Source organism: Nycticebus coucang, chromosome 14 (assembly GCF_027406575.1).
Source record: "Nycticebus coucang isolate mNycCou1 chromosome 14, mNycCou1.pri, whole genome shotgun sequence".
NCBI classification, from domain to species: Eukaryota; Metazoa; Chordata; class Mammalia; order Primates; family Lorisidae; genus Nycticebus; species Nycticebus coucang.
In genome coordinates this window covers 946,640-1,205,668 of record NC_069793.1, presented here as the reverse complement: position 1 = coordinate 1,205,668, position 259,029 = coordinate 946,640, and the positions used below count along the sequence as shown (strand labels likewise).

Here is a 259,029-nt window from a genome sequence, read left to right as displayed (position 1 = left end):
ATCCAAAATGTGCAGGAACTTTACAACAAATCTTCAAAACGTGTGAGGCAGGGCAGCGCCTGTGGCTAAGTGGGTAGGGCACCAGCCCCATATACTGAGGGTGGTGGGTTCAAACCCGGCCCTGGCCAAACTGCAACAAAAAAATAGCCAGGCGTTGTGGTGGGCACCTGTAGTCCCAGGTACTCGGGGACTGAGGCAAGAGAATCACCTGAGCCCAGGAGCTGGAGGTTGCATCACACAGCACTCTACCCAGAGCGATAAAGTGAGACTCTGTCTCTACAAAAAACAAACAACAACAACCAAAAAAAAAAAAAAAAAAACACGTGAGGCAAAAAAGGATAGGACTGAAAAGAGAAATTGCAAAGCCCACGATCAAACTTGGATACATCAATTACCCTCTCCCCATAGTGAACAGAACTAACAAGAAATTAGCAAGGACAGGAGAACCTCTTCCTCTGGACAGTGCCACCCTGCCCGGACTGACAGTTACAGAACTCACCACCAAAAACAATAGAAAACACACTTTCCAAGTGCAGATAGAGTATCTATCAAGATGGACCATAGTCTGGGTCATAAAATACACTTTAATAAATTTAAAAGAACTGAGATCATTAAAGTGCATTGTCTTGCCACAATGGAATCAAAGCAAAATACTAATAAATAACAGAAAGATAACAGGAAGACCTCCAAAAATTTAGAAATTAAACAACAGAATTTTGTGAGTCATAGAAAAAGTCTCAGAGTAAAGCGGAAAATGTTCGGGGAGAATGGGAGTGGGGGTACTTCAGAAAATAGAAAATGGTTTGAACTGAACATAAATGAAGACAAAGATTTGCGAGGTGCAGCCTACATGGGAATTTACAGCAATCCCTGCTTATGTCAGAAAAGAATAAACATCTCAAATAAATGACCACAGGGCACTAGGAAAAGAAGAACAAATTAAGCACACAGTAATCAGAAGGAAGGAAATAATAAAGAATAAAAATCAGTGAAATTGAAGAAAACTAAGGAAAAAAATAAGTGAAGCCAAAAGCTAAATCTTTGAAAAGAGCAGTCAAGACAGCACCACTTGTAGCTCAGTGGTTAGGGCACTGGCCACATACACGGAGGCTGGCAGGTCCGAACCTGCCCCGGGCCTGCTAAACAATGATGACAATAGCAACCAAAAAATAGCAGGGCATTGTGGCGGGCACCTATAGTCCCAGCTACTCCGGAGACAGAGGCAAATGAGCCACTTGAGCCCAGGAGTTTGAGGTTGCTGTGAGCTATAACACTATGGCACTCTACCCAGGGCCATAGCTTAAGACTCTGTCTCCAAAAAAAAAAAGGACTCAGTGCCTATAGCACAGTGGTTACAGCACCAGCCACATGCACCGAGGCTGGTGGGTTTGAGCCCGGCCTGGGCCAGCTAAACAACAACGACAACAGCAACAACAAAAAATAGCTGGGCATTGTGTCGGGCGCCTATAGTCCCAGCTACTTAGGATGCTGAGGTAAGAGAATCGCTTAAGCCCAAGAGTTTGAGGTTGCTGTGAGCTGTGACACCACAGCACTCTACCAAGGGTGACATAGTGAGACTCTCAAAAACAAAAAAAAAGAGTAACAAAATAAGAAGACTGACCAAGAAAAAAAGAAAGGTATAATTTACCAATATAAGTAATGAAAGAGTTGTTATCACCAGAGACCTTTAGGTTTAAAAAATAAGGTAACAGGGCTGGGCAGGGTAGTTCATGCCTATAATCCCAGCTACTCGGTTGGCTGAGGCAGGAGGATCACTTGAACCCAGGAGTTTGAGGTTACTGTGAGCTATGCTGACTGCACTGGACTCTAGCACAGGCAACAGAGTGAGTCTTTCTTTCTTTGTTTCTTTTCTTCCTTCCTTCCCTCCTTCCTTCCTTCTTTCCTTTCTTTCTTTCTTACAGAGTCTCACTTTGTTGCCCTCAGTAGAGTACTGTGGCGTCATAGCTCACAGCAACCTCAGACTCCTGGGCTTAAGTGATCCTCTTGCTTCAGCCTCCCAAGTAGCTGGGACTACAGGAGCCCACCACAATGCCTAGCTATTTTTAGAGGTAGGGGTCTCGCTCTGGCTCAGGCTGGTCTCAAACCTCTGAGGCAATCCACCTGCCTCAGTCTCCCAGAGTGCTGGGATTATGGTCATAAGCCACTGCGCCTGGCCTAGCGTAAGACTCTTTCTAAAGAGCGGCGCCTGTGGCTCAGTTGGTAGGGTGCCGGCCCCATATACCAAGGGTGGCGGGTTCAAACCTGGCCCTGGCTGAACTGCAACCAAAAAATAGCTGGGCATTGTGGCAGGCGCCTGTAGTCCCAGCTGCTTGGGAGGCTGAGGCAAGAGAATCGCTTGAGCCCAGGAGTTGGAGGTTGCTCTGGGCTGTGTGATGCCACGGCACTCTACCGAGGGCCATAAAGTGAGACTCTGTCTCTACAAAAAAAAAAAAAAGACTCTTTCTAAATAAATAAATAAGTAAATAGATGGGGTATGATGACTCATGCCTGTAATCCTAGCATTCTGGGAGGCCAAGGCAGGTGCATTGCCTGAGCTCAGGAGTTCAAGACCAGCCTGAGCAAGAGAGCAACGTCATCTCTAAAATTAGCCCATCATTGTGGCAGGACCTATAGTCCCAGTTACTTGGGAGTCTGAGGCAAGAGAACCACTGAGCCTCTTGTGGTCCAAGAGTTTAAGGTTATTGTGAGGTGCGACGCCACAGCAAGGAGAATTCAGAAGAAACTAAACTGGAAGGGGTACAATTCACAATGCAAGAAGATTTGGATGGTAAGGGTTTCACTGAATTTGTGATCTTAATTAGCGTTGACTTTGTCATTCTTACTTTTAGAGAATAGCGCACAGTTTCAAAAATTAGACTATAGTTGTTTGAACAGGATGTAGTTACCATATGAAGCTTGAACTTCAAATTTGGATAAAGATAAAAAGGCACAATGAATTTCAACTCAATTGTATATGCCTAAGACTTGAAAAATCTGCACCACCTTAAAGGGAAATTGATTCTAAAATTTATAAAACCTATAAATAATCAGAGGCCAAACCACTATATTAAAACATATTCTCTAGGGAAGCGCCTGTGGCTCAAGGAGTAGGGCGCCAGTCCCATATGCCAGAGGTAGTGGGTTCAAACCCAGCCCTGGCCAAAAACCAAAAAAAAAAAAAAAAAAAACATATTCTCTAGCAAGTAAAAATCTTGCAGTTTAAACATATGCTTGTATCCACCTTAGATACAAGATAAAACTCACTCCTTAAAGTGACTCCACCTTGGGCGGTGCCTGTGGCTCAAAGGAGTAGGACCCTGGCCTGATATGCCGGAGGTGGTGGGTTCAAACCCAGCCCTGGCCAAAAAAACTGCATAAATAAATAAACTTAGTAAAAAAATTTTAAAAAGTGGCTCCACCTTGACAGACGCAAATATTTGTAATGAACGCACATCTGCTATATGTAGTTTATCAGTGAAAACTGATTCACAAATGTCTGATGGCATCTGTCTCATTTCCATCACAGTGACCTGTGATGACTTAGTTCACCCCTCCGTGGATAACTAAGTTAGTTTAGATATTATATCTTTTCACATTGGGAAATCACACCTAGTAAGCAAGAGTAAAAAAACTATTTCTGTGACAGTATAAATTATTTACTTTAAAAAATTTTCACAGGGTGGTGCCTGTGGCTCAAAGGGGTAGGGCACCGGCCCCATATGCCAGAGGTGGTGAGTTCAAACCCAGCCCCGGCCAAAAAAAAAAAAAAAAATCTATTACAGCCGTGGTTCTCAACCTGACCTGTGGGTTGCAATCCCTTTGGGGGTTGAATGACCCTTTCACAGAGGTCACCTAAGACCATCGGAGAACACATATTTTTGGAAAACACATATTTTTGCACACATGAAGTAGCAACGAAAATAATTTTATGTTTGGGGGTCACCACAACCTGAGGAATTGTATTAAAGGGTTGCAGCATTAGGAAGGTTGAGAACCACTGTATTACAGGGAGGTGGGGTGGTGGGCATGGTATCTCCTTGACTGCTTCCTGCGAGTGAGGGGCAGTGTGGACCACCTGTAAGGAAGATGGGAGGGGCAGGTTATGATTAGTGGCCCTATCATCAGTCGAGGTTGATGGAGAAGGAGGAGAGGCCAGAATTGATAGGAGGGGTAACCAGAAGGAAAAGGAGTAAGAAGAGGGAAAAATTGGTTTCTTCAGGGATAAAGCCTTGGAAAGTGCCTTGTAACCACAGATCTTTAAAAGCTTCAAAGAGGTCATCCCAGTTTTGAACATGGGAGAGCAACCAGGCATCCTGAGAAAAGGCCTGGAGAAAAGGGGAAAAACAGGGAGGAGGGCATGGGTCCCATATACCCGACAGCCGCCAAACTGCAACAACCCCCCAAAAAAACAAAAACAGCCGGGTGTTGTGGCGGGCGCCTGTAGTTCCAGCTACTCGGGAGGCTGAGGCAAGAGAATCACCTAAGCCCAGGAGTTGGGTTGCTGTGAGCTGTGACGCCACGGCACTCTACCCAGGGTGATAAAGTGAGACTCTGTCTCTACCCCCCCCCAAAAAAAAAAAAAAACAACAGGGAGGAATGTTACACCTTTAACAGCTGGGCTCCAGGACGATGTACTTGAGCTGCCAGGGAGGCTTGAGGTCCTTCTCCCAGAAGAACATCTTCAATGAAAGTGATATTTTGTTGCCTATTACATTCTGCCTGTTCTGCAGCTTGATGGGCCCCTTCTGATTTTCACAGTCAGTAATCACCACCAGAAAGACTCACTTGGGCAACAGACTTCAATCATCATTAGACAAAGTGTCCACTAAGGCAGGAGTGAATGGGGCAGTTGGACTATACTGTGCACAAGCCTATTTCAGCTCTCTGAGGGCTTTTTTTTTTTCGTAGAGACAGAGTCTCACTTTACCACCTTCGGTAGAGTGCCATGATGTCACAGGACTCACAGCAACCTCTAGCTCTTGGGCTTCCACGATTCTCCTGCCTCAGCCTCCCGAGCAGCTGGGACTACAGGCGCCTGCCACAATGCCCGGCTATTTTTTGGTTGCAGTTCAGCCGGGGCCGGGTTTGAACCCGCCACCCTTGGCACATGGGGCCGGCGCCCTACTCACTGAGCCACAGGCACCACCATTTTTTTTTTTTTTTTTGAGACAGAGTTTCACTATGTCGCCCTTGGTAGAGTGCTATGACATCACAGCTCACAGCAACCTCAAACTCTTAGACTTCAGTGATTGTCTTGCCTCAGCCTCCCAAGTAACTGGGACTACAGGCGCCCGCCACAACACCCGGGTATTTTTTTCTTGCAGTGGTTGTTGTTTAGCTGGCCCGGGGTGAATCAAACCCACCAACCCTGGTGTATGTGTCTGGCACCCTACCCATTGAGCTATGGGTGCTGAGCCTTCTCTGAGGGTTTTAAAAGGAAGAGGCTGATGCTGGTAAACTCAATTGCCTTGTTGATCAACAGTTTCAATAATTGGAAAACAAGAAAAGCCATTTAAAGAATCTCCTTGTGCAGGAGCTTGTTCCAAGGTCAATTGCAAAGGCAACTTGGAAGTCTGTTCTGACATAGTAAAAGGAGGTGTCAGTGATAAAAATTTAGAAAAGTGGGGGCTTAGAGGCAATCAAGCCAGGAGCCAAAGAGACTCAGCCTTGGGATCTCCAAGACCTTTACTAGAAATCTCCAAGTCAAGGTGACTTTCAAAGAAGTACGGGTAAAGGATGTGACCTCACTCCCAGATCCTGTTAAAGACCCAGCTGGGCTTGGCTCCCATAAGGGGAAGGTTTGGTCCCAGCCAACACATCATCTGGAAGTCTGCAGAGAAGTACGTCCTGATATTGAGGATCAGATTGTGTATTGAAGATTTTTAAGAACTCCCAAGAAGCAGATAATGCATCATTTCAGCTCAGTTGCCTGCCAAGGAGTGACCCCAGGGGACCATGGCCAAAAGTCTGTATGCAGAGGCGACCTGCCCAGTTTGCCTGGATTTCTTCACCAGTCCTGTCTCCTTGTCTTGTGGGCACATCTTCTGTTTTGATTGCATCAGAAGTTGGGCATCAGAAAGGGAGGAGTCAAAACTGACCTGCCCCATGTGCCGAGCAGCGACAGAGAAGCCTGTCATGGAAGAACGGCAGATGAGAACACTGACCCTTCTCCTCAAGCAGCACAGGTCCCTCCTGGAGCAGACGATGCACGTGAGCCGTGAGCTCCAGCGGTTCCTGGAAGATACAAGCCTGGATGCAGCCACTGCCAGCTCCCTCCTTGTTGTCTCCGAGGACCTAATGAGTGCCCAGCATGCAAAGAGCCAGCAGAACATGAAGGAAGACCCCAGGAGATTCACCCACCTGGCCTGTGTCCTGGGTACACCCAGCTTCTCCACTGGCCGACATTACTGGGATGTGGACGTGGGAGAGGTGAAGGAGTGGTCTCTGGGTGTCTGGAAGGAGTCGGTGGACAGAAGGCAGATTTATCTTCTGAGCATGGCTTCTAGATCATCAGCATGAAGGCAGGAGCCATCTGTGCCAACTTCACTCTAGAAAGGAGGATCCCTGCAAGCCCTGGACTTAAGTGTGTGGGGATTCTCCTGGATGTCGAGATGGAAGAAATCTGGTTTTTTGATGTTGGTAATGATGCCCTCATTCATATATACAGTCCTGTCTCCTCTCTGGAGCCGTTTCGTGCATTTTTCTTCTCGAGCTGCCAGATAAAGGTGACACTGGTGTCCTGAGAATCTGCCCATGAGAAATTGCACTCTTCCTAGAAGCTTTGTAGAAAAGTTAAAGAGATCTTTGGCCTGAAAAAACTCAGAATGATCGAGGACCAGACTGTGTGCTGTGGTGCAAAGAATTGTCAAATGTTGTTAAGTGCATTTGATAGACACTATGGCAACAGTGATATAGATTGGTTTGTGGTAGATATTTTAGGCTTGTAGGTGAATAATGGAGATATTTGTGAATGTCATGAAGCAGAAGCCTCAGTTTTCAAGCCTGTAAATTGGGATAATTTTATCTCTCAGTCAAATAGCTGTCACGATTAGAGACATCTCTGTAGTAACATTTCTAGCAAATAATGAACAGAGAGTAGAAGGTTGTAAGTTAACTAGATACTAGATTTTGTGGTAGAAACTGTCTTTTTTATTTTGTGGCTTTTTTGTGGAATGTCTGATGATAGTCATCTGTGGACAAAGAATCAGATAGAGCCAATGTGAGATGCTTTGATAAAGCATAAAATTTCAGAGAGAGGGAAATAGGTCCTGGGGAAAACCAAGTTTCTCATTTTTACTTTCTTTGAAGCACAGTTTCATGAGAGTCAAGGACTTTGACCAAGGCATATTGTGAATAGTGATTCATATTATACTGAGAATTATCCTTTGCCCACTTCAACAATTGACCTGTTGTGTAGCTGTTAGTTTACTAGGGTGTGTATGACAGGCATGAAGATGCCAATAGGTTTAATGAGATAATGTCAAGTTTATAAAATAGAAACAGATTCAGCCACTTCTGTATCAATTATATACAGGACGAAATGGCTGTTCTGAGGCCTGGATCCCTGACGGTCTGCCCAGCAGACGCAGGTTCGCTTGCAGAACCCCTCTGTGCTTTCTAAGATGACGGGCACAAACTTCAGACCAGTGCTGCTGTTTTTTGATTTTTTAATAGTTGTTTATCAACCATGCTAACTCATTAATGTGTATTCATCATAAATTTGTATTCAAAGTTGTTTTTGGATTTGTATTAGTGGAATTTACATTTTCTTCTAATTAAATTTATAAAATGTCAAAAAAAAAAGAAAAAGGGGGGCTTAGGTGGTGGGCAAAGTGGCACATGCTTAGGCAGAGGGGAGACATGAAGTCCAGCTGTGGCCAATAACCCGGAGGGACCCAGGTTTTCATCTGAAACAGAAGAGGAACGCTCCTCGCCAGACTTTCGTTCCTCATTTCGTAAAGTTTATTGAGATTCAAGGGGGAGGCTCATTATACTTAGGTCTTTCTGCTGGAGCAGAAGGAGAAACACTTATCACTTAAAAAGAGGAACGCATCTGTCCATGATCAGGATCTAAACAGTCCCTAACTAGTCCCCAAAGAGAGAGCATCAGTAGGAACATTAGAAGGTCTGTTGGCTGTGTAACAGGAAGGCAGTTTCTCCCCTACTCTGACCCAGGTAGCAGTGTTAACAGTGCCTTCCTCAGGAAACCAAGGACAAACTTCTCAAATAAAGTGAAGAAACTGTTCTAACTGGGTAACAGGAATATGACACCCCCGGGCTAACATGGACTTAAGCATTAGAATAAAGAGTTCTCGCTCCTTTGAGCTGGACTGTCCCGTAATTTGTTACTCCTGATGATGATTACCCCCAACACAGATTCACTTAGGAATCACGCAGTTCCTCGTTTCTCCTCGTGGGGGGTTTCCTCACCTGCGTGAACCTGCTATCCTGCACTTTGGTACCTATTCAGGGCGCCACCTTTTACAAACCAGCACAAAGAGTAAACATACAAAATGGGAATGACAAGGAATGCAGAAAATAAGCTACATAAAAGACACAGATCACATGAGAGATAAGGACGGGGTCAGCAGGTCTGGCGCAGCTGTGACTGAGCAGCTTTATTTACGTAGCACCTAAAACAGGTTGCTGTACTAACAATGCTGCAAATCACCAGGTAAAGAGAGTGCGAATATTTTCATCTTACGAGGCTGAGGGGAAGTAAGAGTACACGGGGTAAAGATTAACTTTAGGGAGAGAAGGCTGTGTGCTTCTAGGCAAAAGATGGAGAAGTGTACAGATGCTATGTGACTTCTGGCAGTGGGGGCGAGGAGAAAGAACTATTGTTCTTTTTTTTTTGTAGAGACAGTCTCACTTTTTATGGCCCTTGGTAGAGTGCCGTGGCCTCACACAGCCCAGAGCAACCTCCAACTCCTGGGCTCAAGCGATTCTCTTGCCTCAGCCTCCCGAGCAGCCGGGACCACAGGCGCCCACCACAACACCCGATTTTTTTTTTTTTTTTTGGTTGCAGTTTGGCCGGGGCCGGGCTCGAACCCGCCACCCTCGGTACATGGGGCCTGCGCCCCACCGACTGAGCCACAGGCGCCACCCAGAACTATTGTTCTTTTAGAAAGGAAGGAGAAGCAGCTGGGGGCTGTTACCTGAACATGCCTCCTGGGCTGTGGGGGTCTTGTCACCTAACAATCCACACTCCACAAAAAATCCTTGACTTAATGGTGAGTTTAGCATCATCGAATGATTCCCGGACTGAGTTCTTCTCTGCTCTCAGAGGCCCCAGGTGGCTCCACTGCAGCCTCTGTTCCCTTGTCACCTGCAGGGACCAGGCATGGACAGGGAGGATTCTGGGACAACCCAGGAGCTGGGAAGGGCAGGTGTAGACGATAGCCGCAGTTGGCTGGCACACTGTGAGGTGCTGTCTGTGTCTGACAACCTGATGAAGACTTGGAAGAAGACTTTGCAGCCATCACACACCCCCGGTGAGATGATCCACACAGCAGAAAGGACAAGTCTCAGTCCTCTGAGCACGTGTGGGGACCCCCATAACAGTCACGTACCAGAAGGCAGGAGCAGGCACTGACCCCCAGGACATGGTTTTCCCACATGGGGTTAAGGCGGACAGCTCAACATGGAGATCAAGCTGTCAGAGGGGCAAGTCCCTGACCACCCCCTCCCCCGATTCATACACGATTGGATGCGGCTGTGACCTTCACACAGCAGGAGGGGCTTTGCAGAAGCAAGGGCGGAAGATTCTCTGTAGAGAGGTGACTCAGAGAAGCTTTAGGAACATCTCATGTATGGGAGACAAATAGGAAGACTAGAACCTTGAAGAGGAGTTTGAAAATTCTATAAGTCATCTAGGAAATCATGGAGAAAAAGCCTCTGAATGTAAGAAACGTGGTGAAGCTTCCAGATATCCCTCTGGTGACTCCAACATCTCTGTGACCTCACGACTGCCCCGCTGAGAGAGGCCCTGTGTGTGGAGACTTGGGGAAAACATGGAGTTCTCCCCGTTTTCTTCAAAGACATAAAAACACTCCAACTGGAAAGAGGCTCTGCATGTGAAAAGTGTGACAAAGCCTCACCCTGTCACATCCCTTCACTAGCAGGAGAAATCCACAGGAAGAGAAAACCTGTGAGCCGGCAGAAATGCTCCTGACGTCCGGTCCTCCTGTCCCACAGGAAGGACTAACACTGGAAAAGACGGTCAGTGCAGTGACTGTGCCCCAGACATCCCGTCCTCCGGCCCCACAGGAAGGGACTAATGCTGGAGAGTACGGTCAGTGCGGTGTGTAGCAAAGCTTCTGGATTGATACTTCTCTTTCAAGACAGGAAGGAACTCAGGCTGGAGGAAAAACTCCATGAATTTAAAAAATGTGGTACAGGTCTCAGTCAGTACTGGAGTTCTTAAATTCATGAAAGAACTCACGTTGCGGGGAAACTTTATTAAAGTAAGGATTATGGGGGAAAGTTTAATTATTCCAGTTTTCTTCAAAGTTGTGAAAGGAATCAAACTGGAGAAAAACCCCGTAAGTGTAAAAAGTGTAGCAAAATGTTTGGTTTTTCCAGTTCTTTTTGAAAACAGGAAGACTCATGCTAAAGAAAGCCTTGTAAAGGGTGGTGCCTGTGGCTCAGAGGAGTAGGGCGCTGGCCCCATATGCCAAAGGTGGCGGGTTCAAATGCAGCCCTGGCCAAAAATTGCAAAAAAATGTCTTATGAATATAAGAAATGGGTGGACCTTTTGTTCCAGTTTTATTTGAGGATATAAAATAACTCTGGCAAGACCTCTCACATCTCTCACCTCTGTCCTTCTGTGCTGTGCTGTTGTCATTGCTGACCAGGCTGTTTCTGGGGTCTGTGGTGAGTCACACTGCACATCATCTCCCAGTGCCCCTGGCCTCCTCAGTGCTGGGGGCAACCTAACGGGTGGGCTGCACTCACTGCTGGGCCCCAGGGCCAGCCCTGCCAACCTTGTCCTGTGAGAAAAGAAACATCTGGTCCCTTGGGTTGAAGACTGCCCAACCACCCCACCTGCAGAGAGGGGTTAGGTGCTGAACTTGCCCGCAGGCTGTCTACACTCGTCTCTGACACAACTTTCCCCTACAGACCTTGGAGTGTGACTGTGGGTGTCACCATGTCTGTCACCTCCAAGTCCTTGTTTTCTCTGTACTACACATGCTGGCTGCCTTTGGCAACTGCCCCATGCTACACACCCCCCAGCTTGCGGCCCTCCCAGGGTGGGCTCTGCACCCACACCCCCTGAGCCGTGCAGGTGGGCCTTGGGTGACAGGGCCACAGTGAACATCTGTCACTGGATCTTATTAAGTCCATGAAGAAAAGTCTGTTTTCCATGTACCTGCTTTGCGTGCACTCCGATGATCTGCCTTCTCTGACTCACTGACAGTGAGGCTGTCTCCCTGAGTGTGCTCTGTGGCATGGTCCACCCCTTCCCCCGTGGATCTGGGACCTCCACTGCCCACCTGGGGATGTCTGGCTGACCCTACTCTGTGGCACAGTCTCCCCCCTGAGGATCTGGGACCTCGGCTGCCCACTTGGGGATGTCTGGCTGACCCTACTCTGTGGCACGATCCCCCCCTGAGGATCTGGGACCTTCGCAAAAGCAAGAGAAGCTCACACTGGTTTGTGCTGGCAGCTGGTTGACCCAGGGGAGCCCTTGGGAGGGAGCTTTGGGCTGCTGTATGTGGTACTAGTCTGTCCATGTCACAGACTAGGAAGGAATCGGACAGCCAGAAGCTGCGATATTTACGGGGGGGGGGGGGTCACAGACTCAGAGGCTGAGGAGTGGCTGCCCCCCCCCAGGACAGAGGGTAAGGAAGGAGGCGCCTGCCCAGCTTGGGAGGTGACTGTGCCAACAACCCTCTTCAGGACGGGTCAGTCAGCAGCTGCAGGTGGACAGCGGCTGGGCTGCGTGGGGTGGGGAGGAGACCGGAGGTGGGGAGCGGAGCCGGACTTCCCAGCGAGCTTCGAAGACTGGGAGGGCTGGAGGAGTGTCACGGCAGGAAGAGTGAGGGCGGGGCGTGCGCGCTGGACCAGGTCGCACAGCGTAGCCCAGGCCAGTCCAGGGCAGACGGGCATCCCTTGTAGCTGCTGTGGGGCAGGTTGTTTACCCTGTCCGGCAGAATCGGCCAGGAAGGAGGGGCAGCCTGGCCTCCGCTGGAGGCACCGCCGTGAGCGTCCCGCGGGAGCGGATCGCCCACTTGGCGGGGCGGTGGGATAGCGCTGGTGTCGGTGCCCGCGAGCCCCTGGAGTCTGTTTCGGCTGACTCTCCATCCCCGTGCGTTTCTCTGGGTGGACAGGCAAGCGGGCCCCCCGGCCTGCCTGCAGCACCTCGCTTAACCCCATCTATTTGGGCCGTGGCACTGATCCACCTGCCCAGCTCCCCCGCGCGAGCAACTAGGCTAGACCCGCAAATCCCGGGAGCATCCGGGAGCGCCGCAGGGCGGGGGCGGGCCCAGGGCCGGGGCGGGGCTCCCGAGGTGCGCGGCCAGGCCGGGTGCTGTGCGCCCGCCGGGGCGCATGGGGCGGGCGCGCTATGGGGAACCGCAGCGCTGCGGACGCGGGCGGGCTGCTGGCGGGGCGCGGGCCGGGCACAGTGGCCCCGGGGACGGCTGCGGGGTTAGCGGGGCCGGGCGCGGCTGCGCTGGTGGGGGGCGTGCTGCTCATCGGCGCGGTGCTCGCGGGGAACTCGCTAGTGTGCGTGAGCGTGGCCGCCGAGCGCGCCCTGCAGACACCCACCAACTACTTTATCGTGAGCCTGGCTGCCGCCGACCTCTTACTCGCCCTCCTGGTGCTGCCGCTCTTCGTCTACTCCGAGGTGAGCTCCGTCCCCGACCGCACGCGCATCTCGCCTCCCCCTCATTTCCTGCCCCCATTCCTGCCGAGGAACCCCTGCGACGGAGCCACCTCGCCTTCGCGAGCCTCCAGCTGGGGCGGTTGCAGGGGCGCCGCGCCTAGCCCCGGCACCCCTCCCCCCCGCACCCCATCGTGTGCTTCTTTCGCCCCCAACCCCCTCTGTCTTGGCATCTGCCACCACAGATAAGCTCTGCCCTTCCATGCAGGGGCCCCCAAAACAAGCGACTTTTCCAGTCAAGTCCTGCCCCCCGGCCCCGTCCCAGTGAGTCCCTGCCTACAGAGGGCTGTGGCTCTGGGGAGCCTGGTGACATAGAGGAACCAGATGGACAGACGGGCAGATGCAGGCTCAGCTCCCAGCTCCCCTGATCCCTGGGGACACACACACACACACACACACACACACACACACACTCGCTGCACACATAGCCTCACACTTGAGCAACCACAAGGAGACACACACGCACACGCAGCTGCTCAGCTTCCAAGCTGAACAGAGGGAGGCCTGGGCCCTGGAGCTTCCATCACAGACCGGGTTTGGCCTTTAGGTGGGTCCACCTTGGTGCCAACCCCTCTGCTTGAGGTCAGGCCAGAGAAAACCGGCTTAGGTCCCGGCTGTGGGGGCTGGGAGGCGCGGGATTTCCAAGGTGGACAGGGCAAGTCCTGGCTGGCTGGGGGCACAAGGGCACACCTGAGCCGCTGCTCTGCAGAGCTGCGATGGACGTCACAGTGACAACTCTTAAGCTCCTAATCGTCCCGAACCACAGGAAGGGATTAGAGGGGCTGCCTGCTCCTTTGCCCTTGCAGAGGGCCAGCCTCTGTGTGTGATCCCGTGCCGAGGCCCGGGCCCAGGTCTTTGTATTTTTCAATTCATCCGCAAGACAATTATGTGGATGCTGCCACTACCCTCACCTCACAGATGAGGAAACAAGCAAAGTTGCTGGGCCCAAGGCTGCAACTGTGGCGCCCCTCTTCCCAGGCCTTTCTCTCCTAACCTCGGAACCCAGCCCAGAGCTGGAGGCGGCGTTCCTCTGCCCACTTCCCTGGCCGGTGGGGACAAGGAGTGCTCAGAGAAGTGGGTACGGCAGGGCGCCTGGATCCTCACATTGCGCTCCCTTCCCCTCTGACACTCAGCCCCCATGCTCCCCAAAGCTGCCATGGCTGGGGAGACCTCACTCGGTCCCGTGTCTTGTTGTTCCCTCCAGGTGCAGGGCGGTGCGTGGCTGCTGAGCCCGGGCCTCTGCGACGCCCTTATGGCCATGGACGTCATGCTGTGCACCGCCTCCATCTTCAACTTGTGCGCCATCAGTGTGGACAGGTGGGCCGCCCGCACGCCCCCAGCCGCGCCGCGCTCGCCTAGCCTCGCGTTCCCCGACGCCCCGTCTGCGCTCCCCACAGGTTCGTGGCGGTGGCCGTGCCGCTGCGCTACAACCGCCAGGGCGGGGGCCGGCGACAGCTGCTCCTCATCGGCGCCACGTGGATGCTGTCCGCGGCGGTGGCGGCGCCGGTGCTGTGCGGCCTCAACGACGTGCGCGGCCGCGACCCCGCCGTGTGCCGCCTGGAGGACCGCGACTATGTGATCTATTCGTCCGTGTGCTCCTTCTTCGTGCCCTGTCCGCTCATGCTGCTGCTCTACTGGGCCACCTTCCGCGGCCTGCGGCGCTGGGAGGCGGCCCGGCACGCCAAGCTGCAGGGCCGCGCGCCCCGAAGGCCCAGCGGCCCCGGCCCCCCGGCCCCCGCTCCCGGCCCGCCCCGGGACCCCTGCGACCCCGACTGCCCGCCCCCCGACGCCACCTTGGCCGCGACGCTCCCGCCCCAGACCCCGCCGCAGGTCCCCAGGAGGCGGCGCGCCAAGATCACCGGACGGGAGCGCAAGGCCATGAGGGTCCTGCCGGTGGTGGTCGGTGAGTTCCCATCCTGCGGTGGCCGGGAGGCGAGGGGGGCTGACCGGGAGGGGCGCTGACCCCCCGGCGCCCGCAGGGGCCTTCCTGGTATGCTGGACGCCCTTCTTCGTGGTGCACATCACGCGGGCGCTGTGTCCCGCCTGCTTCGTACCCGCGCGGCTGGTCAGCGCCGTCACCTGGCTGGGCTACGTCAACAGCGCCCTCAACCCTGTCATCTACACCGTCTTCAACGCCGAGTTCCGACATGTCTTCCGCAAGGCCCTGCGGGTCTGCTGCTAGGCGCCCACCCCCACCTGAGGAGGGGGCGCTTTTGTCTGCCTAATTAAACAAATTCCTTTCTGAAGGTGAAGGGGGAAGAGGGGCTTCAGCCCCGCGAACCCAGGCCCCCTCTGACCAGTCAAGGAAGTCAGAAAAACAGACCCCCCTCCCCACCCCCTGCCAGCTCTGCCCAAGAGTCCAGAACCACAGCGGCCTGCCTCAGTTTCCCCTCCAGGCAGTGGCCTGCAGGGGAGGAGTCTTTGCTCACTGGAAGATGGGGGCAGGGGTTTCACTCGGGCTGCCCAGTGGTCAGCACCCTGAACAGACCAACTCCTGCCTCTGGGCTCCGGGTTTTGCTGCCTCTGTCCCCATGAAAGCTGAGCTGACCCACCCACCATTTGGGAAGCTGCCTACAGGTCCGAGTCTAACCTCCCACCAGCTCCTAGCCAGAAGATGCTTCAAGAGCCAGAAGAGCCTGTGTGCTGGGTGGGGCCACTCAGGAGCCTCCCTGGAGGGTGCTCCACCCTCAGGCCCAGCCAGCCTGACCCTGGGAGAGGAAGGTGCAACCCAGGCCCCTCTGTCCTGGGGGCAGCCCACTCTGGACTGCACCTCAATGCTCTCCCAGCCCAAGGTTGTGGGGAAAACAGGCTGGGAGGCTGGGTGGCCCTGTCCTGCATGGGGGTGCTGCTTGTGAACAGACCCGTGTTTACAAATAAGCTTAAACTATCCCCAGGTGAGGGGGCCACCGCCCAGTCCCCCTACGTGCTGCTGCCTGTCCCTCTGGTGCTTGTACCCTCCTGCTAGAGGCCTCAGCTGCTGCCTCCTCCAGGAAGCCTCCCCTGACCACCCACCTTCCAGGACTGGCGCCCCTCAGGGACCCTCTGAGTCTCCCTGTTGGCCTGGACACCTAAGCTTGGGCGAATGCCACACGGTAGTGGGAGGAGGGGCTCCCTCCAGGTTTGTCCCAAGGACCTGGGGCACCCCAAACATACCCAGCCCTTGCTGACCACACAGAAGAGCTTGGCAGATGTGGGGTCAGGCTGGGACATGTGAGCAGGACAGACTGTCAGAGGCCGGATACATGCCCCAGGGCCTCAGGGATGACTAACAGGTCCTTCAAGCCCCACCAGGCCCTCTGCTCACCGTCCTCACTGGGCTCAGAAGCAGGTAACTTTGGAAACTTTGAACCTCAACAAACTCATGGTCCTCAGGTTTCCATTTCCAAGGAAAGGGGAGATCCAGTCTCCCCCACAATTCCAGGAAACATTCCCATCCTATTTCTGCAAAGCCTGGTCCTGGGAGGCCGGGTAGTGTCCCACACTCAAGGGGCGGTCACTCACCACGCCCACCTTGCAGCGCCAGGAATACCCAGTGTGTGTGTCAGGTGAAGGCCTGTGTGTGGCTGGAGGGACAGCATCTCGGGAGCAGAGATGTGGCCTCTTCCTGACTACACTGTACCTGACGGCAACAGCCCTGAGCTCACTGGACGGGCAGGAAGCAGCAGGCATCTGATGGCAGGTAGACTTCACAGGTACTTGTTAACTTAAAAGAGTCAGAAAAGACCCAAGGCTCTGGTCTACACCTGCCGAGAGCCCAGACACACAGCTGCCCCGACTCGTGACCCTTCCTGTTCGTCGCCCAGTGTAGGGTGCAGGGCCCTTTCTCTTATGCCAGTGATGTGAACTTGGCAGACACCTCGTCTCTCATGGCCATGGCACATCAGTCTGCCTATCGGTTTATTAGGCACTTGTAGGCACAGTGACGCCACCCGCAGCGGGATCTGCACCTTCTCTCCCCAGCGCAACTGTAGTTGCTTAACCTGAGTGCAGAGAACACCAGCAGTGATGGCATTGAGGGAAAGACGTGGAAGCTTCCAGAAAACGGATGACCGCTCCTTCAGCAGCAGTCCTGGTCAGCAGGGAAGGCAGGTCCAAAGAAGGAGCCGGGGACTCTGCACACAGAAGCCTCTGCCGAGCTCACTGTCCAGGCCCAGCCTCACATGGACAGGCCAGAGTCCCTGTACAGCAGCCTCGTGTTACAGGGCAGAGTGAGACTCTCCTGGTGCTCAATGAGGCCCTCGCCTAGTGCTGTGGACTGGGGCCCACCTTGCCCACTGCAGTTAGGATGCGTGCAGCAGAAAGCACCCAAGGGCCGGAGTGGAACCAGCCATCCCCCAGGGGCAGGGAGACTTTATTTACAACTTCATTGACAGACACAACACGTATATACACGCATCACAGGGCATACCATGGGCAGGATGGGATGCTCCTGAGCCCAGAGATGAGAAAGCACCGTGAGGGGCGGGCAGTTCAGGGTGGGCTCAGGAAGCCACCAGCCCTCCAAGTCTCCGCGCCCCAGGCACAGGCCCCTCAAGTCCATTGGTAACTTGGCCAGCAAGTTTCTTCACTGTTCACAACTGCCTTGCCTCAGCGCCCCCAAAGTCTTGGGAGGTGGAGTCTTCACCCTGCTGCAGCCTCACCACGGTGCAGAGCACGGGCAGCCCCTCAGACGGTCACTTTCTCCATCACGCTTTCGGCAACGTGTACGTCGTCCGCCTGCACGGTGACGGCTGCTGACTGCCCGCACACCTGCTGGTGGTCTTTCCAGTCCTAAAAGGAAGGACACACCATGTCACCAGGGACGCTGCTGCCTGGCCACAAAACAAGAGTCACACAGGACACTTCTGGGTGTGGCCTACATAAGCCCCACTGGGGTCTGGGAGCCCAGCCCTCCCCATATTCTCCTGGCTTAAGAGAGCAAAGGCAAACAACCAACCAGGTGGGAACATGTCCGTACTCACTGATCAGTTTTTTGCGTTAGGAATTTAAACAAGACAAATATTCCTGCAGATTATACTGGGACTGAAGGACTGACAACAAGAAAATAAATAAATAACAAAAGAAATGATACATGCAGATAAGTATTCACATACAATGCTGTCATCCACAGTATTATTTGCAACCTCCGTAACCCCAGCACTCTGGGAGACCGAGGCAGGAGGATGACTTGAGCTGACAAGTTCGAGACCAGACTGAGCAAGAGGAGACCTCGTCCCTAAAAAATAGCCAGGCATTGGGGTGGATGCCTACAGTCCCAGCTACTCGGGAGGCTGAAGCAAGAAAATCACTTGAACCAAGGAATTTGGGGTTGCTGTGGGCTGTGAAGCCATGGCACTCTACTGAGGGTGACGTAGTAAGACTCTATCTCAAATAATAATAATAATAATAATAAAGACAGAAAGGGGACATGAGCAGGCCCTGGGTGCACAAGACCTGGCTGTGTGGCTCCCCTGGAAGGAGGGAGGTCAGTGCCGGGAGACGCTTCACCAGCACGGCCCACCCTCACGCTAAGCTGCCGCCCATGTGCTGAGCCACCTGTCTGGCACTCACAAGAACAGAAACAAATATGTCCAAATGCCCTGGGATGGCAGAATTTCAGCTGATTATAATAAAAAAGAAAGATTGAAATGATTCTCTCAAAAAAATGACATTTTAATTTAAAATCACCTGGACGTCAATGTTACTAGGCTTCCGCCCTGGGCATGTGCTGCTCTTCGGTGACATGTCTCTGTCTCTGCCTCTCTATAGGCAGGTGGGGGATGGAGCCCTATGGGAGCTGCCCCCACATGGTGGGTGAGGGCCCTGGACAAGGCCTCCGTCTGGGATGCCAGTATGCGCCCTGCCAGGAGCTGTGCAGACAGAGGGGACAGACAGCCCAAGTCAGTGCCGACTCTGAGCTTCCAACATGTGCTTTGAGCAAAAACGCAGACCCCCAAGGCTGACTTTTATTTATTTAGAGACAGAGTCTCACTTTGTCACCCCTTGGTAGAGTACTGTGGCGTCATAGCTTACAGGAAACCTCAACTCTTGAGCTCAACCAATCCTCTTGCCTCAGCCTTCCAAATAGCTGGGACTATAGGCACCTGCCACAACACCTGGCTATTTTTTTAAGAGATAAGGTCACGCTCTGGCTCAGGCTGGTCTGGAGCCTATGAGCTCAAGTAATCCACCCGCCTCAGCCTCCCAAGTGCTGGGCTTATAGGCGTGTGCCACTGCGCCCAGCCAAGGCTGACTTTTATTTTCCTTCCTTCCTCCCCTTCCCTTCTTCCCCTTCCCTTCCTTTCCTCCCCTCTCCTCCTCTCCCTTCCTTCCTTCTTTCCTCTCTCTCTCTCTTTTTTTTTTGTTTAAGACAGAACCTCACTTTGTCACCCTTGGTAGAGTCCCATGGCATCATAGCTCACAGCAACCTCGAATTCTTTTTTTTTTTTTTTTTTTGTAGAGACAGGGTCTCACTTTACCGCCCTCCGTAGAGTGCCATGATGTCACAGGACTCACAGCAACCTCCAGCTCTTGGGCTTCCGCGATTCTCCTGCCGCAGCCTCCCGAGCAGGCAACCTCAAATTCTTAAGCTCAAAAGATCTTGCCTCAGCTTTCTGAGTTACTGGGACTACAGGCACCTGCCACAACACCAGCTATTTTTTAGAGACTGGATCTTGCTTTTGCTCAGGCTGGTTTCAAACTCCTGAGCTCAAGGCAAGCCACCTGCCTGGGCTTCCCAGAGTGCTGGGATTACAGGTGTGAGCCACCGCACCCGGCCCCCATGACTTTCAAAATCGCAAGTTCTGGGTCAGTAGCCATGGCTCACGCCTATAATTCCAGCACTCTGGGAGGCCAATGTGGGAGCATCCCTTGAGCTCAGGAGTTCCAGACAAGCCTGAGCAAGCACGAGACCCCATCTCTCCTAAAAACAGAAAAATCACCTGTTGTGGCAGGTGCCTATAGTCCCAGCTACTCGGGAGGCTGAGGCAGGAGGATGGGTTAAGGCCAAGAGTTTGAGGTTGCTGTGAGTTAGGCTGAGGTCATGGCACTCTAGCTTGGGTGACAAAGTGAGACTGTCTCAAAAAAATAAAGAAAAATGAGCTGAATATGGTGGGTGCCTGTAGTCCCAGCACTCTGGGAGGCTAAGGCAGGAGTATCACCTGAGCCCAGGAGTTCCAGGCTGCAGTGAGCTATGATGACACCACTGCACTCTAGCCTGAGAGACAGAGCAAAATACACTCTCACAAAAGTTTTATTTCGGGGCGGCGCCTGTGGCTCAGCGGGTAGGGCGCCGGCCCCACATGCCCAGGGTGGTGGGTTCAAACCCGGCCCCGGCCAAACTGCAACAAAAAAATAGCCGGGCGTTGTGGCGGGCGCCTGTAATCCCAGCTACTTGGGAGACTGAGGCAAGAGAATCGCCTAAGCCTAGGAGTTGGAGGTTGCTGTGAGCTGTGTGACGCCACGGCACTCTACCAAGGGTGATAAAGTGAGACTCTGTCTCTACAAAAAAAAAAAAAAAAAAAAGTTTTTTTCTTTTTCTTTTTTTTTATAGAGACAGAGTCTCACTTTATGGCCCTCGGTAGAGTGCCGTGGCCTCACACAGCTCACAGCAACCTTCAACTCCTGGGCTTAGGCAATTCTCTTGCCTCAGCCTCCCGAGTAGCTGGGACTACAGGTGCCTGCCACAACGCCCGACTATTTTTTTTTTGTTGCAGTTTGGCCGGGGCCAGGTTTGAACCCGCCACCCTCAGTATATGGGGCCGGCGCCTTACCGACTAAGCCACAGGCGCCGCCCACAAAAGATTTTTTTTTTCTTTTATTTTTGAGACAGAGTCTCACACTGTCACCCTAAGTAGAGTGCCATGGCATCACAGCTCACAGCAATCTCGAACTCCTGGACTCAAGAGAGCCTCCTGCCTCAGTCTCCCAAGAAGCTGGGACTCCCATGATTGCATTAATGTACACAGCTAAGATTTAATTAAAAAAAAAAAGAGGAAGAAGAAGCTGAGACTACAGGCACTACACTCGGCTAGTTTTTCTATATATATATGTTTTTTTTTAGAGACAGAGACTTTATCACCCTCGGTAGAGGCTGTGGCATCACATAGCTCACAGCAACCTTCAGCTCTTGGGCTTAGGTGATTCTCTTGCCTCAGCCTCCTGAGTAACTGGGACTACAGGTGCCCACCACAAAGTGCCTGGCTACTTTTTGTTGCAATTCGACTGGGGCCGGGTTTGAACCCGTCACCCTTGGTATATGGGGCCGGCACCCTAGTCACTGAGCCACAGGCACCGCTATAGTTTTTCTATTGTTAATAGAGACTGGATCTCAGTCTTGCTCAGGCTGGTCTCTCAGCAATCTACCCGCCTCAGCCTCCCAGAATGCTGGGATTACAGGCGTGAGCCACCTGCCCAGCCTGGCTTTAATTTTTTTAATTAAAAAAGATAGTAACAAGTGGTGGCAAGGATGTGGAGAAACTGGAATCCATGTACAATGTTGATGGGAATGTGTCTAAATGGTACAGTTACTTTAGAAAACAAAAGTTTCCTGAAGGCTGGACATGGTGGCTCACGCCTATAATACTAGCACTCTGAGAGGCTAAGGCAGGTGGTGGCCAGAGCTCAGGAGTTCAAGACCAGTGTGAGCAAAAGCGAGACCCTGTCTCTACTAAAAATGGAAAAACTGAGGCAAGAGGATAGCTTGAGCCCAAGTTGGAGGTTGCTGTGAGCTGTGACACCATGGCACTCTACCCAGGGTGACAGAGAGAGACTCTGTCTCTAAAAAAAAAAACAGTTTTGTGAAAAATTTAAACATAATTTGCTACACGATGTAGCAGGTCACTCTTAGCATCAAGACAGGTGGAAATTTATATCCACCCAAGACACCACATGAGTATTCATAGCAGCATTATTCACAATGGCCGACCGGGGACAGCTCAGATGTCCCTCAACTGACGAACTTGTAATGTAAACAAAATGCGGTACAGCCACACAGCAAATGTTATTTGGGCACCAGGGATGAAGCACTGACCATGCTACAACACCGTGAAGGAGCAGATGGAGGACAGCACGGGGACTCCTGCTCACGGCAGGGGAGGGGGAAACTTCGAGAGAGACCAAACTCGAAAGCTGAATTGTGATGTGTGCACAACCCTATGAATTTACTAAAATTCACTGAATTGCACACTTAAACTGGGTAAATTTTAGGCTATGTAAATTACAACTCAATAACACACTTCCCTTTCCTGTGGGGCTGGAAAGAAAATCAACTCTGTGCAAGTTAAGAGCAAACCCAAGTCCTGGTAGCTGTCCAACCCACACCAACGAGCGGCATTAACACCCCCTGGGGGCTTTCACCCTGGCCAGGACTGGCAGGTGTGATGTGTGCTGAGCTCCAGCCTTCACGCTGCACCCACAGTGAGAGTTGTGGTGTCTGAAATTCATTTCCTGTCAAATGAAACCAGTAACAATAAAGCATATGTTTTATCAATAAGGATATAAAAAGAGGCTAAACCACATAATCAATGTAAGAAACGGAATCCCTGTCAACAAGATCAGACCTGAAATTTAACCTGCTCAATTCCTAAACTGAGGGACAAAACTGAGCTGGGGACTCGGTGCCCGTAGCTCAGTGGTTAGGGCACTGGCCATATACACCAGGGCTGGTGGGTTCAAACCCAGCCCAGGCCAGCTAAACAATGACAACTGCAACAACAACAACAACAAAATAGCTAGGCCTTGTAGTGGGCACCTGTAATCTCAGCTACTTGAGAGGCTCAGGCAAGAGAATCACTTAAGCCCAAGAGTTTGAGGTTGCTGTGAGCTTGACGCCACGGCACTCTATTGAGGGCGACATAGTGAGACTCTGTCTCAAAAAAAAAAAGATTAAAGTAGGCTTGGGACAGCCCCAGGGATCTTCCTGGACAGTCACACACCAATGGCCCCTTTCCCAGACCAAAAAGCCGGTACATTCTGGGAAGACTGGTAGCAACTCTCGGCAGTGGCTCCTGAGAAGAGGAAGAAAAACTGAATGGAATCAGACTCTATGGAACCATAGGTGGGGAGAGCTGAGCCAAGAAAGAAGTTCTGCAAGCTGTAACGCCAAAGACCATTCAACAAAACAAATTTCAGATACAAAGCCTATCGACTAGAGGAGGGGAGACTGCTCCCCCAAGCAGGGGGCCTGCCGCAGGCTATCTGCGAAAAAGCAGGCAACAAAAGACCTCTCATTTTACCTTGCTGGAGAGAGCTGCTAAACTCCAGGTCTCTCTCCAGGGAGGTCCCACTTATGAACCTAGACACCACCCCACCAGGCATAAAATTAAACAGGTATTTTCTCCTATAAGTCCAAACTCCCAAGTCCACCCTTTCCCCCCTCACATGGTGGTCTGAAGTTCTGTCCCCTGCAGAGCACAGTGTTTGTCTTGTCCTGAGAGATCTGGGCTTAGTGTGGACTGCCAACCATCAGGATGGAATCTGTGACTAACGGGGAAGAAAGAGGTTGTGGGAAGAAAGGGACACTCAGTGGGAGGAGGAGCAGTCCCCTGGTTATGACTATGCCCAGCCAGTGGTAGTGTTGACCCTCAATTTGGGCTGTGTCTGGTGGGACGGGGTGTAGAACCTCCAGCTCTGACGGCACCCACAGTGGGAGAGTGGCTGCCCCGTGTGGACTGCGTTTGGCGGGATTAAAAATGTCCATTGGATATCCGAAAATCATGACACCCAAAACACAACCAGGCTTATCAATTCTGTCAATTAATGCGAATGGTTTAAATTGTCCTCTAAAGAGGCACAGGCTGGCTGACTGGATACATAAACTCAGACCAGATATCTGCTGTGTACAAGAATCTCATCTTACCTTAAATGATAAAAATAGACTCAGGGTGAAGGGATGGACATCTGAAGGAAATGGACCAATACCCTCCCAGACTCAACCAGAAAGAATTAGAAATCTTGAATAGACCTACATCAATCACTGAAATAGCATCAACAATATGAAATCTCCCAAAAAAGAAAAGTCCAGGACCAGATGGCTTCACATCCAAAATCTATCAAACCTTTCAAGAGGAACTAGTACCTATATTATACAATATTTTCCAAAGCATACAAAAGAAGGAGTACTTCCCAACACATTCTATGAAGCAAATATCACCCTGATACCTAAACCAGGAAAGGCCTGAACAAAGAAAGAAAAGTATAGACCAAATCATTAATGAATATTGATGCAAAAATATTCAATAAGATCTTAGCAAACAGAATACAACAACACATCAAAAAAAAATTATACACCATGATCAAGTTGGTTTAATTCTAGAGTTACAGGGTTGGTTCAACATATGCAAATCTACAAATATAATACATCACATCAATAAAACAAAGACTATATGATTCTCTCAATTGACGCAGAAAACACTTTTGATAATATCCAGCATCCTTTCATGATCTGAACACTTAAGAAAACAGGCATAGAAGGGACATTTCTTAAACTGATAGAGGCCATTTACAGCAAACCCACAGCCGATATCATATTTAATGGTGTAAAATTGAAAACATTTCCACTCAGATTAGGAACAAGGCAAGGATGCCCACTGTCTCCACTGCTATTCAACACAGTAATGGAAGTCTTAGCCATCACAATCAGGCAAGAGAAGGCGATCAGGGGTATCCAAATAGGGTCAGAGCAGATAAAACTCTCACTCTTCACTGATGATATGATCCTATACCTGGAAAATCTCAGGGACTCAACTTCAAAACTCTTAGAAGTGATCGAAGAATATAGCAGTGTCTCATAATACAAAATCAATACTTACAACTCAGTAGCTTTTATATACACCAACAATAGTCAAGCTGAAAAAATAATCAAGGACTCTATTCCCTTTACAATAGCGCCAAAGAAGATGAAATATCCGGGGATTTACCTAACAAAGGACGTGAAAGATCTCTATAAAGAGAACTATGAAACTCAGAAAAGAAATAGCTGAATTTGTTAATAAATGGAAAGTATACCATGCTCATGGCTGGGAAGAATCAACATTGTTAAAATGTCCATATTACCCAAAGCAATCTACAGATTTAATGCAATCCCTATTAAAGCACCACTGTCATATTTTGAAGAACTTGAAAAAACAGTACTTCGTTTTATGTGGAACCAGAAAAAACCTTGAATAGCAAATACATTACTCAGAAATAAGAACAAATCAGGAGGTATCACGTTACCAGACTTCAGGCTATACTATAAATCTGTAGTGATCAAAACAGCATGGTACTGGCATAAAAACAGAGAGGTAGATTATGGAACATAATAGAGAACCAAGAGACGAACCCAGCTACTTAACCATCATTTGATCTTTGACAAGCCCATCAACAATATTCAGTGGGGGAAAGACTCCCTATTTAATAAATGGTGCTGGGTGAACTGGCTGGCAACCTGTGGAAGACTGAAACTGGACCCACACCTTTTACCAGTAACAAAAATTGAGTCTCACTGGATTAAAGATTTAAACTTAAGACACGAAACTACAAAAGTCCTAGAAAGAGTGCAGGGAAAACACTTGAAGAAATTGGCCTGGGAGAATATTTTATGAGGAGGACCTCCTGGGCAATTGAAGCAATACCAAAAATACATTACAGGGATCTGATCAAACTAAAAAGCTTTTGCACAGCCAAGAGCACAGTAAGTAAAGCAAAAAAACAACCTTCAGAATAGGAGAAGATTTTTTTGGAGAAGAAGGTTATGCTTCCGACAAAGGTCTGATAACTAGAATCTACAGAGAACTCAAAGTTATCAATAAGAAAAGAAGAAATATTACCTAACAATTGCAATCAGTGTAACCTGGCTTACTGTACCCTCAATGAATCCCCAACAATAAAAAAAAAAAAAGAAAAGAAGAAATAACCCCATTTCTATGTGGGCAAGAGACTTGAACAGAAACTTCTCTGATGAAGACAGGTGCATGGCCTACAAACACATCATCCTTAATCATCAGAGAAATGCAAATCAAAACCACTTTGAGATATCATCTAACTCCAGTATGATTAACCCACATTACAAAATCCGAAAACTACAGATGTTGTAGCGGAGAAAAGGGAATGCTTCTACACTGCTGGTGAGAATGCAAGCTAATATGACCTTTTTGGAAAGAAGTTTGGAGAACACTAAAGGAACTAAAAATAGACCTATCTTTCAATCCTGCAATTCCTCTACTAGGTATATAACCCAGATGATCAAAAATGATTATACAACAAAGACATTTGCACCAGAATGTTTACTGCAGCCCAATTCATAATTGCCAAGACATGGCAACAGCCCAAGTGCCCATTGATCCATGAATGGATTAACAAATTGTGGTATATGTACACCATGGAATACTATGCAGCCATAAAAAGATGGAGACCTCACATCTTTTATGTTTACCTGGATGGAGCTGGAACATATTCTTCTTTTTTTTTTTTTTTTTTGTAGAGACAGAGTCTCACTTTATGGCCCTCAGTAGAGTGCTGTGGCCTCACACAGCTCACAGCAACCTCCAACTCCTGGGCCCAAGCGATTCTCTTGCCTCAGCCTCCCGAGTAGCTGGGACTACAGGCACTCGCCACAACGCCCGGCTATTTTTTGGTTGCAGTTTGGCAGGGGCTGGGTTTGAACCCACCACCCTCGGTATATGGGGCCGGCGCCTTACCGACTGAGCCACAGGTGCCGCCCGAACATATTCTTCTTAATAAAGTATCTCAAGAATAGAAAAAAAAGTATCCAATGTACTCAATACTACTATGAAATCAATATATAATCACCTACATATGAATGGCAAAATATAACTATAGTCCAGAATGTAGAAGGGAAGAGGAGAGAGAGGGGAGGGGATGGGGGATATGGGAGGAGGGAAAGTATTTGGGGAGACCTTGCATACTGTGCATGATGCAATGGTACATTTCAAAACTATTAAGAGGCAGCACCTGTGGCTCAAAGGAATAGGGCACCAGCCCCTTAAGCCAGAGGTGGCGGGTTCAAACCCAGCCCCGGCCAAAAACTGTAAAAAAACAAAAACAAACAAACACAAAAACTATTAAGAGAAGAGTATAATGGTGATGGATGTGTTACTCAGTTCAATGTAAGCATTTTACATCGTATATCGAAGCAGTACACTGAACCCCGCAAATGCATCAATGTACAAAGTTATGATTTAATACAAAATAATAATAAAAAATAAAAATAGAAATAAAAAAAGTAAAATAAAAATAAAAACTTCTAATCCCTTAATCACAGGGTTAGCATAAACCTGGCATGGTTGGAGGGGACTTCTTGTGAATCACAAAAGACAGTCCGCAGGGAAAAAAAAAAAGCCAGTACAAAGCCAATCTGCCCTCCCTGTGACCATGTGCTTTCAGCTGTCCTTCCCAGTGGCCCTAGGCACATGTCACAGAGTCCCAAAGAGGAACAAAACAGCTTTGGATGCCTCTTCTCAGTGTGTCCATGGAACTTCAGAGTTCACAGACTTGGGCTTCAGACTGCATCTGAGGCTTGGGTTTCACCTCCAACACACTCAGACCTGAGCCTCAGGCTGCGAAGCTATGGGCGCTGGCTGCTCCCATGGCCCCAGGAGGACCCCAACAGGACAGTCCTAGGGGTCTGTTTTCTTCTCCTTGCTCCAGCATCCCTTTGAGGCCCTCTCTGAGTTCTGCAGTCACCTGCACCCACACCCTCCTCCCAGCTCCCATGCACTCCAGCTTCTGCCAAGCACCTCCACGAGATGTGGCTTTAGGAGGCCACCAAGCCACGAGCCTCAGCTGGAGAGGTGCAGCCAGCAGACTCAGCTGGGCCTTGCAGAGGCGGCTTGGGCTGTGTCTATGTCCAGATTCGTCTTCTTATCATCTCCTGACACAGTACCTTCTGTCACAACACCAAGAGTTCCCACCTTGCACAACGCTGAGAAAAGCCCAGCCCATCTGCCTCCGCTGCAGGCCCAGGAGTGGCTGGGCAGAGGAAGTTGGCCCCCCACATCTGCTCTCCTGAGTGCCTGGGCCATCCTTAGACCCACAGTCCACAGACCTCTGCCCACCCCAGGGGCAGCATGTCACCCCCAACTCCAGGCTCCTCCAAGGGAAGTGAAACCAGATTGAGAAGAGAAGCTGAAAAGCTGCAACTTCAAAACATGAGTGTGCTTTCCAGAGCATTCTAAAGAGGGCAGGAGGCCATTGTCACTGTGCCGGTGAGTCAGAGCAGGCCACATCCCTCCTGCAAGTCCAGGCCCTTAGAACTTTGCCCAGCTCCTGGCGCGCACAGGCAGACACCTCAGCATTGCCACACAGCAGGTCCACACCCTGTGCCCTTGCTCTTAGCACTTCTATTCCCACAGTCCTAGAAATAACTGTACAGGGAAATAAATTCTAGCATCATGCAGAGAAAATAACCCACTCACCAGGGGCTGAGGACAGAAAATGCCAAGTGGAGGTCATTCCCTGGGTCAGAGTGGGCCCTGCAGCCCAGGACGCCAGGCAGTGACACACCTCAGGGTGACACGCCACAGGGTGCCTCCTAGGGTGTCAGGACGTACGTCACAGGAAAACTTATCTCTACTGGACGTGCATGGGGGTGCCCACCTATTGTCCCAGCACACAGGAGGCAGATGCAAGAGGATCACTTGAGCCCAGGAGTTTGAGGCTGTCATGAGCTGGGCTGACACCAGGCACTACAGCCTGGGCAACAGGGCGAGAACATGTCTCAAAAATAAATTGTGGCCAGGCTTGGTGGCTCACTCATATTAATCCCAGCACTCTTGGGAGGCCAAGGCAAGTGGATGGCCTGCATTCAGGAGTTCAAGACCCTGTCTCTATTAAAAATAAAAAACCTAAGGCAAGAGGATTGCTTGAGCCCAAGAGTTTGAGGTTGCTGTGAGCTATGACACCCCTGCTCTCTAACGAGGGCTACAGCTTCAGACTCTGTCTCAAAATATATATATAAAATAAGTAAATAAATAAATTGAAGCTGGGCGCGGTGGCTCACACCTGTAATCCCAGTACTTGGGAGGCTGAGATAGGTGGATTGCCTGAGCTCAGGAGTTCAAGATCAGCCTAAGCCAGACGGAGACCCCATCTCTAAAAATAGCCGAGTGTTGTGGCAGGCGCCTGTAGTACCAGCAACTCGGGAGGCTGAGGCAGGAGGATTGCTTGGGCTCAAGAGTTTGAGTTTGCTGTGAGCTATAATGCCATGGTACTCTACCGAGGGTATAAATGAGACTGTCTCAAAAACAGAAATTAATTAATTAAAAAAAGACTTGTCTTTATTAAATAAAAATAATGGGGTAACTATAAATGCCTCAAAGTACTCTCAGGATGGAAAACCTTTTAAAATCTTAAGTTAGCCTTTGCTAGTCTAGAAAAATTCTCTTTACTTTCCTTAGAACCAATGGGCAGATAATAGAAATGGAAATGGTGAACAGTCACTCTTGCCTGGGTCTACGATACCCACCAGGCTGGGAAGCACTGACCACGCTGTCAAAGTCCAGTGTCCCTGGGGCACTGAGTTGGCCAGGAATGGGGGCCAGCAGGGCTGTGGCTGTGGGGAACCCAGGTTGGGGGTAGAGGGTACAGGTCCCTACCTTGCGCTGGCAGAAGGTGGAGCAGTAGTTAACCTTGTGGCAGCCGGTGCACTCGCTCAGGGCCTCACGGCCGCAGTTGACACAGGACTGCTGCAAGAAGCACAGAGCACCAGTGAGCAGGAGACAACCCATCCCCAGCCCGCCCAGAAGGCACTTCCCCCACCCCGCCAGGATTGGCAAGACCCCATGAATTCCAAGGAGCTTCCAGCTGGCCATGCAAGTCCACCACGTCCAGGCAAGGCCAGGCCACATCCAGGGCCTGCGTTCTGAGCTAGTCTGCGTGGCTCGCAGAGATGACACAGCATGTGACACGCTCTGTGCACTTTTTCCTTCACTGACATCAGTGGGGCTTTTCTTTTTAATCAGCCAGGGCAGGACCCAGAGGTAAATACACAGTTGGTGACAAACTGTCACGGCTAATTAGGGTGCTGGCGAGTGCTCCGTGAGAGGGGAATCACCTGGCCTCAGGAGTGCCTCAGTGCTGCAGCCGCAAGAAAGCCACAGGGACAGCTGTCACATCGCAGAGGGCAGCACACAGGCCAAGCGCTGCTGTGGGTGAGGAGCCATCCAACTCTGACCCCAGCTTGGTTCTGCCCATGACATGCAAAGCCCAGCAAATAGCTTTTAGGGTTCTGGTCTGAATTTCAGCTTCATTCTTTGCAAAATGCCATCTGTGTGCTGTCATTTCTCACTTGTAAAATATTAATACCCAATGTTCGCTCAGAAAGTATAAGCATGGAGCTGTAGCTCGGTGGTTAGTACACTAGCCCTGCACACCAGGGACGGTGAGTTCAAGCCTCACCTGGACCTGAGTAACAAAAAAAAAAAAAAAAAAGTATGTGCATCGGATAGGATCTCAGTTACCACTGTTGTGTTCTCTGCCTCCACTTTAAATGTCAAAATACTTAAAATGACAAAAAAAAAAAAAAAAGAAGTCTGTAAGCGCATAGAGAAACTCCTCTGGCAGAAAGAAGGCTTCCCAGATTCCATCACAGCCTGAGTTGCTCCCCCAACCCCTCACATACAAGAGGCCACAGTGGGCCGGGGTGGCCCTCAGAACAGCAATGCCCGTGCTGTGCCCATGGGTGACGTGAGCCCTGACACTGCCCCGGAGGCCACTGTCAGAGGGGCCCGGTGTGTGTGCCCAGTGTGGAACTGCATGGGAAGCTGTGGCAGTGCATGGCAGGACAGATAGCTCCAGACTCCACTAGCGCCTCTCCACTGCAGCGGTGTCAGCCTCTCCGGCCTCTCCAAGTGTACCCTTTGAAGATTCATTTAACTAAAAAGCGACCTTTTAGGAAGGCTGGACAGAGCCCAGGAGTTCGAGTCAAAGACATCGGCATGAACTCAAGCTGCTCAGCACACAGGTAAGAAACAGCTCAGACGTGTCTGTACACACGGCCCTGCTGTGAGCTGAGGCCCAGAAACTACAATACCCAGGAGTCTCCAGAACCTAGTAGAGGACCCTGTGCCCTTGGAGAAGTGCAGGTGTGGGGCCTGGACAGGGAGGGCACAGGGGGAGCCAGAGCACCCTGCGGGACAGTGGATCTGGAGGTGCACCAAGGGGAAAGCCCACTGACAGCACGCTGAGGCACCGCAGCTGGCTGGAGGAGTTCCACTGTGGCCAGACAGACAGCAGCACATCTGCAAGCCCATCCTGAGAGACGGGGATGGAGAAAACACCTCCCGCAGGGAGAGTCCCTGCATGGTGCCCAGACCTGCCGTGCAGGGTGGCACCATGGACTCACTCAGCAGCTAGTGTGGCAAAGTGGCATCAAGATGGCCTGTGACGTCATCTGGATGTCAGGGGCCACAGGACATGCCCCGTGCCTTCCTCCCCAAGAGGAAAACACAAGACAAACTCAAATGGGTGGACACCCAGAGGAGGCTGGCCAGCCCCCCTCAAAACTGCAGGGCACGGAGCAAGGCCTAGGACCCCCCCACGGCCAAGGGTGCCAGGGAGACGCCACTTGGAAGCCCCAGCAGGAGGAGGACAAGCGGGCAGAGGGACACACGGGACTGGACATCAGTCGGGGCATGTACACTGCAGAAGGTGAAGACTGGGAGGATGGCAACGACCCCATTCTGTGCTTTTTAGAAACCTGAGGGAAACTGCAGGCTGTAGACCACACAGATGGCAGGACTATCTGGGTTGGAGGCTGAGTCCCAACACCCAAGCCTGGTACAGCTTAAACAGTGGAGCGATGGGCATGGGAGGGGGACGGCACAGCCAGCAGGGAGCCCCTATGTGCCGCAAAGCAGCTCCGGGCGCCAGTGAGACACCAGGCTTGCTGCCCTTGCTGAGGGGCTCCCACTGCAGGGAGAGCAGCAGGAGCCGCCCGCACCCACACATGTGAGTTCATAGTTACAAAGCATGTATTATAGATCACTAAAAGCACCTTCTCCAAAAAGAGCCAACCAAGAACAGTAAGACCCTGAAATCACTTATAAAATGCCCAATAATTCTTTTAACTATCAAGAAATAAATATGTGTGTGTGTGTTTTTCAAGACACAGTCTCACTCTGTTATCCTGGGTAGAGTGCGGTGGCATCACAGCTCACAGCAACCTCAGACTCTTGGCCTTAATTGATTCCCCTGCCTCAGCCTCCCAAGTAGATGGGACTACAGGCGCCCACCACAATGCCTGGCTAGTTTTTCTAGTCTCACTCTTGCTCAGGCTAATCTCAATCAAAGTCCTGACCAGAGGGCTGGGATTACAGGCATGAGCCACCACACCCGGCAAGAAATACATTAATAATGTATTTGTTATTCTTTCTACAAATAAACTAAAATGTCTGGGGAGGTGTCAGACCCTGGCTCCAACCTCAGGCTCCTGCTGATGGGCACTGAGCAGATGGCCTGAGCAGGAGGAGCTGTTCTCACCAGCGTCTGAAGCCACCCAGGGCACCTTTCCTGCCTCCCCCAACCTGCTGTCAGCCCTGCCTCCCACCAGAATGTTTCCGATGCTTCCAGTCAGTGCACACCCAGCATCCTAGTGTCTGAGTTGCAGGCCTGGCTTGTCCCTGATGAGTGTGACTGGCCACAGGGCCGGGGTTGTGGCCTCATGGGGCCCAGGAGGGAAGGAGCAGGTCTGCCTCCCAGCGCCCTCCTCCTGAGGGCGGCTCTCTTACTAACACGGACGTGGAGCAGGATCTAACCGCCCCTTAGGGCGCGGGACTCTCAGCACCATACTCCCAGGCAGCTGCGGGTGGATCAAGCTGCTGGCACCATGGCCTACACTGTACAAGGACACCCAGCATCACCCAGCCCTGAGGCCCTGCCACATGTGCGCCTACATCTGCCACACCCACCTTCCCAGGCTGAAGAGTGGTGCAAATGGGATCTTGACAGTCAGACCACCAAGCCCAAGGCAGCAGTAAAGGTGGGCCGGGGTCGGCAGCACAGCTGTGCTCCCACACACTGCTCTGCCCACTCACCCCTCCGGGACCAGTGAACAGTGGTACAGGACCATTGCCCTTGGTAGAGTCTCATCCAGTTCCTGCCCTCAGGGCCCTGCAGAGCTGGTGAGGCCTATGATGATCCGGTTGGTGTGAAGCTGCCTTGAACACAGCAAATGGAAACGGTCAGCAAATGGACTTAGCCAGGTCTGTCCTAGTTCTGGACAGACTCCCACTTGTCCTCTGCTTCCTCTGTCGACATACAGAGCTCTAGTGCTGCTAACAGAATCCCTGCCCCTGGCCCCTTCAGCTCGGCTTGAAGAGGAGAGGAACATAGATTAGGCAGGACTATTGTCCTGAGAGGAAGCAACTGAAATAAGAAGAAACCCTCAAAAAATCAAGTTGGCTTATCTGAAAGCTGAACCCAGGCAACGACATAAGTAGATCAGAGGATTAGTCTCTACCAGCCTCTAATAGCCTCTTTCTGAGCCAGGCCAGAGTTTGCTGTTCCTGTGAAACCCCCACAGGGATCTCGAGGTAGCCGTGGACAAAATCAGATGCACAAACCCACTGAGAACTGAGACGCCTGGACCACATGAAGCTGACAGGGGAGGCCAACAGGCAGCCAGCAACTCCCAAAAGAATCCCAAACCCTGCTGGCCGCTCCCTCCAGAGGCAGCAGCCCCCACCAGACTATTCAACTGTCAGCTCCCAAGTGTCCCAAGACTGACACCAGCAAACCACCATGCTCCCTCAGCCACTGGCATGGGAACAAATCCAGCTGTGATACAGAATGGGAGTCCACCTGCCACAGGTCTGGGTGGGCCAGGGTGGCTCACATGAACGTTAGGTTTGCTGGAGAAAATGGCAGGCAAAAGCCCTTATCATCAGAACCCCTGTGCCTGGATTTCAAGGAGCATCATCTGAGCAAGGAGGCCCCCTTGGCATGCTCCTGGTCCCTGCTGCCATCTGGCATTCGGCAGGTGGGGGTGGGCAGTGGCGCTCCGGGGCCATCTGCACCCTGAGGCCCTGGGCACAGACACACAAGTGGACACATCAGAGACCCAGCACTGAACTTTCTATTAACCACCCACATGGTAACTCCTTCTAAATTTACATACCCTTCCCTCTAGTGCACTGCCACACTCGACTATATTTAACTTTGAAGAAGGAAGTTCAAAAGACCAGAGCAAGGCTGAGGAAGAGCAGAAAGGAACAGGGCCAGGCTGGAGGCAGGCAGGCCAGGCAGCGTGGCCAATCCCAACAGGGCTATGGCGGGCAGTCAGCCCGAGGCCCGGCTGCCACTTGGCCGGCCCACAGGACACTGTGCCCTTGACAGGGCGTGCGCTCTTCTGCTTTGTTTAATCTCTGCAGAACTAATCACATGCACACACACACACACACACGGACACAGATGTCCATGGTTAAAATTGGAAACCTCCCCCCCCCTTAACAGTCTCAGCTGGTCTAAGTTTCAGATGAAATGTGAGAGCAGGCGTCCCAGGCCCTCCCCTGCTATAAGCCCCTGCGTTCTCCTGGGGCTCCCTCTGACGCGCATCCCCCATGTGGAAAGGCTCTCTGGCTCTCTCCACACAGATGCACTCAGCAGGGCCACCCCCACCCCCACCAAGCCAAGGCACCACCTGCAAATAACACTGTCCTGGCATCAAGCCTTCTTCCTATGCCCACAGGCTCGGTGAATGAAAACTCACTTTAATCCAAAAAAAAAAAAAACTCACTTTAATCCTAGCTGATGTTTAAACATTAATATTATAGAAAATCTCTCGACATAAACCACTCAGTACTTTCTATGGACAGAAATGAGGCAGGTGACACCATGCTGCTACAAGCACCGTGCCCCACACTGCCACCACCCCAGCCCCATCCTTGCTGGCCTTGAGGGCCTCTGAGTCCCCATCCATAAGATCTCTTGAGGGAGACACTCAAAGGATACGCAATTCATATTTTTTTTTTAGACAGAGTCTCACTATGTCACCCTCAGTAGAGTGCTGTGACATCACAGCTCACAGCAACCTCATACTCTTGGGCTTAAGTGATTCTCTTGCCTCAGCCTCCCAAATACCTGGGACTACAGGTGCCTGTCACAATGCCCGGCTACTTTTTGGTTGTAGTTGTCACTGTTGTTTGGCAGGCCTGAACTGGGTTGGAACCCATCAGCCTGGTGTATGTGACTGATGCCCTGGCCACTGAGCTACGGGCATCAAGCCGATGACCTATAATTCTAATTCAGAGTCATCGTCACAGTCACAGAGCCCAGCTACCTTGCCCCTGCCCAGGTGCTGGGGCTACCATGCCACCACAAAGATCAAAGTGATGTTGGAATGGCCAAACACACCTAGTACTGAAGGTGGACACTCCCGTCTGCTGGTGCCCATGAATGCTCATCAGGTCAGCCCAGAGGCTGCTGCAGGCAGGAACTCATCCCCGCCTGAGGCCCTACTGTACAGAGAACAGCCCCAGCCAAGCAACTGCCCACCACATCATGGGGGGCATGCCATCCAGAGCCCCCAAGCCCATGTCACGGGGGGCACACTGCCCCAGCCCACTACATAATGGGTGTCATACCACCCAGAGCCCACCAACCCACCACGTCACAGGAGGCACACTGCCCCCTTCCCCCAGCCCACCACATCATGGGGAGCACATTGCCCAGAGCCTCCCAGCCCACCATGTCACAGGGGACACACTTCCCCCAGCCCACAACATCACGGTGGGCATGTCATCCAGAGCCCCCCAGCCCACTATGTCATGGGGGGCAAACTGCCCCCAGCCCACCACATCACGGGGGGCACATCTCTCAGCCCACCACATCACAGGGGGCATGCTGCCCAGAGTCTGCCAGCCCACCATATCACAGGGCACACTGCCCTCAGCCCCTAGCCCACCACGTCATGGGGGGCACACTGGCCCCAGCCCATCACATCACAGGGGGCACACTGGCCCCAGCCCCCAGGCCACCACATCATGGGGGGTATACTACCCAGAACCCTCCGGCCCACCACATCATGGGGGGCACGCTATCCGCAGCCCCCAAGGGAGCAGCCTCGCTGGTACATAATGGCCACCAGGAAGCAAAGGAGCTCCTGCTGTGACTAAAGTGGCTCCATCAGGCTGCTTTGTTCATAAGTGTACAGCCTGTTCCTGGTTATACACAGACACTTTGCAGTTCCTTCCCCAGCTCCTCAGCAACTGTTGTGGGAGGGGCCGGCCTGGTGGGCTCTAACAGACTAGACCGTTAAGGGCTGTGGTCCTGCCTGTGAGCATGGCTTCCTGGGCTATGAGCTTGTTGAGTTACGACATCTTAAGAAAATAGAAAAAATAAAAACTCCTGCCACTGCCTTAGATAAGGAGAGCTTAAATAAGTCCTAGACAGTCAACTAATACACACCATATAGTACATCAGCACGTCGTGGCCTGTGCTCAGGAGGCTGAGGCAGGAGGACTGCTTGAGACAAGAGTTCGAGGCTGCAGTAAGCAGTGATCACACCTCTGCATGGCCCCTGCACTCAAGCCTGGGTGACAGAGCAAGACCTTGTCTCTAAATAAACAAACAAAAAAGCTGAAATGTTTATAGAGGCTCAATTTACAACTGAAAAGATGTGGAGACCCCGAGTGTCCATCACCTCATGAATGGATTAACAAACTGTGGTCTACGTACAACACAGAGTATCATTCAGCCATAAAGAAAGATGGAGACTTTACATCTTTTCCATTTACCTGTAAGGATTTGGAAAACACCCTCCTAAACAACGTATCACAAGAACAGAGTAGCAAGTATGCCGTGCACTCAATACTAATAGGAAACCAGCAGATGAACAACTACACGCCTGCAGGAGAGAAAAACACATTTAAATGCAAGAAGAGTGCAGGGGACAAGGGTGTGTGTGGTAAATTCTCACCCAGCAGGCACAGCGTAGGGTACAGGGCACACCTCCTGGGTGAAGAGCTCAGCTGCAACTCTGATTTTATCTACGAATGCAAACATTGTAACCTAAGCATATGTACTCTTATTGTAAAATAAATTAAAGAAAAAGAAAAAAACCAGTTTTCCTCCATATCCAATTAAGCTTATAATTTGGAATTTATTTTTTCTACAAATCATAAGACTTCACTTTTATGCCATCAGGAAAAAAAAGACAGAAAATGAAACTCAGCTGGGTACAGTGGCTCACCCCTGTAATCCCAGCACTCTGGGAGGCTGAGGTGGGAGGATCCCCTAAGCTTAGGAGTTTAAGACCAGCCTGAGCAGGAGTGAGACCCTTTCTTTACCAAAAACGGAAAAATTAGCTAGGTGTCGTGGTACACACCTGTAGTCCCAGCTACTGGGAGGCTAAGGCAAGAGGACTGTTTTAGCCCAAGAGTTTGAGGTTGCTATGGGCTGTGACGCCATAGCACTCTACCAAGGGTGATAGAAAGAGACCCTGACTCAAAAATAAATAACCACACACACAGTGAAGCTCAGAGTGTCGTCTGCCCACACATGATGCTGAGGTGAGGACAGCTGTAAGCTCAGATGCTCAATAAAGGCACAACAGAACAACGTCTCCTACACACCACTCGAGAGAAGGGGAAAGCCGATGTGAAACTGTCCTGGCATTTCCAAAGCTCAGCGTGCTGAATGTGCTGTGATTTCAGTGGAGAGGAGCACAGATCCTTTCTAACTAAAAGGCTTAGCATTCTTCTGCCAGACAGGGGATTTTACGGTTATTGGGATTTTACACATTTCTTTCTTAGAAATACATAAAATTATAAATAAAATACAACGCCTGGCCTTCAGAGGTGGGGAACTTGGCCAACCCAGCGGCATTCGGCTGACCTAAGGGACAGAGGTGCCAGCACCCTGTACCACCCAGGGGCAAGAGGCTGCCTAGTGACTACATGGGGAAATGGAATCAGGAGGGCCTCTCTGCTGAGGGCCCCTGTCCAGAAGGCCTGGGGGACTACATGCAGTCGTAGAAATAATCCTAGCAAGGAGAGGGCCACACAGCGAGAACCCCCATGGCCCAGAAATGCTTAAGTCCTTGTCTGACTCCTACTGCATACGTGCTATGAGGAAAAGAACCCTGGGGGCCCAGCAGGGAGCAGCTGCTGAAAGCCCAGGACTCAGCAGCTGCCCACTGCCAGGGAGAGTCTGGTATTTGAATCTTAACAAGTCAGCACCCAAGGCTTCCAAGAAAGCCAGGAGAACCACACCTTGCCAGCACCAACACTAAGGACGTCAGATCTGTTCTAACAAAGGATGAAGGCTGAGCTTTGCCAGACGGTCAGCCAGGACTCTGACCGCCTACCACAACAAGTCAGCACTTTTCAAAAAAGGTAACAGAACCCAACAGACATTGGTGAAGGGAGCACGACAAGACCATGGTGAAGAGAAACAGCAGACAGAAGCAGGTGCTGAGATGACCCGGATGCTGGAGTCAGCTGAGAGTTTACAGAAGTGCTTGGAAATGTCCAGTCAACTCAAAGCTGATCATGGAGGGTGGACAGCTGAGCAGTGTGAGCAGAGAACACAGGCATTACAAGATCACGGTTCAGTTCTCCGCTCATCGCCTCTCCACAGTAGTATACACCCACACACCCTGCAGTATACACTGAGATAACAAAATTCCTTCAAGCACAGCTCTGCCCATGCTGGCCCAGGACATGGCCACTCCACCACAACTTCTCAGCACTGAGCCCAGATCCCTGCACACTTTGAAGTCATCGGCCAGTATAGTGCCCAGCTCCCTGGGCATGCCGCACCCCCAACTTCCAATTGCCTGCCCCAGGGTCATTCCAGAGGGCTGCCTCTTACTTGATGGAAGCTCCAGACCACCTCAGACCTGACCAAACCAGTAAACTTTTCTGATATCCTGCGGGCTAAACCAAAACTTCTCCAGAAAGGCCTAAATCCAAGCTTTGGAGACAGGCCCTTCCCAATTTGTTCTTCCCTGGGCACTTTCTCTCAGAATTAGGGGCCACAGTTTCCTTATGTCTTATAGTTTCTCTTGTCATAGCTAATAACTCTTTATATTAAACTCCTATTTCTTTTTTTTTTTTTTGTAGAGACAGAGTCTCACTTTATGGCCCTTGGTAGAGTGCCGTGGCATCACACAGCTCACAGCAACCTCCAGCTCCTGGGCTTAAGCGATTCTCTTGCCTCAGCCTCCCACGTAACTGGGACTACAGGTTCTTTTTTTTTGTTGTTGCAGTTGGCCCGGGACAGGTTCGAAACCCGCCACCCTTGGTGTATGTGACTGGCGCCATAATCACTGTGCTACGGGCGCTGAGCCTAAACAGACTTCTAAATAACCCAGCTCAAAGTACAAAAGTAGACCTATATTTAAAACATCAGTTGTTGTTCAGAAACTCCCAAAAGCCTCTCAAAATGGGGAAAGTCTGTATATAAATGTTGCTGGACAACTAGAAGAAAATGAATCCAGAGTCTCAAAATGTTATGTTAAGCCAAAGAAACATGACACACAGTACGTACGTCGTACTCATCATGCCACCGGCATGGAATCCCACAGCAGCGGACTGACCACTGAAGACAAAGGTCAGCACAGTGTTTTTCTCTGGGGCGAGGACTGACAGGGGACACAGGAGAGTTCTGGAGGGACAGATGTCCTCAGTTGTGGCTGGGCGAGGACTCACCATTCACTGGGCATCTTACTGCATTTATATTTTACCTCAACTAAAAAAAAAAAAAAAAGACCCTGGGCGGCACCTGTGGCTCAAGGAGTAGGGTGCCAGCCCCATATGCTGGGGGTGGCAGGTTCGAGCCTGGCTCCAGCCAAAACTGCAAAAAAAAAAAAGACCCAGCTGACCACAGTGGCTCACACCTGTAATCCCAGTACTCTGGGAGGCCAAGTCGAGTCAACTGCTTGAGCTCAGGAGTTCAAGACCAGCTTGAGCAAGAGCAAGACACCATCTCTACTAAAAATAGAAAAACTAGTCAGATGTTGTGGTGGCCACCTGTAGTCACAGCTACTTGGGAGGCTGAGGGAGGAGGATGGCTTGAACTCAGGAGTGTGAGGTTACTATGAGCTATGACACCACCGTACTCTAACCAGGATGACAGAGTCAGACTGACTAAAAAAAAAGCAAAACATACTAGACACACTATACAGGGCTACATTTTTTTTTTTTTTTTGCCCTTAACCCTTCTTGTCTTCCATAAATTTCTGCATAAATATGTATTAATTTGCAAGATACTTTGTTAAAAAGTATTTTTAAATTATCTTCTGTCTTCAGGTGTGGAAACATTTTTCTTCTTCAGAAACAAATTAATCACATATTGAAAAATCATTTAGAAAATTAAAAGTGAGCTAGGCTGATGCCACAGCACTCTAGCTCAGGCAACTAGAGACTCTGTCTCAAAATAAAGAAAAAAAAAGATAGAACACAAAAGGACGCGAGGAACAGACGATAAACAGCAGGACCCCAGTCTCTTCAGTGTGGGATGTGGTCCGTCAGCCCAGGAGCCCGGGGCTGCTGCCGGGGCACTGCTCCTGGCCAAGCCCTGGAGAACAGCGCTGGCATCCCTGGAGGACACAGACCTGAAAAGACTAAGGACTTTCTTTCTTTCCCTTTATTTTTTTTTTAGGTAGAGTTTTATTTTGTCACCCTCGGTAGAGTAACATGGTGTCAGCTCACAGCAACCTCAAACTCTTGGACCTAAGCAATTCTCTTGCCTCAGCCTTCCAAGTAGTTGGGACTATAGGCGACCGCCACAATGTCCAGCTATTTTTTTTTTTAGAGACAGGGTCTCACATTTGCTCAGGCTGGTCTTGAACCTGTAAGCCCAGGCAATCCACCAGTCTCTGCCTCCCAAAGTGCTATGCTTACAGCTACCGCGCCCATAACAAACCAAGGACTTTCAAAGCAAGACAGCCACTGGAAAAGAACAGAGCTGTGGTCATGGCCAGGCTGAGCCCAGGCCGTCTCCTCTGTCAGAGGAGACTGCAGATCTGTTCTCCCTGAAACCCGAGTGGACAAGCTATGTGTACCCCTCTATGAAGTGGCGAAGGGCAGATCAGTACTGATGTGCAGCATTATTTCAAAGGAGACATCTTCCTGGATGAAAAGAAAAAGCTGCATGGGCTACAAAGGCAGAAGACGATGTTTATGGGATTTATCCCCCTGGGGGTGTAGAATGACTTCTTCCAGGCCTGGAATGAGGCTGCCCTGGAAACCCAAAAAGTGATGGCTTCATCCTCACGGGAGTTTTTGTGGTGGGATCAGGAAAACAGGGCATTCTTCCCATGCACCAAGAAAAATAATGTGGAGGCAAAGTAAACCCACTTTCTCTTCCGGAAGCCGCTAGGACCTCAGGGGAAAGTGACTGTGTGAAACTGCCTAATGCAGGCTAAGTTGGGGCCCTTCCCTTGCCAGTGTCACTGGAGGTGGAGGGTCCACTGTGTCCCTGAGAAGTCAGAGGCCCTGGGCGGCCTCTGTGACTCAATGGGTAGGGCGCCAGCCCCATACACCGCTGGTGGCAGGTTTAAACCCGGCCCTTAGGTGGCGCCTGTGGCTCAAAGGGATAGGGCGCTGGCCCCATATACAGGAGATGGCGGGTTCAAACCCAGCCCCGGCCAAAAACTGCAAAAAAAAAAAAAAAAAAACCCGGCCCTGGCCAAACTGCAACAAAAACATAGCCGGGTGTTGTGGCAGGCGCCTGTAGTCCCAGCTACTCAGGAGGCTGAGGCAAGAGAATCACCTAAGCCCAGGAGCTGGAGGTTGCTGTGAGCTGTGTGACACTGCGACACTCTACTGAGGGTGATAAAGTGAGACTCTGTCTCTACAAAAAAATAAAAAAGAAGTCAAAGGCCCACTCACACTGTGCTCCCAGTGTGGACTGTTAACTTATTTAATCCTGTCTGCTGTTTATGCCCAATAAGGCAAAATAGCCCCCAAAGAATGCTGACAATAAGAACTGGTAAGGGTCGTCTTAGCTAAAACCTAGAAAATATGAGACTTAAAATTGACTGCTGCACCTCACAGATGTATGTGGTGTTTTCTGTTAGTTGAAGTGATTTTTATTTTCCTATCTTCAAAAATCTGAGAAAAGTTGACTGGGAAATTAGAGAATATAAGGTTTTTGACTTTTATGGTTTCTATTTATAACATGTTATGTAATGTCAAAGAATATTCATATGAAGGAATTAATATGCTCCAGATTAGTTTGATAAAGATGAATTATGAGGTGAGAAATAAAGAAAATCAAGAATCTGAAAAGCTCATCTTTCCAGTGGTCTATAAAAAGTAGAAAAGAAGCATTGTGTGTGTGGGCGCCCCTAGTCCTACCTACTCAGGAGGCTGAGGCAAGGGAATCACTTAAGCCCAAGAATTGGAGGTTGCTGTGAGCTGTGATGCTACGGCACTCTACCGAGGGTGACAAAGTGAGACTCTGTCTCTAAAAAAAAAAAAAGATAGTAAGTAAGTAAAAATAGGGGAAAAAAAGTTTCCTATAGATTTGGTGGGAAAAAATCAATTTGACTTTTGTTTATAAACCATCATCTACATTTACCAAACCAAGAAAAGCAGCTATTAAGAAATACATTCCTATCCTTTTTGCATTTTGTAGGGACAGAGTCTCGATATTGTCCAGGCCGGTCTCAAACTTCTGGTTGCAAGGGCCCTCCTGCCTCAGCCTCCCAAAGCACTAGGACTGCAGGTGCAGCGTCTAGCCTTTTCTATAACGTTCGAGTCCCCCTGAGGTCACCTTCTGCCTCACGCCCCATGTGAGTGGTTCTTGCCCTGCTGTAGTTAAGCTATGAAGAGATGCTGAATGGCCACCACCTCTCTCCAAGTGACTCGAACCCTGCTAATTTATCTTTGGAATACTAATGGTGGCACACGCCGAGCCCCTCTTCATCCCCGAGGCTGAAGGCCTCATGCAGAGAAGCCAAAGATGCACCAGTGACTTTTGCTTGTGCTGCAATAGAAGGACACTGAGGGCAACCCACCCACAAGCTGCTCCATGATGCCCGGAAGCCGCCAGGCAGGGGCCTTGCCCTCTGCAGAATGTGCCAGGAAGCAGGGGCACAGTGCACAGGACAGTCCCAGTGGTGCCTTGTGACAGCAGGCAGAAAGACCTCAGCCCCAGAAAGGGGCGAGCATGCACCCTGCCAGCACCTACACAGATGCGCCAAGTGGCCCTTCTCCAATCTCACAAAACTCAAGGCCATTTCACTCCACAGGGATGATCTGGGGTGTGAGAAATGTCATACAAGGTGAATATTCAAAAATCACCGCTGGTGTGTGTAACACTATCTTCCCTTTTGATATCAACTGATCTTATTTCTGGAAACCAAACAGCTGTCACTCTGCTGTAAGAAAGACTTCATGTGTAAATGATCCTGGGGGCAGAGTGGGTGTCCTGAGCCAAGCAGAGCCACATCACTGGCCTGAGGGCCGCACAACACAGGTGGGCTTGGCCAGGCGCTGGTCCCTGTGCACGTGTGACTGTTACCTCTTTGCGTTCTGCATCTGCCTGCATTTTGGCCTGGGTCACGGCAGCCTCTCGGTAGGAGCTGGCCTGCTTGGCCTGTTCAAACAGCGTCTTCAGCTGCTGCGCTGTGCTGAGCAAAGAGTTGACCATCTCTTCCAGGTACAGCCAGCTCCGCTGCTCGGACATCTCCAGCCCGTTGACCACCGTGGGGGACGCGGCTTTGGTGGGGGTGGGGGGTGGGATGGCCAGGGCAGGCAGGGACGTCAGCACTAAAACGTTTGCAGAGCAAAACAACAGGAAATCAGAACACTGCCTGATTTCCAAACAGCTTCTACTAAAACTCCCACCAGATATGGAGGAGTGAGAGGAGTGCTCCAGGCACACTGCCCTGCCCAGCCCCACACTGTACATTCCTAACACCATCACCCAAATCTCCTGCTAATGTCAGACCCAATCCCACAAAGGCTGAGCTGGACATTGCCAGGTGCAGGGGGTGGCTAAGAAACATTTATGGAATCATCCGTGAAGATGATGAGGGACTTGACCCACATTAACTCCCACCAACAACAAAGCAGACGGAAGAACTACAGTCCCCCGGGCTCCTGTCTGCTCACCTAGAGTGTTTCTGGATGTTAGCGCTCACGTGGGGAATTGAGTAAGGACAATGGGAGCTGCACTTGTCATAGTGTGAGAAGAAAGTTATACAGTGGGAAAGAAAGGAACTAGAATGAACTCGGATTTGGGACAGGAACAAAATGATGGTGTGAACTCAAGGCTTCCAAGACATACAGATTTGGGGTGGTGCCTATGGCTCAGTGGGTAGGGCACCAGCCCCATATATCAAGAGTGGTGGGTTCAAACCCAGCCCTGGCCAAACTGCAACAAAAAAATAGCCAGGTGTTGTGGCAGGCACCTGTAGTCCCAGCTACTTGGGAGGCTGAGGCAAGAGAATCACCTAAGCCCAGGAGTTGGAGGCTGCTGTGAGCTGTGAGATGCCACAGCACTCTACTAAGGGTGATAAAGTGAGACTCTGTCTCTATAAAAAAAAAAAAACATATAGATTTAGAACATGTGTGCACATGTGCGTGAATGCCCATGTTCCTTACCTCTGGCCACTGAGGAGGCCTGGGGGCAGCGAGCCCGCTGCCTACCCAGAGATGAGCTGTTGGTGTGAAGCTCTAGCCCTCTGGGAAAAAAAAAAGCCCTGATATATTGCACAGGCTGTGTCATGGTGCAAAAAGCCCGCTATGCCCTCTAAGCAGGAGACCCGGTCAGCACAAGAGCTGGTGACGTGTGGCTCCAGCCCACGGTGGCCAGGCCTAGGAGCACCGCTCACCACTGAAGGGTCAGACTCCTGGGGGCCAGAGAACCAAGGTGAGTCCCAGACATGCCACAACCAACTCTCTGGAGAGCATCAAAGCATCGGGGCCCAAAGCCAGGCCTGCAGCAGGCTGGAGAGAAGGTGGCCAGATGACTCTGAACAGCAGGCCCCAGAGGGCAGGAAGACGCCTGCATTTGTTCACTGATTTTGATGTTCCTTTGTTTTCAGGAAAAACACTGAAGTGTTTCGAGTGACTAAGAACTTACTCTCAAATAGTTCTATGTGTTGAACAAGTTTCTTATTCTGTATTTTCAATTTTCTTTTTATTGAGACAGGGTCTCACTCTGTACCCTGGGTAGAATGCCATGGTGTCACAGCAACCTCACATTCTTGGGCTCAAGCAATTCTCCTACCTCAGCCTCCCAAGTAGCTGGGACTACAGGCACCCGCCACAATGCCTGGCTAGCTTTTCTTTTTTTTATTTTTTTTGGCTGGGACTGGGTTTGAACCCACCACCTCCGGCATATGGGACCGGCGCCCTACTCCTTGAGCCATAGGCGCCGCCCAACCTGACTAGCTTTTCTATATTTAGTAGAGATGGGGTCTCACTCTTGTTCAGGCTGGTCTCGAACTCCTGAGCTCAAGGGACCCACACACCTCAGCCTCCCAAAGTGCTGGGATTACAGGTGTGAACCACTGAGCCAGGCCAAGAAAATACTTTTCAATATCTTATGAATTCCAAACTTATGAACAAGTTTCTTGCTGCATCGTCTATAAATAACCAAATGTGTACCAATTCAAAAGTTTCAATCAATCACTGATTATATGTACCATATTTTTCATTTTTTTGAGACAGATTCTCACTATGTCACCCTGGGTAGAGTGCCATGGTATCATAGCTCACAGTAACCTCAAACTCTTGGCTCAAGAGATCCTCTTGCGTCACCTCCAGAGTAGCTGGGACTACAGGTGCCCACCACAATGCCTGGCTATTTTTAGAGACGGGGTCTCGCTCTTGCTCAGGCTTGAACCCAGGCTGGTCTAAATGCCTGGGCTCATGTGATCGTCCCAAAGTGCTGGATTACAGGTATGAGCCAGCACACTGGGCCAGGGCTGTCATCCTTTCACCAGAAACTGGTGCTTGAGTCAGCTCAGACATCAAAACCTCACGCTGGGCAGTGTGTGTCCTTGTGGGTAGGATGGTGGGAAATGCCTCTTCCTCCATGCCAGGTAAGAGCAGGGACGTGCAGGCCAATCATCTGTATGGGAGTGGTCTGCCGATGCACCAAAAGCGCCTCCCAGAGCACATACTGAGTGGGTAAGGTTGTGTTTCAAAAAAACTTTATTTATAAACATAGGCATGGACCACAATTTGCCACTAGCTCCTGATCTAATTCAACCTACAATCTGAAATATTTCAAACTTACCTATTTTGGGATGTGATGTTGGCAATGCAGCTTCTGGAAAAGGTGCAATCTGGCAGCTATCCTGATAGCCGGGGTAGTGAGGCTCAGGATGGCCGACCCTGCATGGGGGCTGCACACCAGCCTCCTGGACTGTTGGCGAGAAATGGGACAGGGCAGCTCAGCACTGGCCTCGGGCACTGAAGATGCCAACTCAACTGTCCACACCTAGCGACTCAATGCTGGGCCACGTGTGCCTGAGCCCCTGAAATGTACCGAGTCTGGGTAGGATCTGGGATGTGTCACATGGAAAACGATACATTGCAAAAAACCCTTCACCTATTTCATTTATTTTATTCAGAACTGCACACCCCATGTGGGGTTGCTTCCACCAGCCAGCCCTGGTCAGGAGCAGGGGGCTGGCGATGCATGGGAGCTCCTGGCCACTGTGCTGGGGTGCAGCCTGTCACCACCGTCAACTCTCACACCCCTGCCCCACCCAGCCTGCATAACCTACCGTAAGGTGCCTGCACACCCCCACCAACAAACACGCCCCAGTCCAAGACACCCTGGAGGTGCCAGCAGCCCACCCAGCCCTAGTTGGCAGCCAACATAAGACAGAAGGGCCAGGCACTTGAGGCAGGTGCTGGGGCAACTCGCCTGTGGCTCCTGTGAAGACGTCGCCCTGGGCAGGACTCTCTGATATGACGGCAGTGGCCTCCACGGTGGATGCCCGGTCAAAGGTCAGTGCCCCAGAGGTAGTGATCTGCCCTGACGGGGTCACGGTGACTGGAAGAGAAGCATGGGTTACTGGGAGACTCGTAGGCCCTGTACCCGCTGCTCCTGGGGAACCCAGGGAGCCAGGGCCAAGGCAAGGCCCCGTCCCACACATGCAAACAGACACACTAGAACAGGTGACTGTGGCCGCCTATAGGGAGACACCTGATGAGGCTGGAGGGCAAGCCTGCTGTCACCCCATTTGCTGTGAGAGTTGTGGAAATGTGCTGCCTAGCCAGAAAACAGACTACAACTTTAAATTATTTAAAAATACTTTGCAAATCAGTGTAACCTGGCTTATTGTACCCTCAATGAATCCCCAACAATAAAAAAATTAAATAAATAAAATAAATAAATAAATAAAAATACTTCGCAAGGCTGGGCAAAGTGGCTCATGCCTGTAATCCCAACACTCTTGGAGGCTGAAGTGGGTGGATTTCTTGAGCTTACGAGTTTGAGATCAGCCTGAGCAAAGAGTGAGATCCCATCTCTACTAAAAAGAGGAAAACTGAGGCAAGAAGATCGCCTGAGCCTAAGAGTTTGAGGTTGCTATGAGCTCTGATGCCAGGGCACTCTACCAAGGGCAACAGAGCGAGACTGTCTCAAAAAATATATAAATAAAATAAAAAATAGGCTGGGCACAGTGGCTCACGTCTGTAATCCTAGCACTCTAGGAGGCTGAGGCAGGTGGTTTGCTTGAACTGAGGAGTTCAAGACCAGCCTTAGCAAAGAGTGAAACCTCATTTCTACTAAAAATAGAAAAACTAAGGCAAGAGTATCACTTGAGTCCAAGAGTTTGAGGTTGCTGTGAGCTGTGACGCCACAGCACTATACACAGGGCAACAGCTTGAGACTGTCTCCAAAAAAAATTAAATTAAAAACAAAAATAAAGGCTGGAAGTGGTGGCTCACACCTGTAATCCTAGCACCCTGGGAGGCCGAGGCGGGTGGATTGCCTTGAGCTCAGAGGTTCAAGACCAGCATAAGACAAAAAAAAGCTGGCGATGGATGGCACCTATGGCTCAAAGGAGTAGAGCGCTGGCCCCATATGCCAGAGGTGGCGGGTTCAAACCCAGCCCCAGCCAAAATCTGAAAAAAAAAAAAAAAAAAAAAAAAAGCTGGGCATTGTGGTGGGTGCCTATAGTCCCAGCTACTTGAGAGGCTGAGACAAGAGAATCGCTTAAGCCCAAGAGGTGGAGGTTGCTGTGAGCTGCGATGCCATGGTACTCTACTGAAGACCACAAAGGGAGACTCTGTCTCAATAAAAAAGAAAGAAAGAAAGAAAAAAAAACTTCAAACTAAGAAGACTGAAAGCCAATTGAAAGCAAAATTTACAAATAAAAAATAAAAATACTTTGCAATTTAAATTAAGACAATAACTTCCATCAAAACTGAAGGTACAAAGTGGCCAAGACCCACACACAGCAGGTGCGACACTGCAGGGAGGGGCACCCTGCCCCACAGAGAGCCAGCAGGCTTCAGAGACCCGGCTCTGCACTTGCCAGGGCCAGACTCTCACCACCTCAGCGCCGGCTCCCACCTCTCCCCACCCCTGAGATCTTCCCACCCACTTACTATGTCAGTCTACTCCTAACAGGAGGCTGCTTCCCTCTTGACCAGGAGGTGTCACTGCCACTGGCCTCTCTGAAGAAGGGGGGGTGGGGGGGACGCAGTGGGATGCACCCCACACACCCTCACAGCAGTTCCCACCGCCCTTGCCTGCCTCCTTAGGAAGCCCGTCCTGAGCACTGTGTAAGGGACTAGGACTCATTAGGACGTGTCCACTGCATACAGGCCACACACCCACCACTGTTCTTAGCCTGGGAAACAGCCAAGGACGTGGCAGATAGTGCCCAGCACCGTCTCCAGGGAGGAAGGCAGAGCTGAGCTGGGGATCCTTCCCTGCCCGGGAGAGGCAGCGGGCACCCCTCTGCCCCACGATGTGCTTCTGGAAAGAGTCCCACAGTCAACGCACTGCGCATTGACGGGGAGGTCCCCGAGGCACAGTGAGGCTGGTCTGTACTCACAGGTGGTGGCGGCTGTGGCAGGCAGCAGCGTGATGTTCTTGGGAGCGTCCTTCTTCACCGGGGTCGTGGGCAGCTCATTCTCCTTCTTGCGCCTTTTGTAAGGCACAAAGAGCCTGACAGGGCCGCTCTGTGGAGAAAGGCAGAGCTGGGAGGACAGCCTGCTCCCATGTGAAAAGGTGTTTTGTGCTTTCTTTCCTTTTTTTTTTTTGTAGAGACAGAGTCTCACTTTATTGCCCTCAGTAGAGTGCCATGGTGTCACAGCTCACCGCAACCTCCGGCTCCTGGGCTTAGGCGATTCTCTTGCCTCAGCCTCCTGAGTAGCTGGGACTACAGGCGCCCGCCACAATGCCCAGCTATTTTTTGGTTGCAGTTTGGCCAGGGCCAGGTTTAAACCCACCACCGTCAGCATATGGGGCAGGTGCCCTGCCCACTGAGCCACAGGTGCCGCCCGCGTTTTGTGCTTTCTACCCCTCCATGAGTGTATGAGGAACCCAGGCTGACTGTTAGGACAGCAAGCTCACCCACAAATCCCACCTCTCTTTAGGCCCCAAATTCTTTTTTTTTTTGCAGTTTTTGATGGGGGCCGGCTTTGAACCAGCCACCTGACGTATATGGGGCTGGTGCCTTACTCCTTTGAGCCACAGGCACCGCCCTGGGCCCCAAATTCTTAAAATGAGAAAAATATATATGGACCCAGTGCGGTGGCTCCCCTTCCAGCACTCTGAGAGGCTGAGGCGGGAAGATCGCTTGAGGCCAGGAGTTTGAGACCAGCCTGCACAAGATAGGGAAATCCCATCTCTACAAATAATTCAAAAATCAGCCAGGCACTGTGGCTCACACTGTAGTCCCAACTGCTCAGGAGGCTGAGGCAGGAGGACTGCCTGAGCCCAGAAGCTGGACAGTGCAGTGAGGTGTGATTATGTCACTGCACTCCTACCTGGGGGACACATGTGAGACCACGTGAGACACAGTGAGACCATGTCTCTAAAAGCAAAATTTTTTTTTTGAGACAGTCTCAAGCTGTCACCCTGGGTAGAGTGCCATGGCATCACAGCTCACAGCAACCTCAAACTCAGACTCAAGCAATCCTCCTGCCTGTTTTGTTTGTTTTGTTTTGTTTTTTTTTCTATTTTTAGTAGAGACAGGATCTCATTTGGCTCAAGCTGGTCTCAGAACTCCCGAGCTCAAGCAATCCACCTACCTCAGCCTCCCAGAGTGCTAGGATTATAGGCACGAGCCACTGCGCCTGGCTTAAAAACAATTTCTAAAAAAGGAAGAAGACATGAGTAACAAACACTGCTGCAAAACAAGAAAGAGTATCATCGACATGTCACACTCTTTGGGATTCCCAAGATTCATAAGACAGATGCGGACCACTGAAGGAAGGGGACAAAAGCACAGCCCAAAATGTTTCGGGATGCACAACAACCACCCCACCACTGGTTGGCAAGGGCACAAAAACCCAAGTGGACCAGTGACAAGAGAGCAAAATGGTCAAGGTGATGAAAAGACACCCACAGACAGGCAGGCCCAAGGGCTGCCAGCAGACACTTCCTAAAGCCCTCAAGGACCTGACCATTTCCAGGGGGGATGTGGACTCTGCCTGCTGCAGGCAACAGTGGCCCTCTCATAGCGCATCCTGTCACCACCACACTGGTCCAGAAGTGGAACCCTTACCATTTGAGGGGTCTAATTTAACAGCATTTTTTTTTTTTTTTTTTTTTTTAGGGACAGAGTCTCACTTTGTTGCCCTCGGTAGAGTGCCATGGCGTCACAGCTCACAGCAACCTCCATCTCCTGGGCTTAGATGATTCTCTTGTCTCAACCTCCCAAGTAGCTGGAACTACAGGCACCCGCCACAATGCCTGGCTATTTTATGTTTGAACCCGCCACCCTCGGTATATGGGGCCAGTGTCCTGCTCACTGAGTCACAGGTGCCGCCCCCAATTTAACAATATTTTATTTGATGGATTGTGCCTTGGGGTTCAAATATAAGAAACTCCAGTTCTGGCCCAGTGCCCATAGCAGTGATTACGGCGCCAGCCACATACACCAAGGCTGGCAGGTTCGAACCCAGCCGGGGCCTGCTAAATAACAATGACAACTATAACAAAAAAACACCTAGGAAGGGCAGCACCTGTGGCTCACTGGGTAGGGTGCTAGCCCCATATACCGAGGGTGAAAGGTTCGAGCCCGGCCCCGGCCAAACTGCAACAAAAAAAAGTAGCTGGAGGACGGCACTTGTGGCTCAAAGGAGTAGGGCACCAGCCCCATATGCTGGAGGTGGTGGGTTCAAACCCAGCCCCAGCCAAAAACTGCAAAAAAAAAAAGTAGCTGGAGGTTGCTGTGAGCTATGACGCCAGAGCACTCTACCAAGGGTGACAAAGTGAGACTCTAAAAAAAAAAAAACTATGAAACAGCTGGGATTTTTTTTTTTTTACTTCATTTTCAAAACCATTTTAGTTGTCTTTCCATGTAAATTTTATTTATTTTTTATTTTTTTAACAAGATAGAAATTTATTTTCTCTCGCATAAATAACTCGAGAGGCACGTGGGTCAAAGCTGACGTAGTAGCTGCAGTCATCACAGCCCCAGACTACTTCTGTCTGCTCGGCTGCCCTAGTGTTGGCTTCCAGTTTATAAGTACCTCATATTCATGTGGCTGCTTGAGCTCCAACCTTTTCATTATTACTTTAGGCAGTATAAAGGAGGAGGAGAAAAAGGCAAAAGCTGAGCCAGTTCTCTTGAAATGTTCTTCCTAAAAGTCCCATACAATTCATTTATTTTAAAAAAAATTTTAGTAGATTTAGGGGGTACAGTGTTTTTTTTATTACATGGATAATTTGTATAATACTGAAGTCAGGGCTCTCATTATACCTGTTACCAGAATACTATGCATTGTAGGTAGATTTTTATCTCCCTCCCCCACCCACCCCCACCCCCAATCATTTTCCCCTTCTTAACTTCCAATGTCCATTACATAGGATGAGTTAGGAAGGATAACCTCTTTCTCAATGTTATGAGACAATTTAAGTAGGATATATACCAGTTCTTTGTAGATCTGGTAGAATTTGACTATGAATCCTTCTGGTTCTGGACTATTTTTTTAAAGGGAGAATTTTCATTACTGTTTTAATATTAACTCTCCTTTATTGCTCTGTTCAAGGTCTCTATTTCTTTCTGATTGAAGCTTGGAAGTTTGACTGTTTTCCATGTAAATTTTAGAATCAACTTGTCTAATTTTTTCATTTTTGTAGAGACAAGGTCTCATTATGTTGTCCAAGCTCCTAACCACATGTGATCCTCCAGCCTCAGCCTCCCAAAGTGCTGGGATTACAGGCCTGAGCTACTGAGCTGGCCCTGCTAGGACTCTGATAACAATTGTGTTAACCCTATAGATCAATATGGGAAAAATGCACATCCTCATCCATGGACATTCCAACCATGGACATGGTGTCTCTAGAAGCATTTAAGTCTTCTCTGGTCTCTTTCATGAGCATTTTCTAGTTTTCCTTTGTTTTTAAGATGGGGGTCTTGCTCTGTTGCCCAGGCTGGAGTGCAGTGGTGTGATTACAGTACAGCTCACTGCAGCCTCCAACTCCTGGCCCAAGTGATCCTCCTGCCTCAATCTCTCAAGGTCCTGGGACTATAGGTGTGAGCCACCACACCCTGCTAATTGTTTCTTATTTTATTTTATTTTTTTGTAGAGACAGAGTCTTATTTTATCGCCCTCGGTAGAGTGCCGTGGCGTCACACAGCTCACAGCAACCTCCAACTCCTGGGCTTAGGCGATTCTCTTGCCTCAGCCTCCCGAGTAGCTGGGACTACAGGCGTCGGCCACAACCCCCGGCTATTTTTTTCTTGCAGTTTGGCCGGGGCTGGGCTTGAACCCACCACCCTCGGTATATGGGGCCGGCACCCTACCCACTGAGCCACAGGCGCCTCCCTGTTTCTTATTTTTTATAGAGGCAGAGACTCACTATCCTAGCTTTTAGTATACTAATCCTACACGTGTTTTCTCAGACTGAACCTGAAGCATTTCAGTATCCTGAAGCAATTAAAAATGATTCAACCATACGGTTTAAACATGACTGATGCCTCCCCACTGCTCTTATTACCACCTCAAGATCTCTGACAGTCTTGCCTATTGGCTTTTCCAAATGAAAAATTTATAATTATTTTACCGTCACAAATTGGGTTTATCCACTAGAATCACATTAAATCTATACATAAACCAGGACTAGTAGCTCACACCTATAATCCCAGAACTCTGGGAGGCCAAGGTGGGTGAACTGCTTGAGTTCAGGAGTTGGACACCAGCCTGAGCAAGAGAGACCGTGTCACTAAAAATAGCCAGGTGTTATGTTGGGCGCTTATTGTCCCAGCTACATGGGAAGCTAAGGCAAGAGAATCACTTTAGCCCAAGAGTTTGAGGTTGTTGTGAGCTTTGACACCACAGCCCTCTACCCAGGGGCCAGAAAATGAGACTTTGTCTCAAAAAAAAAAAATCCATATATGAACTAGATATAAATAATCTAAGAATAATTTTACCTTAAGAACATGGTATATCTCTCCAATTAAATTTTCTTTTTTAGGCTCAGCTCCCATAGCTCACTGAGTAGGGTGCCAGCTACATATACCAAGGCTGGCAAGTTCAAGCCTGGCCTGGGCCTGCTAAGCAACAACTGCAACCAAAAACAGCTGGGCATTGTGGCAGGTGCCTGTAGTTCCAACTACTCGGGAGGCTGAGGCAAGAGAATCACTTAAGCCCAAGATAGTTTGAGGTTGCTGTGAGCTGTGACGTCACAGCACTCTACTGAGGGCAACATAGAGACATTCTATCTCAAAAAAAGAAATTTTTTTCTTTTTTAATTTCTAAAAATTACCCAGGTTAGTAAGCATATTAAAATAAGATCTCATTAAGCAGCTTTTAAATTTAGACACTTTAAAATAATAATATTCAACACTAAGAAAGACTGAAATTAATCTATTAAGTTCATGCATTACAAATTAATGTCACACTTCTTTTTTTTTTTGCAGTTTTTTTTGTTTTGTTTTGTTTTGGCCGGGGCTGGGTTTGAACCCACCACCTTCGGCATATGGGGCCGGTACCCTACTCCTTTGAGCCACAGGCGCCACCCTTAATATCACACTTTTAAAAACTACACAGAAAGGCTGAGGCAAGAGAATCGCATAAGCCCAAGAGCTGGAGGTTGCTGTGAGCCGTGTGACATCATGGCACTCTACCAAGGGCAGTAAAGCGAGACTCTGTCTCTACAAAAAAAAAAAAAAAAAACTACACAGAAATATATGCCCAAATCAATGAAAGTGGCCAGGCACAGTCCCTCACACCTGTAACCCCAGTGCTCTGGGAGGCCGAGAGCAAAACCTCCATCTCTATTAAAAACAGAAAAACTAGGGCAGCGCCTGTGGCTCAGCGGGTAGGGCGCCGGCCCCATATGCCAAGGGTGGCGGGTTCAAACCCAGCCCCGGCCAAACTGCAACAAAAAAATAGCCGGGCGTTGTGGCGGGCGCCTGTAGTCCCAGCTACTTGGGAGGCTGAGTCAAGAGAATCGCGTAAGCCCAAGGATTTGGAGGTTGCTGTGAGCTGTGTGATGCCACAGCACTCTACCGAGGGTGATAAGGTGAGACTCTGTTCTCTACAAAAAAAAAAAAAAAGAAAAACTAGCCAGGCATTGTGGCAGGCACCTGTAGTCCCAGGAGGCTGAGGCAGGAGGATCACTTGAGCCTAGGAGTTTGAGGTTACTGTGAGCCATGACAAATAGCACTCTAGCCTAGGTGACAGAGCAAGGTGATGTCCCAAAAAAAGTTTCCCAGAATATTCTTTGAACAGCCATTCAGGGCCAACTGCATGTTCCAGCTATTCAGACATGTGATCTGTCAGGGACATGGGACAAAATATCCCCAGAGAGAAGCAAGGATAATGTCTCTCCAAGGCAGAGGACGAGAGACAGAGCACGCCCAGTCGCTGGCCACTTACTAGGGTCATGTCGTCACAGCAGGCAGCACAGGTGCAGGAGGCAGCGTGAGGGTTTAAAATCCCATCCTGAAACATGAGCCACACCAGGGTGCATTAGATGTCAGTTCTTAAGTGCGAATCATTCAATACCAGAACATTTCAACTAGTTTTACCACTTAACTACCAATCATAAGGATAAAAATTCCAAGAAATCAAATACAATGATTTCTAGAATATTCTCCTCATCATAATGCCATTATTGGTAGCAGGGCCTACTTATTTCCAAAAAGAGAAAGACCCTATGGGAACTATTTCCTTCACAACACCCAGAGAGCTACCCTGGAACAGGGGAGGACGTCCTCTCCTGTCTGAGTCACCTGGAGTCACCTGGAGCAGGAGGACCAAGTGCCTGTGAAAGTCTCACTGCCCTGATGGGCAGTTTGTTTATGTATCGGACATTCCCCCTTTTCTGTGCTTATTCTTTGCCAGGCACTGTCACCTCAGGCACTCCTCACAACAATCCTGCAGGGTCGACATCGTCACTACCCCTGTTAAAGATCAGGAGACGGGAAAACAGAGGGTACATGACCCAAGGTCACAACCCTCATGGCTCTCGGCCAGGGAATGGAAGACTGACTCAGCCCACCTGGCCACAAGTGTGTGCCCCTCCCAAGCTGGGCCACCCCAGTGTCCCTGTAACCCTCTGACACGGGCTCGTGTGGACACCAGCAAGCCACACGCCCAGGCCTAGAGCACCACGGCACATGGCGCTGGGCACCTGGATGAGACACTGCAGGGGCCGGCCTGCGTAGCGAATGCTTCTCTTCCAGTCCTTGCTGCTGGCCCTCCCGGCCATGGCTTCGAACTCAGTCGGGCTGTACCAGCTCTCCCCCTGCTTGATGCAGCGGCCCCGGCCTCCTGAAACCAAGGTGCCTGTCATGGGGGGTGCCCTGCTGTCACACCCAGCTCACCAACATCAGGCCAGGCCCTGCTCTGACCTTCTCCCCTTCCCACCTCCTTCCTGGCTCCTGGCTGGGCCTGTGTGATCATCCACCCTGTGGGTGGCCTCTTCACCTGCTGTCTGAGGTCACCCAACCATGTTCCACCCTGAGCATTGCCCACCCTGGAATCCTTTGTCAAGTCCCAAGCTGACTTGGAGACTTGGGGACCAGGTCCAGCCCTGCCTGTCCCCCACATCTGTCCTGTGGGCGGGATGGGGTCTCAGTCGCCCCTAGTCAGGCTGCCCTGCCCCATGCCTCTCCCCTGCCTCAGCTTTGGTTCACAGAGACTAGGTGTCACCTGCACCTACCTTCTGTCTTCTTAACTAGTTGTACGTACCATCAGTAGCATTTTCCTAGGCCCCAAATTTATTGTGTAGGAGTTAAAACAGGAGTAAAACCTTTAGCCCTGAGGCCACAGTGGCTGAGCGGCCGCCTCACCTGAGCCGAGCCTGCTCTTGTACAATGTGCCGCTGACGTTCCGGCACCGCACGGGCAGCTCGCTGTCATACACCGAGGGGTCCCAGTTGTATTTGGTTCCACCTTTCTCTTGGCCAGGAGCTAGAGGAGTTGGAGGAGACTGAGGACCTTGGGCAGAGAAAGTGTTTTGAAGGTGAGAGACTGCACGCTCACCAGGAAGCACCACACTCAGCCGCCTGACAGCCAGGTGTTCCCTCACTCAGGGACCAACTCCGTGCCTCTCCAACCATGGAATCATTCTTTCTCAGCCTGGATAGATAATTCTACCTTTTCTCCTGAAATCTATTGACATTTGATATTCCGAATTCACCACAGAAGTAAACAAATGAATCTCTAGAATACATTCTAGATCCTATCAAACATGTGCTGTTCCAGGGCCTGGGGCGCCACCCTACCTGGGGTGAGGGGAGCCGCTGGGCCCTTCAGCCCAGTGGTCTCCACGATGCTCCCGTCCGTGTGCACGACAATCAGCGTGGCCTTCTCAGTGTTCAGGCTGTCCCCAATCTGAAGGGCTGTCCTGCCAGACTGGAAGAAAGGGCACCGCCCCCAAGTCAGCTCCCAGGACAACCCTGAGATGCATCCCAGAGCCGGGGGGTTGTGGCCCCCCAGCAAGGCTCACTGCCTGCTTGTCACCAAGAAGGGACATTCACCTAGGGATCCCATATCCTGTCTGAAGATGTTTCTAAAAGACTTAGAGCAAAGAACAAGAGAAGTTGATGCCTGAGTCTGGGCAGTGCTGAGCAGAAGGCTCCCGGTCACCCTCAGAGCTAAAGAATGAACATGTTCCAGAAATACGCTGCACAAACAAGACATGCCCCAACTTCTATCCAAGGAGTACAGGCTGCAGATTTGAAGAAAGGTTTACAAGAGCCCAAACTGGCTCCTGCAGGCATGGCCAGGAGCAGGACTCCTTCTCACACCCCATCCCACTCAGAGCTCTTGACAGCCCCAGGGCCTCCTAAGAAACATGTCCACACTGGCTGAATGCTGCCATGACTGCCATGGACTTCCTGTGTGCCAGCCCCAAACTCGCCCTTTAAGTGGCACACACCCCTCCATGGCCAGCCAGAGTCCTTATCCCCCCTTACTTCCCCTACCGCCTGCTGGAGCCTGGGCACTCCCAACTAGGCCGTCCAACAAACTCCAGCATTAAGGCTTTGTTCAGGCAGCCATGGCAGACCAAAGACCTCCAGAGCACCTGCCCAGATCCACCACTCGGGAACACCATAATGTTATTGTTGTGAGAGTATAAAACCAGGCTGGGTGGGGCTGGCCTGCAGTCCCAGCTAGTTGGGAGGCTAAGGCAAGAGAATCGCTTGAGGCCAGTAGTGTGAAGTTGCTGTGAGCTATGATGCCATGGCACTCTACCAAGCGTGACATAGTGAGACTCTGTCTCAAAAAAAAAAAAAAAGAATTAAGAGAGTAAGTTTCTGTTATCATTCTAAGGACAACTCTACTTGCAGGTATATGGGTGTGATGTCCCAGGCATGCGACCAAGGCTGGGAATGTTGCTGCAACAGGTTTAACAGGTGGCAACAGTCCCAGGGAATCCCCTTGCTGGAAACCGAACCCAGCCTGGCACCTGCCTCTGGTAACTAGGCTGCCTGCCCTGGCCAAGCAGACATCCCAGAATCACTGAAGGCCTCACATATAAAACGTAAAATAAAGAACAGGCTGATACAACATAGCATGGAAGAGTTCTGCACATGGGCATGAAGGACTGACTGTCAGCAACTTTTCTGTTTGCTTTTCGTTTTGTTTTGTTTTGAGACAGAGTCTCACTTGTTGCCCTTGGTACTGTGCCCTGGCATCACAGCTCACAGCAACTTCAAACTCTTAGGCTCAAGTGATTCTCTTATCTCAGCCTCCAGAGTAGCTGCAACTATAGGCGCCTGCCACAACGCCCAGCTATTTCCAGACAGGGTCTCACTCTTGCTCAGGTTGGTCTCAAATTCATGAGCTCAGGCAATCCACCTGCCTCAGCCTCCCAAAGTGCTAAGATTACAGGCATGAGCCACTGTGCCAGGCCTGTTTTATTTTGTTTTTAGAGGCAGTGGTCTCACTGTCACCTAAACTGGAATGTTGTGATGTCATCATGGCTCACTGAAACCTCAAACTCCTGGCCTCAAGCGATCCCCCTGCCTTAGCCTCTTGAGTAGCTGAGACTACAGGACTACAGGCACATGACAACATGGCCTGGCTAATTTGTTTTTTTTTTTGAGGCAGAGTGTCACTATGTCGCCCTTGGTAGAGTGCCGTGGCATCACAACTCACAGCAACCTCAAACTCTTAGGCTTAAGCGATTCTCTTGCCTCAGCCTCCCAAGTAGCTGGGACTACAGGTGCCTGCCACAACGCCCAGCTATTTTTTTGTTGTAATTGTCGTCGTTTGGCAGGCCTGGGTTGGTTTGAACCCGCCAGCTCTGGTGTATGTGGCTGGCGCCTGAGCAGCTGAGCTATAGGGGCTGAGCCGGTCTGGCTAATTTTTTATTTTAATTTTTTATAGAGACGAGGTCTTGTTATGTTGCTTAGGATGGTTTTTAACTCCTGTCTTCAAGTGATTCTCCCACCTCTGCTTCCCAAAGCTCAATGGGATTATAGGTGTGAGCAACTGTGCCAGGCAGTGGATTTTTTTAAAAGGACAGCTGTAAGGCCTGCAAAATGAACTTGTACGGGAGACTGGACTATAAATGCACAGAATTTGGTAGGCAAACACAGTGATTCTTTCAGAAACACTGAAGCTGGATAAGGAGAGCAGACAGAATGGCCGAGGGCAGAAGCTCAACTCTGGGCCTGGAGCAGCCTGGACTGAGCCAAATGCTGGAAGTTCCCGCCCAGACACTGGCCTCAAGGCCCCTAGGGAAGGCGGTTCCTTGTGCGCACAGCTCTCCCAGGTTTCATCACTTCATGAAGGCCACCTCTACTGTGCACCTTCCTTGTTGGAGAAGGTAAGTGAGGAGAAGACATCCCTTCACCTGGCTTTCCATAGCAGCTCCTCCCCAGCTCTCATTTCTGACATCCCAGCACAGTCTTGAGGCTCTAAGCAGGACCCCCTGTGCTCCTGAGGTTTGCAGAAAGTGACAGACACCCTCACAGAGGACAAGCCCTGGAGAAGGCCGGAGCATGGTGCCCACTACATGGGGCTGCACCGTAAAGAGCTTACCAGAACGTGTCCTGAGATCGATGCCGCATTCGCCACCGATGTGGTAAACACATTGTCCGCAGAGGCCCCCACGTTGGCCACCGTCACCGTGGTCACCTCTGCAAAAGAAGGAACCTAATTTAACAGGCGATGAATCCTAACTGTCTACACAAACCAAGAAGAGCACCCCCCTGTTCAATGCCTCACAAGGAGCAATTGCCACTCAGATATGCAGATGTCCACCTGGGACATCTGCAAACTTTGATAAAAACCACCCATCAACATTTCTAGCCCCCAGTCTAAGTCATCTGGTTCTTCCAGGAAAAAGGGAAGAAACTTGTTCTTCCAATAAGCCACTATGAACAGTAAAAACTGCTCCCAAGAAGGCAGAGGCAGGAGAATAGCTTGAGCCCAGGAGTTGGAGGTTGCTGTGAGCTCTGATGCCATGGCACTCTACCCAGGGAGCCAGCTTGAGGCTCTGTCTCAAAAAAAGAAAAGAAAAAAAAAAAAAAGATGGCTCAGCACCTGTGGCTCAAGTGGCTAAGGCACCAGCCATATACACCTGAGCTGGCGGGTTCAAATCCAGCGCAGGCCCGCCAAATAACAATGGTGGCCAGGCGTTGTGGCGGGTGCCTGTGGTCCCAGCTACTTGGGAGATGGAGGCAGAAGACTCACTTGAGTCCAGGAGTTGGAGGTTGCTGTGAGATGTGATGCCATGGCACTCTACCCAGGGGGACAGCTTGAGGCTCTGTCTCAAAAAAAAAAAAAAGCGGCGCCGGTGGCTCAAAGGAGTAGGGTGCCAGCCCCATATGCCAGAGGTGGTGGGTTCAAACCCAGCCCTGGCCAAAAACTGCCAAAAAAAAAAAACTGCTCCCAACAAACCCACCCCCTACATAGAGCCAGCCACAGCTCCACCAAGCTACAGACATGCCCTGCACTGGCAGAGATCCTACCCTTAGTCTCCTCCCAGAGTGGGGGGGACCCCTTCTGGACTCCCCTGTGCAGTCCACACAGAGTAGGCTCAAATCCTGCCTGGGTTCCTCTGGGGTCCCTCCACTGTAGGGCCAGGCAACCACCATCATACTCACTGTCACCGCCTGTGGTCTCCAACCCCTTCCCTCGCTCCTCTTTCTCCTCAAGAGCACGTCCAACCTGCCTGTTGGGTGCTGCTGCCTCCCCCAACACCAAGGACCATGATGCTCACTGGTGGGGAGCTGTACACAGGTGTACAAAGCCTTTCCTTGGTGCAAGCAGTCCCTTTCTGTCACCCAGCATTCCAGAATGTCCCAAGGCAATCTCTGTTGCACAGTAGGTACGCAAACAGCAATGGCTCAATCAGTCTTGTTCACACCATTAGCTCAGCCATCACCAGCAGTACTGAAAATACTGTTCACTGGCCACCTCTACTGTCAGGCCACACTTGGAGCCCAGCCAAGGCCAGCAAGCCAGGATGGCCACACTGCACAGGAGATGTGCCTCAACACACAAGTCCAAAGATAGCTCAGCCAGACATCTGCCCACAGGTGGCCCCAGATGCTAGCAAGTCCTGCTAAGTTACTTCAGCAACTCATAACAAAAATATATTAAAATGTTTTTAAAATAGCAAAACATGACTATAAAATTTTGTAGGAAAAACATGTTTCTCTTATGTAATAAGGGACAGCATGGCATTTTTTTACTACATTCAGAAAGTTACGTGCAAAACGTACAAAAGTGTGAAGCAAAACCTGATTTCCCCAGATCTCTCTCTTTTTTTTTTTTTTTTTTTGCAGTTTTTGGCTGGGGCCATTTCTGAACCTTCCACCTCTAGTATATGGGGCCGGCACCCTCAAATCTCAATGTCAAACCAGTTAGCAATGAAAACTGAAGTCCCGAAGGGCCAGGCACAGTGGCTCATGCTTGTAATCCCAGCACTCTGGGAGGCCAAGGCAGGTGGATTGCCAGAGCTCAGGAGTCCAGACCAGCCTGAACAAGAGCAAGACCCCATCTCTAAAAAATAGTCAGGAGTTGTGGTAGGCATCTGTAGTCTCAGCTACCAGAGAAGCTGAGACAATAGGATCCCAAGAATTGCTGTGAGCTATGAGACCATGGGACAAAGTGTCAAAAAAAAAAAAAAAAAAAAAAAAGGCTCGGTGCTTGTAGAACAGTGGTTACAGCGCCAGCCACATACACCAAAGGTGGTGGGTTCGAACCCTGCCCGGGCCAGCTAACCAATGACAACTGCAACAAAGATTAGCTGGGCATTGTGGCAGGTGCCTAAAGTCCCAGCTATTTGGGAGGCTGAGGCAAAAGAATCACCTAAGCCCAAGAGCTGGAGGTTGCTGTGAGCTGTGACGCACTCTACCAAGGGTGACAAAGTGAGACTCTGTCTCTAAACAAAAAAAGAAAAAAGAAAAAAACTGAAGCCCCGGAGGGTCACAAGGTCCTTCCCCCTTCTGTGAATGGCCCAGCTGACCAGAGCACCTGTGCCAAGACAGGACCTGGGTGCTGGGCTCTCCCAGCCTCAGTGGGGCTCAGCAAACCCCCAGTGAACACATAACAGCTCTGATATGCCCAGCTCCCCAGCCCAGTGTCCACCCCCCAGACCTGCAAAGCTCCCCTTGGGAAAGTGCCTTGTGATGAAGGAGGACCTTGGAAACGTGCTCCTCCAAGTGAAGACTCACAGTGAGCCCTGGGCCAACCCTCAGAGGACACCTAGAGCTCCAATGGGGAAGGGTGTCCAACACTGGGCAGGTCTCCACTCCCACTGCCCAGCGAGCTGGGGCAGGGCCCACTGCAGGGGGCAGTCTGGGGAGGCACACCCTGAGGGGCACTTGTGGACAGGGCCTGAGGCTCCTGCATCATGAACCCTGAGAATGAGGATGCTTGAAGGGAAGGAATGTGTGCGGCTCCCTTCAAAAGGGAGCTTGACAGGAGGGCAGCAGTATAGAAGGGAAGATCCTTAAAGGAAAAGAGAAAAGGAAGGGAAGGAAGGGTGCAGATGGGGAGGAGGCCTGTGTGATGTCTCCTAGGCCACTGTGAAGCCATGCAGCTGAGGACTGTCTTGCTCCCCAGCACTCAGGTCATGTCTGACCTGGCCCTTAGCACTGGAGGCATTCCTCCTGACCACACATGTCCACCTGCCCTCGGGCTGCTCCAGGATAGGGTCTGCACCTGACCCTCCTATACCATTAACACCCAGGATGGACCAAGGGGAGGATAGGCAGGGCAGGAGACAAGTACTGAAAAGGTTCTAGAGGGGTACAGAGTGAAGGGCAGAACAAGGTGGGGCTAGACCAAGGAAAAGGAGTACAGGGAGCAGATGTGTGCAGGGCAGGGCCAGGGTGGGCCAGCAGAAACGTGTGTGGGGCCAGGGGCCTGAGGGGCGTGACAAAGGTGGGGACAGGACTGGCCTGCAGGACCAGTGCCCGGCACATGCGAAGGACAAGTGGGGGGGGGTCAGGCGCGCAGGACAAGTTGGGGTGGGCTTAGCCTGCGAGACAGGTGCGCGGGACAGGTGAGGGCAGGACTGGACTGCAGGGCAGGTGCGGGACAGGTGGGGGCGGGACGGGCCTGCGCAGCAGGTGCGCGGGAACCCGGCGAGGCGAGAGGCCAGCGGCGCGCGGGCGCACTTGCCTGCGAAGGCGGCGGCAGTGGCGGCCTCGTCGGGGCCGGGCAGGGCCTCGGCACCCATGTCCATGTGCCCCGTCTCTGCCGCCATCACAGCCACGGCTGTGACCCGCCGCGTCTCGCGCTCTGCCTCCGAGTCCGCGTCCTCCTCAGAGTCCTCGTCCCTGCTCAGCACTGGCTCCTCCGCCTCGCCTCCCGCCGCGGCCGCGGCCGCCGCCGCCACAGCGGCCGCGGCCGCCACTGCCGCCGCCTCTGCCAGGCCCAGCTGCTTTGCCGCCGAGTCCGAGTCCTCCATCCGGACTCCGCCGAGCCCGCCCGAAGGCGCGGTCCGGGGCCGCCCGAAGCGCCGGGCGCCGAGCCCGAAGCGGGGCCCGAAGAGGCCGCCCGAGCCCGGCCGAGGCAGCCCGAAGCCGCCGCCCGAGCAGAGGCCGAAGCGGCACCCAGGCGCCGAGCGGAGCCCAGCCGAGGCCACCCGCCGAGCGGAGCCGAGCCTAGCCGAGACTGCCCGAGCAGGGCCGAACCTGTACGAAGATGCCGAGCCGAATCGAGGCCAAGAGTCCCGAAGCGCGGAAGGTCGAAGCTACCCGAAGTGAAGAGACGAGTCAGTCCGAATGGGTCCGGGACCGGACGAGGGCTTCCGAGCAGATCGACCCCGGCCCGCTTCACTGCCTAGGAGGATGACACAGCCGTCGTCCCTGCCCCACGGAGCTGGCCGGCTCCGGACAGACTCACGCCGACCCCAACTCAGTATGGCCCCTCAGAGAAGGCCTTGCGCCGCAGGTTTCATCTGCCCCCACCACCAGCAAGAGCCGAGTCAGCCCGAGGCCGAGCCGAGCTGAGCCGAACGTGCCCGAGCCCGAAAGCACTCGAGCCTCGGTTCTCCGCCTCCTCCTGTCCGAAAGTGCCCGAGCGCCGCCGGACGGCTTAATCGCGCCTCGGCCGCGGCTCGAAACGCTGAGTGGTCGGGTCCCTTCGGCAGAAGAGGCGTAAATGGCCGAAGAGGCGCGAGCGGCGCGGGCGGAGAGGCTGCCGGGATCGCGGCGGACCGGCGGGCGGGGCTGGCAAGATGGCGGCCACGAGGCGAGGTGAGCTCTGCGGTGCCCGCGGGCTTGGAGGGGCCGGGCCTGCCCGGCGCGGAGTCTCCCCGCTGACGATCCTTTTTAGAGCTCAGCGCTCTCCCAGGTCTGTGCGGCCGTCGCCCACGGGGAGCCCCGGTCGGGTCCGCGTTGGCCCGCCGGGCGGCGGGGCGCGGGCCGGGCCAGCCCTCCTGCAGGGCCCTCGCCGCGAATGGCACCCCGGAGACAGCCGGCCGCCGCCCTGAGCAGGTGGCGAGCGTTGTGTTCACACACAGCCGGCCAAGAAGCAGGTTGGGGGTGGCGGGGGTCCACACGTCCGCCGTGGAGCGCGGCCCTCCCGCTTCCACCCGCACATGTCCAGAAGTCTGTGTGTTTGAATTTCGTAAAAATTAAGTTTATTCCAGAACAGGATCCTTCGTGCACCTTGTCCTCCACACTGGGGAGAACACGAATTCTGTTCCACGGCCACGTTTAGCTCCTGCCTGACACCTTGCGATTTCAGGCACTCATCCTGGAAGTCTAGGCTGTGCCAGTCGGAATGAGCTCCTGCAGGTCCGAAGCTGTTAGAGCAGTTACTGGCATTGTCCTTCGTGTTATTTATTTCAATGCTATATAACATAAGGGTTTCAAACAGTTTTTTTCCTCCTCTAAGCCTCACAGTTTCAGTTTATTACAATGGTTATGTAGGAGATACATTTGAAATGTTTAGGAAGCTAACTTTAGGGGAAGGATCAGAAGGGAGGAAATCCTAATTAACATGATATTGACCGTCTTAAGACTGGTATCTAGGTAGCCGCTTTTACCTGAGGCCTGGAAAAGAACAGATCAGGTTTAAAGAGTGCCCCACCTGGTAACATGATGAGAGTTGGTTCACCCCTCACTGGGCTTCCTGCTGCCAGCATGTGCCACCTCTTCTAGAAGCCCAGCTCTGAGTCTCTGTTGATGATGCCCTGTTTACCACTTTAAAACTATTGTCTATGTGAGATTCCACAGACTCTGGCACAGAAGGCCCCAGATCAGCCAGAGAAGTCATGGGATCACCCACAAAAACTCACCAAGCTGGGAGTTTCTTTCCTGTCTTCCCTGGAACTGAAGAGAGAAAAGAAAGGTCTGTTGAGGCCACTGTCCTGCTCTCTGCCCTGCAATACATTCCTTTTATGAGGGGGGTTTGCCTAATTCTAAATTTATATTGGTGTATTTATGCACATAGAGATATGTGCATATCATAGGTGCACAGCTATCATGAAGCTCTCTTCAGACAGGTGATCTGACCCACCACATTCCATCCAAGGTGCAGTCAGTGGGAGAAATGAAGAAGATTGGGGAAAACTGATAACTTGTAATGTGGGTAGGAGGAGGGTGTTCCAGAGATAACACAACAGAAGAAGATTGGATTGCTGGGTCAGAAAATTCTTACTTTTGAAGACGGGGCACTGTGGCTCTTGCCTGTAAATTCCAGCATCTGGGAGGCCAAAGCAGGATGATTGCTTGAGCTCAGGAGTTTGAGACCAGCCTAAGCGTTACCCCATTTCTAAAATTAGCTGGGTGTTGTGGCAGGCACCTGTAGTCCTAGCTAGTCCGGAGGCTGATGCAAGAGGATCAGTTGAGCCTAGTAGTTTGAGGTTGCTGTGAGCTATAGTGACGCCTTAGCACTCCACCCAAAGCGAAGGGGTGAGAGACTTTCAAAAACAAAAAAAAATTCTTATTTTTACATGAATATTTGGAACAATGAATAAAATCAAAGGAATTTTGTCTGTTATGATATTGTTATAACTCAAACCAGAAAAAGTTTTCATTTAATTATGTATGTGTGGCAAATATTCAGAAACCACAGAGAGTGAGGAAAGCTACTGTTTGTGCAGATTTGGGATAGTCCTGAGACACTTGGGTCTCGCCTGGCCTGTTGGTCTGGCCTTGGCAAGGTGGAGATTTCTTGTCACGGCATCTCTGCCTGCAAGTGCACATTCTGAGAGTCAGTGAGCGCCACGTCCTCCTTAAAGGGGTGGACATAGGCCCACAGTAAACACTCCCTTTCTGTAAGGATGAGATCAAAGGATAATGAAGCTGATGGTCCCCACCAGTGTTGGGCCAGGCCCAGGAAAGTATCCTGTTGGGATTTGGGCCTTCCTGACTGCTCTTTCTCTTCCAGGGAGAGGCTCCTCCACAGTGGTATCCTGCTGCGACATCCCTTCTCCAAGACGGCACCCAAAGAGCTGCACTGCTGGCCAAAGCAGTGAGCTTTCCACCCTCCCACCCACCATTTCCATAAGCTGCCTGATTTTGCTTTTAAGAGGGTGAGGTGTTCCCTGAGAGATTTAGAGTTAATTAACTTCCTCTGAATGGGGGATGCTGTCTCTATCACCACCTGCTGAGGCCCCTTCCAGGAGACTGCCAGATCAGCTGAGCTCTGCAGACTGCCCAGCACCCCCAGGGAACTGTCACCTGCCTCTACCCAAGCCAGTAGCAGGAAGATGACATCCCTTCACTTTGAATGACTACAGACTTGTTTTAGCACAGATAAATATGCAGGGTACCAAGGCTAGGAAGTTGCTGGTGGATGTTTGTGTGCCCAGGAGAGAAGTAGGTTTCCTCTGAAGAAAACGAAAGAAGTCCTTTTCTTTCTCTACCTTATAACTGGGCCAGCTATCCTCTGGCCAGCCCTGCCTATAGTCGGCGGGGACTAGGGTTGCGGTGCTCAGATCCATGGTGGGCCTGGCTGGTAGTGGGTCCACACTGGGAGCAAGCACAGAACAGAAGCCCCAGACAGGCAGGGAGCCACTGGCTGGGTCTCCATGGCCACCGTGGGTGCCTATCTGCCAGAGCCTAAGCCAGTCCTGAGGGTTTGTAGCCACAGAACAGATGGCAGAACCAGCCTGCCCCTCTCCTCAGCCGTGTGGGAGGTGCTCCTGAGTCTCTTGGGCATGAGAACCCTTAACCGGCGACCAGCTTTCTTCGGTTCCTCTTCAAATGCTGTTTTATCTCAGTGGAATGTACTACGCCCTTTACTTCCTGGCTACACTCCTGATGATTGTATATAAAAGTAAGTCATGAACTAATGGCAATGGGAGGGGTTGTTGTGGCTGTGCCAGTAACTGTTCCTGTGTGTTCCTTGCCCAGCAGGCCAGGTGTTCAGCTACCCTTCTGCCTACCTGGCTCGCGACCTGATCCTGCTGTTTGTTATGGGAATTCTGGAAGGAATTCGGTTATACTTAGGTGAGTTGACCATGAAAACCATAAAGTACTTGTGATAACATAGTTACTCTCTAAAACATTCTGAATCTTTAACGTTAGTCATTCCATAATATGATTCTTGGAGACATTTTTTATCCAAACTGCTTAACCGGTTGCTTTGTAGGCTCGCTTTACAGTGCCATTAAGTATTAATCCTTTATTCAGAAGCTTGTCCAAGAGACAGATAACACTGGTGGCATCACAGGGAGAGACACTTTGCATCTGGACCTATGTCCTGTGGGAGCACTGGGTAGTGGCACTGCAGCCAGAACCCAGGCTGACCAGCAGGACTAGAGCCCCAGAATGCTCATTTGCACCCCCTTTCTTTCCTGTTGGCCTCAGCCATCTGAGGAGAAATGTAGAGGGTTCTGTCAGGTCCCCACCAGCGCAGGGGAGTCTGAAAAGTTAGGGAGCTGCTCAGTGTCCCCAGTCCTGCTCTGGGGGCCCCAAACCTGCAACCACTTCTAGTGCCCCATATCCCCTGTCCTTAAACACAGTGCTCGTTCTAGGGCACGCTCACACAAGACACGGGTGCAGAGGTAAGCCTAGGAAATTCCTCCTTCCCAGAGCTCACCACTATGGCACAGCCTGGGGCTTTCAGCCCTGGCCTCTGCCCCTCTGGACCCTGGTCACAATCACATGTACACAGCACATCTGTGTGTCACGTCCAGACAGCTGGCACTCCTGAGGCACTTTATATCTGCAGAGCTGTGGTCTCAGGCCCTTGCGTGCACACACACCTGTGATACCCGGTGTGCGGCAAGGAAACTGAGGCATATAGGGAAGCTGGGCCCTGCCTTTCTCTTGTCAGATGTAGGCTTCACTGGGTGGGTGTATATAGCTTTGCTCAGCTGTTTATCATGTGGAGAGTGCTCTGACGGAGGTGTCAGCCAGGTGCTAGAACTTCATAGCCCCAGAGGTGGCACTGCTGGGAGGGCACAAGCATGGCAGTTGGCCAGTCTCCAGGGGTCCCCAAGCTCTAAAGCACTTGGGGTTAGCTTGTGACTGATCCATTTGTTAAATATGCAGTTTTATTTTTTATAAGAATTTATGAAATTTTCCAGAATTGGCCTTAGCCCAGAGTAAGATATTTTTAGAAGCTTTGAATAAAATTCCTTCTGTTCCACTTGGAATTAAGCAAAGGGGCAGATGCACCTGATCTTTAGAACCCAAACTCTCTCCAGCCTCCACAGTGAGCCAGAGACTGAAGTCTACGGGGGTGTGCAGCTGCAGTGGGTGCCTCCCATGGGGGGGACATGCAGCCTGCTGTGCTTTTTGCTTTCTGCCTCTTCTGAGTTGTTTCCTTAGAATCCTCAGGCCCTGGCGCAGTGTGGGCCAGTGAACTCAGATGGGTCCTGAGCAGCAGCCCTCACTGGCACCTGTGGGCGGTGGGTCTCCAGGAGCATTCTGCAGCCTCGTCTCACTCATCACTTTCCTCTGCAGGCACCAAAGGAAACCTGACAGAGGCCGAGGGCCCACTGGCCGCCAGCCTGGCTCTCACTGTGGGCAGTGCCCTCCTCTCTGCCCACTTCCTGCTCTGGCAGACCCTTGTGCTGTGGGTGGACTTGGCCCTCAGCACTGTGCTCCTGGTGCTCCACAGCTTGGAGGCCGCGCTGCAGGTGGTCGCCATCGCTGCCTTTGTCAGATAGACTCAGGCTCCAGGGACAACCCTGCAGAAGACCCCCAGCTGTCACCACCCCTCTGTGCCCTGCCCCTTGCTGAATGAGCAGGGTATTTTCCCTACTGATAGGTGATTTTGGTAAGTTCACATGGATTTTGTCAGGGGTAGGGAGCAGGAATCAGGGCAGAACAAGCTGCTGGGGGCCCATATGTCAGGAGCTGAAGCAGAGGGGACTCGTGTTGTCCTGGGCAGCCACCAAGGTGAACCCAGGATACCTGCCAGACTGCGGTCTGCTTTCAGTGGCCCCCAGGCCGAGAGGGAGTATAGAGACCTTCAGAAGGGGCTTCCGGGGCCTTCTCTTGCTATTCTGAGAAGACAGTATGCTCTAAGTCCAGGCCCCATGTGAGATTTCCCCAGAGGGGCCGCAGCTCAAGCCTGGGTGGAACCTGGCACCCTGGTTTCCAAAAGAAAATAAACGGGCCAGGTGCAATGGCTCACCCCTGTAATCCTAGCACTCTGAGAGGTCAAGGCAGGCAGATTGCTTGAGCTCACAGGTTCAAAACCAGCCTGAGCCAGAGCAACCCCATGTCTAAAACTAGTCAGGCATTGTGGCAGGCACCTATAGTCCCAGCTACTTGGGAAGACGAGGCAAGAGGATCCCTTGAGCCCAGGAGTTTGAGCTTGCTGTGAGCTGTGATGCCACGGCACTCTACCAGAGCAACTAAGTGAGACTCTGTCTCAAAAAAAATAAATGCAAACAAGCCAGGCAACTCTGATGTTTGGGGGGTATTTTCACCTCAGCCGCACTCCATTTCTCCTGGAGATTCTGAAGAGGGTGAGGGCAGGAAGGCAGAGAACACTTCTGCGTGAATTTCCGTGGTCTGCAGCATTTGTGTTTACTGCTGCATGAATTCTCTGTGGCTTCTTTCCAATTCCCAGATTTAAGGTAAATTCTCCTTAAAAGTAAGGTGTTATTTTATAGTAGTTGTCCCTTCATTTGTTTTTGTTTGTTTTCTGTTTGGAATAACATTATGTTCAAATGTCTAGATGTTGTCTCATCACCATGTTTTGAAATAAAGAAATGTTTGTACCTCCTTGAATTTCTCCTAATTACAGCCAGCTGCCTCCCACAGGGTTGTCCCTCAATACAGAAGAGCACACCCTACACCCTCCTGGCTTGTCAAGCCCTGTCTGGGCCTTGCTGTCCTCCTGAGGGCAGGAGGCTGCCTGGCCATCCCAGGCCTCCACTGGGGCCCGCCTCTGCCAGAGGTGGCTACAGCAGCTGCATGCACCCTGACAGCCATCCCTGCCAGTCTTCGAGGAGCAATGGGAGCACAGGACTGTTTCTGGGCTGACTGCCTTTGACTTTTCTGTGGCCCCCAGACACAACAGTGAACAACAGGGTGACCTCAAGGGCCTGCTTTTCTGCCACCTGTGCCCATACAGCAGAGCCCCACATGCCACCTTCATCACCAGTGTCCCTGTAGCCCTGGGTTCTCACGGCCCAGACTCTCAGAGGACAGGAAGGACTAAGCTCTCTGATCCTATAAGCAGAGCAGGCCTTTGCCAGCTGGAGGAGGTCTGTTGCCTTTGTGGTTAATAGCTCTGGGCTGCTTGCCCTTGACACCCCCAATCTCACTGGCTGCAGAGGCCATGGTCACTTGTTTATAGAGGACAGGTGGCCTGGAGTAGACCCAGTGGCCATTGGTGACTGTATGCTTCCTGGAGGACAGGCTCAGCACTCAAGACACGACTGGCAGGGTAGATTTCAGGGTCACAGACGCCCCCAACTGCTCCCTGCCATGTGTGTCTCCCACTCTGCCATCTGCAGCTCTGCCTTCAGGAAGGCCAAGGGCCCAGGTACACAGTGCACAACAGAGCTCTGTGTGGAGCAGGGTCACAGCAGTTCTGTGAGATCAGCCCCGAAGGCTGCAAACCAGGAAACCCGGCCTAGTCCAGGCTCAGGCAGGCACCATCTGGAGGTGCGGGCCATTTCCTGCCACTACCAGCCTCACCTGCTGCACTCCTCCAGAGTTCAGGGAAGGTAACCCTCTGGAGTGGTGCCCCAGGAAGTACTGTGTGCCAACCCAGGCAAACATGCAGCCTTGCCCTGCTGGGACCACAGCCTGGGACCTTGCCTGTGTGCAGCATTGGTTTCCACTGTCCCCACCCCAGGAACAATAGCCAGCGCCTTTGGGTCTCTGTGAGTACCTGAGGTGCCCCAACACCGCCAGGGTCCAGGGTCCAACACCTACTAGGCAGTAGTATCGCCATGTCTGTCTGCTGCACTTGGTTCTGAGTGGTCACGGCAACGGGGAGGATAAGGCTGTCCTGGGAGCCAGGCAGGAGCAAGGAGACCAGACCAGTTGCAATTCTGCAGGTGGAGGTTGAGGCCTGGGCCTGACAAAAAAGAGTGTCCTAAAAGGGTATGAAAGGACAGCCTGGGCCACAGGTGTCCCCACCCTCCCACCAGACACCCTCACCCCTCAGGGTATGCCAGGCTGAACAAAGATTCTAGGAGCCTCGGGATGGTGCAGCAGGCAGCTCAGTTTCCTGGGTTTCTGGTGGCCATTACCATAACTCACACACTGAAGCCACTGTCCCCCTTCAGAGACCAGATGGGCCAGCAGTGGAGCACCTGAGGTTTAGAGGACACCGGGCAAGGGAGAGGCTTAGCCATCCTGGGGCTGTCCCAGCAGGCAGGCAGGCCTAGAGTCCAGCGCTGCTGGGAGGCGGCGGGGAAGTCCTTCTGCCCGGCTCAGGTGTCCAGAGTCCTAGAGATGGGACCTGCGAAGGGCCCACCAAGCGAGAGTTGGAGACTATGGGGAACACTGGGAGGGTGGAGCCCTGGTGAGGGCAGGGTGGGGCGAAGTGAGCCTGGGCCCGGGGGCGGGGCGCCTGGGTCGAGCCTGCCCCCGCCCTCTCTGCCCCCTCCACCCCCTCCGCCCCTCTCTCGAGTGACTGTGCAACCTGCCGCTCAGGTTCGTCCTCGCCCTGCCCCGCCCCGGCCATCCTGGCCCGGCCCCTGCTGGGCAGCTAGTTCCCGCGCGTCCCTCCAGCCTGCGGGAGACCAGGCTCCGAGGCTGAGGCGCACAGACAGCCGCGGACGACCGCCGAGGGGACGGGGCGCAGGCCGCGGAGGACAGGTGAGCGCCACGGCCGAGGCGCCGACGCGAGGGCCTCGCCCGCCCTGCCTTCAGTTTACCCAGTGGCGATGGGACGCGGGGCTCTGGTCCACAATTCTGAGGCTGGGTGCAGGGCCGGAGGCTTAAGGGGCAAGGGGCAGGGGACACGGCCGGGAGGGGGCTGAGCCGGCCTGCAGCCTCCCCTGGGCTCATGGCTCAAAGGCCTTCTGGCCCAGGCCTGGCCTGCCCTTTCGATCCTGGGGGTGGCCGTGTGAGGGGGTGTTTTCAAGCCAGTGTGTGACTCACCCAACCCCAGTCGGTCTCCTCCCAGCCCTCAGGCTCAGTGGGGAGATCCCGCCATCCCAGAATGGAGGTGACAGGGGGCTTCCCCGGCTCCTGCAGGTGGTCTGGGCCCTCCTTGAGAGCCTGACCCTGGAGGTGAGCAGGGCAAGCTGACCCTGTAGTCAGCTGTCAGGAGGCACTTCCTGGGTGTTCACCTAGGAGGAAATCCATCCCCAGAGAAGCACCTGGCTGGGGTAGTCTCCAGGTCAAGACTGGGGCGTGGGAGTTTCAGTGGGAGGGGAGGCTGAGGGTGGAGTGGCAGGGCCAGGTATGGGGGCATCCAGGCTACAGCCCCTCAGGTTCCTGGTCCCTGAGCCAGGCTAGCCTGGGGCAACCCCTTTGCATGGGGGTGTCCCTGAAGGCAGGTCTCCCCTTGCTTCTCTAACATCCACCCCCACCCCTGCGTGAGAAGAGACAGGGCCCTGCTCCTTACCCAGGCCCTGTGGGCCAGTGCCCCTGCCCTGTTCCGTGCTCCTGGCCTTCTCTGCCTACCCCGCCTACCCCAGTGTGCCACCCTCTCCACCCACAGTTTCCCGGGTTCCTCCCACCCTCAACCACAACAGCCAGACCAGGTCACACCCAGGGCCTGAGGGGTCCCCGTTCAGGGGCCCTACCCAGCTCCCATGAGGGCAGCCAGGAGTCCCAGTGACTCAGCTCCCCCTAAGGTCACTCATGGTATGCAGCTGGAACTTGAACTTGGCCCTTCCTGCTGGGGCCACCCCCTCCTGGGCCTGACTGACCGGGCACCCTGCTTGGGCCTCCCCCTCACACCCAGAAAATGGCCACAGTAAAACAAAGTGCAGCCTGGGCCCGTGGGCCCCAGGGCCTAGCCCCACCCCACTGGCTCACATAGCTTCCTGCCCAGTCAGCTGAAGAAGCCCCCCATCAGGCGGGGCCCCTACAGGCCTAGAGGTGGCCCCTTCCCAGGTGCCAGCACCCGCTCCCCGAGTGAGCTGAAGGCCCAGGCATTCCCAGCTCCTAGAGGTCCCCAAGGGGAGGGGTTGCATGTCACAGCCTGTGCATGTCTGCATGTGCCCACAGGTCCAGGTGCGCATGCGCTGGACACACATGCCTGTGCCCTCTGTTGGGCCCGCCAGGAATCCCATTAGCAAACACTCAGGCTCACTCATTGGGGTCACAAACATTCCGGACATTCTCCACGGAGAGATGGACAGAGGAATCTGGCCAAGTCCCTGCTGGCCAGGCAGGACCCTCCGTGGCATGAAAAGGGGCAGGCAGCAGCAACCAAGCCAAGGAATGATCCCTGAGCCCCTGGACCTCCACACCTCCAGGGGCGCTCCCGCAGCCTGGCACCCCTGGCAGACCCAAACTCTGAAGTCACAGGGGGATGGTCTCTGACCATGCCTGGGAGGAGGTGGATGGTGTGGATCTGGACCCCAGTGGCTTCCCGTGGGAGCTGGCCACAGAGCCACTGAAGGACAGCCAAGGATGCCTGTCCAGGGACATGGGGGCAGCTCCAGCAGCCAGGCCTTAGTTTCCCAAAATGCAGTTGGGGAGAGGTCAGGGCCAGACCCAGAGACAGACTCTGGGACTCTGCCCCTGGAGAGGCCTTGTAGGATGTTGGTCATCCAGGGTCTGCCAGGGAGGTGGTCATACCAGTGCTGGTACCTCTGGGCCAGGCTCCAGCCTCAGGGAGATGCCCCTGACCCACACCCACCCTCCCCATACTTCCCTCGGCCCACCCCCTGCCACCAACTATCAAGTGTCCTGCTCTGGGCCACCTGGCCAAACCCTCCCTTGGGGTCAGGAGATATTGCCCCCCAGACTGCCCTCTGGGAACCCAGGACCCAGAATTCCTGCCCACGTGGCTTCTTCCTGACTAGGTCTCCTAAGCTGGGAGGGAACGAGGAGCCAGCCTCTTTGCTCCCTGGGCCCCTGGACCTTCACACCTCCAGGGGCGCTCCTGCAGCCCAGCACCCCTGGCAGACCCAAACTCTGAAGTCACAGGGGGATGGACAGAGCTGACATGCAGTGGGGTGTGTCCACACGCCTGTGCCAGATCCCTTTGCAGGGTGGGCTTTAGGGTGGGCTGGAGGCTAGGCTCCCCTGGATCTGGTGCCCTCCTGGGCCCGAGCCTTAGCTCTCCCATCATCCTCCTGTGCCACCACCTCAGGGCCTTTGAACATGCTCTTTCTCCTCCAGACCCCTCTTCAGATGCCCCAGACAGCCTCAGGAGGTACCCTGTGGAAGGCCAAGGGTCTGGGGCAAGATGGGGCTTCAGAGACTGCCAGCTGGACACAGGGCCCAGGACAGGGGCCTCTGCTCCCTGAGGAACCTCTGCCCAGGCCAGGCAGTCAGGCTCTGTCCCCTGGATCTGGGGCAAAGGGAGGAGGCCCAAGCCCTGCCCTGGGAGTAGCCAGGCCACAGGCAAGGCCAGGAAGAAGTGTCACCTCCTGTGTCCACCCAGGTGCTGGCTGCCACCACCAAGGACACCATGAGCCAGTTGGGGTCTGTGAGCTGCTGCCCGGGTGCCGCCAAGTGAGTCCCCCTGCCCACCCCTCACCCCCTAGCAGTCCCCAGGGAGGGGTGTGGCATGGGCCCCACCCTCACCAGCACTCCTCCACAGTGGCAGCCTGGGCCGGTCGGACGGTGTGGCCAAGATGAGCCCCAAGGACCTGTTTGGTGAGTGAGGTTTGCAGACAGGCTGTATGCAATAGGGAAGAGGGCCCACCGCCCTGGTGGGGAAGAACAGCACCCCCATCCCCAAGGCCGTGCAGGCCCTGACTGGGGAGCTTGGCTGGTGGGAGGCCCAGGCAGCCCTGGGCACCCAGAGGAGGTCTCTGGGTCCACATCCACCTATAGCTTCATAGGTCCTTCCCCAGGCTCCTGGCCAATGCGTCCCCTCCCCCACACTGGTAAGGGGAGAGGCCTTTACTAATAATTCAGGGAGCATCAATATTGATTCATCACCCTCCTTGCGGCAATCCGATCTCAGAGGGGGGCGGGGGCTCAGGCTGACCCAGCTGCCAGGTATCTGCTCCAGGAGGGAGGAGCCTGGCCAGCCCCTCCACCCAGTTCTGTGCTCCCCAACACTCCTCCCAGGACTGCCCCCAGCCTGGACCACTCCCCTCATTGGTGCTTTGGGCCCCCAGGCTGGAAAGGAGAACCCTTGTGAGGGCTGGAGAGACTTTAGCTGACAGTTCTTGGGGTGGGAGGACACTCTGGCCCAGGGCCCTCCCTTTGGAAGGTTGAATCCTCTGGCCCCCCTCCCTCTCGGATGGACGTCCCTGTTACAAGCTGCCTCGTCACCTAAGCAAACCCCTGGCCCTCTCTGAGCCTGGGTCCTTTGCCCAGGGGGCCATCCTGGAAGGAGGGAAAGGGCTTCCTGCAGACCCTCACCATGCCCAGGAGGGGCCTCACCAAGTTTCACACCCCTGGGGTCCTCCCTATGGCCCCACCTAGTGGGTCCCACCCTCTGGGGGTAAGTGACTGGCACCTTCTGTTCAGAGCAGAGGAAGAAGTATTCCAACTCCAATGTCATCATGAACGAGACCTCCCAGTACCACGTCCAGGTGAGGCCCAGCCTGGGGGCACCCCCTTCACACTGCAGCCCTGTCCTCCCTGCTCTAGAATCCTGGAGCACTGGCCCTGGTAGGGCACTGGCCCTGGGGAGAGTGTTCAGTCCAGGTTCTAACCCACAAGGGCCAGAAGGGAGCCAGAGCCTGGGACTGGCCCCACGCCTATCCTGGCACAGGGGGTAGGGGGAGCCGCCTCCAATCCTGGGAGCTCAGGTCTGGGGGCCACAGGGAGTCCTGACTAGGGTGTCCTGGGGATACAACCCGGTGCCCACAGCCACACAGCCACGATGGGAAGGGCTAGTGGGAAGGAAATTGTCATCCTGGCCCCAAAACAGGGAACTGGATTAGAAAACAGAGGTGAAACAAAGACACCCTTTGTTGAGCGCTGCACAGGGGGCCTTGGAGGGCAAATTCTGAGAAGCTGGACTTGGTCACCTGCCCTCACTGGACCAGCTGCCAGCTCGGGAGGGTTTCCTCTAGGTCAGTTTTAATTTCCACGTAGAACTCAGCAATAGGTTTTTTAAATGACCTTCCAGGCCAGCCAGGGTGGCACCTGTGGTCCCAGCTACTCTGGAGGCCAAGGTGGGAGGATCGCTGGAGCCCAGGAGTCCCAGACTGCGGTGCTCTGGGCAGCAGGGGTGAAGGACAGCCTGTCCCTTAAATAAAAAGAAACAAGACCTTCCTGGCCTGGGAGCTGGCTGGCTTCCCACAGGATGAGAAAGGGGGAGGCAAGGGGAGCCTTTAGTGTAGGCCCTGGCCAGGAAGGCTGCCTATCACTGCCTGGCCCACTGTGGCCTGCTATGCTCCTGGTCCCTCTGACTTCTCCCACCTCACCTGGAGTGCACACTGCAAAGGTGAGCAAGGCACTGTTCTTTGAGCCCCAGTTTCCCTGTCTATAGAAGGGGTCCGGAGAATATAAGGACTCCCTAAGGCTCTTGAATTGGGCTGTATCTGGGTGACCAGAGCCGTCCAGGCCAACCTGGACAGTGGTGACTGCTGCCAGCTCCATGTCCAAGGGCAGAACGTGGAGGGTGGACAGGTCAGCTTTGGCCCCTTCTTTTCAGCCAGATCTGCAGCCTTGCTCAGGGTGGGACTTTGCCCTCCTTGGAGAGGAGCTGCCTCAGACGTCCTAGCCCTTGGACTTTGGTCTAAGCTGGCTTGGCTTGGCTCGGCCAGACTATTGTGAAAGGCCCACGGCCAGGGGAGCTTTTCCTGCTACCCAACGACCAACAAGGGTAGGGGAGAGGGTGGGGCCTTCCTGCCCCTCCCAGAGGAGGAAACTGAGGCCCAGACAGAGGGTAAGAGTCTGGGGGATGTCCCTCCAGCCAAGTGAGGGCAAGGTCACCCCACCCTTATCAGGGGGACACTGGAGCCCGCTTGTTTGCTTCTGTCTGGATTATCAGATAACGAAGTTGATATGTGGGGCGAGCAGCTCTCCCACCCACAGTTAGCCTCATCACCTCAGACTTCTTTGTGAACCCTTCTGTGGGTGCAGGTGCCCAGCCCAACCTCCAGCAATGATATCTGTCTTCCATCACCCTAGTTTTGTCTTTTGAAGTATATCCTGTAAATAAAATCGTTCAGCTCTTTGTTCTTCTGCTTCATCAGCCTATTTTAAGAAGACATCACATGTAGTAAGGCCCCTCAGTCGCACTGGGCACACGGCACCTCCCCAGCGCTGTGTCCAGTAAGGCCTGTCTCCCTGCACACCCATAGGGCTGTGCTCTGCTGTCCAGGCTGGAGTGCAGTGGCATCATCAAAGCCCACTGCAATCCCAAATTTGTGGGCTCAACCAATCCTCCTGACTCTGCCTCCCAGCTAATTTTTCTATATTTCCTAAAGACAGAATCTCTCTTTGTCGCTCAATGTAATCTTGAACTTCTGACCTCAATGGATCCTCCTGCCTGAGCCTCCCAAAGTGCTGGGTTATAGGTGCACGCTCACCACCTCTAGCTCCTGCTAGAATTATGATTGGCATTGAGTCAAATCTGTCAATCAGTTTAGGGAGAATTAACATCCTAATAACAGCAAGCCTTCCCATCCCTGAATGTGATATATCTCTCTAGTTACTAGGTCTTCTTTAATTTTTTTCAACAGATTTTGTGGTTTTCATTGTAGAAGTATCACTGTCTTTTCTTAAATATTTGATTTTTTATGCTGTTGTAAATGGCATTATTTTAAATTTCATTTTCCAATTGTCTGTTGCTAGCAAAAACAATTGAATTTTTGTATGGTGGTCAAGTGCCCTAAGACCCGTCGATGGTACCAACTTATTGTAGTGATTTACTTGTAGACAGATTGGATTTTCTACGTATCTAATCGTAATGTCTTGAGAATGCAGACAGTTCTTTATTTCTTATTTGTACACTTATTTTCTGGCCTTACTGCCCAAGGTAGGACCACAGGTACTATCCCCTGCTTGTGTCCAATCTTGACATTCAGTAGCCTGTGGGCCATGTGTCCCTTCAATGTTCTTTAGAGAGCAAGGAAGTTCCCTCCCACTCTTTGCTGAAAGGTTTTTATCTCAAAAGGCGTTGAATGTTTTGTCTGAGTCTATGGAGATTTATTCATTACTGTTAATCTTGTGAGTCCTAGTGACTGATTTCTTGTTTTTAATTGTTGGGGCTTACTGATTTTTTTTTAAATACTGCATCAACTTTGCATTTCTGGGATAATCCTCACTTATTCATGTGTATCATCCTTTGTATGAATGATGTCTAATGATGTGCTAATATTTTGTTGAGAACTTTTTGCATAGTTCATTAGAGATATTGGTCTTTTTTTTTTTTTTTTTTTAAGACAGAGTCTCACTATGTTACCCTGGGTAGAGTGCTATGGCATCACAGCTCACAGCAACCTCAAACTCTTGGGTTTAAGCGATTCTCTTGCCTCAGCCTCCCAAGTAGCTGGGACTACAGGCGCCCGCCACACGCCCAGTCTTTAATTTTCTTTTCTTGTAAGGCTCTTGGCAGGTTTTGGTGTCAGGGTTATGCTGGCCTTATAAAACAGGTGAAGTCTTTCTTGCTCTTCTGTTTTTAGAAAAGAGCTTGTGGAAGCTTGTTACTTTTTCCTTAGATATTTAGCCGTGAAGGCTGAACACAGGCTTTCTTCATCAGAAGGGTTTGGTCATTCTCTCTCGTGCCTGTAAGATCTGCAGTGATGTCCCCTCTTTCCTTCTGGTTTTTCAGAATTTCTAGTATTTTTCTTGATCCATCTTGCTGGGGGTTTGTCGATCTTATTAATCTTTTCAGAACTAACTCTGGGCTTGTGGATTTTTCCTTTTGTCTATTCACTAACGTGCTGGTCTCTGCTCATCTCCCTCCTTCCACTTAGTTGGATTTCTATAGTTTTTGTCTAGCTTTTTGAAGTGAAAGCATAGATCATCGACCTTAAGTCTGCCTTCCTTTCTGACGTTACCACTCAAAGCGCAGCTTCAGTTGTATCCCACATATTCTGATATGCATATTTTTATCATTCAGTTTAGAATGTCTTACAGTTTTTCTCATGACTTCATCTTCAACCCATGTGTTATTTTACAAATATGTTGTTTTATTTCCAAATATTTGGAGTTTCTAGTTATCTTTTATTTTTGATTTATACTTTGATTCTATTACGATCAGAAAACAGACTCTCATACCCTGTTTAGCAAAGCTTGTTTTGTGGCCCAGCACCATGGTCTTGTGTGGCTGGTTGTGCTTCCCTAACAATGTGTGTTTCAGGTTTTACTGTGCCTCACACACACAGATCAACAGCTGCACGACCCGTTGTGCGTTCCTCCTGCATATCCTTCAGTCTGTTGATGAGCGCGGAGGTCGGGCCGTCGTATTGTCACAAACCCTTCTGCCCTAAGCAGCCTGGGCCACATCCCCCACACTAATATGCAGGACCCTGCCATCGCAGTGGGAGGGAAGATATGTGTGCGGTGACAGGTGTCCCCAGCTATTCCCAAGAGAGTCTGCCTAGGTGCCAGATGAGATAATACCCATTTCTCCACCTCTTAACCCGGTAGTGTAGCCCACAGGAGTTTGTGTATTGGTCAATAGAACAGGTAAAAAAAATTCATTTCCTAAAATAGTAGAGTTTCGATGTGCAATTCTTTTTTTCCCCTTTACTCACCACTATACAAATAAGGATCAACTTGCAGCTCTTTTATTCAATTCAATTACATACACTTTCCCTTATTAAAGTTACTTCTGGGTTTGGCACCTGTGGCTCAAGCGGCTAAGGCGCCAGCCACATACACCTGAGCTGGCGGGTTCGAATCCAGCCCGGGGCCCACCAAACAACAATGATGGCTGCAACCAAAAAATGGCCGGATGTTGTGGCAGATGCCTGTAGTCCCAGCTACTTGGGAGACGGAGGCAGGAGAACTGCTTGAGCCCAGGAGTTGGAGGTTGCTGTGAGCTGTGATGCCATGGCACTCTACCCAGGGTGACAGCTTGAGGCTCTGTCTCAAAAAATAAATAAAATAAAATAAATAAAGTCACTTCTGTTTACTTTTCTGTAGACTTTCTGTTTAATTTTAATGAGGTGTTAATCTTTTACTTATTTATATATTCATTCACTCCCGACCATGATGCCCTGCTATTTTTTTGTTGCGGTTGTCGTTGTTTAGCTGGCCTGGGCTGGGTTCTGACCCACCAGCCTGGGTGCACGTGGCTGGCACCATAACCACTGTGCTACAGGCGCCTACCGTGGTTTTTGCATATGGCATTTTTTTCCCATGTAGAAATTTCAATTATTTTTATCGTGAAATTTACTGGTCTTTATTGTTGGTATATTTTTTTTCTTTTTTTTTTTTTTTTGAGACAGAGTCTGACTTTATCACCCTAGCCCTCTGTAGAGTTCTATGGTGTCACAGCTCACAGCAACCTCAAACTCTTGGGCCCAAGTGATTCTCTTGCCTCAACTTCCCGTGTAGCTGAGACTGCAGGTGTCCACCACAACGCCCAGCTATTTTTTTGATTTTTTGTAGAGGCAGGGTCTTGCTCTTGCTCTGGTTGATCTCCAACTCCTGAGCTCAAGCTATTCTCTCTCCTCAGCCTCCTAGAGTGCTGGGATTACAGGAGTGAGCCACTGCACCCAGCTGGTATTTTTAATTATCACATTAACAAAATAGAATTTTTAATAAACAGCTATCATTGTAATGTATATTGGTCTTTTTCTGTATTAAGAAAATTAATATTTGGGAGGCCAAGGCAGGTGGATTGCCTGAGCTCCCATGTTCGAGACCAGCCTGAGCAAAAGTGAGACCCCAAGGTCAAACCCGGCCCTGGCCAAAAAAAAAGGGAGACCCCATTTCTAAACATAGTTGGGTGTTGTGGCAGTCGCTGGTAGTCCCAGCTACTTTAGAGGCTGAGACAAGAGAATCACCTGAGCCCAAGACTTTGAGGTTGCTGTGAGCTATGACATCATGGCACTCTACCAAGGGCAACAAAGTGAGACTCTGTCTCAAAAAAAAAAAAAAAAGAAATTTAATATCTTTTACCTCTGTTTTTTCCACTTTCAATTTTTTTGGTGTGGCTTTTTTTTTTTTTTTTGAGACAGAGTCTCACTATGTCACCCTGGGTAGAGTGCTGTGACATCATAGCTCACAGCAATCTCAAGCTCTTGGGCTTAAGCAATTCCCCTGTCTCAGCCTGCAAGGTAGCTGGGACTACAGCCACCAGCCACAATACCCTGCTATTTTTTTTGTTGCAGTTGTTGTTGTTTAGCTGGCCCAGGCTGGGTTCTAACCCGCTAGCCTGGGTGCATGTGGCTGGCACCATAACCACCGTGCTACAGGTGCCAAGCCGTAGTGTGGGGTTTTTTCTTTGTATATGGCATTTTTTCCCCATGTAGAAATTTCACTTATTTTTATCGAAAAATTTACTGGTCTTTACTTTTCAGCATCTGGATTTTCTTTCTTGTATAGGAAAGCACCCTTGCTGAGAAGGCCTTGCTGAGATTACCAATGATCAAACAGTCTTTTCTTCTAGGTCTCTCCTGTCAGGTGTTTTGCATTGAAATCTTTGCCTGTCCTGGAGTTTACCTTAGTGTTCATCCAGCTGTCCCAGTGCTGTTCACTGTGGTGCTTCACTCAGTGCTTGTCTGGGCAGATACCTGGGGTGGCGAGGAGGCCTGCATGCTCTCCTCTGCACCCGCCGGCTGCGGCCCACTGCATTCCAGGCACTGTCTTGGGTGACCAGAACCCTGGCCTCAGGCAGTACAGCAAGACGCTGGATCAGATAAGAGGAGAGTTGGGCAGATCAGGGATGTGGTGACAGGTGATGTAGCCAGGTGGCGAGGAAGGCGATTCCTGAGAAGGAAGAGGATGAGCAGGAGACAGGGAGTGAGTGCACAGGCCCATGAGGAGCCTGAGCTGAGCAGGGTAGGCAGGCAGGCCGGCCCAGGGCTACAAAGCAGGTTGGAATTTTTTTTGAAAGGTGTTTTTTTTTTGTTTGGGTTTGGTTTGTTTTTTCTAAGAAACAGTCTCACCCAGGCTGTAGTGCCATGGAGTCATAGCTCCTAGCAACTCGAACTCCTGGGTTCAAATGATCCTCCTACTTCAGCCTCCCGAGTAGCTGGGACTACAGGCACCCACCACAATACTGGCTAATTTTTCTATTTTTAGTAGAGACGGATGTCGCTTTTGCTCAGGCTAATCTCGAACTCCTGAGCTCAAGTGAGTCTCTGGCCTGGGCCTCTCAGAATGTTAGGATTACAGGTGTGAACAACTGCATCTGGCCTAGAAATTTTTCTGAGGGGTTTATCAGGGCACAACCATGACTCCTACAGATGTCCTCCAAGGCAGAATGGGGACTCCCCCACCCAAGGTGGGACTGTATCCCCTCAGAACCCCACAGGACTGGCTGTGACCATCAGACCCCCAGGCTGTACCCTTCACACTCCCCAGGGCAGGCTGTGACCCTCAGGCCCCTGGGCTATGACCCCTTGAGCTTGGGCCCTGGCACCCAGAGGGCTCTGCCCAGCAGTGACCGCCTGCCCACCTCCAGCACTTAGCCACCTTCATCATGGACAAAAGTGAGGCCATTGTGTCTGTGGATGACGCCATCCGGAAGCTGGTGCAGCTGAGCTCCAAGGAGAAAATTTGGACCCAGGAGATGTTGCTGCAAGTGAATGACCAGTCCCTGCGGCTGCTGGACATTGAGTCTCAGGTGCTCCCCATGGCATGGGAGGCTGGGGCAGTGCCTGCTGGGCCACTGTGGCCAGCTCTGTGGCTAGGCCTCTGTCAGGGCTTCATTGCCCATCATTCTGGCCCAGGGAAGTAGGCAGGGAGAGAGGAGGAGCCTGGGACTGGCTATACTGCACACCTGTGAGGCCCACCCAGCTGTGGCCTGGGGTTTCCAGGACCTGTCCCTGGCTGTCTGAGAAGTCTGCTCCAGGCTCATTGTAGCCATTCCTCACTGGAGCCACAGGCCCATCTTGATCGTGGCCCTTTTCTGTGCCTGTAGTTATGTGCACATCTGTGTCTGGTGAGAACTCCACGTGCTGGGCCATGAGTCACATCCACAACCATGGCGGTGTGTCCGCTTCCTGCAGCCATCTCTATGATCCATCCCTTGCACATGGCTTCAGCCCATATCGGAGTCCAGGGGCCACAGTGATTGTCAGCTGCATGACCTGTCCTGACCTCCCTTCCATAGGAGGAGCTAGAGAACTTCCCCCTGCCCACAGTGCAGCACAGCCAAACAGTGCTGAACCAGCTCCGATACCCCTCCGTGCTGCTGCTCGTGTGCCAGGATTCGGAGCAGAGCAAGCCCGATGTCCACTTCTTCCACTGCGACGAGGTGGAGGTGAGGGGCGTACAGGTGGGGGTGAGGGGCAGGGAGGGTGAGGGGCACACAGGTTGGGCTGAGGGGAACACAGGAGGGGGTGAGGGGCAGGGGAAGTGAGGGGCACACAGGTTAGGGTGAGGGGTGCACAGGTGGGGGTGAGGGGAACACAGGAGAGGGTGGGGCTGGAGAGGTGAGGTGAACACAGGTGGTGTGAGGGGCTAAGGAGGTGAGAGATGCACAGGTTGGGGTGAGGGGTGCACAGGTGGGGGTGAAGAGCAGGGGAGGTGAGGGACTGAGGTGGGGGCACAGGTGTGGATGAGGGGCCCTGCCCCCAGTCTGCCTGACGCCCCAGCACCCCCAGGCAGAACTGGTACACGAGGACATCGAGAGCGCCTTGGCCGACTGTCGTCTGGGCAAGAAGATGCGGCCACAGACTCTGAAGTAGGGCGGGTCAGGGGAGGGAGGAAAGGGTCAGGGACATGTGGCGCTGGGTGGGTGCGAGGGTCAGGCGGCCAGGCTGAGCGGCCCTCACCCTGCAGGGGCCACCAGGAGAAGATCCGGCAGCGGCAGTCCATTCTGCCCCCTCCCCAGGGCCCAGCCCCTGTCCCCATCCAGCGCCGCAGAGATTCAGCCAAGAACCGTGTGAGCTCAGCGGCACCAGCGCCGATCAGCGAGCCAGGTAGGCAGGGGCTTGCGGGGACACCACTCGGGGGCTCCATGCGGCGGGCCCCGATGAGCAGCACACTCTACCACCAGTCAGCGCCCCCCATGCTCACAGGTAGGCTCCCCCAAAGTGAAGGAGCATGATGCTCACTCTTCAAACTCAGTCCCTATCCCCACCCAACACAAGCTTCCCTGTCCCCCTCAGGCCACCGCCGCCAGGGGTCGCTGGATGAGGAGCCGCGGGCCGTGCTGGCTCAGAAGATAGAGAAAGAGACGGTGGGTGTCCTCTCCCCGGCGTGTGCTGGCCCCATGGGGGTGGGGGGAAGTCTGAGGCTGACCACTGACCCGCTCTGACCCCAGAAAATCCTCAACTGTGCCCTGGACGATATCGAGTGGTTCGTGGCCCGGCTTCAGAAGGCGGCAGAAGCTTTCAAGCAGCTGAACCAGCGGAAGAAGGGCAAGAAGAAGGGCAGGAAGGGGCCAGCAGGTGGAGGATGGGAGGATGGTGTGTGGGGGTGTGCAAGGAGCCTGGGGTGGAGTGGCACAGGCCAGGAAGGGGGTGGGGAGGAGGGATAGGGGTTGTCAGACGGGACAACAGGTGGGGAGCAGGGGAAGGGCCTTTAGGCTCATGCTGCCCCCACCCCCATGCCAGAGGGTGTCCTCACCCTGCGGGCGCGGCCCCCCCCTGAGGACGAGTTTGTGGACTGTTTCCAGAAAATCAAGCTGGCCATCAACCTGCTGGTGAGCAGCCCCGCCCCGCCCCACCCGACTGTGCTGGGCCCAGGGTAGCCACTGAGCCACCCTGCCATCAACTGCTCCCTCTGTCCTCCCACAGGCAAAGCTGCAGAAGCACATTCAGAACCCCAGCGCAGCTGAGCTCGTGCACTTCCTCTTTGGGCCTCTGGACCTGGTACCTGGGGCTAGGACAACAGGGTCTGGGGGTGGGCAACCAAGGCCCTGCAAGTGGCTCCCCCAGCTCAGGGTGAGGGGAGCAGGTGCTTACCTTAGGCAGCCCGGCTTGGGCTGTGCCTCCATCCCTTGGGAGTCAAAGTCTCTCCCAAGGCTCAGCCTATGGAGTTGGTGGGGGTGAGCGAGGGGGGGCTGGATCCTGTGGGCCGTGGCCCCTGCTGAAACCCCCCTGTGCTCCAGATTGTTAACACCTGTGGTGGCCCAGACATTGCACGCTCCGTCTCCAGCCCCCTGCTTTCCCAAGATGCCGTGGGCTTCCTGCGAGGCCACCTGGTGCCCAAGGAGATGTCTCTGTGGGAGTCACTGGGGGACACCTGGACTCGGCCCCGGTGCGGGAGGGCGAGTGACACTGGGGGTGGTGTGTGTGCAGGATGGGGGTCCTGGGGGACTAGGTACAGCAGGGGCAGGGCTGACACCCAGGACCTCTCACCTCAGCTCTGAGTGGCCTCGGGAGCCGCAGGTGCCCCTCTACGTGCCCAAGTTCCACAATGGCTGGGAGCCACCCCTGGATGTGCTGCAGGAAGCTCCCTGGGAGATGGAGGGGCTAATGCCTGCCCCCGACGTTGAGGTCAGAACACCAGCAACCCAGCTCCCACCCTCCACCAGAGTTCACCAAATCATGCCATCTGCACCTGCCTCCCCAGCAGCTACAACTCAGGCAGCCCCCAGCCCCTGCCAGGGAGGCAGCCCATGGCCCCTGGAGGGTGATGGGTTCTGTCAGTTGTGCAGCAGGTTTCATGAGGACCCTGTCCTGTACTCTCTCGTCCTTGGACCCAGCCTGGCCCTGCCCTCCTTCCCGATCCCCACCCTACACCAAGCCTGCCTGCCCACTTCCTCACAGCCCACTCCAGCAAGCCGACGACTATCCTTACGAAACTCCCAGAAGCACAGCCACACTGTCGAACCTACACCCCCGGGGGACACTCTACCACCAGTCAGCGCCCCACATGCTCACAGGTAGGCTCCCCCAAAGTGAAGGAGCGTGAGGCTCACTCTTCAAAAGTCTCTGATGTGGGTACACTGCCACCAAGTGGTGACAAGTGCCTCATTCAAGTGGTTCAAATTAGAACTGGGCTTTCATTTTGACTTTTCATTTGACTTTTGAAAATTTCAAAAGTCACATGTAAATTTATTACCTTGATACATCAGCTCTTTTCGCATCTCCATGTTCATGTTTTAGAATAAAGGCTAGAAACTTAGTAAACCACTGAACTTGAATGGTTTCAGCAAACACTGTCATCCCCTTGAGGCTGTTGGGACTGATGTTGGCCCAGCCTGTGGTAGAGCCAGAGAGCAGAGAGGACAAGCACAGCTGGTACCAGGAGAGCCCTGTCTTTCCTGGCCTCCCACCTCCTTACTGTCCCTGCCTGGGCAGCTCAGTTACCCTGCCAGACCCCAGGATTCCGTTTCAGAGGAAGAAGGGCCAGAAATCCTTATTTTAAACAAGTGTAAATAAGCATTCCCCTCCCCTTCCCCCATGTTGTCACCTGGTACTCACAGTTCCAAGCCAAGGACCACACTTCACTTTATTTTTTTTTTTTTTGAGACAGAGTCTTATGTTGTTGCCCTCCATAGAGTACCGTGGCGTCATAGCTCACAGCAACCTTGAACTCCTGGGCTCAAGTGATTCTCTTGCCTCAGCCTCCCAAGTAGCTGGGATGTAGGCACCTACCACAATGCCCAGCTATTTTTTAGAGATGGTGTCTCGCTCTGGCTCAGGCTGGTCTCAAACCCATGAGCTCAGGCAATCCACCATCTGGGCCTCCCAAATGCTAGGATTATAGGTGTGAGCCACCTCACCCGGCCAAGTTTGTTTTTTTCTTTTTTTGAGATAGAGTCTCACTTTGCCACCCTTGGTAGAGTGCTATGGCATCACAGCTCACAGCAACCTCCAACTCCTGGGCTTAAGTTAGTCTCTTGTCTTAGCCTCCCGAGTAGTTGGGACTACAGGCGCCCCCCACAACACCCGGCTATTTTTAGAGACAAGGTCTCGCTCTGGCTCAGGCTGGTCTTGAACCTGTGAGCTCAGGCAGTCCTCCCGCCTCGGCCTCCCGGAGTGCTGGGATCACAGGGGTGAGCCACCACACTTGGCCAACATTTCTCCCTTTGATTTCCAACCCCTGTTCCATCCACCTTGGCCCAGTCCTGATAGCCCCTGCCCCCTCACCTTTCCCGTGCACCTGCACAGGAAGCTGCCCTGATGGCTGTCCCTCCTGATGGGTCAGACTGACCAGGAGGGACAGCTCTGCTCTACTGAGAACTACGGGCCTGCTCTGTGCTGAAGCCAGGACCCCCATCCAGAGCTGGGCCCTGTGTCCCTGCAGGGCAGCGCTAGGTCCAGAGGAGCTATGGCTCTGAAGTTGTCCTGGCCTTCACTGGTCAGCATAGGGAAACCATGACCCTGTCATTTCCCAGGCCCATGCCTGGCTCTGGTTCCCCTGGAGAACCAGGCTGGAGACCCCCAAGGGGGCCTGGACTGCTAGCCTCACCATGGCTCTTTGTCCCACCCACCCCCGCCCACCCCACTCACCCCACCTCCACACAGGGCTCCGACGCTCTGGGGCTGTCACAGTTTCCATTTCTGGCTGAGGAGCCACAGCCTCTCTCTGCTGAGACCTGGAGAGTGGAACGGAGGCAGACCTGCACCTGGGAAGCTGCTGCCCCCGGCTCCTGCCAGGTCCAGCAAGAGACCCCAGCCCAGCCCTGGGCCTAAGCTTCTTCCATTCCTTGCAGGGGCTACCAGCCAACACCAGCCATGGCCAAGTATGTCAGAGTCCTCTATGACTTCACAGCCCGCAACGCCAATGAGCTGTCGGTGCTCAAGGATGAGGTCCTAGAGGTGAGGAGCAGTGAGGGGCTCCCCAGGGGAGGAGGCGCTACCCATGGGGAGAGGGCTGCCCAGGGGAGAGAGGGACTGCCAGGGGAGAGAAGGCTGACCAGGGGAGAGAGGGACTGCCAGGGGAGAGAAGGCTGACCAGGGGAGAGAGGGACTGCCAGGGGAGAGAAGGCTGCCCAGGGGAGAGAGGGACTGCCAGAGGAGAGAAGGCTGCCCAGGGGAGAGAAGGCTGACCAGGGGAGGGGGTGCTACCTAGGGGGACAGAGAGCTGACCAGGGGAGAGGACTGCCCAGGGGAAGGGGGCATTGCTGGGGGGAGGACTGCCTAGGGAAGGAGGGGCTACCAGGGGGCGGAAGAGCAAACAGTTGGGGCCAGGCCCTGGCTGTGGGCCCCTTTCCAGCCCCTTTCTGCAGGGTCTTTACACCAGGCTCCTATCAGGACCAAAAACCTCCCCTGCCCCCAGTGGACTTGCTGAGGGTCTGCCTGTCTCAGGGATCCCCAGGACATGCAGGGACCCCTGTGCAGAGCTAGGCTGGGTGCTGGGCAGTGCCTGCAGTGGGGGACCCCTCCATGGAACCCAGCAGACTTGTCATTCACACCCACCCCAGGAGCCCGGCACAGGCTGCTTTGTACCAAGCGGAATCCAGGCCACCCACTGCAGGACGAAAGTGGAACAGACTGGGGCGGGGGGTTCCTACGTCCACAACCAGGTTATGGTCCCTGCTCCGGGACCCAGGGTCCTGGGCCTAACGCAGCCGCCCCGCAGGTGCTGGAGGACGGGCGGCAGTGGTGGAAGCTCCGCAGCCGCAGCGGCCAGGCGGGCTACGTGCCCTGCAACATGCTGGCCGAAGCGCGGCCCGAGGACGCCGGCGCCGCCTTCGAGCAGGTGGGCCTGCCCTGTCCCGGCGCGGGGGGCCCTGGCGGGGAGAAGCCCGGCCGAGCCCAGCCCCCGGGAGGAAGGAGTCGGGCGGGGCAGGAACTGAAGCTGACAGCCCCCGCCCCGCAGGCCGGTTCGAAATACTGGGGCCCCGCCAGCCCGACCCACAAGCTGCCGGCAACCTTCGCTGGAAACAAGGGCGGTGAGAGGCTGGTCTGGAGGGGCGGGCGGGGCGGGAGGGGCCCCCAGTCGGGGCGGGCGAGGGACGGCGGCAGCTGCGGTCCTGAGCCGCGCGCCACCCCCAGAGCTGATCCAGTACATGGACGAGGTCAACGACGAGCTGGTCAAGAAGATCAGCCAGGTCAAGGCGCAACCGCAGCGGCACTTCCGCGTGGAGCGGCCGCCGCCCGTGCACCTGCCGCTGACCTACGCCTCCGGCCCCAGCGAGGTCCGCGCCTGGCTGGAAGCCAAGGCCTTCAGCCCGCGGTGAGCGGCGGGCCCGGGCGGGGAGCGGGGGCCCGGGGCGCCGGGGCCACCTCGCAGACCCCTCACTCCGCTGCCCCGCAGGATCGTGGAGAACCTGGGCGTCCTGACCGGGCCTCAGCTGTTCTCGCTCAACAAGGACGAGCTGCGGAAGGTGTGCGGGGAGGAGGGCGCGCGCGTGTACAGCCAGCTCACGGTGCAGAAGGCAGTGCTGGAGGTGAGAGAAGCCCCCTGCGCTGAGGAACCCGGAGGAGGGGCCCCCAGGCTGACGCTGCCCTCTCTCTCCTCCCTAGAAGCAGCAAAGCGGGTCCGAGCTGGAAGAACTCATGAGCAAGTTTCATTCCAAGAACCAGAGGAGGGTAGAGGACAGCTAGACCCAGCTGCACCCTGCTGCCACACCTGCGGGAGAGGAGGCCGCCCCTGCTGTGGCCCCTGGATGCATGGAGCGTTTATTTTTGTATGTGTATGTATTTTGTACCAAGGACACCGATGGGGTGTCCTGCACCCAGCTGGAGGCACATGGCCTGTCAGGCTCACTGCCCCAGCTCACACCAAGGCCGACCTCAGCCAAACTTGTGACCCATGGTGCCAGCCCCTGATCTGCCTGCCTTGAGGCCACAAGACTCCCCAGGAGAGGTGGGGCCTCATCCTTTGGTCACCCCTGTGATGTCCCCTGTCTTCACCTGCCTCCTCATCTACCTGTACCCAACTGCACCCCCCTATCCCAGGGTGGGCCAGAGCGCCATCTTGGCCAGTTGGTGACCTGGCCTCCAGATGTACCCACCCATTGGGCTGCTCCCCAAGGGTGCCCTGGGAGGGGCTCCGGGACAGGAGGCCCGGGGGTGCCATGCTGGGCTGGACATGTGCGACATTCCTCACCCTGTCAAAGACAAGCATGCTCTGGACACAGTGCTGGCTTCAGAAACCCCCTGCCTCCCAGTACCACAGAACCCACATGGGTACTTTCTCTGACCAAGTCCCAGGTCAACTGAGCCCTGCACTGATTGCAGGGGGCTGGATGTCTTGAAGCTCTGGACCAAGAGGCGAGAGGTGGCCAGGGCTCCAAGGCCAGGACATTAAACAAGTTCAGTCTCTTGAACAGCTGTGTAATTCTTTCTCTTGGGGTTGGGAATGGGTCCTGCAGCCCACAGAGACTGTGCCTTTTTTTTTTCTTTCTTTTTTTTTTTGAGACAGAGCCTCAAGCTGTCGCCCTGGGTAGAGTGCTGTAGCATCACAGTTCACAGCAACCTCCAACTCTTGGGCTCAAGCGAGTCTCCTGTCTCCACCTCCCAAGTAGCTGGGACTACAGGCATCTGCCACAGTGCCCAGCTATTTTTTTTTTCGTTGCAGCCATCATTGTTGTTTGGCGGGCCCAGGCTGGATTCAAACCCGCCAGCTCAGGTGTATGTGGCTGGTGCCTTAGCCACTTGAGCCACAGGCGCGGAGCCATTCTTTTTTTTTTTTTTTTTGAGACAGTCTCACTTTGTTGCCTTTGGTAGAGTGCCCTGGCATCATAGCTCACAGCAACCTTTAACTCTTGGGCTCAAGAGATCCTCTTGCCTCAGCCTCCCGAGTAGCTGAGACTACAGGTGCCCACCACAACACCCGGGATATTTTTAGAGATGGGGTCTCGCTCTTGCTCAGGCTGGTCTTGAACTCGTGAGCTCAGGCAATCCACCCATCTTGGCCTCCCAAAGTGCTAGGATTACAGACATGAGCCACCGTGACCAGCCTGACTGTGCCTTTTCTTAGAGCTATGGGGCAGAGGGCAGGCCCTGGCCAGGCTGGATGTGAATATTGCAAGGAAGGCCACTCACCGCCCGAGGCCCAAGGAGTGCCTAGGAGGCATCTTCCTGCACATCCATCCAAGAGGGCCTGGAGCATTCTGTGGGCACAGACCAGAGGCCCTGCCCACTCCTCTCCCTATGGCCCTCCCAGGCTAAATGTCCAGAAGTCTCAAAGCCTGTCTCCCAAGACTGGCTTTCACTGGGCACCTACCCAAGTGGGGGTGATGGAGCCGGGGAATAGCTCAGCTAGACCTCAGGGCAGGCCCAGCAGAAAGCCACATCAGAAGCCAAGGCCAAGACCGGATTCAACGAAAGGAAGACATGGGGCCTGGGGGAACCCAGTGAGTGTCAGTGGATTGCATCAGTGACCCATCCTGTGTTCTCGCTGCGAGAGGCATTTGACCACCTGTTGGATGCCCTCCTGGGCGCCCTCCTGAGCCTCACACTCTGGGAGGGGCCTTGGTGCTCCCTGCTGGCGGCCCATGTGCTGCCGAGGGTGGCCGCCAGGGGGTGTCCTGGCACTGGACCAAATCCAGGGAGTAGATGGTGTAGCATCAGAACCATCAGGGGACCCAGCCCTGGAGTATCGGGGGCCCAGGCCTGGGGTTTTGGCCTGGTGGGCAAGAGCAACTGTGGGAACAGGCTGGGGAGAATGTGTCCCTTGCCTGGTCCACCACTGAGCCAGGCCTGGCCCTGAGGCCTTGGAAGTTCCTGACTCAGCTCAAGGGGAGCTGGAGGGTGTCTGATACTCTTTGAACCATGACCCAGGATTGGCAACAGCCATCCCTCCCCCAGGCCAGAAGAGGGTCCACCCTCTCCCTTGGGTGGATCCCACAGATAGGGACACAGGCCCAAGAGGAACAGGGGAGTGATGAGGATGGCAGCCCTCCCTCCCTGCCACCCTCAAATGAGGCTAGTCTGGATCCAGTAATCACCAGAAAGGGGACAGGTGCCCTACATGGCTGAGACAACCCTCCCTCAGGGCAGGGATGGGTTTGGGGCTCCATCTCCTCCAGAGGGCCCTCTGCTGGCCCAAGGATGCCTGATCTTGGAGGTTAGAGAAGATCATCCCCCAGCCCCAGCTGCTCCCTGACACCTCCCGTTCATCCCACCAGCTGTTTTCACCTTCACCAGGATCACCTGGACTGCCGATGCTGCCTCCAGGCTGGGTCACTCAGCTCTTGGGGGCACCAGACCTATACCTGCTTTCCCAGCCAGCTCCACCCTGTCCCCCTCCCCTATCCCCAGGCTACCACCCTGGGCTCCCAAGGCCTCCTCGGCCCCAGAAAACCAGGCCCTGAGACCTTAAGACCCAAGACCTCTAGATCTCAGAACCTTAGACCCCTAGACCCAAGAATACCAAAACCCAGCCCCCAATATTCCCAGCTCCCATGCCCAAGCAGGCTTTCACCCCTAGAAGCTACTGGTTCTGAGGTGCCCAACTATCTTCTTCAGGCCTCTGGACTTCCAGAAATTATCTCTGTTTCTTCAAAGGGGCTTCCCACCACCTCCTGAGACTCTCAGAAGAGCAGGACAGGATCACCGACCCCATCTGCTCAATGCTAGATGCAAGGTCACACAGCATCACGGGAGCTGCTATGTCCCCCTTGGCTGCACACCCCAGATGTGAGGAATATTCCATTTTCCACCCCAAGAGCATCACCCCTGCAGACAACAGTGACAGGTTATACTCTTCCTGCACTGAGCGCTGCCATCCCCCAATCCCAGTGGCCTTGGCCATGGCCTGCAGCACAAGCAGAGGTGGAAAAGGAGGCCCAGAGGGGCTGAGTCACCTGCCCAAGCCTAGAGCTGGAGTGAGATGCAATTTTGCTGGGCTGGGTGAGGTGGCTCACACCTGTAATCCCAACACTTTGGGAGTCCAAGATGGGAGGATAGCTTTAAGCCAAGAGTTTGAGACCAGCCTGGGCAACATACCAAGACAGAATCTATGCAAAAAATAAAAAAAGAACAGCTGAATGCACTTGTAGACCCAGCTACTCGAGGCTGTGGCAAGCTGATTGTGCACTGCACCCTAGCCTGAACAACAGAGTGAGACCCTGCTCAAAAAAAAAAAAAAAAAAATATATATATATATATAATTCCAATATCTCCTAACCACTCACATCCTGGCCTCCACCAGACAGGTCAGCAGGAAAGAGGAAGGAGCCTGGAGACCTCATGGAGAAGTGGCCTGAGCTGCCTGTCCCGCATCCCCTCCACCCGTGGGGCTGCCAGGGGCCACCGCTCTGCAGCCCAGCTGTGCCAGCAAATACCTCCATGAACAGGCCTGTCTCTGTCTTGGGGACAAGCATGTCTTTGTGGCTCTGACTGTCCTCCTTCCCTCCCCTCAGCTGACTTGGCCACCCATGCCCACTCAGGCCAAGCCAGCACCTAAGAGGGGCTTCCCATGCCATTTAGTAAAGGCTATTTCTCTTCCTTCTAAAAAAAGTGTATACAAAATAGTTGATTTTCCAGGAAGTTGGCACAACGATTCAGGCCATTGACCCCAGCACAGGTGCACCTGTGACAGGTAACATCAGAGGCAAAACTACTGAGTTCATAGAAGAAAACCCAGAGGGCATCTTTGTGATGAAGTGGAGAGGGGGATTTCTGCACAGGACTTCAAAAAGGAGTGGAAGAATTTGGTTTCATCAGAATTAAAGCCTTGGTCACACCTGTAGTCCCAGCATTCTGGGAGGCCGAGGCAGGTGGATTGCTTGAGCTCACAAGTTTGAGACCATCCTGAGCAAGAGCAAGACCTCATCTCTACTTGGAATGGCTAACAGGACACAAGCAAGCTGATACCCAGGACAGCAGCTCTCTAGGCAGAAGCCACGTTCCTGGGGGCTGCAAGCTCTAAACTATTTTCATAACAAGACTGAGAAGTGTGTTAGAGGCTGAATTATGTCCCCTGCAAATTTATGTTGCAGTTCTAACTGGAAATTTCTCAGATTGTTCCCTTTGTCAGAAACTGGGTCACTGCAGATATAATCAATTAAGATGAGGTCACCTTGGGGTAGGGTGGGCTCAAATAAATGAAAAAGGGAAGTTTGGACGCACATGAAGAATGTTGTGTGGGTGCAAAGGCAGAGAAGGAAGAGATACACCCACAGCGGCAGCAGCCCCCGGGCTGGAAAGGGGCCTGCGGCAGACCCTCACAGCCTCAGAAGGGACCAGCCTGCTGCCACCTGACTCACACTTCCAGCCTCCAGAACCGGGACCATACATTTCCATAAATCTCTGCTGTCTAAACCTGTGGTCTGTGCCCTGTTAGGAACCAGGCTGCACAGCAGGAGGTGAGGAGGGAAGAAGCTTCATCTGTGTTCACAGGGGCTCCCCAGGGCTCCCCTCACTCCCATCACATGTCACTGGAGTCTGGCAGGAGGGCCAACCCTGCTGTAAACCAGCAGCCAGGTCTAAGCTGTGGCTCCTTAGGAGAGTCTACAGCCTGACCCTCTGAGGTGGGCCTGCCATGGTGCTGGCCCTGGGAGCTTGCAGACACAGACTGCCATTAGCAGAGGGCTGACTGCACAGAGACCCTAACTCCACTGTTTGCAGACTCACATCAAAACCTCCTCCCTACCCCGGTTTTGGAAAATGGTTCTCCAGGAAACCAGTCCCTGGTGCCAAAAAGACTGGGATGTCTGGTCTAAACCATCTAGTGTGTGGTGCTTGGTCGTGGCAGCCCCAGGAAGCTGATACAAAGTCACCTGCGTTTGTGTTGTGCTCATGCGAGCTCATCTGCAAGGCCCACCAGCCACTCACTCTCCTTCCACGTCCAGCACCCACAGGGAAAGGAGGGCCCAGGATTGTGAGCCTCGGTGTCCCCAGCACCTGCAGTGCCCCTCTGCCCCCACCAGTCCCAGGAGGAGCCCTGAGCCCTGCTCCAGCTGGCCAAGTGGCCGGGTTGCTGGAAAGAGCGACATGGGGGGAGTGATTTGTTCAGACCCCTGCACGTGGGAGGCATTTTTTCTAAAAGGAACGAAGTGAAGGCAAATGAAGACCTTCATCACTGCAATAAATCTGTGCTTTCAGGAATGTGAGGGACCACCCTGGTGAGCAGGCGGGTCCCCACTGCCAGGACCTGAGCTCGGTCGGGAATTGTGTGTTCCCCACAGTCTGGGGTGCGGCACACTCCAGGCACCTTCCAGTGACAGATGTGGGATGTCACCACTCACGCTGGGGCCACAGCGCGGTTCACAGAAGGCCCAGGATTATTCAGAAAGACCATCAAAATGCTCCTCCCTCTTCCAGTCACAAATCTGGGTCAGTGAATTCTCTTCACATACTTCACCCAAGAGAGGAGGCAGCTAGGACCCCAGCCCGCTCCAGAACCCAGCACCAGGGAAGTGCACCACAGTGTGTGGTGACGCCACTGTCCCCATAGTCTCTGTTTAAAAAGTATGTAATTAGGCCGGGCATGGGTGCAGTGGCTCATGCCTATAATCCCAGCACTCTGGCAGGTTGAGGCAGGAGGATCCCTCGAGCTCAGGAGTTTGAGATCAGACTGAGCAAGAGCAAAACCCCAACTAATAGAAAAACTAGCCAGGTGTTTGTGGAAGGCATCTGTAGTCCCAGCTACTTGGGAGGCTGAAGCAGGAAGATCATCTGAGCCCAAGACTTTAAGGTTGCTGTGAACTATGATGCCACGGCACTCCACCCAGAGTGACAGAGTGAGACTTAGTCTCAAAAAAAATAATAATAATACTTTAATAATAATATTTTTTTTAGTGTGTAATGGTGGCATGAGGTCCAAAAGTTTGAGAATTGCTGGGCGGCGTCTGTGGCTCAAGTAGGGCGCTGGCCCCATATACCAGAGGTGGTGGGTTGAAACCCAGCCCCAGCCAAAAATGGCAAAAAAAAAAAAAAAGCTTGAGAATTGCTAATACAGATTCTTCATATCAACAGGGAAAAGTGGGCAGAGCTGTGGAGACCACAAATCCAGCAAGCCTTTGAGCACGGGACAAGGCAGGGAAGTCGGCTCTCACCAGCAGACGCAGAAGGAAGCAGCAGATCCCAGAGTTGGCTCATGCTCAGCCTTGCTCTGGGGTGTGCCCCACAAACCCTCCCACAGGTCCACGGGGGATGTGGGGTAGCAGGAGGACGCCGCTGTGGAATTGGGTAGAGAGAGAGACAAGAGGGGTGGATCCCACGGGGAGCATCCTGGAAGGACCCACAGCAACACCGTGCCTGTTTAAGAAACGGAGTAAACATGAGACAGCATGAGTTAAAATATACGTTTAGGAAAAAGAAAGATGGTTCACACCTGTAATCCCAGCACTTGGAAGACCAAGGCAGGTGGATTGCCTGAGCTTACGTGTTTCAGACCAGCCTGAGCCAGAGAGAGACCCGTCTCCAAAAATAGCCGAGTGTTGTGGTGGGCGCCACAGCTACTCAGGAGACTTGAGGCAAGAGGATTGCTTGAGCCCAGGAGTTTGAAGTTGCTGTGAGCTGTGACACCACAGCACTCTACCAAGGGTAACAAGTGAGACTCTGTCTCAAAAAAAAAGGAAAAAGAAAGCAATAACATTTTAGAAAAAACATGCATTTTATAAGAACCTGTACAAACAAAAGGACTTAGGAGAGTTATTTAGGGCCAGGGAATGGATCTAAAAGAAAATACTACGTAAATAAAAGAGAACAAGTGATAGGTATGTACACTCAAAGCACAGCCCTCTGGACAGCCAAATACCAGCCACACTGTGACATTGGAACCGCTGTACGAATGTCTCCTGAAACACTACATGGGCAGCCCTCTGCATACCCATTCCACATTCACAGGTTCAACCATCACGGACTGAGAGTAGTCAAGATATTTGAAAAAACAAAAAGCAATGCAATTTTTTTTTTAGTACCCCGAGGGGGTACACCATTCCTGGAGTACTTTAATACCAGGTAGGTAAGTGGAATGGATAGAGCAAGCTCCTATTCCAACTCCCTGCTCCAAAAATCCAATATAGTCCTCAGCTAGAGGACTATCAGATGTTAATCTGATAAGAACAGATACTACACTTGATCTTAGCCACCAGGCCAAGAAGCAATACAGCACAAATTTGTTTAAATCCAGTATATGAACTATTTGCCAAGCATTTACCTCATCTTGGGCAGTATAAGTAATCTAGAGATAATTTAAATGATATGAGAAGATGTATGTAGGTTCTATGTAAATTCTGTGCCATTTTATATAAGGAACTTCCGTGCCTTCTGACTTTGCTATGGAAGGGGAGAGTCCTGACACCATTCCCTCCCCCTACCACACCATGGTGCTGTGGTGTTTTAACAAGCCTCATCTGCCCTACCCCAAAGCTAGGAACAAGACAGGTACCTGACCACAAAGCCTCCAGCCCAGCCCTCACATGACAGGTGGCCTGACCACAGCTCAGGAGGTCCCAGGCCACAGCCAGCCTGGTAAACTGCCGCTGCATTCATTTTTTTTTTTTTTGGTAGAGACAGAGTCTCGCTTTATGGCCCTCGGTAGAGTGCCGTGGCATCATACAGCTCACAGCAACCTCCAACTCCTGGGCTTAAGCGATTCTCTTGCCTCAGTTTTTCTTTTTCTTTTCTTTTTTTTTTTTTTGTAGAGACAGAGTTTCACTTTATGGTCCTCGGTAGAGTGCCATGGCATCACACAGCTCACAGCAACCTCCAACTCCTGGGCTTAAGCAATTCTTTTGCCTCAGCCTCCCGAGCAGCTGGGACTACAGGCGCCCGCCACAACACATGGCTATTTTTTGGTTGCAGTTTGGCCGGGGCCGGGTTACCGCCACCCTCGGTATATGGGGCTGGCACCCTACTCACTGAGCCACAGGTGCCGCCCTGCATTCATTTTTTTGTTTGTTTGTTTTCTTTGAGACAGAGTCTCATTATGTCACCTTCGGTAGAGTGCTGTGATGTCACAGCTCACAACAACCTCAAATTCCTAGGCTTAAGAGATTCTCTTGGGTGACACCTGTGGCTCAAAGGAGTAGGGCACTGGCCCCATACGCTGGAGGTGGCAGGTTCAAATCCAGCGCTGGCCAAAAACTGCAAAAAAAGTAAAAAAAAGAGATTCTCTTGCCTCAGCCTCCCAAGTAGCTGAGACTACAGGCTCCTGCCGCAACGCCTATTTTTTTATTGTAGTTGTCATTGTTGTTTAGCAGGCCCAGACTAGGTTTGAACCCCATAGCCCCAGTGTATGTGGGCAGCACCCGAACCACTGAGCTACAGATGCCAAACCTGCTCTGCATTCTTTTTTAAAAACTGTGGTAAATAGGGCGGCGCCTGTTGCTCAGTCAGTAAAGGCACCAGCCCCATATACTGAGGGTGGCGGGTTCAAACCCGGCCCCGGCTGAACTGCAACCAAAAAAAGAAAAAAAAAAATAGCTGGGCGTTGTGGCAGGTGCCTGTAGTCCCAGCTACTCGGGAGGCTGAGGCAAGAGAATCGCTTAAGCCCGGGAGTTGGAGGTTGCTATGAGCTGTGTGATGCCATGGCACTCTACTGAGGGCCATAAAGTGAGACTCTGTCTCTACAAAAAAAAAAAAAAAACGGTGGTAAATAGACATATACAGCGGCACTGTCTTAGCCAGTTTTTTGTTTGTTTGTTTGTTTGTTTTTGAGACAGAGTTCTCAAAAACTCTGTGAGCATCACAGCTCACAGCAACCTCAAACTCCTGGGCTCAAGCGATTCTCTTGCCTCAGCCTCCTGAGTAGCTGGGTGCCCAGGCTGGTCTCAAACCTGTGAACTTAGGCAATCCACTGGTCTCGGCCTCCCAAGTGCTGGGATGACAGGCGTGAGCCACCTTGCCCCGCCATCTTTGCCGTTTTTAAGTGTGCAGCTCAGTGGCACTGAGAAACTGGACACATGTGAGCTGTGCTTCCCCTCTACTCCCACACCATACAGCACAGAAGACAGCGGCCGGGCAGCGTGGGAGGCCTTTCCACACACAGCAGGCAGGCGAGGCTGTGCCTGCCTCCAGCTGGGCATCCTCCACTTCAACTCTGACACTCTCTCCCAGAGACTGGGGGTGGGGGGCAGATCACACAGGAGGAGGGCTCCATGCCCCACCTATAAGTCTGGGCCTCCTTGAGAAGGTAGGGGGGGTCCCTTGATCCATTTCTCTGGATTCATTTAAATTGCTAGAGCAGCTCACAGAGCTCAGGGGAACACTTATGTTTATAGGATTATTACAAAGGATATTTTAGCATTACAAATAAACAGCAGGATGGAGAGAGACACAGGGCCAGGTCTGGCTTCTGTTCTGTGGAACTGGCCTGTACTTTGCTCCCAACAGGTGGTGGCCTTGCCCACCCTCCTATGCACCTCTGCATCTTCAGGCGTCCAGAAGTTCCCCAAACCCTGTCCCCTTGGACCCTTTATAGGGAATTTATTATACAGGCATGACTGACAGCCACGTGGAAATGTGATTGTGCAGAAGGGTGGTCTGATGCTAACAGGCTGCAGTGGGGACGGCCAGCAAGGCCTGTCTGTTCAGATTCTTCTGGGCCTCTCTGGGCAGCATTCCTTCCCCAGGGTATGGGCAGGACCCTACTGAAGTGGTGGTGGGGGTCTTGTGACCTGCAATCAGACAAGGGAGGTCAGAGGATTTCTTATGGCTAGTTTTGATACAAAAAGGAGGGAACAATTAGAGTAATATATTTAGGTTATAAGGCTAGCTTTGGGGAAAAGAGGTTCTGGTTCTTATGACCTGCCTTGGGGAAAAGGGATTCTAGTTTCTGTGGCTTAGCCACAGGGGACAATGGAGACAGGAGAGCAGGGAAAGAGAGAAATCGTTGCTTCTAAAGCCTAATAACAAGGGCTGTGAGAATTATAGGTCAGGAACTGTGGGCAAAAATGTGGAAAAGCACATATATATGGCATACAGATGTATGTACATATGTACACTGATGTCACAGTGTCACAGACCCTTTTCATTTTCCTCGGCTGAAACTGTCCCTTCTCTCCCCCAGCCCCTGGCACACACCATTCTACCTTCTGTGAATCTGAGGGCTCTGGGGGCCCCGTGAGTGGAATCACAGTATTTGCCCTTGTGTGACAGGCTCATTTCACTGAGTACAATGTCTTCAAAGTCCATCCACACTGGAGCATGTGCCAGAACTCTCTTCTTTTTTAAAGCTGAACAATATCTCATTGTATGGACAGACCATGTTTTCTCTATCCAGGCATCTGTTGACAGACACCTGAGTTGTTTCCACCTTTTAGCTATTGCTGCTATGAACACGAGTGTGCAAATACCTTTGAGTCCTTTTTCTGGTCTTTTTGAAGGGCTGCTTTTAGTTCTTTTGGAGAACCCATAGCTTTGAGGATAAAATTCCAGAATGGCAATTGTTAGATCACATGCTAATTTTTTTTTTTTTTTTTTTTTTTTTTTTTGTAGAGACAGAGTCTCACTGTACCGCCCTCGGGTAGAGTGCTGTGGCGTCACACAACTCACAGCAACCTCTAACTCTTGGGCTTAAGCGATTCTCCTGCCTCAGCCTCCCGAGCAGCTGGGACTACAGGCGCCTGCCACAACGCCCGGCTATTTTTTGGTTGCAGTTTGGCCGGGGCCGGGTTTGAACCCGCCACCCTCGGCATATGGGGCTGGCGCCCTACTCACTGAGCCACAGGCGCCGCCCGATCACATGCTAATTCTATGTTTAAGTTTATAAGGAACTTCTAAATGTGCAATGTTTTACATTTCCACAAACAGTTCACAAGGGTTTAAGTTTCTCCAAATCCTTACACATGGTATTTTCTGGGGGGTTTGGGTTTTGTTTTTTACAGTAGCCATCCTAATGGGCTGTGATGTGATTCTTTGTTTTCATTTTCATTTCCCTAAGGATCGGTAATGCTGAGCATTCTTCCATGCATTTGCTGGCAATTTGTATGTCCTCTTTTTTTCTTTCTTTTTTTTTTTTTTTTGGAAACAGAGTCTCATGCAGTCATCTCCATGGCATCATGGCTTACAGCAACCTCAAACTCCTGGGCTTAAGTGATTATCTTGCTTCAGCCTCCGGAGTACCTGGGACTATAGGTGCCCGCCACAGCACCCGGCGATTTTTTAGAGACGAGGTCTCGCTCTTGCTCAGGCTGGTCTCAAACTGGTGAGTTCAGGCAATCCACCCACCTCGGCCACCCAAGTGGTGGGATTACAGGTGTGAGCCACTGCACCCCGCCTCTTTGCCTATTTTTAAAATCAGGTTGCTTTGTTGTTGTAGAATTACAAGAGTTCTTTATATATTCTTGGCTGGGTGAGGTGGTTTAAGCCTATAAATATCCCAGCACTCTAGGAGGCCAAGGTGGGTGGATTGGTTGAGCTCAGTCAGGAGTTCAAGACCAGCCTGAGCAAGAGCAAGACTCCATCTCTACTAAAAATAGAAAAAGTAGGGGCGGCGCCTGTGGCTCAAGGAGTAGGGCGCCAGTCCCATATGCCGGAGGTGGCAGATTCAAACCTAGCCCCGGCCAAAAACCACAAAAAAAAAAAAAAAAAAAATAGAAAAAGTAGCTAGGTTTTGTGGTAGGCACCTATAGTCCTCCATGTGCTTGGGAGGCTGAGGCAAGAGGATTGCTTGAGCTCAAGAGTTTGAGGTTGCTGTAAGCTACAATGCCATGACACTCTAGCCTGGGCAATAGAGTGAAACTGTCTCACAAAAAAAAAAAAAAAAAGAGAGTTCTTCATATATTCTGGATATTAATCCCTTGTCAGAGATACAGTTTATAATTTTTTTTCCATTCTGTGGGTTGTATTTTGACTCTGTTGATTGTGTTCTTTGATGCGCAGAAATTTTTAATTTTGATACAGTCCAATTTATCCATTGTTTTATCACCTGTGATTTTGGTGTCATAGTTAAGAAATCATCATGTTCCTGTGTACTCGACCCACACAAACAAAGATAAGACATGTTTGCTGCTATTTCAAGCCACTGTAAGTTCTTACTGGGTCTTAGGTAGCTGACGCCATGAGGACTCTTCCCCCAGCATTGAGGTACAGAGCGATTACTCTCCACCCCCACCGCCCCAGCTGCCAACACCATCACACACACTGGATCTTTTCCTAACCAGGCCCAACCCCGCTGGTCCATCCCAGACCCACAGCCCCACCTACCATCCCCCCCCCCATCTTGGCCTGCTCCACCCACCTGCCACCACCAGCCCCTGCCAGAGCAGTACCCACATCTGCTACACCACCCCGCCCCCAAGGGCCCTGGGTCCCTGCCCTCGTCCTCCTCTTCCGTCCTGCCTTCCAGGGCTGCTGTCCTTGCCATGGTCAGCAGAGATCATCTCAACAGAAGCCCCACCAAAGCTCTCACCTCAGTCTCCTCCCTCCTGTTCATCTCCCTGACCCCATAGTCTGGGCAGGTCCTCACCTTTGACTCAGGTCCCTTCTCCATCCCCCCCAGGTAGTCTCTCTAGCTCCTAGTTTCAAATGCCTTCCAGCACCTCCCAGCCAACCTCCACTCTGAGCCCAAGACCCTTGAACATACCACCACTTGACTCTTGGTACCAGGTATCCCCAACGAGAAGCTCCAGCAACCCTGTAGTCACTGTCCTTGCCCTGGAATGCAGAGGCCCCATCACTCTAGCATCACAGCTGCCCCCCTCCGCCTTGGGCTGGTCCCAGCACAGCTCCAGAGGGACCTGTGCAAACTTAAGTCCTGGCACATCCCTCCTCTGCTCACAGCTCCCAGGCCACTCAGTGAAGCCTGGGCCACTGTAGGAGGCTGTACCGAACCCAGGGGTCCCATTGCCTCCAGACCTCAACTGCCTCCGAAGCTGACATTTGGTCTCCTGCCTGGGGGCCTTTCCACTGGTCACAGTGCCCTGCCTGGTGCTTCCTCCCTGAGGCTGTGCTCGCACTTCCCTGATCCCAGCCCCATCCTCCCAGCTGATGGCCTCATCCACAGCTTGCTCACCCCTCCCTCCCTCCCGCAGATGCCCCACATGGCCTAGCCTGCTACATTCCTCCCCAGGCCCAGCTGGGTTAGGGTTAGGATTAGGAGCCCTAACCCTAACTTGGTAGCACTTCCTGTGAGGCGGACTCTGGCCATCAGCATTGTGTCTGGCCACCATGGGGTCCATTAGGCCACCCATCTTGCTTTCTGCCTCTCTCTGCCTGGTCAACATCTAGCTGCAGCAAGCCTCCTGGAGCCTCCCCATGTTTCCAGCTGGCGTGGACTCTTCAGGGCAGTCCCCTTACCTGCTGAGCCCCTAACACGGCCTGTCCCTGAGGTGGGGGTCCTGGAAGAGGGTTGCCCCTGCCACCCACCAGCCAGGAATCCAGGTCAGGGTTTTAGGTACCTGGGAGGAAGCCATCCACAGGGAGGGCCGAGCAGGGTGAGCCAAGATGCAGGCATCAGCACCCTGGGACCCCTGTCAGAGCACCCAGCAGGCCCTAGGTCTGTCCCCAGGTTCCCCAGGTTGCGACCCCAGGCTGTGGCTCCACCTCTTCCCCCAAAACTTATATTCCAGATGCTGGTCTTTGAAGCTGCTTCCTCTGCTAGACCCTGGGCACCCTCATTTTCCTGAAGCCAGAGATAATGAGGTGGGGCTAAGGAAACACTTCCCTGCTGGCTCCAGAAGCCCTTTCCTCTGTCCCCGACACCATAGACTCCCGCTTGGGCAGGGATGAGCTGGTTCCCAGCCCAGCACTGCTGACCCGCACATGGGTCACTCAGACACACAGCAGAGTCCCCCTGAGTTTCTTGTCCACGGGAGGCATCCAGGGTGTCCAGGGACAGTGCTGTGTAAAATGACTTTGTCGGGGGAAGGTCTATAAAGCCCTAGAACCACACTGAGCACCCAGGCAACTCTGCCTTAACTGAGGCTTGCAGATGGACCTAGGCAGCCATCCCTTTGCTTCAGGTGTACACCCTGCCTTCTTCCATCGAGGGTGTCACATACACCTGCAGCAAAGGGAATGGCTGCCCTGGTCTCCAGAAGCATACAGAGCTTCATGGACTCTATATGCAAGATTTAGAGAACAAGGAACAATTTGGGTGGTTCCCTAAGTTGGCAGGAAGATCATGTGCAAAGTGCACAGACTTCACCTGCAGAGACTGATGATTAAGGCTCTGGAGCCTGCCCCTCACTTTCTGATGCAGGTCTGGGGCTCCCATCTGCAAAGTGGACCTGCACAGGACACACACCCTTGTCAGTCACTCTCACCCCACACACATTGCAAACAGGCTGAGGACTTTGCTGGCTACTGGGGGGAAGGGAGGGCAGGTAAAGGGAAGCTGTTTGGGGATGGTCAGGGCCCCTGGGTGTGTGGTGCTATGCCCTGCACAAAAAGTGGAAGTGTCTAGCACATCCTCAAACAAGTCCTCCTGGCTTCAAGTCTCCTGTCTGCTTTGGCACAACTTGGAGCAGGTGGGGGGACAGTGCAAAGAGGGAGAGATGGAACACTGCCACCTGCAAATTAGTCACAGCTACTCAGGAGGCTGAGGCAAGATCACCTGAGCCCTAGAGTTTGAGGTTGCTGTGAGCTATGACACTACAGCACTCTACTCAGGGTGACAGAGTGAGACTCTGTCTCAAAAACAAATAAATAATGCCAGGTGCGGTGAGTCATGCCTGTAATCTTAGCACTCCAGGAGGCTGAGGCAGGTGGATCGCCTGAGCTCAGGAGTTGGAGACCAGCCTGAATAAAAGTGAGACCCCCATCTCTACTAAAAATAGAAAAACTGAGGCAAGAAGATCACTTGAGCCCGAGTTGGAAGTAGCCATGAACTATGACGCCACAGCATTCTATCCAGAATGACAGCTTGATACTCGGTCTCAAAAAAAAATTTTTTTTTTAATAAATAAAGACTTATTGAGCAAGAGATGCCTTCGGAGTAACTAGGATGTACAACCACGACCAGCTAATTAAAGGTATTTTGTTCCTGACTGGCTGCCTCGCCCATTATCCTCATGTTGCTTGATTTTGATGCAAAGAATGATGTATAGCCAATCAATAACTTGCGCCATTTTATTCTGTTGTTGTTGTTGTTGAGACAGATTCTCACTTTGTCGCCCTCAGTAGAGTACTATGACAGCATAGCTCAGAGCAACCTCAACCTCTTGGGCTCAAGCGATTCTCTCACCTCAGCCTCCCTGGTAGCTGGGACGACAGGCACCCACCACAATGCAGGACTATTTTTCCTTTTTTTTGTAGAGACAGAGTCTCACTTTATGGCCCTTGGTAGAGTGCCGTGGCCTCACACAGCTCACAGCAACCTCCAACTCCTGGACTTAAGCGATTCTCTTGCCTCAGCCTCCCGAGCAGCTGGGACTACAGGCGCCCACCACAATGCCCGGCTATTTTTTGGTTGCAGTTTGGCCGGGGCTGGGTTTGAACCCGCCACCCTCGGTATATGGGGCCGGCGCCTTACCGACTGAGCCACAGGCGCCGCCCAGGACTATTTTTTTTGTTTAGCAGGCCTAGGCTGGGATTGAACCCACCAGCCCCAGGGCATATGGCTGTCGCCCTAAAAACTGAGCTAAGGGTGGCCAGCCATCTTGTGCCATTGTAAAGTAAATCCATGATAAACAATTTAGGAACTGCCTCTTCTTTTCCCTTAAACACCCTCTTATAACTGTTGATCCTAGCATATATTCAGGGCAATTTGAATCTGACGGAATAAACTCTATACTTAACCATATACATATATATACATGTATTTTTTATTTATAGACAGGGTCTCCTCTGTTGTCCAGGCTGGAGTGTAGTGGCACAATCACAGGTCACTGTAATGTAAAACTCATAGGCTCAAGTGATCCATCCTCCTGCATTTCCAGAGTATCTGGGACTGCAGGTGCAAGCCACCACACTGGGCTAACTATGTTTTAATTTTTTTTTAGAGACAGGGTCTCAGTATGTTGCTCAGGCTGGTCTTGAACTCCCAAAGTGCTGGGAGTACAGGTGTATATTTTATAAATCTTGTCATTTAAGGTTGACACTAAACCATAAAGTTAAAAAGTGATAAACTTTTGATTTCATCAAAATTAGAAATGTATTCTCATTAAAGAAACTTAAGGAAATGAAAAGTCATGGGGGGGAATTGTGGGGGAAGTATATGCCATAAAAGGCTTGGTCCAGCCTTGGTGCCCATAGCCCAGTGGTTAGGGCTCTGGTCACATACACCCAGACTGGTGGGTTGGAACCCAGAACAGGCCTGCTAAACAATGACAAGTATAAAAAACAAATAGCCGGGCGTTGTAGAGAGAGCCTGTAGTCCCAGCTACTTGGAAGGCTGAGGCAAGAGAATTGCTTAAGCCCAAGAGAGTTTGAGGTTGCTGTGAACTGTGACACCACAGCACTCTAACAAGGGTGACGCAGTGAGACTCTGTCTCAAAAAAAAAAAAGGCTTGGTCCAGAATATATAAAGAACTCCTACAGGGCAGTGCCTGTGGCTCAATGGGTAGGGCACTGGCCCCATATACCAAGGGTGGCAGGTTCAAACCTGGCCCCCGCCTAAACTGCAACAAAAAAATAGCCCGGTGGGCGGCACCTGTGGCTCAAGGAGTGGGACGCAGGCCCCATATGTCAGAGGTGGTGGGTTCAAACCCGGCCTGGCCAGAAACTACAAATAAATAAATAAATAAAAATAAAGTTAAAAAAAAAAAATAGCCGGGCGTTCTGGTGGACGCCTGTAGTCCCAGCTACTCGGGAGGCTGAGGCAAGGGAATCGCCTAAGCCCAGGAGTTGGAGGTTGCTGTGAGCTGTGATGCCATAGCACTCTACCCAGGGCGACAAAATAAGACTCTGTCTCTACAAAAAAAAAAAATCCTACAAATCAATACAACAATAAACATAAACGAAACGATTATGTTTCCAGGACTGACTTTGTACATAAAGCCCTCTGGACAGGAGTTGACTTAGCGCTACTTATCAGAACAGATTCCCAGAGCAGGTTCCAGAACCAAGACAAGGAAGGATCCACCACCTTCGCGTGGCTTTGACTCAGTTTAGAAAAAAATGGAAACCATAGCCGCAAGCTCCTGCCCTCTCCTGCCTCTCTCACCCTCAGTGACCCCTTCCCAGGCACTAAGCCCGTTTGACCCTAGCGAGGGCCAGGAGAATGGACAGCCCAGCAAGGGTCCGACCCGCCCATCCTAGCCACCCAAAAACACTCCTTGGCGCTGGAAAGCTAGGTTGCAGCTGCCCATTTCTGCCAATGTCCAGTGGGACAAAGGCCGGTTTCTCAGTGGCGGAGGCTGGCGGCTGGCGGCTTTCGTTGGACAGCCCTCAGGGCTGCGACCTTCCTGTGGGGTCTTAAGCCTGGAGCCACCTCTGACCCTGTGCTCGCCGTGGGGTCCAGTTTTAACGCTTCTCCGGCCGGCTTTAAGTGGTTAAACTTCACTACAGCCTCTCTCAGCGTTTTACAGAAAGGAAAATGACGGCGGGAGCCTGGGCGCACGGCTGGGGGTCCGGGCGCACCGCTGGAGGGTCGGGAGCACCTCTGGGCACCGGGAGCACGGCTGGGAGGACGAGCACATCCACAAGGGACGCGCCCCAGGGCAAGGGACTGGGGTCACCGCGCGGGTGTAGCACCGCCCCGCCCCCAGGTGTGGCCGGGTGGGCGGGCCGCGAAGGTGAAGACCCACCCAGCCTGCAGCTCCAGTCCCGGGGCTTGGCGTGCGGGCCGCAGGGGCTCTGCCCGCCCCTTGGGCCTCTCCGCGTCGTGCCGGCGTTTCAACGCGGTGACCGCGACCTACGGCCCCGAGCCCGCCCACGGAGACCCCGGACCAGGCCGCGTCCCTGAGGGGCTGCGGCTCGGGGGCGGGGCTCAGGCCGGGGCGGGGCCTGGAGCGCGCGGGCCACCGCCCCGCCCTTCCGCGACGGTCTCCGATTGGCCGTCGCCCACGGTGCATTGTGGGGCGCCCGCGCCGCCGCCGCCGCCACCGCAGCCGCAGTTTGGAACTCGCCATGTCGAGCTCCCCGGTTAAACGCCAGAGGATGGAGTCCGCGCTGGACCAGCTCAAGCAGTTCACCACCGTGGTGGCCGACACGGGTGACTTCCACGGTGAGGCAGGCGCGGAGCGCGGGTGCACCGCATGTACCCCTCGGCTGGCGATGGCGCCTCGACTTCCCCGGACCCCCGATTCCGGGACGCAGACCCGGTGGCTGTGCCTGGGGCATCTCGGCCGTGGGGATGAGCACGGGTGCCGGGCTCTGGGCCCGGGCGCGGAGCGGGGCGCTGGGCCGGGGTCGGGGGGCGCGGGGCCCGGGACGGTGGTCAGGGGCCGGGGTCTTAGCGGTCTCCGGGGGACTAGAGGCTGCGGGGCCGGACCGACTGGCCCTTCTGAGCCCCGGGGCAGGGCGCGAAGTCCGAGCCCCACCCTTTCCCTGGGGGACCCGCACCCGGATGGGCTGTTGGACACCTGGGGAGCACCTTCGCGCGCATTCGGGGAGTTGGTGGGTCGCGGCCTTGACTTCAGCAGAGATTCAACATGTAACTTTGAGCTAATTTCACGCTGCTTGCTTGAGGTCACCCAAATGGGATTTTTCTGAGCTGTTGACTGCAGAGCAGGGACTTGAGCTAGCTCTGACCTGAAAGGAGGAACGCCACCACCTGCTTTTGAAGCTGGCTGCACTCTTGCCCAGCGGGACAGCCACCGCAGGCTGGGTACCCTTTGCCACCGCAGGCTGGGTACCCTTTGTGGCAGGATGCCTGGCCTGGTTGGACATCCAGCACGGGAAGAACCCGCTGGGTAAAGCCCAGCGCACAGACCAAAGCAAAGGGTGGTTGTTCTGTTAAAATTTAGATTCTCCTGAGCTTGAACTCTTTAGTGCCTCTGTCCTGCAGTTCAGGGTAGGTGAGCTTTGTTTTCTGTTTTGCTGTGAACAAATAAGATTTTCAGGAAGATCATGAAATGCTCCGTGGACTTGAGTCCTCCCAGCACCTGATGCGGAAGTGGCTTCCTTTTTTTTCTGCTTTCTCATGGTGACTGGAGAAACAGGCTTTAATTCCTCTTTGGTAACTGAGTAAGAGCATTGTTATCCACTGGAGCCTGGGAGAGTAAACGGGCATGTTCAGCCACTTAACTGTGAAGGACGGATTTAGTGCTCCACCTGGGGTGCCAGCAGTGTGCTCTAACCCTGCTCTGGGAGGTCCCCTCACACACAGCCCCTTGTAGTGCAGACTCAGTTCATAAGAAAGCAAGCACCAGAAAAGTGGCTGCGTGTTTTTCTGCTGCTCAGTTCTTTCTCTTCTCAGCACCAAGAGTAATTTTCTTGGTGGACAGAGCCCTGGTCTGCACTGTTGCTGGTGTCAGAATCAAGTCTTTCACACCTTCTGGCAGTGCAGGGCTGGTAGTAATGTTGGACTTCCCTAAAGGAAGAAGCTAGAGACGCTGGGTGCTTTTTCTTTGTTTATTTATTTGTTTTTGTTTAAGATATCTTCTAAAGCCAAGTTTGTAGTTGTAAACAGTGTATTGGGTTTGTGGTCTCTGTTTCATGAAGTGAAGGTTCTTGACTCCTTGGGTGGGTCATAGGCCTCTCTGAAAATAGGCATCCCCCACCTGAGGGTACAAAAAAAGAAAAAAATCATGGAAGCTGTGGACGCTCTCTTCCCAGAGTGATACCACCAACCCCCATCCCCATCAATTTAAGTTTCTTCAGAGTCTCACTTTGTGACTCTGTAGAGTGCTGTAGTGTCATAGTTCACAGCAACCTCAAACTCTTGGGCTTAAGTGATCCTCTTGCCTCAGCCTTCCAAGTAGATGGGACTACAGGTGCCTGCCACAACGCCCAGCTATTTTTAGAGATGTGGTCTTGATCTTGCTCAGTCTGGTTTTGAACTCATGAGCTCAGGGAATCTACCTGCTTTGGCCTCCCAGAGTGCTGGGATTACAGGCATGAACCACCCCACCCAGGCATGAAACAAGTTTTATATGTGATCAGGTTGACTTGTATTGAAAAGAGATTGTGTTTTTCTTTTTTTTCATTTTCTTTTCTTCTTTCTCTTTCTATTTTTTTTTGAAGACAGAGTCTCACTGTGTGCCCTGGGTAGAGTGCCATGTAGCTGGGCATTGTGGTGGGCGCCTGTAGCCTGTGGTTCCAGCTACTGGGGGAGCTGAAGCAGGAGAGTTGCTTGAGCCCAAGAGTTTGAGGCTGCTGTGAGCTATGACAGCACAACACTCTACTGGGGAAAAGAAAGTGAGATTCTGTCTCAAAAAAAAAAAAAAAAGGAAAGAAAAGAAGAGAGTAGTCCTTAATAAAGGTGACTTTGTGGTGTCTTCTCTGCATCAACATTAAAACATAAAAAGGGGGCAGCGCCTGTGGCTCAGTGAGCAGGGCGCCGCTCCCATATACCGAGGGTGGCGGGTTTAAACCCAGCCCCGGTCAAACTGCAACAAAAAAATAGCCGGGCGTTGTGGCGGGCGCCTGTAGTCCCAGCTACTTGGGAGGCTGAGGCAGGAGAATCGCCTAAGCCCAGGAGTTGGAGGTTGCTGTGAGCTGTGTGACGCCACGGCACTCTACCGAGGGCAATAAAGTGAAACTCTGTCTCTACAAAAAAAAAAAAAACATAAAAAGGAATTTCTAGTTTTATTTGGGAAGAAGAATTGCAATTTGGGACAAACACAGGCAAGTGGGCTTCAGTATGTCCAAAAGACAAGAGAGTGTTGGAATTTTTTTTTTTTTTTGAGACAGAGCCTCAAGCTGTTGCCCTGGGTAGAGGGCCCTGGCATCACAGCTCACAGCAACCTCCAACTCCTAGGCTCAAGCGATTCTCTTGCCTCCACCTCCCAAGTAGCTGGGACTACAGGCGCCCGCCACAACGCCCAGCTATTTTTTGGTTGCAGCCATCATTGTAGTTTGGCTGGCTTAGGCTGGATTCAAACCTGCCAGCTCAGGTGTATGTGGCTGGTGCCTTAATCACTTGAACCACAAGCGCCGAGCCGAGAAGGTTGGAATTTAATAAAAAAGAGAAATGATAGGCTTGGTGCTCGTAGCACAGTGGTTATTGCGCCAGCCACATACAGCAAAGTTGGCGGGTTCAAACCTGGCCTGGGGCAGCAAACCAACAATGACAACTGCAACAAAAAAATAGCCAGACGTTGTGTCAGGCACCAGTAGTCACAGCTACTTGGGAGGCTGAGGCAAGAGAATCGCTTGAGCCCAGGAGTTTGAGGTTCCTGTGAACTGTGACGCTACAGCACTCTACCAAGGGCAACAAAGTGAGACTCTGTCTCAAAAACAAACAAAAAAAAAAAGAAAGAAAGAGAGAGAGAGAAGAAACATTAAATGTTACTCTGTGAGAAAGTTCATTGGCAGGGGGAAGGTTCTGGAAAGCCGTTAGTGAGTGAAGACTAGGGTGAGCCTAGTCTTAGGGCTGCAGCAGGTGGGTCAGCAGCCAGGAGGTAAAACTTAACTTCAGGTCACCCCTGGAGGTGATTTCAGCAGACAGATTGGCAGAGGGTTACCTCTGGAGCATGTTACATGCCCCAAGTGCTTCACACACATAGGCGCACTAGCGCACAGCTTTTTTTTTTTGAGACAGAATGTCACTTTGTCATCTTCTGTAGAGTGCAATGGCATCATAGCTCACGGCAACCTCAAACTCTTGGACTCAAGTGATTCTCTTGCCTCAGCCTCCCAGGTAGCTGGGACGATAGGCACCTGCCACAATGCCCTGCTATTTTTAGAGACCCAGTCTTGCTTTGGCTCAGGCTGGTCTGGAACTTGTGAGCTCAGGCAATCCACCCACCCACCCGCCTTGGCCTCCCAGAGTGCTGGGATTATAGGCATGAGCCACTGAGCCCGGCCTCTCCTTCCTCCAGCCTTCTTGACTGTTTCATTTGGGTGTGACAGAGTGACCCATTTTGTCTGATCAACTTTCACATTTTCTTCTTTGGAATAAGATCTTTCTCTAAAGGCACAGCTGACCGACTACTCTGAAGTTAGGCCTAACTGTCCATCAGTCTCAGTTGTCTGTCCCACATCCGAGGGAAGGTATGGGGGTCTGTCTCAGGGACCCAGGCCACATTCAGGTAACAAAGAGGCCACCAGGAAAACTGTTCTCAGGGCTGGTCTGTTTGGAATCTGGCATAAGTTGAGTTGGCTTTGCAAAGACTACACAGGCAGTGAGCACAAAGCTTAAAAATCAGCGACACTGTCCTAAGTCCAGCTTGAATGGTAGCTCTTGACCAGAAGCCTAACTTTGAGGGTGCCTGTGGTGGTGAGAGCATTCTCCAAGGCTCCCGCCTCACCTCCCACAGCTCTCCCGGGCATCTCGGCTTCAGGTCCCTGAGGCAGCCTTGGAAGACAGTCTCTGTCCTCCTCTGCCTCCTTTCACCTGCTCCCCTTTCTCCCCAAGGCACATCCTCCCCTGCCTTTCTGTCTGGGAGCTGACCATAAAGAAGTTATCTGGCCTGCTTGTCACAAGACCCCCATTTCAGTAGGGTCCTGCCTACACCCGGGAGGAAGGAATGCTGCCCCGACAGGGCTTGCTGAGTGCCCCCACTCAGCCCGTGAGGGTTAGGTCACACCCTCGTGTGCAGTCCCGGGTCTGTCTGCACGGTCGTCCAGCGATGTCTCCCTCCCAGAGAGTGGCTTGGCAGAGATGGCAGCTCCCTCCCCTTCTTTCCTGTGCCTCGCCCCATGCACCTTTTCATTCATATCCTTTGTAATAAACTGGTAAACTTAAGTGTCTCTTGAGTTCTGTGAGCCATTCTAGAAAATTAATCGAACCCAAAGATTCATTCAAGTTGGGAACCCCAGCTTGAAGTTGGTTAGTCAGAAATTAACAAGTGGTGGGAGGTGGAGGTTGGGGAGTGGTCTTGTGTGACTGAGCCCTCAACTTGTGGGATCTGATGCTGCCTTCAGGGAGACAGCATCTGAATTGAATGGAAAGGTACCTGGTTGGTGTCAGTTGCGGAATTCTTTTTTTTTTTTTAAAGTCTGTCTCACTTTATCGCCCTCGGTGGAGTGCCATGGTGTCACACAGCTCACAGCAACCTCCAACTCCTGGCTTAGGCGATTCTCTTGCCTCAGCCTCCCCAGCAGCTGGGATCAAAGACACCTGCCACAATGCCCAGCTATTTTTTTGTTGCTGTTTGGCCGGGGCTGGGTTTGAACCCACCACCCTCAGTATATGGGGCCAGCACCCTACTCACTGAGCCACAGGTGCCACCCAAGTTGTGGAAGTCTTGCTTGGTGTGTGTGGAGAAACCCTCACATACCTGGTCACAAGAGTTCTCTGTGTTATGGCTGTTACAGCATGAGAGCAGAGAAAAAGTACTAAACATCAAAAAGTCCAGGCATACCTGGACAGACTCATAACCACTAAGCTGCACTTTATGAGTGGGTTGAATTAAAGCAAAGAACACTGGCCGGGTGCAGCAGCTCACACCTGTAATCCCAGCACTTTATGAGACTTAAGGGAGGAGGATCACTTCAGGTCAAGTGTTCAAGACCAGCCTGGACAACATAGTGAGACTCCATCTCTACAAAAATAAAAAGTTGGCCAGATGTAGTGGTACTCACCTGTAGTCCCAGGTACTTGAGAGGCTGAGGCAAAAGAATTACTTGAACCTAAGAGTTTTTTTTTTTTTTTTTTGTGGTTTTTGGCCGGGGCTAGGTTTGAACCCGCCATCTCTGGCACATGGGACCCGCGCCCTACTCCTCGAGCCACAGGTGCCGCTCTGAACCTAGGAGTTTGAAGTTGCTGTCAGCTATGATGATGGCATGGCACTCTACTGATGGCAACAGAGTCAGACTGTCTCGATTAAAAAAAAAAGAAAAATATTTTTTAAAATATAAAATTACATTTTCCTAAATTTATATTAATATTTTGGTCAATAGACCTCAACATTTAGTCTTTCTATAAAACTTAAGCAACCAAGAATGAACTTTTGATTGGTGAGTGATGGCCATGGGTAATTAGTCCTAGTATTATGGCAGGTCGTTTGAGCAGGTATGAGATAAGAGTGGTTTCGGGTTGCAGTAGGCAGTTTCAGCAACCAGGCTTGCAGAGAATTACATTTTTGGAGCAATCCTATGTTTCCTGAGTTCTTTTCCCCTAAAACAGGCTTTTCCCCTAAAAACAGCTTTTCAACTCTGTTTTACTTGGATATGATAGGAATGACACAATTCAACTCTTACATTTGCACAACTGACTTTGGACCATGTGGCTCCTCGTGGTTATGTGGCAGGGGTCCTCCCCTCGTTCTCCCAGGGCTTGTGTGACCTCAGGTGCTGAGTCTTGGTTTGTCTTATATTGTGCAAGGAGCTGCCTCTTGGCTAACCTGCAGTGATGGGGAAGGAAGCGTGAGAATCGTGTCTGTGCCCTGCTTTGGGAAATGCTTCTGGGGTTTTCTGGGTAGAAACAAACGCCCCCCCCCTTACTTTCCTGCTTTTGAAATTATTTCCCTAGCCATTGATGAGTACAAGCCCCAGGACGCCACTACCAACCCGTCCCTGATCCTGGCTGCAGCACGGATGCCGGAATACCAGGAGCTGGTGGAGAGCGCCATCACCTACGGACGCAAGCTGGGCGGGTAAGGCCCCAAGGTTGGGGGCCACGTCTAGATGGCTTTGTTTCCTTCCCTCGCTGAATTTTAGTTTCTGAAGATCATGAAGTCAAGGAAAGAAAACTGTCTTTTTTGTGTTTTTTGCTCACCTTTGCTTGTTGAGTGGGATCCACGTGGTGTGAACTGAACCCCACTCTAAGTATGTGGTCTGCAGGTTGCCCAGGTCCCCACCCTACAAACAGCTCCAGGCATGACACAGACAGATGCAGCCCTCCAAGGTCTCTCCTCCACTTGTAGTCAGCACCCCAGCTCCAGCCACACCTGCCCTGTCATAGGTGTCGTAGGTGTCATCATGTTCTAACAGCCTTCCTGGAGTGAAATTCACCATCTGTGAATGTGCGTAGTCCAGTGAGTGGTGAATTTCTGGGGTGAGGCAGCCATCACCACAGTGCAGTTTTAGCACGTTCCCTCCTGGAATGTTCCTGGTGTTTGCGTGTAATGGACCCCACCTCTCACCTAGGCAACCACAAACTATTTGCACCCATACATTTTCTTTTTTTGTTTTGTTTTTGGAGACAGTCTCACTCTGTATCCCAGGCTGAAGTGCCATAGTGTCAGAGCTGACACAGCCTCAAACTCCCAGGCTCACGTGATCCTCCTGCCTCAGCCTCCCAAGTAGCTGGGACTACAGGCACCTGCCATATCACCCAGCCATTTGTTTGTTTGTTAGAGACAGAATCTCACTTTATCGCCCTCGGTGGAGTGCCGTGGCATGACAGCTCACAGCAACCTCCAGCTCCTGAGCTTAGGCAATTCTCTTGTCTCAGCCTCCCAAGTAGCTGGGACTACAGGCGCCCACCACAACACCCAGCTATTTTTTTGTTGCAGTTTGGCCAGGGCTGGGTTTGAACCCACCACCCTCAGTATAGGGGGCCAGCACCCTACTCACTGAGCCACAGGCGCCGCCCTGTTATGTTTGTTTTTTTGTAGAGCTGAGGTCTGGGCCGTGTTGCCCAGGCTGGTCTCAAACTCTTGGCCTCAAATGTGATCTTTGCAGGAGGGTCCCATTCTGACAACTGCTTTGGCTAGGTCTACATGGCCTGCAAGCAGCTCTCCTGACCATGGGTGACAGCATCACAGGACATTTGGATGCTGGAATCTGGCCCCTGGCCTCCCCAGGCACACACACACCCCCATCTTAGCCACTCTCCATGTCCCTTCTCACTTGCTAGTGTTGCACCCCCCCACCCCATGGCACCAGCGAGGCCTTGATGCTCTATGCTGGGTGACAGTGGTATCTTTGTTGGGTAGTCACTAGACAAACCATGTCCAGCCAGCCCACAAGTTCTAACCCTTCACACTGTGGCCTAAGATCCATCTGTGTGCCGTGGGCTAGTGTCCCCTCTGGTAGTGATTCATGTTGGAGTGCCATCATGCACATCACCTGTGTCTGATCAGCAAACTTCAAAGGGATTGGGAAGATAATTTTTGGAGGTGCCAAAAGATAAGAGGATTAAGTTTGGGTGTGAGGAAGGTCCTGGAGGTGCATGGCACTGACGGTGGCACCACAGTAGGAATATACCTAATGTCACCACACTTAAAAATGGTTAAGATGGGCTCGGCGCCTGTGGCTCAAGCAGCTAAAGCACCAGCCACATATACCTGAGCTGGCGGGTTCGAATCCAGCCCGGGCCCGCCAAACAACAATGATGGCTGCAACCAAAAAATAGCCAGGCGTTGTGGCGGGCGCCTGCGACTACTTGGGAGGTGGAGACAGGACACTCACTTGAGCCCAGGAGTTTGAGGTTGCTGTGAGCTATGATGCCATAGCACTCTAACCAGGGCAACGGCTTGAGGCTGTGTCTCAAAAAAAAAAAAAAAATGGTTAAGATGGCAAATTTTATCTTGTATTTTACAGTTTCAATATGTTTTAAAGAGGGTGGCGCCTGTGGTTCAGTGAGTAGGGCACCGACCCCATATACTGAGGGTGGCAGGTTCGAACCCAGCCCCGGCCAAACTTTAAACAAGAAATAGCTGGGCGTTGTGGTGGGGCACCTGTAGTCCCAGCTACTCGGGAGGCTGAGGCAAGAGATTCGACTAAGCCCAAGAGCTGGAATTTGCTGTGAGCTGTAATGCCATGGCACTCTACCAAAGGTGACAGAGTGAGACTCTGTCTCTTAAAAAAATATATATATATATGGGGGGAGGGAGGGTAAGTGGTGGATCACACCTACAGTGCATCTTACAAGGGTACATGTGAAACTTACTAAATGTAGAATATAAATGTCTTAACACAATAACTAAGAAAATGCCAGGAAGGCTATGTTAACCAGTGTGATGAAAATATGTCAAATTGGGCCAGCATCTGTGGCTCAGTTGGTAAGGCGCCCGCCCCATATACCGAGGGTGGCAGTTCAAACCTGGCCCCAGCCAAACTGCAACAAAAAAATAGCCAGGCATTGTGGTGGGCGCCTGTAGTCCCAGCTACTCGGGAGGCTGAGGCAAGAGAATCGCTTAAGCCCAGGAGTTGGAGGTTGCTGTGAGCTGTGTGAGGCCACGGCACTCTACCTAGGGCCATAAAGTGAGACTCTGTCCTACAAAAAAAAAAAGAAAAGAAAAGAGAAAATATGTCAAATTGTATATAAAACCTGTGTATGGTGTCCCATGATTGCATTAATGTACACATCTATGATTTAATAAAAAATATATATGTGTGTGTGTGTTTGTTTTAAAGAAAAAGAAGATGGAAGGAAAGAAATTTGGCAATGAAATAACAGGATTTGTTTTGTAGAATCTTGTGCACTTGAACCTGAAATTTGCAACCTAATTTTTTTCCTTTGAATTTCAGGTCACAAGAAGACCAGATTAAGAATGCTAGTGATAAACTTTTTGTGTTGTTTGGAGCAGAAATACTAAAGAAGATTCCAGGCCGCGTATCCACAGAGGTCGATGCAAGGTGAGGCTGATCCTCACACCAGACAGTCCCAGATGTGGAGGCCCCTGTGGGGTGCCAGGAATCTTCCCTCTCCAAGCACCCAGTCAGCACCAAGGCCTGGAGCTCCCTTATAGCGAATGACCTCTAGTCTGTGTTTTTGAATAAAACCATAGCCTGCAGCTCCCACTAAAGAACCTTGTGGGAGTGGTTCCAAGTTTGTTCAGAGCCACTCTGCACATCTTAAGGGCAAGGGGAGAGGGCGGTGCCTGTGGCTCAGTTGGTAAGGCGCCGGCCCCGTATACCAAGGGTGGTGGGTTCAAACCCAGCCCCAGCCAAACTGCAACCAAAAAATAGCCGGCTGTTGTGGCAGGCGCCTGTAGTCCCAGCTACTTGGGAGGCTGAGGCAAGAGAATCGCTTAAGCCCAAGAGTTGGAGGTTGCTGTGAGCTGTGTGAGGCCACGGCACTCTACCAAGGGCCATAAAGTGAGACTCTGTCTCTACAAAAAAAAAAAAAAGAAGGGCAAGGGGAGGCAGGCGGGAATGTGCACGGAGCTGACTCAGACAGACATCCTGCTCCCGGCTTCCAGGATCTGAGGGATGGGGTCCTCTTGCTCTCACAGGCTTTCCTTCGATAAGGATGCGATGGTGGCCAGAGCCCAACACCTCATAGAGCTCTACAAGGAAGCTGGGATCAGCAAGGACAGAATTCTTATAAAGCTGTCGTCAACCTGGGAAGGGATTCAGGCTGGAAAGTGAGTGTCCTGCCCAACTGGGGCTGCCTGAGATTCTCCCTCCATTCTGGAGGGACAGGCCACATGGAACCACAGCCAGGCAGAGTGGAGGAGCCCGGCCCCTGGCTTAAACAGGGCTGGGCTGATGTCAGCCCAAGTCTGCCCTCTGCTCTGGGCCAGTCATTTGCCTATTTGTATTTGGAAACAAGGGCTTCTTAGAAATAGTCCCACAAGGTAACCCTACATAGTTTGACTTTCATTCCAGTCCTAATCCATGAAGGCCTAAATTTACATGGTGTTTAAAATGTAAACTGTTGTTACACAAAACACTGCTCAAGAGTAGAAGAGACGAAATGTAAAACCGGAGGGGCAGCGCTTGGCTCAAAGGAGTAGGGCGCTGGCCCCATATACCAGAGGTGGCAGATTCAAACCCAGCCCCAGCCAGAGCAAAACTCCTCTGAAGTTCTCAGCAGGTACCTGGAGCTGCCCCTGCCCAAGCCTGCCTGAGGGTTTGCTCCACAGCCACAGGTGTGCCCCTTCTAGACATTTCACCTGAACAGATGGTGTGGTGTGGCTCTGTGTCTCGGGTCTTTCCCACGCGGCGTCCTCAAGCTTCCTCCACACTGTGGCCTGTGTCTGCTACTTCACTTCCTGAGGCAGGATGCCACTCCCTGGTATGGACAGGCCATACTGGACCCGCTGCTGGACACATGGCGGGTTTCCTTTTGAGCTGTAATGAGCAGTGCTGCCGTGAGCGTGGGTGTGTGGATTTTGGTGTGGACAAGCATTTTGTTTCTCGTGGGCCTGTACTAAGGGGGGGTTGCTGGATCTCATGGCACCTGTGTCTGACCATTGGAACTGGAGCTGTGGACTCTTCCCCCACCTCAGTCGTGCTGTCTGCCAATGCCCAGCTCACTGGGAGCGTCCCAGCTGCATGGACACCCCACCCCACTCACTGTGGCCATGTGGCAGGGCCACCTCTGAATCTGGCTCCTGGGCAGGGAACTTGCAGCTGGAGGGGCTGAGCAGAGGCCTGGCCAACTCAGCCCAGGTCCCAGCCACATGGCAGAGTGTGGTGCTGCCCTGTCCTTAAAAGAGACCTGCCTGTGTCAGCCCATGTCCCAGCCACGTGGCAGTGTGGTGCTGCCCTGTCCTTAAGCAGAGACCTGCCTGTGTCAGCCCATATCCCAGCCCCATGGCAGAGTGTGGTGCTTCCCTGTCCTTGGGGATCAATCCTACGTCTGAAGTGGAATGGGAATGGGAGGGGCCAGTGTGGCCAAAGGGCTCTGCAGCAGAGGCTGAGGCGGCCCCAGGAAGAATCTGGCAGGGGCTGCACTCTGGGAGCAGTTGAGGGGCTGGTGCAGAAAAGTGGGCACTTCCTTGCCTCTGTTCCTGTTCTGTAATGATGTGAAGTTCCCTCTTGTAATCATTGTACAGATGCAGCCCTGTCAGGCCTCCCAGATTTGTCCCTAATGACGCTGTCCAAGACTGTACTCCTGGTTTTTCAGTTAAGATACCATGAGCCTTTTTCGACATGTGCAGGACGGCCTATGGCCCTGCGTGGGCACCCCGGCCGGGACTCACTGCCCTGTCCCTGCAGGGAGCTGGAGGAACAGCACGGCATCCACTGCAACATGACGCTGCTCTTCTCCTTCGCCCAGGCCGTGGCCTGTGCTGAGGCGGGTGTCACACTCATCTCCCCCTTTGTGGGGCGAATCCTTGACTGGCACGTGGCAAACACAGACAGGAAGTCCTATGAGCCCCTGGAAGACCCTGGTGAGATGCCCTTTGAGGTCATGGGGAGGGGAGCAGCCTCAGTCAGGGGTGCCTCAGAGGGCAGCTTGTGTGTCCACGAGTGGCATGCATGGGGCAGTGCGGGGCCAGGCGGGGCACGGAGTCAGGGTGGGTGTGGAAGGCTGTGGTTTGTATCCCCCAGGGGCTGTAGGGTCAGCAGGGATGGTCGCTGACGGCAGCACACTAGAAAGAAGACAGCTCTGAATGAACCACCCTGGACACAACTCTGTCTCCTCCCAGGGGTGAAGAGTGTCACCAAAATCTATAACTACTACAAGAAGTTTGGTTACAAAACCATCGTCATGGGTGCCTCCTTCCGCAACACGGGGCAGATCAAGGCGCTGGCTGGCTGTGACTTCCTCACCATCTCACCCAAGCTCCTGGGAGAGTTGCTCAAGGACAGCACCAAGCTGGCACCTGCGCTCTCAGCTAAGGCGGGTGAGGCCCCAGTGCCCAGCCCTGGCTGTTGATTGGTCCAGGCTGGGTAGCCCTGCTGCTTTGTCCTACGGTGACACTGTGGACCATCCCTTGGGAGACAGATGGGTGGCGTGGGGCTCTGCCAAGGGCTTGGTCTTCCTTTTGAGTTTTACCAGGTCTTTGGCTGAGGTATAGGGGCCCAAGTCCCACCTCCAACAGGAACCTGTGGGGCAGGGACGCTGGGTGGGTATAGCAGGGCTGTGGTTCGTGTCCCCACAGCCCAGGCCAGTGACCTGGAGAAGATCCACTTGGACGAGAAAGCCTTCCGCTGGCTGCACAATGAGGACCAGATGGCTGTGGAGAAGCTCTCTGACGGGATCCGCAAGTTTGCTGCTGATGCTGTGAAGCTGGAGCAGGTGCTGAGGGTGAGTGTACTGCCAGGTGGCCGCAGGGGTAAGCGGACAGAGTTGTAGCTTTCTATGGGATCCTGGGTCTTGTTCAAATGCCACTGGCATTAGGCCTACAGAGGCCATCCTCAGCTGAGGGGTGTTCCAGGGACTCCTAGTGGGTGCTGGGTCCTGTCTGGCCTGGTGGTGACTGTTGTGGCTGGTCCCATACACGTGTCGTCCCAGCAGGGGCTGACGTGTGACGTGTGATCGTTTCAGGAGCAGATGTTTGGCACAGAGAATGGGAAGTAGCGCACACCCAGCCCACGCTGCCTGCTGGGGTCTCCCTGTGCCTGGCTTATGATGAATCGTTGTTTACCAGTTGGAGCAGAGACGGATCATAAATCTCTGATTTCATGTAAGATCTCGCCCAGTGCATTAAAGCAGTCCTTTTTCCTGTGCTGTTTCAGTTTGCTGTTGTCGTCCCCTCTGTCCCCTTAGCGCTGACTGCCCCAGCTTTGACCTGAGTGGAGACTGGGAGACAGCTGGTCAGGGTGCCTCAGGTGCCTGCAGAATACTGTGGGTGGGGAGCGGGTGCAGTTGGGGTGCAGGGGGTTGGGCCTTTGATGCCCCATGCTCCTATGGCCTTGACCTAGGAAGGTCATAGCCACATCAGACCTCAAAGGGTGGCCAATGCAGACTCCTGGCCGAGAGGGGCTACCCCAGGGGACCCTCCCTTGTGCTTGCCAGCATCTGTGGCACAGGCTCCTGCATGGCTCCCCCAAGGTGGTGCCACCAGCTTGGAGACCAGTGGGCCCAGCTTTGGAATGGACAGTCATTGCACCCCTTGAACTTTGTGTGTCATGGGCTTGATACAGCACAGTGAAGGTGGTTTCACTTCCTATCAGCACTACCAGGCAAAGGGCGGGGCTGGGGCCAGGGCCATGGATAGCCCAGGTTAGAGTTTCCGGGAGTCCAGCCCCACAATTGTGCATGCAAGGCCAGGCTGGCCAGTATCCAGGGAGTACCCCTACCTGGGTCAGCAGGTGGCCTGAGCCACCCCTGGGTAGCCCCTTCCTCTCCTCCCTGGGAGCCACTGCCAGGCACAGGCTCCTGCATCCCACGTCTTTACAGGTCAGCCCTGTCTGGTTCCAGGGACACTGAGTTCTGGTGAGGGAAGGCCCATTAAGCCCCTACTTGCTGGGGTCAGAGCAGCTTCCTGATGCCCTACCTTCAGCCTGTGCTGACAAGGGACAGCTTTTGAGTCAGGATGGTGCTGTGGTGACCAGGCACCTCTGGGTCTAAGAGCCCAGTGGGCAACACCTTGTGCTCCACCTTCCCCTCAGCAGCCCCCCACAAGCCCCTGGCCCCCTGAGCTGCTCCACAGACTGTCCTACGAGACCATCAAGGGCCTTGTGGTTCCCAATCTTGATATCCCAGACAGGCCCACAGCCCAGGGTCTCTGGGAATAGAGGCTGGGCTCCATGTGAAGCTGACTGTGGATGTACTTAACAAACATCATGCTCACCCACTAAGTATGGGATTCAGTGATCTTAGTGCTTAGGAGTTTTGTAGGCCAGGCATAGTGGCCCACACCCTATGGTCCTAGGACTCTGGGAGGCCAAGGCAGGAGGATGGCTTGAACCCAAGAGTTTGAGGTTGCTATGAGCTAAGCTGACACCATGGTATTCCTGCCTGGGGCAAGAGAATCAGACTGTCTCAAAAAAGTTTTTCCATTACCATCTTTCGTTTCTACTTCTTTTATAAAGACAGTCTACCCTTAGCCGGGCATTGTGGCGGGCGCCTGTAGTCCCAGCTGCTCGGGAGGCTGAGGCAAGAGAATCGCTTAAGCCCAGGAGTTGGAGGTTGCTGTGAGCTGTGTGAGGCCACGGCACTCTACTGAGGGCCATAAAGTGAGACTCTGTCTCTACAAAAAAAAAAAAAAACAAAACTGGGGCTTGCCCTGTAGTCCCAGCTGCTCGGGAGGCTGAGGCAAGAGAATCGCTTAAGCCCAGGAGTTGGAGGTTGCTGTGAGCTGGGTGAGACCACGGCACTCTACCTAGGGCCATAAAGTGAGACTCTGTCTCTACACACACACACAAAAAAAAAAGACAGTCTACCCTTTGTTGCTCAGGCTGGTTTTTATCTCCTGGCCTCACCAGCCTCCCTTCTCAACCTGCCAATGTGCTGGGATGTCTCCTGGCATACCACCTTCTAAATTGAGAGTGCTTCTTTTTTTTTTTTTTTCTCTTGAGCCGAGGAGTTTCACTGTCACCCCCTCCCATCCCCTCCCCTTCCTCAGAGTGCTCTAAGCCTTAAACTTGTATAGATCACCAGCATTTTCCCCAGCATTGTTCCCATCAGCTTTCAACCAGTTTCAGAGTTCAAGGTGAACCCCAACACAGGATCTTAAGAGGCTTGGTTTTTTTTTTTTTTTTTTTTTTTTTTTAGAGACAGAGTCTCATTTTATCCCCCTAGGTAGAGTGCTGTGGTGTCACAACTCACAGCAACCTCTAACTCCTGGGCTTAGGCGATTCTCTTGCCTCAGCCTCCCAAGTAGCTGGGACTATAGGTGCCCGCCACAACACCCAGCTTTTTTGTTGCAGTTTGGCTGGGGCTGGGTTCCAACCCACCACCTTGGTATATGGGGCTGGTGCCCTACCCACTGAGCCACAAGTGCCACCCTTAAGACTTTTTTTGAGACACTCAGTGGAGTACTTTAGCATCACAGCTCACAGCAACCTCATACTCTTGGGCTTAAGCAATTCTCTGCTTCAGCCTCCCAAGCAGATGGGACTATAGGTACCCACCACAACACCCAGCTATTTTTAGAGACAGGGTCTCCCTCTGGCTCAGGCTGGTCTCAAACCCGTGAGCTCAAGTGATCCACCCACCTCAACCTCCCAGAGTGCTGGGACTACAGTTGTGAGCCACCATGCCTGGCCTCCTTGGTCCCTTATGGCCAATACTATAACCCTGTATAGATACCAGGATCACTCATGAACATTTATGTTGGTATTGCACTGTATGGAAATAGTTATTCACTCACTATTGTGAACTTTATATATCCTTTCATGCACCATATTTACGGGGTTGCATGTTTTTATTCAACATACATGGGGCATATGGGGGAAATCCTCACCCACCCAGCTGCCACTTTGGGGGTTTATCCCTTTGCTATCCTCTTCCCTCCCTGGAGGGCCACCCTCAGCCCCTGCCTGGCCCCCTGGAGACGACTGAGCACAGTGGGGAGGCTCTTGGAGCAGGCCCAGGACCTTGCACATGGCTGCAGTAGGAAAAGACTTGAGGGCAGCTTGCACAGGTCAGGGCATGTGCCCCAGCCCTCACCTCTTCACACACGTGCCTCGACCTCAGCTGCTGAGCCCACCAGAGGCACTCAGCAAACATTAGGTCTACAACTTCTGGTATGGTCTGGATGTTTGTGTTTCCCCAAAATTCATATGCTGAGATCTCCAGCTCTAAGGTCCTGGGGTGGAGTCCTCAGGCATGGGACTAACACCAGTGTCTCCAGCTTGGGCTTCCAGCCTCCAAAAGCACAAGAAACAGATTTCTGTTGTTCATTAAGTCGCCCGGTTTATGACATTTTTTTGTGTGAGCCTGAATGGGCTGAAACATTAAGTCATGATCTCAAATTTTTAAATACAGAAGTTTTTGTCCAGAGACATCACCACACTGGGACAAGAGCAGAGTTGGGGCAGACTGAGGCCCAGTGGCCAAGTGCTGCATGAGTGGACTTATGGGCATGGCTTGCTGGAGGCTGATGGGAAGTGGCCTTTGAGGTGGGGCTGTGCCTTGCTTCCTTCTTCCACTCTGTTCTGAACTTTCCTTACTGAACAGCTTTATAATCACCAGGGGCCTCCTGCCAGGTCCTAGCAGCTGCCCAGCGCTGGAGGACAGACTGAGATGGGGAGGTGGACAGAAGGGTGAAGGCACAAACTCAGGGTGGCCTGAGCCACCTGAGGGCCAGTGGGCAGCCCCATGGAGGGCCCCAGCCCAGCCCAGGTGCCCCAGGAGGCTGACGGTGACGAGCAGCACCTAGGAAGGAAGCAGGACCCCGGAAAGGGCTGCCCAGGGTCAGAGAGGCAGGGCCCTGCCACCCTGCTCCACACAGGGTACTCACACCCCCCTGTGCCAGCTCCCCCAGGGGACCATGCAAGACAGCAGCTGCCTCCAGCCAGAACTGTGGGAGCAGCGCTTTCTGGAGAGCTCCACAGGGTGTGATACTGACAAAAGTGACTTTTGCTCAGTGCTTACACAGGATGGGGCAACATCTCAGGAGCCTCCAGATCATCCTAGAGCTTAGATGGGGCGCCATTGCTTTCTGAACCCCACACCAGGCAGGGCTTGAGTGGACAGGAGGCTGCACCCACCAGAAGTTTCTCAGACCAGGATGAGAAGCTCTGAGCTAGCTGCCCCCCCACCCCCACGCTCCCTCCAAAAAAAAACCCAACAGCTAAAAGGCGGGCAGCAAGCAGGCCATAGCAGGGTGAGTGCCCACCCCAGCACCCCTGTGGCTAGCTCCCTGCTGGAACGCTGCAGGACCCCCTGGTGGCCAGCACAGCTCCATCAGAGCCAGGGTCTTGTCTCTGCCTCCTACCTGAGGAGGACGTGCAGGGGTCAGGATCTTGGCCCCTCCACCTTCGAGCCGCCACCCTAATGGCTCATTTCTGGAGGCCTGGACATCCCACTAGGACCAGACTGGAAGGTCTTTTGTCAGGACGGAAGTGGCAGGGTCCCTGGAGGCTCATGTGGGGGACACTCAAGCTATCTGGAGGTGGCAGCATCCGCCTAACAAGCTCATTTCCTACGGGAGGGACGTAGTCAAGGCTCAGTCACTGGCATACAGCTCATCACTGCCCATGTGGCGGTGGCCCCATGAAGAACCTGCCTGCCCCAGGGACCTTACCGGCTGCTGCAGAGGAAGAGCAGGTTCTGTACAGCAGGGACAGTGGAGCTGGCGTTCTGGCCTGTGACGAGGTGGCGGTCCAGCACGACGTGCGTGGCATCAGGCTCACTAGCTGAATGGGACCAAGGACACCAGCCTCAGATGCCCCCAAGATACACTCCCTCCCACTCCAGATGGGGCTTGAGCTGCAGGCAGGCTCTGGCACTCAATAGGTATGTCAGCCTGCAGGATATGGGTGTATGGGACTTGGGGGTAGGAGGTGGCCTGGCCAGGTCTCCGTAGGTTGACCCCCTATAAATGTGTGCGGGGACACCTGCCAGCGCTCACCACTGAAGCTGGCGCCAGAGTCCTTCACAAAGTCTTCCACGATGAGTGGCAGGCGGGCAAAGCCGGGGGCCCTGACGAGCTCACACACTGAGGGCTGTGGGGTAGCTCCATGAGAGGCTTGAACTAGGCCCAGCTGCCCCCAGCACCCACCAGGAACTGAGCTGACTCCGTCCTGAGGCCAAGCCCAGGTGTCAGGAGGGCAAGTCAGCAGGGAACTTCACCCACCAAGTGGGGCCAGGATAGGGATGTCCCTGCTTATGATACAGGCTACAGCCACTGGGACCAGAGTCTGCCCATCTTCCCTCTGGGGTGTTCCCCCAGCATTGGGGCACACAGCTAACCAGAATGAGAGGGTCTGGAGGCTTTAGGGGTGAGCCCCCAGGTGGGCAGAGGGTGGGGACAGGGCACAGGCAGATCTAATCATGAGAGGGATGGTGGCCACTTGGGCACGAGGCGGCAGGTTAGCGTCTCCCCCTCAGAGCACTGGGAACCTATTGAGAAGCCATGAGGCGGGCAGGCGCCACAGTTGGGGGCGGAGCCCCCTACTCAGAGCCTTGGCAGAGCTTTGGCACCAGTTGGTCCCACTGCCCCAGGTTTCCAGAGCCCCTCTCCCTGCCTTTGGGCCTCAGATGGACCACAGGCCCTGAGTTTCCAAGGACATGCCCCACAAGGCTTTCAGCATACCCTGACCCAGGCCCTGTGGAACACCCTCCCAACACCCACTGTCCAGTGGGCCTGGGCTAGGGAGAGGGGCTCTGGAGTTTCCACCCTCAACCCAGCCTGGGGGAAGGCTAAGTAGGCAGCACAGAGAACCCAGAGACCTCCCCACCATCAACTGCCAAGGTCCCGACTGCTCCGAGCCAGGTGGAACAGGTGTTCTCAGGAGTGGAGAACAGCCCTGGCCACGTGGGGACAACAGGCCTAATATCAGTCTGCTCTGGAGGCCTGACCCAAGACATCGGCCTATCCTCCAGGCACTCACCCCTGTCAAGCTGTAGCCGTGGAACACCCACGATCTGTCCTCGTTGGTGGCACAACACAAGGCGGCGACTCCGTGACCAACAGCACAAATGGGCTCTGAGAGCAGCAGGCGTGGCAACCTGAGGCTCTGGACTCTGTGCCTGGCAACCCCACCCAGGTGTCCCCGAGGTCCAAGCTGTCTGCCTGGCCACTCTCCACCCTCCTCCCTGGGAATACCCTGAGCTGATGCTTTAGCCCTGAACTCCGTTAGCACTGGGGTTTGCACTTTTGGTGGCTGAAAATAGGCACAAGGAGCCACAGGCTCCAGGTCTATTCACCAAACCCCAAGACATGACACAGCCACTCCAGGCTACTCCAACTGCACAACCACCCCTGGCTGCTACATGGCAGACACGATGGGGAAGGCCCTGTGTGGGTGGCAGAGGTACCCTAGGCAGTGCCCAAACCCTGCAGCAGGGCCACTCTGGCTCCTCCCCAAAGGCTGCCTGGAATGAAAACATTCCCATGGCTGAGGGGGCCAGGAACAATGGCCACCTGTCCAGGCTGTGTTGGGGACAGAGGCCCTGCTCCCACCGAAAAAAGGTGCTTAGCAGAAGCCTTGCCTGCATGCTCACTGGACCTAAGGACCACCACCCAGCAGCACACAGGCTCACACAGCCTAGCCTAAGCCAAGGCAGATGCCAGGTCTCCTCAGAACAGCCTCTTTCCCGGCCCCAGCTAGCCTGGTCTCCAACCCTGGCCTGGAGGGTGTGCTTTCCAACCAGGCACCGAGCTGACATCCCACCTCACCTATAGGTGGATCCCGGGCAGGCAAGGCCACCAGCCCTCACAGGGGCTGGCCAAGGCTCACATAGAGGTGACTAAGAGACAAAGTGCATGAGTGACAGCAGAGCAAACTTGTCCACTCGAGTCACAATCACTGAGGTCTCCACACCTGGTTGGTCTGGCTTGGAAAACGACCCAGCATTTCCAGTGCAAATCCTGAACCCTGCACCATCAGTGTCACTGCCACCCACCCATGTGTCTTCCCTCCTCTTCCACTTTCTCATGAATCTGCACAACCCCCCACATCCCATGGGTCACCTACTGCTCTCAGAGTGGAAGTGCTGCAGGATCCGGGCCAGGGACCCACTGCTGACCAGGTCAACCAGGGCCCCAGGACAGCTGGGGATCAGAAGAGCATGGTACCGGGCACCTGGGGGGAGACCACAGTGGGGAGGCTACACACCAGTCACAGAGTGCCTGCAGGGCCACAACAGCCTTCCACAGGGACTGCTCGCGACAGCTGACACTGTTCACTTGTCACTTTTCCTACATGGGCTATGGCTCAGAAGGGCCAACCACATGCTGATGGGCCCTGCTGAGTTCTCCACCTCCATACACTCATCCGTTTCCCCAGGGGAGCCCAGCAGCTCCAGGGCCTGGGGACTACCCCAGATGGTCACAGTGCTTCTTGGCTTCAGGGCCAGAGTCACGGAACTTGCTGAGACCCCAAACCCACCTGGAACCCCACGGTATGGGAGGAGGTCCTGGGCCTACCATCAATAGACTCGAGCTTGGCAGGGTTGGCGTGGGCCTTCAGGCGGAAGTCTTGCACCCAGCGGGCGTTGCTCTCTGTCACACCCACAAAGTCCATGGTCTTGCCCTGGATGAGCAAAGTGCTGAGGTGAGGGTCAGCAGGATCAGTGGGAGCCTGGCAACACTGATGAGGGGCAGGGCTATACCCCAACAATGTCCCCTTGGGGCACAAAGGCACCTGTTGTCTAGCCACCTTCACTGGTTTCCCAGGCAGGCATCTTCTATGACCAGGAAAGGATCAATGAGTTGACCTCCAAACATGGGGGCCCAGCATGGCCCCACCCGAGGGTCTCACCACAGCTCCTCCACCACCCTGCTTCCTCCTGGCCCTCAGGCTTCTGCCTGTAGAGTAACTGTCCCACACACCTTGGAGGTGACCCTGCTCGACACAGTACAGACATCTGCACCTGCCCACCCAGGGCTGCCTCACACAGTGCACACCTGCACAAAAGGCTGCCCTTCCTATAGGTGGGTCAGAGCCCAGGAAAGGGGGGCCCACTCCCCACACAGAACACTGACACTCTGAACATTAGGGGTGGGGCAGTGGCTGGACTTACCCCAGGGGTGGCCACCTGCAGGTTGAAGGCAGTGCTGGCCATTGTGAAGCAGTGAAGAAAGGACTGGGCTGACACACCTGCAGAAGGTGAATGCAGGCAGGATAGCTGCCCAGACGCCCCCAGGGTCTCCCCTGGTCCCAGAACTATCCTTCGGAGCAGCCCCTCTCCCGAGCCCCAGCCTCTCTCCAAATCCTAGGGCAGAGACAGTCACCCACTCAGCGCAGGAGGCTAATGCTTGAGGGACATGGGTCAGAGGGGCACACAAGGTCAGTGCTCTGCCAGCTCCAGCCCACTCATCCCAAGATCCCCAAGCCAACCAGGGCCCTGCTTTCCCAGGGTGGGCTCTCTTCCAACCTGGCACCTCCATCTTTCAGCCATCTCCACTGTCCCCACACATATACTCCTCCCCACCCCCCCGACCCCCGGGCCTCAACCCACCCTCACACACAGCCTCTCCAAGGAAGCCTCTGTAGTGAGAGTCAATTACACTTGGCACATCCACTCACTGAACCATCAGGGACGGAGGCCTCCAGGCACCAGTCCCCAAGCTAGGCTAGGCCAGGCTAGGACAGGGCAGGGCAGTGAGCAGACCACCTCCACAGAGAGTACAGGCGTGTCCTGACCCTCCTCACACAATTCAGGGAGGGCACTCAGGGTCCCATCCCACCACTGAGATCTGGAATTCTGCCCTCCCACTGTTCCAGTCCCCTTCTGTCCCTCAAAGGATTCTACAAAAATAAAACAGACCAATTCCAATCCCCAGTCCAGAAAGCAGTCCAGGAGGCTCTGGGAGCCCACCAGGGGAAAGGCAGGCCCTGCCCACTTTGAGGCAGGATCCCAGTCTGCTGTCCCCTCGAGTCCAACAGTGTCATCACAGCTCACTGCAACCTTGAACTCTGGCTCGAGCCGTCCTTCTGCCTCAATCTCCTGAGTACCTGGGCCTATAGGTACCCACCACCACACGTGGCTAATTTTTTTTTGTTCTTGTGTAGAGACAGAGTTTTGCTCTTGGTCAGGCTGGTCTCAAACTCCTGAGCTCAAGCAATCCTCCTGCCTCTGCCTCCCAGAGCGCTGTTTCTAAAGTGCCATGGTCTACATCTTTCTACATTTATTTTAATACAAGAATCCAATTCCCTAAATCTCATTTTCATCGTTATTCACTCATAAGTTAATACATACTCAGTCTAAAATGTATATCAAGGAAAAGCAAGTCTCCCCAAAACACCCCACAGACTCTGCCCCAGGCCCAGTTCCTCCAACTTCCTGGCACCTCCTAAAGTGCCCAAAATACTGTCAACCAGGCCTACTGGCCTTTTCGGACCCACGTTCAGAACGCGCCTCCCCTGGGGCACAGCCCACCTGGCGTGACGCCTCCTTACCCCCATCTGCTACAACCAGGGCCTCTGGAGATCAGCCCCAATCTCCTCTCCAGAACTGAACCCCACTCTCACCGCCTCTCCTGCCCACGGTCCCGAGCGCACCACGCACAGTCACTGAAGCTCTGCAGGTCCTGGCCTCACCCCACAGCCATCCTTTCCTTGCCCACGTCGAGGAGCCAGACTCTGAGTAAGACTCTCGGGTCGCAAACCCGGCTCCCCTCAGGCAGGGAGGACAAGGGCGCTGTTCGCAAAGGGCGCGGCGGCCCGCCCCTCCCCGACCCCTGGCCCCCGACCGGCCACTCGACTCCAAGGCAGGGCCCGAGGGGCGCGCGGCTGAACGTCCTCGGGCTCCCCCTCCTGGGTGAGGCCGGCGGGAGCCGGGCACCGAGGGCTCGGAGCCTGGGTCCCGCCGTCGCGGGCTCAACAAGGCCGGGTCCCCAGCCTGCCCGGTGTGGGCAGCACTCAACCCCTCGGGAACGCCGCGACCCAGCCCGCACCCTCCGCCCCGAGGTGGGGACGCCACCCGGCTCGGTTCCGCCGACGGAAGCGCTGGGGCTCCGGGCCGCTGCTTTCCAGGAATAGAGCCGACCCCATCCCGCCAGCCGCCCTCCGAAGCTTCTGTTTCTGGCACCGCCGTGACTCCGCCCCTGGTCCCTGAGCCGACGACCCCGGAGCCCACCCGGAAAGCGACCTCCGCGGACGCTCGGGAGGCACCAGCCGGGCCCTCACCTTCGGCGGCGCCGCTGGCCACCAGCAGGCAGGCGAGCCGGCTTGGGAGGCGATCAGACGCCATGGCGCGGACACGGCGCTCGGCCTGCGCGTGCGTGCGCGCAGCCGGAGAACGTGGGTTACGTCAGCCAGGGGCGGGGCCGCGTGCGCACCTCCCGGGTTTCGGGCTCACCCGGCTGTCCGCTCCCCCGGCGGCGCCAGTTCGGGGCTGCGAAGGGTCTGGGGGCAATCGCGGGTCCTCCCGTGTGGACGCCCCAGCGGAATGGACCCCAGTTGGGTCGCCTTGCAGCCTGGAGCACCTTCCCTCAGGCAGAGGCGTGGCCAGTGGGAGGGCTCGGGGCGAGCAGGGACGGAGCGGGCACGCGGAGAGAAGCCGCCTTCCCCTGCCAGGGCGCGGAGCCCCACTGTGCCAGCTCCCGGCGGGGCGCTGGGTCCGCGACACTGGCAGTGCCAGGGCTCAGCGCACGGGCCTTGGTCCCAGGGGAAATTAACTATCCTTTAGGTGAGGGTGAGAGGGGAGCTCAGAGGCGAGTGCTGTGCCAGGTGGGCCACGTCTGTGGGGCCGGAGGGAGGTGGCCCGATTAGTGGGTTCCTTGTCAGATGGACCGGGAAGGGGCCCTGCAGGCATCCAGGGAAGTGGGGTGAGGTAGGTAGGCCTTGCCCCACCAGGCAGTTGAAGGGGACAGGTGTCCAGGGTCACCCTGGTTTGAGCTGAGCTGAGCTGAAGGTGCTGTTGAGCCAAGCTGCTTTTGGAGCATATTTTTCTAGATTGCAGTTGGTTGCAGGTGTCTACATGGGTTGGTCAGCAGATAGGTGAGCATCCTCTGAGGCCTGGGCTGGAGAGAGCAGAGGAGGCCAGGGCTAGGCTTGGGACAGAGGTGGTGGGTAAGGGGGAGGCCTAGGCCCTTGGGCCCCACCTGCCTCTGCCCCAGGTGGGGAAACTTGGTCATGGTTGAGAACAGTCAGAGTGGTTGAGCCTGGGGCGAGGAGCCTCCTATGGGCCCACCACCCTCAAAATCACTGGCCTCTGCCTACTGTCCTGCCAGCCTGACAGCAGGAGCACACTCCCCTCAGGCAGTGCATAAGCCCTCCATTGCTGGGTAAAGTGATGACTTTCAGGCCTGAGGTCTCACTGCCAGCTAGGCCTAGCCGCCACAGTGAGCTTTCTGGGTCTGCGAATGTCCTGAGCCCACAGGGGCATAGCATGGGCATGGGTTCCCTCCTCCCCCCAGGCTGTGAGTGCTCTCCCTTCCTCCCTTCCTTCTCCTTCCCCCACCAGGCTCCTGGGTGGGTGCCTCCTCCAGAAGCACTGGGATGTTAAGCCCAGGTATTTCTCTGTCTCTGAGGAATGACCCCAACACAGTCGCAGGCTAATGAGTATGCCTGTGCCCAGGTGTGATGTGCGCCTTACTGTATGCCTGGGTCTTTGCAGGATGCCTGGCAGTCGTCCATGTAGCTGAGATCAGGGAGACCCCAAGTCCACGTTCCCTGAGTCCAGGGCAGCATGTTTGTGCATGAGCACACTGGCTCCTGGCACGGTGAGCCCCTGAAAGTTGGGCCGCTGAACCATCAAGCCCTGTAAAGGGCTGAGGGCAGCAGCCAAGCAGTGACATTCCAGATCTGGCCTACTTCTTCCTGGCTCCTGTGTACACTGATCCCTGAGTGCTGTCTTGTGGACAGGGTTGAAAGCCTACAGTGGGGGTGCACCCAGGTCATCTGTTGCTCTGCTGCTGAAAAGCAGTCCCCAACCCCGAGTGATCAGCCATTAGTACCCATCTGGAGGTGTCCCTTTCCACCAAGGCAGCCCTTGTTCTGCACACCACCCACCCGCATGAGCAGAGGGGGTGCTACCCAGGTCCTGCCGTGGTGCTAACATCTGGGACAGACCTGTCACTGACAGGACACACCTTGGCATGATTGGGGTTGCTGTGGGGGAGCAGAGGCAGAGCACAGGAGGCCTCCTGGGGACAGACAGGTCTGTAGTTGGCAGCTGGACCTCGGTGATGTCTCCTGGGAAAGGGCCCAGGCGCAGGGGTGAGGGATCTCACTGACATGGGTCCATAGCCCTTTCATGGAGGTGTTTAAAGCTGCAGATTGCCCCCCTTCCCATCCTGCCCCACTGAGCCTCCCACAACCCTTGTTGGGGTCAAATTTTAGGTCCTTCTGGAAGGGCTCATTCACCTCCCTGAGCATGAAACCCTGGGGCCAGGACTGCCTTCCTTGATGGTAAACCCCTCCTTGGAGCCTTCCCTTGAGTGCCTTTGCATGTGCCCTCTGCCCTCCACCTGGAACATAGTAGATCTTTTCTGCCCATCTCTCCTAACCCACCCTCAAAACCTATGGCCATCAGAGGCATTGTCTGGCTAGTACAGTTGAACCTCAGGATGTGGGGATGCAGTGGCCAAGCACAGCAGGGGCTGGACAGAGGCGTCAGAGGTGTGGGCGGGTGGTAGCCTCTCTGGTCTGCAGTGGGCACAGCATAAAGGTGGGCAGGCCTGTCCAAGGCAGCCCATCCCAGTGCCCAGGACAGCAGAGGGATGGAGAGGATGCCAAGGAGTCGGATGGACAGGCTTCTCTCAGACACCTTGTACCATGGGGCTGGGCCCCAGGGGAACCTCATCCCTTCCTGCACTGCCAGCAGGGGCACACTTCTCTCCTGGCAGGACAGGTAACTATCTGGGGCCAGCAGGTAGCATAGCTCCTCTTAGTGCTCAGCAAGCACAAGCCCACCCTGCCCAAAGACAGGAAGACCAGGCCCTGGGGACTGGGCACCACAGCGCAGGAGCCAGATCTCTGCCAGTCCTGCCCTGGGACCAGGGGAACCCTGAAGACCCAGATGTCAGAGAGAGGGGACCCGGAGCAGTGGGGTCCCACATCAACCCTTCCCAGCCTGGGGGACCATGCCCAGTGTGCGGTGCAGGCTATGAGACTGGCAGGAGGCACACAGGATGCATTCTAGGGTGGGAGCCCCCAAAGTGGGTGTGCACGGAGTGGAACCACCCCCAGACCACCTGTGCCTGCAGCCCTGTATGACTGCCACATGAGCTTTAAGAATATATGTTGTCCTTTTGCTTTCTTCTCCAGCGTTTTTTTTTTTTGTAGAGACAGAGTCTCACTTTTTATGGCCCTCGGTAGAGTGCCGTGGCCTCACACAGCTTACAGCAACCTCCCGCTCTTGGGCTTAAGAGATTCTCTTGCCTCAGCCTCCTGAGCAGCTGGGATTACAGGCGCCCGCCACAACACCTGGCTATTTTTTTGTTGCAGTTCGGCGGGGCCGGGTTTGAACCCGCCACCCTCGGTATATGGGGCCGGCGCCTTACCGACTGAGCCACAGGCGCCGCCCTTCTCCAGCGTTTTTAAGAACCATTTCTTTTTGTTGTTGTTGTTTTGCAGTTTTGGGCCGGGGCTGGGCTTGAACCCGCCACCTCCAGCATATGGGGCCGGCGCCCTACTCCTTTGAGCCACAGGCGCCACCCAAGAACCATTTCTTTTCTTTTTCTTTTTTTTGAGACAGAGCCTCAAGCTGTTGCCCTGGGTAGAGTGTTGTGGCATCACAGCTCACAGCAACCTCCAACTCCTGTGCTCAAGTGATTCTCCTGTCTCAGCCTCCCAAGTAGCTGGGACTACAGGCACCCGCCACAATGTCCAGCTATTTTTTAGTTGCAGCGTTGTTTGGCGGGCCCGGGTTGGATTCGAACCCACCAGCTCAGGTGCATGTGGCTGGAGCCTTAGCCACTTGAGCCACAGGTGCCAAGCCAAGGACCATTTCTTTTTAAATAAAACTTCAGCTTGAAAATTAAAAAAAAAAAAAAGAATATATGTTGGCCAGGTGATACCCATAGCTCCGTAGCTCAGTGGGTAGGGCACCAGCCACATACACTGAGGTTGGCAGTTTTGAACCAGGCCCAGGCCAGCTAAAACAACAATGACAATTGCAACAATAACAACAACAACAAAATAGGTGGGTGTTGGGCGGGTGCCTGTAGTCCCAGCCATTTGCGAGTCTGAAGCAAGAGAATCGCTTGAGCCCAAGAGTTAGAGGTTGTTGTGAGCTGTGATGCCACTGCTGCGCTCTACCCAGGGCAACAGCTTGAAATTGTGTCTCAAACAACAAAAAAAAGAATATATGTTGGCCGGGCACGGTGGCTCATACCTGTAATCCCAGCACTCTGGGAGGCTAAGGGGGGTGGATTACTTGAGTTCAGGAGTTCGAAACCAGCCTCAGCAAAAGCAAAACCTCGTCTTTACTAAAAATACAAAAATGGGGGGCGGCGCCTGTGGCTCAGTCGGTAAGGCGCCGGCCCCATATACCGAGGGTGGCGGGTTCAAACCCGGCCCTGGCTGAACTGCAACCAAAAAATAGCCGGGCGTTGTGGCGGGCGCCTGTAGTCCCAGCTACTTGGGAGGCTGAGGCAAGAGAATCGCTTAAGCCCAAGAGTTGGAGGTTGCTGTGAGCTGTGTGATGCCATGGCACTCTACCGAGGGCCATAAAGTGAGACTCTGTCTCTAGAAAAAAAAAAAAAAAATACAAAAGTAGCTCAATGGTTTGGGTGCTGGCCACATGCACTGAGGCCGGCGGGTTCAAATCCAGTCCTGGCCTGCTAAACAACAATGACAACTGCAACAAAAACAAATAGCAGGCGCCTATAGTCAAAGCTACTTGGGAGGCTGAGGCAAGAGAATCACTTAACCCCAAGAGTCAGAGGTTGCTGTGAGCTGTGATGCTATGGCCCTCTACCAAGGGCAAAAATGAGACTCTATCTCAAAAAAAAAAACAAAACACAAATATAGTCTAACAAGGGGGGGTGGGAGGAAGGGCATTTGGTGGGATCTCCACTAATGTGCACAAAGAAGGGTACATTTCTAAACAACTAAGAGTAAACTGTGGGTGGCACCTGTGGCTCAAAGGGGTAGGGCGTCAGCCCCATATGCCAGAGGTGGCGGGTTCAAATCCAGCCCCGGCCAAAAACTGCAAAAAAAAAAAAAAATTATTATATGGCTCAATGCCTCTAGCTCAGAGTGAGTAGAGCACCGGCCACATACACAGAGGCTGGTGGGTTCAACCCAGGCCCAGGCCTGCTAAACAACAATGACAACTGCAACCAAAAAAATAGATGGGCATTTTGGGTGCCTGTAGTTCCAGCTACTTGGGAGGTTGAGGCAAGAGAATCACTTAAGCCCAAGAGATTGATATTGCTGTGAGCTATGATGCCACTGCCCTCTTGAGGGCCACATAGTGAGACTCTGTCTTAAATAAATAAGAAAGCCAAGATATTAAAATAAATTAAAAAAAAATAAAGAACAGTGATTGGCCATACAGGCTCTTTTAAATTTGGCTTTACTGGGACTTTCTTGTCTGCCTTTTTTTTTTTTTAGCTTGGACTACAGATCCCTGCCACCACCATACTCAGCTAGTTTTTCTATTTTTGGTAGAGACAGGGTCTCCCTTTGTTCAAGCAATCCTCCAGTCTCAGCCTCCCGAAGTGCTAGGATTACAGGCATGAGCTACTGCACCCAGCTTGGATCAGACTTTTTTTTTTTGGATACAGAGTCTCAAGCTGTGGCCCTGGGTAGAGTACTGTGGTGTCACAGCTCACAGCAACTTCAAACTCTTGGGCTTAAGCAATTCTCTTGCCTCAGACTCCAAAGTAGCTGGGACTATAGGCACCCACCACAATGCCTGGCTATTTTTTTGTTGCAGCTGTCATTGGTTAGTTGGCCTGGGCTGGGCTTGAACCCACCAGCCTGGGTGTGTGTGGCTGGCGCCATAATCACTGTGCTATGGGCACCAAGCCTGGATCAGACTTTTTAAAGCCAGGAAGCCAAGCCAAAGATTTGCCCTCCAGCTCTCCAGGTACAAAATATCTTTTTTTTACATTGTTTTTTATTAAATCATAACTTTGTACATTGATGCACTTATGGGGTTCAGGGTACTGCTTCAATATACAATGTGAAATGTTTACTTACATTGAATGTGCATGATGCAATGGCACATTTCAAAACTATTAAGAAATGAGGGGTGGCGCCTGTGGCTCAGTGGGTAGGGTGCCTGCCCCATATACCAAGGGTGGCGGGTTCAAACCTGGCCCTGCCAAACTGCAACAACAAAAAAATAGCCGGACGTTGTGGTGGGCGCCTGTAGTCCCAGCTACTTGGGAGGCTGAGGCAAGAGAATTGCTTGAACACAGGAGCTGGAGGTTACTGTGAGCTGTGATGCCACAGCACTCTACCCAGGGTGACAGCTTGAGGCTCTGTCTCAAAAAAAAAAAAAAATAGCCAGAGGTTGGTGCCTGTGGCTCAAGCGGCTAAGGCGCCAGCCACATACAACTGAGCTGGCGGGTTCGAATCCAGCCCGGGCCCACCAAACAACAATGATGGCTGCAACCAAAAAATAGTGTGGCTCAGTGAGTAGGGTGCCGGCCCCATATACCAAGGGTGGTGGGTTCAAACCCAGCCCCAGCCAAATTGCAACAAAAAAAATAGCCGGGCATGGTGGTGGGCGTCTGTAATCCCAGCTACTCGGAAGGCTGAGGCAAGAGAATCGCCTAACTCCAAGGATTTGGAGGTTGCTGTTGGCTGTGACAGCACGGCACTCTATGGAGGGTTAATAAGTGAAACTCTGTCTCAAAAAAAAAAAAATAGCTGGGCGTTGTGGCAGGTGCCTGTAGTTCCAGCTATTTGGGAGGCTGAGTCAAGAGAATCACTTGAGCCCAAGAGTTTGAGGTTGCTGTGAGCTGTGACACCACGACACCCTACAAGGGTGACAAAGTGAGACTCTGTCTCAAAAAAAAACAAGTGTACCTTACCCCAGTTTCTCTAAGCTATAAGTAGCTCAAGGAAAAGGGTTTTCTTGACTCTTTTTTTTCTTTTTTTTTTTTTTGTAGAGACAGAGTCTCACTGTACCGCCCTCGGGTAGAGTGCCATGAGGTCACACGGCTCACAGCAACCTCTAACTCTTGGGCTTACACGATTCTCTTGCCTCAGCCTCCCAAGCAGCTGGGACTACAGGCGCCCGCCACAACGCCCAGCTATTTTTTTTTTGTAGAGACAGAGTCTCACTTTATGGCCCTTGGTAGAGTGCCGTGGCCTCACACAGCTCACACCAACCTCCAACTCCTGGGCTTAAGCGATTCTCTTGCCTCAGCCTCCCAAGTAGCATCGCCCAGCTATTTTTTTGTTGCAGTTTGGCCGGGACTGGGTTTGAACCCACCACCCTCGGCACATGGGGCCGGCGCCCTACTCACTGAGCCACAGGCGCCGCCCGGTTTTCTTGACTCTTATTCAGTCAAAGTTCTAGCTTCCATAGGAGATGTCTGTTCACCTAGGAGCTGCCATTAGCATCCTGCTGCCAGGTGACAGCTGTTTATGGGTCTCCAGCGCCTCCTCCCTGGGGTCCGGAGTCAGCCCCACTGGAAAAAAGGTCTTAAAAACACATAAGAATAAGATGGAATCTGTCAAGCTAGGGCAGACACAGCTGGTCTGGTCAGCTTAGGTCCTGCCAGACCTTGACCCAGTCTCCCATTCTTACTGTTTTGTAGATTTAGCTCCCAGATGCCTAACTTGAGTAGTTTGGATGGATTGATTTAGGAGATTAACTTTTGAAGTAGAATGTTTTTTTTACATGTTTTGTTTGTTTTGAGACAGAGTCTCACTTTCTCGCCCCTGGTAGAGTGCCCTGGCATCTTAGCATCTCAAACTCTTGGGCTCAATCACTTCTCTTGCCTCAGCCTCCTGAGTAGCTGGAACTACAGGTGCCCACCACAACGCCTGGCTATTTTTAGAGATGAGGTCTTGCTCTGGCTCTAGCTGGTCTTCAACCTATGAGCTCAGGCAATCCACCCGGCTTCAGAGTACAGGGACTACAGGGATGAGCCACTGTGCCCGGCCAGTTATGTTTTTTTTTATTTTTTTGTGAGACAGAGCCTCAAGCTGTCACCCTGGGTAGAGTGCCATGGCATCACAGCTCAGCAACCTCAAACTCCTGGGCTCAAGAGAGTCTCCTGCCTCTGCCTCCCAAGTAGCTGGGACTACAGGCACCTGCCACAGTGCCCCGCTATTTTTTAGTTGCAGCCTTCATTGTTGTTTGGCAGCCCCCGGGCTGGATTCAAACCTGCCAGCTCAGGTGTATGTGGCTGGCGCCTTAACTGCTTGAGCCACATGTGCTGAGCCCCAGTTATGTTATTTTAGATCACGAGTTATACTGATTATTCTTTACTATGGCTCATGGGTTCTGCCAATTATTATTTAAGATAAGGGTTAAAATGGTCTTCACTTTGAACTCAAATGTATGAAGCTGTAAAGTTGGAAATGGAAAATCAGAACAGTCTTGGAGAGGCTACTCTGATTGTTCTTCAGAATCCTGGCCTGCTGACTAAGTTGGGTGGATCTGTCCCTATCTCTGCATATTGACTGACACTGACTGGTGGCAGGACCCTCTCCATCAGCAGCACGTCCCCGCTTGTGTCCCCTCCTTATTCCACTCTACTGTGGAGCTCCTCATCCCCACTGTGGGCATCATGGGTATGTCAGGTGTCAATATCATTTTGAGCCCTTCCTTCATAGGGGATGCTTCGGTCAATGTCCCAGAAGATAGGAAATGCCTCCAGGTGGACATTTTTTTTTTAGACAGAGTCTCAAGCTGTCAACCACCATAGAGTGCAGTGCAGTGGCATCATAGCTCACAGCAACCTCAAACTTTTGGGCTTAAACGATGCTCTTGCCTCAGCCTCCCAAGTAGCTGGTACTGCAGGTGCCTGCTACAACCCTTGGCAATTTTTTTGTTGCAGTTGTCATTGCTGTTTAGCAGGCCCAGGCCTGGTTTGAACCTGCCAGCCCAGGTGTATGTGGCTGATGCCCTACCCACCAGCATATGGGGCCAGTGCCCTACTCCCTTGAGCCACAGGCACCGCCCCCCAGGTGGACATTCTATGTTCAAGGTCCCAGTCCTCATCCTTGGGAGGGGGCACTGGCTCTTGTGAGCCTGTGAACACTCCGGAGGGCTGCTGGGAGAGCGTCCCCACCAGCACTGCAGAGTCATGGGAGAGTGCCTTACCAGCACTGCAGCTCTGACTGCACTCTGGGCAGAGCAGTCTCCCTGCTTCCTGTGCAGCTCCCAGGTAACAGGTCTAGTTAATGGTGCTCAAAGGGCAGGTGTGTGCGCCTTCTGTTTACAATGCTAGAAGGAGGAATGCTCCCCAGTCAGACACAGCATCCGCTTTTGTAAAACATTTAGGTAAATGAGACACAATTACTCTTTATGTTAAAGCCTGTTTAAACATTGTAACTTCATAATCTTACTTTTTTTCTTTTCTTTTTTTTCAGTGTTTGGCTGGCGCTGGGTTTGAACTCGCCACCTCCAGCAAATGGGGCCGGCGCCCTACTCCTTTGAGCCACAGGTGCCGCCCCTTACCATTTTTTGTTTTTTTTTTTGAGACAGAGTCTCATTCTGTCGTGGGTAGAGTGTAGTGGTGTCATAGCTCACAGCAACCTCAAAGTCCTAGGCTCAAGAGATCCTCCTGCCTCAGCTACCCAAGTAACTGGGACTACAGCTCCTGCCATTATGCCTGGCTTGTTTTTATATTTTTAGTAGAGATGGGTTCTCAAACTCCTGAGTTCAAGGGATCCGTTGGTCTCCCGCCTTGGCCTCCCAGAGTGCTGTGATTACAGGCAAGAGTCACTGCTCCCTGACCTTCCAACCTTTACATCTTCTGTCTCTGTTGCAGGAACTTCTCCATCCCCAGACCATTTTACCCTTACTAGGGGAAAAAGGATTTGGGTTCCTTGGTTGCAGCCATCATTGTTGTTTGGCGGGCCCGGGCTGGATTCGAACCCACCAGCTCATGTGTATGTGACTAGCACCTTAGCCGCTTGAGCCACAGGCGCTGAGCCAAAGTTTATACTTATTAAGTCGCCATCCGTCACAGTCCTGGCCCAGCAACATACGATGTGAAGTGGCTCACGCCTGTAATCCCAGCACTCTGGGAGGCAGAGGCGAGTGGAATGAGTTCTGAGCAAAAGCAAGACCCTGTCTCTACTAAAAATAGAAAAACTGAGGCAAGAGGCTCTCTGGAGGTTGCTGTGTGTTATGATGACACCATGGCACTCTACCCAGGGAGACAGCTTGTTTTTTTTGTTTGTTTGTTTGCAGTTTTTGGCCAGGGCTGGGTTTGAACCCGCCACCTCCGGCATATGGGGCCAGCACCCTACTCCTTTGAGCCACAGGCGCCACCCCCAGGGAAACAGCTTGAGACTGCCTCAAAAAAAAAAAGGAAGAGAGAGAGATGGGATCTTGCTCTTGCTCAGGCTGGTCTCAAACTCCTGAGCTCAAGCAATCTACCTGCCTTGGCTTCCCATAGTGTTAGGATTACAGGCGTGAGGCACTGTGCCTGGCTTTAGAGTCATTTCTTATATCTAATAGTTTTGATTACAGATGTAATTACAGTGTTAACTCTATTTTCAGTGAGATCTGTGAATTAAACTAAAATCATGAGCCCCATCCCAGCGACTGACTGACTGAACCCCCTTCTTGGGCAATGGGATCTCCTAAAACTGAGTTGCTGGCTAAGAGAAAGGTCAGACAGGCCTTATCACACGACCCTGCCTTCTCAGAGATGTCCTTTGAGACTCATTACCAGGCCTGGGGCTATGCAAGACATACCTGCGGGTCCTCAAGACACATAACAAACCACCAAGGTCTGGTCAATTTCCATAGTTCCATAGTTTGTCTCTGATTAACAGACCTTATCTCGGCATTCCTTTTCTCTGACTCCTGGTCTTTTAAACAAAGTCTAATTCTTTTAGCCAAATATCAGCTGAAGAATCTTTAAACCCACCTACAGGGCAGGAGTGGTGAGGTGGCTGACGCCTGAAATCCTAGCACTCTGGGAGGCCGAGGCTGGAGGATCCCTGGAGCTCAGGAGTTCCAAGACTAACCTGAGCAAGAATGAGATCCCATCTCTACTAAAACAGAAAAATTGGCCCTGCATTATAGTGAGTGGCTGTAGTCCCAGTAATTGGGGAGATTGAGGCATAGGAGGATCGCTTGAGCCCAAGAATTTGAAGTTGCTGTGAGCTGTGATGTCACAGCACTCTAGCAGGGCGACAAGGTGAGACTCTGTCTCACAAAAAATAAACCAAAAAAAAAAAAAATTTTTTTTTCAGAGACAGAGTCTCACTTTGTCATCCTCAGTAGAGTGTGGCATCATAGCTCACAGCAACCTCAAACTCTTGGGCTCAAGTGATTCTCTTGCCTCAGCCTCTCGAGTAGCTGGAACAGCAGGCGCCTGCCACACGCCTGGCTGTTTTTTAGAGATGGGGTCTCGCTCTTGCTCAGGCTGGTCTGGAATTCCTGAGTTCAAGCAATCCACTCGCCTCAGCCTCCTAGAGTGCCAGGATTACAGATGTGAGCCATCACCCCGGGCCCTTACTGGGCTTTAAGACAACATTGCCAGGAAAAGTATCTGGAACAAAGGTGAAGTTTGCCACATGAACTGTAAGCTGTTGTCTTCAGCAAGATGAAAGCACTTTAAGTGCCCAGGCAGCCCACAGAGGCACAGCCGCTGCCCCTGATCATGATTCCCTTATGGCAGTGTGGTGAACAGCCTTCAGCTGACAATTGCTCTAAACTCGCTGGTGTTTTCGAGCATCTTGAACACACAAGTGCATAGACTCTAGAAGCCAGAAGTTGATTCTTCCCATCCACCCAGGGTCTCCCTGGATCCTTTTGTCCATTTTTTTGTTGTTGCAGTTTAGCCAGGTTGGGTTTGAACCCACCACCCTCAATATATGATATATGGGGGCGGTGCCCTACCCACTGAGCCACAGGTGCCGCCTTTTTGTCCATTTCTTGGTATGTCCTCTCTTGGCCGGCTCAGCAAATGCTCTGTGCTAAGCAGGTCCAGGCACACCCACCTCCAGAGTCAGAGGAAGCCAAGAGGCTGAAGAAAGGGGTTGGCAAATCCAGCTTAACAGGGGCTGGACAGTGTAATCCCAGAACTTTGGGCGGGCGAGTGGGGAGGATGGCTTGAGCCCAGGAGCTGAGACCATCCTGAGCAACATAGCAAGATGAGACCCCATCTCTATCAAACCAGCTGGACGTGGTGCTACCTGTGCTCCCAGCTGCGCAGGAGGCTGAAGCAAGAGGATCTGATCACTTGAGCCCAGGAGTTCAAGGTTGTAGTCAACTTTGATGATGCCACTGCACTCCAGCCTGGGTGACAGAGGGAGACTTGTGAGACTCCGTCTCTAAAAAAAACCCCAAAACAAAACAAAAGGGTCTCACCTGTGCTGCAGAGCAGACAAGCCTTGAAGACACTTGCTGAACAGAATAGGAGACAGCCAGTCCGCGGAGGACAGGGACCCTGTGATCCCTGATCGGAGGTCCTGCAATTGTCAGATTCCCACAGAGACAGAGTGGTCAGGGGTCTGGTGTTTCATGGGACAGAGCTTCTGTTTGGGATGATGAGAAAGGTCTGGAGATGGCGGGTGGTGACAGCTGCACAACATTGTGAATGAACTTAGTGCCACTGAACCGTGCACTTGAAAATGTCTAACATGGGTGGCGCCTGAGGCTCAGTAGGTAGAGTGCTGGCCACCTACACTGAGCGGGGCTGGTGGGTTCAAACCTGCCTGGGCCAGCTAAACAACAATGACAACTGCAACAAAAAAGTAGCCAGGCATTGTGGCAGGCGCCTGTAGTCCCAGCTACTTGGGAGGCTGAGACAAGAGGACCACTTGAGCCCAAGAGTTTGAGGTTGCTGTGAGCTGTGATGCTACAGCACTCTACCCAGGGCCACAGCTTGAGACTCTGTCTCAAAAAAAAAAGAAAGAAAGAAAGAAAAAATGGCTAACATGGTCTCACTATGTCACCCTTGGTAGAGTGCTGTAATGTTACAGCTCACAGCAACCTCAAACTCTGGGGCTCAAGCTATTCTCTTACCTCATACTTCCAAGCAGCTGGTGCCTGCCACAATACCCGGCTATGTTTTTTTTTTTTTTTTCTTTTTGAGACAGAGCCTCAAGGTGTTGCCTTGGGTAGAGTGCTATGGCATCACAGCTCACAGCATCCTCCAATTCATGGGCTCAAGCAATTCTCCTGCCTCGGCCTCCCAAGTAGCTGGGACTACAGGTGCTTGCCACAACGCCTGGCTTTTGTTTTTGGTTGCAGCCATCATTGTCATTTGGCGGCCTGGGCTGGATTCGAATCCGCCAGCTCAGGTGTATGTGGCTGGCGCCTTAGCCGCTTAAGCCACAGGTGCTGAGCCCTGGCTATGTTTTTATACACTGGCCAAGAGAGGACATACCAAGAAAGAGCCTGGTCTCACTCTCTTTTTGTTGTTTGTTTGTTTTTTTTTTCTTTTTTTTTTTTGGTTATTGGCCAGGGCTGGGTTTGAACCCACCACCTCTGGCATATGGGACCGGTGCCCTACACCTTGAGCCACAGGCGCCACCTCTGGTCTCACTCTCACTCAGGCTGGTCTCAAACTCCTGAGCTCAGGTGATCCACCTGCCTCGGCTTCCCAGAGTGCAGGGGTTACAAGCGAGAGCCACCACACCCAGCTAAGATGGCCATGTCTATGTACTGTTTATCACAGTAAAACAAACAGAAAAGGACATGCATCCTATACCCATAAATCCAGAAGAGGCTTTACAAGTATGTTCATTCCTGATGAGTTTAAACTTGCAATCATTTTGGAACAACTTAAATGCCCTTTAATTGATAAATATAGGGAGGTGGCACGGTCAGTAAAGTGTCCCATCACAGCATGAAAAGGCCAAGTCCCGTGCTTCCAGATAGCAGCCCCATTCTCAGTCAGCTCAGTCCCTTCCCCAGGTCCATTGAATTATGGGTTGGTTGGTTGGTTGGTTTGTTTGAGACAGAGTCTCACTTTGTCACCCTCTGTAGAATGCTGTGGTGTCACAGCTCACAGCAACCTCAAACACTTGGGCTCAAGCAATTCTCTTGTCTCAGCCTCCTGAGTAGCTGGGACTATAGGCGCCTGCCACAATGCCTGGGTATTTTTAGAGATGGGGGTCTCACTTTGGCTCAGGTTGGTCTTCAACCTGTGAAGTCAGAGGATCCACCAACCTCAGCCTCCCAGAGTGCTGGGATTACAGGTGTGAGCCACTGTGCCTGGTCTGGGTTTGTTTCTTTTCTTTTCTTTTTTTTTTTTTTTTTGACACAGAGCCTCAAGCTGTCACCCTGGGTAGAGTGCAATGGCATCACAGCTCACAGCAACCTCCAACTCCTGGGCTCAAGCAATTCTCCTGCCTCCATTCCATCTCCCAAGTAGCTTTATTTTTTTTTTTGAGACAGAGTCTCACTTATTATTCCTCTGTAGAGTGCTGTCATGTCACAGCTCACAGCAACCTCCAAATCCAAATCCTTGAGCTTAGGTGATTCTCTTGCTGGGTTTATTTCTTTCTTTCTTTTTTTTTTTTTTGTGGTTTTTGGCTGGGGCTAGGTTTGAACCCGCCATCTCCGGGATATGGGACTGGCGCCCTACTCCTTGAGCCACAGGTACCGCCCTTCTTTTTTTTTTTTTTTTTTGTAGAGACAGAGTCTCACTTTATGGCCCTCGGTAGAGTGCCGTGGCCTCACACAGCTCACAGCAACCTCCAACTCCTGGGCTTAAGCGATTCTCTTGCCTCAGCTTCCCGAGTAGCTGGGACTACAGGCGCCCACCACAACGCCCGGCTAATTTTTTCGTTGCAGTTTGGCCGGGGCCGGGCTTGAACCCGCCACCCCCGGTATATGGGGCCAGCGCCTTACCCACTGAGCCACAGGCGCCGCCCTGGGTTTATTTCTTTTAATGTACAAGTCACAGAATGGAGAGAATGGGATTGGGCACTAGAGGGCAGGACCAGGCAGCAGGGCGGTGGTCCTGGGACCTGTGGGCAGGTGGCAGGTGTGCTGAGAGCTGTAGGTGTGGGCAACATCTCCTCAGCAGTTTCCCCTGCATGGGACCAGGACAGCAGTCTGGGCAGGGGCAGAAGGGTCCACCCAGGATGTTTACACCCCATGAGGCTGTCCATATTGTTTTGTTGTTGTTGTTGTTGCAGTTTTTGGCCGGGGCCAGGTTTGCACCTGCCACCTCTGGTATATGGGGCCAGTGCCCTACTCCTTGAGCCACAGATGCCACTGGGCTGTCCATATTGTTCTAGGCCTGAAATATGGGTTCACGAACTGGAACTGAGGCTCTGGCAGGCATGGTACCCAGAAGGGTTGCAGGGAGGGGTGGCTGTATGCCACTAGCCAGATAGAACTGCTGACCTCAGCTGCCCCTGTGGTAGGGTCAAGGTCCCAAGATGACAGACATCAAAGGACAACCCTGGCCTTGTTCCTCCCAGGCCCTCTCAACAGCTCAGGCAGCCTTGGAGAAGAGGTGACCAGTCACTGTCTCTTCTGCCCCTCCAGGAATGGTGAACTCAGTGCAGAGGGGACTGAGACAGAGGTCACTGAGGGGGCACCTCCCTTTAGCCCATCCTGGCTGCCCCTGCCTCATGTATTGTGGCCAACAGCCCAAGCCTGGGGTGGGTCCTGCAGCCCCTGGGTGTCCATCCGTGGTCACAGTGCCCAGGAAGGCCAAGAAGGGGTATCTGGGATGGAGCAGGATTTGAGAGAGCTATTAGTAGACCCCACCAGGATCAAGGGCATGGACGTGGCGGGGGTGGGGGCAAGTCAGGGGGATCTGGGCCTCCATCCCATCCTTTGAAAGCCTGGGGATATGGACCTTTGACCCACCCACCCCCATGCCTCTCCCAGCCACATGCAGGTGAGGACACAAGCCCAGCCTTTAGACAACAGAGTTTATTTCAGACTCAGCCTCCACTCAGGCCAGGGTACCTGTGGCCACTGGCCAGGTGAGGGTAGGTCCTGTTCTCACAGTGCCCACCACCACCTTCCAGGAGCATTTCTGCTGCCACCATGCCCAGGGCCAAGCTGGGGCCAGATGTGCTAAAAGAGGGCTGTGTGGGAGGCTCCCTACAGGCACTATGGGGCAGTGGGCGGTGTGCGACAGTCACCCCCAGCGACTCTACTCTACCTTTATTGCATTTATACGCTTGTTGGACTCAGAGAATGCTGGGTGCAGGTGGGAGGGGGCATTCTGGGGGCTCTGGGCAGGCACAGCCACGGGGCAGGGCCTTTCCCAGTCACCCCACTTTCAGGCCCTCAGAAGCTATAGGATGGTCAAGGCTCTGGGGCCAGGTCCCAGGCCTGGGTGGTGTCCTGGAGCATAATCTGGGAAAGGGGAGCTCTGGGGCTCCCAGGTCTGGCCTCCCACTGTCTTTCCTCCAGCTGGGGCACCGGCGGTGGGTGGAGGACACCAAGGCTCTGCCAAGGTAATCACCAACCTGCGGCCAGTCCCACTGCATTGGCGCACAGACAACCCCCCCCCCCAGGGGCACAGAAAGAGCAGAAATGGGGAAAGTGGAGTTACCATGCCCTTTAATATCCCATGAGGGCAGGGGCTGAGCCAGAACCCATTCCCACACTCCCCACCCCCACTTCAGAGACCAGCCTGGGGGTGGGCTCCTCCTGGGTGCCGCTGCTGGAAAGCTCCCCAGAATCACTGGGGTCTCAGGACAGGCACGCATGGACACACACAGGACTCTGAGGACCCCACCCTTTGCCCGATGCTGGAGCTCTACCCTGTCCTGCCCCATAGCCCCCAGAACTGCGTCAGCAGGGGTGGGCTCAGTGTCCCTCTCCACTGTATGTGTGGGACAGATGGATTTCTATAAGGGATGTGCGTATGTGTGGATGGGTAGGGGTGACTATGCATGCACTAGCTTCCTCAGGCCTGTACAAGAGTGGCTCTGTGCCCCCACCTGGCCACCAGGCATTATTTTTTCCGGGTCAGGAAAGCCACACCAAGAATTAGGGCTATGGCTGCCACAGCCACCCCACCAGCCACCAGTAGAAGGTTCAAGTTCTCACATGGCCAGGGACCTTGGCCCCCGGGACCCTCAGGGCCCCTGTTGACAGCCTCATTCTCTTCTGCTCCATCCCCAGGACCCTTGGGCTCTGGGGTTGCATCAGGACTGCTAGGGGCCCCTGTGGGGGCTGTGGGGGCGGGCTTCAGGTTGCTGTGGTTGTTGAGAAGGGCGGGGTCTGCCTTGGCTGTGGTCTTCTTGGGGGCTGCCGTCTGCTCCTGTTTCTCTGCCGGGGTCTCCTTTTTCGCAGGCTTGGTCGAGGGGACTTTCCCATCAGGAGCTGGGGGGAACTTGGTCTCGGCAGTGGTCTGGGGCACCTTGGTGTCGGGCTTGGGGCTGCTGGCCGACTTCCCTCTGGACTCCATGGTGGGTGGTGTTGGCAGGCTGGGTGCAGCCGTGTGGGACAGGCTGGTCGCTGGACAATAGCTCAGGACAGCTCACCCCTGGGCATTATATATGCCTGGAGGGAGACACAAGCAAGGCTGTGGCGAGGGCTGAGGACCCCGTCTGTCCAGCCTGAACTACCTTGACCCCGTTTCCACCTGCCCAGTTCTCTGGACTCCCAGGAGCCTCCTGTGGGCCTAAGACCCTTATCTATAGGGCCTGGCCACCATCTGTGGACAGCCACTGCCCGAGAAGCCCCTCCAGTCACAGGGGCAGGGGCTGTGGGCCCAGAGTGGGTGGAAGGGGCAGAGGGCCAGATGAGACCAGCCAGCAGCCTCAGTTTCTCCATCTGTAAAACAGTCTTCCCCAGGCATGTGCTTGCCTGGGATAAGGTGGCCCTGAGGCCTGGAGGGGAGTATTCAGTCACAGGGAGGTGAGCAGAGCCACAATGGGCAGAACTGACCATGTGCCCTTCTCTGGAGAGCTCTTCTTTCACAGAAGTGGATGCTGAGACTCCTGGCTGGGGCTGTGACCTGGCCCAGGTCCAAGAAGAGGAGGAGCAGGGGGAGGCAGGCAGGGTCTAGGCTCTCAGGTAGCTGCAGGGATGGGCATGGGCCCAAGGCCACGATGACCAGGAAGACCCAGATGTGATAAAACTGGAGACTCTCAGGAGGCTGCAGAAGCCAGGCATGTCTGGGCCACTTCCTCAGCTATCTGCCCCTCCCTAACCTCAGCACCACTCTTCAGACCCGGTGCTCCTGGTCCAGCTCAAGGGCAGGTAGTCCTTTCAGGGCCCAAGACTGTGCTCACCTCTGTGAGCAAAAAGGGTCCCTGGCCTGGGCCTAGGTGGCCACACACCTCGCTGGCTGGATGGTGCCTGAGTCTCAGCATCCCCGGAGGGGAAGGGGAGAGTCCTGAGGCACTAACCCTGAAGACCTGTTACTACCCACTGAGAAACCCCCACAGGGAGAGGAAGCCAGCTTGGGAGGCTGAAGCCTATGTTCCGGCCTACATTCCCCATGCCAGGCCATGCACTGACCACCCTGAAGGTCACTGGAAGGTCACACCGGGATAAAGGTGTCCTGGTGAGAGGCCCAGCGGATTCTCAGGGAACCCCAGCAGCCTCTTCACCCCTGCAGTTCTGGAGGGGGTCCCAGCTGCTGGTAGTCGTTTGCAAAGGCCAGGTGGTCTGCTCCCTCTCCTTTATTTTTGGTTCACACGATGTTGACCTCCCCACTCCCTGTGCCTCCTTCCTCTTCCCAGAGCCGCTGTGCCAGGGAAGGGGGGGAGGGGTAAGAGGCCCCTCATTCCCGTGACCTTCAAGGCTAGGTAGGGAACCACCACTTTGCCCCCCCAAACCTGGCCCGCCGGCCCGGACCTCCCCGCCTTACGTTCTCCTCCTTAACGCGGTCCTTCGGGCCTCCTGCCTCGCGCTTCCTCCGCGGGACGGCAGCGCGCGGCGGCTGCGTACCGACTCCGAGCCCGGATTTTCCCACAGTGCACCGCTCTGGTGCAGGGAGCATCAAGCTCCGCCCGGCTTGCCTGGCCCCGCCCGCCCCAGGTCTGGAAGGAGGGGCAGGAGAGAGCCCGAGGCTGCCTTCCCCCACCGCATCCAGGGCCCCTCGGTGGCGGTGACCCTAGGCCCTGCTTAAGGAGGGCAGCTGTTTACTGGAAGATGGGCCCTGTTTCCTCCACCCCCAGAGTCCCAGAGAAAAGGCATCTACTTAGAATATTTATTTATTCTCTTACATGACAAGACACAAAAAGTTACAACTCTTAAAACTCTTTGAAAGAAAAAAAATATAATTCTGTAAGCAGCAGCAGCTTCCAAGGTACACATGTGATGGGAGGGGGCAACTCCCAGGAACAACCGTGAGCTGGGGGGCCCAGGCCTGAGCCCCAGGTAGTGTCACTGGGTAGGAGCCTCTGTGGAGAGGCCTGGTTTTGGGGACACAGCACCAGCACTGTCAGGATCAATCACTAACACGATCACATGGCCAGGGGATGGGGAGGGAGAACCTGTGTCACTGACACTGATGGGTGGGGGTGCTGAGGACGGAGCTTCGAAGTGTGGTCAGGGGCCTGATGTAGAGGCTCAGAGAGGAGGGCAGGCCTCTGGAGGACTGGGGGCAGTTCCTGCCCACCCAAGCAGGGTAGGTGCCCCCAGACTCAATATTGGTCCTCATGCCTGCCCTGCACCCTGGCTAATCTCACACAAGAGGTGGGGTCTCAGAGGTGCAGCAAGAGGGGCCAGGCTGTAGAAGTTCTGGACGGGGTCAGCAGAGAGCCTGGGTGTGCCCAGCACATAGGCACAGGAGGCGCCTGGCCAGTGGGGAAGGGCAGAGCCCCACGGCCCCATTCTTGAGGGGCAAAGCCCATGGAGGGCAGGGGGTCATGACCTGGTCCTTTTGAGGTGTACATACATAGACCCACACAACGCATGTGAGCCTCGGCCTGGGCTGGGGCTGAGGGGCCTGCCAGCCTTGGGAGTCAGACCTCAGTGTAATCCCTTGCTTAGGATTCCCACATCAACACGGGGGCGGAAGACCCTCAGGCCTTCTGCAAGGCTGGAGGGGAGGCAGTCAGATCCTGCCAAGGCAGGAAGAGAAGGACTGGAAAGCCAGTTGGGCACTGCAGAATCAATAAATAGATTTGGGCAGGTCCCCTCTGTGGACTGGGACAGCCTCAGAGACAGTGGCCTAGGGGAGGTTCAGCCTGCCCAGCCAAGGCCCTGGGCCCCCAGCCCAGAGACCAGCTCTGTCCCTGGGAGTGTTCAGGCCAAGGCAGGATTGGGACAGGGGCTGGCTTGAGGAATGTAAAGATTTCTGCATTTTCTACATAAATAAGACATTGATCCCAATGGTGTAGGCAGGGCCCCACCAAGGCCTGGTGCACACCACCCACATGGATCCCGCATGCCCCCCTGCCGATAGGGGAAGGCTAGAAAGGTCTCCCCTCACTCAGTCCCGGGCAGGCCATCCTGCCTGGCTTCACACTGGCCCTGCCCGGCTGGCCAGGGTATAGGAGGTGCAGGCTCAAGCCCTGGGGTCCTGCAGCAGCCCCAGCAGGGACTCTGCAATGCCCAAGAAATAGACCACCTGGGCAATGCCAAAGAGCGGCGCGATGACCAGGGCACGGCAGTAGGCGCCCTTCAGGAAGGCGGAGGGGCCCTCATGCCGCAGGATCTTCCTGTGGAGCAGAGGAGAATCAGAACTGGGGCCCAGCTCCCCTGCCCCCACACCGGGGACCCCACTCACCTGGCACAGTCCAGAAACCCCGAGTAGGTGTCCTCGTTGATACCACGCTGAAGTGACTGCAGCCGTGTCTTCACCACTGCAGGGCACACGTCAGTGTGTGAACCCCCACTCACTGCCCATCTCCTCGGCCCCAGCCCCAACCTGAGCCCAGACAGGGGCACTGACCATCACAGGGGTTGACGGCCACAGCAGCTGTACTGCCTGCCACACAGCCAGCTAGGAAGGACACATAGAAGGGCGACTTCTCCTCAGAGGCTGGGCGGCCCAGCTGGTTTAGGTTGGCAAACAGTGGGAAGTAGACAATGGAGAAGGGGACATCCCTGTGGGGAGGGAGGTGGCCATGGAGATTGGCAGGTGCTGGGCGGGCGGGCTGGCTGGCCTCCTCCTGCCCTCCAGTGCCTCCCACCTGAGCAGCGTGGCCCCAAGTCCCTTGTAGAGGCCAGCAATGCCATGGCTCCGCAGCAGATCTCGGGTCAGCTGTGTGGCCGTTGGCCTGGGAGTGGTCGGAGCCTCTACAGAGGCCTGGGCACCCCCCTGGGCTGACAGCTGACCGTGGGCAGCCAGGATCTTCTTCTGGGCAGCTGTGGAAAAATAGGCTGCTGTGTCTCCCTCCTGGGGTGAGGCAGGGGCACGGGTGGAGTGGGGTCCAGCCCTTGCCCCGGCCCAGCCCATGGCCCTGCCCTCACCAATGCGGCCTGCATCCTGCAGCTGGATCTTCAGCATTTCCATGGGGGTGGTCACAATCACCTGGCAGGTGCCAGCCCCACAGCCAGCCAGCATCTCCTTAAGTAGGGTCAGCTTCTGCCTGAGGTGGGGCAGGTACCATGGTAAGATGGGGAAACAGGAACCTCCCACCTGCCATGTCTGGGTGCAGAGGGGAATGGAAAGGTGGAGACAGACACGGCACTATGGGGCTACAGCCCCCACAGACTCAGGTCCTCGGGCAATAGGCAACCACCAGCCCCATGGACAGATGGCCCAACAGGCAAGGGCCTGAGAAGGGAAGCAGGGCCATCTTCCCACCAAAAAAAAAGAATTGTAGGGCGGCGCATGTGGCTCAGTCGTAAGGCGCTGGCCCCATATACCAAGGGTGATGGGTTCAAACCCGGCCCTGGCCAAACTGCAACCAAAAAATAGCCGGGCATTGTGGTGGGCGCCTGTAGTCCCAGCTACTCGGGAGGCTGAGGCAAGAGAATCACTTAAGCCCAGGAGTTGGAGGTTGCTGTGAGCTGTGTGAGGCCACGGCACTCTACCAAGGGCCATAAAGTGAGACTCTCTCTACAAAAAAAAAAAAAAAGAAGAAGAATTGTACAGTCTTGAATGCTCTGCTCTCGAGTGATGGAGAAGATGGTGGGTCATATCCTGGGCTATGTAGGATGGTGGGCAGTGTGTGAGGGCCAAGGATTGCTGGGAGCAGAGCCCACTCAGCATCTGCTCTGCTCTTCCCCAGGAGAGAAGCGGGGGGTGGAAGCTTAAGCCAGGGGTCTGAGGGTGGGCAGAGTCCCCAGGGGGCCCCAGGTAGGAGCCAGCGGGCTGGGCTGGCCTCCAGTCTTTGTCTGGAGCCCAAGGAAGGACCACTCAGGTGTTTGCCACAGGCCCCTCCCCCTCATGGCCTGGGGCCAGCAGTTAGGCAGGTTAAGCCCCTGACCCGTCCTTAGAGAGCTGATGGCGGAAGAAGTCATTGGCTGCCAGCTTGATGGCCTTCTCAGGGGTGACGAGGGTCAGGTTCACAGCGGCTCCTGTGGGGGCACACGGGGGTCAGGTGGGCCTGGGGGAACACAGGCAGGTCAGTGGGGGTACACGTACTCAGTGGCCTGGCTCCAGACCTAGCTCCCAGCTAGCACTTGCTTCCCCAGTGACAGCTTGGCTGGTGCCTCCTGCCCTCTCACCCACATTTGGGCCCTGGTTTGTGCCAGGCAGGGCGGGGACTGGGCGGGGACAGGGGCAATGCCTCCGCCTCCTCCAGGCCTTCTCTCCTCCTCCCCATAATCCTCACACTCTGCCTCCATCTGTCTCTGATTCCAGGGAAACAGGTCTCACCTAGCTACCAAGCCAGTGGGGATCAGAGCCCCGGAGTCCTTGGGTGGTCCTCCCCAGGGAACAGGAAGTGTTTGTAGGGGAAGGGGGGACAGAGAGAGGTGTTCAAGTGTGGATCAGTGCTCAGGGGAGCCTGTGGAGAGCCCCTATTTCAGCACCGAGGGTTCAGGACTGTGCAGCTTCTGGCCAGATCCAGGCTTGCAGATTGTTTGCTAAGCTGCTTTGCAGTTATCTCCGCCCCCCCTACCCCCTACCTCCAGGCACAGATGGGTACTGCCTATCCCAGAAGGCAAGGAAGGAGGCTGTAGCCACCAATAAAAACATGGAACCTCTGCAGTATCCAACCACACCAAGCACTGGCATTAGTGGGGATGGAGAGAGCATGCCATCCACCCAGAGATTCAGCCCAGCCCCTCAGCAAGGGTGCAGCCAGCCACCACTAGACACATTCACACTTACACAGCAGGCTCAGGCTGGCTGCCCTGCTGCTGCACGCCCCCACTTGCCTCCCCAGTGAGGCTTCTCACGGCTGCTACCCAGACCTGCCCCCTCCCGAGCCTCACCCCGGTACATGCCGAAGTAGCCCTCGGAGCGGATGGTCTTGATGAGACAGTCAGACCTGCAGCCAAGGGGACAGGGTGAGCTGGGCACCAGTGGGGCCATTCTCTTTCCTCAGTGCAGATGGAGGTCAGTGCAGAAGGGTCAGCCCCTTCCCTGCCCGGGGACCGGGGTCTCTGGATTGTCCAGGGGTGACAGAAAAGGCCAAGTCCTAAGCTCAGCAGTGACCCCAGGCCTGATGAGAATGGGCTTTCTCCCAGGACTCCCCAGCCTTTCAGTGTCTCCTTTTGTCACGTGGGGGGGCCACAGGAGGATAGCTCAGAGGTGTAAGCCTCACCCCACCCCCACATCACATGAGCACACTCACATGCTGGTGTACATGCGCTGGCCATTCTGCTGGTTCTGCAGCCTTGTCTTAGCCAGGTCAATGGGGAACACACAGGTTACCCCGATCAACCCAGCGATGCCACCATTGATGAGCTTGGCTGGCAGGCTGTGGGCAGGTGGAGAGGTGGTGGTCAGGATCTGCTTCCTGGACCATAGGTTGGGGTGGGGAACGAATATGCAACCAAGACTGAAGTCCAACCTGATCTGCTTATCAGCCATTTAACTCGATCCCCAGGTAAGAGCCAGACAGTGTGGATACAGGTGGTGTTGGGGGAGGCAGTGCAGAAGGAGGGTGGGATTGAGGGCAGAGGGTGATCCTCCACCTTCCAGGGAATTTCCAGGCTCAGCCACCACTCTGTCCTGGAAGGTGAGGGAACAGCAATCAGTGGAGGATAAGACAAACCAGAATAAGCCTCCAGACCCTGGCTGCAGACTGGAGCCATCGCTGACTGGCGCATGAGACGCCTGCCATCCCCCACATCCCAGGGACCACCCGCTTTCCCCTCAAGCCCCCCCACCAGCTCCTCCCAGCTCACACTTGCTCATGCTCACGTGCACCGGGAGAGCTCAGGCTTTTAAAGGGCCAGGCACCACTGGGGGCAGCGCAGAGGCAGGTGGCCTGCTGGAGCACTTCGACCCTGGGCTGGGCTGGGGTGACCATCCCCCCATCCTCAGGCAGGGGTAACTGCACCTGCCCTCTTCAGATGGGGGCTGGAGTCTCCTCACTGGCTTCTCTCAGATGATCCAAGATCCCTCACCTCCTAGGCTCAGCTCTCAGCTGCCCAGATGGACCCAGCCCCACTCCAGAGCTGCAGAGACTTCCCCACAGAGAAGCACCAAACCCACCACTACCCTCTGCCCATCTCCACCCTCTCCCCCATGCCCCACCAGCCTCAATCACACAGACCACAGGGATCTAGCGGAGCCTCAGGAGTGTGTGGGGATGGCTGACCTTCTGAAGCCCCTGTGGTTGGCACCCCCATCCACTACAGGGTGAGGGAAGAAGGGGACTCTCCTAGTAGGGGTAGGGCTGTGGAATCAGAGCCAGGCACAAGGGCCTCCCATGGGGCACAGCCATAAAAAATGAACCAGGAGGGGGTTTCCCAGGTCCTGGTCCCCATGCCCGCCCTCCTCGCGGCCCCTCAGAGGCCAGCTGTCACGGGCTCATACCCACAGCACTGCTGTCCAGGGTCACACAGTTGGCTCCTGCCTATGGTCTCCTGGAGGACCTGTGACCTTCACCTTGGCTTTCCGGGGGCTCCCCGCCACCGCCCTACTTTCTGGTCCTGCTCACCCCAGGTACTCAGGATCAGGCTCCTCCAGGACTCCAGCAAGCGGCTCAGGAGGCAGCAAAGCTGCTGGGAGGAGGTGAGGCCCGGGGATTGGCCACAGGGCTGGGCGGGGCGGGCCTGAGGGGCGGCGACTTTCTCTTTCACTTTGGGCAAGCTGGGGCCTCCTGCAGCTCTGGGAGAGTGGGTGAGACAGCTTCAGGGGGACAGGGCATGGCCCTGAGCACCAGGGAGTGGGGCTGGGGGATGGGTCTGACGCAGGCTGCTGCAGCAAGGCCTGACTGCCACCCCCACGGAGACCTCAGCTACCTGGTGGATTCTGGTCTGCAGCCTGACACCCTTTGGGTGGGCCTCTTTCTGTGTCCAGGCACCTTGTATGTACCTGCATAAGGAATCCGGTGCTGTGGGCAAAGATGGGCTGACACCCACTCATGTTCTGTGGGACCTCTTTGTACGTTACAGGCAAGTACTTATCAAAAGAACCTCAAGCTAGGGCACAAAAAGGTATGTTTGTCCAGACTGAGAATGACTGAGAAAAGGTCGCTGGGTCCTAGAGGCCACTGGTTGCCACCCACAGGCCCTGATGAGCTGGTAGTCCAGAGGGTATGGGAGCTGGCACTCCTAGAACCCTATGCCCCCACCACCCACCACACCCAAGGCTTCACCTCTCCCTGCCCCAGCCGGTGGTAAAGGACTGACCTCTGAATGTCTACCTGATCTATGAGCACCACTCACCACCCCATTTTCCACACACAGCTCTCTGCTACCTGGGGTCACCCCTGCCCTGCAGAAACTGAGTCCTGCCTTTCTGAGCAACCCCTTTCCTCCCCAGACCCTGCCTCCTGTTTAGGGTGAGGGGGCTGCCCAGGCCTACAAGTTACACGGACCATCCCAGGTGGGGAAAAGACTGCTGGTCTCAGAAAGAGATGCAGGCCTAGAGGTCCTACGTCACACACTGCAGGCCAGAACAGCGGCTGAGGACAGACAGGGGCCTACCCGGGCAAAAAATGGGAAGGGGGGCCTCTGCACCCTGAACTCCTTTTTCCTGTCCTCACAGGGCAGCACCCACCCCTTGCTATGAGATAGAGGGCCAGGCTCCCCCCACCCTGCGCAGATGTTGTCATAGAAACCTGCAGCCATGCCACTGAGGCCCCAGGGTAGTGCTCACTGTCCCTTCTCCCACTCAGGTAAACTGAGGCCACGGGCAGGCTGGGGAGAGAGAAGAGCCCACAGGGACCACCCCACGGGGGCACCCTACTGCTCCCTAACCTGCAAGATTAAAATCGCCCACACTGAGGCCGCCCAGCTCCTCCTCCTCCAAGGAAGGTGATGGGGGTGAGGCCAGAGTCTGGGATTGGCTCCCGACGCCCCACTCCAACCCCAGGCTCCTTCCTCTTGGAGCGGTGCTTTCAGTCCCGCTGCTGGAGGGTCCCAGAGTCTCTAACTGCGCGGCGGTGGACAAAGAGGAAGCAGGTTGGGGGCCGCTCCCTCCGCTCCAAGGCCGCCTCGGGCCCCTGCTGTGCTGTCCCCAGCCTGGAGACTGAGACTCTGGCCATGCACGTGTCCATACATGTCCGATGAGGCCCCACGTGTGCATCCCCAACAGCCTGGCTTCTCTCCTAGGGCCCCGACACCCACCCGCGGGGACACGTGTGCGCGGGGAGCGCTCTCGGCACCGCTGGGGCCGAGCACGGCCTCCCACACCCGGGCAGCAGCGGGTCAGAGCATCTGCTGGTCCCGGCCCCGCGGAAGCCACCCTATCCGGGCAGCTGTCACCTCCCCGGGCCGCCGCGTCACCCCTCGGCCCCGTAGGTCAGCCGCTCCAGTGAGCACAGCAGAAGGGAGCCGCCAGGTGGGCACTCACCGCGTTCTGCCGCCGCCGCCGCGCTCGCCTCCCCGCCGTGCCGCGCGCCCAGCCAGCACCTAGCCGGGGAGGCGCGTCCGCTCGGCGCCGCGCGCGCTCCGCCCCCGGCCTGGGCTTCGGCTCCCCCTCCTGGCCGCCACGGCTACTGCGCCCAGCCAGGCCACCGCCCCGCGCCATCCCCACCCACTGACCAGAGACCAGGTCTGTGGGACCGCAGGGTGGGGGACCTGCGCACGGTGCAGAGGCTAAGCCTGCGTCCCCAGGGCCCTTCTTTGGTCTCCAGATACTGGAGACACGTGGAAGGGAGCAGGTGGACGTGGGGGTCTTGGGGAGGTGGGAGTCTCTGGGGCAGACCCTAGGTGCTCAGTGGAAACAGCCAACCAAGTGCTGGTGGCCAAAATGGAGGCGCACTTCAGCGGCGCAGATGACTTTGTATCTACCCACGCTGCAGCTTACTCACAGCTACTTAGTAGCACCACCTCATCCCGCTTCCTGGGAAGACCAGGACCAGCAGAGGTCCCAGGCATGGTGAGAAGAGAGGCAGGAGCCAGGGCTGCAGGAAGTCTGCCTGAGGCTGGGCCTCCCTCCCTGCCTCCCTCCAGCCTGTCCCATCAGCAAATAAACCAAGCTTCGAGACAGGACACAGGAGAAAGTGCATGTTTGCTGCCCATGGGGGATGCTATCCCCACACATTAATGAGGTTTGAAGGTGGGGGGCTCTGCCCATTGGCCAGGGCATATCCGGGACCAGCCCAAAGTCTGTGGGGCCTAGGCCTGGGCAGGCTCTGGGGACTGTGGAGCCGATGGGCTGGGCAGAGCAGGGTCCTCCGGAACCAAGCCTGTGCGTCGGATGCCATCTTGGTACTTGCGGCGGCCAAGCTCCAAGACTGCCCGAACCTCTTCAGCTACATCCTGCCGGTCACTCTGCTCCAGGGCCTGCACCAGGAGCCCCACGGCTCCTGGCTGCCCGGCCTGGCGTTCAGCCCAGGAGAAGAGCATATGGCGTATCTGCCCATCCAGGTCATCCCTGGGAGGGGAATTATGAATGGAGCCGCCTGCCCACCTGCTCAGGACCACCCATCACACTCAGAGCCTCACTCCCTCCAGCCTTGGGCCAGCTGTGGCCAGACCCTTCCTTTCCAGCCTGGTGTTTGCCCTGCTTCGAACTCCTCTGGATGAAACTTCTGCCAGCATCAAGTGGGACCCTCTGGGCACCCAGGGCCCAGCCCTAAGGCAGGCACAGGGAGGGCAGTGGAAGGCTCACCGGAAGTTGTGCCGGATTCGTTGCAGCTCACGGTAGGGCACACCCAGGTGCAGGGCCACGGCTGGCCAGTCTACACCCAGGCGCCCAGCCACACTCAGCAGGTTGCTCTGGGTCAGGAAGCCATTCTCAGCATCGCCCAGGTTCAGAGGTGCCAAAGAGGGGCTGGCCCCCCACCCATGCCCCTCAGACCCTCGCAGCCTCTGTTGGAAGGAGGAAATGCAGTGACCCTGCTGAATTCGCCCCTGGGCCTCTGTCCCACCCACACCCTGCCCCACTGCCCCCAGTCCCACCGGTAGCTTGATGAGCAGAGTGGCCATCCACAGGGTATTGGTGCCCTTCTTCCGCCGGGCAGCCTCAGCCTCCTCAGGCACCTGCACGGGCACTGTGCCCCGGTAGAAGGACACCTGAGGGGGATCAAGCAGAGTTCAGAGCTCTGGCCCCTGCTCAGGCAACCCAGAGGGCCCTACCCCACTGGCCCACCTGGCCCCGCACAGCTTGAGCCTCCCTGTCCAGCGTGGTGGTCACATAGACCTCCTTCACATTCTTCAGGTGAGAGTAGAAGACAAAGCAGATCCTGCCCTCCACGCAGTCTGGGCGATCTGGGGGTGGGCGATGGGCTCAGTGGAAGGGCCAGGGGCAGCTGTGAGGCTCCCACTCCAGGACCCAGAAGCCTACCAGCATCCACGTAGATGCCCCGCTCAAAGGCTGCAAAGAACTTCTCGCCCTCAAACATCTCCACAGTGTCAGAGGGCTCAGGGCCTCGATACCTCTCTAGCAGCCGCTGAAGGGTGGCATCCACCTAGGGCACCCATGCTGCTCAGAGCCCAGTCCTGCACCCACCCAGCCTCTAGGTCACACCCTGCCCTCTGGCCTTCACCTTGTTTTGGGGCAGGCACTGGAGCAGGACCTGCTCAGGGTCCCGCCGCCGCTGCAGGGCAATGAGGTTCACGCGGTGTAGCCGCAGCCGCTCCCAGGCCTTGCGTGCCAGGCCCCCTACGCAGGTCTTGGTGGTGTACCAGAGCCAGTACCTGGTGGGGCTGGGGATGAGGGGAGCTGTACCAAGTGAGGATGGGGACTGAGGGAGCTGGGTGAATACTAACCAGGAGAAGTGTGTGACCTGGAAGCGAGCATACAGGTGCGTGAGCTCCAGCACCACCTGAGCAGTGATGTCATCCCAGGTGACTGCAGGGGGCGCCCAGTATAACAGGTGCAGGCAAGAGCGGTCCAGACTGAGGCCTGGGGACAGGAGGGGGCAGTAGTCTAAGGCTTCCCCCTCCAAGCACTGTCCTCCATACATTATGCGCACAGGTCCAAGTACATCATGGGGCCACCTCTCACCTGTGACGCCAGAGGGCAGAGGCAGCTGCACAGTGACTGGCTGGAGGAAGCTGGGGGGACCACTCTGAGAGAGGCACAGCAGAGGGCTCACTGCAGCCTCTGGCTCCCCAAGGAGAGCTTGCAGCTCCCGGCTAGCCATGTGCACCACCTGGGGCAAACAGACAGTCTGAGCACCCAGTTGTGAGCTGAGGCTCCACTCGCCACCTTCTGTGCTGTACTGGCCATACCTGCATGGAAACTCGACGAGGCTCCTCAGTGGCCCCAGGGGGGAAGGTGACTTTGACCCCAGGATGACCAGAAGAGCAAAGCAGCGTCCCCTCTGTTGTCACCAGACAGGCATTGGATACAGGGCGTGAAACCACAAGGAACCAGGAGAAGTGGGGCACCTGGCAGTGAGCCCAGAGCCTCTGGGATGGGGCCAGTGGGGGGAGAAGGGGTTAGGGCAAAGCTGTCAGACAGATTGGGGGCGGGTGGGCAGGGGTGTATGGGGCACGCCCCCTGCAGGCCTGGGCGGGCTTCACCTTGGGTGTCTCTTCCTTCAGGTGGGTCTCCAGGTCATCCCAGCTATTGTCAGTGCATGTCCTGACCACTACCTCACGACAACGCCGGGCCCGTGGGGGAACAAACAATAGCCAGAGGCCCACATCCTGCCAGGCAAGGGTGGTGTGAGGCTGGGGCCAAGCCTAGGGCCTCCACACCTGCCCCCCGCCCCAAGCCGGCCATGCCTGCTGGAAGGCCACCCTATGTGGTTGCAGCTCCAGGACACCGCTGAGCAGGGCATCGTGAGGACCCAGGTGGACAAGGCCTGGCTCTGGCAACAACAGCCGATAGTGGACAGTGATGGGAGTAGTGGTGGCCCCTGCTGGGAACTGCAGGCGGACACCACAGGCTAGGGTCACAGAGCAGCCTTGGGGAGTCACAGGGAAGCTGTATGAGGAAAGGGTGGGTGTCAGACCAGACCCAGAAGGGCCGTGTGTCAGAGTCTAATGCCCTGGGGCAGGGACAAGGGGACTGGTGGACAGACATTACTCCAGCTCTCCCTCATCCCAGCCCATACCTGTCCAAATCTGAGGTCAGGAACAGTCTGGGCATTTCCAGAACAGGGGATATCCCTGTGGAAGGGACAGACATGTCATCAAGATGGTGCCTACGTTGTATCATGGCCTGCCCCTCCCTGGCACCAAGCCTACCTGGGGGACTCGAGGGTTCTGACAAGGGCTCGCCCAGGGGGTTCCCCTGCAGGCGCACAAAGGGGGCGTCTAGTAGCTCAGGGGGCACATCCCGGAGCCGGTTGTCCCTCAGGTCAAGCCGGGCAAGCAGTGGGAGGCGGGCCAAGCCAGCAGGCACTGAGGCCAGGAGGTTGCTGTGCAGGACAAGAAGCCGCAAGGACCGCAACCCCGCTGGAGGCAGGCATTGGCTTAGGGTGGGCAGAGGACCACTCAGGGCCATCCCTAGCCCTCAGCACCAGGACGGTCATGCTGCAGCCTTCCAGAAGTTGTCTCAGGCCGCCCTGCATGGGGCAAGCTCAGAGGGCTGCACAGGGAGCGTGGGGCTGGGGTTGTGACGGATGCCAAGGAAGCAGCCGTAGGCCAACCGTATGTAGGGGCCCAGCTGAAGGCAGAGCTCAGCCAGAGGCTGAGGGAAGCTACCCATGAGCCCAGGGGCTGCAGCCGCTACTCACCAAGGGAGGCTGGGAGGCTCTGCAGCCGGTTGGAGGCCAGATTGAGCTCACTGAGGCTGCTCAGGCCTCCAATCTCCGGGGGCAGAGTGTCCAAAAGGTTCTTAGAGAGATCCAGGCGCTGTAGGGTAGAAAGGGTCCCCAGTGCTGTGGGCAGTGTTTGCAGGCAATTGTGTGTCACGGTGAGGAAGGTGAGGGATGGGAGGGCCCCCAGGGCCCCTGGCAGCTCTGAGAGGTGGTTGTGAGACAGCAGGAGAGCATCCAGGCCTTGCATCTGCAGGACACAGCCTGGCAGTGTCTCCAGGCTGTTGAAGCTGAGGTCCAGGTGGGCCAGGCGGGCCAGGCCACTCAGGCCAGCAGGCAGAGTGGTCAGGGCACCATGGATGCAGGCACCCAGTGCATCCCGGCACTGCCCTCCTGGGAAGAGGGGGAAGCGGATGTGGCCCTCAGAGCCAGGGTCTCAGGTCCCAGGTTGGCCAGAGAAAAGAGCTGCTTGAGAGCCACAGACTTCCCTCTTCCACTCCCACCAGATAGGGACACTGGAAGAGTGCCAGCAGATGCAGGGAGCAGGGTGGGACCACTGGTTTATCTCAGCTTACAGCCACACTATGACCTACCCCTGGAGCAACATCCACACTGGGGTCTGCCCAGAGACCCCATGGGTAGCTTCAGGGTATGGGAGCTGGGACACAGCCAGCCTCACCTTGGGAAAAGAGGGGGAAAGGGCTTACGATGGGGACCAGGAGTAGGACAAGAGTTCATACGTTCGGAACAGGGAGGCAAGGCCTGGAGCTGGGGTTGGGGTCAAGGTTTGCCTTTGAGGACCCAGCAGTGGCAGGGCGAAGCTAGAGATATGGACAGAGTCAGGAATGGGTGGGGCTCACCTTTGAGTACCAGGGAGCGGAGGTGGGGCAGACTCCAAGGCACCAGGGCCAGGGTGGCTTCCAGCAGCTGAGGGTCCTCGTGAGTGCTCAGTCGCAAGAATTCCACCTGCAGCAGCTGAGGGGACTGCTGGGCACACAGGTGCAGCAGCTGGTGGCAGCCCCCAGCACATAGGTCGAAGCTTAGTCGGTTCCCAGCCAGGAGCGCAGGCACCCTGGACCCTGCAACCACAGCCTCCGCAGCATCTCCGGCAGCATCTTCTGCAGCAGCTGCAGTGGCCTCGGGCTCCAGCCCCTCCACCACTGCAGCCATCACCCACCAACAGTTCCTGGGGGCCAGACATGTCCTAGCATGCAGGCAGGCTTGATCAGGCAGGGCCCAGGGAGGCTGCAGAGGAAGGGAGAACAGTGCGCAGGAGTGGGGGATGGGCCCCTCCTTCTTACCAGGGGAGCCCTGAGGCCAGGACCAGGGCTGGACAGAGGAGGGGAGACCCTGTGGTCACTCTGCAGCCCTGGAGCCTGGATCATTTCTGGAAAGGGCTTAGGGAATATGCCTGGCTGGGAGGAGTACCAGGCAGGGAGACCCTGCCAGGGACACCTGCTGGAGGTAGTGGGGAGTGACACTTCAAGTCCTAGTTCTGGAAATCTAAGCAAGTGATTCCGCACCTGTCAGGTCATCCAGGCTGCCCTGCTCTGGGGTTGAGTCCACTTTCAACCTTCACACTCATCAGTTTTGAGGGGAGGCCTCCACCCACAGGTCAGAGAAGCCCCCGGAAGAACAAGGACCTGAGGTGTGAGCCACTGGGCTGTTCCAGGTGCTGCGGGCCGAACCCTAACCCGTGACCCCTGGTCCCGCCCTTCCCAGTTCACACCTTTGCCCGCTAGGGAGGGTTCAGACCGCGTGGGGGGCGGGCCCAAGCTCAGAAAGGGCACTCTCGCCCTTCCCCGGCGTTCGCAGCGCCGAGACAGGTTCGAGATGCCCGAGCATCGGGGCCGCGCACAGTCCCGCCCTCCCGCAACGAACGCCCTTGCCGCCCCCAACGCGCCCGCGCCCGGCGAGTACCTGCCTCCCGCGGGGCGCACACCCCAGCGCCCGTCAGCGATCTCCGCGCCCGGGTTCCCGCCGGCGCGCTTCCGGGCGGGAGACACCAGGCCCCGCCCCGGCCCCGCCCCGGCCCCGCCCCGGCCCCTCCTCCCCGCGTAGATCCTGAAGCCGACCTGCATCGCGCCGCTTCCTCCCAGGCCGCTGACCTCTGGGCGGCACGGCGCCTGCTTTAACCCCATCCGGAAGGTCGGCGGTGAGCCGAGGGACTGGGCCCCGGGTGCGATCCCAGGGTGTGGGGCGTACTTCTGCTGGCGGGTCACAGCCGCCGCCACACACCCACACCTTCTGGAAGACAGAAACTCTAGGAGCGTCCTTCCCTAAGCAGCTTTTCTGGGAAACCTCCCACGTCCTCCTCTCAGTTCTGGCAGAAACACGCAACCTGGCCACGGCTCCAGGGACCCTTCTTTATTTCTTTTTTTTTTTTTTTTTGTAGAGACAATTTCACTTTATCGCCCTCGGTAGAGTGCAGTGGCGTCACAGCTCACAGCAACCTCCAGCTCCTGGGCTTAGGCGATTCTCTTGCCTCAGCCTCCTAAGTAGCTGGGACTACAGGCCCCTGCCACAACGCCCGGCTATTTTTTTGTTGTTGCAGTTTGGCTGGGGCCGGGAACCCGCCACCCTCGGTGTATGGGGCCGGTGCCCTGCCCACCTGAGCCACAGGCTCCGCTCCTTTATTTTTTTGAGACGGAGTCTCACTTTGTAGCTCTTGGTAGAGTGCAGTGACGTCATAGCTCACAGCAACCTCTTACTCCTGGGCTCAAGTGATCCTCCTGCCTCAGCCTCCTGAGTAGCTGGGTAGGCTCCTGCCACAAGGCCTGGCTAGTTTTTCTATTTTTAGTAGAGATGAGGTCTTAGTCTTGCTCTGAGCTCAAGCTATCCACTCGCCTTGGCCTCCAGTGTGCTCCAATGACCTTTCTTTTTTGGCCATCACTCTGGATCAGGTGCCCAAGCAGTGAGTGGCTCAGCCTCCTTGAATCCTTGTCTGAGTTTCCCAAAGGAGGAAAAAGAGACTCTGCCCAAGTGCTACAGCGAAGAACCTCACTAGATCAGTCTGCGTTCCCTGCCAGCTGTGACCTGCCTGTGCTTCTTCATTTACCAGCTTCCTGTGCAGCAGAGTCCTGTTGCTTCTACCCCATATTTATGATGTGCTCCTTCTTCCTTCTACCAGGGTGGGCAGGTCCCTGCCAGGCCTCACTACCTTATTTTCTGTAGCCCCTTCCTCTTATTCAGTCTCCACATAGCTGCCAGATCTTTTTCAAAAGCAATCACAGGAATGTTATTCAGCCTTAAAAAGGAATGAAGCTAGGCACAGTGGCAAGCATCTGTCATCCAAGGTATTAGGGAGCTGAGGCAGGAGGATTGCTTGAGCCCAGGAGTTTGGACCTGTAATACACTAGGATTGTGCCTGTAGGAGGTAGTCACTGCACTCCAGCCTAGGCAGCACAGTCAGACTTGTGAAAAAAAAAAAGTAAGAAAAGAGACAGAGAAAGAAGAGAAAACAAAAGAAAAATCCTGCACTTGAGCCCAAAAGTTTAAGGTTGCTGTGAGCTATGATGATGATACTATGGCACTCAACCTAGAGTGACAGAGTGATACTTTGAGACTCTGTCTCAAAAACAAAAAAGAGAAATAGAAAAGAAATCCTGACGTGCTACAAAATGGATGAGCTTTAAAAATTGAAAAGAAAGGCTGGGTGCAGTGGCTCTTACCTCTAATCCCAGCACTCTGGGAGGCCAAGGTGGTGGATTGCCTGAGCTCACAGGTTTGAGACCAGCTTGAGCAAGAGCGAGATCCCACCTGTAAAAAATAGCCAGGCATAGGGTGGCACCTGTGGCTCAGTCAGTAAGGCGCCGGCCCCATATACCGAGGGTGGCGGGTTCAAACCCGGCCCCGGCCGAACTGCAACAACAACAACAAAAATAGCCGGATGTTGTGGCGGGCGCCTGTAGTCCCAGCTGCTCGGGAGGCTGAGGCAAGAGAATCGCTTAAGCCCAGGAGTTGGAGGTTGCTGTGAGCTGTGTGATGCCATGGCACTCTACCGAGGGCCATAAAGTAAAACTCTGTCTCTATAAAAAAAAAAAAAAATTAAAAATAGCCAGGCATTGTGGCAGGCACCTATAGTCCCAGCTACTTGGGAGGCTGAGGCAAGAGGATCACTTGAGCCCAAGAGTTTGAGGTTGTGAGCTGTCTCGCCATGGCACTCTGTCCATAGGGACAGAGTAAGACTCTGTCTCAAAAAAAAAAAAAAAAAAGGAAAAAAAATTGAAAACATTGTGCTAAGAGAAACAACCCAGGCACAAAATAACAAATACTATAGGATTTCACTCAGGTCCATAGACTAAGTAGTTAAAAATCATGGAAGCTGGAAGTAGAATAGTGGTTACCAGGGGCTGGGGGAGGGGGAATGGGGAATTTTTTTTTTTTTTTTTTGAGACAGTCTCACTTTGTCACCCTCAGCAGAGTACTGTGGTGCCACAGCTCACAGCAACCTCAATCAAACTCTTGGGCTTAAACGATCCTCTTGCCTCAGTTTTGTTTTGTTTTTGAGACAGTCTCATTATGTGACCCTCGGTAGAGGCTGTGGCATCACAGCTCACAGCAACCTCAAACTCTTGGGCTGAAGTGATTCTCTTGCCTTAGTCTCCCAAGTAGCTAGGACTACAGGCACCTGCCACAACACCCACCTATTTTTTGTTGTTGCTGTAGTTGTCATTGTTTAGGTGGTCTGGGCAGGGTTCAAACCCACCAGCCCCAGTGTATGTGGCTGTTGTCCTAACCACGAGCTATGGGTGCAGAGCCCTCAGTTTTGTTTTTTTTTTTCCATTTTTAGTAGAGATGGGATTGATTTTTGCTCAGGCTGGTCTTGAACTTGTGAGCTTAAGCAATCCACCCGCCTCAGCCTCTCAGAGTGCTAGGATTACAGGCCTGAGGCACCACACCTGGCCTGTAATAATTATTGATACAAAGTAAAGGAAATTGGATTTATGTGACAACTGAGATAATCCACAATTAGTAAAACCAGGACAGCATGCCTAAAGGCCTAAGAGCTTTTTTTTCTATTATTATTTCAGGTTAACAAGAGGGTACAACCAACCAAATCACAGTATTTGATTTGTTAGGTAGAGTTCCTCTTGTAGTTATGTACTGCACCCAAAAGGTGCGTCATACACCCCTACATTGTGCCCATTCAGTGGGAGCACCCCGAAAGTCCCCTCCCCCGTTCCTTATCCCCATGCCTTCCCCCCCCCAAGTTTGAATTGAAATGAGTTTTTTCTCCTATGTGAACATGAATTAGATTGTCTACTGCCTTCATATTAGTATTGAGTACATTGGATATTTGCTTTTCCATTCTTTTTTTAATAGAAAAATTGGGGTGGCGCCTGTGGCTCAGTCAGTAGGGCACCGGCCCCATATACCGAGGGTGGCGGGTTCAAGCCCGGCCCTGGCCAAACTGCAACCAAAAAATAGCTGGGCGTTGTGGCGGGCGCCTGTAGTCCCAGCTGCTCGGGAGGCTGAGGCAAGAGAATTGCTTAAGCCTAGGAGTTGGAGATTGCTGTGAGCTGTGTGAGGCCACGGCACTCTACCGAGGGCCATAAAGTGAAACTGTCTCTACAAAAAAAAAAAAAAAGAAAAAAGAAAAATTGTATTTACTTAAAAGCATTCAGAATGTCAACAAAACAGCTGCAACTTTTTTTTTTGCAATTACAGAGTGGTATTCAGTTAACAGAACAACAATTATTTCGTATAAGCTGCATCAGAGACAACTGAAGAGGAAAAAACTACCATCCCCATATATAACTAATTTGTGCTGTGCACCAACAAGAACCTGCTTTAAATTTCCATGACAATTTACAACCCCCATCCTGTACCAGGCAAGGTTAGTGGCTACTGAAAATACCACCAGACAGGGCTATCACAGTCAGTAGTGTGTTAACTATACAAAAAAAGACACTGTGCAGTTTAAAAACAAATCTTACACAGCCTTACATTTCAATTTTTTTCTTTAAAAGGAGTGAGTTGTGTACAGAGGGGTTAAATGCTTTATAGACAAGGAAAAAAAACTTCGCTAGAACCAATTTATTCATCATCTTCTTCACCTTCCTCCTCCTCTTCATACTCTTCATCTTCTTCTTCCTTCTTTTTCTTGCTTTTTTCAGCCTTGATGACTCCCTTTTTCGCTGCATCAGGCTTTCCTTTAGCTTGGTATGCAGCAATATCCTTTTCGTATTTTTCCTTCAGCTTCGCAGTCTTCTTTTCATAAGGCTGCTTGTCATCCACAGCAGTGTTATTCCACATCTCCCCCAGCTTCTTTGCAACATCACCAATGGACAGGCCAGGATGTTCTCCTTTGATTTTTGGGCGATACTCAGAACAGAACAAGAAAAAGGCCAAAGGAGGCCTCTTGGGTGCATTGGGATCCTTGAACTTCTTTTTTGTTTCCCCTTTAGGAGGGATATAGGTTTTCATTTCTCTTTCATAACGGGCCTTGTCCGCCTCTGCCATATCTTCAAATCTTCCTTTCTCTTTAGCAGACATGGTCTTCCACCTCTTTGAGCACTTAGAAAACTCTGAGAAGTTGACTGAAGAATCTGGGTGCTTCTTCTTGTGCTCGTCCTGACAAGTTTGCACAAAGAATACATATGATGACATTTTGCCTCTCAGCTTCTTAGAATCTCCTTTGCCCTTGTTTAGTTATTTTTCCTCAGTGAGGCACAGAGTCGCCCAGTGCCCGTCCGGCTCTCTCTTGCCCTGGTGCTGTCTCTATGGAGCTCAATGTACTCTTTTTTTGTTTTTTTTTGAGACAGAGTCTCACTATGTTGCCCTTGGTAGAGTGCTGTGGCATCACACTTCACAGCAACCTCAAACTCTTTGGGCTTTAAGTGAACCCCGCCATAATGCCCAGCTATTTTTTGTTGCAGTTGTCATGGTTGTTTTAGCTAGCCCAGGCTGGGTTCAAATCTGCCAACCTCAGTGTATGTGGCTGGTGCCATAACCACTGTGATACGGGTACTGAGGCACCATTCTTTTTATTTATTTATTTATTTTTGAGACAGTCTTACTATGTCTCTCTTGGTAGAGTGCCGTGGTGTCACAGCTCCCAGCAACCTCAAACTCTTGGGCTTAAATGGTTCTCTTGCCTCAGCCTCCTAAATAGCCAGGACTACAGGTGCCTGCCACAATGCCTGGCTATTTTTCGTTACAGTTGTCATGGTAGTTTTAGCTGCTCATGCTGGGTTGAAACCCGCTAATCTCGGTATACGGGGCTGGTGCCATAACCACTGTGCTATGGGTGCGGAGCTGTACACTGGGAATTCTTATAAATGTATGAGGAATTGGGATGAAAGTACTTGTATTGGTGTATTGCCTTTGTGAGGCGTCCTTTTACTTGTGAGGGGGATCCTTTTCCACTCTCTTTTTTTTTTTTTTTTTTTTGTGGTTTTTGGCCGGGGCTGGGTTTGAACCCGCCACCTCCGGCATATGGGACCGGCGCCCTACTCACTGAGCCACAGGCGCCGCCCCTTTTCCACTCTCTTAAAAAAGCCTATGCTGGGCGGTGCCTGTGGATCAATGAGTAGGGCGCCAGGTGGTGTGTTCAAATCTGCCCCTGGCTAAAAAAACAACCTGCCAAAAAAGCCTATGCTTATCTCTGCTTCCCTTTAAATAAAAATTACACTTCTGTCTATGCTATAATGGAGTCCCACCTGCCTCATTTTCCCTTTCCCCAGTTCCTTCTCCCTTTGACTCAGTTCAACTTGCTGGTTCTGCTGAGTGAACCCAACCAGGTCTGCTGAACAGCACAGAGGTGAACACTCATCTCTAACAAGTACACTTAAAAGTAGTTAAAATGGGGCGGCGCCTGTGGCTTAGTGAGTAGGGTGCCGGCCCCATATGCCCAGGGTTGCGGGTTCAAACCCAGCCCCGGCCAAACTGCAACAACAAAAAAATAGCCGGGCATTGCTCGGGAGGCTGAGGCAAGAGAATCGCGTAAGCCCAAGAGTTAGAGGTTGCTGTGAGTCGTGTGACGCCACGGCACTCTACCAAGGGCGGTACAGTGAGACTCTGTCTCTACAAAAAAAAAAAAAAAAGTAGTTAAAATGGTAAATGCCCTGATGTATTATTTTGCCATTAAGGAAAATCACAACCTGCCACATTGAATGGGTTCACTTTGTGATTGCAGTAAAATCTCATCCTTGCCAGGTTGGTTTCCCCATTTTCACCCCTGATGTGGGACCTTGAGCAAAAACACCTGTGTTCAACTGCCCCCCTCCAAACTGGGAGTAATGACAGGCGGTCACTGAGGGTGACTGTATAACTTGAGTTCACACACCAATGCTTGATTCAGTGAGGGTCTGCAGTGTTCTTTGAGCCCCACGTGGGTTGGCGTAGCCTTGACAGCCGTCTCCTGCCACCTTGGGCCTTGGTAGGTGACGCCTCTGCTTGTGCTCGCCCTGGAATCTAGCAGGACCTTCCCATCTTACAGCTCATTGTCACGGCCTGAGAGACGTTTCCCAGGCTGCTCAGACAAAGGACTCTTCCTCCAAGCCTGAGGAGGTTGCCCACCTCACTGAGCGGCCCGCAATCGCCTCCGGGCGCATGTGCAGCCGCTCGCAGACCACGACGCACGCGCACTTCCGGCAGCGGTGCACCGTGGGACTTGCAGTTCGCGGGCGGCTGGGTCCTGAGCGTGGCGGCCGCGGGGCATGCTGGGGACACTAGGCGCTTAAGGGTGATGCCGTCCCATTAAGCTTGCTTCCTCCCATACGGGTTTCAGGAGATATTTGCCCCGTGCTACACGAGAAGCCGGTCTCGGAACTGCACTCGCCTTCACCCGACGACCTCTTGGTGTGGACGGGACAATGCTCCTCCAATCTCGCCGTGCTTGGCAGAGTGACCAGTTGCGCCACTACGAGGCGCCCCCGTGCGGTGTCGCTCGCGAGCCCCAGAGGCTTCTGGGTAGCGGCTTACCCCCCGCCCTGCGTCGCAGACTTCCTTTCCCTTCCGGACGCCGCCGAGGTCGCACGCGTGAGACCTCTCTGCCGCCGAGAAGTGAGTGGGGCGGTCGGAGCTCGATTCTGGGCCGGGGTGCGGGACGCAGAGGCCCTAGGGTTGGGGCGGCCCGTTGGGCGCGCGGCCTTCCTGGGGCGGGGTCCTCTTGGCTCGGCTGCTGCGGCGCGGCGGCCCTCGGGCGGGAGGCGGGAGGACGCAGGTCAACGCCGCCGCGCTCTCTCGCCGCCTCAGGATGCGCTACGTCGCTTCCTACCTGCTGGCCGCTCTCGGGGGCAACGCCTCCCCCAGCGCCAAGGACATCAAGAAGATCCTGGACAGCGTAGGCATCGAGGCGGACGACGACCGGCTCAACAAGGTAACTGCCCCCGAGGGCCCGCGGGCGGTCTGCGCCCGTCCAGGGGGCTCCAAACAAGCAGGTGGGAGGCAGAGCCCGCAGGTTTAATGCAGGCGGGTGTATAACGTGAAGCAATTAAAAGGCCGGGTGAGGCGACGCTTGTGGCTCAGTGAGTAGGGGAGCCGGCCCCATGTGCCGAGGGTGGCGGGTTCAAACCCAGCCCCTGACAAACTGCAACAAAAAAATAGCCGGGCGTTGTGGCGGGCGCCTGTAGTCCCAGCTACTCAGTAGGCTGAGGCAGGAGAATCGCCTAAGCCCTGGAGTTAGAGGTTGCTGTGAGCTGTGACGCCGTGGCAGTGTACCGAAGGCGATAAAGTGAGACTCTGGTCTCTAAAAAAAATGCTAGAATAAATTTAACCTTAAAAAAAAAAGTCAGTTTTGGTGTTATTTATTTTGTATTTTTTTTGAGAGTCTGATTTCGTTTTCCTCAGTAGACTACTATCAGGTCATAGGTCAGAGCAACCTCAAACTCGGGCTCAAGAGATCCTCTTAACTTAGTTTTTTTCTGTTTTTAGTAGAGATGGGTTCTTGATCTTGCTCAGGCTGGTCTCAAATTGGTGAGCTCAAGCTATCCTCCTGCCTCAGCCTCCCGGAGTGCTGGGATTATAGGCGTTAGCCACCACACCTGGCCCTATAGTCAGTTTTAATGCCACTTTACTTAATTCAACTTCTATAAAATGGCCTTTTGAAATTTTTTTGACATTTTTCTTTTCTCCGTTCAGGCTAGAGTACAGTGGTGTCAGCCTAGCTCACTGCAGCTCAAATTTATGGGCTCAAGCCATTCTCCTGTATCAGAAGACACATAGTATTCAATTTAAACAACAAAATGTTGTGTTTTTTTTGTTTGTTTGTTTGTTTTTAGTATTATGTTTAGAATTCTAGTGTTTAGTTTCACCTTATAGCATATCAGCTCAAAGACACATATGTTGTAATGGTTACTTCTTGGTCTGAGAGCTTCAGAGCATGTAATACTCCACCAGCCCTATTGTGACTTGGGAAGACGTAGGGAAGGCCATGGTGCACTTGTCTATCTCTGGTAACTGCTGGTTGTGGTTGTCTATTCCAGGTCATCAGTGAGCTAAATGGAAAAAACATTGAAGATGTTATTGCTCAAGGTGAGTTCATTGGGAGAGGGTGTTCATTTTCATGGTCCATCCTAATCCCTGCTGGCCTCCATGGCTTGCCAGGTTTCGCTTGTGGACTAGAGCATCCTAGAAGCTTCACCCAAAGAGTGAGCAAGGGATTCAGTTGGCTCATGTCATTGTGCTTCTAGACACTCAGGAGCAGGGGGTGCCCTGTGCTCTCACTGGACCTGCCTGTGGCTCCAGTTCTTAGGCCTGGCGTTTCCTGTCCCTTGGCCCTTTCCTCAGGATTTCTCTGAAGCTTGGTGTCTAGCCATCTGAGTGTTTATCATCAATTCTCATTATGAGCTTTCTGTGAAAGCATTGGATTAAGGGTGCCAGGAATGGCCACAAGCTCATTTGTTGGGTACATGGTTTTCTGTTGACATCAGGCTGGAGCTGTTGGGACTTGTTTGGAAGTTGAGCTATTTGGCACAGCTTCCCTGTCCCTGTGCACATGACCTGGCAAGGCCAGCTCAGCAATCAGTCCTGTCCATGAGCTCATCACTGTGGCCAGAGATCTGGGTGCTGGCAGCAGACTGCTCCCTGTCCAGTTACAAACATGTTTGTCTTCATTTATCTTTGGGGCAAAGGGGCCTGATTCTAGATAGGAAAATTTCCTTGGTTGGATAGGATAGGGTTATAGAGAAGTAAGTGTCTGGCCGCATCCAGGAGTCTCTGGGTGTGGTAGGTGGGGCTGTCTTCCTAAGTTCTGGAAGGCAGGGGCTCTGTAGCATGGGGTCCCCTTATGTTCCATTCACTGTGCTGTGCTTCGTGTGGTCTGGTTTCTCCGGGTCTTTAGAGCGCCATGGAGCAACCTTTTGACCTGGGCTCTTGTTCTGTCTCACTTTTCCTGTGCTTTCTGTAGGTATTGGTAAGCTTGCCAGTGTACCTGCTGGTGGGGCTGTGGCTGTCTCTGCTGCCCCAGGTGCTGCAGTTCCTGCTGCTGGTTCTGCCCCTGCTGCAGGTGAGTGGAGGCATATGAATGGGAAGGGGCTTGAGGCTAAGACCAGGTCAATGCTGTGAGTATCCACTGGGAGTCTGGGCCTGGTACTCAAGCACTGTGGGCAATACTCACTGTACTGTCTGCTTTTCCACAGCAGAGGAAAAGAAAGATGAGAAGAAAGAGGAGTCTGAAGAATCAGATGATGATATGGGATTTGGCCTATTTGATTAAATTCCCATTCCCCTGCAAATAAAACTTCCTTTTTATGTATCTCTTAAGTGTACTGGGAGCATTTCTTCAGTGCCTGGCCTCTGCTCCTGCGGGACAGGGTATAGCTGCAGGGTAGGAGTGTCTGGTGATCTCCAGGGTTGGTGGCGTCTGCTGGGTTCTACAGATGAAAGCAGGCCCTCAGCCTGGGTTGGGGGTGTCTCTGGGTTTCCTTGCAAGGGTCAGTTCCATCTTCATGCCCTGGGTTATGTGGGCAGTCACACCTGCTGTCTGTAGGCCAGCCCTGATTTATGAGGCAGGTATGGACAGGTTGGTGGGCCATGTGCTAAGTCCTGGGCTGTTGGCTGTGGCCTGAAATGTGGAACAAAAGGCACAGGCCTGCTGCCCTCTATCTCTGCTCACCAGTGCAGGTCCCCAGTAGATAGATGCTCTGTCCCTTTCTCCCCTTGCTCAGCAACCCATCAACTGGCTGTGGTGTGAGGCAGGCCTACTGTGTACCAGGCCCTATGGGAGCTGGGGACACTAGGGGCCTACCTTAGTTGTGGGGAGATGGTACGATGATGACAGCACTGAAGACAGCTGGGATGCCAGGACGGCAGCCGACCTCAAGTGATAGCCAATACGTGAAGGGCAGGGGCCCTGGAGTCCCAAAATGAGGGGCATCTGGACTGTGGTTTTAAAAGTCCCCTGTGGGACTGGACCCAGTGGCTCAGACCTGTAATCCTACCACTGTAATCTCAGCACTCTGGGAGGCCGAGGCGGGAGGACTGCTTGAGCTCAGTGTGAGACCAGCCCTACTAGAAAGTAGAAAAAAACTAGCTGGCTGTTGTGGTAGGGTAGTCCCTGCTACTCAGGAGGATCACTTGAGCCCAGGAGTTTGAGGTTGCTGTGAGCTGTGATGCCGTGATACTTTACCAAGGACAGTGAGACTCAAAAAAAAGTCCCTTCTGGACCAGGCTTGGTGGCTTATGTCTGTAATCCTAGCACTATAGAAGGTTGAGGTAGGAGATTCACTTGAGCCCAGGAAGCCCAGATGTTTTGAGTTTGCAATGGGCTATGATGATGCCGCTGTACTCGACCTGGGCTACAGGCTATGGCATAAGACCCTGTCTCAAATAGGTCCGGCAAGGTGGCTCACATCTGTAATCCCAGCACTCTAGGAGGCTGAGGCAGAAGGATTCCCTTGAGCCAGGAATTCAAGACCAGCCTGAGCAAGACCGACACCCTGTCTCTACTAAAAATACAAAAACTAGCCAGGCATTGTGGCCAGCACAGCTAAGATAAGAGGATTGCTTGAGCACAGGACTTTGAGGTTGCTGTGAGCTATGATGCGACAGCACTCTTACCTTGGGCAACAGAGTGAGACTCAAAACAATACCGTTTCCCCGAAAATAAGGCAGTGTCTTATTTTAAGGTATGCTCCTAAAGATGCGCTAGGTCTTATTTTCAGGGGATGTCTTATCTTTCCTGTAAGTAGGTCTTATTTTCGGAGGATGTCTTTTATTTTCGGGGAAACAGGGTAGGCCCCTCTGGTTGCCCACAGGAACAGAGACCAGGGTTGGGAGGAAAGCCAGGTTAGGTGTGGAAGAGGCTGGAACCAGGTTGTGTGTTTCCAGGATGCTGCTGGAGGAGGAGAAAAGGCTAAGACCAGCCACATCTCTGGGTGGAGTGAACAGTGTTATGTGGCCATAGGGGGAGGAGGGTGGAGGGAGGATGGGGCATGGACACCTCAGGCTTGGGGAGAGCCCTGGGAGCAGTGGACCCAGGCTTCAGGGTGAGAGCTTATAGTTCTGGCCTGGGACCCTAAAGGGAGGGGACCTGACATTGTGGTGGTTGTGGTAGTAGTGGGTGTTCTCATTGGGCTGCTCCTTGGTGCTCATGCTGCTGGGGGAGGTGCGGCCCTAGCCAGGATTCCCAGAAGGACAGCTTTGTTCCTGGCACCCCAGCCTCCCAAGGACCTGGCAGCGGAATGTGTACCCAAGACAGCTGTGGAAATGGGGACAGAGGTCTCTGCACTGGGGCCATACCACCAGCCAAGGCTTAACAGTCCCTCCGATGGGGGCAGGGCCTGGACCCTGGGCCTCTTCTTGGAGCAGGAGCTTTTTGAGTGCCTGGCTTCCCCCTCAGTGGTCACTCTAATGAGCCCTTGGACTTCCCAGCTGACCTGGTAGTCTGCCCATTCCTACTGTACAGCACCCAAGTGTCTACTTGGTGTCTCCTGATGCCCCAGTCTTGCTAATCCTGCCACACCCTCCACACCATCCCCCTTCCTTCCCCCTATTAATTTGCTGTGCTTTTCCTCCATCCAGAACGTTTGGAGGATGTCTCACGTGCACAGAGAAGGAGCCTAAGTCAAATTCAGTTATACCCTCCCTGCTCTACCCTCTCCCACTGACCTGGCCCCAGCTCCCCTCCCTTGCCTGGGCAGCCCTATGACCTTGTCAGAGCTCAACTCAGTGCACCTCCCCAGGGAAGGACAGCCCCCACCCCCACCCCACCACCAAATTTCTGAGATGCTCACATATTCTGTTGCCTCCTCTTCGTTTTGAGCTTCTATAGACAATGCTTGCCTACTTGTCCCCAGAAGGGCCAGGTCTGGGTTACCTTCCTCCCTTCTCTGTGGGATGGTGGGGAGCACAGAGGCGGAGGACTGGATAGTATGACCCCAGATGGCCCTCTCCTGGGGAGACCTTGCCCCAAGCCTGGGTGGGAGGCAGCCCCAAGCCTTAGCCTGGGCCCTTTGCAGTCCTGACACCGGCTGTGGCCAGAGCTGACCTCTCACGTGGGGAGTGAGTGTCCTTGGAGGAACAAGGGCACACTGCCCCTGTTTTGGGGGGTGAGTTGAGGCGTGTGGCTAGATCCTGGACCAATGCCAAGCCTGACCTCCACAGTCCAGGAGTAAAATGCAGAAAAGGGAAGGGAGGGTGAGATCACCTGGTGCGCTCCACCTCCGGGACAATCAGCCGGGGGAGGCCCCGAGTTGGGCCCAGATAGACCCGGAGCCACAGGGGCCAGGGTCGGACCCAGTGCAAGCCCAGGTGAGAGGTGGAGGTCCTGAAGGGTGGCGGGGTGAGAGTGGAGCTGGCACCCAGAAGCCTGGGGCATAGGTCAATGGAGCCGGAATCCTCTGGGAAGAGTTTTAGGATTCACATCCAGCCTTGGATGTTTACAAGTCAAGAGTTCCTGGGTGAATCGGCGGGTCCTGGGGGCCTGAGGCCTGTGTGGCTGCTTTCGCGTCCTGGTCGGTGCGGTTGGTGAACACCGGCCCAGGGGAAGCTCCCTGGTGCCCTGGGCAGCTGTGGTAGGCAGATCCCGGAGGGAGTGGGCGGTGGCTGTCCTGAAACTAGGGCCCTTCCCTCGCGAGTGCCCATATTTGTCCGAGGCTCCCCAGGCTGTGGCTCTCCCCACACCTCTAGGCAACCGTGTCCCCCTGCAGCCGCCCACTATAGCTGGGAGGACGGTGGCAGGGGAACGCCAGGGCCCGGGGCGGCGGGGCTGCAGGTGTCGCGGTCCAACAGCAGAAAGGTGCTGGGGGCGGGGCCCCAAGGGCGCGGCCGTTCTCCGTGCGCCCTGATTGGCTCTCGTGGGCGGGCTCCGCCCCGCCCCGCCGCTTGCTCCACTCTAAAAGCGCCACCTTCGCCACCGCCCCGCGTAGCGTCTCCGCCCAGCCGGCGGCGACTCAGCTAGAGCGACAGCAGGACCAGCCGTCCGCGGAACCCAGCGGGCCGCCGCCGCGATGTTCCCCCGAGAGACGACGTGGAACATCTCGTTCGCGGGCTGCGGCTTCCTCGGCGTGTACCACATCGGTGTGGCCTCCTGCCTCCGCGAGCACGCGCCCTTCCTGGTGGCCAACGCCACGCATATCTACGGCGCCTCGGCCGGGGCGCTTACCGCCACGGCGCTGGTCACCGGGGCCTGCCTGGGTGAGCGGGGCCGGGCGGGAGGCCAGGCGGGCGCGAGGCCGACGCTCTAGGCGAGCGTGGAGCACCCCACTCCCACCCGCGCACGCAAGCTGGTCTGCCGCCAGTACGGTTTGCTCGGTGGGGATGGGTCTCTGCTTCCGCCTCGGGACCCCAAGCCGGCGCGCTTGCGGGGGCGGGGCCCGGTTTGTTTTGCTCCGAGTGTGCCCAGGGATTGGGGTAGGGCGGGGCGCTCTTCCCTTGCCCAGGCTGAGGTTCAGGGCCCGCCTCCCGGGCGCAGAGGTTGGGGGCGGGCAGATGCCGGAGAAACTGTTTCATTGGAAAGAGAAGTAATTCGTGGGTGGGACCGCGAGTCATAGGAGGGACTTAAGCTGCCCCTGTGGCCCTGGATATCCGACGCGGTGCCAGCGGTCACTGTGTCCTGGGCGGCCATCCCGGGGGCTTGGGCGCTCTGGCCTGGTCCTTTCCGATCGTCCGTGGAGGAGGAGTCACTCCGAGGTTAGGTCTGGGCATTAGGGCTCTCCTCTCTTCTTTTTTTTTTTTTGAGACAGAGCCTCAAGCTGTCACCCTGGGTAGAGTGCTGTGGCATCATAACTCACAGCAACCTCAAACTCCTGGGCTCAACCGATTCTCCTGCCTCCACCTCCCAAGTAGCTGGGACTACAGGCGCCTGCCACAATGCCCGGCTATTTTTTTGGTTGCAGCTGTTATTGTTGTTTGGCCGGGCCCAGCTGGATTCAAACCCGCCAGCTCAGGTGTATGTGGCTGGCGCCTTAGCCACTTGAGCCACAGGCACCGAGCCAACCTGCTCTCTTCTTGCACAAGGCGCCCTGGTGGACCTAGGCTGGATGCCCCACCTGTAGCCCACCGTCTTGCCCATTTCATGGGGCAGGGGTCCTTGTGGACTCTTCAGTGGGAGTGCTTGGGTCTGTGTGTGCTGGACTGGGCCTCGGCACTTACACACTTCCAGCTGCCGTGTGAGAGAAGGATTTATATCACACAGTGCACTTTGGGGGTCCCAGAGCTGCTGCCCAGCCCTCAGCCCTTGAGGGTATTTGAGGTGACAGAGGTGCTCTGCTCAGCAGGAGCCTGTCCAGGGTTCACCCCGCCCTCTTCCCATGACCTTTGTCCCCAGGAGGGGTGGAAGGAGCACAGCTCTCACTTTTTTTTTTTTTTGTAGAGATAGAATCTCACTGTACCGCCCTCGGGTAGAGTGCCGTGGCGTCACACGGCTCACAGCAACCTCTAACTCTTGGGCTTACGTGATTCTCTTGCCTCAGCCTCCCAAGCAGCTGGGACTACAGGCGCCCGCCACAACGCCTGGCTATTTTTTTGTTGCAGTTTGGCCGGGGCTGGGCCTGAACCCGCCACCCTCGGCATATAGGGCCGGCGCCCTACTCATTGAGCCACAGGTGCCGCCCAGCTCTCACTGTTAGGACCTGGGGAAGTGACATCTGTGGCCCAGCCTACTTCCCTCACAGAGGCCTTAAGGCCAGTGCCTCTGAGTCCATCTGCTGGCCTCAGGACATGCCCAGGTCCCTGGTCCCTGAGTTGAGGAAGGGCACTACTCCTACAGTGGCCACTCCACCCCACTCCCCACAAGCCTCCTTCTTGCAAGTAGTCTTGGGTAGCTGGAGTTCCCACAGTGTTGTACAAGGATAGAACCTGGCCTCACCCTGTCCTCCTGACCAGAGTAGGGTTTCTGGGGGAGGGTATGGCCCTCAGCTCCTTGCCTAGGCTCTCTGACCACTCTTGGGGAATGGCCCTTCACTGGCATTGACCTGGCACAGCACCCATGGGTCCTCAAGGGGAGTGTTGTGGGCGCTGGCTCTTGGCTGCAGTGAGACATAGGTGTGCTGCTGTGCTTTCCCAGGTGGTGGGTCCCCACTACTTCCAGCCCAATGCTCCCAAGCTGGTGACCCCTATGCTGGGCTGAGCTTTATGGATCTGCCCCCCATCTGGATCTCGCCAAGTGGGTAAAGGCTGAGGCCAGTCAGGGTTGAGCCTCTGCCTCTGCCTTCTCCCCTTCCTAGGCTGGATGCCACACCATCCCTGTGACTCATGGGGACAGGCAGTTGGGAAATACAGGGCAGAGGGCAGGTCCAGATCCCAGCTGGCCAGCCCTGGCTGTCTGTTATTCCAGAGGTGGTGGCCTGCCTCTTTTTTCCCAGGGACAGGTGACAAATCTCAGCTGTGGGCCAGGTCTCATCATGGGCACAGGGATCCCACCCTCTGGGTTCAATGGAGGGGCTGTATTTGGGACCCTGGGCATGGAGCCATGGAGAGAAGATGGGTTGCTAGGCCAGGAGTGCCGGCCTCTGACCTATTGGCCCTGCTGTTCAGGTGAGGCCGGGGCCAACATCATTGAGGTGTCTAAGGAGGCCCGGAAGAGGTTCCTGGGCCCCCTGCACCCTTCCTTCAACCTGGTAAAAACCATCCGTGGCTGCCTGTTGAAGACTCTGCCTGCCGATAGCCACGAGCGTGCCAGTGGGCGCCTGGGCATCTCTCTGACCAGAGTCTCGGATGGCGAGAATGTCATTATATCCCACTTCAACTCTAAGGATGAGCTCATCCAGGTGAGACCTGGTAGGGCCTTGTGGGGTTACAGTGTGACTCCAAGGGCCCTGCTCACCACTTGCCTGTCTGTTCCTGCCCTGAAGGCCAACGTCTGTAGCACCTTCATCCCTGTGTACTGTGGTCTCATCCCTCCCTCCCTCCAGGGGGTGGTGAGTATTGCCACCTGGCTGGCCCTGGGTACCTTTTGTGGGGTGGTGAGAGCCAGCTACTGTCTGGGCTGTGGGGTGAGGGAGCAAAGGCGGTGGCCATCGGAGCCCCATCCCCCACTCCTCACTCTGCTACTGCCCCTTGCCTCACTTCCCCGGGTTACTCAAGAGGCAGGCCAACTTTGTGGAGATGCACACTTCCCGTGGCTGTCCACCCCTACCCCCACTGTCTGGCTGTCTGCTCAGTGTCCAGGGTGGCCTGCAGCCAGTGCCCAGTGGGTAAAATGTTCAAATGAAATAACCACCAAGCAGGGCCCTTGTGGGCTGCAGGCCCCATATCACATGCCTGTGTCTGTGTCACGCTCAAGCGCTATGTAGACGGCGGCATTTCGGACAACTTGCCACTCTATGAGTTGAAGAACACGATCACAGTGTCCCCCTTCTCGGGCGAGAGTGATATTTGCCCACAGGATAGCTCCACCAACATCCATGAGCTCCGGGTCACCAACACCAGCATCCAGTTCAACCTGCGCAACCTCTACCGCCTGTCCAAGGCCCTCTTCCCTCCTGAGCCCATGGTGAGCTCCGCCTCGCATGCCCGTAGCCTGCACAGCCTCTCACCAAACTTGTGGGGAGAATGGTCAGCAGGTCCTTGGGCTCCACGCAGGCCTCTAGCAGGGCTGTGGGTGGGACACGGATGGGAAGCTGCCCCTTTGGCTTCTCCTAAGTGCTGAGTGGGAACATATGCAGCCCCTTTCCTTGTGCTGTGGCCTGCACAATCTCTCTGGGGGCAGACAAGCCATCCAGCCTGGACCTTGTTCTGTATCCCAGATAATTTGGTATGAGTTAGAGGTGAGGGGGTGAAAATGGCTGTTGCAGGGAAGCAAGGACTCTAAGGGGCAGATCAGAGCATGTCTGACCCTCTCTGCTCCAACATATCCACCCCCACTGCAGGTGCTGCGAGAGATGTGCAAGCAGGGCTACAGGGACGGACTGCGCTTCCTGCGGCGCAACGGTGCGTGGGCTCCCCTGCAGCACGGTGCACACCAGCTCTGGTCTCACTGGCTGGCTGCCCTGTTCAGGTCAGCAGGAGCTAAGTAAGTCCATGCTCATCACCTATCCCTTCCTCACCACCCCAGGTCTCCTGAACCAGCCTAACCCCTTGCTGGCACTGCCTCCTGCTCACCCCCATCAACCTGAGGATGAGGCCAAGGAAGAGGCTGAAGAGCGGGCCCAAGTGGAGGGTCGCGTGCAGGCCCCCGGAGAGGATCACATCCTGGAGCATCTGCCGGCCCGGCTCAATGAGGGTGTGCACCAGGGAGAGGCAAAGCGGGCAGGGTGAGACCCCGGGGAAGCTGTGACTAGAGGGTCCTGGGCTCCTGGCCCAGCCACCAGCTTCCCATCCGTGTCCCACCCACAGCCCTGCTAGAGGCCTGCGTGGAGCCCAAGGATCTGCTGACCACTCTTTCCAACATGCTGCCTGTGCGCTTGGCCACAGCCATGATGGTGCCCTACACTTTGCCTCTGGAGAGCGCTGTGTCCTTCACCATCCGGTGTGGGGTTATGGGGGTCAGGAGAGGGTGTGCTGGGATCCGCTCTGGGGAAGGTGGGAGTGTAGGCGCAGTGTCAGGGTGGGAGTAGGCAGAAGGGCTCAACTGTGGCCCCTGAGCTATCCCGTTGCCCCCGGACAGCTTGCTGGAGTGGCTGCCTGACGTACCCGAGGACATCCGGTGGGTGAAGGAGCAGACCGGCACCCTCTGCCAGTACCTGGTTATGCGCGCCAAGAGGAAGCTGGGCGGCCGCTTATCTGCCAGGTGAGCCGCCTGACCATGTCCACCATGGCTGGCGCCCCAGGGACCCCCACTGACTGCTGACTCCTCCTCCCGCAGGCTGTCGGAGCAGGCGGAGCTGCGTCGTGCAAGGTCGCTGCCCTCGGTGCCGCTGTCATGCGCCGCCTACAGTGAGGCCCTGCCGGGTTGGATGCGCAACAGCCTCTCGCTGAGGGACACGCTGTCCCGGTGGGAGGACTACCAGCGCCAGCTGCTGCTGGGCCTCTTCTGCACTAACGTCGCCTTCCCGCCCGACGCCCTGCGCATGCGCACGTCCCCCGCCCCCGCGGACCCTGCGCCCCCTCGCTGAGTGGCCGCAGTGGCGTCCAGGCCCCCTGGGATCGGTGGGCTGAGGACCGCCCGCAACCTTCCTGCCCCATGAATCAGGGCCCGGGGCTGACCAAGACCCCGATCCCAGCCCGTCTCCGCCACTTTGCGGAGTGAGGAGATAGGGCCCTCCCAGCCACAAAGAGGGGGCTTTGCTGTGACCCCGCCATCGCCACTCACTTGCGCATGGAGTGGGGCGGGGTGCGGAGGATCCTCCTGGGCCGTGGAGGCCCTGGCTGTGCCTTACCCCTTCAGTGCAGTGTTATCCAGAGAACTTTGCACCGCTCCTGCAGCCCGTTTTCACATTTTGCTGAAGAATATGTGTGAAGATTTATTTATTTTCGCCAAAGCAGACGTAATAAATGCACCACTCAGCCTATGCCTACTTCACTTGCACACGACTCCGCTCCCCTCGCTTGGGGGTGCCTGGCAGACAGGCTGCCCCTACTCCCAGCTGACCTCACAGCAGCAGCTCAGTTCTTTCTGGGCCTGCTGGGTCCCCACCCACCCCTGTAGCTGGGACCAACGCATGCCCTTCACTCTGCCCTGAGGCCTCCTGCTGACCCTTGGGCATAGGACCAAGTTCCTGGCTAAACAAAAACTAAGATGTGAAAGGTGGGGTCTCCTCTTCCACTCCATACAGTGATAGGACTGAGGTGTGGCTGCTTAGGGGGCTAGACAGCTATGGAAGGCTCCAGAGATTCCCAGAGCCGAGAGCTGTGGACCTGGGACTGTCTGGCCCCTGCTCCACCCGGAACATTTGATCCAAAGCTCTGTGTTCTTCTCCCATCTCTGCGAGCCTCTCTGGCCCCCTGCACCTGCTGCCATACAGGAGGGGTCTGCAGTGTTGAGGCAGGTCCCAGTTGAAGTGAGAGCAACCTTGTTCTGGAGGAGACATAGTTTCCTTGAAGCCTCTTCCATGGGGAGTGGGGTAGAAGCTGCGAGGACAAAGCCGGGCCTCCATGGGAACGAAAAGGACCCATGGAATGAGGGGTGCCCGTGCAGGCTGGGCTGGCTTCCCAGAGCTCAGCCTTGCCAGACCAAGCCCCCACCTGCCCCTCCCAGAAGGCCTGGGGCAGCTGTGATGGCAGCCCCCAGCCAACAATAACGGTTGGTTGTAGGACCTGGGACCGGGTGAGCCGGCCAGGCAGGTCCCAGGTGAGGCTGTGCCAGGGGCCACCCCCCTCCGTTTCAAGGTCCTGTCCTATAGGCCCAACCTGTTGTGGTTTAGTGAATCCCAGGCCCCTTTTGTGAGCAGAGGCCTCCTGGCCCCAGGTCAGCAGGCAGGACAGTGAAGCCAGCTCTCCAGGTGGGTGTCTGGAAGGGACCCTTGGGTTGTGAATGAGGCCTCCCTCCCCATGAAGGGCTGTCCTCAGGCCTCAAACAGGGAACTCCCTCCCTGGGGAACTCTGGTCAGGTCTGTCCCCTAAAGGGGGTGCTGTGGGCTCTAAAGGGGTGCTGTGGGCTCACACTGGTGCTGGTAAGTTCAATACCTTTTTCTAGTATGCTGTGTAGGTTTATTGTTTAAAACTAGGAAAAACTAAAATTGAGAAAGTACTGAGAGAAAAGTCTCCCCATCTCTGGAGGGGGAATATCTGGTGAATTTTGGGCAGGGCGTTTTCCTGCACACATTTAGTCCGCGCCTTGGCTGGGCTCCTCGGACAGGGTCAGTCCCTCTCCAGACACTGGTATCAGATCCCCACTCCCTGCACCTTTGACCCTGATCCAGGAGGGTCCCCAGATCTCCAGAAGACATCGCTGCCCCATTGCTAACGGGCTCTGCCCGGGGTCGGACTTCGTCAGGAGAGGCGGAGACGCGGCAACAAGAGCGAGCGGTGGCTCTGCCCAGGGCCAGCCCACGCAGGGGTCTCGGTGCCTGTGGGCAGCTGGGGCCGCTCCGGGCGGGTGCCCCAGGCTTGCAGCCAGGGTCCGAGCAGGGGCGGGACGCACCGCGCGTTTCCGGGAGGAGCGGCCGGGGCGCGCTGCAGGTGCAGTGGCAGCGGAGCTCGCAGGTAGGCGTTCGTGGGTCCGGTCGCTGAGGTCCCACCGTCTGATCCGCCTGGCACCCGGCGGCCAGCTCCGCCCCTCTGGGCCGCCGTGAGGGGGGTAGACCCTGCGCGTCTCGGTCGGAAAGTCTAATTGCCCCTGGGGGCTACAGTGGCTGGGACGGGAACGGGCTTGGCCCCCAGAGGTGAGGGGAGTGCGAACGGTTCCTGGGCCCCACCTGGCCAGCCCTTCCTTCCAGCTCCCTGGGGCCCGGCTGCAGCGCAGCTTCCGGCTGGGATGGACTGTGGGTCCAGCCCATGAGCCGCCGGTGAGGTGGCAACCCTGCTGGGTGAGGCGACAACGCGGCCTGAGGGCAATGACCTTGTTCTCTCCTCTCACGCGCCGCTTCCTCAAACCCGTTCTCTCTGGGATCTCCCCCCTTCATATGTGTGGGGGACAGTCCCAGGCCACTGAGACCGGGAGGTGTCGCTGCGCTGGGGAGTAACTTCGGAAATCCGGCGTCAGGAGTTGTGGGAACAACAGGTGGCTCTGATTAGGGGGCGGAGCGTCCTTGTGGAGGGTGGGGAGGGAAGCCCCAGGAGGGCTTCTGGGTTGGGGAGCCGGTAAGTCAGGGACCGACCGGGGAAGGGCCCTAGTGGGAGGGAGAAAGGCTGTTAGGCCCAGAATCGGGTTTCCTGAAAGGGCGGTCAGAGGCAGCAGTACACAGTGGTGAGACCTTGCTTCTACACCTGGGGCCCAGTCTGGGAGAAGGGAGGAGTTTCCTCTGCCTGCCAGCTGTCAGAGGCCAGGATGCACAGACCAGGCCAGGGTCAATCCCAAGTCCAGATCCTCAACTCAAAGATGTGGTGGGCTCCTCCACTGAGGACTCTCCCCTCAGCTGCCAGAGTCCACCTCCCCATCATCTCAGGGTCCCCTGCAAGCAGCTCCTGAGACTGCCCTACCCCAGCTTTTCCTCCTGGACTCAGCTCCCTCATGGAGCTGCAGCCTCTTCCTAGCTTCCAGCTCCCTGATATGCCACAGCCCCAAGCCTGCATCTCCCCACCAGTGACCCTCCAGCTCTGCCTAGCCTGCTGCACACCTTCCCACCCACCTGGCTGAGCCTTCTGCCCCCTTCCCCCACTCGACAGCACACAGCGGCTGAGACCCTCTGCTCCCATGGCCAGCCCTGGGAACTTGGGAGTTGAGGGGGCCCAGGAGGACAGGGAGAAAACAGAGGGCTCTGCTGGGCCCAGGGCTGCGATGCTGGAGCAGGCCCAGGAGCTGTTTTTGCTGTGTGACAAGGAGGCCAAGGGCTTCATCACCCGGCATGACCTGCAGGTGAGTCCCTAGCCCCAAAGGACTGGCCAGCTCCAGGGCTGATCTTGATTGCTCACCTCTGCCATTCTCCCTTGACCAGGGCCTGCAGAGCGACCTGCCACTCACCCCTGAGCAACTGGAGGCTGTATTTGAAAGCTTGGACCAGGCCCACACTGGCTTCCTCACTGCCCGGGAATTCTGCCTCGGCCTGGGTGAGCCTGAGTCCAGCCCACCCCAACTGCCCAGAACCTGGAGGCCCTAGGCGGACAGGGTACATACAGTGTGTACACACAGGGGCCATTGGAGCCCCCAGCTGCTGCGGAGTGTATGGTGCTGGCTTCTGTCCCCATTCCCCCTCCTGTGCCAATCCCGGCTGGGGCTGGGAGCCTGGCTGTCACCTCTCATTACCAGGCCAACAGGACCAGAATGAGGAAGAAAAACAGGAAACTGGGCCCTGAGAGAGAGCAGGATATGTGGGAGGGGGGTGCACGAATGGGACCAAGACTGGGTGGTGACCCACAGCTCTGGTAATAGCTCTCTCCCGTGCCGGCAGGAAAGTTTGTGGGGGTGGAATCGACCCAGGGCGCAACCCCCTCCCGGCCTCCGGAGGAAACCTTTGAGTCGGGCTGGTCGGCTATGCGAGGCACCGGGGGCTCCCTGGAGGAGGAGGAAGAGGAGGAGGACGAGCGATTCTACGCTGCGCTGGAGCAGCTGGGGGTGGCCCCGGTCCTGAGCGAGTGAGTGGGCGCTGGCCTGCTGCCTGCTCCCTCTCTGGGTCTGCACGCTCCGCTCACGTAGCCCGCGCAGGGTCCTAGGCCCGGTTGGGCCTAGCTGTCCTGTCAGCTGTGATTCCCCTGGAGGACCTGGAGTGATTTCCCGCAGAATTTGCATTTCAGGGGGCGTCAGCCACGGCCGCGGGGAGGAGGGGCGGCGCTGGGCGCTCGGCCGCACACGCAGGCACAGCTCCGTGTACACACATTTCACGAGCAGTGCGCACGCACCGACGCTGGGCAGGGGCGCAGGCTCCCCGGGGGGGATGCCCTGCGGGCAGCACAGCGCCCAGCTGCCTGGGGGATTGCCTTTGGAGGGGAGCCATTCTGCTTGTGCCTCGGTCCTCGCCCCTCCAGACAGCGGGCTGTGAGGACGCTGTGGGTCCGGCTGCAGCGCGAACGACCCGAGCTACTGGGTCCGCTCGAGGAAGTTCTCACGCGCACGTCGGCCTGCCTGGAGGAGGCGGCCCGGGAGCGGCACGGCCTGGAGCAGGCGCTACGGAGGTGGGGGCCGGGGGCCGGGCGGGCTCTGGCAGGCAGTAGAGGCGGGGCTGGGGGGCTGTCGTGCCGGCGAGTCTTCGACTTTGTTGCCCTGGTCCCTCGAAGGCGCGAGAGCGAGCACGAGAGGGAGGTGCGCGGTCTGTGGGAGGAGATGGAACAGCAGCTCCGCGAGCAGCGGCAGCGTCTGCGCAGTCAGGTGGGCGCTCAATCCCCGCCCCTTCTCTCCCTGCCCAATCCCAGCCTCGCTGCCTCCATGGCCCCGCCTTCTTCCGATAGGTCCCGCCCCCGAGGGCTCCGCCGCCGCCCAGCCCGGCTACTCCCAGCCCAGGCGGCTGCCCCCATCCCAGGGTGACCCTGCTCAGCCTCACGCATCACCCCCTCCCCGCCTTCTCGCTCCACCCATGGACCCCCTACCCCGCCTGGCCCCTGCCCCTCCGTGAGGCTCCGGTGTATGGCCCGCCGGCCTGCGGGCTCAGGTACCCCCCGTGCGCCCAGAACTGTCCCCGGGAGGAGCGGAGAGGACGCCTGGAGCTGGAGCTGCAGAGCCGCGAGCAGGATCTGGAGCGCGCGGGCCTGCGGCAGCGGGAGGTGAGCAGCTGGAGCCCGTGTTCCCGGCGCCCCTGCGCTCCGAATTTCCATGAGGTCTGCCTGGATCTCCGTGTCCCCTGCCCTGGGGCGACCTCGCCAGCCTCCGTCCCTCACCTCCAGTTGGAGCAGCAGCTGCAGGCTCGGGCCGCGGAGCAGCGGGAGGCACAGGCTCAGAACGCCCAGCTGTGGCGGGCCCACGACGCGCTGCGGGCGCAGCTGGAGGGGGCGCAGGAGCAGCTCCGCAGGCTGGAAGGCGACGCGCGCGGCCGCCGGGAGCAAACCCTACGGTGCCGGGGGGAGGGCCGAGGCGAGCCGGGGGCGCGTCCCGGGGCTGGCGGGGGCTCTCTTTGTGCTCGGATCTGGGACACTTCCATCCCCAGCCCAGGTTCTCGCCCTGCCCCAGGGCCTGCTAGTGGGTCCTACTACCCACATCCAGCTCACCACCTCCTTCCCACAGAGACGTGGTCGCCGTCTCCAGGAATATGCAAAAAGAGAAACTCAGCCTCCTAAGGCAACTGGAGCTGCTTAGGTGCGTTCAGGCTTAGGCCTGTGGAGGGAAGGGACTCCAAGCTCCCAAACATTCTTAGGCGCCACCCTCTCCCTCTAGGAAGCCCTTTCTTATGTCTCCCTTAAATCCCTCATGCTGCAGCCCCACCCAGACACTTCTCTTCTGGTCTGAGGGGAGCCAGAGCCTGCCTTCCCCTCCCCAAATTGCTGCCTCCTTGCAGCAATTCTCAGACTTCTTAGAGGACTCACATTCCCCCTTCCCTAGGGAACTGAACACACGGCTTCGAGATGAAAGGGACGCCTGTGAAGCCAAGAGGATGGGCAACAGGGGCAGGAAGGCTCTGACCACAGCCTGCCCACCTGGGCCCACCTGCTGCTGCTGCTGCTACTGGGCTCGCCCCCACAGACGTGGCTCGGGCCCCCTTCCCAGTGCCCGGTGACCAGCCTGAGTGACTCACTGGACTTTACCTGGAGAAGCTAAACCCTTGAAGGCAATGTGTGGGCTCTACCCAGTGGGCCCTGGGCTTGTGTGAGAGACACAGGAAGGAACCAGGTGGTCAAGGTCTTCATCCTGTCCTGCCCCATCCCATCAACTCTCTTGCTAGTCGGGAAATAAAGTCCACTGGCCGCACTGTGTCCTCGCTGGGCCCTGCAATGCTGGGCTACGAGTCCCTGGTCACCTCCCGGGCCTGGATCCCTGAGTGTGGCTTTTCGACTGAACCCAAGTTTACAGAACAAATCTTTTCAATAAGTGCTGGGCAATTTGAGGGCTACATGTGGCCTGGAGGCCGGCTGCCCCCCAGGCTGTCACCATCCGTGAAGCTGTGGTCCCCACCCCCCATCTATGTGGAACTGGACGAGGCCCAGCTGGGGCCCCTTCCCCCCAGCCTCAGGCGCCGCCCTTGCCAGTCCCCTAGGCAGCCCTGGGTAAGCAGAGGCGGAGCCCGCTCGTGGCCGTGAGCAGTGAGCCTCATGGTGAGACCCCGCACCTCCTCCCGCTCCGGATCCGGTCCAGTGGGGCAGATTTGTGCCGTCCCTCGGCCCCTCGCGTCATCCCCAGTGTCCCATGGGGTCCGCAGGCCGAGCTCCACGCTGCAGGGAGAGAAGCCCTCTCCAGGATCTACGCTTGCCGCCGACCCCACCCGCCAGGCCGTCGTTTGTCCAGCCGACTCCGGCGGGCCCCGGGGCGAGGGGAGAACGGTGGGGTCTCGCCCGGAGGAGGACGGGTTTGGCCGGGGTCGGGACCTCCGGGGTGGCTGCTGGCTGCGGTGCCAGTCACTCTGTTGCCCTGGGTAGAGTGCCATGGCATCACAGCCCCGGGCCTGGGTCTCGGAGGCGTTGGGCTGCCGGACTGTGGGCTGCCCCCGACTATCTCCAGCCGGCCTCCACAGTCCGAGATCGACCCTCGCGCCTGCACCCGCCGCCTCCAGCCGACCCAGCGTGTTCAGACCCGCCCAGCGGCAGCCACCCGGGAGGGGCGGGCCGGGCCTGGCCTGGGGTGGGGCCTGAGGGCGGGGCCGGCAGGGAGGGGCGGGGCCTGAGGGCGGGGCGGGACTGCGCGTTCTCTGCGCTCCGAGCCGCCGCCCCCGCAGCCGCCGCCGCCACCCGGGCCGGACTCCGACGCGTGGTGGGTGAGTGCGCCGCCAGGCCAGGCCGGCCCAGCGGGGCCGAGTGCACCGGATGCCCCGCGCGCCCCGTCCTGGGACCCCGGCCGCAGGTTCCGGGAGGGCCCAAGAGGCCGCTCCGGCCGACCGGGCCCGAACCCCTCGCAGGCCCTTCCCAGAGGGAGAAGAGCTCCCGGCGAGCGACGGGTGGGGGGGCGGGAGAGAGAAGCGTCTCCCGGGTCCTCGGACAGGCCTTGTGGCCCCCGTTGACCCAGGAGCCCCCATTGCGCAGCCTGAACGTCCCACTCATTGTCCCTGGACACCAGTCCCCTTCTCTGCGCCAGCAGACACGCCCAGTGCCTGGGTACAAGTGGGCGGGGGACGGCAGAGGCAGTGACCTCATCGTGGTGACCCGGGCTTCCTCACCCAGCCTGGCAAAAGCAGATCCCGGGCTCCCCTGACTGGGCGCGGGCCACTCACCGGCCTGGTGCAGGTCCAGGGGAATGGGGTGAGGCTACAGTAGCTATTTCTGGCGGAACTTTCCCCGGGAGTTAACATCCACCAGGCATTCCTGGGAAGGGGGGACGCTTTTGAGGGGGTCGCTGGTGTCCTGTTTGTGGGTGCAGGATGGGTGCTCAGAAGGACCCACAGAAGGCCTGGGGTCTCCCAGCCAGGCCCAGGGCACATGTGTCTGCTGTGTCCCCCTCAGTGCTGGAGCCTATGTTCTGGCCCTAGCTGAGTCATGGAGGGTGTAGTTCCCCCCAGTTCTGTGGTGGAGGTCTCTGCGTTTCTTCTTTTTTTCTTTTTTTTTGCGGGGGAGGAACACAGTCACTCTGTCGCCCTGGGTAGAGTGCCATGGCATCAGAGCTCACAGCAACCTCAAAGTTCCCAGCTCAAGCAATCCTCTGACCTCATCCTCCAGAGTAGCTGGGACTACAGGCACCCGCCACAATGCCCAACCATTTTTACAGATGGGATCTTGCTCTTGCTCAGGCTGGTGTCAAATTCCTGAGCTCACACAATCCACCCACCTCAGCTGCCATTTATGTTTATTTTTTATTTTTATTTTGGAGACAGAGTCTCACTCTGTTGCCTGGGCTCAAGTCCAGTGGTGTCAGCCTGGGTCACAGCAACCTGAGATTCCTGGGCTCAAGTGATCCTCCTGCCTCAGCCTCCCAAGTAGCTGAGACTACAGGCGCCTGCCACTATGCCCGGGTAGTTGTTCTGTTTTTTGTAGAGATGGAGGTCTCACTCTTGCTCAGGCGGGTCTTGAGCTCCTGAGCTCAAGGGGTCCTCCTATCTCGGCCTGTGCCTCTCCTCTTTTACAGCCTTGGCAACTGTTTGAGGAGAGGATGGGGTGTAGTGACAGGTCTGGAGCTGAAGCCCAGGGTGGGACATCTGGGGAAGGCATAAGGTTCCTCCCAGAATCATACTGTCCAGAAATAACCCTGCCCTGCCCCATCCTAAGCCAGACCAAAATACTGGGCCTGGCCACTTCTCTCTCTGCCTATGGAGTGAACCCTGCCTGCTGTGGAAGTGACTCTGGCTAGAAGGCCAGACTGGTGACCTGTGACATATCCTTGCTCCTCTAGCCAAGTGTCCTGGGAACATCTGTCCATCTGTCCTACAGGACTTGTGCCCAGCCAGCCTGGTGAGTGCTGGGTGGGGCAGAGCCAGCTGGGTGGTGAAAGTCCAGCCAGGCTTCTGTCTGGAAATGTGGCCTAGGGCACTCAGCTGCTGCCTGAGTTCCCGCCCTCCCTTCCAGATACCCTGACTGAGAGAGCCTCTCTCACTCCCCTGATGGGCAGGGCTTACCTAGAGGGCTCTGGTTGGTGCAGCTCCTCCCTTTCTAGCCCAAGTATACCAGGCTCCACCTGCCAGGGCCTCTGTCTGCTTTCTCAGGCTGGGGAGGAAGGACTGCCCTTTAACAGGCAGGAAACAGGCCCAGGGAGCATAAGCGAGCTCCCTAACCCTCTGCTGCCTCTAGGCACATGTCTCTGAGTGGTGGCCTCATGCTGCCCCTTCTGCTTGTGGACTCCTGCCTGATGTGGGGCCCAGGGAGGGTGGGGGCAGGCAGGGCATATGTGAGCTCACCCCCATGTCCCTTGGGGCTTCCTTCCTGGCTACCAGCAGAGTGAGTCAGCCAGTGACAGCTGAGGGTCCTCCATGACCCTTTCCTGTCTCCACCCTGGCTGCTGGAGGTCAGGGCTCCCACACTGGCTGCCCCGGGAAGTGACTCGTGCCTGGTTCCCATGGAAGCCCCTTCCCAGGCGTTCCCGGACAGATGGTTGGCTCAGCTCTCACCTCCAGGCCAGCCTGGGCATCTCTGTGTCTTCCCTTCTGTCCCCACTGGTGTCTAGGTCTAGCTGTCCTCCCAGTCAGGGTCCTGGTGCTGTGGGCTGTCTGACCCCCCACCCCAGGATGGGCGAGTTCAGCGAGAAGGACACATGTGGCACTGTCTGCCTCAAGTACCTGCTCTTCACGTACAACTGCTGCTTCTGGGTGAGGCGGGGATGCCGGGCCTGCAGCCCCCACACCCATACCTCAGGTCTGGCCCAGAGGTGGTGACTGGTGTGCACTGCTCACAGCTGGCTGGCCTGGCCGTCATGGCAGTAGGCATCTGGACACTGGCCCTCAAGAGTGACTACATCAGCCTACTGGCCTCAAGCACGTACCTGGCCATAGCCTACATCCTGGTGATGGCTGGAGTTGTTGTCATGGTGACCGGTGTCCTGGGCTGCTGTGCCACCTTCAAGGAGCGGCGGAACCTTCTGCGCCTGGTCAGCAGGGCCTGGCAGCATGGGGTGCCTGGGCAGGGTCTCCTGACTAGCTGCCTGGAGCTGATTGGGGCCCTAGGGGGGCTGAGTATGCACCTAGGGGTGTGGTCCTTCCCTACCAGCCCAGTCCTGCAGGTCCCTGTGTTCCAGTTGAGTCAATGGAGGGAAGATACTTGCTACATGAGAAAGCCTGAGAGAGTGGCAGCTTCCAGCCCCACCTGCTGCTTGGGGCCCTCAGACTGTAGCCCCTGGGAGCCAGGTGGGGGCCGTGCTCTGGTGTAGCCAAGCACTGGGAGTCCTCAGACAGGACTGTCTCTACCCCCAGTACTTCATCCTGTTGCTACTCATCTTTCTGCTGGAAGTCATTGCTGGAGTCCTGGCCTACGTCTACTATCAGCAGGTGAGGGTCTGTACAGGCCACATGGGGACTCACATGTCCACTCATGACACTTCTACCCCTACTGCTCCAGGGCTGACCATGGAGCCTGCAGGGGCAGACACCCTGCCTGTAGCAGCCAAATGGCCTACCTTAGGACTCACAGGGGCACATGTGTCCAGGGGCTCTGAAGACCTTGCCTGCCCTTCCCTATGGTCACCCTGGTGACTCTCCCAGTCCCACCCAGCCCCCTATGCTACTCTCTGACCCCAGCCCTTCCCTTCTGAGCCCTCCCCACCCGACATTGGAGCTAAAGTTCCCTGCACCCCACCCGCAGCTGAACACAGAACTCAAGGAGAACCTGAAGGACACCATGGTCAAGCAGTACCACCAGCCAGGCCACGAGGGTGTGACAAGTGCTGTAGACAAGCTGCAGCAGGAGGTGAGTGGGTGGTGGTGGGAGGCCCACATGCCCACCAGGGCCTCTTACGCCCGTGGGAGCACAGTGGTGGGTGCAGGAGGGCTCAGCCTGCACTGTGTTCCCACTGCAGTTCCACTGCTGTGGCAGCAACAACTCACAGGACTGGCGGGAGAGTGAATGGATCCGCTCAGGGGAGGCAGGTGGCCGAGTGGTCCCTGACAGCTGCTGCAAGACAGTAGTGGCTGGGTGCGGACAACGGGACCACGCCTCCAACATCTACAAGGTGGAGGTAGGTGGGCACCCTTGGGAGGGTCTGAGCTGGCTGGGGTTGGTGTCTGGGTGCTAGGAGTGGGCATGGCCACACCCCAGGCAGCCAAGACCCAGGGCTAGGTGGTGCCCCCTGGGAAGAGCCACCAGGGCCCCTTCAGCATCCCACCTCAACCCTGCCAGGGTGGCTGCATCACCAAGCTGGAGACCTTCATCCAGGAACATCTGCGGATCATCGGGGCTGTGGGCATTGGCATTGCCTGTGTGCAGGTGGGGATACATGAGGGACTTGGAGGTGGACATGGGAGGCGGCACGGCTCCTGCTTACTGCCTTGGCTCTGCACACAGGTCTTTGGCATGATCTTCACGTGCTGCCTGTACAGGAGTCTGAAGCTGGAGCACTACTGACCTGCTTAGGGCTTGGCCTGGGCCTCCCAATGTCCTGCTGGTTTCACTTCAAACTACTGAGTTCCAGGGGGCAGGAGTCCCCTGTGCCATCACTCCTACCTCTGGACACCCCAATCCCAGAGGTGGCTTCACGTGCCTTTCACTGCACACCAAAGTCTTGAGGCCTGAGGAGGCGGTGACCACCCTGTTCCTCATGGCCCAGGTGGGGTGGGTCTGGACAATAAAGCATCCTCTCCCAGAGGTCACTCTTGTGGGGGGCTGACATGGGGCCTTATCGTGCTTGTCCAGCCAGCCTGGGGGAGTGGTCTGGATTGGAGTCCCTGGACACATCCCTGTCTGGGGGTCAGAGGCAGGTGGGAAAGGGCCTTGCTGGACAGGGTGAGGCCCTTTGTGCCACTGACCGGTCTTGTACAGGCTCTTCAGGTGCCTTTTCCTGGAGCCACATGGCCCCCTGACATTTGGGGCAAACAGAGCACCCCTGACTCTTGGGCCTGTGCTTCCTACCAGGCTCAGCCACACCTCACCTGGACTTTGCCTGCTCCTAACAGCCAGAGTCCCTGCCATCTTCCAACTGTTACCAGCCTTTAAAATACCCCATGTTCACTTGTGCATTGCTGTCCCCACATCCCTGTGTGGGGGTTTGTTCACTGCTGTATCCCTTATTCCTGAAGCCACCTGTGCCACCTAACAGGTGCTCAATAAACCTACTGTGGAGTGGATGGGTGCACTTAGTACGCTGGCAACAGGTGGGTGTCAGGACAGAAAAGGGTGGGAGACAGGAGGGCTTATACAGGGTCAGGTTGGCCAGTGTGGGCAGAGTACTTACAGGAGGGGAGGGCCCATGGCAGGGATGGTGGAAAGATGGTGGTAGGGCCACAGTCCTGGGGATGGAAAGAGTATGGCCTTGGACCTGCCAAGAGACAGCAGGGGCTCAGGGGTACGTGGAGGAGACACCATGCCTTGTGTCTAGCAGGATGGGGGTAAGTGCCTTGGATCCTGTCCCTCAGGCTTCTATACTCCCAGGCATACCCCAATCTCCCCCTAGAGAACCTCACAGCACACATCTGGGCAGACAATGGTCAGCACTGTAGGTGCCCAAAAAGAGCTGCTCTTCCTGTCCCCAGCTAGAACCCTTCTGCCTCTGCCAGGTGGAGGGCAGTAGGTCCCATCTGCCCCCCAGCTTAGGGTAACAATTCCCCCTCCCCAAGGTTCAGCCTGAGCTGGACAGACCCTGGGGCTCTTCCTGGCCAGTTCACAGTATGTTAAGCCTGGTGTACAGTGGAGCCTCCTCAGGGCCACCTTCCTGGCCCAGTTTTAGGGTCTTGGGGAACCACTCCCTGCCCTCTGCAGAAACCTGGCCAAGAGGTGGTTCCTGCCTTGCCTGCTGGGCTGGATGCAGTCTGGAAGGTTCTGGGACTCAGGAGTAGGCAACAGGCCCAGGCAGCCATGACTATAGCAGACACTGTTCAGCTTCCAGATCCAGTTTTTTAGATTCTGAGAGAAGATATGGAAGCCCCTGTGCTCAGCCTGAAGAGCACCCAGAGTGTATGGGCAGGGATGTAGCGGATGCCTCAAATGCACTTGGCTAGCTGTGCCTTGGTTGGTCCATAGGCAAGCATACTCAAAAGGGAGACCACCCCTCAGGTTTAAAGTGGTTGCCTTGCAGGTGGCACTGTCTCCTCCTCCAGTCCCCACTGTAACAGCCAGGTAGGAGCAGGTGTGGAGAAGCCTCAGAGCCCCAGGTGGAAGGCGCCACTGGCAGCACCTCCTACGGGGCACTTGTGGAACAGGCAGCCCAAAGTTTGCAGGGGACAGGGACCAGCCAGCTGAGCGTTGTGCCTACTGCCACAGGCTCTGTGACAGTGTGAGGGTGGGCCCAATTCTTGCCACTGACATCCTAGTAGGGGGATGGGACCAGGAAAGTGGAAGCAGAGGTTCCCAAGACAGGCCAGGCAGGACCCACCCCAGAGAAGGGAAAGCAGGGCCAGGAGGCAAAGGAACATGGACACAGGGCCCCCAAGAAGGGCCTTCTGGTGGTTCCAAAAGACATTTACTTTACTGGATGTTCTCTCCAGGGTGGGGGATGCAGGCCCATGTGCTATGGTGAGACATTGCTCCCGGCTTCCTGACACCTCAGTTTTGAGAACCCTAAAGTCACAGTGACTGCCTGCGGTCAACACAGGAGGAGGGGTGGGGTGGTGAGGCAGGGCTCTGGCGTTCACTTCTCCAGAGGCGCATAGTTGAGCAGCTTCTCGATCAGGTCCACGTGGGCCAGCAGCATGCGGCGGCAGCAGTAGCGCTTCAGGCCCAGGGCATCCAGGGCATCCCTGTGTCAAGGGGTGAGATGGGGGAGGTCTGTGTGATCTCAGGTCTGCACCGGCCTGCAGCCAGCAGCCAGCAGCCAAGCCATCTCTGGGCAGCACTGCCTGCCCATCTCACCCCCTCTGCCAGGGGCAGGGTGGACAGACCCATGGGGACTGAGTTTTCCAGGTAACTCCAAGCAGGACTGAGGCCTGGCAGCATCATCCTGGTTGGAGTTACCTGGAAAACTCAAAAACTTAAACCAGAAACCTGGGATGGAGCGTGGTGGTCCCTGACTTGGGCCACGTTTACTTGCGTGCACGTACATGAACATATACAAACATTTACTGTGAATCTGTATGAAATAAAGTCATTTGAGGGAACTCAGAAGTCCAGGTCCACCAAGCTGCCAATTCCCTGACACCCCCATTCAGCGCAAACCTCCCAGAGACAGCTCTCCAGGGCCTGCACCTCGGCTGCTTTCCTTTTCCTTTTTTTTTAGACAGTCTCACTATGGCGTCACAGCTCACAGCAACCTTAAAGTCTTGGGCTTAGGGCGGCGCCTGTGGCTCAGTGAGCAGGGCGCCGGCCCCATATACCGATGGTGGTGGGTTCAAACCCAGCCCTGGCCAAACTGCAACAAAAAAAATAGCTGGGCGTTGTGGCAGGCACCTGTTGTCCCAGCTACTGGGGAGGCTGAGGCAAGAGAATCGCCTAAACCCAGGAGTTGGAGGTTGCCTTGAGCTGTGATGTCATCGCACTCTACCAAGGGTGATAAAGTGAGACTCTGTTTCTAAAACAAAACAAAACAAAAAAGTCTTGGGCTTAAGTGATTCTCTTGCCTCAGCCTCCCAAGTAGCTAGGACTACAGGCACTTGCCACAACGCTCAGCTGTTTTTGTTGTTGTTGCAGTTGTCTTTGTTGTTTAGCAGGCCGAGGCTGGGTTCCAACCTGCCAGCCCCGGTGTATGTGGCCAGGGTCCTAACCACTGCACTACAGGCACTGAGCCACCTCAGCTGCTTTCCATCCTACAAGGGCTTCACCCTGGCAGTCCCCAGAACATGCAGGCAGTGTGCCCTGGCCAGCTCCACTCAGCTGTTGCAGGATCGCCTGTCACCTCTGCTCCCCCAAGTCCTTGCAGGGAGCTGCTGCCACTGTTTCCCAAGCCCATCAGAAGCTTTAATTTCCCTTGGACCTGATCCCAGTCACCCTTGAGGCCTTCAGAACATTCCCACACCAATGGTTCTAGTGTGGAGAGATGGCAGCTTGAGAAAGGGGAGGCCAGATAGAGGCCCCCTGCCTGTAGTGTCCCTGAGAGAAGGGCTTAAACCGGCTGCCAGCCACTCACTCCTAACTGGTCATTCTAGCAGTCTGCCCAGCCCACCTATATGCTTCCCTTGCATGTGTGACACACACGAGCCCCAGTGTTTCAAATGTGACCAAGGCACACAGCCATCCACAGCGGGGCGGAGGCTTAGGCACGGGAGTTAACTGCATAACTAACAGACAACAGGAAAAGCCTGATGACAGTAAGTGGGTGGTCAGAAGTTTGCACTGCATCGCAAAGGACCCACAAGGTTTGCAGGACACGAGGTGGACCTTGTAGCAGGGACAGAAGGTTAGGGAGCAAGTAGAGAGGGAAGAGACCGAGGGCTATACCGTGGGAGAAGTGGTGCCTGACCCGATGGGATACCTCCAGGTCCCTAAGACACCAGTAGTTTGATGTCCACCTCCCCTCGTTCCCCCAGAGGTTGGGGGACGATGCTCTCCTGAGAAGGTCAGAACTGCGCTGGAGAAGACTTCAGGCCTGAGTCTTGCCATGAGTGCCCAGCCCGGCAGACCGGGTCCCCCAACTCCGCGACTCGGCCCGCCCTGCAAGCCAGGACCTCCCCGCCATGCCCGGAGCCTCACCCCTCGGTGTACTCGGCCTGCAACAGCCCCAGGTAGGCTTCCCACTTGTTGCCGACGATCTTGCCGCAGGTGAAACAGCGAACAGGGATGATCATGGCGGCGGCTCCGCGGCGCGTCTCACACTGAGACCCCGCGCCGCTACGACGCTACAGGCCCCGCCCAGACGCGTCCACTGGCGCGGGGAAACGGCTCTGCCCCAGGCCCGGCGCCGGGGACCGTCTCTGCCCCAGACCAGGCCCAGACCCTTCCCTGCCGGTCTCTGCCCCGCAGACGATCGGGCTCCACCACGACGGGCTTTCTTCGCGCGGACTGGGGTCCTGGGACCTCCGTGTCCTCGGGAGAAGCAAACGGCAACCCCCGCTCGCTGCCTTAGCACGTCCCGGCGCTACGGCGTCCTAGAGGGCCCATAGAGTGCGGCGGCGGCGGTTCGCATTTCTCGTGTCCACTTGACTGACAGCTGCGCGGCGGGAGCAGACGGCGCGGACTGCTAGCTGCCTGCGGCTTGCAGGTAGGGTGCCGCGCTGGGTTCGCCTGGGGTCCTGCTGCCGCGGCGTCCGAGCCCATTTCGACCGCACCAGGACGCGAGCCGGGGCGCGCGAGTTCAAGTCCCGAGCCGAAACACTGCAACAAGTGGGGGGCCGGGGCTGGGGGTGCTGCGACGCCGGCGGGCCGGGGAGGGAGGGGCTGTCGGAGGTCTGGCGGCTGCGGGCAGAGCTTCCTACCGCCCCTCCCAGCTGTGTCGGGAAGGAGGAGCCTCCGACTGAAGCCCCTGCCCGCGGGGTATCGGGGGTCTCTGCCACCGAGTTAGGGATGTTTCGATCTCGTCGCGTCCCGGCCCCGTGGGGCGCCGCCTTGGATCCTGGCCGCACAATAAGATCCCCCCGGCCGGGTAGTTGCCCGCAGCCTCGATGGCAGGATGAGGGCGGCGACTCCCCCCCAACCGCGCCAGCCTGGATTCTCCCCTGTGGGCAATCTTCCCAGGGCTCCTTCCGGGAAGGGGGATGGGAAGAGTGCAGAGGATAGGGGTGTTCAGGGGGTTAGATCCGCTCCATTCTGGCGGGGCTGTGCTGGGCAGCCCACGATCTGGGTCAGCAGACATTGAAATGCACCTCTAAGGATGAGGAGACAGTGCCCAGGAAGATGGTCCAGGAGGACGTCCTGGAAGAAGTGGTTTTTGATCTTGGCAAAGGGCACGCTTGGGCAGAGTCCTGGAGGCTATACCTGCAGGGCCAGCTTAAAGGGAAGGGTCTGCTTCATCCTGGAGGTGATGGGACCCCTGGGGACTTCAGGTACTGCGTGCTTGTGTCTCTGGAATAAGGAGGCATTTTGGCATAAGCACCCTTCTTGCTGTGCCGGTGGCTGCCCCTGGATGGGAGGGCTGGGGATCAGTGTGCAGGGAGAGGCAGGGAAGTCTCCTTGGAGGAGGTGAGCTGTGGGCTGTGGGGGTGGGTGTGTTGCACAGTGACACCTGTGGGGGTTCAGGGGCGGTTGGGCCTTGCAGCATTGGGTTGGGGCCTGTCTTAGGTCCTAGGCATCAGCTAACTGTTCTCTCAGGGCAATGCTGGTGTTTTGCCTTAGTTCCAGGGGGAGGGGCCTGGGGCTGGCCAGAGCCACTGCCCACCTGGGGTTTGTGTTCCCTCCCTGGCCTGGACCCTGGATAGCTTCCCCAGGGGCATTAGACATCCCCCACCAGCCACGTGCAGAGGCACGAGACAAGGCCACTTCCCTTCCCTGCTTCCTCCCCCCGGGCTGAGTGGACGCACATCCTGCCCTGGCCCAAAGGATAGGGCCTGTGGCTTGGGGTCAGATCCAGGCTCAGCTGCCCAGGCTGCTGGTGGCTGCAGGAGGTGAGGTGAGGCAGCAGGGGCGTGGGATCCAGGATGTCAGCAGGGTGAGCCCTGGGGAGTGGGTGGGGGCTGAAGGCTTCCTAGGGGAGGGGCTGTGGGCCTGTCCCTCCTGGTTCCTGCCAGGAGGAGTTGTTTACTCTGGGAGTCTTTGGGCAGTGAGCCTCCCTCCCAAAACCTGGCCCAGCCAAGTTGACATTCCTGGAATTCCTAGTGTGTATGCTCCATGATTTCCCAAGGGGGCCCTGAGGACCTGAGGCTGCCCCTGCCTCAGCCCCTCTGGACCCCACACCGCGTGTTCACAGAGCTGTTCACATGTGCATGGAGGCCCCTGGCTCTGTTGTGGCTCAAGCCTGCCCTTTGCCCCAATCAGGCTAGAACTGAGGACGATGGGCAGCCTCAGACATCAGCCCTGCCTCAGCCCTGGGTGGCCTGTCCCCACTGCCATGTGTTAGGGGACAGGAGAAGGCTGGGAGGCTGGGGCCTGGGCCTGGCCCCATGTGGGTGAGCAGGGTAGGTGGGCATGCAGTGTGGGCAGAGGCCTGGCTTCTGTGGGGGTTTCATGGGAATGGGGTGTCCAGCCTCCTATGGCTGGGGGAGGGGCACAAGGAGAGGGAGAGTTTGCTCACATGTGGTTTGCAACCTGCTTGAAGGGGTCACTTCAGGGCAGGGGACAAGGGAAACCCTCAGTGAAGTTTCAGATGCCCAGCCCTGCCCACCCTGGGAGTTGCCATGGAAACAGGCCACCCACATGGGAGGGGTGAGCACTGGGCAGTGGGGTTGAGCAGTGAGCTGGGATTGGGAAACAAGCATTTAGTCCACACTGTCCCAGTAGCCTTAGAGACCTGGCATCATGAGCAGAGTCTTTGCAGTTGTGATGGAGACTGAACTGGTCCTAACCTAGTGACCCACACATCCAGTGACATTTGGGAAGATCACCCTCTGCCATCCCACTGCCTGGGCTGCTTGCGCGTGCCCCTGAGACTGTTGTGTGGGGGTCCAGGTGGCATGGATTAGGGCAGGGCTGCCCCTAGAGCCTGGGGTGGTGGGAAGGTGCCTCCCAAGATCTGAACTGTGACCCTTCCACCCCCACTATCTCCACAGAGAAATATCTGCAGGTGCTGGGGAGGGACACAGGGAAGACACTGAGCTTAGAGTTGGCCTTATGGGACCTTGGTAAAGCCTCCTCTGGAGGGGGTGGGAAGGTTGGATGGGTGTCTCCATGCTGCAGAGGCTCAGGCTTGGGTGGGGGGGGGGTGGTCCCACCTAGACTGTGTGCTTGTGTGTGTGTGTGGGGTGCTGCTAGCCACCTAGCTAGACCTGCTAGGTCTGGGTGTTTGCGGCTCCTCCCCCAGGGTGGGGGCTGGCCTCCCTGCCTCTTGCTGGGGAACCCGGGTGCACTGTCTCCACTCAATTCCATCCAAGCTGCCCCCAGGCCACGGGGAGGTCCCTGTTCGAGTGGGACTTTGGTGTAGCCAGGTGGGTGTCTGTGGCCTCCTTATGGCTCACATGCCCTCGGGTAGCCCAGCCGTCTTGGGGCCCTCTCTCTGCCAGGATGATGTTTGGAGCCTCTGGGTCCCCCTGTGTCCTGGAGTGTCAGTTACTGTGTCCACAAGGCTGCGAAGGGCTTGGTCTGAGGGGTGAGGCATTGGGGGTTGAGCTGGTATGGAGGAAAGTGATGGGCGCTTCAGTGGGCCTCCAAGTGAGCTTCCCCCTCCACTGCTTTTCCGGTGGTGGGGCAGGACAATGCCTCAGTAGTGCTGGTGGCAGATGGGTGGGCCTTGTGGGTCAGCACCTATGGCTCCATGGGTCCTGAACTCAGACCAAGGAGAAGGGTGGGGTTGGGTTCAGTGTGCCCTGTGGGAATGTACACACAGGCTGCTCTCAGGGTCTGGGACCCCTGGGGGAGATGCCATTGTGTGTCCCTGTGTATGCCACATGTCTGTATGTGTCTCTGTGTGTCTGCATGTTGGCTGTGCTGTAAGCACATATCCCTGAACACACGTGTTCTCTGCTGCCCCTTCTGCCCTGTAGGGACCTGGCTGGGGTGGGGGTTCTCTATCCCATCAGAGCCAACCCTCCAGCACCTCTCCTGGCACAGCTGTGTGCTTAAGGTGGAAGGCAGGGTTCCATCTGGCCAATCTTCCCTTCCGCAGATTTCCGGCCTGCCTTGGCCATGCTGACCACTTGCCCAGCCTGCAGGGGCACTGAGCACTGCATGGCCCAGGTATGTCAGGGTCAGGCTGGGCCAGACGGTGTGGTGGCATGGCACCGGGGCTACCTCTGAGTCTCACCTATGTCTAGCTCAGGGCTGTGATAGCTGGACACTGAGCATGTCTTGTTGGGGCACCCCCAGTGGGGGATGGGGACTCCTGTGGTTGAGGGGCTGGACTTTGGGGCCAGGGTGTTAGAGAAAGACTCTCCCCCTGCCTGCCGAGCTTTGACACACTGGCCTTGCCTGGCTGCTTGTTGGATCCGGATAGTGGCTGTGAATTCTGGACTTGGTGACAAGTCCTGGCACAAACCGATCCCTGTCTTCACCCTGACTTGCCCTAATTCCCTTGATTAATTTTGCGATTAATCTCAGGCAGGCTCATCTGCTCATGGGGTGATGTGTGCAGGCTTTTGTAGAGGGAGAGGGGCACAGGGGACTTGGGGACACTAGACTGCACCCGGGCACGGGGCGTAGTGCAGAAACCAGACAGCTCTCCCTTTGTCCCCACCTGCCTAGAGCACCTCTGGAAGAGTGTCAGCCGCCTGGGGTGCAGGAGAGCTGGGGCCCAGGATGTATCCCTACCCCACTACCCTGGCAGTGTGACCCCACTCCCACCTGGGAGTCCCACTGAGGGTGCCTCCTAAACCCCCACCCAGTGGCTGCTGCTCTCTGCAGGAGCACCCCCAGCCCAGCTGGTCTTCGAGGAGGATAGGTGGCAGGCTTATTTAATCACCACTGGAGGCTGTCTGACCCTGACCCCTGCCCAAACCATTGGGGTGAGGTTGCAGGGTGTGTTTTGGTTCCAAGTGTGGTCTGGCCTCTCTGAGGAAGGATACGGTGGGGCTTCTGCCATTGACCCTGGTCCTCTCAGCCCTTGTGGCTCCTGCCCCACCTGTGTCTGTCCCCCACCCCCCATTTGCAGGCACCCCTCAGAAATGCCTGGGGGCTTGAGTGTCCACACTTGGCTTGGACACCTGGGGCCAGCTGAGTCAGGCCAGGAGGAAAGGGGCCAGAGTCTGATGGGGGCCCAGAAGGGACCAGAAGTTTCCAGGGGCCACCAGCACCACGTGTTTTCAGGGCAGAGCTGTGGTGGTCTCTCTCTCAGCCTGGGGACCTGTCTGCTTCCTGCTTCTCTGCTTGTCTCCCGGGACCCAGACCTGCCAAAGACCTCTAAGGAAAAGGACAAGGGAAGCCCCAGGCTGGCATCCAGGGGCAGGGGGCCTCCAAGTGGGCTTCATGCACTGGGAGGCTCCTGTCCAGCCCTAGTCTCCGGAGGGCGGCACCTTGGGCCACCTTAGGGGACATGGCTGCATTTCTCTGCGTCGCCACCAGGGGGAAGCAGAGGGCCGAGAGCCCAGGTCCTCCGCCCGACCTGCCGCCTCCCAAACTGCCCGCCAGTTCCGCGCTGGTCTACCTGCCTGTGGGCACCCCAACCCCTTCTTGTCCCTCCTCTGTCCCTTCCCTCATCCCTGCTCCTCCTCTTCCTTGTTCTTCCCTCCTTCTCCTCCCCCTTTCTCTTCCCTTCTCCTTCCTCATCCTTCCTCCTCTTTTTTGACACAGAGTCTCACTGTGTTGCCCAGGCTGGAGTGCTGTAGTGTGATCATAGCTCACAGCAGCTTCAAACTCTTGGACCCAAGCGATCCTCCTGCCTCAGTCTTCCCCTTAGCTGGGGCTAGAGGTGGCCACCACCATGCCCAGCTAATTTTTCTATTTTTAGTAGAGACTGTCTCACTCTTGCTCAGTCTGCTCTCAAACTCCTGGCTCAAGCGATCCTCTTGCCTTGGCCTCCAGATGCTGGGATTGCACGTGTGAGCCACCACTTCAGGCCCTCCTCTTCCTTTGGACTTCTGTTCCGGGGACTATCCCATGAGTGGACACTCCCACTGGATGCCCTTGTGACTAGGAAGGCCTTTGCCACGACCCCAGCCAGGGTGCAGACCATATCTATGTCTGCCAAGCGCCTTCACCCAGGCCTGGGGCTCCCCTCTGCCTCTGGGCTGTAGATCAGTTGAGGGGAATCTGGGCCTCATGCTGCTCTCCCCTACACAGGGGGCCCTTCTTGCCCTGAAACGGTGGTCTATGGGGACTGCTGGCAGGGCATCTATCCCCCATCTTTGGTCGTGGGCTAGTATGTGTCTGTGTGCAAACCATGAGTGTAAGGTGCATGGGTGTGTTTGTGTGTGTTTTGGTGGGGAGATGAGGTCTGTTGAAGGTTGACTTCCAGTGGGGCTGGACCACAGTGAAATTCTGGGTCCCTTGTTAAAAAATTACCAAGAATTTCGAGATGGTGACAGTAGAGCATCAGTCCAGCCAGGGTACAAGGGACTGACTGTGGCACGGGGGCAGGAGGTCGACGTGGGCATTGTGAACCCTGTGTGCCTGGGTGTGCCCGCCAGCCGCCCACGGGGCTATCTGGGAGTCATTTGGGGTCACTCCCACGTTCCTGTGCGTTCTGGACCCTCCGGTAAAGTCAGAAACTTCCCGGACAACCGCTCCATGCCTTACAGAGTGAACTAACTTCCCCTGCACCCAGGGTTCCCCATAGTGCTCTAAGTTGCCACCAGATGGCCTCCGGGTCCCCCTCATTTGCATAGTGCTTTGCATATCATTTGCATGGTGGGAAGTATCTAAGCACCGCCAGATGGCGGAGTCCAAGCCAGCTACCGCAGGGGCAGATACGCGGGCGGCTGAGAGATGTCCAGGACTCAGCCCCGGTGGTGGCCCCGGTCTCTGCCCCAGCCCCTCAGCTGCTTCCCTGCCCTTGGCCAGCATCTTCCATCGTCGCCGCGAGAGTTGCCGGGCAGGAAGACTGCGCGGGCGCAGGGGCGGCGGTCGGGGAGGGGGCGTCGCCCCGGGGACAGGGATTGGTTGGCTGGGGCGGAGCGGTCCCATTTGCGGGGCGTTGCGGCGGGGGGGGCGGGGCGTCTCGCATTGGCTGGACTGGGTCTGGGCAGGGGGCGGGGCGGGGACTCCTGGCGCTGCGGGCCTGCTGGGCAGGTGTCCTGGCCCCGCCGCCCGGGTCCGAACCGAGCCGCTCGCTCGCTGCGGCTGCAGTGCCCAGAGCCGGGCGAGAGCGGGGTCCTGGCGGCCCCAGAGCGGGCGCGGGCCGGCGGGATGGCGCGTTCCAGGGCAGCGGGCGCGGGGCGCTGAGCGGAGCTGCAGCGGGCGTGGCTGGCAGCGGCCGGGACCACCCGGCGCGATGCGCCGCTCCAGCACCGACGAGTCCACGTACAGGCGCAGTCCGTCGCCGGAGAGCAAAGAGCCCGGCTTCGCGCGCGGCGGCCACTTCCGCCGCTATAGCAGCCTGTATGGGTGCGCGGGCGCCGCGGATGCGGGGGGCGGCGGCCCCTTCTTTGGCCTGCACACCAGCGCTAGCCCCAAGGCGGCCCAGGCGCGCTACACGTCGCCCAAGGGCAACAAGTACGTGGTCTTCTACCTGGACCTCTCCTTCATCTTCCTCCTAGAGCTGAAGCGCTGCAGCATGGCGCGCGGCTGCCTGCAGGGCGTCAAGTACCTCATGTTCGCCTTCAACCTGCTCTTCTGGGTGAGTGCGCAGGGCGGGCGCGGGAAGAACCCAGGCTCGTGGCTCCGCCTGCGGGCCCAAGCCGGACCGACGGGTGGGGGAGGCTTCTGCTAGTATCGGTGTCCAGCCTGGCCTCTGCCCTGGGGCGCCCTGTCCCCTCTCCCTTCTCTTGCTGCGCATGTGCGCGCCGGGTAAGGCCGGCCCGGGCACTGCGCCGCTGTTGAGGTTGGGGTTCGAGCGCCTGTTGTGGTCAGCTGGTGGCCTCCCCTTCGCCCGCTCCCCCTGCGCACAGACTGCGTCCTTGCCTCGACCCGCGCCCTGCCTCTCTGAGCGCCAACCCAGCTGCCACCTCCCGAGGGGAGCCCGCTGCTGCCAGGCAGGGGTCCGAATGGGGCCTCGCAGCAACACTGGGCGCGGCGTGGTCATGAACGCCTGCGGGGAGCGCCCGCCTCCCTGGCTGAGGCTCCCCTAACTTCTGCTGAGGCGGGTTGGGCTTTGCTCAGCCGCGGAGCGGACGTGCTGCTGTGTGCTGGATGGGGCTGAGCCGAGGCAAGTGGGAGAACAGTGCTCCCTACCTCCGCCCCCCAGCAGTAAGTCTCACACCTGGCTGAGTTGGGGCAAGCCTGGTGTGGCCTGGACACTGAGAGGGAACTGGGCTGGAGTTGGGGGTGACCTCTGATTACCTGGGTCAGGCCTGGGGCTTTCCTGACTGACCTGGGGACGGCTTGGTGGAGAAATGATGCCAAGGTCATTAGGTGTCTCTCTCCGCACCTGGGAGCACAGGGGTGTGGCTTCACCTCCCCCCTGGGCTCTGCACTCAGGCTGCTGCTCTCTTGCATGTGGTCCCGTCCAGGCTGAGCTCTGGAACCTGGGGCCACCTTCCTGCTTCTTCCTTCCTTCCTGGGTTCTGGCTCTTCTCTTTCTAGCTTGGGGTAGCAGCTGGGGGCTCCTGGGAGAGACACCGCCTGTGGGGTGTGACCCAAGGAGGTTCCTGCCCCAGATGTCCACTCCAGAAAGGTCTGTTCTCTGATGAGACCCAGAACCAGGCCCAGAGGGCACTCTGGAGGCTGGGGAGTGGGCAGTGGAGGTGGGTGTGGGCTGGAGCCACAGCTGGGGCACGGGAAGACATGAATGTCCACTTGGGTGGTTGGCTGGCTGCAGCGGCCACCAGGGTAGTTAGTGCTAAGCAGTTGGCAGGGTCATCTACCCCATGCAGTGTGGGGGTGGGTGTCACTGGGGTGGTGTCGACAGGGTAGGTGCCAGAATGACTAGGGGAACAGTTCTTGTAGGGGAGGGCAGGTCCTGCTTCTCTCACACCTGAGCACTTCAGTGACCCAGACACCTGCGTTCAGGGAGAGGAGCCTGGCCTCACAGAGTCCCAGGTGAGCTCTTCCTGTCCCAGGAACCCTGAAGCAGCCTCTGTGCCCACTGCTCTACCATCCTGCAGCCCTCAACCAGAAAAGAGCAAATCAGGAACCCCCTTGGGACCCCTTCCTGGGATAGAAAATCTAATTCTTTTTTATTACCTAGCCCAGCAAACTGCAGCCCCACTGCTGGCCCCATCCCACCCCAGCCTGGTGCCCACTGGAGGTCTGAGACCTGGGGGCCAGAGCAGGGAGCCTAAAGCCGCCATGTGGAGCACATGACCAGGGTGTGGATGGGGGTCTTTGTGGAGGTGACAGGCACTTCTAGCTTCTCCTTGAGCCTCTGCCAGTGAGAAGGCTGCAGATGGGGTAGGGCTAGCACACCCCTTCCCCAAGATCTAGCTTCTTGGTTCTGGGGGTGTCTGCCCCTCATGGAAAGGATTTTTGCCTCTCACTTTATCTCCCACTCATGGTGGGAGGCCAGGAGATGGAAGCCTAGGTGGTTGCTTCAGTTTCCCCACTGGAGCTAACTGCATGCCTGAACCTGTGGGATGAGGTTCCCCACTCCCTGGATCTCGAGACCCCATTTGTCTGTCCTGATCCTACTCTACCAGGTCGGGTGCTGGGCCTCTGGGTCACCCTGGCCAGTGTGGAGGGCATTGGTGGGAGCTGGGTGGGGACTTTGCCCGTTTTGGAGCCACTCCCAGAGAGGAGTGGGTAAGTAGGACGTCAGCCTGCATGCAGGTGCAGCTTCTGGGGGCTGTGGGGGTGGGGGTCCACGCTGTGTACCTGCTCCAAGGTGGTGCGGTGGTCTTCTTTAGCTCCCTGTGTCCACCTGCCTTGTCAGGCTGCACTGCGGCTGTGTTCTGCTGTCCCCAAGCCCCAGCCTGGCATCCCCTTTCTCCTATCTCAGGACTCACCTTGAAGCCCCCATTCTCTGAAAGGCAGACCCTTCCCCAGTATCTCATGTGATACCTGGCTTCCTGAGGCATTCCTGGGCTGAGGCTGGGCCACACCTCCCATACCCTTTGCTGCAGGGCTGGGACCCTGGCTGAGGCCACAGCCCCTGACTGGACCTGGAGTGGCCTCAGGTCCTACTTGGGGGAGGGGGGGAAGGGGTAGCTCCAGGTGAGTCCTGCGTGTATTGTATGTGATGGGATTCTCCAGCAGAGTCCTTGGTGTGTCCTGGGAGGGTGGGGCTACTTGGGGGAGGGGTCTGTACACAGCCTCCAGCCTTGAGTTGAGGGGGAGTTTCTAAGGGAGCCGGAGCCTGCAGGTGGCACATGTAGTGGTCATGATGGTGGGGGACCCACTCCCAGATCCACAGACGCCTGCCCTCCTTGGACAAGCAAGATCCTCACTGGGTGGTGACAGCTCCCCTGGGAAGCCCCTGATGTCCCTCTTGGCGTGCAGTGGTGTGCAGCCTGGTTAGGGCCAGGGCCCTGTGATGGGAGCCCTGTCCTTGTGGGGGGGCCAAAGCAGGGCCCATGAGTGGGGAGAGGTGAGGATTAGGGCTGTATAGCCCCTGGGACCCCTGCCCCCTTGCTTTCTGCCTCTGCCAGCAAAGCTCTTACCATAATGGAATCATGATCCCTGGGTCCTGAGGGAGGAAAGAGGCTGCTCTTCTTGCCCTCCCTTCCTCCACCCCACAGGCATGCGGGTGTTCTGGTTGGAGGTGGGCTGGGCTCCTCAGCAAGGTGAGGCTATTTCTGCAGCTCCCACGTGGCCAGCTGTGGGCCGTGGAAGGTCTGTCCACTTTCCTGCTCAGGCCTTAACCAGAGCCTGCCACTCTTGGGCAGCAGGCATCACTCCTTCCCGCCCCAGCATAGGCCTTACGAAAAGCCTGGCTGTCCACTGATTGTATGGTCTGGGCCTGTCTGGGCAAGTCAGCCCCTGGGCAAGTCCTGTCCTCCTCAGGCCTCAGTGTCTGGTATGTACCAGAAGTCTGTGCAGGGTCAGCGTCTCCAGACACTGCCTGGCATGGGAGGGGTACAGGTCCCATCTCAGCTGCAACCCAGTCTGCTGACTCCCAAGTGGGCAGAGGCCTGAGCTGGAGGAGGTGCAGGGCCAGTCAGGTGTGCAGGGCCCAAGCTCTTCTTCCCTTGTCCCCACCAGAAGGGGACTGAGAGGCTGCCCTGGCTTGCCTTGCCAGGGCATCAACCTTGCACTGGGGCTCTGCAGCCTCACGCCCACACTTGTCCCCAGAGAGGGTCCTGGCAGTGCTGGGGCTTCTGCTCTGAGATCAATGCAGAGCTGCAGGGGGAGGTGCCTCTGGGTCCTTGGCTTTCTCTCCCCTTTGATGATGTTCGACAGGTAGGTGTGCCCAGCCTGCCTATTGCTGGGCTTTGGGCAGGGCACTTCAACAAGACAGAGGAGGGGACCCTGAAGGCAGCCAAGGACCTGCATCCAGTTCTCGGGGCCTCTGGTGCTGCCTTTGGCATCCTGCGTATCTTCAGTGAGGATGGCAGCAAACACACAATGGTCCATTTCTGCAGAAGCCACATGTCTGTTCTTTGGGGAGATTGTGGCTCTTTGATGGATTGAGGGTGGCAGCAGTTGGTGGAGGGGGGACCCTGCCTACCTAGCTATGAGCTCCAGGTGGCTGTTTTCACCCATTGACCCAGATGCAGCTCCATGGGGATTCTGTGGGTCCCTAGAGTCCAGCCTGCTGGCAGGGCAGGCGAGCCAGGCCCCTGTGTGGAGAGAACCTTATAGATGTGGAACAGGAGTGGAGGACTCTCTGTGGCAAGGACTTGGCCTCAGCTGCTAAGAGCTGCAGGGGACAGGTGGAGAGGTCAGGAGACTTGTGTGCAAGAAGGGGGAATGCTCCTGGTGGGTCCCGGGTCCCAGCTCCACCTGCCCACAGCAAGACCCTGGCCCCAACTTCCTGGCCTGGCAGTGGCCCTTCCTCTCCTCTCCCAAGTGGCCTTGCCAAGGCCACAGTCTGTCCTCTGGATGCCCCTAGGCCCAGCTAGCAAACTCCTACTCACCCTGAAGCACCCAGCTCTGCTGCCCTGGGAAGCCTGGCCTGCTGGCAAGGGCTGCTTTGCTCTCCCTGCCTTGGACTCTGGCCTCAGTGCATCCTTGGTCAGTGGGGTGTTGGCAGTCTCCTCCTCTGGGAGCCTTGGATGCACCTGGAGAGCCCCAGGATCAGGGTGAGTGGACAGAAGATGGTGGTGTGAGCACACGGTGCACAATGTCCCTACCATGTTCTGTGTGTGCAGCTGCTCAGGGCTGGGCACAGCCATTCACACCTATAATCCCAGCACTCTGAGAGGCCAAGGAGGGACAGTCACTTGAGACCAGTCTGAGCAACATATTGAGACCCATTAATACACACATACAAAAATTAGTTGGGCATGGTGGTACACACCCTTAGTCCCAGTTCCTTGGGAGGCTGAGGCAGGAGAATTGCTTGAGCCCAGGAGTTAGAGGCTTGTGACCTGTGATGATCCCCTGCACTCCAGCCTGGGTGACAGAGTAAGACCCTAGCTCTTAAAAAAAGAGGAGAAAAAAAAGTCAATTGCACTAATTTTAAGTGGGCAGGCTCATCATGCCTTGTAATTAGCATACCAGCCAAGATGGGGCATTTCCTCTGGACACAGACTTGAGCTCTGTGGGGACCCATCCCTGCACCTTGTTCCAAGCACTTGGCCATCTGCCTCGCCATCTGCCACACTAGCCCTGTAGACAGAGGGGTAGTGGGCAGAGGGCCAGCTTGCACTGCCCCCTGAGCCTGGAGGGTGCACATTCTGTGGTCCCCACCCCCGCCTGAGGCCAACACCAAAATATACAGAAAGAGCATCAAGAGTGGGGGTGGGGTCAAAAGGGGTGTCGTGTAGGCAGGTGCTGCCCCGTGCTAGGCTGGGTGTGGGGGTCATGGCTGGCTCACTCGTGGACAGAGCCCATGGTCACTGCTGAAGGTCATGGTGACCAGGTGCTGAGTGGGGCTGGACTGACACCAGCTGGAGGACAACTGCTGGCTGGGGCCTGGATACTCAGTGGGACACGGGTTGGGGGTCCCAGCCCCCTAGCTGTTGCCACCTAGGCTGATTTCGCCAATGAGGGAGCTCCTTGTCTCCAGGGTTTTAGATATTCTGTCTGATAGGGCCATTTGTCTTGCACTTTGAGGCAGTAATTTTCCTGCAAAAATGTTTTTAAAACTGCATATACAGAAACATTTTCACAATTACAGGTCATTTTATTACCCACATGCGTGCATTCTTCAGGACAGGCACATCTGTGCTGACACACCCCTACAGGTCTGTGGGGTGTGTCAGCACCAGGCAGCCTCAGGGGTCGGGAGAGTACCAGGCAGCCACAAGGCCAGGCCATGAGTGTGTGACTGCGTTTGACAGTGGCATCTGGTGACAGTGGGGTGGAGCTGAGGATGTTTCCTGAACTGCTCATTAAGGAAGTGAGTTCCAACTGGGCGCAGTGCTCACCCCTGTGATCCCAGCACTCTGGGAGGCTGAGGCAGGTGTATTGCTTGAGCTCAGGAGTTCCAGACCAGCCTGAGCAAGAGGAAGGCCCTGTCTCTACAAAAATTAGAAATAGTAGCCAGGCATCATGGCAGGCCCTTGTAGTTCTAGCTATTCAGGAGGCTGAGGTAGGAGGATTGCTTGAGCCCAGGAGTTTGAGGTTGATGTGAGCGATGAGCCAGGGTGATAGACTGAGACTCAAAAAAAAGGAAATGAGTTCCCACCAGTGCAGGGGCAGTTATGGAAGGGGAAGGGGGTTGGGGGTGTAGGAGAGTGGGACATTCGTTCCCCCACCTAGCTGTGGTGCCAGCTTTTTTTTTTTGAGACAGAGCCTCAAGCTATCCCCCTGGGTAGAGAGCTGTGGCATCACAGCTCACATCAACCTACAACTCCTGGGCTCAAGCGATTCTCCTGCCTCTGCCTTCCAAGTAGCTGGGACTACCGGCATCCGCTACAACGCCCGGCAATTTTTTTTGGTTGCAGCCATCATTGTTGTTTGGCAGGCCTGGGCTGGATTCAAACTCTCCAGCTCAGGTGTATGTGGCTGGCACCTTAGCTGCTTGAGCCACAGGTGCTGAGCCAGCTTTTTTTTTTTTTTTTTTTTTTGATAGAGCCCTGGGTAGAGTGTCCTGGCATCATAGCTCACAGCAACCTCAAACTCCTGGGCTTGAGTGATCCTCCTAACTCCGCCTCCTGAGTAGCTGGGACCACAGGTGTGCACCGCCATGCCCGGCTAGTTTATATATATATATATATATTTTTTTTTTTTCTTTTTTTGTAGAGACAGAGTTTCACTTTATGGCCCTAGGTAGAGTGCCATGGCATCACACAGCTCACAGCAACCTCCAACTCCTGGGCTTAAGCGATTCTCTTGCCTCAGCCTCCTGAGTAGCTGGGACTACGGGCGCCCGCCACAACACCCGGCTATTTTTTTTTTGTTGCGGTTTGGCTGGGGCCAGGTTTGAACCCACCACTCTCGGTATATGGGGCCAGCACCCTGCTCACTGAGCCACAGGTGCTGCTCCCCTTTTTTTTTTTCTTTTTTTGACGGGGTCTCACTCTTGCTCAGACTCTTCTTGAACTCCTGAGTTCAAGGGATATCCCACCTCAGCCTCCCGGAGTGCTGGGATTATAGGTGTGAGCCACTGTACCTGGCTCACCAGCCACTTTGCATGCTGCCCTCCCCTGTCCCTGAAGGGCTCCTGACACCAGTAGAGGCCTGGGCCCCACCTTGGGCACCTGTGGCTGCTCTGCCCCTCAGGCAAGGAGTCTCACCATCCTGGTTCTGCTAGCCTTCCTCTTCCAAGCCACCTAGTGAGGAAGCTGCAGCTGCAGCCCCCGCCCTGGGCCGATGCGCGGATGGGAGGGGTGTGCCGATCAACATTTACCTGGCCTGGGGCAGGGGTCTCAGTCTCACGGCCCACTGGACCTTTTTCAGTCTGGGGGTCCCTGTCTGGTCCAAGGCCCTGGGCCTGGTCTGGCTGGGAAGGGGGTGCTGCTTGTGGCCTACTAGCCCTCATTTCTTTGTTTTTGCAATTTCTGGCTGGAGCTGGGTTTGAACCCTCCACCTCTGGTATATGGGGCTGGCGCCCTACTCCTCTAAGCCATAGGCACCACCCATTTCTTTGTTTTTTGTTTTTTTTTTGAGACAGAGTCTCACTATATTGCCCTCAGTAGAGTACCATAGCATCACAGCTCACAGCAACCTCAAATTCTTGGGTTCAAGCAATTCTCTTGCCTCAGCCTCCCAAGTAGCTGGGAGTACAGGCACCTGCCACAACGCTGGGCTATTTTTGGTTGCAGTTGTCATTGTTGTTTAACTGGCCCAGGCTGGGCTCAAACCTGCCAGCTTCCGTATATGTGGCTGGCGCCATAACCACGGAGCTACAGGTGCTGAGCTGTAGCCCTCGTTTCTTTGGAGGCTTTTGTAGGGTGATGTGGGGCTTATAATATAGCCCTGGGTGGACACCATTTCCTTCAGTCCAGTGGGCTCCACAGGGCCCAGGGGCAGCTTGTCCTATCCAGTACTGAGTGGGGCAGGGGACCCCAGGGACTGCCCCCCCAGGGCTGGAACACATCCTTCTGTTTCATCCTGGAGGCTGAGGCCTGGGGGTCAGCCCTGCTCTTCCACACTGGATGTCCCATCACAGGCTGAGAGCCCTGAGATCCACCATGCCCTTCCCTTCTCCCACCACTCTCATTTTCACTGATTTTCGCCACAATGGGACAGTTGGGAAACACAGGAAAGGCTGGGGTCACAGACAGGGAGGAGCCTATGGGAGACAGCTGTGGGCTGTCTGTGAGGAGCTCTTATTGACTATAAGCAGAAGCCTGAGGGGATCAGGGCTCCCTTGCCTAGGACAACAGGCGGTGGTGAGGGATGGTGGGCCAATGTCATGGCGGTTGGACCACCCACCAAGAAGCCTAGTTTGGGAATGGAGGTACATGGGCAGCAGACTGCAGCGTCTAAGTGGTGTCTGGTTGGGAGCCGCCTTCAGCGAGCCCAGACTTGAGGGGGGGCAGTGTGTGGGGCAGGCTGGGTCCTGGGGGCCTAGGCAGGGGGATGGACATGCACTTGTTGGAGGGAGTGGTATTCCGGGGAGACTCTGGCACCCCCTCCCAGGCTGCCTCAGTCTCAGGGTCATCTCAGTTGGAGGCACCAGCCCAGAGTGTCATGAAGACTGGGGAGCAGAGGGGTGCCCAGGTCTGGTGACCTGGTAGGGTTCCTGCCCTGGGAGGCCAGCAGGGCATGCAAGGGTGAGCTGGGACCTGCCCTGGACACCCCAGGGCTGCTGCAGGGATTTTGTGGGGTTCTGGGTGGCTTGGGCTCAAGCTGAGGGATGGTGGGCTCTGCCAGGGTGTGGAGCTTGTGACTACACCTCATGCCACCTCTCTCCCTGCCGGGGTCCCAGCTGGGAGGCTGTGGTGTTCTGGGCGTCGGCATCTGGCTGGCCGCCACGCAGGGGAACTTCGCCACACTGTCCTCCTCCTTCCCGTCTCTGTCGGCTGCCAACCTGCTCATTGTCACCGGTGCCTTCGTCATGGCCATCGGCTTCGTGGGCTGCATTGGGGCCATCAAGGAGAACAAGTGCCTCCTGCTCACCGTGAGTGCCAGTGGGGCCTGTGCGGGTGTTGGAGGGCAGTGTGGGGTGCTCCAGGGGCTCCCCAGGCTGCTGAGGTCCACCTGACACATGGGCCCACCTCCGGGGCCTGACCCAAGGGACAGGTGGACCAGACCAGGCTGGGGGCTGCTCCCTCCAGAGAACGTGCTACAGCCTGGTGGGGACCTCCCTGATGGGGCGCACCCTGTACACGTGGGCACTCTCAGCCTTCTCCAGGCTTGCACTCTCCATGACTTGCCCCTGACCACCTCCATCCCCATCCTGGGTGAGCCTGGCCCCTTGGATCCCCTAGACCCTCTGCTGAGAGCCCAGCATCCCCTGCCTGGGCTTCCGATATGGATGTGTGGGCATGATGTTTTCTTTTCTCAGAAATGTTCATCACAGATATTTAGAAAGGACAGGAGTCCTAGAGGAGGCACTTTATGGATTTATGAATGAGTCCAGCAGTGTCCTCAGTGCAGGGGAGACGCTTGCTGAAGTCCGAGGTCATAAGGCTGCAGAGGGTCCTTTTGTCTGAGGGGCCCTCAGTCTCCTAGCCTGGTGGAGACAGCCTCCTCCCTCCCCAACTTGTGTCAGGCTTCCCGGGAGGCCAGCATTCAGGGAACGCTCCCAGTTGGGGCTGGGGTCCTGGTGGGGGTGGGAGTGGAGACACAGTATCGTGGGGTCTGCAGCAACCCTATGGGGGCTTGGGACTCCTCAGACAGTTGGGGAACCTGCAATGTATGGCCCCAACAGAAGCCTGGCACCCTTTGCCCAGGGCTGACTTGTTTGAACAGAGACTGGAGGGGGGCAGGACAGGACAGTGACCACTCTCTGGCCTGGTCCTACTCAGGCCAACCCTGTTCATGCCTCCTTGCCTTTGGGAGTGCCAGTGGCCTACATAGAGGGACAGGCTGGGAAGCCTGTCTCCACCTGCTCAGTTGGCCAGGGCTGCAGGGTTGGTGTAGGGCTGTGCCTTGCTGTGTTGTGGCTGCTGGGAGGTTGGAGGCTTCCTATAGCTGGCTTGGTTCCCCCAACCTCAGTCTTGCCTGAGGGGGCGTTGGCCACCCTAGCTGCCCTGAATGGGGTGACTTGGGAGTTGGGGGACCCTGCAGTCCAGCCTTGCCCCCTGCTGGGTCCCCACCATACAGATGCCCAGCATGCATGGGGTGCAGGCACTGGAGTGCTCACAGGCCCCTGGACAGACGATGTTTGGGTCCATTTCAAATGTCCCAGCCGAGGCATCCTGAAGGCTGCTGATGGGCTGGGGGTTTGGGGCCTCAGGAATGCGGACTTGTCCCCACTTGAGTACATCTGGGTTACTCTGAGTGGGTGGAGGGAGTCAGCCCAGGGCCACAGAGCTCAGATGAGACAGCCACTGTCCCTATATCTGGGACCCAGACTGAGGGTTCCAGGGTCCCTGGTGCAGGGACCTGGCTGGGGTTTCTGACAGCACCAGGTGTCTGGGGTTTTTGGCCTGGCCCTTGGCATGGCCTCTTAGGCTCGAGGTGGCAGGGTCTGGGTTACCAAGGCCCTGCCCCTCTGGCAGTTCTTCGTGATGCTGCTGCTCGTGTTCCTACTGGAGGCCACCATTGCTATCCTCTTCTTCGCCTACACTGACAAGGTACGGCCGCTCACCCCCACCTCCACCCCCACCCTTGGTGGGGCTGCATCCTGGCACCTGCATCTCCCCTGGGGCCAGGACCGTGCGCTTGGATTCACCCGCCTCCTCTGGAGGCCAGGCCTCAGGTGTTGCTGGCAGCCCCAGGGGCTTGCTTGTAGCTTCACCCAGCTGGGCCGACCCCACTGTGTCTCACCTGCAGTTCTGACGGGAGGAGGCCTGTCCCCCATCCTCACTGGCAAGGGCTGTTTACTCATGTTGTAGACTGCTCCTGAACAGGGCTGTTGCTTGTCCCTAACACTGTCCATCTGGCCATGAGTTGCTCCTCCGGCCGGCTGTGGCACCTGAACATGCCATCAGTGGGCTTTCCCTTTGGCATACCTCCTAACTCGCTGGCCTCACAGGGTACTCTGGCTCCCCCGTGCCCTCCCTGCCTGGGCCCCACACCTGCACTTCTCCAAGGGCCCAGGGTCTTCCACAGTGCTGGAGACTCCCTGGGTGTTGTAGCTTCTGGCCTCAGCTCACAGCAGGGACGTGTCTTTACTAATAAGTGGATGCACGTATATCTGCTCCCTGCCATCCCTGAACCCCAGGGAAGACACTGGCAGTGTGGGGGGGTGCTGTCTGGGAGGACAGAAGGCTTGGGCTGTATACTTAGCTTGGGGAGGATGAGGATGCTGGTGGCAACCAGGTGACTTCAGGACCTGGCATGGTGGGGGCATGGGTGGGGTTGGCACGGGGATCTGGATGAGGAAGGCAGCATAGTGAGGGGCCCTGCTGTCCCTGCCACATCCCCAGATTGACAGGTACGCCCAGCGAGACCTGAAGAAGGGCCTGCACCTGTATGGCACACAGGGCAACGTGGGCCTGACCAACGCCTGGAGCATCATCCAGACTGATGTGAGGCCAGGGCAGGTCTGGGGAGGGGCGGGACAGGTGTCCCTGTCGTGCCCAATGATAGGCCTGTGCTCGCCCCCCAGTTCCGCTGCTGCGGTGTCTCCAACTATACTGACTGGTTCGAGGTGTACAACGCCACGCGCGTGCCTGACTCCTGCTGCCTAGAGTTCAGTGAGAGCTGCGGGTTGCACACGCCCGGCACCTGGTGGAAAGCGGTGAGTGGGACCCCCACCCCAGGGGACTGTGGGCCTGGAGGGTGGGTGCTGCCCCCCAGGTGACACGGCTCTCCTGCAGCCCTGCTATGAGACGGTGAAGATGTGGCTCCAAGAGAACCTGCTGGCCGTAGGAGTCTTTGGGCTGTGCACGGCGCTGGTGCAGGTACGACCAGCTGGAGCCCAGGGGACAATCAGAGACAGACAGGGGGCCAGGACAGAGCACGGCTGTTTCTGGGCAGACAGAGGCAAGGGTGGGGACAACCAGGTTCCTGCAGCCAGGCCTGGCGGGGGACAGAGGCTGGGGCTGTGCTGACTGGTGGTACCAGGACTGCCCAGGGTACAGTGAGAGCAGCAGCCCAGGCCCTGGTGCCCATGGCCCCTGCTCTCCCTGCTGGCTTCACAGCCTCCCTGAAGTCCTGAGTGTCAGTGCCGTAGAGAACTTGAGGCCCAGTGGTATCAGACCTGCCCCCTTCAGAGCAGCTTGTCCCATGCCTGGGGTGCACAGACAAGTGTGGTCCACGGCCAAGTCATAGCTCAGACAAATGGGCTCAGGACGGGCCACTGAGGGCCTTGGGCCAGGTGGGGAGAGAGGCGAGTGAGCCAGGACCCAGAATACACCCTCTGAGCTGCCAGGGAGCCCAGGGGGCCAGGCTGTACAGGAAAAGGGCTCCCAAGGGCTGAACTCTGGGAGGTTCAGAGGCAGCGGCTCTGATGAACCAAATTGAGGGGTCAGGAAACCCCAGGGAAGCCACAGGGCTCTGCCCACCGTGTCCTGTGCCCAGGTGGGTCAGGGCTAGGGCATCTGCTGAGGGCAGGGTGTGTGCTGGACAGGGCTCTGGGCCTGGGGAGAGTGCCTATGGCTCCCTGAACAGCCCCACCCTCCTCCTGTCCCTACAGATTTTGGGCCTGACTTTTGCCATGACCATGTACTGCCAGGTGGTCAAGGCGGACACCTACTGCACGTAGGCTGCCTGCCATGCCTGCTTCTCTGCCAAAGGCCACCACCTGCTGGGAGATGGCCACACTTAACACCCACCTTTCCTGACAGGATTTGGTGCTGCATTCAGGGCTGGGCACAGGGGAGGGGAGGAGCAGGTGCCTGTAGCCCCTGGATTGCCCTCTCTGCACTGGGTGGGAGGAGCAGCCCAGTGTGGCTGTAGTATCCAGGGCTGGGGGCACGGGGGGCTTCCGGCATTTTTATATCTGTGTAGTCTCTAGAGCAGTGTTCACGCAGGGTGGGGGGTGCAGGGGCCAGGTCTCAGCTGAGGTTACCCACTGGTGCTGGTGCCCCAGGCAGGGTGCAGGCCCTGTCATCCACCTTCCATCAGGCACAAGGGCTCCAGGTATCTTAATAAAAGTGCGTGAGCAGCAGCCCCAGTGTGTGTCCCTGGTTTCCTCCCTGAGGTGCTGGCTATGGCTGTGGACATTCCCACCAATGCAACCTGGGACTTGTTGTGGGGTTGGCTGCAGAGGACAGAGCCACAGACCTTCAGTCTGAAGGAAAGCCCTTGTAGAAGCCCTAGAAGTGGTATGGAGGCCCCAGGGGATGTTCCTGAGCACCCTCACCATCCACTCCCTGTCTGGGCACTGCCTCTCTCCATCTCATCCCTCCCCAAGGTGTCCTCTCACCCCATGATCTGCACCCCTCTTTCTTTCTAGGAGCTCTGCTCTTCTATGTGGACTGGCAGGAGCAAAATAATTGTCATGCAGTTAGAGAAATGGTCAAAATGCGTCAAACTATCTCAAAGTCAGGATTCTCGTAACCAGAGAGTGAGGAGGGCTGTGGTGGGGACCACAGCTATAGTAGGGATGGCAGCTGGGAGGCCCGGGCTGGGGCATGGCCACCTCTCGGGAGCCTCACTAGCTGTGGGGTGCACATGATTTCTCCACAAACCCTACAATCTCCATTTCCACTCCTGCCACCTCCAGGCTGCACTCCCTATCATCCCTGGGTGTCACTGGCCTGTGTGGCATGTCCACCCCCCTGCACCAAGCACCAACTTGGCTGAGGGGACATGAGAAGAGTGCCTGGCCCAGAGCTGGGGCCATCCCCCCCACTTCCCTACCAGACCCCCACGTCCTGGCTCTCAGTTCTGAGCTCAATTCCCGTCACAATCTGAACTGGTTCCAGCCTATCTGAGGTGTGTGACCCCACTGTACACCCCCATGACACCCTCAGTGGCCAGAGGGACACTGGTGGACTGGGCACTCCCACCTGGAGTCTCTTGTGCCCCACTGTAGGCTCTACTCAGGATCCCTGCCTGGGACACGCATCTGCCTGTGCTTTGGGGTCTGTGATGGAGCACCCGATTCAGCTCGCTGACCCTGGACTTGTGGCCAGCACTGCTGTAGGCCCCCATATGTGGGTGGTGAATGCAGGGCTCCCAAAACCCTGCCCTCCCTACTTGCCTGGGTCTTTGAAGCTAGGGAGGGGGCTGAGGGGCTCTGGCTTCCAGCCAGACTGACTGGCCAGCCAGTGTGGGTCAGTGTGCCTTGGGGAGCTCAGCCCAAGGGGCCCCTCTGTGGCCCCATAGAGCTGCTGGTACCCTGGCCCAAGCCTCAACCCTGTAAGTGCCACATGTGCCCATGGCACCTGAGCCCGTGGTCCCTGATGAGCTGGGTGGTGTGAGACAGCCTCCTGCCCCTCTGTCCTGCTCAGGCCAGCTCCCCAGATCTGGAGGGATACCCATTTTCCATAATCAGCAGAGGCAGGGCAGTGCCTGAGACCTCTCTAGGGTTGGGATGGGGTGGTTGGCTGAGTCTGTCCCACAGCTCCCTGTCTCACCATCCTGAAGCCCTGGCCTACGGTCCACCCTGGTGGAACTGGGTGGCCCAGGGCTGCCCCCCAGCTGGAGCTGGGCAGGACGCAGCTAGTCTGTGTTCTGATGCTGATTTGTGCCGTGGCCCACCTGGTGGCCAGGCTAGACCTCCCAGCCACACTAGGAGCAGCTCCCCTGGCTGAGTGGTCCTGAAGGAAGGGGTTTATTCCTGAACCCAGGAATATACATCTGCCCCTTAAGACCCTCCTGCAGTCCCAAACACATGATTGGGGGATACAAGATCCCCATGCCCTAGGACCCTCAGCCCTAAGGGCTTCATGGAAGCTACAAAGCTCAGGGCAGTCCTGTTCGAGTCTGGCTAGCTTGCTTCGGGTGGTTCCCAGTCCCTTGACTAGTGAGGTGAGGATTCACCTGCATGGGGCCAGTGGAGCAAGAGCACTCACTGGCACTGACTGCCTGGGAGGAGCAAGGGACCTCACAGCCAGTGAGGGGCAAGCACTGGGTGCCTCAAAATCCCCAGATACCTCCCTGATGTCTAGGCCAGACCTGGGCCTGTGGCTGCACTGCCGGGTAGGTGGAGCCAGCCAGCCACCAGCTGCAGGGGGCATGCAGTCTGCCCAAGCCAGCCCACAGATCCCTCACTATGTTCCATGTGTGGCTGGGCCAGCATGGGGGGTCATGCCATCTGAGGTGGCAGAGCTGAGCTTGGGTCTAGGGTCAGAGTTTGAAGGGGGTGGGCCCAGTTCCTCTGAGCTCCAGTGTCCGATGTGTCCCTGCCCCTCAGCCATGGGCTTGGTGGGGATATTGGCATGACTACTGCAGACATCAGCCTCTTGATACACATGCCCATGGCAGCCAGATGTGACATGGTGGGTGGGGCAGGGCAGGCTCTGGAGTCCAGATGTGGGTGGGTCTGGGATTGTTCTGGAGCTTCCAAACCCACACCCAACCCCAGCTGGGAGAGGCTTGAGCCAGGCTGCTCTGGGGTGTGGGCTGCAGTCCTGCCCACCCAGCTGACGGGGTGCCTGCTCAGCCAAGACTCCTCCCTGAACAGTGCACAGGGCAGCACCCCTGTGTGTGGGGGGGCATCAGGCAGCATAGGACCCCACTGAGGACTACAGCAGACTCATCTCAACGACAGGCCTGTATTTCACACTGGGCAGTCACTCCAAGGGTTAGGAAGTTGTGTCCACCTGGAGGTTGTGCTGCACGGCCTACAGCAGGTCGTAGAAGTAGTCCAGGCCCTGGCCCAGCTCCCAGATGGAGACCCCGACACCCAGCTCCCTGGCCAGCTCCAGTCGCACCTGCAGAGACTGTGGGTGGACAGAGGTGTGGGCCTCACCCCCAACACACCTGGGAACTATTCTGTAGGCCACAGAGGCAGCATGGCCTGGACTCCAGGAACGGCAGACCAGACTTGGCCAACTGCCACTGCCTACCACAGAGGGAGAGGGTCACCGAGTCTGGTCACACCACTGCACCCCGTGAAGCACAGCGGGCAGCAAAGCACGTACCTTCAGAGATGGGTAGAAGACCACGTGCCTCCCACCGCGGCTCCTGAAAGACAAGTGGGGCCATCTGTCGTCTCTGGGTACCTGGGCCCTTCCCTATCCTGGTCAATGTCAAGAGGTCTGTGCCCCACACCACCCCAGGGCCACCTCCCTGCAGGCCGGGTGGGCCAGCTACACTCCAACACTCACTTCTTATACTCAAAGAAATGCTCCAAGGCCTGGCTGTCCCACACGATCCGTGGCCTGTGGTCCTTCAGGGTCTGGATGTACCTGGAGAAAGTGTGTGGGTGTGGGAGCCTGCTGTCCCTCAGCCCCTCTGGAGGCTGTGTGGGGGCAGCAGGTCTCAGGAATTGTCCCCAGTGGTCTATGAAACCAGTGACACTCTGTGCTCTGTGTCATGGAGGGGAGGGGCAGGGTATTGGCCAAAGCCCCTGCTGCACATGTGAACCCTGTATTCAAGGACGCCCCAGAAAACACCTTTCTCTAAGAGCCTCCTTGGTACTGTTCTGGAGAGTGACACTGGGGTCTAGGGTCACCTGGCCCTGGAAGTGGGGTGCTCACCCTTTTAAGCTGCTGGACATGGCTCCTCACTCTGCCCAGAGCTTGGGTACAAGGACAGCAAGAAAGACCTCAGGCTGACCGGCCTGGCTGCAGGTCCTAGGCTGAGGGGTGGTGTCTTCTTCTGGGCTCAGCCAGGGGCTGGGTCTCATCTGTCAAAAATGGCCACTGTTGGGCGGTGCCTGTAGCTCAGAGTAGGGCACCAGCCCCATATATACTGGAGGTGGCGGGTTCAAACCTGGCCCCAGCCAAAAACTGCAAAAAAAAAAAAAAAAGGCCGCCATTCCCAGGGCTATAGCAGGCCCTCCCTGAGCACCAGGAAGTGGGGGTGTGTGAGAACCACCCCTCCACCTACACAGAACACAGATGCAGTTCCCAAGTGCTGGGGCCAGGTCTGGGCTTACTAGAGCTTGCGGGGTACCCCAAGTGCATGCCACCATCTCCCACTGCACATTTGAGATCCCAGGACCCTATGGACCACAGCCACCAGCAGCAGATGATTCTGGAAGCTTCTCATCTCTATAGACAGGAGTCTGTGCAGGTGGAGGTACCTTCCTAGCAGGCAGCTTACAATTGGATTACAACCAGTACCTGCCATGCAGGGACAGTGCCTGCAGGGTGCATGCAACCACAGCCTGAAGGGGGCAGCACAGCAGGCCTGCAGCCTAGGCTCTAAGGCAGGAGGACGGGCAGCGGGCAGCTGCAGGGCCTAAGGGAAATTGGGCCAGACAGTGCAGCCCTCCCTGGGCCCCTGATCTTGAGGTGTGGAATATCTCAGGCTCCCAGAAGAAGACAGAGGCCCACTGACACCTGGGGCCTCCAGCCTAGAGCAGCTGTCATTCCAGAGCCGTGAGTGGGGAAAAATTACAATTTACAGCCTCAGCCACATGCTGTATGATTCTGTTTACATGACTCCTCTAGGGCACACATGAGAGGCATGGCCAGCTTTCAGGACAAGCCCAATGGGTGGGCCAGGCTCCCAGCAGGAGTAGTAAGGGACACATATGCCTTTGTAGGGAGTGGGGTGCCAGGGGCCTGCCAAGGAGGAGACAAACGGAGGGCAGAAGGCAAAGGAGAGCCCCAAGGAAGGGAGAATCTGTGCACAGGGGAACATCTAAGACATAAGGACCGAGCATATCCCTAAATTACAAGTAAAAGCACCTGTGATCTCCCACTCTGGAAGGCCGAGGTGGATGATCACCTGAGCTAGTTTGAGATTAGCCTGAGCTACAGCGAGACTCTAAAAATAGCCAAGTGTGGTGGTGGGCGCCTGTAGTCCCAGATACTTGGGAGGCTGAGGCAAGAGAATCGCTTGAGCACAAGAGTTAGAGGTTGCTGTGAGCTATGATGACATGCACTCTACTGGGGGTGAAAAAGTGAGACTATCACACACACACAAAAAATTACAATTTACGGCCTCAGCCATATGCTGTATGATTCTGTTTACATGAAATGTTCAAAATAAACCTGCAGACACAGAAAGGGCTTGGAGGCTGGCAAGGGCTGCCGCACAACTCTTACAGGACTCTTTTTTCTTGGAGAAAGAGTCTCACTGTCACTCTGGATAGAGTGCATTGGTGCTATAGCTCACAGCAACCTCAGGCTCTTGAACTCAAGCAATCCACCTGGCTCAGCCTCCCAGAGTGCAGGGATTGCAGGTGTGAGCCACTGTGCCCAGCCAGGGCTTCTTTTTGGGATGATGGAAAAGTCCGCCCTAGGAAACTGCACCCTGGTGGGCTGCATCTTCCCTCAACTGCCTCCAAGATGTGGGACCATTTCCTAGCGAGTCAGGGTGCTCAGTGCACATGGCCATCATGTGATTGCACTGTGATAGGTCTGGAAACCAGCACAGCTAGGGCAGCCAGTTAGTAAAGTTTGGGTGGATGTAGCCATCCCTGCTTATGCCACCAGCACTGCTGGGACCAAGGTCTGGGGTCTCTGGGGAGAAGGCTCTCACCATGGCACCCTCACTCCCTACCCCCCACATGTGGTCTCCTTGGGGCCCAGCTGGCCTGGAAGAGAAAGGCTGCAAAGCTTGCCCCACTGAGATTTTGGGGCCACCTCCCCAGACCCTCCTTGCTCTGTCCAAAGAAGCTCTCTGTATGTGGAGCCCGGATGCCTAGGAACATTCTGGTCAAGCCCTCCTGTTCTGCCTGCACCTTGGGAGGCTGCTTAAGTGGATCTAAGGAGAGAGGCACCTACTGTCCCCCAGCCCCACATGACAGCTTCCGACATGTGCCATGCTCAGGGCCTCACAGGTGGGCTCCCTGCACTGCAAACCCACCACACAGGTCACAAAGTGCATCTCCATGGAGAGACGGGGTGGGGGGGTGTCGGGGGTTATTATTTGAGAATAGCCTCTAACACAAGACAGACCTAAATCAATAATAGCAGAAAATACACCCTAGAGACAGTGTAAGGACAGAAGAGAGCTCACCCCTCAAACAAGGCCAAAAGGGGCACCCTTTAAGCCACATGAGGAGACGCTAATTCTGAAATCAAGACAGAAACAGCCTCCCACAGCAGGGACCTACACCAGGGAAAGGACAGAAAGACCGGGGCCAGGGACGTGGAAAGAAGGCCCAGAGGCTGCAGGTGAGGTCCGGAGGAAGGAGTTCATCAGTCTGCAGCTGTGCCTGCTGGTGCCCACAGTTCTTAGGGAGAGTGCTCTCCACCTCAACTCTGTTCCACGGTAAGGTGCTAGCCAAGGTGGGTGCAGCTGGCAGGAAGTCCTGACTGAATCAGAAAGTTCCATGAGAGGAGAGAGCTCACACCCAGCCTGGCTCCAGCCAGCCAGTGGTCACAGCAAGGCTCAGGCTGCCACGTGCCAGGCCAGGGTAAGGCTGAGCTGGGAGGACAGGCAGTGGTGGGCAGAGGCTGTGCAGAGAGCTGACCCACAAAACATAGGTTTGATATGTTGCCCAAACTCACAAATGCATCCTGATTGTGGATACAGAATTTGTTGCTGGACCCAGGCCCTTACCCATGGCCAGAGCTATATGGGGGCTTGTTCAGGAGGGTCCTTTCAGACCTGTGTCTCAGACCACAGGTCTGGTACCTCTGCAGAGCTGCAGAGAGAGGACAGAGGATGGACGGCTGGGGACAAGGATGGCTGTCTGCCTCAGCAGAGCAGTGACATTGGCCTCCAGAAGCAGGAGGGGCTCAGTGGTCCCCAGAAGGCCCAGGGGATGTGAGACCCTGACAGTCCCAGAGTTGGAGGTTCTGCTGAGACTGCCCCCACCCCTTCCCTTTCCTGCACGTCTGACCGTCCAGCACCCCCGCCTGGAGGCCTCCTTTAACTCTCCCCATCTGCAGCACCGGTGATATCAGATGCCGGTGCCCACACCCCTGCTTTCCCTCTCAAGCTCCAGTGGCCTCTTCAGACCCCCTAAGTGGTGAGTTTGGATCCTCCTTAATTAAAGCACCACTGAGCACTGGGCAGAGCCACACCCCATCCCGAGCCCATGGGCACCGGTCACCCGGGTTTTGCTGTCTGATCATGTAATCACATCACAACTCCTGTCTGAGAGGCCTCATGGGCAGTCAGGGTGAAGTTGGCTCTGTCTGTGCAGCCAGTGGTAGGAAAACATTGGCTTAAGAGGCCAACCCCAAGAGACACTATGCGGGGTGCCGTGTAGCGTATCATCTTAAAGGACAAAGCTGGCTCAGAAGGCAATCCCTGGTCACACTGATCTGGGTGAGCAAGACACCGGTTAGGCAGTTTCTAGAATTCTCCTCCCCATCCCAAATGCAGACAGGATAAACTTGGCCCTGCTGCCACATAGATCACTACTCTTGGAGATGACATGATTTCTAGGAGAAAATAGAGCCCACATTTTCTTTTTGGTCCTTGTGCAAAAAGAGATTGGCTGCTGCCGAGCCCCATGTCCCATGCTAAGCCAGACCCAATAACCCTTGTCCAGGGCAACCTCAAACCCCCAACCCAGCCCTGTTGACGACCACTTTCAGGCCAGCATGGGACCTTGACCTTGGCAGGTGAAACATGCCAAAGGCCCAGGAAGTGGAGGACAGAGGGCAGGAAGGGTCCAGCCTCACCTGTGCCAACCACCCCTGGCTGCACAGGACACCTCCCTGCCTGGTGGGGGCCTTGGCAGAGACCCTGCTGTCCTGACTGCACGAGGCCCTGGTCACTGAACACTACTGTCTTGGGGGACCATCACATGTCCCTCAAGGATATTGCCAAGCCAGTGGTGCAAACTGTTTGGGGAGCTGTCCACCTCACGCTTATTCCAGCAGAAGTACCATGGCATGCCATCTGGGGACCCATCAGGCATGGCTTTCAGTGGGGTCCCCAGCATGTTCCCCTGGGACAGGGGAAGGGGAGGCCTGCAGCGTGGGGTGCCTATGGAGTGGTGGGCCCCACAGATGCAGGAAGAAAGTGCTTGCCTGGCCCTGCCTGCTGCCTTTGCTCTCTGCAGTGTGTGCACTGAGGCCAGCCCACCAGGTAGTGGGCAGACTTGCCCTGTGGCAGCCACATGGATCCTGACCTGCCCATGGTGGGATGCATCCTGGGGGAAGGAACTGGCCACTGTGTGGGCCAAACTTGGGCCTCTCCTCTGAAAATGGAGGGATGACCAGGCCCTGCCCTCAAGAGCTCCTACCGTGGTCACAACAGACAGGCTCTGCAGACCAGGCCTCCACCAAGGTGGGGCAGGTGCATACAGCTAGCCTGGCTGGCGGAGTCTGAACATAACTCACTGTTGGCCTGAGGAGCTGGCTGACTACCCCTCTCCCCCGGCCCAGGCTCTACAGCTGAGCAGATGGTGGTGGAACCACTCCACTGCCCTTGCCAGGTCTGTGTCGGAGGTTGCAGCAGGACATCAGGTACTCCCGGGAAAAGCTGCCCATCCTCTTTCACCAAGAGAGCAGCAACATTCTGAAGGAGCTGTGGGGAGCCCTCAGTGTCCCTGGGGCTCACTGAGCCTCACACCTGGCCAGGTCCTGCATGGGAAGTGAGGCACTGGCTGTGGTACTCAAGGCAGCTAGCCAGGGAGAGCCGCACTTCTGGGACCTGGACTCTGAACCAATGTGCCCTCGCTGTCCTCCCTGCCTCCTGAGGCAGTCCTCCTCTTTGCTGCCGTCCCTGGATGGGGGACTGCTCACTACAGCTGGGCCCATGGCAGAGAGCACTGCCTGCTCATCTCCTTGGTAACAACTTCTCCTGTACCCACCTCCACAAGGGGGATCTATTTTTGGGGGGAGGGCTGCTGCCCAATGTGGGAAAGGCCCTGACCTGTGACCCCAGAATGACCTGGTGAGCCCTGAGTCAAGCTGCTCTACAAGCTGGGAGGAGAGCCTGGATCAAATCAGGCTGCAGGCAAAGATAATGGAAACCACAGGGGCTGGTGGCACCCTGCTAGGACAGCCCCCCAGCCCACACACACGTCCCATTGGACCTGGGAGTGAATAGGAGGAGAGGGATGGCGGGGACAGAGGAGGAGAGGTGTGCTCTTGGGAGGGTGTCAGGAGCTCTTCTGTGTGCTTGGTGCCTCCAACCTGCCACCCTGCTCGGCTGCAACTGAAAAGCTGCTGCCCCACCCAGTAAAGCCACCTGGTGAGGGTAAACAGACCAGCTGGTATGTCCATAACTTGGGTTAGTGGCACCCACTGCGGCCCAATGGCACTGGACTGGCACTCAGCTCCTGAGCCTGCTAAGGAGAATTTGGCAGCAGGGAGGGCTGTGCAGCTGTTGTCCTCGCCAGACTAGACTCAGACTTAGGAGCATAAGGGAGAGCCCTGCCTTCCTGGGACCCCTTAGGTCCTGCACACAGAGCAGGGCAGAGAGGACAATGTGCCCTTGCAGTCCTCCCTGCCTCCTGAGGCAGTCCTAGACTCAGGAGCATGAGGTAGAGTCCTTCCTTCCTGGGCCCCCTTGGGTCTTCCCTACAGAGCTCCAGAGCATCCTCAGGCTGGGGGCCCAAGACAGCAAAGCTGCTGGTGTGAGGGGGTGGCTTGCAGCTCTATCCAGGACCAGGGCTGCTGGTGGGTGTGGTGAGATCCTCCTCCCACTCCTAGGCCTGGCAGATACAAACAACTGTAGGGCGACCTTCCAAGCCCACCCTGTGGACAGGGAAACCCCAGGCCAGATGCCAGAGGCTTCTCAGGTTTAAAACACCTCTTGAATCGGGAGGCTGAGGCAAGAGAATCGCGTAAGCCCAAGAGTTAGAGGTTGCTGTGAGCCATGGGACGCCACTGCACTCTACCTGAGGACAGTACAGTGAGACTCTGTCTCTACAAAAAAAAAAAAAAAACACCTCTTGAAGCCAGAGGTTGACCTGACAGCAATGTCCTTACTGAAACTCCCAAAGCTTGCTGCCCCCTCCCACAGAGACAGGAAGGCTGGGGTCCCACAGGTACACGCTGAGCCCAGGGGTCCCAAAGTCACATGAGGGGACATGGGTGTGGAGGACACCAGCTGCCGCACTGTGCTGCAGTGTTGGGAGAACATGGTCAGTGTGACGCCAAGATGTGGGAGCTGAGGTTCAGGAGGGCGGCTGGGTCCAGGGGCGTCTCTCTAATGGGAGAGTTTGCATACTATCTCATCAACCTTTGCGTTTAAAGGTTTTCACAGTAAACTACCACCAGGACAGAAAGGAAAACACCCAGTTCTGAGTCATGCCACAATGCTGGTTTGTCCCCTCCTGCCACACAGTGCGGGAGGGGACAGAAGGACAAAGGGGCAGGGGCCATCCAGTCTGAGGAGGACATGGCTGACCAGTGTGGGCTGCAGGTGTCCTACAGGGAGAGGAGCTGGCTGAAAGCAATGTCAGTTAGCTATGTGTGCGAGGTGTGGGGGTAGGGCTGTCTGGCTGCTCTCCCTGGGCTGCAGGGGTGGCTGAACTAATAAGTGTGATTTCAGATAGAAAAATCTGGTGCCAGGAACAGAAAGCAAGAGCAGAAGGTGAGGAGAGGTGTCTGAGCTGACAGTGACACCTCTTCAGTCACCAGAGCTCGGGAGGAGTGGGCACAGGCATGAGGACAGACAGACCTTCTGAGAGGAAACCATTAACCCCAGCTTTGGGGCTGGGTGGGGAGGATCAAAGAGGACACCCCAAAATAGGTAGCCTGTCCAACCCCGGGCACCTTGCGGGTGGGAGCCCTCGGGCTGAACCCTGTCCAGAACAGACGCCACTTGGCTGGGGTGTGGCCACGGGGGTCTAGATGAACAGCAGGGGCTAAGGGTAAGGTCCACAGGGCAGGCAAGGGTGGCTGGGCCCACAAAGGTGGCAGGTCCACCACACATGGCCAGAGGAACAGCGGCAGACAAGGAAGGGCGACTTAAGGGCTTACCGGCTCTGGCCCTGGCTGGCAGCACCCTCTCCCACCTCAGACACTCAGGTGGAGGCAGGATCATGGTCCGCTCACGGCCTGTCCTGCCCCCTCAGTCCCCCTCACTTCAGGGCCCACCAGCCAGGACTAAAGTGGAGATGCTTTCTCTGCCATGTGCCCTTGAGGCAGGAGCCACAGCTGTGCTATGTCAGCACTCTGCCCAGCTCAGCTGCTGCAAGGATGCACGTGTGAATGAGTCTAGATGGCCTCATGAGAGGCGGCCCTGCTGAGCAGCATCTACGCTGTTGCCTCAGCTGAGGTGAGGCAGGCGGGAGCTACCAGCCGTATGGCTAGGACTTGGGAACAGGCACCCCAGCTCTACCCATGCACCTGCTCCCCGGCTAGTCCAGGCTGGACCCACACCCCTCCTCTAAGCCACTCGGGCCCAGGAGACATTAGAGGGGCACTGTGGGTGGCCAAGGAGGGTGGGTTAGGAGGGAGACTGCTCAGCTGGGGTGAGGACTTGGAGGTAGCACTTTCCTCCCTGGTTGGGGTAGACCTAGACTCTAACACATGTGAAGCCAGAGGGCAGACTCTGCATGTGTGTGCATGCAGGTACATACACACACACACACACATACACACACACACTCATGTGTGCACCTTTGCAATCGGAATTAGGCAGGGATGGCCAGGGTGGCCAGGTGCTGGGCACCTCGCTCTGGACTGCGGGGACATGGGAGCCTCCAGTGATCCACACCCCACTGCAGCATCCATCTCAGCATCACCACTCCCCATGAGCAGGGGACCCGGAGGAGCTGGGGCCTGGGCAGAGCCCTCACCCATCCAGCCGCACACATCTCAAGCACGGCCATACCTCCCTGTGGATGATTTTCCACCAATCTTCTGGAAAACAGCAGGCAGATGGCCACTGAGGCTTCAGGTGCCCCCTGGCCTGTCTGCCACCCAGGTCACACCCAGGCCCTCCTCAGCCAGTGCCCTCACCCCACCGCCTCGGTAGAGTCACGCCCAGTTCAGTGATACCTAGTGCCAGGGACCAAGAGAGCAGCAGGTAGCCTGGGCCTGTGCTGGGCCCAAAGGCCTGCCATGTGGACACAGAGGAGTATGGGCATGGAGGGGCAGAAAGACTCCCAGTAGGACCCCTACTCTCGCCTTGGAGCATGGCCCCCTGTGATGTCCCACCACGAGGGCCCCAATAGAGGGCAACCAAGTGGGGGCGGGGTCTTGGGCCTTATGAGCCCTCAGAGCAGGAGGAGCCCAGGGGCGGTGGGGACAGCTGGCCTAGCACACTACTGACCATCAGGCCCCCAGAATCCACGAGTCCAGCCAAGGGCCAATTGCGTTACCTGTGTCCCTCCCCCAGGGCCAACCTAGAGGGTAGCTCCACTGTGGGGCCCCGTCTTTGCTCACCTGCCCTGGGCCAACCCTTACTACCGCTTGCAGTAGGCAGGCGTGGGGGGAACCGACAGATATTTGTAAAGACAACAGCAGACCCCAGTGAATGGTGGTGGTGCCTGACTGTGGTCTCTGGACATCTTCCTCCACCAACAGGACCAGGTTCTCCAGAAAAGGGAGCAGTTGGGACTTTCCAAGTAACATAACTGCACCCAGAATGAAGATCAGATGACCTAGGAATGCTAAAGCACCCAGTACCGAGCAAGGTAAAGCATGTGAAGTCTAGCACCCAACCCAAGAGTGCCAGGGCCTTAGGGACAGCACAGCAAGTCCCCAAAGAGGAGGAAATCAGCCCCTTGAAACTGACCCAGAGGGCGGCGCCTGTGGCTCAGTCGGTGGGGCGCCGGCCCCATATACCGAGGGTGGCGGGTTCAAACCCGGCCCCGGCCAAATTGCAACCAAAAAATAGCCGGGCGTTGTGGCGGGCGCCTGTAGTCCCAGCTGCTCGGGAGGCTGAGGCAAGAGAATCGCTTAAGCCCAGGAATTGGAGGTTGCTGTGAGCTGTGTGAGGCCACGGCACTCTACCGAGGGCCATAAAGTGAGACTCTGTCTCTACAAAAAAAAAAAAAAAAAAAAAGAAACTGACCCAGAACTGAGAACTGACGCAGACAGTGGAACCAGCAGAGGAGGATGTTAATCAGTTACCACGATCAGAGCCTAAAGTGCAAAAGTTAGTGGGGGCACAGGAGACAGGAACAAGGCCCCAAACAAATCCCTAGACGTGAGAATTACGTGAGATGAAGGAAAGCATGGTGTTAGATTGATGGCAGATTGGAAATGGCAAAAGAAGTAAGTGAATTCTGAAGACAACAACAAAAAACAACCACAAGAGAACACAGAGAGAAAAAAGAATCCAAAAAGTAAAATGTTTATCAGTGAATTGTCAGTTCAATAGACCTAATACACATGTATAGTCCATGAGGGAGAAGACAGAAAAGGGGCAACAAAAAAAATACTTGAAGCAAATGGCCACAATTTTTCCAAATTTGATAAAAGGTACAAAATGCACAGATTGAAGAAGTTCAACAAACACACAGCACAAGAGACATAAAGACACGCCGTAATCAAATTGGTCAAAACCAGCAATAAATAAAAATCTTTAAAAAAGAGGTGGGGTGCAGTACATAGAGAGGAACAAAAGTGACGATAACACATCTCCTGTTGGGAAAGATACAAGTGAGAAGATGGAGAGGCGACATCTTTAAAGGCCAGGTGCTCACGCCTGTAATCCCAGCACTCTGGGAGGCTGAGATGGGAGAATCACTTGAGCTCAGGATTTTGAGACCAACCTGAGCAAGAGTGAGACTCAGTCTCTACTAAAAATAGAAAAATTAGGGCGGCGCCTATGGCTCAAAGGAGTAGGGCACTGGCCGCATATGACAGTTGAAACCCAGCCCCAGCCAAAAACTGTAAAAGGAAAAAAAAAAAAGTAGAAAAATTAGCTGGGTGTAGTGCCCCACTTGTAATCCCAGCTACTCGGGAGGCTGAGGCAAAAGGAGCACCTAACCCCATCAGTTTGAAGGTGCAGTGAGCTGTGGTGACATCATTGCACTCTAGCTCAGGCAACAGAGCAAGACCCTGTCTCAAAAAAGTATATATATATACTGACGAAAAAACTGACAACCCATAATGCTGTATCCAGCAAAAATACCTTCCAGAAACAAAGAAAAATAAGGCTGAAAGCAATCCCACAGCAGAACCACACAGCAGAAATGTTAACGGCAGGCCTTTGGCAAAGGACATACAGAGGACAGGAGACCACTAGGGGGAGCAACCCACACGGCAGCTGGGAGGGAGTTCCCCGGCCAGGCCCAAGTGCTGAGGACAGGACAGACAGGTGGGGGACGTAGCCCTGTGCAGAGCTGGGGATGGGTCTCCCCAGACTCAGCAGCTGTACCTAGCTCTCATGTACACACTGCCAAGACCAAGGAAACGGCACCACAGCTATGTCCTCAGCTAAAACACTGGTGTTATCGGGAGGGCAGTGACCCCAAGTAGGGGTTGGGCTCGGGTAGACACTGACACAGGACCTGGGGCTTCCCAACCAGCCCACATCTCTGACACTGCAGTCCATGAGCCTGAGACCTAGACCCCTGCACTCCCCGACGCTGGCCTCAACTCTTATCCCCACATCTATACCCAACCTTAACCAGTGACACCCTAAGCACAATAGGAAGAGTCCCGGGCTCACCTGGCTCCAACCACAGGCTCACGGGTGTCCTTGGAGGCTGAGTAGTCCATGCCATAGAAGTTGAGTCCCAGAAGGATTTTGCTCCGCCACTTGGACTTGGGGTCCAGGACCTGCACGCAGGCTCGGACCCAAGATAGTGGTGCGTTAGGGCCAGGCCTGCAGGGGACAGGGAGGGGGCTTCAACATGATGCAGGAAGCCCTGCATCTGACCATCATCCTTGGTGGCCTCTGCCACAGTGCCTCCTCTGTACATGGTCAAAGTACCTTAAGTTGGGAAGAGGTGGGGTGGAGCAAAAAAAAAAAAAAAAAAAAAAAGTTGGGAAAAGGGGCCGGATGCGGTAGCTCATGCCTGTAATCCTAGCACTCCAGGAGGCTGAGGCAGGTGGATTGCCTGAGCCAGAGCAAGACCTCATCTCAAAATAAACAATTGTGGTAGGCGCCTGTAGTCCCAGCTACTTGGGAGGTTGAGGCAAGAGAATCACTTGAGCCCAAGAGTTTGAGGTTGCCATGAGCTGTGATTCCACAGCACTCTACTGAAGGTGACAAAGTGAGACTCTGTCTCAAAACAAAAAAAACAAACAAAAAGAAAAAGAGGTTCGGTGCTGGTAGCTCAAGCGGCTAAGGCGCCAGCCACATACACCTGAGCTGGCGGGTCTGAATCCAGCCTGGACCCTCCAAACAATGACAGCTGCAACCAAAAAATAGTTGGGGGTTGTGGCGGGTGCCTGTAGTCCCAGCTACTTGGGAGGTGGACGCAGGAGAATCGCTTGAGCCCAGGAGTTGGAGGTAGCTGTGAGCTGTGATGCCACAGCACTCTACCCAGGGCGACAGCTTGAGGCTCTGTCTCAAAAAAAAAAAAAAAGAGTTGGGAAGAATAAGAAACAGCCCCCTGGCACCTTGGGACCCACAGAGCACCTCACACTTGGGGGGCCTTCCTGCTGCAAACCTGCCTGTGTCTGCATCACATAACCCTCTGAGAGCAGAGGAATCAGGCCACAGCTGCAGGAGAAGCAGCAGTTAGAGGGCCGCCTACAGGGCACAGAGCAGGCATATGCTGCCAGCTTCCACCAGGCAGATGTCAGGTTCAGAGAAAGTAACTCTTTGCATGGAGCAGCAGTGCCCATGGGCAGGAGGGCGTCTGCCTGGGAGGCCAGGGCACAGGCCTGCAGCCCCCTGGATCCCCCAGCTATGCCCTGCAGTGCCCACACTCACTGCTGTGCTGTGGAGTAGTCGTAGGTCATGAGGCTGAAGCCATCCAGCATGGGGGCCAGCTGCTCAAACTCCTTGTGTGTGAACATGCCCAGCTGGTCAGTCCTGCAACAAAACACGTGTTGCCACCTCAGATATCTGCCCTGCTGGACCCTCCCTGACTGCTCCAATCCAGCTGCCTGCTAAGCCTGGTAAGGTTCAGAGCAAACTGGCTGAGGGGGCTCCCAGCCCACACTCCTCCCTTCCTTCCCTCTGGGAGGGCCTGTGTCACTTTTCCCTGGGATGGGGACAGCCTACAGCTTCACTTGGGGCCACAGTCCAGAAGCAGGTGCTGCCTGATGCCTTGTGCCATGGCGGCTAGGGTTAGGGCAGGGGAGAAAGGAAGAGCTTGCCCTCTCATCAGCTCTGTGGCCCTGGAGGTGTCTGTGGCCTGTGTGCCCTGACACCTAGAGCAGGCCCACCTGGAGGGCAGTGGTAGCTATGTCCCTTCTCTGGGACACCTTAGAAGACATCACCACCTGCCCCACCTGAACTTGTGTGGCTGTGCGTGGCTGGCCAAAGCCCCGTCAGGGACCAGCATCTGTCCCAAGACAGCTGGTGACTGCTCTCCCTCCTGCCCGCTTGGCAGCCGCATCCAAGTTCTCTGCACACACCTTGGCAGAAAGGGTGCTGATCATGGGGTCAGCACTCAGCCGCAGGGAAACACCAGGTGGGGGCGTGAGGGGTGTCCCACAGCAGGCATTTACTTCTCCTGGTTCTGAAGACTAAGGTATGACAGATGCAGTGTCCAGTGAAGGCTGCTTCCTGGTTCAGACAGCACCCTCCTGCTGTGTCTGCACAGCCTGGGAGGGACGAGGCAACGGCCGGGCCTTGTGAGGACACTAATCCCACTCTCGAGGCTCCACCCTCCTGACCTCATCACCTCCCCTCACCTTAGGGGTGAAGGTTCCACATATGAATTTGGGGGGACACAAGCATTCAGACCATAGCAAAGAGTGACAGGGAACATGATCACAGTCCTGGAGATCTAAAGGAAGAACAGTGGAGAGACCTGGGGCAGAGACACCTCAGAGTAGCAAAATAAGCATGAAGTGGCCGAGGACAGGCCACTACAGAGTAAGGGGCCATGCACATAGAAGTGATGGACCCAGACCCCACGAACTTCTCCCAGACATCTGCACCAAAGCCCCCCAGGAAGCAGAGGCAGCCCCTGGGACCCAGCCCCCAAGGCCTACACTGGACCTCAGTAGAGATGGGAGCCTAAAGCTTGGCCCCAGGGATGGTACAAGGCTGAGGCTGAGGGGACCTGTGGAAGGACTGCATCCTTCCCAGGAGCCACCCTTGGACACCTACGTACAGCCCAGAGGCTCCACTCTGCTTTGTCTGCCTGCCCCTCAGCCATCTCTGGGTGGCAGCCCTTCCCTCAGGGACCTGCTCCTTCCTAACCTCCAGGGTCCAGGGCCTCTTGGGACCTCTTGCCTGGTCCAGGATGGGCCTGCAACCACTCTGTACTGGGTGTGCAAGGAGGGGTGAGAAGTAAACAGGGCCAGTGAACAAGGGATGGTAAACGGTGCTGGTGAGGCCGAAGGACCTGGGACAGCAGGACATAGGAGGGGTAGGGGCCATCAGAACCTGGGCAGGGCTAAGAACAGGGCAGGGTAGGGCAAGGGGACAACAGCACTTGAGATGAGAGGGTGGGGTGGAGAGTGTCTGGGCTGCCATCCCCAAGGTCCACAGCAAGGCTACAGGCCTTGACCCCTCAGCTGTGACTCCCTCTCTGCTGAGAGTCTGAACTCTGTCACCAGGCTCCCAAGTCTGAATCATACCAAGGGTGCCCTTTCGGGGGGAGAGGCTGATGCTTTTGTCAGGGGTTCGTGGGACAAGACCCTTCTCCAGACCCCTGGGCCTCCTAGCAGGTAAAGAGTCCTCTCCCCAGAAGTGCACAGTTCACTCCTGACTCCACCTCAAGTCTGCCAGGACATGGTCCCAGCCTACACCCTGACTGTGCCAGCCATGGGACCCAGGCTCCAGCCTGGCCACCCCAGGCCTTCCTGGCCTGTCTGGCACACGGCATCACTGCGTGGTCCCCTCAGTGTGACCAGCATCCCTGACCAAGCCCTTTCCAGGACTATGCCTCAGCTTCTACTGTGCTCCCTGGGTTGACCCCTTCCCTGTGACACCCTGTGGGCCAGGGGCCTCTGTGCAGCTCCTCTCCTTAACATCCACAGCCCCAAGGTCATTTCTTCAGGCTGCACCTAAGCCTGAAGACTGGCATATCCAACTGTCCACTCAACATCATTCATTGTCAATGTCAGCTCAAGTCTAGGGTTTCAGGGGCACCCTGTCACAGGTGCCAAATGATTATGGGTCTAAAATCAGCATCAGGCTTGGCGCCTGTAGCTCAAGTGGCTAAGGCGCCATCCACATACACCTGAGCTGGCAGGTTTGAATCCAGCCCAGGCCTGCCAAACAACAATGACAACTACAACCAAAAAACAGCCAGGTGTTGTGGTGGCAGGCGCCCGTGGTCCCAGCTACTTGGGAGGATGAGGCAAAAGAATTGCTTAAGCCCAGGAGCTGGAGGTTGCTGTGAGCTGCGACGCCACAGCACTCTACCAAGGGTGACAGCTTGAGGCTCTGTCTCAAAAAATAAAATAAAATAAAATAAAATCAGCATCAAATGGAAAACCAGGTGGCAGAGAAAATTCACAGAAGATGAACTCAGCATGACCATGCATGGCAGTCCCTATGGCCAGGGAAAGGAAGGGTATGGGACCGGGACTTCGCTGTTCTTAAAGCTTCATTATTTTACTAAGGAGACTGAAGCAATGTGACAAATGGTGCCGTATTGGTGGGTGTGGACAAGAGTGTTTCCTAGAGCATCTGTGGTTCCTAGCGGCTGCTTAGAGTCTGTACCTCAAACTTGCCCAGGCCCTTCAGCTATTTCCTAACGCCCCATCAGCCCTGGGTTCTCCTGCTTTCTGGGGGTTGGAGGAGTCTGACACTGAGGGAATCCAGAAGCACAGTGGGGACAGCAGGAGGGGCAGGTAGGAGTGGCCTGGAAGGGCTTCACCAGAGATGCAACACCCCGCAAACCACTGAGTGTTTCAGAGCGATGCTGAGAAAAGCCTCCTGTACTTCTGGGAAAGGCTGTACCTGCCCCTGTACAGCCTTGCAGAACAGCAGGTCTCCTGATAGGACACTTAGTGCCTGGCCTGATGCCACACAAATCCTGCCTGACAGCTCCGGAAGACTCCCTCCCCTGGCAAACCTCATGGCCATTCCCACCAGCACTGCTGCTCTCTAGGCAAATGCAGATCCTGCCCAAAGTCTGACGTCTGGAGGCTGGGACCAGTCCCACTCAGTGTACCTTCCCAGAGCCAGCCCACCCAGTCAACATTGGCTGGGCTGGCTCTGGCAAGTCTGCAGACTACATGCTCTGCCCAGCACAGCCAGCTGCAGTGCCCAGCCTTGTCTGCTCCCCTTGACCTTGGAGGCCCTGAGAACTTCTAGGGCATGGGCAGGACAGCCTGGCCCCTATGGTCACCCATGACTCCTATATAGGTAGGCCTGTGACAGCAGTTGTGATGAGGTACTGATGAGGGCACCTGAGGAGGTCTGCCAGGGGCTGGCTTTCCCAGAAGATGCCAAACTGGAGACCAAGGGTAGGAGGTGTCTACAGCTGGGAAAGGCCCTCCTGTGTCTTCTGGCCCACAGTGACTGTCCTGGCCCAGCCTTCTGGGCAGCCCTGTCCTCCACCCAGTCCAGCTTCCCTGACAGCAGCTCCCCATGCTGGGTCTGGCGTGTGCCACACAAGTGAACCAAGGCAGCAGAAGCCCGGACCCCTCCTTTTTGGGAGACTCAAGGCCAGGGTGTCCTGCGCACCCACCCCATGGTTAGGGCACCTCGGCACTCCTTGAGGGATCAGTTCAGTCCAGCTGGCCAGGAAGTCACAGAGACCATGGCCCCAGCCAGCCAGGAATACCTGCAGTGCCATGCAGCAGGGCTCTCAGGAGAGCAGAAGCTGGGAGGCATTCTCAACTGTTAAATATTGCCGTGCACTGGCTTGGCACCCGTAGCATAGCGGTTATGGCGCCAGCCACATACTCTGAGGCTGGTGGGTTCAAACCCAGCCCAGGCCAGCTGGACAACGATGACAGCTGCAACAAAAAATAGCCGGGCTGGCGGCGCCTATAGTTCAGTCAGTAAGGCGCCAGCCCCATATACCGAGGGTGGCGGGTTTAAACCCAGCCCTGGCTGAACTGCAACCAAAAAATAGCTGGGTGTTGTGGCGGGCGCCTGTAGTCCCAGCTACTCAGGAGGCTGAGGCAAGAGAATCGCTTAAGCCCAGGAGTTGGAGGTTGCTGTGAGCTGTGTGATGCCATGGCACTCTACCGAGGGTGATAAAGTGAGACTCTGTCTCTTAAAAAAAAAAAAAAAAAAAAAATAGCCGGGCTTTGTGGCAGGTGCCTGTAGTCCCAGCTACTCAGGAGGCTGAGGCAGGAGAATAGCTAAAGCCCAAGAGTTTGAGGTTGCTGTGAGCTGTGACGGCACTCTACCCAGGGCCACAGCTTAAGACTGTCTCAAAAAAAAAAAATAAATAAAAAATACTGCCATGCACTGGGAACCTGTATCCCCTGAATTCATGTGCTGAGAAGCCCTAACCCACAATTTGAGGATTTCTGGATGTGGGGCCCTTGGGGGTGATTGGGTTAGATGAGGTCATGACCACGGCCCCATGGGGGGGCGGGTGTTAGTGCCTTTAAGAGAAGAAATACCAGGGCTCTCTGCCACATGAGGACACAGCAGAAAGGCACCACCCACCCAGGAAGGGGCCTCCCCAAACCTGCCAGCACCTTCAGTGCAGACTGGCAGCCTCCAAACTGTGTGAAACTTCTGCCATCAAAGCTGCCCAGTCTGTTGTACTCTGTCATGGCAGCCCAACCTCAGATAAAAAGTGAGTGGCCATGAGAAGACATTTATCAAGTTCCACACAGGTCAGTATAGCCCACAGTGATCTGATGCCCCAGGGGATGGCTGTGCCAAGAGCTTGGGCTCTGTGTGTCTGTGAACATGAGATAGAAGGGTCCTGAGACAGCAAGTTGCTGCAGTCCACCACCATGTGTGCTGTGGCTTACTTAGCTTGCTCCACCTTGGATGCCAGCTCCAGGCACCCTTGGCCTTTTCCAGGGTAGTCCTAGGTGGTCATTCTGGCTTGGAGTCCTTGGCCACACTTGCACAGTCAACACCTGACAGCCTATGTCAGTTCCAGCCTGGCTGCCATTGTCTCCCTGCAGCTCCATTACTGCCGAGGCTGACCATCTCTCCACTGCTCATCAGCTCCATACACACAGCTGCTGTGGCCTCTTATGTTTCAGAGTCCAGGTCTTCTGCCCACTTTCCTCCAGGGTTGTTGCTTTCTCTCTACTATGTATCTTTCTCTCCCCTTCTCTCATCTCTCAACCAGATGCTGGCCATCAATCAGTGAAGTGGCTTGTTGTGCTTCTCCCTGTGGGAAGCTCATCTTTTCACTCCTTGTAGAGTCTTTTGCTGTATCCACATTCTGGTCAGAGCTCTCTGCCTGTCAGAGCCATCCTTCCCTGCTATGCACAGCAAGGGTCTGGTTTCTAACTCAGGTCTGCAATGCACCCAGACAAGCAGTGGCTTAACTCCCCAACTCTTTTGCCCTCCTTTGTCAGTCTCAGTGGCAACCCCATCAGCTCCACTCTGTGGGGGGCTGGCCCCTGGTCCAACCCCACCTTTGTGCCCACAATGACCTTTCTAGGGAAACCAGCTCTCTGAGCCCCCTTCACATGCTGCTGTCAGACACACAGCTTCCTGCCATGAGCTGGCCTCCACACTCCACACCCATGGCACTGCCACCTCCCAGCCTGAGGGCCACAACACTTCTCACCGCTTCACGGTCTTATCTGTATAGGCACTCCTGGTAGAGCTGGCTCTGACCTGCAAGGTGGGCAAGCCACATGTCCAGGATCTGATCCCACCAGCCAAAGAACGTGGCACAGAAACCGTGGAACGTCCCCCACACCTCCACCAAGTCCCCAGACAGGGACTATTCTGCTGGCACATGTGGCTCCACACTATGCCCCTCAGTGCAGCATGTAACACATGACAAGCAGGGCCTGCACTGTTCCTCTCAGGCCCTCACATAGCTTCTATAAGCCAGGAGCAAACAATTATAGCCCACAGACCAGGAACAGTCTTCAAGGCATTTTTTATTTTTATTTAGAGACAGAGTCTTAACTCTGTTGCCTGTGCAAGGGTGTTGTCCTAGCTCACAGCAGCCTCAAACTCCTGAATCAAGCAATCCTCCTGTCTCAGCTTCTTGAGTAGCTAAAACTACAGGTGCCTGCCACCATGCCCAGCTAATTTTCTCTATTTTTAATAAAGACTAAAATAGAAAGGGGCTCAGGCTGGTCTTGAACTCCTAAGACTAGTCTCAACCTTGCTCAGGCTGGTCTGGAACTCCTGAGCTCAAATGATCCTCTTGCCTCAGCCTCCCAGAGTGTTAGGATTACAAGCAAGAGTCACTGCACCCAGCCAAGTTTTTTTTTAAATGATTACTTTTTTTTTTTTTAGAGAGGGTCTTGCTGTCTCTCAGGCTGGAGTCCAGTGGTGTGATCATATGTCCCAACTTCTGGGCTCAAGCAAGCCTGCTGTATTGGTCTCCCAAAGGGCTAGGATTATAGCACCATGCCAGGCTGGCCTTCACAACTTTAAAGGCTGCAACATAAAAAGGACATACAGACACTGTCCAGAGACAGGAGAAGCCTTCCAGCATGGGGATCACTGATGGCAGGGAGGGATGCTATATGGCCCAGCCCCAGGATTCTGACTACCCTTGCTCACCTAGTTCTGGCCCAGGCCCCGGGAATGTGCAACAAAGACCTTCTATCTGCAAGGAAGACAACTGCTGCCCAGCCGGAGTACCCTGCCGAGACACCCAGAGAACCTGGCTGCTGAACAATGGCTCTGTGACCTGTGGCATCTGGATAGATGTAAGAACAGCTTGTCAGCGGATTAGGCAGTGTGAGTTCCGATGAACAAGAATCACCACTCAGGCCTAAAACCTCACGTTCTGAATTCGTTTCAGAGGAATGAAACCCAGGTAGACTGGGTGGGTGTGGTGGCTCATGCCTGTAATCCTAGCATTCTGGGAGGCCAAGGCAGGTGGACTGCCTGAGCTCAGAGGTTCGAGACAATCTTGAGTGGGAGTGAGCCAGAGTGAGACCCAGTCTCTACCAAAAAAAAAAAAAAAGCCGGGCATTTTGGTGGGTGCCTGTAGTCCCAGCTACTTGGGAGGCTGAGGGCTAAAGGAAGAAAAGAAAAAAAAAAAGAAAATTTAAAAAAACCTTCAAACTAAGATGATTGAAAGCCAGTTGAGGGTGGCGCCTGTGGCTCAAGGAATAGGGTGCCCGTCCCATATGCCGGAGGTGGCGGGTTCAAACCCAGCCCCACCAAAAAAAAAAAAAAACATGGTGGAAAGCCAGCTGAAAGCAAAATTCAAAAAAAAAAAAAAAAAAAAGAAACCCAGGTAGAAGGAAACTGGAAAACAAGCACATCACAGGCAGCCCCTCATCTTAGATGGGGTCCAGGCAGGCACCACCAAGGAAAGGAAGCGTCCACTCAGGCTTTGACCAGACCCCTGGCTCCATACTCCACCATCAAATGCTGAGCCCAGGCAGCTGGAGCATTCTGGGACAGTACACTCTGAACCAGCTGGCTGCCGCACACTTTCCTCCCCGAGCCACCTCTTCTTACTAACTGTGAGCATCCCCTCCTTGCCATAAAGTGGGACTAGAATGGCATCCTGGCCAGGGGCCTGACGAGGTCTCTCCAGCCATGTGGGCCCCTTTACGCCAAGACCCCACAGTTGCCAGGGACTGGGGAAGATGCCTGGGTAGCCTCCAGAATAGTCTTCTCCCAGATACCCAGAACTGGGACTAGACCGTAGGGGGTCCGCAGTGCTTTGGGGACCAGCGGCAGCTGAGCCCTCTGCCCAGCAGCTGAGTTAGGGCTGCCCCTGTTTGCTGACAAAGAATAAAAGGAATGAGTATCTGGTGACTGAGACGTCCCTCCCTGCTGCAGCTGCATGGGACCTCCCTCCAGAGAGAGAGGGGAAGAAAGAGATGTCCCAGGGCAGAGAATGCTAGTGAGGTGATTATCAGACCCTTTGCAGCTACAGCTTATCAGCCAAGGTATAAAGAAGACAAACAGAAGATAAAACAACCTGGTCCTTCCCCAGAGCAGCAGGGTGGAGATGGCTCAGCTCCACAGCATGGGGTGAACACGCACACAGCAGCAGTGCATGGCCCTCTGCCCAGCTTGATATTGTTACTCCTCAATACCTGCCATGGGCCTTGGGCCCTCCCTGCGCTGCCCTCAAGCACCATGAGAAGGGAGCTGTGAGCCTTAGTTGCTGCTAGGTGGTAGGGTGGGCTGGGCTGGGCTGGGCCCTAGCTCCCACTGCCCACTTCTTACAGAGAGGATGCCCTGCGAAGCTGCTCCCACCCTGACCCAGAAGCAGCCCACCAAGGCAGAGCTGGTCATCTCCCACCCAACACCACTTGCAAGTCAGCCCGGCCAGTGATGTGAGGAGAGGAAGGGAGGCAGGGGCTGCACAGTGGTAGCCACAGGTGCAGAGGGAAGCCTAGCCCACAGAGAGGAGGGCTCTCTCTGGGGCTCAGTCTGCGGCAGCACTCCCAACAGTACCAACCAGAGGAAGGAGCATGTCTACACTACACTGCCATTGTGAGAGGGCACTCAGGTCATTCAGAAATGGTGCCAGTGCTCATACTGGGGCAGAGCCATGGGCAGCTCTTCTCTGCCTAACACCTAGAAGGTTGTGAGCACCAAGCATCAGGAGAGGCACCCAGGAACACAAGGCTGACCTCCAGTCTGCAGAGCAGGCAGCCCTGCCCAACTTGCCCAGTGTACCCTCAATGAAGGGCGGAGAACCTTGGAAATTCAGGGAGAAAGTGGGGTGAGTGGCCAATACCCAGGCCCAGCAAATGGCCCTTGGCACCCTGAAGGCTGGGACAGAAACCACCAGCCTGCACAGGCTAAGGGTGTGGGGCCCAGGGCAGTCAGCCAGCCAGCTGCCTGCTGCCCTTTCGTGTGAGTCCGTCTGCATCCTCGGGCCCTTAGGTATGGCCAACTGCACATTGGTCATGCCCAGTCACCACTCTGCCACTGCCACAGGAGCCAACCAGTAGGCAGGGAACCCAGCACCCATCTGAGAGCTGAGGGCTGCCCTTGGAAGCTGGTGGACCCTGCTAAGCCCTGGGATTCCTACTGTAAAGCCTTGGGGTGCCCCCAGCCAGCCCCTTCACCAGGCCTCTCCATCCACTTGGCTCCAGGTCTGTCCTCATGCTGTGACTCACACAGCTGAGATCTTCCTGGCTCCTAGTGCCTGGTCACTCTGCCTTCCTGTTATGGGGTCCAGAAGAGCTATCCTTCAGGACTATGAGGGCTAAACGAGCCCACTTATACCTCTGAGCTCCAGGGCCTCTGCTAACATCAATGATGAGAGTGAGTTCAGCATAGAAGGTATCAACTCTCAAGAAAAGGGATCTCAGCATAATCTTCAAGTACGCCCAGCTGAGGGACAGTCTTCAACCACTAACAGGGAAGAATGTGTGAGGCCAGCTGCAAAGAGACCCCTAACCTCTGGGTCACGTACCCTACATGTGCAGTGACAGAAGATTCTATAGGTAGTACAGATGTGGTGGGGTGCAGTTTGTGTTGACCAGATGAGCAGAGAGGGCTGGGCCCTTGGCCAACAGCCTTCACCAGCTGCCCCACCCTCCCAAAGAGAACACAAGCGTGTGGCACTTACCCAGGTGTGACAGCAGGAGGGATGACCAGGATGGCCAGCAGCCGGGCCTGGTGCAGGGCCTCAGCCAGGTGGGTGAGCATGTGTATGAGGCCCCTGAAAAGAAGAGACACAAGGTTAGCAGTGTGGATGCCAAGGCACCATCCTTAACACTCAGCCTCAGGGATGGGGTGAGCTGGTCCTTAACCTGAGACCCTGGTACCAGACAGGCAACAGCCCCTTCAGGAAACTTCCCACCCCACCTCTGGGTATGGTCCCTAGATTACATAGACACTTATGTGCAGAGCAGCCCTGTGGACCCCATGTAGGGGCTGGGGATAAAGGTTGTCCTCTGTGTGACAGGGCCCACCCACAACCTGGCTAAGTCCCTGCCCTTCCTCACGCTCTGGGTTTTCCCTAGAGTGGGGATTTGTACAATATCCCAGGGGTCCCAGAAAGCGGCACGAATGACCAGAGACAGGCCACGTCATGCTCCAAACCCCGAAGCACAGCAGGCGAGGAGGGACCCCAGCGATCCAGGGCACTCGAGCTGCTGTCCTCCCTGGGCTCGGCAGCAACTCTGCAGGAGGCAGCACAGGCACAGACCGTGGCAGGTGGCCTTGGGGCAGCCCATCCTCAGGCCTCTCTGCTGCCATCAGCCTCTAGAACAGGTGCCAGACTGTCATGCCCCTGAATGCCCCTTGGATGTTGTGGTCAGGGCGGGCATGCCCACCTTCAGAAACCCAGAGCACAGCAAGGCACACCGTGCTGAGGAGCCTGGAAAGCTGCTCCCACCTGGGGCCCCTGCCCGTGGGCTCTGCTGTCTGCAGGTGTCCATGTCTATCCCCAGGACCACATCAGACCTGAAGACCAAAAGATACCAGTGAAGGGCCCAGGGAGCCTGGCCCAGGTTGCTGTGGACTCCCAGTTGTGGTGGGTGCTGGTGTCACAAGGAGCACACTTAGGACAGGTCTCTTGAACCCTCTAGCAGCTGGCACTGGTGGCTCTTGAGGGCTCCCATCACAGTTGCTCTGGGCACAAGGACCACCTTAAGGGGTTGCTCCCAACCTCAGGAGGGACTGAGGAGGCCATGTCAATGTTAAGATCAACACCAACAGGCCCTGCAGGCAAACCTGCCAAATGCAGCCTCAGGCCTGCCACACTAGCAGGAGCTGTAGGCACAGAATTCCCAAGGGATCTATCTGCTAGACTGGCTGGCCTTGCTGCTCAGGGACCCAGATGCTGCCCACCCTTTGTCCCTGTGCCTGCCAACGAGCAGCTCTCCCCTTCTTTCCAGGAGCCTGGACTCAAGGGGCCCTGCAGGCTGCTCCCACTACATTCCTCCCACCCCTACCCCATATTAATGAACCCTCGGGAGCTGGGCTGTGCCTCCCCATGGTGGCCCTTCAGCGCAGTCTGATTGCCTGCTTAATGTCCTGAAACAGAAGTGAATTATAGCAAATCTTTGATTAATGAATCCATTTGCCCAGGATTAATGGGAAAGATGGGAATTGGTGGAGTCTGTCTCCTGCTTAGAGGGACCCCCTCTCTTGGAGGATACTGGAATCTCAACCCCAGCAGGGCCCACCCCTGCTGCCCAGAGAGGACCCCCTAAAGTCAGGCCTACCTGGGGTTGTCTCTTGGCCTAAAGCCCAGGGTACCTGATCTTTAGACCAGAGCTAGGACCCCTTGGGGGCTATGTGGGCAAAAGACCCCCACAGTTGTGTACCCATCCCACCCGCCTCCCCCTGCTGCTGGGCCTTCCCGGGGTGGAGGTGGACAGCAGAGGAGCAGCCGCACGTCAGGTGGGGCCCTGGCTGACAGCAGTGCAGGTATCTGGGCACTAGGGGGAGGGATGCCAGGCCTGGGGTGTGGGAGCAGTTGTTAGCAGAGCCCCAGGCTGAAGCTTCTTGGCGGGGCTGGCCTGAGGCTGCTCTGCAGAGCAAGTCTAGGTGGGCTGGGAAGCTATAGCAGGCCTTTTTAAGAGGCCCCTGGGGCTGGCAGCTGGAGCCTACCATTAAGGGCATGCCTGACTCCATGCACACCACCACTGAGCCCCAGAAAGGATTCCTATTCCCCTCCCTCCACCCCTGCAATGATCCACATCAATGACTTCAGGTCCATGCAAGGATGCTGCCTCAGAGTGGACAGAGCCAAGACCTGCAGCTCTTCTGCCTGCGGCCACCAAACGATGGTCAGTGATGGATGATGGGATGTCAGGGGACCCTCACCCTCCCCTCTGGGGCAGGCCTGGGCTTCAAAGCACGTGGAACTCCTTCAGGTGGGGTGGAGGGTGGCAGATTCCAGAACATGTGGCTCACGCAGAAGGCTGAGAGGCCTCTGGGCTGCACCCCAACCCTGGCTGGCCTGGACACCTAGAACAGAGCTAGACCCATCTTGGGCAAGAGAACAGTCCCTCTGCCTCCTTCTACAGGACAGACAGCTCACTTTGGCAGAACTAGAGAAGGTGGCCTCTTCAGGTGAATTGGCTGGGCTGCTTGAGCAACACCTAGGATGGGCTGTCTCTCAGGACTGAGGCCAGGCCTAAGGCAGACCAGAGGAACTGCTGGCACTTCCTGGCACTCCCTCCTTTCCTGGTCACTCTGGACAAGGGGCAGCACACAGGCTCACCTTTGCTGGGTGGCCCGGGCACCATGGTGGCAGTGAGGAGGCCTGAAGAAGCATGTGGCCACCCCCAGTGGACTGCTGCAGAGCCTGCAGGCCTGGACCGCTTTGCCATAGGACACCAGGGCAGTCCACACCATGGATCTGGGATGAGCTAGGCTGGCCCCTCTTGACAGCCCCAGAAGGCTCCTTCATGCTTGGTGAGGTTTCTGCCTGTGCCCAAGCCCAACTCAGATGTCACCATGTAGGCATCTCTCTTGCCAAGTCCCACAGGAAGCATCAGGGCAGCTGCCTGCCCCACAGCCATACTCAGCCCTCTGAGCAGGTCTGCACCTTTTGCACAGCCCCAGCCCCAGCCCAGGTGCAGGACTGTGGGAAGAAGGCCCTCCCAAATGAGGCTGCCTGTTCCCACCCCTGGTGCTTCCTCTGGCCAGGGACCAGGAAGAGCAGTGAGCAGCCCCGCCTGCCCACCCACTCACACATGCTTCTGGCTCAGCAGCTGGCTCCAGACCTCCACCACAAAGCCGTCAAAATGCTGGTTCTGAAAGAATAGGAGCCTATGAGGAGGACTTGGAGACCCAGGAAGGTGGGTAGAAAGATAGACTCCTCTGCCCACCTGCCACAGACCCAGTCCACCCAGTCACTTGTGAGGCAAGACCCAAGCCTGTACCACATGCCCGGAAGCCCCTGCTGGAGAACTTAACGTGGGGGCATCCCCAGAGGAACAGGAGCAGAGGGGCCAGGACACTCATGTACCTCTGCAGCCCCACCCCTATTGGCTTCAGGGATCTCCTCTTCTGCGGCCGAAATGTACCAGCAGCCAGCAGAGAGGGTCCCCTCCTGGGAGGGCAGCAGGCAGCTGGGCTTTGCCCAGGGAAGCACCTTGGCCCAGAAGATGAGTCTCCTACCCCTAGGACCTGCAGAGGAGCCCCATGAACAAGAGGGAGTGAACAGCAGCCTGAGCAGGGCTGACACAGTCCTCCCGGGAAGATCTGAGCCACACCAGAAGGGGCCCAGAAAGGAGCCAGGCCAGGGGAGCTGGGTGGTGGTTCTGCACCAGGCCTGCAAGGGCCATGTGGGGCTGCTGGCTGTGCCTAGTGGCTCCGCAGTACACAGGGCTCACCTTTGCCACCTGGATCGTGGTCCTGCTGAGCTCCTCTATCTCATCCTCGCTGTCTAGGACACTCCGGAAGTCATCGAAAGTCCAGTCTTCAAACAGAAGCCGAGGTACTGGGGGAGGAACATGTATAGAAGCTGCCGTTGGGAATGCTGAGTGATCCCCCCCACCCCCACTCTCCCCAAAAGGGCATCCCCTTGGCCTCCTGAGTAGAATGAGTTAACACGTGGGGAAGCCACCTCAGGTGGCTGCACATCTAGAGGAGTCTTGCATCCTGGCAGCTGATGAGGAAGGGTCAGGGGTGGAGTGACGAGACACTGACCTTCTGCCCCACACCATCCATCCCCAGGCCCAGCATAAGAGCAACTCCCACTTCCAGGAGGGCGGCTGGGCCAGATCTTGCTGCTCCAGCTCAGGCTTGTCACCTGCCTTTAGGCTCCCCTGCAGGCTCCCCTTTGGTATGCTCCCCACACATTAGAGACAGAGTCTCACTCTATTGCCCTCAGTAGAGTGCCTTGGCATCACAGGTCACAGCAACCTCCAACTCCCGGGCTTAGGCGATTCTCTTGCCTCAGCCTTCTGAGTAGCTGGGACGGCAGGCATGCCTGGCTACTTTTTGTTGCAGTTTGGCCGGGGCTGGGTTCAAATCCACCACCCTCAGTACATGGGGCCGGTGCCCTATCCACTGAGCCACAGGTGCCACCCACTCCTCACACTCTTAATCTGCTGCCCAAGTCTACTCCTGGATACTGGGCACATGTTCCTACCTGGCCAGCCAACCATAGGCTACAGGTCCCGCCTCCCCCTCCCCCCCCCCCACTGCCTGGATCACACTTGCAGGGGGAATGGAGGGAGAAATGTGAAGCACAACAGTGGGGCAAAGCCCTGGCTAAGCAGGAAATGGCCTTGGTGGGCGCCGCCTCAGTGGAAGGGACAGCCCAGGGCTCCAGCCTAGCATGGGCTGTGGTGCAGGCTGGGCCAGCCTCACCTCTGAGCAGTTGGAGGAATAACCTGTGCTCGAGCAGCACAGCTAGATGACCAGGAGCATGAGAAGGCCCTGGCCACTCGCCAGCTGTAGGGAGGTCACAAGTCACGCCATCAGGGTCCCCCCTTGCCGTACTCCTGCCTTCATGGCTGGGATCATTCCCAAGGCTGCTGCTAGGCCTATCGGACCTACCTATGCGCAGGCCCTTAGCGTGCTTCCTGACGGCTCGCATCCACCCTGTGTGGTGTGGACAGGACAGTTAGCACAGGCACATGTGTCTGCCAGAAGACCCAGCCCAGCCCAGCCAGTGTGAGAACCCAGCTCTCCCTTGCCACGGGGCAGCCTCCCTTCCTCCCCTGGACTCACAAATGATTGATTTCCCCGTGCATGGGTGATGACATGATGACATAAATGCTCTGGAGAGGATTTAAGGTAACACATCTAACTCTCCAAGCTGGACTTGTCTGAGTCATCCTGTGGTGTCTCAGCTCTCGGTGTGATAGGCAGTTTGTCTATAATAGCGGTTTTCAATCTATGGGTCGCGACCCACAGGAACTGTATTAAAGGGTTGCAGCATTAGGAAAGTTGAGAACCACTGGCCTATACTGTCCTGGGATTGATCCAAAACACTAGGTGGAACTAATTCTCACAGTGGTGACCACACACCCGTCTGCACCATGGGCCTACTCTCTGGACTCGGCCATGCAGGATTGAGAGTAGGCCTTGAGGTCATCACACATCACACCCACTCTCACACTCACACTGACACACATATCCACATTCTCACATGCACACTCACACCCACATTACACTCTGACACACACGCACACATCCACTTTCACATCACAACTATGCTCTGACACACACACACCCACTCTGACATACCTGCTGTCACTCATATCATACCCATTCTCTGACACACACACACTCATACCCTCTGCTCTCACACACCCGCTCTCGCACACATCACACCCACACTGACACTCACACCCAGACTCACACATCCTCATTCACATCCACACTCCAACACATACACCTGCTCTCACACATCACACCCACACTGTCGCACACACTTGCTCTCACACCCACACTTTCACACATACCTGCTCTCACACACATCACACCCATAGTCTGACACACCTGCTCTCACACTCACACTCTTCTTGGCCCTCAGGACAAGTACAGACAAGTAGGAAGGACAAGAACCTTGGTCCACATCATGGAGACCTGTGACCTCGAACATTTCTCGGCCACGTCTTTTGAGCTGCAGCCAGACCGGTGAGATATGTGTGAACTTGCTCCCGAACACCTTCGTGACATCATAGCCATGGCTGTTCCACTGGCAGAGGAAGGAGATGACAGATAGAGGACAGGTGAGCCTGCACCGGCCTCATCACGGTGCTGTCACTCTGGCTGCTCTGGCCTTCCCAGAACCAGCCAGTCAGTGCAGATAGCTTTTCATCCTGGGCTGACATCAGGGTGCCCTTCTCCCACTCTGTACTACCACCAACAGTCTGGGATCCAGGCACAGTCCCCTTCACCAGAAGGACTGGTGCTCTTCTTTACCAGCCCTTAATCTGAGCTAGCACATGTCACTGCTGCAGCTGGCTGCTGAGGCCAAATGCCTGACAACCCACCTCTGGACTTGGGACACCAATAGGATCACCTATAGCCTGACCAGCGTACCCCCAGAGAAGCCCCCAGCACCCTTCACTCTGACATCCCCCAGGACAGGACCTCTCCCCTGTGGCTTCACAGCTGCAGCAGTCAGGGAGATGAGAATCCAGACCCCATCACTGCCTGGCCAGCCCATCAGGGACTGGGGTGGCATCGGAGCCTCAGGACTTCCCTCTGCACCTTGGGGACCCCGACCTACTGGAGTGACATAGCCCAGCACATCTCCAGCAAAGTGTCTATCGCGGGCCCTTGCCGAACAGTAGCTGCGATGCTCAAGAACCACGTCCTCGGCTTTGAGGTCTGTCACCACTAGACCCCGATCTTGGACAAGCTTATCTGAAAACTGATTCTGAAATAAAAGGAGCAGGGGAGCAGTGAATCATTTGTCCTCAGTGCACAACATAGTCCTCAGGCAGCAGCAGCAGCCAAGTCCTTCCTACCTAGCAGGACTGTGTCTGGGCATCAGCAGCGCTGCTGGCCCGGAGGCCCTGTAGGTATAGGCTCAAGGCCATAGCAGGCAATGCAGCTCAGAGGGGCTTGGGCCATCAGAAAGCAGAGAGAAACTGGCAGTACGGGGCTGTTTCCACCCGTGCTCTGGGCTGGAAGGCAGGCAGGGAACTACAGCGGCTCCCTCCAGGCATATGAGAATAGACAGCCAGTACCAGTTCTGGCCACTTAGAACTTATCTGGGCACCCCAGGCCCACACATGTTGTTGGTCAGACAAGAACATGCCAGGTACACATGACCTTATTGGCCAACTGCCGTCCGCCGCCTCTTCCCCAACCTGTGGGAGCGCCTCCCCACCTTGCCTCCACTCTTGGAAGGCCCCCACCCAGTTCTCCACTTGCCTGTTCTGTCTACACTCTGGGGCCTGGCTCACCCTCTCCTTGATAACACCCACTCCTTGGCCTTGCCCTGCAGGGCCTAGTGAGAGACAAAAGTGCCCACTGCAAGTGTTCTCTGTCCCAAGAAAGGACAGAGATATTGTCTGCCAGTCTGGACAAGGTCATAGGAACAGCCTTCTGATAACACTGGCCAGCAGCATGGTGACTGCTGCAGTGGAGGGGTAGGTTCAATGGGGACCCACCCTTGAGTTTACAATCCCTAGGACCATCCCAGAACAACAGAAAGACCACAGTGGAAACCAGCTCACAGCTGTGAGTATTAAAGAACACAACAGCGATGGTGGGAGGAGTATGCAGGTGTTGGAAGCAGGAGATGGAGGAAAGGTGGAAGTCAGCACAGGAGATAAGCCCTATGGGGGATAGGGGGAATGCCAAAGAGCGAGTCACCAGCCTTCACAACCTGGTGACTGGCCAGAGCCCCAGAGACACGTGGGCCACCCACCGCCTGCCTGCCTGCTCACTGCTGGCTCGTCAGCCCTCTGTCGGAGGAACCCAGCACTCCAGCCTCCCAGCTCACAGGCCCTAACAGGAGGAATGTGAGGGGCCAGCCACTGGCCAGTGTGGTCACCTCAAGTCCCCAGGCCACCCCTACCTTCTCCAGCAGTGTCTTGGAGGCAGCCTTTTTGGCATCTGACTTTGACAGGGTAGCGTGAACAGAGCCACAGGCCACAGCAAGCCACAAGAGGTTGAGCAGTGTCTGCATGGTGGGCATGTCACATCAGGGTCCAACCTCCAGGTCCAGGGGGCTGCAGGGAGAGCAGAGCAGGTGGAGACAACCAGAGGGAAACGTGGCGTGAGCAACCCCTCTGCAAGTGGGAGTAATTTTTCCTAATGGGGCATTGGCCACCAGAGCCCTGCAGCTGGAGTCCATTCCTAGAACTACCACACACACTTCCCCCCTCCCTCAGCTGGACCACCAGTTCCTCTCAGACACCCAGAAAGGATCTTCCTCACCACCAGGCATCCAGCCGTCTCCTCACTGCCCAAGGCTGCCCTGATCAACTGCCAGCCACCTAGGAAAACACTGGCTCCCATCTCCCTCACAAATGCAAAGAAATCCTCCCATGATAGGGCTTAAATGTAAAACAGAACCATGGAAAGTCCTAGAAGACAATATGGGTATCTACTTATGTAATCTCATGGTAGAGAAGGCTTTTGCTACTATATCAACAATGAGAGAAAATACCGCTATAAAGTTTGCTACATAAAAATGTAAAACTTTCACGTAGGTAACAAAAAAACTTAAAGACAATATCCCCCCAAATATTTGGAACATGCTCAATGATGGATTTCTACCCATAATGTATCTATAATATGCAAAGTAATCTTACAAATCAAGCATAAAAGACAGGTCCAAGGTGGGAGGATCTCTTGAGGCCAGGAATTTGTTGAGACCAGGCTGGGAAACACAGTGAGACCCTGTCTCTACAAAAAAAATTTTTTTTTTTTTGTAGAGACAGAGTTTTGCTTTATTGCCCTCGGTAGAGTGCCGTGGCGTCACACAGCTCACAGCAACCTCCAACTCCTGGGCTTAGGCGATTCTCCTGCCTCAGCCTCCCGAGTAGCTGGGACTACAAGCGCCCGCCACAACGCCCGGCTATTTTTTTGTTGCAGTTTGGCCGGGGCTGGGTTGAACCCGCCACCCTCGGTATATGGGGCCGGCGCCCTGCTCACTGAGCCACAGGCGCCGCCCTACAAAAAAAAATTTTTTTTTAATTAGCTGTGTGTGTGCTGGATACCCATAATCCTAGCTTGGGAGGCTGAGGCAGGATTGCTTGAAGCCAGGAGTTTTGAGGCTGCAGTGTACGGACTGTACCACTGCACTCTAGCCTGGGTGACAGAGCAGTACTCTGTCTTAAAAAACAAAACAAAAGAATAAAGATAGATACTCTAGTAAAAAATGTCCCATTACAAAAATAAGAAAGGAATGAGACCAGGAATGGTGGCTCATGCATGTAATCTTAGCACTTTGGGAGGCAGAGGCAGGAGGATTGCTTGAGGCCAAAATTTGAGACCAGCCTGGGCAACACAGCAAGATCCTACCTCTAAAAATTTTTTTTAAATTAGCTGGGCATGGTGGTGCACACCTATAGTCCTAGCTACTTGGAGGCTGAGGCAAGAGGATCATTTGGGCCTTGGATTTCAAGGTTATAGTGAGCCATGATCTATGATCACTGTACTTGAGCCTGGGCGACAGAATAAGACCCTCTTTAAAAAAAAAAAAAAAGAAGGAAGAGATGAGAAGAGATATAATACAGAGATGTCCAGAACCCCAGGTAAGAGAAGCTCAACCAGCTTCACCAGTGACCAAGACATGAACACTGGAATAAGATGGTGTCCCCACCCAGAGTGTGTAGGATTCCAGAGGATGATAACGTGAAGACCAGAGCAACAGCAACTCTCCAGAGCTGCTGATAGGGATTTAAGTTAGGAAAACCTTTTTGGATAAAAAGCTGGTCATAAATACTTTCCTTTCCTTTACATATTTTGCCTGGGGGTACTTTCCACATGTGTAGAAAACATGAGGGTTCTCATGCGCATGGCTCTCCCCAAACACTAGAGCACAGACAGGCATTGCCCGCTCTCAACATGATGCTTGATGCAAAGAAACCAAACTGCATTTATGCAGCACCATCCCACAGGAGAAAGTACGTGAGGAGGCATGCTAGAAAGTAAACAAGAAGGATATCTAGAATTACATAATCATTTTATTTCTTCTCTTTTGCTTTATCCGTTTCCTGATTTTCCTGTACTGAACTTTTATTATACAGTTCATTTTTAGGTTCTAGAGACCTCCCACTACCCCTGCAATTCCGCCTTCTCATCTTTCACTCAGGGGGCAGCTAAGCATGACACAGAAAAGGTATCAGTCCTTTACAAGGCTTAGAGACACCATGAGTGAAGCAGTATGTCCACCTACAGTCTCATGCCCTGGGGCTCTGTGTACCAGGTGCTACTGAACTTGCCCTGCAAATTCACTGTCCCTCCAGACCAGCTGAGAAGCCCACACCACCCAGACAGGAGCACAGGAACTCAGGATCAAGAGGCTCTAGAAACTCCAACCAGGCTCATCATAGCACCACCCTCCCACCCAAGTGACCTCCTAGCCAGGAGACTATTTTCTTCTCCTCTCAACCTGCTTTCCTTTGTTCTGTCACTTCCCTGGGTGAGGCAGGCACTCCCAGTGCAGACACCCCTGGGCAGCAGGGTTCCATACGTTGGCCCTTGATACACTCACAACACACTTGAATGGAGCAGAGGGAAGAACACAGCTCTGGAGTGAGGCTGGGACAGGAAAGCTCCTGCACCTAGGAGACAGGGAACCTGGCCTGTGGCTTCTAAGGAGTAGGAAAAGAATTTGCAGGGCAAGTTCAACAGCACCTGGTACACAGTGCCCCAGTAAAGGGAGCAACTGTTGGAACTGCAAGGGGCTGAGGTAGGGTGGGCATGAGATCCAGGCCCAGACCATCGCCCTCTGCCCCCAGGCCCTTCTACCATGAGTACTTCTCTTTCAAGACACATCCCAGCATCAGAATCAAGGGCAGCAGCCTCCTATCACCGCACCCCAGACCCACCACCTTTCTGCTGCAGCTGGGAGGCGTGGTCTGAGTCAGCAACAGCCCAAGGGAAGCAGGGGGATTCTGGCCGTGGCACTGGGGGGTGGCCCAGTCTCCCAGAGCTTGGCTTCAGGTTGTAACTGTGGCTGCCTCAGCTCCCAGGAACCCCATCTTTGACCAGAGCCCCTTCTCTTTTAGGTGGAGATTGAAGTCATGAAGGAAAGAAAAGGATGAGAAATCAAATTTGGGGGGGAGGGGTCCTCCAGGGAAGTGGTCTAGGAGTAACCTGAAGGGCACCCAAGTGCCCACCCACCACTGCAGGTCCCCACCACTACCTGGCATCCTGCAGACCTGAAACAGGGCCACCATCTATCTACCTAGGGGCCCCTCCAATGACCTCCTAACCTGACTGGTGATTTCGCACCTCAGGGAAGGAAGAGGCAAATGTAGAGTGATGGGGCTAACTGGACTCGTGGAAGAAGGCGGTCCTGCCAGCTTCTGGGTGTGGCAGAGGGCACTAGAGGCACAATGAGACTGAGCACAAGGCCAGAGCTGTGTACCAGTGACTATTTGCACCTGGCGGGCCAGGTCCAGGAGGAAGTGCTTGAATACTGGATACAGGGCTGCTCCGCAGACTCACCAAGGAACTTTCTAGACAACTACCCAGGGAGATGATGCATGATGTATGATACATGATGGGTGCTGATGCTGCCACCAGACCCTTGTCCGAGCTTCAGCACCTCATGTGGCTCCCCAATGCCCACACTGTCCTAAAGCTCACCTCTGAGGTCAGTGAGAACAAACTCTACCATGTGCCTCACACAGGAGATTCCCAAACACCTTTGGTCAGAAGAGCCTGGAATAGTGGTGCTGTAGTATATGATGACAGGAGGGGGCCCAGCCCTGGTCACCTGGAGGGGTCTCAGAACCTGCTTTATGCCTACTACTGTTCCCACTATTCCCAGTCCCACAGCTCCCCAAGGACCGTCTCTGTAGTGTCGATGGAAATGACCCACAGAAATGCACCTTACACCACAGCCCAGCACTTATGCGCTACGTGCAGAGTGAGAAGCTGACCAGGCTAACGCAACAGATGCAAGCTATTTACTTTCTGTTGAGACAGTCTTTTTTTTTAAGACAAAGCCTCAAGCTGTCGCCCTAGGTAGAGTGCTGTGGCATCACAGCTCACAGCAAACTCCAACTCCTGGGCTCAAGTGATTCTCCTGCCTCTGCCTCCCAAGTAGCTGGGACTACAGGCGCCCGCCACAACACCCTGCTATTTTTTGGTTGCAGCCATCATTGTTGTTTGGCGGGCCTGGGCTGGATTTGAACCCGCCAGCTCAGGTGTATGTGGCTGGCGCCTTAGCTGCCTGAGCCACAGGCGCCGAGCCTGTTGAGACAGTCTTGCTCTGCCTCTTGGGTAGAGAGCAGTGGCATCAGCCTTGCTCACAGCAACCTCACTAAAGGCACCTGCCACCACACCTACCTAGTTTCGGCTACTTTTTCTATTTTTTATAGAGATGGGGTCTTGCTCTTGCTTTGGCTGGTCTCAAACTCCTGAGCTCAAGGGACCCTCCAGACTCAGCCTCCCAGAGAGCTGGGATTACAGGTGTGAGCCACTGTGCCCGGCTGGCTTCTATTTTAAGAGCTAGTTTTTACCCTGACTGATCTCACACTTCAGTAATGCACAATATGAATGCTGATTGATGCACTGAGTGTCTGTCATTGGTGCCAGTGGCTGGGTCCCTTAGCTCACTTTCTCGTTAACAGAAATGTTGCTGTTCTTACAGCAAGAACAGTAGTCACTAAGAGTTTTCACCTTTAAGCACAAATTTTGGAACCAACTGTGTTTCTGTGGTGAGAAGAGAGTGTAAGCTCAGAAATGAAGGTGGTATAAGAGGCAGGACAATCACAACCCAAGTGTCATTTATTGACCACATGCTGCAGGTCAAGCCCTGTATCTTACCCACAAGTTTTCTTTACTACCCCAGGACACAGGCACTGTCATGCCTGTTCAGAGAAGGGACCTGCCCACTTATGGGGCACGTGGCCAGGGCATATACCAATTCCACAGAACTGCCACAAGATGGCTTAGGTCCTGGCTCTGTCACCAACCTACTGTCCCCGCAATCTCTGTGGTCTCATGTCTAGTGATCTGTGTAGGGACGGATGGGCGAGTCTCCCTCCAGTTTAGAAAGTGTACAGCCTTGGAGCGACATCCACACACCGGGGCCACTTGCCCTTCACTAGGAGGACACCCCCCACCCAGCCTGGAGCCCTCCTGCCCAGCTCTGGGAGCCTGCAGAACTGACCACCAGCACTGGGCCACGCCGACCATGCGCTCACACACTCCGCACGGGACAGCCACCTCGGTCAGCCACGCCGACCCGTGTGTCCACTCGCATCACCTCGCTCTTGTTCACACTCCCTTCTCTCACACTTGCTACATTCATGCTCTCAGCCACACACATCTCACCCTTTCACCTCGTTCTGACCTCCCCGCGCGCGCCCTCACGACCTGCACTCTCGGGCTCACTCTCCCTCTCGTCTCACACGCGTCCTCACACTCTCCCCTCACACACACTCTCAGCTCACATACACACTCCCTCTCACTCTCACCCTCACTCTCTCATCCTCACGCGTCCCTCCCACACTCGCCCGGCCGGTGTCGTCCCCACCCACGCCCGATTCGTCCAGGGAGGAAGCTCGTCGCCGCCCGGCGCCCACTTCGCGGAGGAAAAACTGAGGCCGTGCCAGGAGGAGGAGCAGGCGCCAGCCGCCGCAGGGCTCACCTTCATGTCAGGGAGGCCGGTGGCACCACGCTCGCGCACAGCCGGAAGCCGCTCCGGCAGGCCGGAAGTCCCGCCCCCAGCCGCCCTGCACCGCCCACCGCGCCACGCCAGCTTCCGCGCCGCCGCTCGCACAGCACCCTGGGCCGGAGCAGGGCTAGGAGGGCTGTGGGCGGGGCCTCGTGGGCGGGGCCGGGCCGGCTGTAGGGGCCTGCTAACTCCTTCCTCTGCCGCGCGCGCGGGCCTGGCTCAGCACCAGGCAGCCGGAGTTTCGGGGCCCTCGCAGCGGTGCCCCATCGCCCCGCGGTGACCACTAGGGATCAGCGCCCTCGGTGCGGGGCTGGAGGCTACAGATCCTCTGCCCTACGTGGGCGGCGGTTGAAGGGACCTCAGAGGCTCGTCCCTGTTGGTCTCCACTCTTGCATTCTTCTCTGTCCCAGGCGGGAATCGCCTTCCCAGGCTTCTCTCCTCCCCCTCTAGTGGCCGTCCGGCCCCCGCACCTC

General features: G+C 55.2%; 17 protein-coding genes and 2 non-coding genes across 75 annotated transcripts; 10 read left to right on the top strand and 9 right to left on the bottom strand.

Moving 5' to 3' along the window:
* Window positions 1-12,568: 12,568 nt before the first annotated feature.
* On the top strand, window positions 12,569-15,128 carry DRD4 (dopamine receptor D4). The gene is made up of 4 exons (XM_053562759.1): window positions 12,569-12,850; window positions 14,091-14,203; window positions 14,284-14,789; window positions 14,866-15,128. Exons 1-4 carry the CDS (start codon window positions 12,569-12,571, stop codon window positions 15,066-15,068), a joined length of 1,104 nt encoding a protein of 367 aa, XP_053418734.1. The 3' UTR covers window positions 15,069-15,128.
* Window positions 15,129-17,204: 2,076 nt separating this feature from the next.
* On the bottom strand, window positions 17,205-63,827 carry DEAF1 (DEAF1 transcription factor). 4 transcript variants are annotated; one of them, XM_053562755.1, is made up of 12 exons: window positions 63,054-63,827; window positions 59,460-59,557; window positions 56,693-56,822; window positions 56,259-56,405; window positions 55,598-55,737; window positions 54,841-54,906; window positions 48,840-48,966; window positions 46,697-46,825; window positions 46,061-46,189; window positions 43,334-43,581; window positions 29,461-29,550; window positions 17,205-17,656 (listed from the first exon to the last, which is right to left on the bottom strand). In XM_053562755.1, exons 1-12 carry the CDS (start codon window positions 63,340-63,342, stop codon window positions 17,552-17,554), a joined length of 1,698 nt encoding a protein of 565 aa, XP_053418730.1. In that variant the 5' UTR covers window positions 63,343-63,827; the 3' UTR covers window positions 17,205-17,551. The 4 variants fall into 4 exon arrangements, with proteins under 4 accessions (XP_053418730.1, XP_053418731.1, XP_053418733.1 ...); XM_053562756.1 differs by having other exon boundaries at window positions 56,259-56,378; window positions 63,054-63,566; XM_053562758.1 differs by lacking the exons at window positions 17,205-17,656; window positions 29,461-29,550 and adding exons at window positions 32,507-33,017; window positions 36,780-36,849 and having other exon boundaries at window positions 63,054-63,566.
* Window positions 63,828-63,975: 148 nt separating this feature from the next.
* Window positions 63,976-70,071, top strand: TMEM80 (transmembrane protein 80). Of its 8 annotated transcripts, XR_008374355.1 has the most exons (6): window positions 63,976-64,132; window positions 66,273-66,292; window positions 67,070-67,163; window positions 67,241-67,336; window positions 68,798-69,113; window positions 69,777-70,071. XR_008374355.1 is itself a non-coding variant. In XM_053562774.1 (5 exons), the coding sequence occupies exons 1-5, from the start codon at window positions 64,114-64,116 to the stop codon at window positions 69,001-69,003; spliced, it is 432 nt and encodes a 143-aa protein (XP_053418749.1). In that variant the 5' UTR covers window positions 63,976-64,113; the 3' UTR covers window positions 69,004-70,071. The 8 variants fall into 8 exon arrangements, 7 of the variants coding, with proteins under 7 accessions (XP_053418749.1, XP_053418748.1, XP_053418750.1 ...); XM_053562774.1 differs by having other exon boundaries at window positions 67,244-67,336; window positions 68,798-70,071; XM_053562773.1 differs by having other exon boundaries at window positions 68,798-70,071.
* A 1,869-nt stretch (window positions 70,072-71,940) lies between these two features.
* EPS8L2 (EPS8 like 2) lies at window positions 71,941-90,686 on the top strand. Of its 3 annotated transcripts, none has more exons than XM_053562752.1 (21): window positions 71,941-72,121; window positions 74,871-74,941; window positions 75,030-75,085; window positions 75,911-75,975; window positions 82,977-83,138; window positions 83,628-83,777; window positions 84,121-84,200; window positions 84,299-84,438; window positions 84,628-84,698; window positions 84,783-84,927; window positions 85,075-85,163; window positions 85,258-85,332; window positions 85,572-85,720; window positions 85,827-85,959; window positions 86,233-86,348; window positions 88,125-88,230; window positions 88,994-89,113; window positions 89,234-89,306; window positions 89,410-89,590; window positions 89,672-89,804; window positions 89,881-90,686. In XM_053562752.1, exons 2-21 carry the CDS (start codon window positions 74,898-74,900, stop codon window positions 89,959-89,961), a joined length of 2,169 nt encoding a protein of 722 aa, XP_053418727.1. In that variant the 5' UTR covers window positions 71,941-72,121; window positions 74,871-74,897; the 3' UTR covers window positions 89,962-90,686. The 3 variants fall into 3 exon arrangements, with proteins under 3 accessions (XP_053418727.1, XP_053418728.1, XP_053418726.1); XM_053562753.1 differs by having other exon boundaries at window positions 71,943-72,121; window positions 84,783-84,909; XM_053562751.1 differs by lacking the exon at window positions 71,941-72,121 and having other exon boundaries at window positions 74,868-74,941; window positions 75,916-75,975.
* A 6,547-nt stretch (window positions 90,687-97,233) lies between these two features.
* LOC128566267 (U2 spliceosomal RNA) lies at window positions 97,234-97,416 on the bottom strand. Its single transcript, XR_008374543.1, has one exon. It is a non-coding gene; the product is annotated as a U2 spliceosomal RNA (small nuclear RNA).
* A 10,649-nt stretch (window positions 97,417-108,065) lies between these two features.
* Window positions 108,066-121,534, top strand: TALDO1 (transaldolase 1). The gene is made up of 8 exons (XM_053562760.1): window positions 108,066-108,361; window positions 114,716-114,839; window positions 117,661-117,768; window positions 118,368-118,499; window positions 120,079-120,254; window positions 120,513-120,710; window positions 120,969-121,114; window positions 121,355-121,534. Exons 1-8 carry the CDS (start codon window positions 108,265-108,267, stop codon window positions 121,385-121,387), a joined length of 1,014 nt encoding a protein of 337 aa, XP_053418735.1. The 5' UTR covers window positions 108,066-108,264; the 3' UTR covers window positions 121,388-121,534.
* GATD1 (glutamine amidotransferase class 1 domain containing 1) lies at window positions 109,604-131,655 on the bottom strand. 11 transcript variants are annotated; one of them, XM_053562767.1, is made up of 8 exons: window positions 131,554-131,655; window positions 129,446-129,637; window positions 128,850-128,955; window positions 128,398-128,505; window positions 127,312-127,406; window positions 126,330-126,501; window positions 126,003-126,114; window positions 109,659-109,859 (listed from the first exon to the last, which is right to left on the bottom strand). In XM_053562767.1, the coding sequence occupies exons 2-8, from the start codon at window positions 129,485-129,487 to the stop codon at window positions 109,793-109,795; spliced, it is 702 nt and encodes a 233-aa protein (XP_053418742.1). In that variant the 5' UTR covers window positions 129,488-129,637; window positions 131,554-131,655; the 3' UTR covers window positions 109,659-109,792. The 11 variants fall into 11 exon arrangements, with proteins under 11 accessions (XP_053418740.1, XP_053418742.1, XP_053418736.1 ...); XM_053562761.1 differs by having other exon boundaries at window positions 129,446-129,522; window positions 131,554-131,649; XM_053562766.1 differs by having other exon boundaries at window positions 126,330-126,423; window positions 129,446-129,522; window positions 131,554-131,649.
* A 15,688-nt stretch (window positions 131,656-147,343) lies between these two features.
* CEND1 (cell cycle exit and neuronal differentiation 1) lies at window positions 147,344-150,412 on the bottom strand. Its single transcript, XM_053562750.1, has 2 exons — window positions 150,264-150,412; window positions 147,344-148,948 (listed from the first exon to the last, which is right to left on the bottom strand). The coding sequence occupies exon 2, from the start codon at window positions 148,851-148,853 to the stop codon at window positions 148,398-148,400; it is 456 nt and encodes a 151-aa protein (XP_053418725.1). The 5' UTR covers window positions 148,854-148,948; window positions 150,264-150,412; the 3' UTR covers window positions 147,344-148,397.
* A 179-nt stretch (window positions 150,413-150,591) lies between these two features.
* SLC25A22 (solute carrier family 25 member 22) lies at window positions 150,592-158,903 on the bottom strand. 12 transcript variants are annotated; one of them, XM_053562749.1, is made up of 10 exons: window positions 158,265-158,366; window positions 155,311-155,471; window positions 155,092-155,217; window positions 154,730-154,785; window positions 153,778-153,868; window positions 152,816-152,934; window positions 152,536-152,710; window positions 152,295-152,449; window positions 152,130-152,205; window positions 150,592-152,061 (listed from the first exon to the last, which is right to left on the bottom strand). In XM_053562749.1, exons 2-10 carry the CDS (start codon window positions 155,328-155,330, stop codon window positions 151,908-151,910), a joined length of 972 nt encoding a protein of 323 aa, XP_053418724.1. In that variant the 5' UTR covers window positions 155,331-155,471; window positions 158,265-158,366; the 3' UTR covers window positions 150,592-151,907. The 12 variants fall into 12 exon arrangements, 10 of the variants coding, with proteins under 10 accessions (XP_053418724.1, XP_053418718.1, XP_053418719.1 ...); XM_053562743.1 differs by having other exon boundaries at window positions 155,311-156,466; window positions 158,265-158,341; XM_053562744.1 differs by having other exon boundaries at window positions 155,311-156,469; window positions 158,265-158,307.
* A 2-nt stretch (window positions 158,904-158,905) lies between these two features.
* Window positions 158,906-164,547, bottom strand: PIDD1 (p53-induced death domain protein 1). Of its 8 annotated transcripts, XM_053562733.1 has the most exons (16): window positions 164,091-164,176; window positions 163,428-163,812; window positions 162,547-162,960; window positions 162,056-162,265; window positions 161,923-161,977; window positions 161,591-161,792; window positions 161,387-161,512; window positions 161,093-161,272; window positions 160,866-161,013; window positions 160,628-160,763; window positions 160,405-160,555; window positions 160,203-160,326; window positions 160,008-160,126; window positions 159,818-159,931; window positions 159,528-159,727; window positions 158,906-159,290 (listed from the first exon to the last, which is right to left on the bottom strand). In XM_053562733.1, exons 2-16 carry the CDS (start codon window positions 163,735-163,737, stop codon window positions 159,032-159,034), a joined length of 2,748 nt encoding a protein of 915 aa, XP_053418708.1. In that variant the 5' UTR covers window positions 163,738-163,812; window positions 164,091-164,176; the 3' UTR covers window positions 158,906-159,031. The 8 variants fall into 8 exon arrangements, with proteins under 8 accessions (XP_053418708.1, XP_053418706.1, XP_053418705.1 ...); XM_053562731.1 differs by lacking the exon at window positions 164,091-164,176 and adding an exon at window positions 164,488-164,547 and having other exon boundaries at window positions 160,405-160,763; XM_053562730.1 differs by having other exon boundaries at window positions 160,405-160,763.
* Window positions 164,548-168,160: 3,613 nt separating this feature from the next.
* LOC128565919 (high mobility group protein B1-like) lies at window positions 168,161-171,082 on the bottom strand. Of its 2 annotated transcripts, XM_053562729.1 has the most exons (2): window positions 170,858-171,082; window positions 168,161-169,143 (listed from the first exon to the last, which is right to left on the bottom strand). In XM_053562729.1, exon 2 carries the CDS (start codon window positions 169,063-169,065, stop codon window positions 168,607-168,609), a length of 459 nt encoding a protein of 152 aa, XP_053418704.1. In that variant the 5' UTR covers window positions 169,066-169,143; window positions 170,858-171,082; the 3' UTR covers window positions 168,161-168,606. The 2 variants fall into 2 exon arrangements, with proteins under 2 accessions (XP_053418704.1, XP_053418703.1); XM_053562728.1 differs by lacking the exon at window positions 170,858-171,082 and having other exon boundaries at window positions 168,161-169,935.
* A 196-nt stretch (window positions 171,083-171,278) lies between these two features.
* On the top strand, window positions 171,279-174,271 carry RPLP2 (ribosomal protein lateral stalk subunit P2). Its single transcript, XM_053562727.1, has 5 exons — window positions 171,279-171,576; window positions 171,769-171,892; window positions 172,998-173,046; window positions 173,921-174,019; window positions 174,153-174,271. Exons 2-5 carry the CDS (start codon window positions 171,770-171,772, stop codon window positions 174,227-174,229), a joined length of 348 nt encoding a protein of 115 aa, XP_053418702.1. The 5' UTR covers window positions 171,279-171,576; window position 171,769; the 3' UTR covers window positions 174,230-174,271.
* Window positions 173,079-173,210, top strand: LOC128566225 (small nucleolar RNA SNORA52). Its single transcript, XR_008374510.1, has one exon. It is a non-coding gene; the product is annotated as a small nucleolar RNA SNORA52 (small nucleolar RNA).
* Window positions 174,272-177,881: 3,610 nt separating the features above from the next.
* PNPLA2 (patatin like phospholipase domain containing 2) lies at window positions 177,882-183,400 on the top strand. Its single transcript, XM_053562712.1, has 9 exons — window positions 177,882-178,149; window positions 180,490-180,722; window positions 180,807-180,872; window positions 181,238-181,447; window positions 181,824-181,884; window positions 182,009-182,176; window positions 182,290-182,422; window positions 182,561-182,683; window positions 182,759-183,400. The coding sequence occupies exons 1-9, from the start codon at window positions 177,963-177,965 to the stop codon at window positions 183,006-183,008; spliced, it is 1,431 nt and encodes a 476-aa protein (XP_053418687.1). The 5' UTR covers window positions 177,882-177,962; the 3' UTR covers window positions 183,009-183,400.
* A 1,511-nt stretch (window positions 183,401-184,911) lies between these two features.
* CRACR2B (calcium release activated channel regulator 2B) lies at window positions 184,912-189,330 on the top strand. 8 transcript variants are annotated; one of them, XM_053562720.1, is made up of 9 exons: window positions 184,912-185,037; window positions 186,160-186,349; window positions 186,429-186,540; window positions 186,882-187,065; window positions 187,456-187,602; window positions 187,705-187,795; window positions 188,095-188,474; window positions 188,645-188,716; window positions 188,960-189,330. In XM_053562720.1, the coding sequence occupies exons 2-9, from the start codon at window positions 186,188-186,190 to the stop codon at window positions 189,132-189,134; spliced, it is 1,323 nt and encodes a 440-aa protein (XP_053418695.1). In that variant the 5' UTR covers window positions 184,912-185,037; window positions 186,160-186,187; the 3' UTR covers window positions 189,135-189,330. The 8 variants fall into 8 exon arrangements, with proteins under 8 accessions (XP_053418695.1, XP_053418693.1, XP_053418694.1 ...); XM_053562718.1 differs by lacking the exon at window positions 184,912-185,037 and adding an exon at window positions 185,415-185,554; XM_053562719.1 differs by lacking the exon at window positions 184,912-185,037 and adding an exon at window positions 185,657-185,840.
* An 890-nt stretch (window positions 189,331-190,220) lies between these two features.
* Window positions 190,221-195,266, top strand: CD151 (CD151 molecule (Raph blood group)). Of its 3 annotated transcripts, none has more exons than XM_053562715.1 (9): window positions 190,221-190,325; window positions 191,891-191,949; window positions 192,659-192,800; window positions 192,887-193,078; window positions 193,401-193,475; window positions 193,789-193,893; window positions 194,003-194,161; window positions 194,323-194,409; window positions 194,488-195,266. In XM_053562715.1, exons 3-9 carry the CDS (start codon window positions 192,720-192,722, stop codon window positions 194,545-194,547), a joined length of 759 nt encoding a protein of 252 aa, XP_053418690.1. In that variant the 5' UTR covers window positions 190,221-190,325; window positions 191,891-191,949; window positions 192,659-192,719; the 3' UTR covers window positions 194,548-195,266. The 3 variants fall into 3 exon arrangements, with proteins under 3 accessions (XP_053418690.1, XP_053418689.1, XP_053418691.1); XM_053562714.1 differs by having other exon boundaries at window positions 190,225-190,321; XM_053562716.1 differs by lacking the exon at window positions 190,221-190,325 and adding an exon at window positions 190,668-190,806.
* Window positions 195,267-196,575: 1,309 nt separating this feature from the next.
* POLR2L (RNA polymerase II, I and III subunit L) lies at window positions 196,576-198,994 on the bottom strand. Its single transcript, XM_053562710.1, has 2 exons — window positions 198,760-198,994; window positions 196,576-196,874 (listed from the first exon to the last, which is right to left on the bottom strand). The coding sequence occupies exons 1-2, from the start codon at window positions 198,852-198,854 to the stop codon at window positions 196,766-196,768; spliced, it is 204 nt and encodes a 67-aa protein (XP_053418685.1). The 5' UTR covers window positions 198,855-198,994; the 3' UTR covers window positions 196,576-196,765.
* Window positions 198,995-199,137: 143 nt separating this feature from the next.
* TSPAN4 (tetraspanin 4) lies at window positions 199,138-219,733 on the top strand. Of its 6 annotated transcripts, XM_053562705.1 has the most exons (9): window positions 200,556-200,611; window positions 201,708-201,779; window positions 206,283-206,362; window positions 215,099-215,290; window positions 216,837-216,911; window positions 217,707-217,808; window positions 217,889-218,020; window positions 218,100-218,183; window positions 218,918-219,733. In XM_053562705.1, the coding sequence occupies exons 3-9, from the start codon at window positions 206,300-206,302 to the stop codon at window positions 218,984-218,986; spliced, it is 717 nt and encodes a 238-aa protein (XP_053418680.1). In that variant the 5' UTR covers window positions 200,556-200,611; window positions 201,708-201,779; window positions 206,283-206,299; the 3' UTR covers window positions 218,987-219,733. The 6 variants fall into 6 exon arrangements, with proteins under 6 accessions (XP_053418679.1, XP_053418681.1, XP_053418680.1 ...); XM_053562704.1 differs by lacking the exons at window positions 200,556-200,611; window positions 201,708-201,779 and adding an exon at window positions 199,138-199,267 and having other exon boundaries at window positions 218,918-219,732; XM_053562706.1 differs by lacking the exon at window positions 201,708-201,779 and having other exon boundaries at window positions 200,542-200,611.
* Window positions 219,734-221,931: 2,198 nt separating this feature from the next.
* On the bottom strand, window positions 221,932-258,639 carry CHID1 (chitinase domain containing 1). 2 transcript variants are annotated; one of them, XM_053562702.1, is made up of 13 exons: window positions 258,530-258,639; window positions 252,773-252,926; window positions 251,474-251,623; window positions 250,804-250,936; window positions 249,790-249,834; window positions 248,619-248,725; window positions 247,975-248,036; window positions 244,895-244,987; window positions 235,039-235,140; window positions 233,827-233,982; window positions 222,501-222,581; window positions 222,315-222,357; window positions 221,932-222,113 (listed from the first exon to the last, which is right to left on the bottom strand). In XM_053562702.1, the coding sequence occupies exons 2-13, from the start codon at window positions 252,890-252,892 to the stop codon at window positions 222,015-222,017; spliced, it is 1,191 nt and encodes a 396-aa protein (XP_053418677.1). In that variant the 5' UTR covers window positions 252,893-252,926; window positions 258,530-258,639; the 3' UTR covers window positions 221,932-222,014. The 2 variants fall into 2 exon arrangements, with proteins under 2 accessions (XP_053418677.1, XP_053418678.1); XM_053562703.1 differs by lacking the exons at window positions 221,932-222,113; window positions 222,315-222,357; window positions 222,501-222,581 and adding an exon at window positions 222,885-223,021.
* Between the last annotated feature and the right edge of the window lie 390 nt (window positions 258,640-259,029).

What these genes read in the sequence shown, in the direction of transcription:
- DRD4 (XM_053562759.1), top strand. Translation starts at nt 12,569, where the DNA reads ATGGGGAACCGCAGCGCTGCGGACGCGGGCGGGCTGCTGGCGGGGCGC. An exon ending in TGCGCCATCAGTGTGGACAG is followed by an intron (nt 14,204 to 14,283) that starts GTGGGCCGCCCG and finishes CGCTCCCCACAG; the next exon opens with GTTCGTGGCGGTGGCCGTGC. An exon ending in GGTCCTGCCGGTGGTGGTCG is followed by an intron (nt 14,790 to 14,865) that starts GTGAGTTCCCAT and finishes CGGCGCCCGCAG; the next exon opens with GGGCCTTCCTGGTATGCTGG.
- DEAF1 (XM_053562755.1), bottom strand. Translation starts at nt 63,342, where the DNA reads ATGGAGGACTCGGACTCGGCGGCAAAGCAGCTGGGCCTGGCAGAGGCG. An exon ending in AGCGGCTCCCCTCACCCCAG is followed by an intron (nt 56,406 to 56,692) that starts GTAGGGTGGCGC and finishes TCTCTGCCCAAG; the next exon opens with GTCCTCAGTCTCCTCCAACT. An exon ending in CAGATGCAGAACGCAAAGAG is followed by an intron (nt 29,551 to 43,333) that starts GTAACAGTCACA and finishes TGCTTCTTGCAG; the next exon opens with CAGTCCTGTGTCAACTGCGG.
- TMEM80 (XM_053562773.1), top strand. An exon ending in CCTGATGATTGTATATAAAA is followed by an intron (nt 67,164 to 67,240) that starts GTAAGTCATGAA and finishes TTCCTTGCCCAG; the next exon opens with CAGGCCAGGTGTTCAGCTAC. An exon ending in AGGAATTCGGTTATACTTAG is followed by an intron (nt 67,337 to 68,797) that starts GTGAGTTGACCA and finishes TTTCCTCTGCAG; the next exon opens with GCACCAAAGGAAACCTGACA.
- EPS8L2 (XM_053562752.1), top strand. Translation starts at nt 74,898, where the DNA reads ATGAGCCAGTTGGGGTCTGTGAGCTGCTGCCCGGGTGCCGCCAA. An exon ending in TCAAGGATGAGGTCCTAGAG is followed by an intron (nt 88,231 to 88,993) that starts GTGAGGAGCAGT and finishes GCCGCCCCGCAG; the next exon opens with GTGCTGGAGGACGGGCGGCA. An exon ending in GCCAAGGCCTTCAGCCCGCG is followed by an intron (nt 89,591 to 89,671) that starts GTGAGCGGCGGG and finishes GCTGCCCCGCAG; the next exon opens with GATCGTGGAGAACCTGGGCG.
- TALDO1 (XM_053562760.1), top strand. Translation starts at nt 108,265, where the DNA reads ATGTCGAGCTCCCCGGTTAAACGCCAGAGGATGGAGTCCGCGCTGGAC. An exon ending in TACGGACGCAAGCTGGGCGG is followed by an intron (nt 114,840 to 117,660) that starts GTAAGGCCCCAA and finishes TTTGAATTTCAG; the next exon opens with GTCACAAGAAGACCAGATTA. An exon ending in AGCTGGAGCAGGTGCTGAGG is followed by an intron (nt 121,115 to 121,354) that starts GTGAGTGTACTG and finishes TGATCGTTTCAG; the next exon opens with GAGCAGATGTTTGGCACAGA.
- GATD1 (XM_053562761.1), bottom strand. Translation starts at nt 131,617, where the DNA reads ATGGCGTCTGATCGCCTCCCAAGCCGGCTCGCCTGCCTGCTGGTGGCC. An exon ending in TGCAGGTGGCCACCCCTGGG is followed by an intron (nt 128,956 to 129,445) that starts GTAAGTCCAGCC and finishes TTGCTCATCCAG; the next exon opens with GGCAAGACCATGGACTTTGT. An exon ending in CAAGCTCGAGTCTATTGATG is followed by an intron (nt 128,506 to 128,849) that starts GTAGGCCCAGGA and finishes GTCTCCCCCCAG; the next exon opens with GTGCCCGGTACCATGCTCTT.
- CEND1 (XM_053562750.1), bottom strand. Translation starts at nt 148,853, where the DNA reads ATGGAGTCCAGAGGGAAGTCGGCCAGCAGCCCCAAGCCCGACACCAAG.
- SLC25A22 (XM_053562749.1), bottom strand. Translation starts at nt 155,330, where the DNA reads ATGGCTGATAAGCAGATCAG. An exon ending in CATCAGCTCTCTAAGGACGG is followed by an intron (nt 152,935 to 153,777) that starts GTCAGGGGCTTA and finishes GCCCCACCTCAG; the next exon opens with GCAGAAGCTGACCCTACTTA. An exon ending in GCAGGATGCAGGCCGCATTG is followed by an intron (nt 152,711 to 152,815) that starts GTGAGGGCAGGG and finishes ATTTTTCCACAG; the next exon opens with CTGCCCAGAAGAAGATCCTG.
- PIDD1 (XM_053562731.1), bottom strand. Translation starts at nt 163,737, where the DNA reads ATGGCTGCAGTGGTGGAGGGGCTGGAGCCCGAGGCCACTGCAGCTGCT. An exon ending in AGTGCCTGCCCCAAAACAAG is followed by an intron (nt 160,327 to 160,404) that starts GTGAAGGCCAGA and finishes TGGGTGCCCTAG; the next exon opens with GTGGATGCCACCCTTCAGCG. An exon ending in CTCTGCTCATCAAGCTACCG is followed by an intron (nt 159,728 to 159,817) that starts GTGGGACTGGGG and finishes TCCTTCCAACAG; the next exon opens with AGGCTGCGAGGGTCTGAGGG.
- LOC128565919 (XM_053562728.1), bottom strand. Translation starts at nt 169,179, where the DNA reads ATGTCATCATATGTATTCTTTGTGCAAACTTGTCAGGACGAGCACAAG.
- RPLP2 (XM_053562727.1), top strand. Translation starts at nt 171,770, where the DNA reads ATGCGCTACGTCGCTTCCTACCTGCTGGCCGCTCTCGGGGGCAACGCC. An exon ending in ACGACGACCGGCTCAACAAG is followed by an intron (nt 171,893 to 172,997) that starts GTAACTGCCCCC and finishes TGTCTATTCCAG; the next exon opens with GTCATCAGTGAGCTAAATGG. An exon ending in TGAAGATGTTATTGCTCAAG is followed by an intron (nt 173,047 to 173,920) that starts GTGAGTTCATTG and finishes TGCTTTCTGTAG; the next exon opens with GTATTGGTAAGCTTGCCAGT.
- PNPLA2 (XM_053562712.1), top strand. Translation starts at nt 177,963, where the DNA reads ATGTTCCCCCGAGAGACGACGTGGAACATCTCGTTCGCGGGCTGCGGC. An exon ending in GCGCTTCCTGCGGCGCAACG is followed by an intron (nt 181,885 to 182,008) that starts GTGCGTGGGCTC and finishes TCACCACCCCAG; the next exon opens with GTCTCCTGAACCAGCCTAAC. An exon ending in GGCGGCCGCTTATCTGCCAG is followed by an intron (nt 182,684 to 182,758) that starts GTGAGCCGCCTG and finishes CTCCTCCCGCAG; the next exon opens with GCTGTCGGAGCAGGCGGAGC.
- CRACR2B (XM_053562720.1), top strand. Translation starts at nt 186,188, where the DNA reads ATGGCCAGCCCTGGGAACTTGGGAGTTGAGGGGGCCCAGGAGGACAGG. An exon ending in CTGGAGCAGGCGCTACGGAG is followed by an intron (nt 187,603 to 187,704) that starts GTGGGGGCCGGG and finishes GGTCCCTCGAAG; the next exon opens with GCGCGAGAGCGAGCACGAGA. An exon ending in AGGCAACTGGAGCTGCTTAG is followed by an intron (nt 188,717 to 188,959) that starts GTGCGTTCAGGC and finishes CCCCTTCCCTAG; the next exon opens with GGAACTGAACACACGGCTTC.
- CD151 (XM_053562715.1), top strand. Translation starts at nt 192,720, where the DNA reads ATGGGCGAGTTCAGCGAGAAGGACACATGTGGCACTGTCTGCCTCAAG. An exon ending in GGCGGAACCTTCTGCGCCTG is followed by an intron (nt 193,079 to 193,400) that starts GTCAGCAGGGCC and finishes CTCTACCCCCAG; the next exon opens with TACTTCATCCTGTTGCTACT. An exon ending in TTGGCATTGCCTGTGTGCAG is followed by an intron (nt 194,410 to 194,487) that starts GTGGGGATACAT and finishes CTCTGCACACAG; the next exon opens with GTCTTTGGCATGATCTTCAC.
- POLR2L (XM_053562710.1), bottom strand. Translation starts at nt 198,854, where the DNA reads ATGATCATCCCTGTTCGCTGTTTCACCTGCGGCAAGATCGTCGGCAAC. An exon ending in CAGGCCGAGTACACCGAGGG is followed by an intron (nt 196,875 to 198,759) that starts GTGAGGCTCCGG and finishes CCCTTGACACAG; the next exon opens with GGATGCCCTGGATGCCCTGG.
- TSPAN4 (XM_053562706.1), top strand. Translation starts at nt 206,300, where the DNA reads ATGGCGCGCGGCTGCCTGCAGGGCGTCAAGTACCTCATGTTCGCCTTC. An exon ending in CCTTCAACCTGCTCTTCTGG is followed by an intron (nt 206,363 to 215,098) that starts GTGAGTGCGCAG and finishes CCGGGGTCCCAG; the next exon opens with CTGGGAGGCTGTGGTGTTCT. An exon ending in CCGGCACCTGGTGGAAAGCG is followed by an intron (nt 218,021 to 218,099) that starts GTGAGTGGGACC and finishes GCTCTCCTGCAG; the next exon opens with CCCTGCTATGAGACGGTGAA.
- CHID1 (XM_053562702.1), bottom strand. Translation starts at nt 252,892, where the DNA reads ATGCCCACCATGCAGACACTGCTCAACCTCTTGTGGCTTGCTGTGGCC. An exon ending in CCACGATCCAGGTGGCAAAG is followed by an intron (nt 248,037 to 248,618) that starts GTGAGCCCTGTG and finishes CTATTCTTTCAG; the next exon opens with AACCAGCATTTTGACGGCTT. An exon ending in CTGCTGAGCCAGAAGCATGT is followed by an intron (nt 244,988 to 247,974) that starts GTGAGTGGGTGG and finishes TCTTCTTTTCAG; the next exon opens with GGGCCTCATACACATGCTCA.